The sequence below is a fragment of the Botryllus schlosseri genome, chromosome 11 (assembly GCF_051294905.1).
Source record: "Botryllus schlosseri isolate E-star chromosome 11, Bs_hap1, whole genome shotgun sequence".
NCBI classification, from domain to species: domain Eukaryota; kingdom Metazoa; phylum Chordata; class Ascidiacea; order Stolidobranchia; family Styelidae; genus Botryllus; species Botryllus schlosseri.
Genome location: NC_137246.1, coordinates 19,382,459 through 19,654,206, shown reverse-complemented (window position 1 = coordinate 19,654,206; position 271,748 = coordinate 19,382,459). Strand labels below are relative to the sequence as shown.

The 271,748-nt window shown below is 40.6% G+C and overlaps 20 protein-coding genes and 2 long non-coding RNA genes across 27 annotated transcripts; 11 read left to right on the top strand and 11 right to left on the bottom strand.

Moving 5' to 3' along the window:
* Positions 1-676: 676 nt before the first annotated feature.
* LOC145449781 (TAR DNA-binding protein 43-like) lies at positions 677-9,318 on the top strand. The gene is made up of 7 exons (XM_080328206.1): positions 677-887; positions 2,615-2,755; positions 3,760-3,920; positions 5,397-5,537; positions 6,015-6,183; positions 7,936-8,169; positions 8,875-9,318. The coding sequence occupies exons 1-7, from the start codon at positions 746-748 to the stop codon at positions 9,189-9,191; spliced, it is 1,305 nt and encodes a 434-aa protein (XP_080184332.1). The 5' UTR covers positions 677-745; the 3' UTR covers positions 9,192-9,318.
* Positions 9,319-10,791: 1,473 nt separating this feature from the next.
* On the top strand, positions 10,792-21,264 carry LOC145449770 (uncharacterized). Its single transcript, XM_080328194.1, has 10 exons — positions 10,792-11,376; positions 12,144-12,299; positions 12,737-12,805; positions 13,636-13,803; positions 13,861-13,973; positions 16,316-16,411; positions 16,466-16,587; positions 17,860-18,058; positions 19,573-20,742; positions 20,936-21,264. Exons 1-10 carry the CDS (start codon positions 11,206-11,208, stop codon positions 21,150-21,152), a joined length of 2,481 nt encoding a protein of 826 aa, XP_080184320.1. The 5' UTR covers positions 10,792-11,205; the 3' UTR covers positions 21,153-21,264.
* Positions 21,215-25,317, bottom strand: LOC145449793 (protein yippee-like 5). The gene is made up of 3 exons (XM_080328225.1): positions 24,793-25,317; positions 22,565-22,701; positions 21,215-21,870 (listed from the first exon to the last, which is right to left on the bottom strand). The coding sequence occupies exons 1-3, from the start codon at positions 24,931-24,933 to the stop codon at positions 21,711-21,713; spliced, it is 438 nt and encodes a 145-aa protein (XP_080184351.1). The 5' UTR covers positions 24,934-25,317; the 3' UTR covers positions 21,215-21,710.
* A 2,997-nt stretch (positions 25,318-28,314) lies between these two features.
* LOC145449797 (uncharacterized) lies at positions 28,315-29,682 on the bottom strand. The gene is made up of 2 exons (XR_013918352.1): positions 29,214-29,682; positions 28,315-29,144 (listed from the first exon to the last, which is right to left on the bottom strand). It is a non-coding gene; the product is annotated as an uncharacterized LOC145449797 (long non-coding RNA).
* A 10,951-nt stretch (positions 29,683-40,633) lies between these two features.
* Positions 40,634-123,000, bottom strand: LOC145449768 (uncharacterized). The gene is made up of 13 exons (XM_080328191.1): positions 122,959-123,000; positions 47,405-47,666; positions 47,146-47,318; positions 46,659-46,705; positions 46,295-46,385; positions 45,655-46,219; positions 45,506-45,588; positions 45,226-45,382; positions 44,312-45,165; positions 43,984-44,036; positions 42,497-42,604; positions 42,095-42,289; positions 40,634-41,047 (listed from the first exon to the last, which is right to left on the bottom strand). Exons 2-13 carry the CDS (start codon positions 47,593-47,595, stop codon positions 40,853-40,855), a joined length of 2,712 nt encoding a protein of 903 aa, XP_080184317.1. The 5' UTR covers positions 47,596-47,666; positions 122,959-123,000; the 3' UTR covers positions 40,634-40,852.
* On the top strand, positions 73,918-82,045 carry LOC145449789 (nidogen-2-like). The gene is made up of 2 exons (XM_080328220.1): positions 73,918-76,015; positions 80,676-82,045. The coding sequence occupies exons 1-2, from the start codon at positions 75,949-75,951 to the stop codon at positions 81,272-81,274; spliced, it is 666 nt and encodes a 221-aa protein (XP_080184346.1). The 5' UTR covers positions 73,918-75,948; the 3' UTR covers positions 81,275-82,045.
* On the bottom strand, positions 83,975-90,891 carry LOC145449786 (uncharacterized). Its single transcript, XM_080328215.1, has 2 exons — positions 90,730-90,891; positions 83,975-85,001 (listed from the first exon to the last, which is right to left on the bottom strand). The coding sequence occupies exons 1-2, from the start codon at positions 90,785-90,787 to the stop codon at positions 84,178-84,180; spliced, it is 882 nt and encodes a 293-aa protein (XP_080184341.1). The 5' UTR covers positions 90,788-90,891; the 3' UTR covers positions 83,975-84,177.
* On the bottom strand, positions 91,460-110,021 carry LOC145449774 (uncharacterized). 2 transcript variants are annotated; one of them, XM_080328199.1, is made up of 7 exons: positions 109,656-110,021; positions 109,467-109,595; positions 108,896-108,992; positions 106,975-108,227; positions 105,469-105,665; positions 105,045-105,144; positions 104,771-104,947 (listed from the first exon to the last, which is right to left on the bottom strand). In XM_080328199.1, the coding sequence occupies exons 1-7, from the start codon at positions 109,766-109,768 to the stop codon at positions 104,878-104,880; spliced, it is 1,959 nt and encodes a 652-aa protein (XP_080184325.1). In that variant the 5' UTR covers positions 109,769-110,021; the 3' UTR covers positions 104,771-104,877. The 2 variants fall into 2 exon arrangements, 1 of the variants encoding a protein (XP_080184325.1); XR_013918348.1 differs by lacking the exons at positions 104,771-104,947; positions 105,045-105,144; positions 105,469-105,665 and adding exons at positions 91,460-91,864; positions 92,259-92,429.
* On the top strand, positions 97,414-213,457 carry LOC145449792 (uncharacterized). The gene is made up of 4 exons (XM_080328224.1): positions 97,414-97,423; positions 211,583-211,778; positions 211,842-211,973; positions 212,443-213,457. Exons 2-4 carry the CDS (start codon positions 211,622-211,624, stop codon positions 212,625-212,627), a joined length of 474 nt encoding a protein of 157 aa, XP_080184350.1. The 5' UTR covers positions 97,414-97,423; positions 211,583-211,621; the 3' UTR covers positions 212,628-213,457.
* On the bottom strand, positions 125,522-129,403 carry LOC145451119 (putative inhibitor of apoptosis). The gene has a single exon (XM_080329608.1). The coding sequence runs from the start codon at positions 129,194-129,196 to the stop codon at positions 127,496-127,498; it is 1,701 nt and encodes a 566-aa protein (XP_080185734.1). The 5' UTR covers positions 129,197-129,403; the 3' UTR covers positions 125,522-127,495.
* LOC145450296 (uncharacterized) lies at positions 156,132-160,887 on the top strand. 2 transcript variants are annotated; one of them, XR_013918472.1, is made up of 3 exons: positions 156,132-157,419; positions 159,948-160,151; positions 160,534-160,887. It is a non-coding gene; the product is annotated as an uncharacterized LOC145450296 (long non-coding RNA). The 2 variants fall into 2 exon arrangements; XR_013918471.1 differs by having other exon boundaries at positions 159,948-160,887.
* LOC145449762 (uncharacterized) lies at positions 170,146-196,521 on the bottom strand. Of its 2 annotated transcripts, none has more exons than XM_080328183.1 (34): positions 195,825-196,521; positions 195,379-195,460; positions 195,180-195,309; positions 191,774-191,906; positions 191,600-191,713; positions 191,406-191,537; positions 190,044-190,377; positions 189,197-189,382; positions 188,770-188,920; positions 187,833-187,934; positions 186,867-186,974; positions 186,281-186,457; positions 186,105-186,224; positions 184,325-184,506; positions 184,151-184,259; positions 183,385-183,460; positions 183,172-183,312; positions 182,522-182,666; positions 182,290-182,454; positions 181,083-181,213; positions 180,854-181,025; positions 179,404-179,605; positions 178,670-178,875; positions 178,417-178,609; positions 176,571-176,732; positions 176,305-176,505; positions 175,483-175,653; positions 175,206-175,418; positions 174,913-175,148; positions 173,597-173,798; positions 172,964-173,206; positions 171,995-172,177; positions 171,090-171,231; positions 170,146-170,368 (listed from the first exon to the last, which is right to left on the bottom strand). In XM_080328183.1, the coding sequence occupies exons 1-34, from the start codon at positions 196,417-196,419 to the stop codon at positions 170,220-170,222; spliced, it is 5,988 nt and encodes a 1,995-aa protein (XP_080184309.1). In that variant the 5' UTR covers positions 196,420-196,521; the 3' UTR covers positions 170,146-170,219. The 2 variants fall into 2 exon arrangements, with proteins under 2 accessions (XP_080184309.1, XP_080184310.1); XM_080328184.1 differs by having other exon boundaries at positions 171,090-171,216.
* On the top strand, positions 199,492-200,212 carry LOC145449796 (eukaryotic translation initiation factor eIF1-like). Its single transcript, XM_080328228.1, has one exon. It carries the CDS (start codon positions 199,596-199,598, stop codon positions 199,932-199,934), a length of 339 nt encoding a protein of 112 aa, XP_080184354.1. The 5' UTR covers positions 199,492-199,595; the 3' UTR covers positions 199,935-200,212.
* On the top strand, positions 200,263-200,844 carry LOC145449795 (cytochrome c oxidase assembly protein COX16 homolog, mitochondrial-like). Its single transcript, XM_080328227.1, has one exon. The coding sequence runs from the start codon at positions 200,264-200,266 to the stop codon at positions 200,615-200,617; it is 354 nt and encodes a 117-aa protein (XP_080184353.1). The 5' UTR covers position 200,263; the 3' UTR covers positions 200,618-200,844.
* Positions 202,644-232,744, bottom strand: LOC145449773 (uncharacterized). Of its 2 annotated transcripts, XM_080328196.1 has the most exons (14): positions 229,340-232,744; positions 228,989-229,127; positions 228,272-228,414; positions 227,517-227,634; positions 227,293-227,427; positions 209,493-209,734; positions 208,625-208,850; positions 206,937-207,151; positions 205,689-205,800; positions 204,874-205,103; positions 204,292-204,376; positions 204,028-204,177; positions 203,870-203,961; positions 202,644-203,177 (listed from the first exon to the last, which is right to left on the bottom strand). In XM_080328196.1, the coding sequence occupies exons 1-14, from the start codon at positions 229,403-229,405 to the stop codon at positions 203,055-203,057; spliced, it is 2,076 nt and encodes a 691-aa protein (XP_080184322.1). In that variant the 5' UTR covers positions 229,406-232,744; the 3' UTR covers positions 202,644-203,054. The 2 variants fall into 2 exon arrangements, with proteins under 2 accessions (XP_080184322.1, XP_080184323.1); XM_080328197.1 differs by lacking the exon at positions 229,340-232,744 and having other exon boundaries at positions 227,517-227,630.
* Positions 219,331-227,167, top strand: LOC145449775 (protein ECT2-like). Of its 2 annotated transcripts, XM_080328200.1 has the most exons (10): positions 219,331-219,877; positions 219,939-220,070; positions 220,785-221,007; positions 223,060-223,162; positions 223,294-223,500; positions 223,835-224,024; positions 224,178-224,323; positions 224,814-224,990; positions 225,735-226,022; positions 226,761-227,167. In XM_080328200.1, exons 1-10 carry the CDS (start codon positions 219,724-219,726, stop codon positions 226,824-226,826), a joined length of 1,686 nt encoding a protein of 561 aa, XP_080184326.1. In that variant the 5' UTR covers positions 219,331-219,723; the 3' UTR covers positions 226,827-227,167. The 2 variants fall into 2 exon arrangements, with proteins under 2 accessions (XP_080184326.1, XP_080184327.1); XM_080328201.1 differs by lacking the exons at positions 219,331-219,877; positions 219,939-220,070; positions 220,785-221,007 and adding exons at positions 221,644-222,560; positions 222,617-222,939.
* Positions 232,745-232,774: 30 nt separating the features above from the next.
* LOC145449764 (uncharacterized) lies at positions 232,775-236,403 on the bottom strand. Its single transcript, XM_080328186.1, has one exon. The coding sequence runs from the start codon at positions 236,256-236,258 to the stop codon at positions 232,920-232,922; it is 3,339 nt and encodes a 1,112-aa protein (XP_080184312.1). The 5' UTR covers positions 236,259-236,403; the 3' UTR covers positions 232,775-232,919.
* A 3,255-nt stretch (positions 236,404-239,658) lies between these two features.
* Positions 239,659-241,170, top strand: LOC145449684 (endoribonuclease LACTB2-like). Its single transcript, XM_080328090.1, has one exon. The coding sequence runs from the start codon at positions 239,907-239,909 to the stop codon at positions 240,780-240,782; it is 876 nt and encodes a 291-aa protein (XP_080184216.1). The 5' UTR covers positions 239,659-239,906; the 3' UTR covers positions 240,783-241,170.
* Positions 241,171-241,199: 29 nt separating this feature from the next.
* On the top strand, positions 241,200-253,207 carry LOC145449683 (serine/threonine-protein kinase VRK1-like). Its single transcript, XM_080328089.1, has 11 exons — positions 241,200-241,356; positions 241,436-241,491; positions 241,888-241,957; positions 242,019-242,215; positions 243,088-243,180; positions 243,236-243,368; positions 243,436-243,618; positions 245,488-245,684; positions 249,458-249,882; positions 252,618-252,724; positions 252,785-253,207. The coding sequence occupies exons 1-11, from the start codon at positions 241,200-241,202 to the stop codon at positions 252,880-252,882; spliced, it is 1,716 nt and encodes a 571-aa protein (XP_080184215.1). The 3' UTR covers positions 252,883-253,207.
* On the bottom strand, positions 252,989-255,318 carry LOC145449685 (transmembrane protein 179B-like). Its single transcript, XM_080328091.1, has 5 exons — positions 255,044-255,318; positions 254,798-254,985; positions 254,607-254,738; positions 253,521-253,611; positions 252,989-253,454 (listed from the first exon to the last, which is right to left on the bottom strand). Exons 1-5 carry the CDS (start codon positions 255,140-255,142, stop codon positions 253,287-253,289), a joined length of 678 nt encoding a protein of 225 aa, XP_080184217.1. The 5' UTR covers positions 255,143-255,318; the 3' UTR covers positions 252,989-253,286.
* Positions 255,319-256,504: 1,186 nt separating this feature from the next.
* LOC145450938 (tafazzin-like) lies at positions 256,505-258,015 on the bottom strand. Its single transcript, XM_080329428.1, has one exon. The coding sequence runs from the start codon at positions 257,764-257,766 to the stop codon at positions 256,960-256,962; it is 807 nt and encodes a 268-aa protein (XP_080185554.1). The 5' UTR covers positions 257,767-258,015; the 3' UTR covers positions 256,505-256,959.
* A 6,421-nt stretch (positions 258,016-264,436) lies between these two features.
* Positions 264,437-268,930, top strand: LOC145451045 (putative methyltransferase-like protein 25). Its single transcript, XM_080329530.1, has 3 exons — positions 264,437-265,787; positions 267,343-267,478; positions 268,271-268,930. Exons 1-3 carry the CDS (start codon positions 264,800-264,802, stop codon positions 268,680-268,682), a joined length of 1,536 nt encoding a protein of 511 aa, XP_080185656.1. The 5' UTR covers positions 264,437-264,799; the 3' UTR covers positions 268,683-268,930.
* The last annotated feature ends 2,818 nt before the right edge of the window (positions 268,931-271,748 follow it).

Genomic DNA, 271,748 nt, shown 5'->3' with positions numbered 1-271,748 from the left:
TTCTTAATTGGTGTTAATCTTGTATGAAATCGGTGTCCTGTCCTCACACTATTCTTTTTATTTTTTTATCAAATTGCTTCAACTTGGAGAATCATCGCTGCTCACCTGTTATTAGGCAAAACGTACTGAGATTACAGTAGGGGTGTTAATCAATGCATCCCCCTCATATTTTATGATTTATGCAATAGATTTGCCCTAAATTTCAAAACAAGTGTCTTTCAAGTTGGCAAATCAAGTGTTTTTTCCAGAACCTCGAGTGGCAACACTGCTCAGATGACTGGGGGCTGGGTCTTGGTTGAGTCGAGGTTCATCATCATATTATTAAAATTTTTACCAAATGAATACACCACACGATTGCGGTGTAATGAAAAGATAAGAGGTTGCCGAAACGACTTGGGGTAGTCTTTTAATCAGGCACCCTCCTTGGCCTACTGCATAAATAAGAGGCATGTGCACACTGGAATGGAAAAGAAATAGAATACCGTAAAAGTAAGCGACAAAATGGATGCGGCATGTGTCGGTAGGCGAGGTCGATATGTCAGATTGTGGTCCGGTAATCTTGAGGACAGACTAGCATTGGTTGGGGCGGTTAAAGTCAACGCCGAGGCAACAGGGCTCACCAGGGCTGGAATTCCCTGGCGGAATCCTCTTCTCCTGGATGAAATATTACGCGGGTACGAACGCTTGATCTATGTTTCGGTAATCTTACAGCTTACTCTCTAGCCGCCAGCGAGGTTAATATAGAATGGCTGTCTCCGGAGGCTACGTGGTGAAACAGGACATTGTTCGGCAGCAACAATACATAAGAATTGCTGATGATGAAAATGAAGAACCAATTGAGGTACCCTCGGAGGACGATAACACTGTCTTACTTTCAACTATAACAGGTCTGTATAACTGTTATTCGCTACAGGGTTGGTGTGATTGCATGCAAAATAAGGTCAGTCGCGACATGCAAAATAAGGTCAGTCACATGCAGAATAAGGTCAATCGCTACATGCAGAATAAAAACAGTCACAATCATGTAACTAGTATTATGGAAGGTCCTTAGGGTTGGGGGTTAGGGTCCCGTGTGGGGTTCCTTATCGGGTTCGTGTAATTTAGGTAGAGTTCATTAGAGTTTTAAGAGAGTTTCTTAGGATTGAGGTGCGGTTCATTAGGGTGGGTGAGGACATTAGGTTTGGGTGTTAGGGTCATTACCCAAAATACGCTAACCCCAACCCTAATTTCAACCATAAGGACTCTTACCCCTACCCTAAACACGTTAACCTCCAACTCTAACATTTTGGTGACTGAACTTATTTTGCATGCAATCACTCCAACCCTCGTTATTCGCAGTAGGCCTTCCGGTAATTGATAAAATGTAGCGTACCGTATCTCTTCACCTGGCGGGGAAGTTGCCCATAAAATTTTATATCCATAATTGAAACTTCATAACTGTAGCGCTTGCTTTTGTAAAGCACATTCAACAGATTTACCACAACGTGATGCCCAGACCCCAGGCTCTATTTTTTATGTATCGTACAATATCTACAAACTGTAGCACTAAAAATCTTATTCTATTTGTACCTACCTTTCATTGATTGTCCGGCGTTTCTTCGTTTTACGATCATGATATGCCAGCGTTCCCCCATGACACCAACCAATGTTTCCCATGAACACGGTAAAAATTATAAACGTATAATTTTTTTTGCCTTTGGAGAGACGGATATTAGGGTTGGGGGAATGGAGATAGTGCTAGGGTTGGGAAGGTGGGATATTAGTGTTGGGGGAATGGAGATAGTGCTAGGGTTGGGAAGGTGGGATATTAGTGTTAGGGGAAGCGGGTTATTAGGATTGAGGGAAGGGGATATTAGGTTTTAGGGAGGGCTTTTTCACGGTTGGGAGAGAGGGACATTAGGGTTGGGAGAGGGGGATACTAGGGTTGGAGGAGAGGGGAATATTTCCCTAACCCTAATAACCCCTCCCTCAACCGTAATATCCCCCCTTCCAACTCTAATATACCCCCTCCACCGACCCTAATATCCACCCTCCCCCAACCCTAATAACCCCATCTCCAACCCTAATATCCCACCTCCGCCAACCCTAATCTTGGGATACCCTAACGACAACTTTGACCCTAACCCACCTCCAATCCTAATATCTCCCACATCCAATCCTAATATCTCCTACATCCAACCCTAATATCCCCCACCCCAACCCTAATATCCGTCTCTCCAAATGCAAAAAACAATTTATTTTGACGTTTATAAATTTCGACATGTTCATTGGAAACATTTGTTAATGTCATGGGGGAACACTGGCTTGTCATGATCATAAAACAAAGAAGCGCCGATTGTCCTTTTTATGTCATACTCTGTTACTTGTAAGCTGTAATTCAGCATGCATATGATACATGAGATCTACTGGGTGAATAGGGTCCATAAAATGAAACCCCTCCATCCACCAAAAATTTGATATGCGTGCAGACTGCAGATTCATGTGATATGACTGAGAAAGAGATGATGTAACCCAACTTTTGAAACCTACACACGATGAATTAACACTTGAATAACTATACGGCTGAAACAAGTTGATGAACGAATGGAATATTCATAACTGTATTTTATCACAGCACAATTTCCTGGAGCTTGTGGACTGAAATACAGAAATACTTCAACGCAGACAATGAGGGGAGTCCGTGTTTCAGAAGGAAATCTACACCCGCCAGATGGTGATTGGGGCGATCTATTGTATATCGTTGTGTATCCTAAAGGTAATGCCAGCTCTCCCTTTACACCCTTTGTATATTTTATATGGTAAGTGCTCATTTGTTAAGAACGACTGGCAGTCGTTGGGTGGAGTTGAATTGTATGATTTAAGTTGCTGTAACATGGGGCGAATTTAGCAATGACGGGTAGATTTTTTCGATTGCAGCCATTGAACAAGGTATCAATGCGTAATTACTTTAGCTGCCATTTAGTTGCAATCTGTGTCAATGCAATTCTGATATTGCAAATTATATTTCTATAAGATTCAACCATATTTTCACATCTTTATATCAATTGGCCGATCACTTCTCTTCAAGTTATGGGATGTCTTTGGCCGGCTATATGCCGGGGAAATATCGAAGAGAACTTTGTGCCAGACGTTGTAAAGAGTAGCCTACTGGGTAAATCAGCTACAAACAACATTAAATGCAAATCTGACAAGTCGCTTATTTAAAAAAAATATTTGAAGAGCTTCTTGGAGGTACAGAACTTCAATATACAATTGAATAGTATATTCATATTGAAATGAACCCGAATATTTTCGGCTGACACTCGTCAGGGGTAATCGTCAGTTGGTTCATTTCAATTTGAATATACTATTCAATTGTATATTAAAAAAAATACTTTAGAGTGCCTAGGTCACCTTTTAACTTTTTTGATTGGCATATTTAAATGCCAGTTCTCTTGGCAATGCAAAAATGGTGATCAACTGAGGTCACTCTGTTAAACGCGTGACTTTGCCCACTACAGGATATTTTTTAAATGATTGAAAGCAAAACAAAAACAATTTATTTCATTTAATCCGTAGATATAATCCTTCCACCCATAGCAATTTAGAAGAAGGCAGAATATCATAACATATCATAATATTATTTGGTATTGAATTTTACAATTGGCACAAAGCCACCGAGTTATGGTGGACTACTCTACTAGTCTAGTATGTATCATCGTCACATTTTTGCTCAAACATCTCCATCGTTACTAAGCGTTTATTTGCCCTAATTTCCAGATAACAAACGCAAAATGGATGACTCTGACAGTCAAGGTACTCGAAGCAAGAGGCCCGCCCAAAAGTGTTCAGACCTAATTGTGATGGGACTGCCTTGGGAAACTACTGAAGCACAACTCAATCAATATTTCGCCCAATTCGGAGACTTGGTCCTGGCACAGGTGAATGCTGACAGACTGTATTGTGCATTTAGTTCTTGCCAGGTATAGGATTCAATTTTACGAGTGTATGTCAAACATGGTGGGGTAATACTGTGTGCAAAATGTTTGAACTGTTCTGGAACACAAAGCTATGGATGACTGCAGTGCTACTGTGTAGGTGCAAAGAGATGAGCTGCTCGTTACTAGCAATTAGGCCTGTTCAATTTCTATCGACCGCATCTGAAATAACAGTTGCCTTGTGAATTTAGCCTCCTGTAGTCCCGAAGCATTACGATTACTGTATAGTAACAAAAACTTGGTGTGAGCTGAATATTTGACGTGAAGGGTCCATGGATTTTTCTAGTGCCTCTATTTGTGTGGCATTTCCAACTACCAGGTGTTATTTTTTACAAACTTCAACAAGGTAGGTTTCCCGTTGATACTGACACTTGGTTGGATATCAATTATATTGATATATCTTAATTTGATTCCCAAGATTTCATCATCATGTACCATACTTTACTCGGTGTGTTCTGCGTTTGTCAGTATGTGATTTATTGTAGTTGTTTCAAAGTCATGTTTTACTGGATATGCAGCAAAGCTTCTACGAGATAATGTCACAAACACTCGAACAGGCCTAATAGTTATACTTCGGGTATGAGTGATAGATTAAGTCTGAGTATACGTTTGCTCGCACAATGCCTAGTTTCAGTCACAATTGTTTGCGAATGATATAATGGGCGGCTGTCGGTTAGAATTAAAGCTCGAGACCCACTGGTGACAGTGGTTATGTTATGTATGATGGTGAAGCTTAGGATGGAATGACTGGGAATTGATATCACCGTATGCTGATGTCATTATCTATCTGTCTGAAGATGTGAATGTTGGATGCTGCATCGTGCAACAGTGGAAGGTTTGTCTTTTACGATTTTTGATTCTCCAGAAATGTTTAGGTTAGCTTATGTTGTTGTATCACATATTAGGATTGCTTAAATCAATGCAGAAGAATTCCTTGCTGTGAAATCAGGTGTGATTACGGTGTATTCTGTAACACTGTGTGGTATGTATAGCTGATAGCCCCTTACCTGATGAATTTGCCATCCTGTGGTATATTATGTGCTTGAAGGGAACTATTTAGTGTTTAAAATGCCTTAAAAATGTGTTGTCATTTATTCCTGGACTCGATTCCAATATTACTTGGCATGTCCTTTTCTGTTCGTACTACGGACTAGTTTGTAGCACTGGCGAATTACTGACATGAAACACATCATTGTTGAATCGCATTTTCAAGTCGACAACCACACCGAACTTGTCATTTCAAAATTGCAATTACTTTTCAGGACTGACGATGAAGAGGAAATCGAATCGCGAAAGAAGACGACGCTGCCGTGATTAATGTGATGACTGTTGCGTTTTAGATTGCATACGGCGCGGCCTTCTCCAAACTTCGTCGTCTTGTCTGTGTCGACGACGTGTATCGAAGTCTTTGTCTTTCAGCTCAAAACCCATCCCGAATCGGGCAAGTCAAAGGGATACGGCTTCGTGAAATTCGCCGATTACGAAGTCCAGAAACGCGTCACCAGTAAGAAGCACCAGATCGGAGGAAGGTGGTGCGACGTCAAGATCCCTTATTCGAAGGTTCGACATTCCCTGTGTGTTTTCGTGACGTCTTTGCGATAAACACAAAATGAATGATGGCACTACAAATACGTGCAATATATTCATTTAAGGCGATACAGGGTAGATTTTTCTAAGCTGGTATCACAATTTCACTCGCGAAACTGATGCGAACTGGTTTTTACTTAGCAAAATTTAAAATGTGAGAAGTCAATGAATTTGCCTTCAAATATCTCTGAAGTAGAAGTGTAATAAGTCAAAAACATAGCCACTTAAGTAAGTATTGCAAATAGGGAAAAATCATTTCAAAAATGTAGGTTGGCTACTTTGTTGCTGACCACCTCTGGTGCTTTTGTAAAAACTGTCAAGTAAACCTGACGTGTAGGTGGGAGGGGAAACCTCGTTTACTCTGAAAAGGTAGAATTTCTTTGTTACTCACCGCTTCGGGTGTTACGTACATGCTCGATGTTAATCGATCACTTTGACTTTTACATTCAGCAACAGCACAACCAGCCGCAAATCAGCAACAGAGTTTTCGTCGGGCGTGCCACCGAGGACATGACCGAGGAAGACTTTCGCGACTACTTCCAGCAGTTTGGCGAAGTGACGGACGTGTTCATTCCGAAGCCTTTCCGACCTTTTGCGTTCGTCACTTTCGAAGACGCAGGTAGGCTATCGTGACGTTTAGATCAGTGGTTCTCAATCTTCTTGAGCTTGCGGACCGGTGAACCTTCAAAAATCAAAATTATCGCAAAATGTAATTACGGCAAACGTATGCAACTCAAATGCAAGTATTGGAAACTTCATTGGATGCCGTATTTTTGTTAATAGGCATGTTGTGTGGTTCCATTGAAGTTTCTGCAGGGTGAAGTGCTGTTACAAACCACTAGCTTGATTTTAATTGTCCAGTTTTGAATGAAATGCGATGTAACGGTATGTTGTAACATCCTGCCAAATGTCGTTAATTTGTAATGTCGAAATTTCCTTTAAAAAGACTTCTTAAACCTACACAATACATATACCGGTCTTGACCGAGTTGTAGGCTACTTTGAACAGAAACATTTTCGTACAACACTTGCACCCTTGTGACGTATAGCAAGTCCAAAGCACATGTACTCTATATCACGACACCATACGGAAAAACATTGCAAATTCATAAATCTTTTTTTACATTTGCTGTTTCATTTCTCTAATTAATGGACACTGGCCAATAGGGTGTAGTGAAAATTACTTTTCTTTTAAATCGAAAAAAGGGGGTTCTTAAATCCCGAAAAATGATCTGATACTTCAAATAAAAATTGATTTTAGGGGATTGCCCCCATTTTCCAGCCGGCAACCCCCCAATTTCTGCGCGAGAGGGGGTAAAATTGCCCGTCTCGACAACCACTGGTTATAAAGTCCTGATAGATAGCTCAAAAGCTGCCAAAACATGTTTCTATCTGACTTAAGAAGAAAGATTTCTCTATTGTGAACACAAAACGAGTTACAGCAAGAAAAGACTAAAATTTTGAAGCGGGTCAATGGCGGGAGTAACTAAGTAGTTACCTGTTAGTGTGATTTACACAAGAACAGCTGAATAAATCAATCTCATTATGTAAAAGCTCGCTGGTAAGGGCTGTCACTCCATCTATTTTTAGAACAGACCTGCGGGCGATTCATCTGGTCCTTGCGGGCTACCTGGGGCCCGTGGTCGAAGCATGACTGTGTCCTTCCACCCCACTCAAGGGGTCCGGGGGTCTCCTTCCACAATCCACAGCCATATTCTAGATCTGGGGTCACCAATGCGGTCACCACGGGCCCCAGATAGCCCGCAAGGACCAGATGAATCGCCAGCGGGCCTGTTCTAAATATAGTTGGAGTAACAGCCCTTACCAGTGAGCTTTTACATTATGAGATTGAATTATTTTCCTGTTCTTGTGTAAATCACACTAACATGTAACTTAGTTACTCCCGCCATTTACCCGCTTCAAAATTTCAGTGTTTTTGTCTGTAACTCGTTTTGTGTTCACAATAGAGAAAACTTTCCTCTTAAGACAGCTGGAAACATGATGTTTTGGCGACTTTTGAGCTATATAGTATGACTCTACGACCAGTGGTTGTCGAGATGGGCAATTTTACCCCCTCTCACGCAGAAATTGGGGGGTTGCCGGCAGGAAAATGGGGCAATCTCCTAAATTCAATTTTTATTGGAGTTTTAGGTCATTTGTCGGGATTTAAGAACCCCCTTTTTTTATTTAAAAAAAAGGTTGTTTTCACTCCACCCTACATACCAACTCCTAGCATTTTTGAATTGAGATACATAATTAAAATATATTTGGCGAACCGGCAGGAAACTTGACTCGGACCAGCAGTTGAGAACCGTTTGTTTAGATTACGATATCAGTTTGCATTCCATCACCGAATCTGTTCCTCTGTGCAGACGTCGCAGCTAGCCTGTGCGGCGAGGATCACATCATCAACGGCGTCAGCGTCTTTACGAGCTCTGCTGACCCCAAGACGCAAAAGGCACCGCAAAGCCAGGGTTATGGGAATGCCGGTTCTTCTACCGGTAGCTCTAGTGGATATTTTTACAACAACAGACCGTCTGGGTCAGGATCGGAACGAAGTTCCGGCAGCGGCGGATGGAATAGGTCTGGCGCTGGTGGCTATTCAGGTATTGTCTTCTTTTTTTATGTAGTCTGATGCTGTACTTGGATGATGTGGCAATCCGTGGTTTGCATGCTCGATACGTGTGGAATGTACACATTGTGTATTATACATTGTATCTATACTACCGAACTCTGGTCAGTAGGATCATAGTTGTAGCCCTGACTCCTACACTCCTGTCAAGTCAAGCTACTTAATATTCAAATGCAAACTTCAATAAGGTTTTCAGTTTTGTCTGTCAAATTGTGAGATTTCTGGCAAACTGGCTGTATTGGTCAATTGAAGAGGCTGATTACTACAACAATGTCAGCAAATTCAAAAGTTTCACCCACTGAATATCGACCAATGATTTCAAGTGCAATGTTTTCCGTGCGCCCCGTGCAGATTTTTGAGCACTCTGGTGTGCGCCGTGCACACTGGTTGAAGTTGAAGACCACCGCTCTAGACAAGTCACACCGGGCACTGGCATCTCAAAAAACAATGGCTCTCTCGGCCTCCTTGTTGCTATTGTTTCTTTCGATTTGATGACATGGCCATTCAATGACGGCTGACAATTCAGAGCCGTACCCTGGAGCGTTTAGCTGATTCAACATATTCGAATTCACTGACTCGTTCAATTGGTTAATTTGGTAATAGCGATGGTTTCGATACAATTTCATGTATCTCATTTGCCTCGTGTGAAATATATTATGGAATTTGAATTGTATTGCAGGAGACGGAAACAACAGTCAATATGGAAATGATCAGGGACTTCTGGGGCCCGGCCAAAACTACAATGGTATGGGGACGAATCCTAACCAGTTCAATATGAGCATGATGAATCCGGCAATGATCGCCGCGGCGCTTGGTTCTTGGCACCAGACTCTTACCGGTATAATGGGCAGTGGGCAAATGCAACCGGGAGGCTCGCATGCGCCACCAAAGAACGGAGGCGGTGGTAGAGGGCAGGACGGGGGCAAACACGGTAGCTGGAATAACAACAGAGGAAACAACATGCAGAAGGGAAGTTCCGGGTGGCCTTGGCAGTGATGCGCTCGATATGATGTGGATTTTTTTTCATCTTTTTACGGGTTTGCGATTACGTTCGGGGTCGCCGCAACTTCCACTTCGAATGTTTTGGTAATCTTATGTAAATACACATTGTCCTTCTGAAGGATTATTTTGTCTTTGTGTATTCTAAGAGGACGCAGTAACCTGAGTAGCGTTAGATGATTCTGTGGCGAATTCATTCATGGATTGATGCGGCTGTGAGCATTTACAGAGACCTAGAAGTGGGGCATATGCAGTGGTCTGATTCGACTGGTTCTATAGAACCGTCTCCGTGGTTGGCGAACGGGTTGGCATTGCTGGTTACTGTCGATCACTTTCAATAGCACAGGCTTGAGGTTTTGACGTCTGTAATAGAACTGAATGATTCCTACCACTGGGCATATGCAGTGAACGTTCGAGACCAAAGAGAACAACCTCGTAGCAGGCAAGCAATTGAAATCTACGTCTGTAGGCAGTGGCGTAGGAGCATATGCTGTCGTCGATAGCTTTCGTTGAAAATACCGCCCAAATTTTGAAATAGTTTCGATCTTGTCAATTATATTTGTTGGAAATCTTGTGTTGACTAAAAAAAGGTCATCACCTCACATTTTGCCACCCCCTTGCAGCCTGCCGCCCATGGCTCAGGGCCATAAGCGCCAAGTGGCTGCTACGCCACTGTCTGTAGGTAGAAATAAGGTGTAGGCGAGATTGGCGTTGCGGTAGGATTTCAATTGGCATCAGTGATGGGTCTCCTGGGGTATTCGTTGACTGGGGAACGGGACAGGCATGCCTGGTTGTGAAAAACTTGCGCCACACTGAACGTCTTTCACTAGCGCACTGTTTCATTCATTCGTTTATGGAAAGCGATAGTATCAGTATGGAAATTAAACATGGAACGGCAACGACCGATTTTGCAGCTTCGTTCCGCTTCGCCGAGGCTGGAGAGGAGAATTGTTTTGCGTAAGCGACTGTAGGATTTCTGGCAATCCAAAAGCTATCTTCCCGAGTGCAGAAATTATTGAATCTGGCTTGATCGAAAGCTACTGTTGCACCGATTCCGAAAATAGAAATTAAAATAATGATCAGGCACTGATCCACCAAGAATCCGTCCTCCAAGTCTGAAATATCGGCATTGTTCAGAACAATCGGGTAACCGCAACACAATGGCCATAACAAAGACTCATTGCGACTCTCCGATTGTTCGGACAATGCCGATATTTCAGACTTGGAGGACGGATTCTTGGTGGATCAGTGCCTGATCATTATTTTAATTTCTATTTTCGGAATCGGTGCAACAGTAGCTTTCGATCAAGACCAGATTCAATAATTTCTGCACTCGGGAAGATAGCTTTTGGATTGCCAGAAATCCTACAGTCGCTTACGCAAAACAATTCTCCACTCCAGCCTCGGCGAAGCGGAACGAAGCTGCAAAATCGGTCGTTGCCGTTCCATGTTTAATTTCTATAGTATCAGCTTTTCAATCGGATATTAGAGCAGAAGGCTAGTAAAATTAACGATAACATGAAGCTTTGGTGCCGCGAGTGGCGCAACTTGCATTCCGCGTGACATCAGCGTACGAGCCGCTTGGTTAGTAAACAAAACATGGAGTGGAAGCGGTGTTTGATTTGTGGCATTGCTTCATTTGCTTGCACAAAACATCTGCAAGCGTAACGATAATGGTCATGGCGCGACTTTTGACGAAGTTGGAAATATTTACCACATTTCAACTTTGAGCAATGGGCTGCTTGATACTCAACCCTCCTTTCAACAAAACCCGTAATTATTATATTGTCAGGCGTACGCGGGCCTAAACTATCGACTGTTTTTGTTTTGTGACCGCGGATCATTGATCTCGCTTTCTTGATATTAGTCAATTATTTTTTGAAGCGTGAATAAATATCACACAATGCTGTTACGCAGAAACGTATGCGTAGGCAGATAGACGTACACCGGCACAGGAGAACAGGATTGTTTTTTTTAACGTACCACCCCACAACTAGAACTCCTTCTAACAATGGATAACAAGGAAGAAGAGATCAACAAACGCATCGCGATGCTTCGAAAGAAAAATGAACTTCTGGAACAACGTCATAAAGAAGTGCTCGCAGATAAACAGTCCGCTGAAAAATCGACACCTCGACGGCATGTCGCCCCCACTTCAGAAAAAAGAAATCCCGACAACCAGGTAATTGAATAGTACGGTAGATACTTCTATTCTATTGAAACGAAGTATTGGCTGTCTTATAGGGCAATCGGACCTGCAATAGTTCTGCAGTCGAAGTGCTGGCTTTACAAGTTCTGCTAAGCAAACTCTTATACCAGTCCATAGTTCAATATTTTGTAGCCTACAAGTTATCGCCAATTCCATCTCTGTTTCTGTGAGGCATTGTGAGAGGATTTGCATCAGTCACAGATAGCCTTGGCAGAATATAACAATCACCAGTCTGACTACTTCTGTTTCACTGCTTCAGCAACACGCTTGGCTACTTCGATAACCTCTGAATCTCATAAATATATGATTACTAAAATTTCTTGGCATTCGCATTCGTCTTTTCCAACAAGACACGTCATGCTCAGACCTGATTAAAAAATCAATCAATACAGCCGATGTGAAATTGACTTGGAGGTCACATGCTGATGCGTTAAAATTCTTTTTTGTCAGTAGATCGTACTGCTGTAGCTTTTTGACCAAATTCGAATGCAGCCCTAAATTATCTTGGGGAGTAGGCCTATAGTTACTAAGCACAGCACTTGTTTCAGTAGGCGTAATTGACTTGATGATAAGCAATAGAAACTTTCCACCACTTTCCAGATTTCGAAAATATACAAGTCAGTTTCCATATTCTGATTTTGCGTGTCGAATTCATGAATGGAATTGTTTGATTTCCTGACAAACTGTGATTCTTACATTTAATATTCATACGTCATACAACCGAATTGATGCTTTTTCAGAAAAGCCCATATTCTCGTGCCCACATGGACCAACCTGATGAAGACGACGACCAACGTAACTACAGGAGAAATCGTAGGAGCCCGTACAGAGGACGCGGGCAGACCAATGTAAACCCACACTCCGTCAGATCGAGAGGAGGGGGAAGACCAAGCCAAGTATGTTGCTCTGCGTTTGTTAGCGTCATATTAAATCAGTGGTTATCAACCGCAGGTCAGTGGTAGGTTTCCTGCCGGATCGCCAGGCCTATCTTAGATAGCCTCAATTCCAACATGCAGAATTTTTTGAAGTTTAGAAGTTTGAAACCTATTTTTCTGTATGGTGCCATAATATAGAGTTCATGATCTACTTGGGGCGTACTTCACAGTGGTGCAAGTGTTGTATGATGCCTACAATTGCATATTGCTTAAAATTCGTTCTGTCTTGCAGAAACTTGGTAGAAAAAATACCAATTATTGAGCCCCCGCAGTTTTTGCCTGCCAAACTACAAAATATATTGTAATTGTGGTTATGAAGTCCACCAGATTGTTAGTGACTTTAAATCACCTATTGTTAAAATCACGGTCAAGTCACAGGCTTGATTTCTTCTTTTTAGGACTATGAAGCTAAGAGACTCGAAAACTTTCGCTTGATGGAGGAGGAATTTGCTCAAAAACCAGAACAGGTAAGGTCTAATGCAGGGATCGACAACCCTTGGCATGTGTTCCAAAAATGGCACGCGACATGACTTATTGCGGCACGCCAAATGATTTCACACACACGACACAACCTATTCACCGGGTGGGTTTCTGATTTCTAAGACTACTCCAAGTCCTTTCGACACCTTCCTATCCTTCATTGTATTGCAGTCTTGTGATGTATTGAAATGATAAAATTATTGGCAATAAATTGAATACATATCACGAGCTCCTTGCAGGAAATTTCAAAGCTCACAAGACCCGCTGTATCATTGAAAGTCAGCGATTGTTTTTACAAATACATGCACTCAACAACAATCAGCGCAGAACCATAACTGCCGCACCCCCAAACCCCTCAGCTGGGGAGGGGTGGAGCTCGAAAATGGCCCAAAATAACTCTGTAAATTTATATAAAGTAGAGTTTTCTTGTGCATATTTCTTCATATTGCGTAAATGCGTATATTCGTCACTGAATTTCTTTTATTTTATTATGGGTGGCCCAAACCAAAACATACTTATAAATTATTTTCATTATGTACAGAAAAGCGTCCCACCATATTTTCAATTATGAGGGACTCGCATGAAGCAGTTGTGATTCTTTAGTCAGAGGTGTTCATTTGTTCAACCTCTACGGGCTGGACTATTAGGAACCGCCATTTAAAATTAAAATGTTTAAATATTTAAAATTGAAGTCTTTGGCACATGAGTTGATGATATCTGGAAATTTGGCACGCAGCATACGAAATGTTGCTGACCCCTGGTTTAGAGTTTCGTATTTTCCGCCACCCTGGCTGTGACATTCCCCTTTTTCCGCCAGAGCGAAGGTGAAATCTCGCCCGGTGTATCAAAATTCCTCGACGATCCACGCCGAAAAGGAGACTTGGACCCCGACTCCAGATGGAAGTCGTCGCGTCACAAAGGCAGCTTTGGCGGGTTGGACTTCCAAAACGTGAAATACGCGTCTCGCGGCAGAGGAAGAGGATATGTCGGTTAAAGGTGGATTGAAATGACCCATTGTTTTGTAACGTGTCGTCGATTCTAGAGGGGCGGCGGACGGGGCAGAGGAATGACCAAGCTTCAAATGACGGCGGAGTATACTGGCCGAGAAAGGCAAGACCAGGAAAGGTGGCAGGCTATGAGAGAGGAAGCAGACAGGTAAATTGGGCTAGTTAAATATGTGCAGTATCTCATGCCCATATTTGGTTGACTGTCTGTTTGGGAAATATTTTAATGCTGCGTTTTTACAATCCTGGAAAGGCGTCATGTTTCTCATTTCAGCCTGATTAACTATTATTTATTTAGTTGTCGCTGTATATTCTTGGCTTGTGGGTCAGATTTATTTACGCTAAAAAAGAAACTGCCTTTCAAAATCTCTCTGGGTTGATATTGCTTCATGTTTAAGGTAGTATTAATGGTGATTCCGTGCAGACTTCAGCCGGACTCATGTCATTCGTGGTTGTTGGTGAAGTAATTTCTCCTATATTGTGGCATGACTACGTTTTTTCACACAATGTCAATATGGCCTTGGTCAGAAATGGGTGATCACTTGGCACCCGGGTTGTAACCAAGTCACAAGGTTCTGAGTCGCATGTCAATCTGATTTTGATAGTTTTGACTCGAATCAAGTTGGCTTCCAGTCATATAGTGACGACTGTTCGGTTTCGAATCTAAATTATGTGAAACTCACTTTTTAGACTCTGCTCGGTGATATCCATGTCGTGTTATTTTTGGCTTTGCGGGAACCAAATGGCGAAACTGCAAAAATAAAAATTTCTGATTGCCAAAAATAAGGCTTTTTGAAAATATAGATTTTTATGAAAGTTTTAGTAAGAAATGTCAATGAGTATTGAAATGAGTCTGCATGAAGCGACAAAACAATTCTGTGTAACGCTGCATTGCTAAATTGAGGTCAATGAACCCTTCGGAATGCCGCGGTCTACCGTCCAAGGCATCTATGATATGTGAATGAAAATCTTGGGGCCTAATACTGAAATCAGGATTTACGACATACAGTGGATTGATGAACCGGGGTAGTAAATGATATCCAGTCAGCCTAATTAGGGATGTACCTCAATGACTAGGCCAGTGGTTCTCAACCGGGGGTCCGCGAAGCCTCAAAATAGTTTATAACCTAATTTGTATGTTTTTAAATTCGGAAAATCACGAGCCAGTTTCGCTTCATTACTAGTGAAACTCCAGAGCTCACATCGACAGATTGGCCATCTGAGATGAAATATCCTACTGTGCGGACTCATTTTAATTGCTAAATCGCCAATAGCCTACTGATACAAACATTAAGCTGTTTAGAGATGTTTTGTTGGGGATTGTGGAAAAAAAGGTTGGATGAGTTCATGATGAGATCCCGGTGACTTCCAAACGTTTACAAAAATTCATTTTCTCCTGTGATATACACAACCATTTTTTCCATAATAACTCCAATATAAGCTGCTATATAGAAATGACTGGGCTTGACGTTGTTCATTAAAAAAAAATTGTTTGTCAATTTGGTGCCATATTTGTTAATCATACCCAATACCCAAATGTGTCGTCAGAAGCGTTTTTTTACATTCGCCTATATTTGTGGAGGCACTCATTCATATCAAATCAAAGGCGCTGATTTTCAAGACGCGGTCAGTCGACCATGTATTTCAAGAAATGCAGTTGCAGAATTCGCTTTGAAATATTAGAAGTCAACCCAATTTCTACATGAAATAGTATGATCTTATTTTCAAGATAGGTCATTATGTTGCTGTTTATCACTAAGCCCTCAGTTGTCATTTGCACAAGACATAAGACGATTGCACAATAATTGAGCTAAATTTGAACTACATCTTCGTGGGGGTCCGAAAGGGGTCCGCGAAGATAAAAAGGTTGAGAACCAGTGGACTAGGCATTTTCCTGTTGTCAACTGAGTATACAAATATGAAATCCTGTCAACGCCAAAACTTATATAATAAATAAAATCTGGAAACTGCCACGGAACCAATTTTTGGTATTTTGGGCATATGCCAAAAATAACACTGCCTATGTAAAAGTCCTCCTGATACCTGCGCCATACATACATGCAGTCCTTTCTTAGTACCGGGTGGATTGCGTGGATACTGCATGTTTTGTTATTTCCGTTTCATAAGAAAGACCAAGCTGAAGCGATTTACATGGTTAATTCGAGTCTATAAATTTGAATTCATGGTGATGCCAAAATTGCCAAAAATAAGCTAATGCCTCACATTCATAATATACTAATTTCCCTCACTTTTAACAGTTTTTTAACAACCTAATTTACTTTATGAAACTTTGTGCTTGAGTAGGCTACTTGTCTGACATTTCATCTTCTATTTCTAGTTCAACTGTGAGACCTTGCTAATTCCACTTGTCTTAGAAATTGCTACTTTTACCTGAGTAGCAACATTCATTACTTTCACCGCCTCTGACTCCTGATGGCTGTAAGCAGGAACATTTAACGGCAATCCGATTTCGATGTGGTTTCTTTGTGGCAGACAAATCTCGGCTAAAGCGAAGAACGCGGAAGGCGTCTGGCGAAGAGAATGGGACTGCGAAAAGGACAGCCAAAGCAAATCGGACCAAGATTTCAGGTGCTGTATGACGACGTCGTGTCGACATCCCATTTTTCAACTTTGCGTATTTAGGTATTCCGAACCTCGTCCGAGAGGACGGGGTCGACGTGGGGGCAGAGGGTACCGTCACGGCCAAAATGACCAGTTTGCGCAAGCGGACCGAGGCAAACCCGCGGCAGATACCAAAATGGAAGGTGAGCATATGCCATGAATTTAGTTGCACACGGCGGGCCTGCTATAATGTAAACGATCCGCTATCTACTTAAATAGTATCAAACAATTAGTTGCATGTTGTATTTCTCCGAAATCAGTCATTGTAATGAGAAATGGGCAGTAGTTTGAGTTACATACTTTTTTACTATTGTATCCAGAGGTGGTCAGTAAGTAGTACTCAAGTTGGTTTTGCCCACTTTCACAGCTTACTGAATTGGTTATGTTGGTTTGTACAAGTCTGCACTGCATCACTCCAACTGCAGAATGTATTCAGATACAAGGATGGGATACGGTACAGCCATATTTTTTTTTCTTTTTCGCTCAATCGTTATGACTATTCCACTCGTAAAACTGATGCAGACTCATCCTAGAACTGCTTGCTGCTTAAACGTTAGGAAGTTTTTCCTAAAAGAGTAGTAGTACATGTACACAAAACCTAATCCAGTAATCCCCTAACATTAAAAGTACGTAATTCCAATAATGGCGATTATTTTTTACCTAAAAAACAGAAGATTTTGCACAAAAAATAGAAATTTGGACGTTTTTTGACATTAAAAAACTAATTTCGACAAAATGTTGCACTACGTATTAAATGAGGCATTGCTGCACATAATGTTGGAATCGCAATACCCTTCACAACATTTTTTGGTTGGAACTGTCTGTCCTTATAAAGCAGCTTGGCAAGAATAAAGAAAAAGGATGTTTGCTGGCAGCATTGAAGTTCAGTGTATACTGCTGGAGTGCTGGTGATGTGTAGACAATGGACCATCTTCAACAGTCAGCCTGCAGAATAGGCTACAAGGTGTAAAATGTCAAATGATTGAGTTCACCAACAGTGAAACCTTTACGACACCAACGAAATGCAATTGGCCAAAATCTAAGACTTCATAAACGATTTTGACAATGTTTTGACCTAACGCTAGTACTTTGACAAAAATTGGACCTTTTTGTAGTGTTTAAAATAATCTCCCTAGTGATCACTTACCACCTCTGAATCTGCCTCAGTTATAAAGATACGTCATGCAATTTTCAATGTCTTCAACCGACGATCAACTAACAAAACTATGCCGGGCATCTTCCAAACCTCAGGTTACCTATTTCAAAACCGCTACGTCTACTCGCAATTGAGTAGAAATTTGAGTGCTTCACCCCATACCTAAGTATCATCGACGACTATTGTGATCAACTCTGTCTTTCCCAGTGATTCATCTTAAAATTTATGGTCCAACTACTCATGACATCGAACCTTTCAGTGCCACCTCAAGCAGCAGAACAGACAGCCACACCGAATGCCACAAAGCGCTCCGGCGCCAAAGATGCCAGGAGCCCGATGCATTTGTTGCAGCAACGCGCTCAAACTCCCTCCAGCAAAGACGGCACGGAGGTGTGGGCCCAAAACAGCCATCACAGCGATGAAGTCGGCGGCGATTGGAAGAACGGAGGCAACACTAGGTATTGCTTTACTTTATGCTACGACGGATCCCGTATTTCGAGCAATGTGCCGTTGCTGTAGTGCAGGGGTGGCCAACCTGCGGCCGTGGCCGAAGGGAATTTGTGCTGCCGTGGACAAGTAATTGAATTAGTATGTGTCGGCGGCCGTTGGCATGCAAATTGAATTAACGAATTGACTCCCGATTTATTGATGGATTTTAATTAATCTTGAAATTTTCTTTGCGCTGCGCACGATTCAATATGACTTGTTTTTTTTAAATTTTAATATAGTAGGGCCCTTTGCAATTAGAGCCACACATAACAGATTTGAACACCAGAGGAAATGATGCGCCCCATATAGAAATACCAACTCAGAATCGTGTACACCTCACTATACTGACAATCCTGATGGGAGGTCAAGAAATAGCAGCATGCAACGAAGTGACTAATAACAATTGGCCAACCCGAATATGCATCATCATTTATATCTTGCGCTAAATTTTCAGAAACATTCCCTCCATCAACTCTTACCGATGAATCTGATCACATCCATGGGCTGAGAAAATCGAAATAGTAATATGTAAAACTATTAATATTAACCAAAAAACTCATCAGTAGGCTAAATCTACACACTCCCATAACATGATCGGTGACCACTCGCGATTTCGGTGAGTATAGCAAGCCTATATCATTGAATAAATTAGCTCGGAATTCACCGGAAATGGACATAGACACTCTAACATGGGCATTTGGCGTCATCCTATAGTTCATTACGGCTATACCCTGGAATGCGGCCGTGTGCTACACGAGTAGTCGAAATGCGGCCGTTAATGGCAAAAAGGTTGGCCACCCCTGCTGTCGTGGCTCCAAAAATTTTGATGACAGGAAAATATGGTGGCTTTGAAAAGCATAGGTGATTTTGTCAAAAGTGTGTTGCGGTTTTGTGTGATTTCAGAGGATGAACCTTCACCGTGTGTCCTAGCATAGTGCCGTAAAAGTGGCCTCTTGATAACGGTATATTGTTCGGTCGCTAGTCATATATGTATCATGACCGGTGGTCGGAGACAGAGTCGGTCTGTTCTATAGTAGCATTCTATGAGATCAGCAAACAGGTAAACCATTACTGGTTATGTCGGGCACTTTCGGTGACAGAAACGACTGACCAAAATTTGATTCCTACGACCGAACATGACACTCGGAGGCTGCTAAGCGCTTTATGTAGCAGAACCGGCTGGAAAATTTTGACTTTTGTGACAAACAATGACCAGAAATTTGAATCCTACCATTGATCATGACACTGTTAATACTGCTATGTTTGGTAACGGATTTCAGCTACGTTTTCTTACATAGAAGCGAGTCAATTTCACCAATCTAACCTGATAGTCCGGTTGTTCCCCACAGTACCTTGTCCGATGTCAAAAGCATTTATGTGACTCTCACTCATTGCTCATCAGTTTCTTACTGAAGACGTGGGGGATATTTAAATCTACAGGTCACGAGAAAGCGTCATATGTGTAACCCTATTCCGTTTTTAGCGGCGATCAGTGGCTGCCATCAGTGGAAGGCAACAGAAATCCTGCGATCGACGAACGGCTGCTGGAACAACAGGACGATGGTGCCACCGATTACTCGCAACACCTCGGAAGGGGTTGGGGAAGCGAAAAAAATATCAAAGCCACGAAGGCTTGGGTTATCGACACTGAAAAAGCGGGCGTGCCAAAAACTAAGCCCGACGGTGACCCCAACAAACATGACCCTGTCGATAGCGTCAAATCGCAGACTGCGCTCCGCGGTACACGTTCCGCGTCGCCTAGGTTAAAACAAAAAAGCGCGGGTTTAACGGTAGAGATAAGTAAAGAAGGCGGTCGCCAAGTTAAATCAAAAAAATCGACCTCAGATCAATCTCCCGCTAATGTAAAAGACACTGCCTCAGATAGCAACGTTGCAGACGCGGAAAAACCTGTACCAGCAGATCCGGTGCCGTCACCAGACTTTCTGAAAACGCCAGAAGACATGAAGTACGTGACGGACTGGGCCGCCGAAGTCGACATGCAGAGTCCGACTTACGAAGTCCGACAGCTACAACTCCAGAATGATACTGGCGTCCAAGAACCGTCGCAGACTGTCGAAATATCGGCTGAGGTATCCGTGGCTACCGAGCCTGAACCTGATCCGATAGATAGCCGTGTTAATGAGACGGTGACCCAACATTTCAATCAGACGGAGACTGCCGACGAGGAAGGCAGTGCGTGCCAGTCGACACAGATTGTTGAAAAACCGACTGAAGTTGCCGTGACTACCAAGCCCGTAACCGACAACACTGATCCTCCTAGCAGTACCCATGAGATAACAGTCGAAAATTCAGAACGGGCCACGACTGGCGATAGTGAATTGCCCAAACCTGTATCTCTAGGATCGAAAGTTGTTGATGTAATACCCAAAACTGATAGTGATTCAGCTGGACTGGCGGATTGCAATGACATTTCGACTAAGGATGAGACTGATGGAGATGTCGCCAAAACGAACATTAGCGACGAAATAACGGGCGTCTCGCGAACGGCTGTGGAGTCGGAAGAAGTAACGGGTAATGACGCTGAGTTGCCAAAAAGTATCGAAGGGCAAAGCGAGGAGAAATCGTCTCTGCCCGAAGATGGAAATGACGAATTTTTTGAATGTGAGGAAAATGAAACAGACGATGTCCAGACGTGAGTTTTTTCCTCATATTTCACTATTCCCTGTTCATGAAGCCATGTGTCGGGAGTTATGTGTGGATAGTGTGGTAGGTTGGTGAATGAAGCGAGAGACATGATTAATTAGTTTTTGATTGATATTCCATGACGCTGAATGCTCCCGATCGATCACTTTTGGTGATTGCAAACTAGCTAACCCCGCCATCAGTTTGCAGAGCGGACCAGACACGGCAGCTGTAGCAGACTCCGAAGTGTCACCAGCAAATGGTGAAGACAGCTTGGCCGAAAAACGAAGCGAGAACGAAGTGATGCCGGGTAACAACGACGGAGAAAACTTCGATAAAGAGCGAAGTGTGAATGAAGGAATACCGGCGTCAAATGATGCTGATTCAGACAACTCAGTTGAAAAGCACAGCGCTGAGTGACTTTGTAAATTTATAGCCCAACTGCATTTTGAAGAATTTTTTTACCGACCAAGACGAACACGTTTTTATCGAACAGACTAAAGTGTATTTGAATAAATGATCATGAATTTTAGACATGTGCGTTCAACCAACAACTAACAAAAAATTGAAAGAAATGAGAATAAGTCTTTCATGTCATTCCTCTGCCCCCGCTAATCACTCAACTTTGAAACGGAGGACGCGGCCAGGGTTGTAATGACTTGAGTCATTGCAGTAAAGTAACCACACTATTGGGATTTCGTCTATTGGTACTGTTACTTGAAAATTTGACTAGGAAATGCTAAAACTGAATAATATTATAAATGAGAACAAATCGATATCACCAAAAAGTGGCTTCAACTGGAAACTGAGCAGTCAACCTCAACACAATGACTTGGACTCGAGTCAAAACTAAAAAAGTGAGATTGACTTGTGACTCTGAGCCGTGCAACTTCGTTACCGACTCTGAACTGTAACATGGAGTGCATCCGAGCGCCACTCTCCAGCCTTGAAAACGCCGATATCTCAACAGTCCGCTATTTATATGGTCATGACGTTAATGTCGTTGTTTCCGGCATTCGCGGTGTTCAATTGACCGTTCCTTTTTTGCAAGCTGTACATGGAAGGCTTCGGCACCTCGTCAACTCCTTCGGATTCCGTGATCAACGCTCGTTCAAGGATGATGCGGCCCTCCTTGTACCTGCAATTTCATGTCCGGGTAGTAACACAGTTTGCATTTACTGTCTTGAATCAGTTGTGTCATCATTCCGAAACTACTTTTTGCTTTAAAAAGTTGAAATTCTAGAAAGTGGGCAGTGGTTTTGCCGAAAAATACGCAGTGGAAGTAGTGATAGAGCACTGAGTATGTAGCACGAGAGGTAAAACCTACATCAGAACTCCAAGTAATTTGTAACTGATCACCTTTGCATTCACTATTAAGAGGTCAGAGCGCAAAACCATTTGACAAAACTACTTTCAGGAACAACTTCGCGAGAGGGATTTTATTGTGGATGCTAGCTGAATAATAAATTTGTACACAATTTGGGGTTGAGAATTTCATCGACTATAACCAGCGATGGGTCAAAAGCAGTGGTCAGCAACCTGTGATGAAAATCACTGATGATAATTGAAAAAAAACAACGTTAAGATCTTTAATCAAAACGTGTATGCCACTGTGTTACTGGTCAATCTTTGGTGACCATGCACTGTACGAGATATAATCCATTTTCAAAGTTGAACAATTATGTGTTTTGAAAACCTATCAGCAAGTTTTTTTCAATTTGAAACCGGTCCTCAGCAAAAAAGGTTGCCGAGGACCCATTAGATAATTTAGTAAATATTTTGTGGTTATACGAGAGTACTAAGATGCTGGATTAAATACACTCAATTCATACCGTTGAGCATCCTCGGTAGCATATTCATACATCCATCCCAATTTAGTTTTGCATAACCGACATGAAACGTCACGCACCATGTGACGTCCTGTCAGCATTACACGGTCTTGCACCTCGCTGTATGTGAGATTCACAACCTGGAACAAAAAAAAAGATTACGATATAGACCACTGGTGTGCAGACTTTTTCGCATGAAGACCGCATTTGACATCTGAACAGTGTTGGGGTCAAGTCACGATCTTCGAGTTGCAAGACAATACAAATGTTTGACGAATTCAGATATGTGTGATACAGATATTCAATAACTAGTTTCACACAAACCCATTGAATAAATACCCGTATGGTATAATGATATTACAACCGCGGTCGGTCATTATGGCAGATGAGCACATGTTTTGTGTGGTAGTTCTGATGGAACGAACTGTTTTGAGAATGAAAATGAAATGCAGTAAATTATGGTTGGGTCATGACCAGGGCTTTGGAGCAGCCGTAAATTTAAACTGCTCCAGCTCCGGAGCTTTCTTCTGTCATAAATTAGCTCCAACTCCAGCTCCGGAGCCGCATTATTACCACTGCTCCGGCTCTGAAATTATCGAATGGGGCTGTCTATATCAGGGGTGGCCAACCCGCGGGACAAATGTGGCCCGCGAGAGGATTTTGCATGGCCCGCGAGGTGATTTCCCATTATATTATCGAAAATGAATTGCTCAGATCGTGAACTTGCAATGCCAACCAAAAATTACAATTCTGGCTGCGACGCTTGGGATGTTGATGACTAAAATATCATTTCCGACGCTTTGGCAGATCCAGGGTCCAGTCACATTTTCAGTAAATCGTCGTACATTACAATAAACTAAATAGTAGCGAAATTTTTCTTCACGCTTCGCGTGTTTGATTGTCACACGATTTCTTGCTTGGTAGCGTACCCCTTACTGAAAATGAAAAAAACCGCCTAATTTACCCGATTGAGTCTAACTGTATTCGCAATTACGGGAGAAAGTCTTTCCGCGTTTGTGCTCGCATAAAGATCGTCGACGGTGAAATGTAGGCACAAAATGATTGTCGCATATTATCGGAGACCTTCAATATCGATGTGGCCAGACGCCGAATAGTCGTGCCCTTGCAAACTGAGCCTAGCGGGCGGTATACAATAGACTCGCAATATACTCAGGTAATAATATTATTGACCTAGTTTCTTTATAGACTTTGAAAATTTTACCCGCTTGGCGCGGCTAGTGGACCGCGCACTCGTTCGTCAATTGCATGTGCGCCTTTAGCCGAAACGGTTGGCCATTCCTGGTCTATATAGATTACTAATCTACCCATAGGTTAGTTATCTATAATAATCTAGAGTCTGTCAGCCGTCAGTAACATCTGATGTAGCAACGAATTCGTATAGGTGCCGCCGTGCCGGCTTGTGACGTCATAATGAATACTTGTCAATTGTCGACAACATCATAGTTGCATTAGAACGCACTTTACTCTATGCCATTGCTGTGCACAGCATTAAAATTCAGGCCTGCTGTTCAATTATGATAAATCAGCAGATGTGGTTGTTGCATATATAATAGCATCTTATGAAATAGGTCGGAGCCGGAGCTACTCCTCAAATAACAGGCTCCAGCTCCGGCTCCGGCTGAATTTTATGTAGAGCTCCGGCGAAAATGCACGGCTCCGGCTCCAAAGCCCTGGTCATGACGACGTGGTCCCTTCTCAAGTCTGGTTGAGAGGTTTATAATGTTTTGTGATTCAGAACATTTGAGGACTTGAAATTTCACTTAAGAGTCATTTCATATTATTACTCAAAATGGGGATTTATATGCCAACACGGAAAAGTGACCGAAGAAATGGTAATTACATCGATATATAGCAGGACACATATAAATGCTTGTTTGTCTCAAGTATCAATTTTATAGGCTGGTCCGTAGTCGTCGTCATACCCGCACTTTCTGTAAAAATTATGTTGTACTGGTTCTTAAAGCAGGATGAAGATCTGAATCAGTGAGTTGCAATTTGTTCATAGATTTGCTGATTCCACTTTTTAATCTAATTCAAGCCATGCAAAGATGACAGCATAAACCATTCAGTCTAGACACAAATAAATAAAGAATCTACCTTGCACAAAGTGCACATGGACAAAGTCGCTTCATCACGTTTCGGATTTCTTTGTTATAGATAGACGCTCATCTTGGTCATAATTAACCGTGAACATGACCACATAAACCTACCTTACTGAACAGGAATGCTCTTCCGGTAGCTCCAGTGAATCTAGTGGAGATCAGCTCTACTCTATTGGTGAGGGGCGTATTGCATGTTCCGCATGCAAAGACTCGCGAACCACCGATATGCTCGAGGAATATACGTCCCATGATAATTTTAAACACTGCAGGTATCGACAAATATATTGGACTGGATTGACCTCATACCCTTTTCACAGGCAAGGTATATCATTTAGTTCACAGCACCACTGTGACGCTATTAGCAGTCGGGATGGACTAGATAGAATCACGGCCGATTCGGGTCAGATACGGAAAATTTGACTTGAATCGAATGGCCACTTTCCTATGTTATTTGAATATACACTGGGAGATAAGTCAATCGAAACAAATTCAAAGTGGCCTGCAAAGTACACAGTGTATAGCATATATCAGGGGCGGGCCGGATATGAGAAAATTTAGTACTTGGCAGGCCGGATTACACAATATACACAATAATCGCGTATTTATCAACCTACACAAGGAATAAATTGTATTTAATGTAAACTTCACGTTTTAAGCATACAGACCAAAAACAGTATTTAGTGAATTTATTAGCAGTAGCTGTTGAAGTCAATCAGACATCTGTGATCGATTACCAGTGAACCCGTCCCTCGGTGAACCCGTCCCGTGAACCCGTCCCTCGGTGAACCCGTCCCTCGATGAACTCGGCCCTCGGTGAATTCCGCCCTCGGGAAATTTTGTATTCACCGGCAACCCTAATATCCCACCTCCGGCAACCCTAATATCCTACCCCAACCCTAATGTCCCCCCACCGGCAACCCTAATATCCCACCTCCGGCAACCCTAATATCCTAACCCTAACCCTAACCCTAATATCCCACCTCCACCAACCCTGATATCCCCCTCCCCCAACCCTAGTATCCTACCCGAACCCAATGTCCCACTCCCCGAACCCTAATATCTCCCCCCCCCCCCCCTACCCTACCCAACCCTAACACCCCACCTCAACCTACAGTTGCAATAACGAGCAGACCACGTGTGGTTGATATGTGAGCACTAACAATCGTTGGGTTATATTTTTCATCTGAACAAGTCACACACAATATACAATGCGATAATACCCAATGCGATATCATGAACAGATACAAGGATGTCGAACGTCGCACGTTCGCCCCTCGCCAAGTCAATTTAACAATGAGCCGACCACGCAATCGTGATCACGTGATCTGATCACTCCGTGACTGCGTGATCTACGCATGCCCTGACCTCCTTACAAGATCGACAAATCAGTTGATAATAACATTATTAGTTTATTAATTCATATTAATACTTTTTAATACACTTAATTTCAAAATTTCCCGAGGGCGGAATTCACCGAGGGCCGAGCTCATCGAGGGCCGGGTTCACCGAGGGACGGGTTCACGGGACGGGTTCACCGAGGGACGGGTTCACTGGCAACCCTGTGATCAGTCAAAGTCATCAAAAAGTTCTTGGAAGTCTGACTGCATGTCGTATGTATAAATCCTTAGTAAAGACTGAACGTGAAAATCAGTTTTGGAACGTAGCCCTGTCTCGTTAATGTTCATGGTCGAAAATATATGTGCACCCGAACAGAGTAGTTTCATGCCCATCTTTCTCAGGTTGGAAAACTTGGATTCATTCTGTGATGCATAAAAGTTGTCAATACTTTCAGAATAGAATTTCACTTTCAGCGTAGAAACTTTCTGCGGGCCGGACCCGGACTGTAGGCCGTATGTTGCCCGTCCCCGGCATGAAACTATGGTACTGTCATTCATATTGATTTCACTTCCAGCAGCAGGAATATGTTATTTTTCTAAACGTTGACGTAGGTGTAGCTTAATGATAGAAATCTAACCTTGCCCCTATTTTATTATGTTTATCATTTCATTTCAAAACACCACATGATTCCGATAAAATTAAAGGTTAGTAACACTTAATCTATCCCTAATATAACGTAACCGGATTGTCATTGTTCTTTTTATTGAAATTCTAATCAGATTAACACACCACATGACTGCGATATAATGAAAAGATAGGAGGATGCCGAGGAACCCAACTTCTGAGCAGTGAGCTCTAACCTAACTCTGCCCTCGGCTTAATCTAACCCATAAAGCCACTACTTAGCTACTGTAACCCCCAATGTGATATCGTCAAAATGTATGGTGACATCACCAGCAACGATCTCACTATCGACTATTCGACAGTCTCACTATAGAGGATGTAGGATGGAGTGACGACCCATTGTTCTTTTCAATTGAATGCATTATGACGCTTTAGATAGGTCATGGTCTAGTGCTTAGGGACCGATGTTCAGTTGCGAATCAAAACTGTGTACGGTAAGTAGCCCGTAGGTGAGTACGGCGCTGTCATTTTGTTACTTGTATATGTATATAGTCTGGTGGACTGATTGGTATGGATGAAGAAATGATATGGGAGGATTGGGAGGGAGTGACGGAAGAAATTATATATTTCTTCGGAGGCTTGGATAACTGGAGAGGAGCTTCGTGTGCAGAATGTTCTGCCAACTTTCCCACGATAAAGGAGCTTAAAAACACCCCAAATCCCATGATCATCCAACTCCCGACAGCAACATGGATGATAATAGAGCGATCTCCATACTGAGAACTGCATGTGAGTCAGCCAACTGCTTGATGAAAGTGTGGAGATCGTGGAGGATGTACTGGACAAGTCCGTGATGCACTTTAACAGGATTTTTTAACATCGTTTTGTTCGCTACGCCTTTTAGAAAAAGCAAGCCAAAATTTCTAAATATTCAAAAGGGTTACCTGATGGATTGAAGGAGGTATCTAAAGTAGGTGAAAATTAGCCTTTCTCCAAACAGTTTTTTTCCCTATGGGACGAGTGCTGCCTATTCCCATAGGGGTTCCTTCTGTCGCCAAGGAAACCAATGCAAAGGTTGGAACCTTGACGTGGTGTGTTGCCTTTTTACACTAATACCGACCGGCAGCGTCTCTCAATACAAATCAATTGTAAATTAAATAATCTTTATTGAAAACTGAATAGACTCTTGAAGGTACAGAGCTCAAGCATACAATAAAATCATATTGAAATAAACCCCAATATTTTCGGCTGGCACTGATCGGGGATAATTGCTAGCAACAACAATTCTCTACTAGTTGCTGACGATCACGCCTGATAAGTGTCAGCTGAAAATATTCGGGTTTATTTTAATTTATATGAAGATCGTCCTGGACAGTTGAAGAATCATCATCTGAACCACATAGAGTACTTTGTCTGTTTTATTTTCTGTTGTACCTTGTTTTCAGATCATATTTTCTGCAGATCGTGGATGCCGTAGAATCGTTCCATACTGAGAACAGATATACCAATGGTATCAAATTAGCACATTCGTCAATGTTGCTCAACAGCGTCATAAAAAAAAATCGGTTACGAACTTACAACTTCACACTGTGGAGCTCTGTACACCAACACAAAGTCTCTTTCCCAACCTATACATTGGATACGCCGAATTTCAAAAAGTAACAGGCATTAGCAATTGCATATATATATTCAAAAATTGCTGATGAGTTGAAAATTTCAAATCACAATTCTGAATCAGTTAGGCTGAACTTTTCTATCCATGAAATGCAGCTGAGTCAATAATCAGACTGCTTGAAAGAAAAATCCTGAAAAATAGTTTCATGATAACATAATATGAATTGATCACCCATAATTCATTCAATTTATAATGTAGGCAACCTCAAGATTGGTGCAATTTCATCATCATCATCATCATTGATTTATTAGCAATTTTATCAGTTCAATACACCACAAAAAATGTGATACAATGAAAAGACAGTAAGATGTCGAAGCGACTAGGAGTAGCCTATGGAATCTGACACCCACCTTGGCCTAGGCGATGTCAAGAGGAGCCATGCACACTGAATGAAAGTAAAGAAGATAGTATAGAAAAAGAAAGCGACAAGGATAGGGCGGCATGTCATGGAAAGCGAGATCAATAGGTCAGTCGTGGTCCGGTAATCTTGAGGATGGACTGTATTTATTTAGTAATTGCTTGTATATCGACTTGAATGTGGACATGCTTGTCGACTGTCGGACGGCCGGCGGGATACTGTTCCACACATCAGGTCCGGCATATTTGATAGAGCGATGATCTTTTCGGTCGATCATATGCTATTTGGACGACGTGGATGCGCGTGTGTTGTACTTGTGCGCTTTTGATTCCGAACTAAAGAAGTCAGTGAAATATTCGGGGCAACGACCGCAGTGGAACTGATACATAAACTTACCGATTTCTTCATCATAGCCTCATTCTTCGATGAACAAGTTACCATTTCTCTTACTGAAGCTCCAGACGTCTGCATAAAATATAAGGGTATAGGTGAATCATGTTTAAAACTGCAATCACTCGATATAGGATTACTTACCTCTGTTTGATTTACTTAATTTTTGTTATGAGAGGACAAAATCCTTGATTTCTATGTGTTGGAGTTTCTCTGGAAGTTGCTCCCGAACTGCAGGTCATTTTTCTACCTCCTTCGGCATATTCGAGTATCAGGTTCACTGGGACCATTAGGCAGCTACTAATGGATAAGATATTCATGACGCTTTCTCTCATCTGCTTCCGGCACTAAATCAGGTCTACGAATCCTGAAGAATAATCTTTTTTGTTCTTTACTAGCCCGTTTATTAGAGTAACTGCAGCCTCAAATCGCGCAATGAGTCGCCATATTCCGTACACCAACTGTTCAACTGCACCTGTTATAAGAACAGACCTGGCGAATAACTAAATCGCGAGAAAATCGCCTAACAGCAGCATAAAATGCCATTCCACAAGTGCTGCAGCTGATATTATTTACCTTGGCGACGCGCGTTGTCCCTAAGCACTCAAGCGTAGCCAGCCTAAACGGAGAACAATGGGTCGTCACTCCATCCTACATCCTCTATAGTCTCACTATAGATTATTATTATTAACCCCACAACTGAACACATAACCCTCACAGCAAAGTTTTGCTTCAGAGCGACGCTCTTGTTTTGTCCAATCAGCTGTCCATCACGTGACTTTGTTGTACAACATTTATGTACTTCGTCCACATGGTGACGAAAGAGAATCAAAATCAAATTTCATGCTATGAAAATCACACATTCAAGTTGAAGTTCAAGTTTATTCATAAAATTTCATCACTTCAAAACATCAAAAGACTGCAATACAATGAATGATAGGAAGATGCCGAAACGACTAGGAGTAGTCTTAAGTTCAGACCTAGGCCTAGGCGATGTAACATAACATCGTTGGATTATATTTTTCATCTGAACAAGTCACACCTGAACAATGCGATGTCATGAACAGATAGGAGGATGTCGAACGACACGCATCGGTAGCGATCCTTTAGTCTAACATCCACCTCGGCCCCTAGCTAGAGTGCTCGATGTCACAGTTCTTTTCGATGTTGATCTTTTTTGAAGCCGCGGCCCTTTCTACTAGTTCTTTCCATTCCTTGTGAGTGCTTTCTTTCGTCGGGTCTTTTACTGGGCTTTTTGTCGCCGTAAGAACGGCAACGGTGGGAAGAGAAGCCCAGATAGACCTCCGATTGGAATCGAAGCGGGGCCGTCAGATTGGTGGGCGCTTATAGTTACCACTACGCTATCTCTCCCGCCAAATCGAACTATTCATCATCATTAGGTACTGAAAAATGCAAACACAGAAAAAAATTTTAAGCGACTTATAACAACCAAAAGCTTGAGCGACTGACAACGACTAACAGCGAATAGGCGACAAGACAGTCAATGAAATGTAATCAAACGAATACTCAGAGCTCAGTAAGGCAAATGAAATGTAATAGGTAAGGCTTCAGCAATAAAGGATGATACCGATAAGGTGTGTAAAACTAAAATAAATGCAAAAGTAAAGAAGCTCCTGATAACTGCGAATTACAACATTTTGGTTCGCATTTACATTTTCACTTGCTCAAAAACTGTTAGATTGCATTTGATGAACATTAGGGTGCAGAAAGTTTCTGGCTCCAGTAAATTTGGCTAAGATTGGGTGTAAGATTGGGATAACATCTCTACAAATGCGTGATCAAATTTGATGAAGCCTTGGTTGAAAACTTAAAACTTTTTTTTGCAATTTTTGCACCAAGCCTCAGTACTGGTCAGAGATTAAAAAACTCGGAAAGTGGTGTAGGAAATGGTTCAGCACAGGTTTCAGAAGAGTTTATTTGCTGTTCGCCCATTTTTGAAATATTAGGATTTAGTTTAGCCCAGTGGTTGTCGAACTTTTTTTAGACACGCTCCCTTTTATGACAGTGAAATATTTCGTGCCCACCTTATCGTCATATCACCCAATGAAACCAGAATGTTAGCAATCCTGACAGATAATTTGATGGTATGGAAGGTTATGACTGTTGAGGTGAGAATTCTCCAATATGAAATTCGGACTATACACAGAGCAGTAACTATGAAATGGAGGTAAATAGCGCCAAGCGCGGAACATTTTTTAAGTTTACCGGAGCTTCGCGCCTCCCTTCAGATACTTTCACACCTTCCAAGGGAGCGCGCCCCTAGTTTGAGAACCACTGGTTTAGCCTATATCAGGGGTGTCAAACATACGGCCCGCGAAGTGATTCTGAAAAATGACTGCTGTATTATCCAGCGCATTTCTAATAAATGTTCAGATTTTATTACGAAATAACGTACTGTCATTAGATAACCCTGCAAGACAGCAAATGTCGACTATGTCAAAAAGCCACATCCGACAGTCGCGTGCTGCGGTTACACTGTAGTCACCATCAGCCATAATTCGCTGTCATTTACACCCAATTCCGAGAGGGCAAAAAGTGCACAGTGAGTTCACAATTAATGGAAAATGGACCAAAACGTAGTTATTTGCAGAAGTGGAAACGTCAGTTGGAAACCGGTATATGCAGGTTACATGGAGAATATAATTATGATTTAAAAATATAATTTAAATATCTGTGGTCGCAATCCTATTTCACGCATGACTTACCGGCTCCTCGGCTTCCAGAGAAACCCGAATCGCGATATAATGATAATGAACCAAATTTTAACGTCTGCATTTACGGTTAAATCGTTTGTATTCCTCACAATGCATACACAGGACGATATTGTCAGATTACGACAAAAAAAGAAACCATAACATACGCCAACGTATATCGTCGGTAACGCCGCTGTTTTAGTAGTTTATATATCTATTCAACCGGCCAATCATCGTAATTATGTCATCTCCATTGTTTGCTAATGAAGGTGTTGATAGTATATAGAACCACATGGTCCGTGATTTAGGGTAATATATTATTATGTATATAGACTTGATAATTGAGTATTTAAGTGAAAAACAAGGACATGGATTTTGAGATAACAGTTTGGAATCATTTGACTGATCCGGCCCGCGTGTGCTCTGAAGGTTTCAATCCGGCCCGCGACGCAATTTGAGTTTGACACCCCTGGCCTATATTGTAATTCACTAAGTTTTCTGTTGTTACTGTAGTATTGGAAACAGTTTAGCATGGCTGAATAAGTTAACGAGGCACGCATAGAACTACCATGTAAATAGGCTGATTATTTTATGTTGTGATTGTCACGTTTCAATAACAATGTAATTGAAATTGTAATTTAGCAAATTACAATTACAATTACACAAAATAGAAATGCTTCAATTACAATTACAATTACAATTACATGAAAAAGTGTAATTAATTACATTGAGCTCAATTGCAAATTACAATTGATCCAACTCTGATGCACAGTATGGATGGTGTGGTAAGCGTGAGGTTCACGTTCGCGTTCTGTGTGTGAACCTCGGAAATTTAGAGGTTCACGTTCACGAACGAACCTTGGTAGGTTCTGCACTGTGAACCTTTTTCATGTATTACAATTTTCACTTCATTATAACATCTCTGGTTGAAATTTATTGCATTTGAACTGCGGACACTCTATGCATGGTGCCGGCAGCATAAAAAATCAAGACTAAACGGGCATGCACCTTGACAATCTCAAAAATTTTACTTGCTTTGTTACAAAAGTTTGCTCGAAATACCCAGCTTCCCGCCTGTGAACATTTAGTGACTCTCTGCTATGAGCCTGACTCGCAATCACACAACATGAAGAGAGAAATGCACTACATAGATCAGCGGTCGGGAACCTATTGCTCGCGAGCCACATATGGCTCTTTTGGGGATAAGATATGGCTCTGTGACACATTTTCAATTTTGTACTTAATTTTATCGATATTATAGCAACTTGTTGGTCAATTTTCTTAAGACCAGAATAATTATTCTCGTGGCAGCATAAAAATGTATTGGTTAGGTGAAGGCAGTGGCGCATCCTGGGTTACGGGCTCAGACCCCTTTACAAAATCCTCAATTTTAAGTGGTTGTAGCGCCAGCGACCAATATCCCTAGCGAATTTCATATACCTGGCATCGCGCGCTGCGTAATCTTAGATTGCACCATACGTTGGTTGATCAAGTCTAGAGGATAGCATATAGCATACATGGAGACGCCTATGTGACAATCTAGTTTTCAAATACACATTGTCTTCCTGATCTGCACCGAGAAATGAACAGCCTTGGAAGCGACATTCCAATTACAAGTTCAAATTACAAAAAACGCTTCGCTATCCACGTCCAAATTGATAAGTAGCTTTCTAGTAGGCCTACTACCGTTAAAATGTAGGCATATAGTGCAACGTTGATCTTACCGCTGAATTGAGAAGTCCATCAATATTTAGATTTTCGAAATCGCTGCTATATTTAGATTAGATTAATATCAACTATTATAAAATCTGAGCTAACTACGACGAATTGCGCTATCACATGATGATTAGCAGCCTACGAGTTTTTACAGAGAAAGCATAGCGGCCACGACGGATCATATGTAGTGAGTTCGAATTAGTACTATCATGACGTCACGGATTTTCAATTATGGCGTACCAATTGATTGACATGTATGGCTCTTTGGTAGTTGAAATGGAAAATATGGGGCTAACATGGCTCTTCAGACCAAAAAGGTTCCCGACCACTGACATAGATAGTCAGCGAATGATGCTTATTGAACCAATCAACAGGGTTGTAACCAAGTGACAAGGCTCCGAGTCACACGTCAATCTCACTTTTATAGTTTTGACTCGAGTCAAGTCGAGTCATTTCAATTCACCACCAAGTCAAGTCCGAGTCCAAGTCAGCGAGCAGAGGGCCGAGTCCGAGTCATGGAATTATGACTCGAGTCCGAGTCCAAGTCATTGTGTTGACTGCTCAGTTTCCAGTTAAAGTCTTGTTAAACCCACTTTTGATAACTCTGTTTGGTGATGTAGAATAGTTCGCATTTATAATATGACAATTTTCCTCACTTTTAGCAGTTTCTGGTCGCATTTTCAAGTACCAGTACCAACAGACGAAATCCCAATAGTGTGATGGCTTCGGAATTACAATGAAATGTCGGTCTTGGCCGTCTGAGTCTCGAGTCAATGACTTGGTTCGAGTCATGCGCAATGACTCGAGTCAAAGTCGAGTCAATACACAGATTGACTCGAGTCGAGTCGAGACATTTCCGTATTTTGAAAAAATGACTCGAGTCAAGTCGAGTCATCAGAAAATCGTGACTCGAGTCGGACTCGAGTCGAGTCATGACTCGAGTCATTACAACCCTGCCAATCAATGAAATTCCTATCGTTCAAATCTAGCAGGCGTATATCTTGACTTCATGTTCATATGTTTATTGTATCATAAAAACCAAATCCTTGCGATAAGGGTGCTGGCTACTGCTGTATAACTTGTTAATGGGGTGATATCGGTAGCAAGTATAGAAACTCGTTTCACACTCTGTTCAATATCAATGTAGCAATACTCAGACGCCGAATACATTGTCTGCCGGTCTGTCCTATTCCCTTGCAAGTACTCATCGAAATTGTTGGCCAAGAGACGGAAGATAGTGATTTTATTGGATTAACATATCATTTCACTGCAAGGGCGTAGCCAGAAAAAATATTTGGGGGGGAATTCGATGACGTAAATGAACCCCTTCCCCCCATAAAGATAAGGAAAATAGGTAAAAAACGATGGTCTTGGGCCCTTATTGGATGATTAACACAACATCTGGGGCAATCGTTATGCATGTATTCCGCTCACAGGATGAAGTGATGCGATAATATTATGATTGTGAAAATCCCGGGCGTAAAAACATTCGCGCGAAGCGCGAAAATTTTTCTTGGTCAATGAATGGAATTGATTCATTAGATTATTACTTGCGTATTGCAAATACGCTTTCATCGTCAGATTTACCGGAAGGGCTGATAGAAGTGGTGTCGTCGAACATTCAGGGGGCACCTAATTGTACATCTTGTATATGTTGATACCACACGGCAATACTATTTATGAATTTCTAGAGGGTGGGCGCCAGGCGGAACAGTTGTCATTTATTGCTGTTACTTCATGGCTTGCGGAGAAATCTGTCTCCATTCAAAAGATCACTCACACGCAAGGTCGTAGCCACGTAGCTAGAAAAACATTTTTTTTATAGGGGGCTAGTTATTTTTGAGGAGCTCCCCCGTGGGAACATCTCGCAGAACCGTTGATCCTTCCATGGGCAATTTCATTACTACGTTTTTATGCACACGATGATTCTTAGACGCACACGCACATACCCTACGGAAGCTTACAGTTGCCAACTAGCTTGTATTCGGCGATCACCCTACGGAAGCTTACAGTTGCCAACTAGCTTGTATTCGGCGATCGTTTCACGGGTGAGCCCAAATCGCTGACATTACGTAATTAACGATGAGGGTGAATTTCGGGTCTAGTCGCGCGGAGCGTTAATTTTTTTTGAATAAATGAAAGAATTTGATTATTATTATTGGCGCGCGTGTATGAGTGGTGTCCATTCTTATTATAATTACTTTGTTGAAGCACGGTTATTTAGTAACCTCTGGTAAAGATTGACGCCACTTTAAAGATTGGAATCACTGATACATACCAGACCAAATTTTAAAAAACGCACTTATGTAGGAGGGGTCTGATTGCAGGGACAAGATCATTAGGCGCCAGCCATTTAAGAAGCCGAAAATCTACATCGAAGGAGGCTTCGGAATACATGCGTCGGTTTTATGGTCGTCAATTATTTTGAGAGGGCACTTTGCGGAGCCGCGTGTATAGCCTACTCTATTATGTCTTCGTGTGTCCCGGAACAGAAATTGCCAGAACTAACAGTCCCCAATCCCCATACTGAACTGACACCGATAGACTCAATCAACTCAACGACCTCGGGTTACTCTATAGAATTTATCTATACTGGTACTGTGTATTCTCATAATTGAGAATGCAGCTAAATTCAACTATGGGCATTTGCAGAAGAATGTTTTTTCGGAATAACGATAATACAATCAACACCTGTTTGGCCACTAAATCGCGCGAAGCTCGAAGAAAATTTTCAGGTTGCATTCATCTGCCCAAAAATACTGTTCTATTTATTGATTTTACAAAAAAAATTCTAAAATTTTGGGGGAGCGATCGCCCCTTTCGCCCCTCTCTGGCTACGCCAGTGTTTGACTGTCCCAGTTGATACATTGTGGCCTAATCTGGCCCGAGTCGTCGCTAGGTATCGTGTACAATGGTACATTATTTCATATACTATCACTTCACCGAAATGTAGGGTTGGAATTAGCAAAGTGACGTGACGTGACGTCACTTCATTAGGTTCACGTTCGCGTTCACATTCACACAGAACCTTTCAAAAAGGTTCGCATTCATTAGCCTACCCCTGACAAGCACGACCGTGTCCGAACAATATGTAAATAGATCGCTTCATTAATTCTTTCGTTTAAATTTGAGATAGTTTCCCATTTCACGAACGCCCAGGCGAGACCGCCGAAAATTACATTTTCCCTGGGTTACCTTATTCAGGCTAACGATTTTGGTAAAGTCGCCAAGAGTGACTTTTTCTGCTACGCCTTAGGTAAAGTTTGGGGTGTGTTATTTGGCTTGTTTTAGAGGTAGGGTTATCGCTATGCTGTTTGACTTTTGGGGGAGAATTATTCCTGGATTGCGTAATTTTCTTGCTGCATACCGGGATAAAATGTAATTTTTCGCGGTCTCGCTAGAATTTATGGCTTGCCAGATATGTCCGCGAAATGGCAAAGTAATAAATTTGACAGCTCTGCAGGAGCTAGGTAGTACAACGGAACCTTTCGAGTACTCTATGAACTCATCAAAAATTATAAATGCAACTTTTTGCGGGACTTTTGTCAAAATTAAGTGCAACTTTTTCTCGATATTAGTGCAACAAAAACGTGCCCTAATAATTAGCAATATCGGTCTGGCGTAAAATGACCAATTGACCATAGATCTCGAAGATTTGACATGATGATGACTAAGAAAGAAACAGGAAAAGGTGATCACCTGACCCATGTCACACTGTTCAGCCCCGGGGTTTGATAGGGGTGAGTATATAGAAAAAAGGTCAACACCTTCGGCCAAACCTCAATATCACAGCACAATAATGATCTTTTGCTTAGTTATCACTAGGGCAAGTTTTTGTTGCAGTCAAATCCGTGGAGAGTTGCATTTATTTTTCACAGAAGTTGCATTTATGGACAAGTTCCTTGAAATCATTAGGGTATGAGATAATCGAATCGATCCGTATCCAAGGCGCTGTGGCAAAACTCAGTGTTGGTGACTTCAACAAAATCAGTAGTCTGAAAAAATTTGCCCATTGAAAATATAATTTTCGGCGGTCTATAGCCAGAATATACGTCAAATCAGAAATGAACTCAAATTTAAGCGACAGTGAAATAATCAAGCGATATATTTACATCTAAGACCAAATATTTCCATTAAAAAATTAGTTGCATGCGATCGAAAAACTTGCAAAAATGTACATAAAAATCGAAAAGTTGCAAGAGACAATGCAGAAAAGTTGCAAAAAGCTGTAATATAAGATTCTCCCAAACAGCTTAAAACACCATACTACATTACTTCTGAGTATTTAGGAAGCCGTAAAAAAGCTGCAAAAGTTGCAAAAAGTTGCCCTAGTCATCACAACGGCAAGTTTTTGCAGCTTTTGCAACTTTTTTCACGGCTTCCGCTAGCTTCCCAAATACTCAGAATTTGTATAGTTTGATGTTTTAAGCTGTTTGTAGGAATTTTTAATTGCAACTTCTTGCAACTTTTTCTATTTTTCATGCAATTTTTTACTTCAACTTTTATCAAGAATTGCGTAAAATGTAAAGGCGCGTGATGCAAAAAAACATGCTATAAAACTATTTATAGGCCTATAGTATGATTCTCCCTTTGATTTGTATAACAAAGAGCTATGTGATGGATTAGAAGCATCTTACATCGCCTAGGCCAAGGCGGGTGTCTGATTCCATAGACTACTCCAAGTCGCTTCGACGCCTTCCTATCTTTTCATTGTATCGCATCCATACGACATTTCATAGTACATAACGTAGTAACGCTGCATGTCAGGCTATTCCTTTGTTAATGTTTCCTGGCTGTGTTTCAAATCGCCAATAAACCAATGACTATGATGATGATGATCTCAATGTTATATATGACGGACCATTTGTTTTAAATGAAACCCTACGCCCACGGGGTTAGTATTCAGGTAATTCAATGCTGCAATTTTATATTGGTTATTCCTAGTTGCACGTTCTACTACAGTACAGCTAACACTGTTGAGTTGAGACTGATGTGTTAGTCACCCCTCAAGATTACGGGACCACAATCTGACATATGGACCTCGCCTACCGACACACGCAGCATTCCTTTTAGTCGCTTCCTTTTATATTATCTTTTCTTAAATTCAGTGTGTATGCCTCTTATTTACATGCTGCATGCGTAGGTCAATAAGGTGGGTGTCTGATTAAAGGACTACTCCAAGTTGATTCGGCACCCTCCTGTCTCTTGTCATTATATCGCAATTGTGTGGTGTATTGATTTGAAGATTTTTTCAATGAGATGATGATGATGATGACCAGAATGAAAGTACAAACTGATGTAATCCTCAATTTACAGTTCTTATCGCCTGTAGCATGCAATTGTTCTGAGATAACCGCGTGCACGAAATCGATTTCCCAATTGAATTTTCGGTGAAAGGAAAAAACCGTGCAAATTCAGCTGTTACGCTTTTCGTACGGTTGATTCTAATCATGTATGTGCGTAAACTTGAGTTATATTGATCAAATATGACAGGAGCATACTTGTACGAAATGAATGTGCAAATATGCATTTTAAACTCTAACTTGAGATTCACCCCACTCATAAGTTGAGCCGTGACACAGTGTTTTGTAATCAAAATGCATCTCGAGGGAAAATTATTTCTTCGAAATGAAAACTCGATTGGATTATATGTGTAGGCATGGGTACATCCAAACAAAATCCTTGCAGCGCCGCTACTGCTTATAATCTTCCCCCTCATGCTGGTATGATATAATGTCACAAGGTATTGCCACGTTCGAGGGATACAATATCCTTCATCATTCTACCGTCATGAGTCACGGCGACTATCCGGAATGGAATAAGAATCACGTATAATCAAAGCACACGCTATGGATGCATATTGCCAGAAGGAAGTGAGTCTGGGAAATCGATATCCTTACAGCACATTTACCGATCACGATGGGTGGATGCAGTGATTAAGCTGTCTAAATGTTTCCTTCGTCGCAAGTTTGACGGACTTCATACCAATATTACGGTATAACAAGTATAGATATCATCCTAATCAGATCTTTGGATTCCAGGAAATTTTTTGGTAATACGACTCCGCGGTAGATATAAAGTTCACTCGCCTCATCCATCGGCCGCCAAAATTAAGTAGATGCCAAGTAGTAACGATGTAACTTGGTTCAAAAGGAAATCATTCAACGTTGACGAGGATGTGTGTGACGTGTATGAGACGTGAATTTCTGTAACCATACCGATTGCGATCACCACGTAATGCGCTCGTTCATCGCTGAGATTTGCGCTCAATACGGTACCAATTTCGGCAAGGTCGTAAGCCACGACGGAAAGCTGTTCATCTTTATCTTTATTGTATTAAAATTGACAGACACTGTGAAAATCCCGCTATTACTTCAATACGCCATGTCAGAGGCAGAAAAGAATGAAGTAATGCGCTAAGGCCCACACTACAGCCAAACAGAGTGTTCTCAAAACTTATAGTATATATTTATAAGATATTTTGCTTGATGATACTGCTGTACTTGAACAGAACATGTTCATAATTACTTAATTGGGCGTAGTCGTCTAACTATAGATTGAGGATGGTCAATAGAGAAGTTTAGACCAACTTGTAGTCTACATGAGTAACATTGGTATAGCCAAGGAGCCAAAGTAGATCGTACAACTGATAAATTTTGGGTTTTGGTGCCGTGCTTATATCATTACACGTTGGGACACAAGGAATCTGGGACCACCTCTCCGCAGAAATGATGCCCTCCTCACAAATTATCATCAGCGATTCTCTTTAATAGTGTACAAGGAAGCTCAAACCTAGACCATCTGTGTCTTAGAGATACAACACGACACATGTCTCTTTTTACATCGCGCAGGCCCAGGTAGGTGTCTGATTTCAAAGACTACTCTAAGTCGTTTCGACACCTTCCTATCTTTTCATTTTATCGCATTTTTTTGGTGTTTGGAAATGATAAAAATATTGATAAACTGATACTGATACTGACAACACAGGTACGCCATTAAGAAAGCTGTCAGTTCTGTCTGGATACCAATGATAAAAAGTGTATTCCAATTTATTCTGTTAAATATAATAATTATGGTATACAGTCAAAGACGTGTATAATCGAGACGAAAATCACACAACATGAACCTATAAGCTTTGCCTTGAATGAAGAATTTTATTTGCTTTTTGACATCAACAGAAAAATTGCACAACAGGAACAGCGGCTCTTGGTTAGATGAAGAAAATAGGCATTCGAATGAATGATTTGACGAGAACCTTGATTCGGCAGTCGAAGCGTGGTATATATAGGTATCCAACCTAAGCAATGCTAAACATATCAATACTACATATTCACATCACTAGAATTCGCGCGACTACTGATCGCGAATGTCGTGAAGACGATCCAGAACGTTTGGAGACTTGAACAATTCCGGGATTTCCGTATCCAGTTTGCAGATCACTTTGTAGATTACTTTTTTCCACGCGGTATCGCTATCTTTTCCCGCCTTCACAGCATTGAAAAATTCTCGTTGACTGGCTTCCGCTGCGTTCAGGAAGGAGCTGGGAACCTGCGAAAAGGTGATTGCATATATAGTTGCAATGTGACGCACTGAACAATATGGATTCCCAATATGCTGGTCCTAATTGGGAGAAATAATGATGTGTGCCCTCCATCTATTAGCTAATCCAGTGACCGCTTCCTATTTAAACTTTCATCAAAGGAATGCAACATTCTCTTCAATGGAAAACTATAGTAATGCAACCCAAATCAGACACTCTATTATCAAAACTTCGAATTATTCAAACAACGCGTTCAAGAAATGGTAATGCTTAAAATAATCACTCGGACTACTGGGACACAACAATAAAATACTGTAATACCAATTCGAAGAGGCGCAAACTTGGAATTGTAACAAAGAACACACTACGAGCGATAATCAATAACCGAAAGAATGTATATTATAATATTGGGCTAGTCATAGCTTCTCTCGTTACTAAGACAAATGATTGCGTCGCTCTCCGCGGAGTGCCCTTCGAGTGGTTTGAGATGTGAGTTTGAGTACTTCCAGGCAACGTGATGAACAAGCCGATAGCAGGTGGTACGGTAGCTCTAGCATTTCGATCGATATTTGTAACAATTTTTAGATGTAAAGACACACTGAAGATCTTTTTCGCCAGTTCATACATAAAGAATAATTGAATTAGCGGTGCTTAGATGAATGATGGAAATGGTTCTCTTGAAACGCTTTGCCTCGATGCTACCTGCGGTTTTCCTCTAACGACGACATATGTGATATATATTTACCGAAAAATGGAGTTGCGTGCTTAATCGTGCGATTGCTCGGCTGAAGTTTTCAAAATGGCAAGGCTTGCAAACGAAAGCCGTCACAGACCATTTGAAGTAGGCTACAATTGAACATGAAGAGTGAATTGCGATGACGGTTACCAAGATTTGGCCGTCTTCTGACATGTCCATTAATGGACAATTGTCCATACACGTTGAAGACGATTTGATTAAAACGTCGATTATTGCCTCGAATGTATACGCAACGTAATCGCGTAAGGCAAACCACAACCCGTACTCAGAAGATGTTGACCAAAGATGCAGTGCTTACGTGGAATTCATTGCATTTGTTGTAATGCAGATTAAGAACCCTGTAGAGTTCGGAGTCCCTCGTAACACGCAACACGGAGGCGTCTTGCGTTCCATCCGTTATTGCTTGCCTGGCGAATTTTTCCATTTGAATGTAGAAGAATTCCCGGAAGTTGCTGAACCATTTTATCAGCTGAGATGTGATTGCCCTGGTAAACTGTAAAGAAAGTTTCGTTCACCCTATTTTCCAACGCTGGTTGCTGTATTAGTGCCAGATAGATGCATTTTTTGTAAATTATAGCACGAAATGAACTCATTAATGATCGGGGATAGTATCAATCACACAATAGGTACCCGTCAGATTTTGCTGCATAAAATTCAAAGTGGTCTAAATAGGGCAATAATGAAGAAAATGCATTCATACCTTCACATCAGGGAAGTAGGTCTTGAGTGTGTTTGCGTTCGGGTATCTTGTGTAGAAGAACATTAGCTTTGCCTTTTTAAGATGTTGTGGAGTTAAGCCTTCTTGGATGTGAGCATTTAGTCAAGGATAAATTGTGGAATCACAAACACGGTATCGAGATAACTGTGCGAGCATGCACCGGTTCCGTGAGATTTGATATATCAAACACTGATTTTAATTATTGTGGTACTGAATTCTCCTGTAAATAAGTAGTTCCAAAGTAGGCATGTCACCCTTGATTTGGGTCGGGAACCGAATTCTGACCTTTTGTTCATCACTTGCAGTCAAATCATGCCTAAATGTCACCTTCAAAGCAATACTCTTTGCCTTTTCAGTGGGACGCTTCATTAGTAAGCCTATGTACATAATATATAACATATATATAGACCCTTAAAGCGCATTTCTGGGTACCCTTGTATTTTCAAACAATGGAACCGGTAAAATTACCATGACTGGTCGACTGAATTCAGCTATAAATCGTTATAACATTTGCTCTTCATGCTATGCTCCGCTTGTTTTACTCCTGGCGAGGTGTTGGTCCTGAGCCCGCGTTGTGAGGAATACAAGATATTTAACTGCAAACTGGGACGCTTCGCAGTTGGTTCATTGTTACGAAATCATCATTCGATTTTCCACATGTACGATTTTGGGCCCCAACAAAGAAATGATTATGCAACAGCCGCACCGAACCAACTGGCTACGCTGACGAATGTGGGAGATGGAAAGAAATTCATTTTAACGCCACGGACATATTTTAAAGTTCATATTTGATAAATTGAAATAGACGAAATGATCATCATCCTTATGTGTATGGTATTTTGACCGATTCCAAACACCAGGAGAATATCAATACAGGGGAAAGAAAGGAGTCGAAACGACTTTGCGAAGTTGAATGGCCATTTAACTCTGGTACCTACTAATTTCGAAGTTATATGGCAGTACAACCATATACATTTGCATTGTACTATATAGGACCACTGTAATTTGCATAAAATGGGTTAACCAGCATGCTGGGTGTTTTTGGCTCTATGAGTAACAAAGCTTTCGGTCCCTTTCTCTACTTGAAAACTTAGAAATGTGCTGGTTTATACAAGGAATTTTTTATTTACTTATATTTTACCGCGGACAGTAGCCTACGCAAAGAGAAGGATGCAAATCAACGGGCGGTGAAACGCGGAAATAAACCCTGCGTCCTGAAATCTGTGAACTCATTGTGGTAACTTGTGAGAGCTAAAATACACACAATGGCGCGATGGGAAGGAAGAATCTAAAACGTGATCCCTATCATTGTAGCGCACTCAAGTAAAGTAATATGAATGGCTATTTCAATCTCACTGAGCACTATGCGCCAAAGTTTTCTGCTCAATGTTGCGACCATACTTTTTAAAAACTTTTGGCTCAACGCACGAAACTATAAACAATATACGTTGCAATATTGAAAAGGATATATTGTTGGGAAAGGCGTAAGTGCTTGCGTCTACTTCATATCCATGATGATCACCTGCAATTAAGTATAAATTTGCATGAGGATATCGACATCGAAGGAGTTATTGCGCTTCAAACAGAGGAATATAAGAAATTTGTAGACTGCAGCTGCGGCTAAAGCTATTCTTCTCAGTCGCTGTTATTCGTAAACCGGTATGAAGTTACGAGTGTTGCGTCTAATGGTACCAAAATATTCGAATATAAGCCTTTTCGTGGTTGGTATTGAGCAACTATCCCATAAAGTAGTCAATGTAGTTACAACTCTATATAGAAATACACAAGAACATTTACCCAAGTATGGTCCGTTAGGATTGCCTCTCAAAGACGGATGCATCGGAATGCGATCTTGCGGCAAGGTAGCCTGGCTGTTTCGCACGTTCCTGAAATCGTTTTGGTTCTGTCTCTGGTTGATAGACGCGAGAAAGGACACGGCGGCGAGGTGAGGTGATTGTGGAACGCCCAGTGGAAACGGCAGGTTTGCGAATGGGTTATACATCATGCCGAACGGGTTCGGCGCCGGAAAGGACTTGTTCTCCGGGCTTCCGTTACCGCGTAGCGATCGCATACCACTAGAAATCGGCGACCTTCGCGTTTCGTGTTTCCTGAACGCGCTTCCGCCCGACATACTTTGCAGTGCGAGTGATGTCGCTATGCTTCCGTCAATTTGCGGCTTTTCCTCGCTCATAGCTAGGGATGACTTTCGATCGTCCTTGTATGACGGAATGGCGCGTGATTTCATGGTCTTCGATTTCGGTGAGACCGGTGGGGCGAAAGGAAAAGGCGGGTAGTTCGCCTCTCTGTCGTGTCTGAATCCTTCGCGGCTGTCTACGCGTTTGCCGCGGTCGGAGTGCTCGCTGCGACTCCTCGGAAATTTATCCTCGGCGTTGTGGCTGTAATCGGTTTGAGCGTGGCGTAGTGATGAGCCTGCGGGGAATCCAGAGGAGGGAGGAGTGAAGTGACTCTTTACCGTGTCCGTCGGACTCCTGACAAACGGATGGAGTTGCGTAGATGATTGGCTGATGCCGGATTCACGCAGTGACTTCGGAGTCGAGTTACCGGAATCGTGCGCTGTGTTTCTTGGCGAACGGTTGAGTGTAGTCACCAAGGACAGGGCCTGGGTTTGCTCGTTATCTTCGCTGCGTTTTCTGAATGACAAAGCGCATGTTCGGACCATGTCATTCATCCTATAATCGGGGTTGACATACCGAGAATTTTCGCTAGAGGTATCTACTATATTGCAATCTTCATGAAATGAGGACGAAGGCCGTTTTTTGCGTTCTGTGTGGACGTCAGCAGCCTCCTCGTCTTTTCCTCTCGAGCTCCGGTAGCGTTTCTGCGATTCTAACCTCCTGTCACCGAGGTCTGAAAGGGTTGTAAGGCGGTCTTGTTACTCTTAATGAAAATCCGACACAATCGCGTCACCAGCACCGACTTTGCTGACAAACGCAAAGAAATACAGAAATAACATAGAGTCTTTCTGCTCACCGTCATGATGTCGAATCTTCGATCTATCGGACAATAATTTGCTGTCATGTCTTTGTAGTTTGAAAGCGTGCTTTTTAGTGTCCCTAAATTAAGAACACACGAATTGGTTTATACGCAAGCGGTAAATAAATATGTAGGATGATACTTACAGTTTCTGGCTCGGAAGTTCGTTTTGGCGTCTTTGATCTATGGAGCGATTTGAAATGTCATCGCGCTTGGCCTTGTGATCGAATCCGTATTTTTTCATGCTTTGCTCCAGAGAAATTCCTTGCCCCTCTAAGATCTGTAACACGCGAAGAGCGGACGCTTCCGCCGCGTGCGCCATCGCGCTGGTCACTTCCCGCTTGAATGTTTCCACAAAAAACTTCTGGTCCGGACTTAGAGATCGTACGAGTGGATTGCACGGCAGCGGGGCATAGTTCAATTTGTTTTTGTTGTCAATTTGGTCAGGATAATGTCTTCTGCCGCCTTCGTGTTTATCATTGTCGTGAATCGAATTCGGCTTTGTCAGATTTGCTTTATAAATAGAATAATCGTTCTCGCAGTTTCTATCATTTGTCTTCATTCGTTTTGATTTGGGCATGTCACATTCTTCGTCTCTCATTTTGCTTTTACGGAAGTCGCTGCTTGCCGGCCACTGATGCCGATTCTCTTTTTCGCCGCTGTTTATGAATTCTAAAGCATGATGGAAGAATTCACCGGGCGACGACGCATCTGAAAATAGCAACACCAATGTCGCGACGTGTTCTATGTTTCCCTCAGAACAGAGTTCGAAAAATTGGGTATTACCTCCCACAATATCCACCATTTGTTTTTGATCCGTGTTCTCATCGGTGCTTTTATGGTCAATTTCCTCTTTGCTGCTCCTTCCACGCTGACCCTAAATTACAGTTTACTCAAGTTTTCTGATCCCGACGCTTTAATTTACTTTAGTTAAGATACTTTTTTACAATTTAGCAGTTAACCTGACCAACACACATCTATGATACATTGGTTTCTAAATAGTGGATAGGACAAACACAGGATAAAGATATTATAGAGAATTAAATTTGACTGATGGGGTGCGTGTTTACTTTTACTGTACATAGATTTATATGTGGTTGGCTACGGAGTATCACTTATCGAAATGTTGCGACTATAAAATATCACGCACCTCTTGATTTGATGAACACTGCCGGTCTCCCTCCTCGTGCTCTATATCTGAATGAAATATATCAATTTGTAAATGTACACTTACGTTAGTTTGTAAGTAACAACAAATACTAGTCACGTATTTCGCCGCGAGAATCAAGCATTGACCATATATTTCACGTGACCACGTGTTTTGAAACGAAGGAAATATATATTTTCAAGAATATATACGTATACCCCATAGTAGTAATGAGAGATCACGCCCATTAAGTTTTAGAGAAATCAGAATTACTCCAGATAACGGCTGAAAATTATTAAAATAGGCAAGCGAACGAACGAACAAAACATCTCCAAGCGTATCCCCGAAGACGCGATTAAAAAAACAAAATGGCGATTCACCAAAAAGACGGCAACAAACGTAGCGAACAGTACGCTATGAAACAATAAATTTAATGAGGCAGATAAAGATATTGACAGCTAGGAAACTGAATGATTTTATAATGTCGCACCTATAATTTGCTCTCTAGCATTTCTTTGCGATACAGAAGACGGTGAAGTCCTCGGAGAGACACTTGAGGGAATCGTTTCTGGTTCCAGGAACCCTTCATCCTTATCCACAGAGGTCGGATACCCTTCACTGATATCACTGTGATTTCCCGGAGATACAGGCGGGGACAGGATTCTTAATATGAGAAGAATTCGATTCTCACCATCGTCCGACCATACAAAATTGAGTTTGGGATACTAAAATATGGAAATCGCGCTTACTTCTCTGATGAAGCAGAGGAATCCATCGACAGTGGCGAATGTGGTTCGCTTTCACAATAAGTACCAGAGATGTCACTAGCGTTGTGGTTGGAGTATTCACCCAGTCCTCGACCAGTAAGGTTTGCCGATTTCAGCGGGCTTGAAGTCCGGCGACGCAATTCAATCGCAGTCGGGTCGACGGTAGCGTTCATATCGAGACTCCGTGACTAAAATATCCTTCGCTTGTCGTACAGATCAAGAGCGAATCAATAACAATCTGAATCTGTGAAAATAATTATACCGTCGTTGAATGCAATGGCAATGGTATCACATCCCATACAATAAACACAAAGAGCAGCTAACATAGAATACAGTCAGAATAATATTGATTTCAAGACACCAAATACTGCACGTTTACTATTTTCGTGTCATCAATGCCGTAAGAAGTTACATAATTTCAAGTCGGACATATATTGAGACAATGCAAGACAAAATGACGAAATTTCCACCACCCTAACGCATATTAACACGCTGTATCGTGCATGCGAGAGATAACTGTGACAGATCTAGCGATCTTTTTCACTCATTACGCGGAAAAGTGTGACGCTCTTTGAAATTATCACACTTCCTGAAGATGACTTGAGCATAGCATAACGAGAGAATACAAGAGAGAATACTTTGTTAAATCGCTACACGATTGGAAGCAACAGGAGACGCTATCCGACCCCCAACTACAAATAGCCTACCGCTCTCGCTTTGCAGTTAACATACCTAGGCTCAGTATGCGATAATACTTTAGGGAAATATGCACTATATTGACATGCGACGCTTTGCCGTGTCCAACCTATGATACCAAATGCCAATGGACATTGCACTGCAAGCAAAATTCCAAAGGAAAAAATATTTTGTTTCGATGTAATCTCGAAGCATCAATTGGTGGGTAAGCATTATACTTTCTATAGACATAAATGCAACCCGCAATTCCACGATCAGTACGTTTTACTTAAACACATTGCAGTATCCATAGCCATACATCATCTTACTGTGTGCCCTAGACCATTTAACCGTAAATTGACCAACAATGCCAAAACCATGATACCAAAGATATGAACCACAGATGCATGGATTTTGCCCTTCGTCACGAGCTCGAGTGTATAAATTCTCAAATTCATTTTTGTGTTTAGTCGAATAAGATGCTGTAATTAAACACGAATGGGGCGCCAAACGAGGGAGCGTCACCAGTAAGCACTTATCCCCCATCTTTACAATTCAAAAACTTTTCGATATACTCTAATGCGGCCCTTATTTAGTATAATTCCGGTCTTGAGCGACCATGGTTGCACAATGCGAAATGATGAGGAAATGTATACAAAATACCAATGCTTTTGTGTGGTGGTCCTTCCTTGTTTAAGGGTGTGAAACGGATCACGATATTTGCAACTTCGTGCAGACCACATATCATCAACAGAGACACGCAAGCCGTGACGTAGGCTACACTATATAACTGCATTTTATATTTATATTGCAAGTGGTATAACCTGTTGGTACACGGATAACGGTTTTTTTATGATCGCAAGTGCGGTATGAGGAAATTGTATTTTATTTTTAATAAGATCAATCATGATGATGAAACAGCGACTTTTTCCTTGTATGCTTCCTTTCCCCTGTAGCTGCGTGCTATACTGTGAGGACACCCATTTGAAGGAAGTCGTGTCGATGCGGACACCTATTATGTGCATTGTGCAATTATAGCGAAAGCTGTCGGTAGAGCACATCTCCACAAATATTTTATGCATTGAAAGGCATTATTGGTAAATACGGTCTTATGTGAACGCTCAATTAACTAAATGTCAAAACTAAAGATCGAAAATCCTGCTTCGTATCTCGTCTAAAAATGCGACTCACAAATCTCTTCTCACCATACATACCACGGAGGCCAGAGGTCTTTCACAGCATGGCTCAAGTACTCAATCCTAAGTCTGGATATAAATGACAATCACGGACGTATTCATTGGCTAAACGGTGAACTTTCCACAGCAAAGCTGGATATTGAACATTGCGGTGAGTGGTGAATGCGATACGATGATGCATGAACCCGTCCCTGTCTTGTATTCTTCCGGCTTCAATATATTGGAATATGATTGCTATGAACGTCTTCCTCATATTACAAACCGGAGAGGTCAATACGCAATGTTCCCTCTAAGCTGCGCACGTGCGCAATGCGCAGTGCTGACACGGTCTCTACGCACCGAAAATCTAAGTTGCGCACAAAAAATCCGAAGTGATGACCTTTTTTTAGTAGTTAAGCACTATTGTCCAAGGGTCTGCGCAATGAGTTGGTGAGTGTGCGCAGACTCGTCAAAAATTAGAGGAAACGTTGGTCAATAGGCATATTCTTAGAACTCTTTTGGCGTTAGATATATAATATAGTCAAATGAAACTCTACTTTTGAGCAGATAATGATATCAACATAATAAATTTATAGATTCACCGCGTTAACTTGTTGACGTATATGATATAATATGTGTCAGTAGCTTTGAATCTAAAAAATGCCTCGTTCAGGTGCATCAGCAAACAGAAAAAAACACCAAATATCGCGATAGCAGAATGCCGTCAAAAAGGTGTCGCGTGAGGTATCAACCGCCGAAAGGTATAATGCGATTTATGATTACACCGCGATCCCCCACCGTAACGTGTGAAACAGTTCGCTTAAGCGAAAACAATTTGCTCAGGTCGATTGTTTACGATAATCCGAACTGTAATGATGAGGGATTACTGCAGATGGAAGAACGCATAAATTTGCCGTGAAGTTTTACAACGCTTCGTTGTGGGGATCGGATGATTTCGTCTAGAACGAATTAAACGCGTCCGCGACGCGATTGCCAAGCGAATATCACAAGAAAGGGTTGGGATTTAGGACTAAGCTGGCATTGATCGGTACTACAGATGACAGTGTTCATCTACGGAATGGTCCGATTAGAAAAGTCGCTGAGCGATTTCATGGTACAGGTATTCAAAATAGAAGCTTGCTGACCGCTTCGTATGGGCGCATTACTCACGCTGGATTTCATAAGACAGCTTAAATATCAAGTAATTGTTTCCATATTGCTGAAGTTTAAAAAATCCACTCTCCATGTCAAGTATCGATAGGCTTGCGGAACTTGCTCGCTACAACTTAATGTTGAGCCCCATGACAAACTCCGTATGTCAGGCAACCAAGCAAACAACGTCGCCAATCCATCAAAACACACCTATGGGGAAAGGCGTCAAGGGAAGTTAATTTCTTTGCTATCCTCTTACGGCTTATTATACCTATATATTGTTAGCAAACACAAGGAGACAAACATTGCAGTGAACGGACAAAGATGAGCGCATGCACCGTGTATCGATGTGTCACATCGTCTTTATGCAACAACTAACAATGATAAGATACAAAAAGCACAGTGTTTGCAATAACAGAGACGCATTACAGATCTCATGTTTGATGAATCCTTACACGAATTTCGGTAGCAATGTGGCTGTTTCCGTTTATTCACCCAGCAGTTATGAATCACGGGGTACATCACATGAAGCGCAGCAGAACGATGCTTAAAGGCGGGCAGCGACCTTAGGGAAGGAACTTCGATTCTGTATAAAATACGCGCGAAGACGCTTTCCGTCGCATAATCATGCGTGCGCGCATCCGCCCGATTTCAGTGTATCTTCCAACCCTACTCATGCCGACTTGAGAATATAGATATCGGGGAATGAGTGATGTAATTTTTGCAACTGATAAGCGGATTTACAGCTTTGCCTACTACCAAGACCAACTAATGGGAGTATTATGATGCCACAACCAAATCCGTAATGTGTAGGTTCAGTGACTGACGTGACTATGACTTTACGCTGTTTGGTGCAGAGGGTTGATCAATGGCAATGATATATTCGCATTTTTATGTCATTCCAAGACGTGAATTCATCTGATGCCATATTCCATGTATTGTGTCTTGTATCGTTGTGTTTCTGAACTTCTTTATCTTCGATCTACCGTGTTGATTAGATACAATCAGCCATCATGGAAATCTTTAGAGATATGAGTAAGCAATCTACTAATTTCTTGTATTCATCAAAAGATTTACCGAGCAAGACACACAATACATGCTCTTCCGACAGCGTAGTTACACACTGATTCGTGTGAAGTAGTCTGATAGCCGACTGCAAAACAAGCCATAACCGTGGGAGTTACGACTAAGATTAAATTTTTAGTGAAGTCGCCGTGATAACCAAAGGTCATAAAGTGGGATAAGCGCATGCAAACACGCAGCACCATGCACATCCCGCCACTCGTTTGTTTGTCTTCGCATACTTGCTTAAGAACGGGACACAAAATCTTTACAAAGTGTACCCAACTCCTCTGAGGAGAATGATTAACCTCACTCATGTTCTTCAAGTGCCAATGGGTTTTTGATCCGAAGATGTGAGAATATAACAAGGTATTGTTGGTATATCGGTGCTCTTGTGTGCTCTGTACGTAACTTAGTCAAACAGTGAAGCTGTCAAAATTGGTAACAGCGCATTACTTGTTTTCTTATCGACTGCGCAATCCTTCAGACGACCTCTCCCCGGCCGTTGCACGTGTTGTATATGCTCGAATCTGAACACCTTCCCAGTTGTTTCGCAAACATGTTATCGAACAAGTGTTTCAGTAAAACTATGTGCATATTGACATTACGCCAGCATAATTGACTACTCATTGTACATCGCTACATGGCAAGTAAACAATGAATGCGATGGAATACTTGTTGCATAAATGGTTAACAATTATGATTATAATCATTGGGCGCACAATCTTCATTTTCGTCTTCACGTAGGTATCATGGCACTACTTATATTATCCCTGCATATTAATAATAATAATAATTCTTCATCTACTGCAATGCTGTAATCTGACTTCTCCATGTATTGCATAAGAATAACAATTTGACTGTATTACTAAAATTTTAAAATTTACTTCAATCTCGCCATTTTCCTTTGGGGGCAGGTTGCTTCCCGGATTATGTGCGTGTATTTACCAGTTCTACTGTGAATTAAGAACATATAATAATATAGCCCCTGTTTTCATAATATGCAGCAGTTTTCAAGTCCATGAAATGGTTTTTACATAATTATGTCTTGTCTCCATACCGTACACCATTATTAGCCGTGTTTCATTTCTTCTTACGCCATTATTGACCGTGGTGCATAAGACCAACAGGTGATAAGCGCCAAATTTTTCTTTTAATAAATAACGACATAATTTGATTTCTCCAGTGATAAACAATCCAATAAATAATGGCACTGACAAACGCTATACCCATTGCTTGGATCGTGGTAAGCAACGAGTGACTGTACGTCTGTTTGCGTGTGTGATATAGGCTACCATACGTTGAACCCGGTGAAATCAGGGGTTTGTTGGTTTGTGATTATTTATGATCAGTAGATCACGCTCACTCGTGAATGTGATCATTCATTATTCATTTGGTCTGTGCAAGGGCGTATACATCAACGGATCGTATCAAATAAGCCCGCGATACGGCTGGGTTTCAAGATAAATTATCGTGCCCGCGAATTCGTTGCAGTACTTGCACGGCCTGACAATAAAGTTTACGAGCAGTGGATATATCGCCTTCATGAAATATTACAACCTTCGACGGTGCGAAGATTTTTATGGCAAAATAAAGTCAACTTGTTTACGAGGTACGAATCTACTCAGCCCCGCCTGTCAGAATCAACATTCTACCCTGGAACTTATTGTCTACTGCTTAGAACTTTGGGGCACTGTGTGTAAGTAACACGCATTTACTAAGGTAACGGCGACATTCGTGCCTAGGAATACCTTCCACTAGCACTTAAGTGTACATAATGCAGGTTTTAGATATAGCAGTGCAAACATACGTTTTGCTGACGACTTATATGGGGTTTGCATCTCGCATTCTGAAAATCTTGTCGTAAGTGCATCCCATAGCGTGGTACCGAAATCATAAAACTTGTTGCAGACATTTGCCGTGTGCCGATTTACGACTTGCATGCACAACGCGCATGCGCATTGCGTATGCTCAACTTGTATCGTCGCTTTCATCCTTGTTGTTTTTTACCATGCCATCGACTATGTAATATTTACTAGACATCGTCGGTCATCTTATGAGATGAGTTCAGCATGTCCTTCATATGCTCACGAATGCCGCGATGCTATATGAAACACACAGACTTATTACATTACAACAGCGGCGTTATACAACGGTAGAATTTGAGTGAAACATTTTGTAATATCGTGATCGGAACGGATGGATTGTATTGAACTTAATTTGAACAGTGGCTCCTGTATAATCTGAGAGTCCGAGATTTATCATCAGGTTAACATGGCCTTAAACTCAAGGTCATGCATGGACCGGGAGATTTTGCATGCTTGGATACTGTGATATACTTGAAGATTGGATATAAAATAAATTATCCGCATCGGCGACTGAAGACTGAAGTAAAATTATTTATGATAGCGCCCCCATCGTATTCGTTGCTGTGTAATGTTCGATACTGATTAATGTCACAACGTATATCTAGAATGTTTAGAAATTTGCATTCCAGCAACATTCCATTTTCGGCTGAAGAACTTCATGCAAAAAGGATTCTATCCAATGCTATGTGATGTTATAATTCTCTTTAAATGTTTCCAAAAGGCGTCGAATGTGCTGATCAAGTAACGCTGACGGTAAGCTCAACAACCTTCAATTCATTGTCATGCGCCGCTATTTGATAATAAATTCAGCGTAACTTGCTTGGTGACTGATTTACCGGAGAAAATTAACAATCACCTATCAGCTATCGCCCTCGACTACACGATAGCTGTACCTTCATTGAAATATTGCGGACGGAGATGCATGTATTTCCACACCCGAATTGTGATTGGGTTTTGTTTGTGAATCGAGCTTGTAACCATACTCTCTCAAGTCTATGGAAATGCCGGTGACATCGCCAAATCGAGTCTTCCAACATTTCCAATTGATCATCTCGACAACTCCAGAAGACTTTGATGCCATAATTACCGGAAATGTTTGAACTTGCTTAACAGGCATTGGCCGCAGTCTGACACCCGTGTGTAAGCGTGTAAGTAAGATTTTCATTCATACGTTGAGTGGGTCGTTGGCGTGAAGGACCTGCTTCGACGACCCGCTCATCCCGGAAATCCCTGGAAGAAAATCTTGGTGCATGCCGGATTATCTTACATCACAAAAATCAGTTCTGATTCGTGCTTAAAATGCCGAAGATATGCATGACACTTTCACAGCCGTGATGTGAATTGACTATTCAACTCTCCGACTGCGGTGCTGTAGTATTTTGTGGTTTCCGTGTGTTATGACACTTGCCTCGTTTATATACAATTGGTGACCTGTGAACTTTAATGCTTGCATTACGAAACGAATGTAACACTCGAATCGAGGGTATTTCGCGAAACTTTTGCTATAGTTGTGTTACCTGCTATATTCACCTGATGTCCCCGCGAGATTTTCAGTCTAAATTAGAAAATATAATGTTTCGACAAAACTGATTAATGTGATTGGGTCCAGCTACCTACAAGCTTTATTCCGTTTTAGGGACTTTCATCGTTTGATTTGCTCAGGGCACCATTCCCCGCTGTCTATTTGAAAAGCCTGATTGAAAAGGTTGATCATTGCAATGAGATTTCATCTATCTGAAGGAATAAAAATAGAACTATATTATAGCAAGATGTCAGTCATCATCGCAATAAAACGTCAGGTAAAATTAGCTTATCCGTTGGGATTAATCAACATCTAACCGCATTATAGTTATAATTAGCGGGAATATTCTGAACGCAATTCTGCAGTCTCGCAATAATTAGTATACGATAACACTTGTAACGATATAGGCCCTTTTTCGCTAATTAATTACCGTCCGTCTAATTCAGAGTTGTGTGTTTGCGTGTACTGCTTTGGAAGCAATTTCGTTATTTGTTTGGAACTTCTAAACGCGGCAATCGTCAGTCAATATGAATGAGTTGAGGATAAACAATGTCATTTCACATTTCAAGAACTATATATCGACTATACCTTACGTTTCGTCTGGGTTCGTTCAGCCGAATAAAGTGGTCTGTACTCAGACTCCGAGTTTGTGCATTTTGCACGAATATGTCAATTGCCAGTCTACATTGGTCACGAATTCAAAACACCTACATGTCAATACAGATGTTTAATTTCCAGTCATGCAACAAATATATAAATCACATACGTCTGCGTCTGGAAACCGAAAATTGAGTTGATATGTATCATCATGATAGCGACGTCGCCGTAATTTGTTGACGGGTTTCACGATGTAAGGGTGCCTTAAAAATAACAATGCAACGGCATACGTCGAAATATCTTCCGATTGCAGGTATATTTGAAATGCGCCCAACGCCATGTTGAAAATATCCGCCACCAAATTTTAAGCTGCACCTCCCGAAGTTCCACGCAGGCTATACGCCTGCAAATTAATTGTCATGTATACCAAGAGCCAGCACATACGGGGACGCGCACACGACTACAGGTGGTGGACGAAAAGTAACAGACTAAGTAAGGATCATTGCTAATTAAACAAAACAGTTAGGTACTTATTACCAGTTGGTATTTTGTACCACGTTCAAGAATGGCTTAGAAAAGCATCGGAAGAAATAACATTTCAGCACCACGAAAAGAAGCACAATCATGGCTCAAAGTCACTAACGAAAGTTACGAGACTACACGACGTCCATGTTCAATGGGGTAATATATGGGTCACAAAGGACGCCTGTAAGGCAAAAATTAACTTTCAATTTGACATATTTCGCAGTAAGGAATCTACGATGAAAATCATATATATTTCCTTCGGAACATGGTGACTTGCAAAGTAAACACAGAGTGGCTAAGAGTGGATGGACAATGGACATTGGACACGCTTATTATTCGTAATCGTAACGTATTCAATATACCGCGCGGTGCGCAACGCTTTGTTACGATCCCGAGCGATATATGTTAAAGTTGACTCGTGTGTCAATACATTTTACGGAAGAGGAATATGTGATACCCTGATTCCAGGGGCAAGATAGCTATCACTTGTCTTCGTAAAACGCCATGCGTTTCGCATGCTATACATTCGGATTGCCTAATCGCAATTGACTATTGTTCTTTTTTTGAGAGCGCAATAGGTCAAGTATACTTTAAGAACATGTTGTTGCAGATATCAATCGATTGAGATCGACACTTTCATAATCACATTTGAAGGCACGCCGAGGAAACTGCCAAGGTGTTCACATTTCTATATTTGTTCATATCTCTCCCGAGACTTTCATTGTGACGTTGACATTTATTTCCACTGTTTGATTGTTTGACTTGAGGAATCTCAACGGAGAGCGCATTTTATATTATTGCTGCTGACTTCTGAGATTCTGTTGACGGTTTTGAGGGACGGAATGCAGAACAAATAAAGGCAGATTGCTGCGATCAAATTGATCGTGGGTAATTCAATCGTGGATTTCTACGGAGCGTACCGAAGGACATCTAACACCCGGATAGCCACCATAAGAACATATGCATTGATTATTCCATCCTAATTTGCAAATATTGTCGACATAGTAATGGATTATTGCATTAAACATGAGAGGCAAAGGGTCTTACGCAAGCGTATACTATACTGCAAAACACTGAATTATTTTTGAATCCGTTCATTGTATCCTTCTCACTCTTTAATTTGCTTAAAACCTTCATTTTTCAACCTTTTCCCATAAGAGCTCATAGTAAGCTTGCCCGGCCTTGTTCTTTGTTTACATCAGAGGTCTCAAACTCAAATGTGCTCGCGGGCCAGTTTTCCAGTTTTGACGACGCCGCGGGCCGCAGCATTTTTAGGAGTATTCTATGTCTTTCCAAGTAGGCCTTATTTGGCGGGAATGAATTGTCCTATTGAAAGTGAGCCGATCCAGCAGACCGTCAGTAAACACACATAGTCAAAATCTGATTCACTCTTGTATCAATTTAGGTCTGGGACGAAAAGAATCATCACTTCTATCAATATTGGAATTGAATTATTGTTGTTGTACTTGATATATATCAAATATAAGATATAGACACCATATGGGCGGACTAATGTATGATGTCATCATAAAAGCTATCGGGTTATAATTTTGCAGCTACTATGAATATTTTGAATTTAACAAATTGGTAATAGAGACTGATCTAGCTGATATCAAAACATTTTTAGGTTGAGCATAGTAATTCCAATCCAGGATTTGGGTATACTTCTGATAAATAGGCTAATAAACTCATGGCCAAATATCGTCAAACATGGGAGCAGAAAAAAATATAAATATAATATAAATATATTATTGAATGTGTCATAGTGATTGAAATGTCGGAATGTTACATCGTTGTAGCGTACCACTACGGTACTCGGTAGCTTTAAGTGGCCTTAATAACATGGTTTAGCGACCACATATGCAACAGATTGCCAATGGGTGCCATAACTACTTGCTTAGTTAGCGAAATACCAATTAGCTGCAACCTTATTCTGATCTATTACTACTGCCCTGATACGCGATTAGTTTGTTGCGTCCATGGTTCTAACAAATTCACGGCATTCCGAGTCCACTCGAGTCATTTTCATTTTGCCACCGAGATAGCACGAGTCTGAGTGATTCTAAGAAAGGTCGCGTCCAAGTCCAACTCACAAATTTCAGTCACGAATCGTCTAAGGGTCAGGTTTTGTCATCATTAATTGGAAATGTGGCGAAACAGTGAATTCCTCTTTACATCGCCTAGGCCAAGGTGGGGGTCTGATTCCATAGACAAATCCAAGTCGCTTCGACATCTTCTTGTCTATTCATTGTATCGCATTTTTTGTGGTGTTTTGAACTGATAAAATTGCTAATAAACCAGTGATGATGATGATTATCCACAGCATAATATATAGTAGCGTTTGCAATTGATGTGATAGTGAAGTTTGATGAATAGTTTCATGCTTTCGGAGCAATTTAAGAGGGAATTTTAAGTTTATAACCTGAAAAGATATATGTGACACTTATATATTGTCAAATGACTAAAAATCTAAAATGTCGTTGCGGGCCGCACAAAATGCTCTGGCGGGCCGCATGCGGCCCGCGGGCCGCGTGTTTGAGACCTCTGGTTTACATCCTGCTGCAACTGGATTGGTTCGTGTCAAAGGTCACGTAAGTGTCTATTGGAAGTCAGTGTGACCATAGCATTAGAGTATTAGACGAACAATTTTTTTCATTCATTTTGAACCTAGGTCGTTACCCAATCGCAACCAGCAACATGCGAATCACGTACGAGTGAGCCTAATACTCACCATGACAAGTGACCCTGTGTTTCGCTCGGTGTTTAAGCACTTTAGTTCAATTTTCCTTCTCTAAAACCAATTGCGTCATTAGACATGAATGGTTGAAAATATTTTCTGGATCGAAGAAAATCGGATAAATAATTGCAACTGCATTCTGCAAACATACAGATGAGGCGTGTGCACTGTGCAGTGTGCACTTGGGCAGTGCAGCCTCTACCTCGGCGCTTCTATCGCCATGTTTGAAAACAATAAATAGGCACATTGGGTTATTATAGGAGGGTAAAAATGTCCAAAATTAGTCGTTCATGTTCAATGTTCATCATTAGACAAATACCAATTATCGTTGAACATGTCAATATTTTCTTATACTTCTCGTAACGACAGCTGAGATAGCGTATTAGTGGTATAATCCACAGATGCCACACCATTGGGTTGTGGGTTCGATTCCGACCGAGGTCGACTCCAGAATTCCTATCTTAGTGTTGGAGGTTTATTTAGGCTGCTACTCACCAACTCATCCGCGTGAGCGGTGTCTTACAAAAAGCCTAGAAGTGGGCCGTGCTACAAGTCGGCAGATACGGAATCAAAAATAAGGAGTATCGGCCTGGTGAATATGACCATAGTAGTCGACAAACACCATGAATACCACAAACAACAGAAACAACAACACCGCCTTCATTGTGAATAATACAATGAATTGCCTCCGTTACCGTTGTGTGTTTGTCCCGGAAACGGGATGGAGCGAAATCGTGAGTTTATATTATCGCGCAGTTGCAGATTTATTCATGCCCGACCAAAGCAGCTAATGATATTTGGGTCCCAGGGGACTAAATTGTTCCTGGTTGCCTAATATTCTCTGAGCACTGAGCAGCCCAACAATACTGGGTGCGAATGAGATTTATGTGTGGGACGAAGAGTAATCTCAGATCTATTTGATTCTAACAGACAAGTATTGTTATCAGTTCATGATAGGATAATTCGCTCCAGTCGCTGTCTTCATTAGTGACATCTTTACAATGACATCATACTCAACAGTTGATGACTACTCGGGCTACAGACAGAGGAAAGTAAAATGCGATTTCCGTTTAATTAAGCATTGTGACGTGGCGCCATATGTTCTTGTTCACAAGAATCAAAATCTTTCAGGGGTTCGCACTGTCACTAGAAATTACCACACCATACCATACCATATAGTTTATTCTTGGATTGGAAATGTAAGTGACTACATTTTAACCCCTCCATAATGCGCTGCCCATATATGCGTATACATTATTCACTTATACAGCATGTCTAAGAATGGGGTCTGGTCACGCATAGTAAGGCGAGGCGGTTTTGCGTGTGCTTGGCCTTCACGGTCAAACGTTATCAATTTCAGCTGTAAATCCGCCGCTACATCCTAAGCATATAGCATCGGGCCTTGTAGATAAGCCAGAGCAACCAATGGGATATGAACGATAGGGTTGTAATTAAGTTGATAAATCGCCCTTATTTATAACTTCGACTCCGATAAAAATGTTCAATACTGTGGGTTCACACGAGTGACATACGATTTGTGATGTGGTTAAATAGACTGCACATTTGCTTTTGCTAGAAATATTCGGTAATTTGTGGTTTGTGTAATATATTGCATATTGTCATTGAAATGAGCGTAGGGTTGCATTTAAAACAAGCGGTGTTTTAAAACACTTTTTTAAAAACAGATTTTAAACAGTGTTTTAAACAAAGGCCTTAAAATAGCGAGTTTTTTTAAGTTGTAAAATTATGCCATAATTGTGTAAATACTTTCCAAAAAACATGTTGTATGAGCCTATACGGACTGTTACCTCCCGCTCCCGATTTCGCCGACGTATATCGATATGGGATGGTTGGAACCCTCAAAATAATCGGTTCAACAGTAAAAGTACAGATATTTCGTCAAAGGAGCTATATTTACCCTATATTTTTAATTGTCAATGTCAATCCATTGTGACGCTACAATTGAATTTTGTGACTTCATGGCTTAAAAAAACACAATAAAAACATGCTTTGAATTAGGGCCTTGTTTTAAACATGTCTGTTTTTAATTGATTTTTGTTTTAAATGCAACCCTAAATAAGCGGTGAAATAATTTGTCCGCATTTTGCAGTTGCATTGCGTGTGTCTGTATAAGATCGTGACGGGTAACAAATCTAAATTTGTCCTGCTTATCAGGATATTTTTAGTACGTTAGATTCGACGAAAGACGCTGTTCCACTTCTCGTAGACAACCTCATTCTAAAATTTACGCGATAAACGTGCATTGGCATTCCTTCGCTGGCACTCAGACTTGAAAATACAAGCGCTCGGAAACGGAAGCTGATATAATGTATTCTGATATATCAGCGTTCATGAATTAACGCTTTATCAAAGGTAGCGTCGCACTGTAGTGAACATCTGTGTTTCTAAAATGTCTCATTATAACAGATTGATTAATCGGCATTTTATTCGAGAGATTTGCAGGGAATGTTAAGTTACGAGATGACATGGCATGGGATGTTTCGGTATGGCGAGACATATGTTACAATTTGTCATGCGAACCATCAACTTTGTATTGATGTGAGCCCGGCCTGAGATTCACATTTCGTCTCAAATCCGCAAGATAGATCCATGGGATTTACCTCCCACACATATGCAATACGTCCACACGAACAACCAATGTTTATTTGATCAACTCTAAATTTTACTCTCTTGCACATTTAGGCCACGCACATTAAACATAACAAGACCAAATATATATTCCAGTTGTAGGACAATACACCGTAAGAATTCGACAGTTCAATGTTCGTCTCCCTAGTCAAGAGTAAATGTTTAATCTGGGATTCGGGAAATAACCGTGGTTCGGGTTCTGAATGCCAGTAATTCAAATCACATTGTCGAGAAAATTTGATCTCAAAACATTTAACAATTGTGGCGCTGTATTATTCTTGGAAGACTGTCTGCGCCAAATGTTGATTGTCTTTCGAATTCGTGAATTTGTGACTCGACTATTATTATTGATGCTCAATCAAGACATCAATCACATTAATGCGTAAGACACTGAAAGATTGCGTTTTCTCACGAATGCTTGCTGTCGGGGGATTTCGCGTCTTGCGAAAAGTCTCATCCGTCTTGGCGCTGCAGTTTTAAGAATGGAGTTGGATCATATTTATAGCAGCATGTCCGGGCGAATTGCCGAACGATGAACTGTCTATTATCTAAATTCTATCCCATGCGGATTATTGTTGCGTCACGCGAAATTGTTATCTGTGTGAGAAATGCGCCTATTCCCTGCAGTTTATCCACACAATGCCTAGCCTCGTAACTTGAACTTATTAGCCCCCGCAGAGGGCTCGAAGATATCATTGGATGGTCAAATGTGAACTCGTAAACATGTAGAACTCTTGTAAGTGCGGCCTTTATATTATTCTAGATAATACGCAGCGTTTAATTTGCGTACACCAACAAGATATAGATTGATTGGCATTGGGTTGCTTGAGCAATGGGATCTGGGGATATAGCCTACGAACAAAGCTCAATGCCTATAGGAAAGCAACGAAATGATTACCACAAGCAAGCATTCCATGACGTGCGGTGCGGTTCATGGTAGCTGGTGCGACACTGACCCTTTACGATTCAGATTTACAAATATATATATATATACCCAAATTGGTAGCTGATTCACTTGATTCTTATCACATTAGCACTATTCATACGCAGGGTGACCAAGAAGGTACTATGCATACCCATAATTGAAGGTATAGATATGAACGGAAAATATAATAACATACATGTATCAGTAAGAGAATGTATTTGCTCTGAAGTACATGTTGGCCGTCGCAGCTATACACGATTCATACCACACCTTCGGTTTGCGAAGTCGATGGTGCATTTTATCATTGCGAAGCGATTGCGGGATGTTAGTTAACATTAGATGAGGCAAATCCATTTGTGCGTCAATTGGTCATCATGCCGAATTACACATTCTTTGGCGATTTTGAGAGGGTTCTCTCTCGATGCATCGACGTACGCTTTACGAAAGCTTAATATTTCGGCTTTGTTCAGGCCATTGCCGCCTAAAAGCGCACTTATGCAAAATTTGATGTAGCGTTATGTGTTACTGATCGATGCGAAAATTGCACAGTACCTAAAACAGTGGAGCATTTTTGCTGCGCTGTCATCGATATGATTTTCATAGAACCTTTTTACAGGCAGCGTGAGCTCAAAATCGCCGCAACACTCCAAATTTTACTGATAGACCCCGAAATGTTATACTATGTTGCAGAGTTCGTTCTGTCGTGTGGTACATATTTGTAAATCTGTACTTGTCCACATAATGTCCCAATAGTTGCGACCTCCCGAGTGGTAAATTCTCGAAACTACTTTTGTAAAATTAATTTTCCCTAATTCAGTATACTGCCGCACATTCTACTCCGTGCCGCACCTGGCCTTATAGGCGAAAAGCGTCATTCTCCTTTTCATCAATATTAATAATAGCAATACAGATTTTGAGCTGTTTATGAGGAATTTCGCTATCACAGGTTACGGTTGGGCAATTTGTGCCTCACCTCTCTATTCGCGCTGTATTTTTGAACAATAAATATGTAAATTCAGTGGGTTTTGTATAGGTTGAAATATTTCAAATTTATTCATTCCTGAACATCGACGGAAAATACACACAATGATTGGTGGTATAGTCGTTGAATGTGTCACAATTTTCTTTTACTCAGCCTGACCACAGGTGAGGTATTGCCTCACTTGCCTCCCCTGACCACACGTCACTGAAGCATTCCCAGTGTCGCAACTCGCATGCATTCTCACGAGTCACAATAGCCATAGCGATTAATACTTGAGGATCTATATATAGTTCCGCATGCAGTTTTTCTGTGGATGCTGGTAAAATCCCGAGGAATCGGAATCAAACAAATAATTACTCATGTATATAGTATGTTCCATGCGTAACCACAACTCCCCGCACTTACGCAAACCGTTTCCCTTAGTGTCTTTACAAATGATAGCCTACTGTTCATACCCGATTTCCGGTATGGTTCATTCAGCCTACAGCGAGCTTGAACAATATGGAAAGTCTTCTTTCATCGTGTCCTAACGAGCGATGACTGAATCTTTAGAATATACGGAGGAGCTGGTATTCCAATTGCAAGTAAAATTTTATTATGATATTGCTCACGACTAGAGATTCGGAAATTGATATCATCAGCTGAGTATCTCCTCTATCGCCTGAAATCGTAATTTTATGTGGAGAACGAGAGATATTCGACATTGTGAAACCCGGCATATTGTGGATATCGGTCACTTCAAATACGATATCTCGATCATTCTATTTGCAATTTTACATGCTGGCATGTCATCGATATTAAAATGCTCAATTTCTGTGTATGTTTTTGAATACTTTCGAGAGGTCTTCAGTATCCGGTTGTTATAATATGGTGGTTTAGCTTCTCATTACACTTGAGCACCCGGATGACAAGTGTCGAGAGCATATGTGGTATGATCTTCGCAATGTTTCCTTCAGCAAACGCGTGTGTGTATGTTTCCAGTTCTTGAGGGCTCTCCAAAAATATGGCAGTACATCGCTACATGACGGTGAGGACTCTTGAGGCATTGTGGACTGTATGATCAAGTGCTGTCAGGCTGTTTCGACAAGCCGTGGTGGAACAGGTGGCATTGTAGCGATCGATGCCTGTAGGAACGCCGAAATAAAAACTTGAAGAATGTATATGAGCCAACAATATCAGCGTCGGAATCAGCAGTTGTTGTAATTGCAATGCACAGGACTATGCTCACCCGCTGAAAAGTTACAATCAAACAAAATAGATTTGAAACCTCCAGCCAAGAACCCACTAAGCACAATCACCAAAGTTTGCTCTAATACACCTTTTTGTTATTGATCTGCTTGTATGTCCTGGGGTTCTTATCCTACCGGACCCCGAAACTAGTTTGGGCGGTTATGTGGACCCCCTAACCGAATATGTGGGAAGCTCATTACTAAACAAAAGATCTTCAGTTTCACCACGGCCTCGTCGCGACCTTATTATCCGTTGGAGTTCAATTTATTGATGTTCGTATCGCCCAAGTGGCGATTACGACTTGATGGGGTCACTAAAATAAGACAAAATAAGGACATCAGTCACTGCAGAATTAAGAACAATACCATAAATAAAGACAATGTAGTCTTGTGATTGTGGTTAAAAGGTTGGCTTTTCATGGAACCCTCATAACTAGTCCTCGGGGCCCTGGTGTAGTCGGGTAGCAATTCAAAATGACGTGCATTGCTGCCCATCGCCAAAATACATTCATCCAATCAATTACAGAAATAACAAGGGTTATTATGCTCTTCCTACATATAGAATTGGAATTGATGGCTATAAATATAGTCCATTATGATGTCAATAAATGCTAATGGAGAACTATAATGAATTAGAACCTTACAAAGTGCATGTAGAAGTCATGGAAGTGTCCGATTGGAAATTATTTCACTTTGCATTATGAAACGGCCTTTTTGACATATTAAGCAATCACGTGCTGATGGTAGAAGTATACCCAACCGGTGAGCTTGTAGACACCGGCTATATGCCAGTGATGGGTCTCTACAAATATACCGCCAACCGTTACGAAAGTTCACATCCTTGCGGATAAACTTCCTTGTTAATACATCTATTCCACCGCAGTACGTATCGCATCATCTTCTTTCACAAAACCGGGAAACTATCAGACAGTTCTCAGTGGCAGTATCGCGGATATTCTAACTGTACGTGGAAACAGCACAGACAAGCCCTTTCCTGTAAGGCCAGATGCTATATCACTTAGCGTGTGTTTGCGAAACATTCGTTTCAGTGTGGTGGAATTATCCGGACATTTTATGACAAGCCGACATGCGGTATTGTCTGAAAATTGCACGGAAAGAATGAAATGCAATACTTGCCGTATTAGAGATTTACATGATTATCAATTCGGCCGCTACAAAATTTGATCGGCCTTCATCCGCGGTTGTAAGTTGATTTAAGATGGGCTCTTCCGTTCATCCTGTTTCGCAATGATCTATACGCGACATGTGCAGTCAAGTAATTGGATTGTCAGCCAATCAGTCGAGTAGAGTTATCGAGCAAACTACCACTAGTACGAAGGCGTGGACTACTACCGGTCCGAAGCTGAAACCCTTTCGACGAGCACGCACTAACATACTATGTCACGATTTCACTGATCTGATAATCAGGGGATCAATACCATTAAGTTTTAAAGCTAATTTCATATCAGCAAACAATATTATAATAAAATTTATGACTTATTATAGTGAATTTAAATTTATTTGAGGTAATAGTCCGATAGAAGACTTTGAAACAGTCCACCATGGTGCCATATGTGTTCAGGAAATACTCCTCTTGTGTCAATGGGAAAGACAATCCATAATGTGTTCTACTGGAAGTCTAAACACGGTTGAACACTAGACAGGCAATATGAATAGATATTGGCCCAACGAGATCGATTAGTTATCGCAGGCCCCGATAGATGTGTGACCTTCGTGACTGTGCTAACCTGATGGCGGAATAAAGTTGCAACAATGCAAGCGTCGTCCAGAGATTATGGAGGCATCAATTCCTACAATCTCATTTAATCTAATGTATTTAATTCTATTCATATAGTGTGTATAATTATGTTAATTCACATAATCGCAGTAACCCCTCTCTTAAGCGAGGGCGTTTTGGAGGGTACAGGCCCGTTTAAAATCGGGCACATCATTAATTTTAACATACACCCGGGAATATTATCTCGAAGAAAAGACAAGATTCAGACAAAATGGCGCGGTATAGCATTGTCCAGGAAGTTTGCAGCAATGCAACTTTAATATAGTAAGGGATGTCGCATAAACCAACCGACTACCTCGATAATTCAAAATAGAAGAGGAAATAAACCTGATAGGCAGGGGCAACAATAATGAGCCGTAAGTCCCTAAACGGCAGTGCGTATTGTCATCAAAAGAGAATCGGGCGTAATCTGTATCAACAAAACACTTGCATAGCTTCAGAAAACACGAAGCGCACGGAAACGGAAGACATTAGATATGAAAGGATCATTACGGGGCTGAGTGCAGTCATTGTTCGCGTAGGAATATCAACACCCTTCAGACTTCATAATTGCTTCCACGATCCAGAAACTCACGACAGCTAAACACTTAATGAGAAGACATTCCACGCGTGCATTACCGCGAAAGTTTCGAAAGCACGCGGAAGCTTAACACATTTTTCAGTTATATCTTCATCATATCACAGATGACGTTGTACTAGAGTACGACTTCGTCTACCTTATATGGGACTTACAAGCAAACAAAAATAAATTAAATAACATCTACATTTTGAACTATAAGGGATAGACTGTTTCAGTGGGAGTGATTGTGTGTGCGTTTGTGTGTGTGTGTGTGTGAAAGAGAGAGAGAGAGAGAAAGAAAGAGAAAGAGAGAGAAAGAAAGAAAGAGAAATATAGAGATATAGAGTTAGAGAGAGAGAGCGAAATCTGCAATTATCAAACGTATCCAGGCTCCTACCACAATGCATTGTCGCCGCCATCTATTTATCCGAAAACGGATTCTGACTTCTTTCATTTTACGAATCCCGAAATTGATTACCAAATTTTGTAGCTATAGATTAACTGATAGCCTAGCGTAGCCTATATGCGAGAGGAAATACCGGCCTAAATTTGGGCTGTATCGTGAACTTCATCATCAGTCGACTTCTGTCCAGCATGTTGGCGGTATCTTGCCACTGATCACTGATCAGTGTGATGGACCGTGAACACGTAAGACATTATAATACTAGGGCCAGGCTCGATGATTAGAGTATTCGAATCTAAATCGAGTATGTATTCTAATGCTTCGAGTTGAGTGGTGAGAGATGATTTTTTCTAGTACTGAAATGATATGCTCATTGCCACTTGGAATTAATTTGTCAACCAGAATTATAGTTTCGATACTAGTTTCCACAGTGTAAGCCCTGAAACCTCGATTGGTCGTATCGCGGCATGCGAAACGTGTAGTAGAAAGCTGTATGCACGTAAGTGATGCCGTGATCGACCCGCAACATTGTCACCAAGTGCGAAGATTCAGCGGTAACTGAATGCTGTCACCCTGCGGTTAATCTGTCAAACTCCGCTTGAACACTAGGGATCGCCGGGTTATTTAAAGTTGAGAACCGCTGCCGTAGCATAGTGTCCTACAGGCCACAATGGTGTGGAGTGGACACAAGCAAATATCATGGCTCACTGCGATTGGTTCACGTCATTATTTCCATCTTACCAAAGGCAATTAACGGCACAATTTAGACTGACTTTCCGGTAGTGCGGAGCATGGAGCGGAATGGGATTGGATATCCGGGCGGATTTTCTCAATTTTGGCCGGAGCCGGATCAGACCCGGATCAGCACTTTTTCTGATACGGCCGTAGCCGGATCGGAGTCGCATCCGTACTTTTCCTGATACGGCCGGAGTCGGACCAGAGAATTTGTCGATCCGCTTCGCACTACTTTCCGGCCGCGAATTTACAAAATTGGTATAAATCAAAAGCTACAGCGGTATTTATTGCGATAATATAAATTTTATTCTGCTCGTGGTCCTGGATCCCCTCAAAATCAGCCTCGAATTTTGCATTGTAACGGAGTTTAGTATTGTGACGCAACAACGCCGTTTGGAAGGAAGTGAGATGATCTGCGATGTCGTTGGGTCAGGGGTATGCAAGGCGTAGGCTTTCAATTAGTTGCATGGCCCGTAATATCAATGAGATTGGTAACGGCGTTGGCGCGACTTACCAACAAAACTCGATATAACAATTACTGTTGTCTAGACCAGTGGTTCTCAACCTTTTTCACCTCGCGGACCGCTAAAATTTCAAAAAATATGTGACGGACCGGTGGACTTTTAAAAATTAAAATCAACCCAAACTGTAAAGTATGCAGTATTTTTTTACAAGTATATGGTGCTAGAGAGTGACATTTGAGGGTTTTGATCGTAAATAATGATGTCCATGATGGCGTCCATGTGATTTTACTTTAGTGAGTCTGAGTCGAGGTAAAAATGCCTTTCCCAGATATAGGTGCTACCGCCGACAGTCTTTTACATTCTTTGGCGCCGTAGGCCGTGGATTTAACCAACGACACAATTTGAATAACATACTTCTGTTTGAAAATATCAGAAGAAGTGTTTTGGAGTCGAACTAAGCACCTTGTCGTGCTAGCATATATATATGGCCTTATAAAGGCTATGGTAGCTTGGTTCGACTCCGAAACACTTCTTGGGGGGTACCTCACTCAACGTTCATTGCCCACTACCACCATACGTAGGCTACTCTGGATACAATGCGCCGCACGAAAACACCCGGCAACAGCTATGCTTGGCCAATGTGGCCAACTGGCCATCCACAAAATCATGGCCGAGAGGCACTTCGTCAGCCAACCCCATCAAAATATCGTTGAGCTTGGGTCTCTCACAGTCGGAATGATGTTCTCACCAGTATACTTGTGAGCATATCCATCCAGAGAGTTTATGTAGTCTAATCGCGCAAGCGCGGAACTTTTTATAAATCATGACCGAATTGGTCAATAATATTGGTAATTGCGTATATATTGCCATACATTTTGCTTTTATCCTCTCAGAATTATCAGAATTCCCGGTAGAGCTGAGGGGGTGTCACCTTGGAAAATTTAGGGCACGAAATCAATAATTAAACATATTCGGGCGGGCCTGTTGGGACAATTACTTCGTTGTGTGTCATTAATTCGTAACATATACTGTCTGTTATATAGTGAATAGATTTTTGAAATCGCCCAAGAGTACTAAACTGAAAGACTCACACGATTTCAAATTGGTATCACTTAACTGGAAAATAACTTGTCTCTGTGGGATGGCATTTGTCTTGTGGGTTACATATTGCCAGGACAGCGAAATTCAGCGCCAGCCATTCAAGTGCCTATGGACAATTTGACATATATATATATATCGAAGTTGTCGGTCAACAAAGGGCTGTCCTTTTCGACCAAGGTCTTCTCGCTACCAAGTTTTTTTCGGAGTTCTATATGTTAGCCTTAACTTCATCAAGTGTTGGCGCGTCGTGGCGTGGTAATGGCTGACGCTGAAATGCCCACTCCTATAAATCATGCATATTTCCCGGGGGAAGGGCATCCAATAATCAATGAATTTAATTACAATAAGTCGGGCTAATCGCGAAAAAAATTGAAGACACTTGGATGAAGTTTCAACAAAAATACTCCGTAATTTATTTTCTTTCACGAAATAACTTTAAGGCCCCTTCAAGCTCGACCCCTATAATTGGGAGGGGGGGGTTGGAGTGCAGCAGTTATGGTCCTGCACAAAATGAATGATTCGAAAACGAATGATTGTGCAAACTGCACGGTTTAGCGAGTCAGCTCGTTCTTTTCGCTCGCGTGACGTCCAATCGAACATGTTTCGAGACCTAATGATACCTCACGAATTGTAAAATACCTGGTGGACCGGCGGTTGAAAACCACAGGTCTAGACTCTAGAGCATAGAGGTCTCAAACACGCGGCCCGCGAGAGCATTTTGTTATTATATTCTTTTTTTAGATATAAAAACTCAAAGTTCACGCTAAAACTACTATAAAAATCACTGAAATCTCAACAAACTTGTTGTTTGTTCTCTTTATCCATGTTATTATCGGTGGCGAGTAAGGAAGTAGTACGCTGTACAGCTGTAACACCAATAAATTCTTCGCCGATTAGACATTTCTATTTCAGGGGTTCTTAACCAGGGTCCGTGGACACCATCGGGGTGCGAAGCACCACATCAGGGTGTATGAGATGCATTGTAGAATTAGGCCTATATGCTGTGGAATATTTTCTTGGCCAATTTATTCAACTGGAATATATTCTTCGCGCTACGTGCGATTTTGTATGAATGGGTTTTCTGATTTTTAATATAGGTACCATCAGAAATTGTGTCGAAAATGGACAGGGGCTACGAGAAATCTGATTGGAAGCACAAAGGGTACGAGCGCTAAAATGGTCAAGAAGCAATGCTATCACTATGGCTCAATAATGATTATATTAAGTTGCTAAGTTGCTATTGATATGTTCCAATAATATTCGAAGGCAAAATCTCACGCTGATTTAATTTGACCTTGGCAATGACAGTAACAATATACTTATCACGACTATATCAAAACCAGGATTAGGCTACAGCGCTGAAATGCTTTGATATCAGATCGATTTTCAATAGATTTTAAAATATTCTACATGAAATTGTGCCACGTCAAAGGTCCACTAGCTACAATGTTATAACCCGGCCGTTTTACGATGTCATGATGCCTATAACTCATTAATTAAAACAATTATGCCCGACACAAAACAATTTTATTCAAATATTTGAAAATGTGATTTTTTTCCGTGTCAAACGTGAATAGTGCATTAGGAAATTACATTTCCACGATGTTTGTGGAATGCCTATCTGCAAGGTATCGTGAAATAAGGCCTACTTGGAAATTATAAATTGAATATCCAAGAAATTGGCCCGTGAGCACATTTGAGTTTGAGACCTCTGCTCTAGAGGTAGATCGAGAGTGAACCGTGCTTTCTTGAAGTCGGCAGATAAGAAATCAGTAACAACCTGTTGAGCTTGATGCAAATGTCAAAATCTCATAAGATCAGTAAACAAAGAAAATCAACCACTTCTTGTGGCACCGTTCCCCCCAACTACCAGACTTGTATCTTGTATTTACATTTTTTTTTAAACGTAGCTTAGCTCAAGTTACTACTCTTAACATAAAACAACAATTTTAGACTGTTATTACATGTGAATGTGGATGTCAGATGTGTGATTTTGGATGAATGTAATGTGTCAATACAATCCAAAACTGATGCGACACTGAACGGTTGATCAGTAGGGCGGCTTCTTTTACCTAAAAAACGGAAGATTTTGACCTAATAAATCAAAATTGTGACTTGTTTTTACCTAAGAAGCTTAATTTTGACCAAATTTTCACCTCACGTATGCAAATTAGGCGTTTTCGCACATAATGTTAAAATTGTTCTACTTATCTTCATTTCTGGTTGGGACTGTCTGTCCTTACGAAGTAGTTTGGCCTGAAAAAAACGTTTTTTACTTGAAAACTGACAAATTTTTACATGAAAAAACTAGTATTTTAACAATCCAGTATAGTTACATCACATATTATGGTAGAAATAATTAAAATTTGTTGTAGTACGAAAGATACTTTCCTACATTTTCGGGTAGAAAGTGTCTGTCCTTACTAAGTAGCTTGCCAAGAATGGATAAAGAACGTTCAACAGCAGCAGTTGTTGGCTGACAACACAGAAGTTCTGCGTACGCTGCTGGTGACACACCGTGTTGCTTCATTTTGAAAAAGCTGTCTACATGGACCGTCTACAACGGTAGGCCTATAATGTAGCCTACATGCTGTAAAATATCAAATGGTAAGTTCACCGACAGTGCAAAATCTACGATACAAAGGAAATGCAGAGGTCAAAAGAATTTTAATTTTGTAAACAATTTTGACAAATTTTGACCTAACGCTACGATTTTGACAAAATTTTGACACGTCAAAAAATCGCCCTATTGATCAGATATCTACACTAGTTTTTCCTTGATAATTGCTTAAAAATGATAATCCGCTTTTCAAATGGTTCATTATAATCAGGTTGATCAGGCGATTCGGGCTTATCTTTCGATTCAAACTATACGCAGCCGCAAAGATCACTCACATTCAGCCTATACAAGCGCAGAACAGATTGGTAAAGATGTCCTCGGTGATACAAGTGTACAAGTGTACAAGTGGTGTATAAGTGGACGTATTGGTGTAAATTCTAATCAATTGTAAGAAGTAGCAATTTCGAAACGTGTAAATCTACTTGAGGTAGAAGTAGAAAACATAAGACTCGAGGATAACTCAACAGTACAATACATTCAGTGTGCAAACTGTGCAGACTGCAGAGCAGTGCATGCCTCCTCTTTATATTGCCTAGCTAGGCCATAGTGAGTGTCTGGTTCCAAAGCTATTCCAAGTCATTTAGACACCTTCCTAATTCCTATCTTTTCACTGTATCTCAATTTTATGATGTATTGAACTGATAAAATTGCTAATAAGCAGAACCGGTACAACAACGTAAGGATGCGAGCTCTATACATATACGTGTATAGCATCCCACAATGCATTAGTATATTTGGTTGCATTAAATTAATGTTAAAATTCTACCAATGCTTGTTAACGAAAAATAGCACGAAATTCTTCACTGGCTGGTATAGACAGGCTTAAACTTTCGTTAGACATCAGTGTAAAAAATCACAACGACAATATTCAGTTGATACAGCCTTCCGCGTTCCTGAATAATACAGTGGATCGATAAAACAGGAATAAACGAGCTGATTTGCAAGTCGGTAGAGGTGAACACAAAGTGGGTGGATGTAAGGAATACTAAAATTGAAACCGAGATGGACTAGAAATGGTTCAAGAGAAACATTAATACTAATGTCAAGAACAATGCCGAATGTAATATTGCGGTGACCTCCATAGCCGTAGGTAGGCGGTACTACTGGGCAGGGCCATTAAGATAAAACAATATTAGATCCAATGTCGTAAATGAAATGGTCTTGGTTTTGAACATTACAGATGTTTATTTTTACATCCACCTACTTTATTTGCGAGCGGCGCGCCTACAGAACCAGCTACTTATCCGGCTCATTCTGAACGATGACGGAAAATTTACCTAGTGATCTCGTAATCGTCAACGATAATACAGCAAATATGTTAAACGATATTGTAAAACGACCCGTTTAACGATGCGTCCTAAATCATCGATAAGATAGCGTTCTATTTCTCCAGTAGCCGCCGTAACGATGCGGTTTCTATATCTTTTCTGTCACTCACTGTATCGTGATCCTACTATATAGCTATACGTGTCAGAAATGGGCCTATTGCGTTACTCATTGAAAGCGTCGATGATCCAAATAAGAAGCAAATTACGTGTCATGACTATAGGTGGGTCCATTTGCAAAACATATCTCCTGACACACTCGCCCTCGAGCGACCGTCTAAAGAATATCGGTGTCGACACAGTAGCAGATAATAACATGGACGCTGAGAAACTGCCTACAGCGAGATAGTAGCAATTTAGTTAAGACGCCAGTCCTACATCGAATTTTGCTAATTTCACCTTTGATAGGACGTCGAGCGAACGGCTGACGATGCCGACAGCGGAATTATGTAGACTAAAGAAATAGACGTAAATGAAAGTACGAAGAATTGTACACATAGGATTGCCCACCAGATTGCAATGCCCGAAGACTAAAATGAAGTCGAAAAACGGCACACAAAAAATTCTAGTTTCCTTTAGTGCTGCACAACGGAAGAATGTTAATACTTGAAAGTTTACGAACTGGGTTTTAATGCAGAAAGTAGCGTGTTTCAGCAGCTAGAGATTGGATTATTGTACCTTTCATTGCGGGGTAGATTGCGGTGTAGATTCTTCTACACTGTAGAAGGTGTTATAGACATGTAGTTAATATGTATTGCTCGACATTGGAACGTCATTAAATGATATTGAGGCTATTTGGGTCGAGTCATGCCAATTTAAACCCAGTGTCACTAAAGTGGGGTCGTTACATCTATCTACGTGAGGTAAGAATGCTATGTTATTCGCATCGCGTTGACATGGTGAATGTTGATTAGATCTTCTGTTGTGGCGACATGGTGTCGCGTGAGTGCGAGTCGTAATGCTTCGTATTATACTACATTCCTGGTAATCGAAGTATTTTTTATCAATCTCTCGTTCATCCGTATGCATCGCTTTATTATGGCTGAGATAGTATCATTTGCGGATTACAATTCACAAGACTGATGTTTTTACTGGGTATTTGGAAAGTAGGTTCGAGGTATAGCATGCCCGTTTAGACCCAGACTTTGACGCAGGCTGTCATCAGGTAAATTGTACCGATATATACAATACTTAGTAACATATCCGGGAACAAGAAATGACATAATTTTCGAAACTTCGTGCGCGGACTATACGCCTTCCCGCAACCTCATCTACATATAGTAATAGGTTTTTGTGATGCAAAAATGAGAACAAGTCAGAACTTCTTGGGTGTATGATAAACTGTATCGGACCTCTTTAATTTTTCTGTATACCTGTTTATAACCTGAGACGAGGCTCTTCGACGTTTGTAGTAGTAACAAGGTTTTGGCGAGCCGACGAAAGAAAGCACTCACCAGGAATGGAAAGAACTAGTAGAAAGAGCCGCGGCTTCAAAAAGATCAACATCGAAAAGAACTGTGACATTGGGCACTCTAGGCCGAGATGGATGTTAGATTAAAATGATCGCAACTGCGTGTCGTTCGACATCCTCCTATCTGTTCATGACATCGCATTGTGTCTTATCGCATTGTACATTAGGGCTCTTCAAAAATGACTTTTTTTCTCAAATCGTACTGGCTACTTGATAAAATTGTTAGGTTATCTAATTTAAGCCTACACACAAAATTTGGTCCAATTCCAGCCAGTGGAAGCGGAGTTATTGCCGTCGAAAAATTTGGATCTGAATAAAATAGTATTTACGGTGAGCACAACTATAATAAATAAACAAAGAATCAGTCACCGTAAATACTATTTTATTAAAATCCAAATTTTTCGACGGCAATAACTCCGCTTTCCCTGGTTGGAATTGAACCAAATTTGGTGAGCATCGTTTCTATAGACAGCCTAACACTTTCATGGAGTGAACAGAAAATTTTCAAATTTTTTATCATTTGTTTTTATATAATAAATAAAAGCTTTCTTCTCCTGTAGCAAAGCGGTTACTGGCTGGAATTGAACCAAATTTTGTGTGTAGGCTTAAATTAGGTAACCTAACAATTTTATCAAGTAGCCAGTACGATTTGAGAAAAAAAGTCATTTTTGAAGAGCCCTATTGTACAATGTACATTGTGTGTGACTTGTTCAGAAGAAAAATATAACTCAACGATTATGTTATGTATTGATTATTATTTTTGTCTATAGCAACAAGTACCAGCTTATTGCATTACTTTCCAAATATTATGTCATTATGTCGAATTATGTCGTTATCAGTGCTTTTCTTTCGGAACAGTGTGGTTGCTTAACCGGTGAACTCTTGATATGTTAATAACTAGTTAGTTATACCACATTTCAACGAGCCTGCACATTGCAAATTATAGATTAAGATGAATAGCCGATGCCTGAAGGCTATTTACGTCGTGTATTTTGGAATGAAGTTTTTAATATCATCAGGTGAGTATAAATCCTTATATAGGCTACTCATCAAGCTTACTTATATTAGATACCCACATATCGCGTTCCTCATTTCACGCGTAAAATGTATACCTCTCATATGTCACTAATGTTCAGATTTGCATAAATAACGTAAAACTGCAATTGTGTGATGCACCTAATAACGCCCTCCACGAGTTTGATGAATTGACCAATCCAGTGGCGTGATATCCAACGACCTGTCTGATTGGATTATACTAATCCGCTTGTTTTACAGCCGTTGTGAGCATAATTGCGGGTTGATTATATGTACAATGTCGAAACAATATTTCTGGCTCGAATTTTCAATGTAATATGGGATAGAGTTGATGATAAATTCACCCAATTGTGAGATATTTAAGATATTCATTTTATGCTGACCTATACCCCCACCAATTTAACTACGAAGCAATTTCTGTCAGATTTTAGTAAATTTCGTTCCTGGCATTGTGGCGTCTTTCCTCACTTCCGCAAATTCCGGAAAAAATGACTCATTCTTCGATCAGCGCATTTTCTAGTTGTGAACGCATGAAAGGTCAATGTTAGTGACGTAGTTAAATCTCGTAATTTCTCTTGTATCTTATGGAAACACGATCGCCGTGACGCAATTCACGACATTCAAGCGTTGAATTCGTTTGTCCCAATCTCGAAATTAATCTAATGTTTGTATTCACGGTGTTTCGACTGCTATGGTCATTTACATCAGGCCAATATTTCTTATTATTATTCCTGATCTGACAAGGCCAGAAGGAGCCTAAATAGACCTCCAACACAGAAGTAGGAATTCTGGAGTCGACCCCGTCGGACTCAAACTCGCAACGCATTGGTGCTGCAGCTGTGGAAAGTACCAATACGCTATCTTTTCACGCAATAAATCAATTCCGACATAAGTACGCTCACGAAATAAGCGGGACAAGAGTAGGGCTGGGCACAATGATTCGAGTACTCGAATCTGAATCGAGTATTAAATTTATTGATTCGAGTCGAGTAGTAAAAGACGATTTATTCGAGTACTGAAATTATACGCTCCTCACCACTAAAAGTTGATTTATCAACGAGGAGTTTATCAACGAGTTGATGCTAATTTCACTGTTCAAGCCTTGGAACCTTGATTGGCCGTATCGTAGCATACGAAACATGAAGTACAAAGCTACGAACGTTACTGGAAATAGCACATTTCCGAAGTCATGATCATCCCAAAATATTGTCACCAAGTGCAATGAAATCGGTATGGTCGGAAAAAAATAACAAAGTATACTTAATATGATGGATAACAGGCATTATATTCTTTGTGGTCGCTTAAAAGGTACATATTTGAACTTTGACAAATAATATTCTGCTATGACGTTATAATGAGTGATACTCGACTACTCGACTCGACTCGAAGCATTTTACGCGATTCAGAATCGAATCACTCAGGTACTCGATTTTGCCCAGCCCTAGGCAAGAGCAATATATAAAAGTTACCAGACCGTGACCGCATATAAACTCTTTATTTCAAAATAACGAGAAGACGAGGCATTCGAAGCAAGTGCGATACAGACACGTGCTTGCCTTTGCTTGCGGCGGCAGATCTGTTATCGGTTGTGTACCTTTGGGTGTCTGGCACATTGCGAATGTCGAGGATTAAGACTTGTGTCAGCAATGGACTGTAGCCTGATAACTGTAATCTTGTGCTTTGATTACACACGCGCGTAAAGTTTTCTTGGCTTCGGATGTGGCTTGCCCTGCGACACACAAAACAGCGCCTGTTCTTTTTTCTCTAGCGATGCAATTGACTTTAGCCTTCATACAATTGTACGAAATATGATTGACGTTTTGCGGTATTGCTAAACGAGTGCTAGACTTCCTGCAATAATTAAAAATGATTGCTATAATCATAGTGCGATTCTAACTATCGCCGATAGACAATGCGGTAAGGCCGTGTCGGTCAAAGGCGTACAACGCGGGAGATTCACGCGAAAATGCGGACCTTGTTATTATCGGACCAATATTGTTCTCTTTTCGGTGACGTAGAGTTTCTATTTTAATGCAGGCTGGTAACTATTATTAATAGAGCTACCATATTTTCAGCACATAAAAAGAGAACATCATTTTTCGGCAAGTAAAACGAAACTAGAATTGTTACATTTGAGTTTCATGATGTTTTACATTTCATTGATAGTTGCTAGCAAAAATTACTAAGACAAAGCAAAGCACGAGTACTACAAATCAAGTTTATCTTTCAGTTTCAGCCCACGAATAGTTTGCGGTTCCCTTAACATGGCAATAAGAAATGAACTTTTTTTAACGAGTTCGTAAAATTGATTACACGAAATATCGTTGAAATTATATACAACCGTCATGATGCTCGAAAGTGATTCAAAATAGGGCTGTTAATTTCTGACGTGCGCCCGAAGAATTGCGACAGATCCTCACATGTTAAAGGCCCAGATATTACAGAGGACGTCGAACATTTTTGCAACAACAATCAACGAAGATGCATGGGTAATTTGATGAAAAACCTTTTTCAAACCAGCAATTCAGCATGTTTCATGGCCACATTAATTTAATAGAACGTAGATATAGATCATTGGTACGGCATCGATGTTCTGATAATGATGACCGTCCGCCGTAAAAATGCTGCATAACGAGGTATAGTCGTGGTCCAAGATATTTTTGATCCGTTTAGGACAGGGTAGGAAGCCTTTTTCGTCAAGTGGCCTTATTGGCGCCACATTTTCAATTGTCAATGTCATTCCACTATGACTTCCCAATTAACGATAGTGACGTCAGGGCTATTTGAAACAATACAAAAAACACTAAAATACATTTTTTAAACATGCTTGTTTTAAATTGATTTTTGCTTTAAATTAAACCAAAGTCAGTATCTCTTTTTTGACGGCTGCGTGTCTGTTAAGTCTGTGCAAGGTGCATACAATGCAATGGGTCACCAACATTCTATAGACGCGAACCCAAAAACTAAATCAGCTTATGCGACTCCGTTTTCTAATTTAATTTAGTTTAGTTTCAATTGACACACGCATATGATTTCGCCACGGTCATTTGGAAAAATTGGCTGGACGTTTGATTATTTGTAGCTAATTTAGCATTTGCAGAATCCAGATGCGTTCTTTCGTCAGCATGTCATCAACCATTGAAGTGTAATAATGAAGTAATTGGTTTTAATGATGGGGCGCGTAACAGTAAATCAACACGGGCAAACGAGAACAAAAAAGTATCAAGATTTTTTCCATGATAGATTGAATATAGTGAGTTATGTTGTCCCCATTTGGGGTTGAGACTCATAGGCTTTCCGACCACTGCAACCGTGCAATAATACATGTGCAGTGCATGTGCAATTGGGCATCCACAGCAAAGGCATATGCAATGTGTATATTGAATTACCTCATCATCAGCTACCCCATCGATGCTACCCTAGCTTGTATTCATCGCTTTAGGCCGACTACCTATCCTTCACATTGCTTTTTAGTATTCGTCCGATTCATGCATGTTGTTCTGACATCAGCCATCATTTTGCATCAGACAGATACTCATATATAGCCATAGTCCTTAACCGGTGGTCCGTAAGAGTATTTTATGGTGAGATACGAAGCTATTCGGAAAATTAGGAAATTGATGAAAAGTTAGCTTAAATATTCATGTCATTCCAGCCTAGAATGTACTCATATTGTCATATGTATTCTACTTCAAGCTGTTCGGTTGACTGTCAGCAGGAACAAACCTCACTAAATGCGGTGAGGTGAATTCGAAATATAAATGAAGGCAAATCCAGCCCGCGACACAGTTGTTCTGCCTAGTAAAATTGTAATTTATTCACTTCTCTGTGCACGTCTCGGTATTATGACATCGTTTTTCAAAAGGACGCTACTACTGCCGCGAGTAGATCTTCTCAACTTCACGAAAATGCATATGCTTGTTGTCAGTTATCACATAAAGATCTATAAATCCAGTTGTAGGAAGAGTGGGTTTGCAGGGGTCATCGCTTCCAAAACGTGCTATGAAATCGTATATTTGAGCAAATCTTGACAATTCGTAATATCGACCGTTTCCCTGGAGATATTACTGAGGTAATAATAATTAACTCTCAGGTATCACGTTTGTTTGTTTGTTTGTTTGTGTGTGTGTGTGTGTGTGTGTGTGTGTGTTATTCATGGTGCCCGTCGACTAAATTACAATGGCTACACCAGGCCGATATTCTTTACTTTGATCCCGTATCTGTCGACTTGTAGCACGGCCCACTTCTAGGCTTTTTAAAGACACTGCTTGTGCGGATCAGATGGCGAAGACTATAGCCAAGATAAACCTCCATCACTTAGGTAGTAATTCTGGAGTCGACATCGGTCGGACTATAACCTGTAATCCATTGGTGTTGGCGGTGTTGCAACAGTGGATCGTAATACTGCGCTATCCCGCCACTCAGATAGCCTACCACGTGCTCGCTCTGTATGATATTGGCCAATTTGTGGATATCGATTTGCGCGCTATAAATCGCCATGACAGTTGATGTTTATTTGGAGCAATGGACTCTCTATCGGACAAATCGGATATAATTTGAGAATACTACTTTTTTGCACGCCGAGTTCCATTTGCTTCCTACACATGCATGAATACTATCACCAAGTTGCGGCTTACTTTCTAGGTAACTGCCAAACGTGTTTCGACAGCTCAAACTGTCCGACTTACGCCAAATGCTGGAGAAACACGTGCCTATGCGAAGAAGGGTTTCGGCGAGACGGTGATGTCTGCGTCGACATGAACGAATGTACGAACATCAATACCTGCAGTAGAAACGCGTTATGCGTCAACATTCCCGGTGGATACTCGTGTCAATGCCGGTCCGGATTTCGCACAGTAGGAACGCACGATAGGCAATGCATCGACATAGACGAGTGCAATCAGGCAGCTCAGGTCTGCGACCGGGACGAGATATGCCAAAACCTGCAAGGCGGCTACAAGTGCTTATGCACCGGCGAGGTATGCCACCCGAACGCTCAATGCAGGATAGAAGAAAGGGGACCGCGGTGCGCTTGCGAATATGGCTTCAGAGGAGACGGAATCACTTGTCACGACATTGACGAGTGTAGCAGCGAGATGCATGATTGCGTCGCTCCCCAAAAATGTGAAAACACTGCCGGTAGCTTTGTATGTAATCATAATAATGCGTGTTCAATAACGTCGTTGCGCTTGCTTAATATGTTGATTATTGTCACGCTGTGTTCATGGCATAGGAATTTTTAGCTTTGTGTTTTTGTATATTTATACCTGTACTTTTATTTCGCGTGTTATGATAAAATGAAAGCATTCCTGAAACTACCTCGGCTCACGTACAGTACACTCTACCGCATTCCAGACTGATCGCCTTGGACGATTCTATTTACGATATCAAGCTTCGGTGGTCGGATTCATATTTTTAGCCAGTTGTTTCAAATTTCTTTCACAAAATCGAAATTTTTCACAAGGTTGTGTGACCAAAAGTGATTGATAGTAATCATAAATGATAGCCGGTTCGGTGATTTCATAAACTTTCGTGAGCTGATTCTATCGAACTGGTGCGATCCGCTAAGTTCGACCACTACTACTACCTGTTCGCATTGTGCCATGTGTATCGCATTATACATTGCGTGTTTTGTGCAAATATAAATACCAGCAAGGTAATTCGAACATAATGTTAATTCAAACATAATTGGTTTTTATTCTTTCTGCGTATACGCTCTCGCTCGTGTATTAGATACTGGCAGAGCAGTAACCATTTATCAGAAAGTTTGGTGTCAAACGAAAGATTTCCCTCATGCCGATGTGACTGGAGCGAAATTCCCTACCGCGATTTTGCAACAACTTATTCGTAAAATTCTAATAGATCTGGGCTTACTTTTCGGCGAGCCAGAGCCGCCTAATTCGCATGTAATGTCGTTGGGCTATTCCTAGCAGCTCGGAGGCCTATTCATAGGATTTCGGAGGCCATGAACAATTAGACACCACTGGACCCAAATAAATCATCATTATATATTGCGTCAGGGTTTATGTTCTCAATAAAGTCCATTTCCGGGCCAAGAACGTTAGGGTAGTCACAGTAAAGCGGATCAGTTTATTATTTACGACCGGTACTTCGTGCGTGATGTTTTAGGCAAAATTACCAAGAATCACTATAGGTTTTGGCGACACGAGGTTTATCTTATTGACTGTCTGTTGAATTCGCTTTCTTGTTGCTATGTCTTGATGAAGCTAGTGGTAGGAAGTGTAAATTTGTTCAATGTTGTTTAAAAATGTTCATAGGCCACAAATGGTCACAACGAAACCTAGCAAGGTCGTTTCTGCTAGTGTGAACCGTACCTTCGCAGTTCGCACCATCCCATAGTTCAGTGTTTCTTTACCTTTTTAGCGCTCGGAGGTCCTACCCCTTGCGCTGTCATGAAATGTTTTTATCCAGGATCATCAAACGTTGGTCTTGGGCCCCATATAGGGTTCGCAACACCACTTATTCGGATGTCAAGGATAGGAGACATTTCAGCAACTGAATATATTGATATGAAAGGTTTAGGCAACTTCCGATGTATTGGGGTCAAAATGTTTATCGCCGTCGATCTCTTTAATGGTAGTGCAGTTTACTTGATCCCAAGTAAACCGAAACGTCATAGGTCTTGGTGTGTTCTGGCGCGGAAGTAACGGCCAGCGCTAAAATGCCGAAGTGCGATAGTCCCGCTCCAGCAGGTTTCACACTCCTGAACTAAAGCACCCCAATGACCTTAATCCCCCATTCTCGCATAGTTGCGAAAAGCTGGACAAGGAGCGGCCAACCCGTGGCCCGCGAGAAGGTTTTGAGCAGCCCGTGAGGTAATTTAACAAATTATATATAATATCAAAAAAAAATCACCCAGGTAATTTAATGTGAACTTGAAAGACGAATCTAAAATTTGAATATCCTGACCGCGAACGTTAGGATGTTGATGACTATAATATCAGTTCCTATACGCATTCGCGTAACCAGGGGCCATCCACAGTTGTCGAAGATTTTCGTATATGACCATAAAGTAGAATATTTCGGGGTAGATTTATTTGACTTGATATTCTTAACACTTCGCGCGATTTATGGTCACTCGATTTCATGCTTTTAGTATTAGTGCCTCCTCCCCTATTTATTAAAAATAAAAAATACCCCAAATTTACGGAATTGAGTCGAACTATATTCGCAATTATCAGAGAGCGTGTCGTCCAACATGCGAATTCACGTCTGCACTCGCAGAGTGATCGTCGGTGATGAAACTTTTGCACAAAATAATAGGTGCATGTTCACCGAAATCTTCGATAATGATATGTACATTGTACATTGTACATGTCCAAACGCCGAATAATCATGTCCTAGCCAAAGGAGCCCAGTGGTATACAGAGGCGACCCACAATATATGCAGCTCACATTATTAGTGACCGAATTCATTCATTGACTTAGAAAAAAATTTGCGCTTCGCGCGGCTATAGGACTTGTACACGGAGTATTCATGACACAATTCGCATCGATTTTTGTGCTTAGCGATATAAGTCCTATATTTAGCTCACCTAATCCGGTTCGCTCCTATCGGTTCATTCAAGTGGCTCGCGCAATGGTTCATAAATCTTATGCGGCCCTTTTCCGAAAAGGTTGGCCTGCTAACTCATTCGTAATTAACAATTTTAATTATTTTTACGGATTGGGTGACACTCTTAAATTGAAAGCAACAATATCCTCGAATGGAAATAGCGCGTAGACAACTTGGGCAATAATACCTACGCTATGTTGATTTGCAAACTAATGCAGTTCAATAAGTAGCCTAATTTTCCACTGCTTCTCGTACCTCCTAATTTGATGCTTCGTACCCCGAAGGTGTCCACTGTCCATGGACCGCTGGTTCAGAACCGCAGCTAAAGCTTCAACAACCGTCTATAATCTGTTTTCTAAAACGGACATTTCTGTATTAGGATCCTTTATTTTCCGAAAATACGTTTTGCAACTGAACAAGCGCTACAAATTCCTATACTCAATCTAGGCATTAGATCGAAGAGACGAATGCCTAATATAGCAGTGGCCTCGCTTGAGTTCTAGATTTACATAATTTCATCAAGTGTAGCATATAGTCCGGCTGGTAGCCCAGCAGGCACCGTTGGCTAAGCTACAACCGTGCATATGTTATCAATGTTGCAGCCATCGAATATATCGTGACTGATACCGAAAGGACATTCATAATTCCATTGCTGCAGATGAAGCCATCACCTTTGTAAGGCTCGTTACAGTCACACCTGTAGCTTCCCAGCGTGTTGATGCAGCTTGCCTCTTCGTGGCAGCCGGGTGATGCTTTACATTCGTCAACATCACTGCATTCGACACCACTGCCTTGATAGCCGCTATCGCAGAAGCAAGATGTCACATTTTCGACCTCTGCACAGTAAGCATTATCGTCGCAAAACCCATCCATGCCACACACACAGTCGAAACTACCTACAGTATTGTTGCAAGTCCTGGGGTGAACGCAGTCATGGGTTTCTCTGGCGCATTCATCTATATCGGTACAAGTAAAACCATCACCCTCATATCCGTTGTAACAGGTGCAGGTATAACTTCCAATGGAATTCTCACATAAGGCGTTGTCGCTGCAGTTATGAGTCCTCAGGTAGCATTCGTCAATGTCCACACAGAATGTACCATTTCCGGTGTATCCACTGTTACAAATGCATTGTACCGAGTCAGCGGTCTCGTTCAGGCAGGCTGCTTCTTCGTGGCAAATCGTATCAATGTCGCCACAAGTGCAGTTGTAGCTACCGATTATGTCGTTACAGGTTTCAGTTACGGTGCACACGTCTGGGGTTTCAACACATTCGTCAATATTTACACATCCGTGGTTGCTGCCTTTATATCCACGGTTGCAGGAGCAATTAAAGCCTTCGTAGTATCCGATACATTTCGCATTGGCATCGCAAGATCTGATTTCTTCGGGAACTGGAGACATGTAAGAAAAATGTAATGGGTATCACGGGAATAATAGCAAAGAACAAAATTTAAGGCGGACAAAAACATTCGAACATTGAAGTGACGCCATGTGTCCACTGTGACGTGAAAGCGCAGAATACACTATAAAGTCGATTTCCAAGATACGCCGATAGAAGTATGAAAATAGGGTTACCATACGTCCTCCTTTAAGAGGATTTGTCCTCTTTTATGAAAATTTTGGTTTAATGTATGTTAAAATTCAACTGAGATAATATAGGAAATCAGTATTCAAGTAACGTTCCGTCGGGTCATTCGGGAGTTGGGCCAGAAAATTGACCTTTTTTAGTCAACCAACTACAAACTAACTCCCGATAAATTTACCATTTTTCGGTTTTTATTCCCAAAATATGGTAACCCTGTATTAAGATATATGAGCATTGAGTAACTTATAGCGATATAACAGTCGATATTTGCAAGAAATAGACAGAAGGTGATGTTGGATCGGATTATAGCATATTTTAAAGACGAAGGTCAAGAGTTGACCAACAAGGAAATCGATTTTAGTTGCTACTTAGGATTGAATCCGATGCGCACAATCAAAGAAATATACTCCGTGACTTACTATCGTAACAAATAATACATTATCAAGGAACTAGAAATTTACTTTTGTTCCCGGGTACTAATCAATTTTTCCCTATTGCACAGGACCAGTAAGTGTCGAAAATCAACTTTATTTCATATAAAGTTTGTTTTTGTGGTTTAGAGAATGAAATTCTAAAATTGCAATATTTTTGAGGAAAGATATCAAAGATACGGCTTAAGAGCATCCAAGATGGATGTCAATCACTTTTCTTTAATATACTCTGCAATATCTGTCATTTTGAAGATACTTCTGTTTGCAGGGTTGATTTTTGAGGTGTTGTATAGAATATTTTATGATTTGCAATTGAAAATATTTTAACGTTTCCTTTAATTGGACAACATTTTGAGTCCTTTCAAAATGCCTAGAAGCTGCAAACATTCTGCTGATGCGTTTTGTTTCATCTGCGGACAATATATCAAGACAAGCGCGAAGAAGCACTCAGTTATGGCTTTCGTTAAGATGTGTGAAGCCTACAATGCTTATTTTTGAATGCCTGTTGGAGACCAAGACAGGCGACGGGTATGCAAGGGGGGCTCACCAAGTATCCTGGCCATCTTTGGCTTCTTGACAGTATAGGGCTGCCACAGAATACTACAACAAGCAAACATGGCCAAAACGAAACGAATTTGTTGTTGGAGGGTAAAACGTAAAGCAAACTCGGTTTATTACCCCAAACAAAGTGCTTATGCCTCCCAGCATTCACATAAACATTGGCCTTAAAAAGCAATTTGTAAAAGCATTGGATAAAGATGGTGACGCATTCCAGTATCTCCAGAACTTGTTTCCTGAAATATCAGGAGCAAAAGTAAAAGCTGGTGTATTTATTGGCCCACAAATTAAAAAGATTCTCAAGTCGAATGATTTCACCCAAATGTTTAATGATGTTGAAAAGATGGCTCGGATAACTTTGCAGATGTGGTGAATGGGTTCTTGGGCAATAACAATGAAGATAACTATGCCGAACTCGTTGCCAATTTGGTAAAGTCGTATGGAAACATGGGGTGCAGAATGTCCATGAAAGTATGCTCTCTTGGACGAGTTTAAAGACAATATAGATCAGGAAATATCAATTAGAACCCGGTTACAAAAGTCGTGTTACACGGCGTTATTTATCAATCCCTATACAGCAGTGCTCTTCAACCTTTTTCGTCGTGGTACACCCTTTTAACGTTTTTTCAAAACGTAGTTTTGCGGCATTTCGATTGCATAGTATTGAGCTTAGGCGCTCTCTCCGCCCCGATTATTCGAAATTTCATGCCGGTGACGTCATATTTCGTGATACGATCGTTGATGTACATTGTTCATTTCAATTATCTGCTAGTAGCGGACGGTTACCCCTGACGAGGGTCAGCCAAAAATATTCGGGCTCATTTGAACATGAATACACATACACTAATATTTTGCATACGCCCTCATTCCAGCGGAGAGTCGTCATGGCCCATCTGGACGACAAATATTCGTGTGAAATCGGCCACAAGGAACTTTGCACAGTGGAGAGCTCGTGTCGTGTTCTGTGCCATCACTGATTTCTTGAGACATACCTTGCGTATAACAGTTTCTAATTGTAGACGCAGAACATCCCCGCATGCTGGTTACAAAAGTGCGAGTATACATGTCAGGAAAAGTATTTGCTATTTGGGAATCGGTTTCTATAGTCGCGCGTAGCGCGAAAATCTTTTCAACCTCTTGAATGAATTTCGTCGTTGGTCGTTTCAAATATTAATGTCAAAAGTTCATTCATTCTCAGCCCACGTGATCATAATAACCGTTAGATCTGATGGAGGGTGTCATCGATTTGGGCTAAAATTAATGATGACTAATCTTCCGGTTTTAATAATCACTTTGTTACATATTGTTATTTCTTGACCTCATATCAGGATTGTCGGTATAGCTAAAATATATTGGAATCGGCCAAACGTATCAGAAAAAGCTTCATTCGTGGGACGCACATGATTCCAACTTGTTATTTTTTATGTGGCGCATCATTTTCCTCTTTGGTTCGCATTTGTACGGCCTGGCTCAGATTTCAAGGGCACTATCATATTAAAAACAAAAAAGCCAAGTCACCCTGAATCAATCCAAGAGCGAAGAAATTTTCTAGGTTGAATTAAAATCTAATTCGCGAACCAATTCGAAAATTCAAATTGCATATAGACGGCCGCCAACACACTCTAATTTAGTTATGCGTAGACGTCCGCAGGTTGGCCACCCCTGGCCCACTCGAAATAGGGATGAGAAAGGCTGCAACGTATAGGAAATGCTAAATATTATTCAGAGCTCGAGGTTACCATCTAATACGGTGATATATTTATCGACTTATCGCAGGAAGTACCAATTACAAATGTCTGAGATATCGCTGCGGTTTCCTGCAGAAGAATCATTAAAGACAGATATCTCTAGCCGGACACATACTAACTCCGCCCTATTCTACTCCAAAAGGAACCAATAAGTCTATTGTTTACTGTTGAATGATGCGGATACATATTTACTTATGACATCACAAAACGAATGTAATTTACAAGCTGCATACAGTTGATTTGAACATTGTACGATATGGCACATCCGGTGAACCTGTTCTAAACCATAAACTTGCATAGTTATTATGATAGCTAGCAGGGATTTGGAGCTGGCAAAATTTTTATACTGGTCCAGCTCCGGCTCCGGAGCTCTCTTCTATGATGAATTAGCTCCAGCTACAAGCTCCGGAGCTAATTGATACCGCTGCTCCGGCTCCAGCTCCCGCTCCGGCTCCGCAAACTATCGAATGGTTCAGTCATGTAGTCAATAACTACCGTTGCGCTGGGGGCCGTCGCGCCGAACCGTTTTTGTGTGGGTATGCACAGTCCTGTGACGTCATAATTACCCTATGTCAGCTGTCGAAAGCGTCATAGTCACATGAGAACTCACTCCACGGCATTGCTGCGTACCGGAACAAAACACTAATGCGACGTTTGCACTTGCTCATATCAAGCCATACTGTTGACTGTAATCTTGAAATTGTGGGATTGTTCATGTGTAACTACAGCAAGAGCGCAATGAGCGCATGTCGCGAACAGAAATTCGCTTTCTACCAAATACTCAATGGGTTGAATTTCGATATTGATACGCTAGTTACCAATCCGTCTGGTGTCGACCAATTTTAATGGAATATAGAGAGTTTTCCTTCAAAAGAACCGAACACATGCAGAGCTAGTGCCACTGAGCTAGTGTCGTCGCTTCATAGCATGAAACGACAACGTAATTCCTAATCCCATAGATGACGACCCGAGCGCTCAAATTCATTAACAACGTTGATATTATTCGAAAGCTACAGTCGCGCTGATTCTGATAATATACATTAAATTTTCATCAAGGCAATGGAACCACCCCGAAATAGCCTTCAAAGTCTGAAAGTCGGCATTGTTCTAAACAATCGCAACGCCGCAGCACAATGACCATAACAATGGTCCTTGCGTGGTTGCGATTGTTCAGAACAATGCCGATTTTCAGACTTTGAGGGGTATTTTAAGGGGGTTCCATTGCCCGGATCAGATTTTGATGTATATTATCAGAATCAGCGCGACTGTAGCTTTCAAATAAGATCAACTTTATTAAATTTGAGTGCTCGGGTCGTCATCAATGGGATTAGCAATTACGTTGCCGTTTCATGCAATGAAGCGACGACAAATCTGCGACTGTAGCATCACTCGACCGTGAGTCACGTGATGCGCATCCATCCGTAGGTTAGTCATCTTAGTTACTTATACGTTACTTAGTTACTTAGTTACTTAGTTACTTATACGGCGTTCTGGGATGCGTTTCTCTGTTTATGTTCGCAGAAAAACACGATCATGCGCATGATTGAATCCAATTCGCAGGCACACGTAATAACACACTGTTGAACTTCGCCGTATGATTAAAAAGCTATCAGCAAACAACGAACATTTGCTGGTCTAATTCTGAGAGTAGACGGTGTACGGTATCTCTGGGTGCGCGCCTCCAAATCGACATGTGCAAGTGCAACAAGTTTACGTTTATCCTCTGGCGTCGCTTCATCTAATTCAGTGTTTCTCGAACTTTTTCCCATCGCGTACCACTAACTTGTTTTTATACAACATGTCGAACCACTTCAATTACTTATTTTACTTGAATGTACCGGTGTTTGTTGGTTATTCCTGTTATCACTATACCGCAACACCAACGGATAGCTAGAAAGCACCATTTAATGAGATAATTGCAACTGTTTGTTATGCAGAAGCTCGCCAATCTGAGGTACGACATTACTCACAGCACTCTCCGCGTACCCCGTTTGAAGCTCTCGTGTACCACTGTGGTACGCGCACCACACTTTGAGAACGACTGGCTAATTACTCATTAGTTAATTTGCTCAGCTCACATAAGCACCCGTCCCATTTTGTGAAATACATAGTGATCAATATTTTCCGAGCCTCCTGTATTGGCCATCAGAGTTGTGCTGAAGACGAAATTGCGGGTATGGCGAATAACCACATCCCAGAATAAAGTAATGCACGGCATATCACGCATACCCAGGTCTAGCGCGTTCTATATGAGCAATTTGAACATGCTTACTGCTTAGTTTTGAAAAGATGTAGCGAACGAGACAACACTTCGTAAGTTTTTGAACGATTACCGTAAAATTTTGTAAATTATGCCAAAAGTATTAACATGGTATCTTATGAAATACAATAGAGCCGGAGCTGCTTTTCAAACAACCGCCTCCAGGTACGGCTTCGGCTCTATCAGAATTTTATTTAGAGCTCTGGATCAAGATCCGGCTCCGTTGAAAATATATGGCCCCGTGGCTCCGGCTCCTTGCTCCGGCTCCGGCTCCCAAGCCCTGATAGCTAGTCATCGTTCCATCATAATGCGGATCTGGTACTCGCCAGTATACACTATACACCGCATCCGAGAGGTACACCCTTTAGAAATTCTGGTACATCCCAGGGTGTACGATACACCCGGTTGAAGAGCCTTGCTGTACAGGCTGCGGGCTACTTGTTGTCATTGGCAATATGTAGAGTGCCTCGCCCATGCAAAGTAGTATGCCTTCGTTATGTTAGTCAATAAATTTTTCCAAATGCTATGAAATCTTACCTCCTGCGTACGAAGATTTCACGGCAAACAATAAAAATCCGAAAACTAGTGCTTTCATTGCTGCTGCGTCACGGTGTCCGTCCGCCCCCTCCTATTCTAAATACAGTTTAATCTAGCTTTAAAGTCTACCCTTGTACCATAAACTTGGAAAGAAGATATGACGTCAGTATCTTCACTAAAGTATTTCCCAGTGGGGAAGTAGCTGCTGCGGTCACAACGTAGCCGGCTGAGAGGATTGCTGTCGCTATGCATAAGAAGACACACAATCCCCCGAGACGGCACACGTCCGTAGTTCATATCAAATGCGGTATGAATGGAGTACATGACTACCAACTTATGATTCGATTCCCCATGCCATGTATCTGCGCATAGTACTGGATATTTAAAGTAATTGATCAATCATTTTCTGCGAGACTACAAAATTGCAAATAGTCTTCAAAGACATCGGCAGCAATTCGACGCTGTTGAGTATAATTTACCAAGTTCTATATATGTGATGATGCCCTTCAGCCACAGCCGCCTTGTGGAATCAATTAACACTATACCTGCATGGCTGCAAGTTGCCGCTGTCGGCACCTCTTCCACTCATTAAATAAGCGCCAGACTCGTGGAAACTAAATTGAGCTATTGCGGAAATGTTGGAATTTGGTGTTTATTGCATTGAGCGGAAGTGATTGGAATCGAAAATATTTGTAAATATCCTTACTCTTATTTCAGACACATACCCACATACCAGAAATGATATATTTGCCAATGGTTTTACAATATATAGTATATTTACACGCGATTTAAATGTCAGCAATGTGTTGCATCGTATAGTTGCAATTTATCAGTGAAAACGTAACAAATTTGGTGCGTCTTATAATCGTCTACTTTTTCATTCTTTCGATCCCTAGCACTTCCACCTCGAGTATGATATCTGCATTAGGAGGGATGGTGAATTGCATTAAGGAAGCATAGTTTTTCGTGCAGGTTGATGAATGCATATTTATATATAGTCTTAGCGTGTAACATAATGTAATTTCAAAAGGATATCCCTAAGCTTCGAATCCAGATTCTCCAAATGCCTTGTTCGATTCGATTTTGATTCTGCTGCATTCATGAAGTGTCATTGATAACGCACCTTCATCCAAACCTATAATTGACATATGGGTGATGGCATATTTCAGGGTATTATCATTAGTAACATTGTGTTTTGACATTGCGCATTGACATGGCATAATTCGGAAAATAGAACTGAGTAATCGATTACTGTATGAAAGCAAATACGCAGCGAAACGTTTCATTGATAAGGAAGCTCACAATTGCTGTATTCTGTCGTCCTATATAATCTGATTATACAATGCAAGAGAAGTAAATTACGACTTACAGCGGTATTGTTATCAAAACATTATTTTACCTAGAAATGATGCCAAAGTTATTCGAAAACGCAATCACAATTGCATTTTGTCGTATCGTGTCGTACAATCAAAATTTACTACCATAGAGTAAGTAAATCAATCTTGTAATTGCCGTGAATTTCATATTACCTTCGATTAATACTCTTTCCCCAACGGCAAATCTGAATCGTTGTTGCCCCGGGTCTTTTGTACTCCAAAACTTTTTTGGCTGATCTTTATCTAGATATCCGTAGATTAATCTTCTCCCCACTTCCCTTTCGGAGTACCTGCTTCTTCACGCCAGCCGAAATATCGGAATACCTGGACGACGAAACTAGATATCAGGAAGAAATCGGATTTGGTAACGAATCACTACCTTCGAGTCGTAATTCATATTCGCATCATTGCATAAAGCACATTTTGACTTGAGGCAAATCAAGTCACTCGATTTATGAATAAGGTGGTTAAGTGAAGTCAAGTCAAGTCAAGTAGAATGCGTGATTGAAGTCATTGCATTTTGCCAGATGATATGACAAAATCCACCACCTTAAGATAGATTTTAGGCGTATACATACGAGTTGTTTACGAGCTATAGTATAAATGTATACACTATATATCAGTTCGATTTAAATCATAAAACCAGCGTGTACTCAAAGGCGGTGTGGACACTGACTGTAGATCCCCGTCGTCACACTCTAATTGGGTAGTGGGCAGTGTTATTGACGATCGATTTGCAGCACTGATTCAATGCAAAAGTCGGTAATGTTATACGTTGAGTTTGAAGATGTTTTATACCGAGATGGGTGTCAAGATTTGGTGTGGTATATCCTAATGATGTCATATAAATCTAAGCCGAGTTTCAAAGCCATAACACTATGAAAATCGGCACAGACCGATTACGACTTTCGCGTTAAATCACTGCTTCAGATGGATCGACAATAACCTACTCGACTTTGCTAACGAAATTACTTCCATAGTCATTGAGTAACGGCTTTGAAACTCGGCATAGTATTAGATGACATCATTAGGATATACCACACCAAATCTTGACATCCATCGCGATATAAAATATCTTAAAACTCAACATATAACGATACCGACTTTTGCATTGAATCAGTCTGCAAATCGATCGTTGATAGCAATGTGGACTACCCAATCAGAGCGTGATGAAGGGGATTCACCGTCAGTGTCCACACCACCTTTGAGTACACGCTGATAAAACCTATCCGTTAAGGTGAGCATTGAGCAGTGAGTCAAAACCATTCGTGTGAAGGAATCCTATGTCCTCCATCAAAATAATCAAAAGCAGTAGCATATAGTATCTTATTATAAAATACAAGGGATCCGGAGTTTTATTGCAACCCCCCGTTTCTATCTCCGGCTCTGGAGTCGAAGTCCTATCCAATTCTTACTTGAAAGTCGATCTCCATATTGATTTTTGCTTTATTCACAATTATTTCTCCAACCTCTTACATCAGATCGATTCAACTCGGCAAATCCTGGATAACGTTGAAAAACGCCGCATTGTTACGTCACAGCGTAGGCCCGCGGACATAACGGAAAGTACCGACAATGCAATCGATCGTACCATTCCTACGGGTTGTAAAATTATGCCATATTCGTGTAAATACTTATCAAAAAACATGTTGTATGAGCCTACGGACAATTAGCACCCGATATAGCCGACGTATATCGATAAGGTATGGTTGGAACCCTCAAAATAGTCGGCTCAACATCAATAGTACAGATATTTCGTCAAAGGAGCTATATTCACCATATATTTTCAATTGAAAATGACAATCCATTATCACGTCACAATTGAATATTCATGACGTCAAGGCTTAAAAAAACATAAAAAACAATAAAAATATGTTTTAAATAAGGGCCTTGTTTTAAACATATTTGTTTCAAATTTATTTTTGTTTTAAATGCAAACCTAAATATATATAGCGATAGTTGTGATGAGTGAGATACAACGTAAATTAAAGGCTAGGATATGTTGGGTAGGGCTGTTCAATAATAACTTTTTTTTCCCGATTCAAGCCAGTCACCTCTCAAATCGTCAGGTTGCAGTACAAAACCTTGCTCACCAAATTTCACTCGATTCCAACCAGTAAAGGCCTCCGCAGATCCAATTAAAAATTTTAATTTATTATGGAAAATTAAAAAAAAAAAAATTACAAATTTTTCTGCCAACCCCATGAAATTGTTGAGCTGTCTTCAAAGACGTTGCAAAACAAATTTGAGTAAATTCCGACCAGTAGAAGCGCAGTTATTGGAGTTTTTCGTTGAAATTTCTCGGATTATCCTTGATTGGTGGATAATCCGCGATTTATCAACGAAAAACTCACATAACTCCGCTTCTACTGGTCGGAATTTACTCAAATTTGTTTTGCAACGTCTTTGAAGACAGCTCAACAACTTCATGGGGTTGGCAGAAAAATTTGGAATTTTTTTTTTAATTTTCCATGATAAATTAAAATTTTTAATTGGATCTGCGGAGTCCTATACTTGTTAGAATCGAACCAAATTTGGTGTGCGGCGTTTTTTAGGGTAACCTGACAATTTAAACAGTGAATGGCTGGAATCCGGGAAAAAAAGTTATTTTTGAACAGCCCTAATGTTGGGGTTGATTACAGGGATAAATTCCGTTCATAAGGCCATAAACCTCGACTTTGCGTCGCACGTTCTAATGTCGCTGAATCCATGCACTGTAGGTCAGTGTTGGGATCAAGTCACTACATTCGAGTCACGAGTCATTTCGAGTCATTGCACATTTTGACTCGAGTCAAGTCAAGTCAATCGATTTTCGAAGGTGACTCGAGTCAAGTCAAGTCACTCGATTTTTGGAGGTGACTCGAGTCAAGTCGAGTCAAGTCAAGTCATGTCACGAGTCAAGTCACAATTCAAGTCAAGTTATCTTTTCGAAGTATGAGGCATGATTACGTCATTGCATTTTGCTAGCTGTCTGAAATACAGATTGAGTGGCCATTCATTCCGAGCCGATGAACGAATATAGAATTAAATATACTGCTAAACTACGGAAGTACTTACATAGCCTCAGCTTATAGTTACCAGTCTAAAGAGAGAGAAACGAATTGATAAGATGCAGTACATTACCCATTTACAAATTGATATGATACAATTCACGCCTGCACTAATTGTTGAGGACTATATAAACCATACTAGAGTTCAATTTCAATAAAACAAGATGTTATGTTAAGAATATAGAAGATATGCGGAAACTAGAAATCGCCCAGTTTATGTATCAGTTTCACTGCGGTCGTTGCCCGAATATTTCAATGACTTCTTCACCTCGGAATCAAAAGCGCACAAGTACAACACACGCGCGTCCACGTCGTCCAATATCATATGATCGTCCGAAAAGATCATCGCTCTATCAAATATGCCGGACCTGATGTGTGGAACAGTATCCCGCCGGCCATCCGGCAGTCGACGAGCATGTCCAGTTGTCCACATTCAAGTCGAAATACAAGCAATTACTACAAGTTACTACAGTTACAGCTACAGTTACTACAAATTACTACAGTCCATCCTCAAGATTACCGGACCACGACTGACCTATCGATCTCGCTTCCCATGACATGCCGCCCGATTTCTTGTAGTTTTTTTCTATACTATATCTTCTTTACTTTCATTCAGTATGCATGCCTCCTCTTTACATCGCCTAGGCCAAGGTGGATGTCTGATTCCATAGACTACTCCTAGGCGCTTCGACATCTTCCTGTCTTTTCATTGTATCGCATTTTTTGTGGTGCATTGAACTGATAAAATTGCTAATAAACCAATGATGATGATGATGATGATGAACGTAGAACGGAAATAGACATTTTGTAAATTTTATCACTTTACTGCTATAGTTTGCAACAATTTAAGCTGTAAGCTTCGATCACTTCGTTTGCGGTCAATATTTTTGTGAAAGAACAATGGAGGTGAAACGCACGATTATTGAATGATTGGTCGCTCTCACGGGTTTCACCAGCGTTTCGCGAACAATCCGAACATATGCAAGATGCAGTGATTTTTATCGACACCGATTACTTGACGACTTGAAATTGACTCGAGTCAACTTTTTCGTATGACTTGACTTTACTCGAGTCACTTTGCTAAAATGACTTGACTTGACTTGACTCGTATCAGAAATGTGGATTGACTCGTGACTCGAAGCAAAATTAACGAGTCAATTTCAAGTCATCAAGTAATCGGTGTCGATAAAAATCACTGTATCTTGCATATGTTCAGATTGTTCACGAAACGCTGCTGTAACCCGTCAGAGCGACCAATCATTCAATGATCGTGCGTTTTACTGAGCCTCCATTGTTTTCTCACAAATATATTGACCGCAAACGAAGTGATTGAAGCTTACATCTTACGTTGTCGTAAACTAGTGTAGTAAAGTAATTTAATAGCAAAATGTATATTTCTCGTCTCTGTTCTTACCTTAACCAAACCTCTTGTTTTATTGAAATTGAATTCGAATATGGTTTACATATAGTCCTCAACCATTGGCGCAGGCTCGAATTGCATCATATCAATTTGTAAATGGGTGATGTATTGCATCCTATCAATTCGTTTCTCTATTCTCTATTTTGGCTGGTAACTATAAACTTAGGCTATGCAACTATACTTACGTAGTTTAGCAGTTCTACGTAGCCAATATGTGAGCAATACAGCGCCTTCTTGCCTGTATATTTGACTCTATATTCGTTCATCGGTTCAAAATCAATGACCACTCAATCTATATTTCAGACAGCTAGCAACATGCAATGACGTAATCATGCTCCATACCTCGAAAAGGCCACTTGTTTGAATTGTGACTTGACTCGTGACTTGACTTGACTTGACTTGACTTGATTTGACTCGAGTCACCTTCGAAAATCGATTGACTTGACTTGACTCGAGTCAAAATGTGCAATGACTCGAAATGACTCGTGACTCGAAGGTATTGACTTGATCCCAATACCGGCAGGTAGTTCTGCTACTAACGATGTGGGTTTGAAAGCTATAAAATTAACTACAGCAACTCACACGTCGGTCGCTTCTCGACTCTCCATCGTCACAAGACTATATTACGATGCAAACTGCAAGGAAAGAAATTCGTCAACGATAAAGTCCTGAGCCCGATGTTAAAACAGACTGAATAGGTTTCAAAACCGCCGTCAACAATCCCGAGTCTATCGCTCATAGAAGAAGTTTTAAGATCGCGGTCAGCTTGTCCCTATTGTCCCTTTTGTTCCTCGGGCTCGTGTCGCCCCCTTCGCACTACAATAGATTTTCGATTTGGTTGTATTAAGAAACATTGAGAAATGTGTGCCGGTAGCCTAACATTTGCGGTCAGGGGAGGCAAGTGAAGCACTGCCTCGCCTGTCGCCAGGATGAGTAAAGAAAATTGTGAAAACCTTCAATGATTTTTACCCTCGATATTCATGAATAACTAAATTTGAATATGTTTTCGTCCAATATCACCGATTTTACATTAAATGTTCAAAAATACAGCGCGAAAGGAGAGGTGAGGTATAGGTGAGGCACGGCAGGTGAGGTCGTGCCTCCCTTGCGACAATGCAATTCATAATAAACAGCTCAGAATTCGTAATAACTGGCATTTATTAAATGCTAATGTCGCACCGATTGCGATAATCTGAATGCCAACCATATTAGAGCACTGGAATCCTCTCAAAATCGCCGAGGAATGTGAAATTCGGCTCTATTACGAACAGGGCTGAGCACAATGATTCGAGTACTCGAATCTGAATCGAGTATTAATTTTAACGATTCGAGTCGAGTAGTAAAATACGATTTTTTGAGTACTGAAATTGTACGCTCCTCGCCACTGAAAGTTAATTTATCAACGAGCATTATAGTTTCGATACTAATTTTCACCGTTGAAACCTTGATACCTTGATTGGCCGTATCGTCGCACACGAAACATATAGTACAAAGCAACGAACGTTACTGGAAATAGCACATTTCCGAAGTCATGATCATCCCTGAACATTGTCACCAAGAGCAATGAAATCGGTATGGTCAAAAAAATACCAAAGTATCTTTAATGGGATGGATGACAGTGATTATATTCTTTGTGGTCGCATAAAAGGTACATACTAGATCTTTGACATATCACATTCTGTTATGGCGTCATAATGAGTGATACTCGATTACTCGACTCGACTCGAAGCATATTATACATGATTCAGAATCGAATCACTCAGGTACTCGATTTTGCCCAGCCCTAATTACTGACAATGACAGCGCATAGAAACAATAGCCACGTGAGGCACAATCGAATCTGCCTCACTTTCTATTCGCTAACAATCGGACAATCGCAGCACAGTGAAACTCGCTATCGATTTCGGAAACCGATAGTATTGTATGAATTGTATAGTAGCGATGGCCCATACGTAATGTAGCTGTTATGTATATTCTCCATCCATAGCTACATTGAATTGTGGTTTGTAATAGCTACTTACATGGCCTGCGTTATCGTTGTTTGTGGCCTTTATGGTGTTTCCACTGCAATAGTCATTTACACCAGGAATAATTATGTTTAATTGCATATCTGCCAACTTGTAGCACGGCCCACTTCTAGGTTTTCGTGAGACCCCGCTTACTGGAAGCAGACAGCGAGGAGTAGCCTAGATCGCATGCGTGTGAAGATGGCTAATGTGATAAGAGTAAGGACACCAACTCAATGAGTTAACCTTGTAGGTGTTATATATTGGCGAATCGTAATCCAAGGAATCTGCATCCCCAATCAAAATCATGAATCCAACCCTGATTTTCCACGGTGTGAATCATGTCTTCATGAATCATGTCATCAATCTGTCAAGTTTGATGCTGGTGAATGCATGGCCAAGTAGTAGGCCAAGGTGAGTGACATATTTAGTTTTGCTGATACTATATAATGTAAACATTCTATACTGATACTGTGTCCATTTCAATCTTGTAAAAAAGAGATTGGACCAGGGATTACCGATATGGTGGGTGCTTGCAAGTTGCAACAAAACATGCTTTCCATCCATGGCACTTCTGAAATTATATATCCTGTTGAATTCATCAGCGACCTTTCCTTATTCATTTTGTCCTAAACCAAGGTTGGAGTACATGCCAGATTGAGCAATTTCTGCAGCAGCAGATTTGCTGATTCGATACGAAAATCCAATTGTTTGATAAAAGTCGCCAGTCATCAATATCTGCAAAACAAGGATATAGAACAGTGTTTCAGACAAGGATTCTCTGGCATTTATCACAATTTCACTCATTAAAGTAATGCAAGATTATCCAAAATAATACTTCCTATTTTATATGGCGGCGGCTATTTTGGGAGCAGAGCCGGAGTGTTGACTCTGATAATGTGATGAAAAATTGTATTTCGTGAACTGATCGAGAAATCTGGGATTTTTTTAGTCAACCGACCACTAAGTGGGAAAAATTTATCATTTTTACAAGATTTTCCTCCGGTACTCTAAGTTTGAATATTTCGAAAAAGTGTCCCCCTTTCCCGATTCCAAAATATGGTAATCCTACTATTACCGAGATGGACATTACCATGATTACTTAGAGAATGACATTACCGAGAAATACACGACCGAGAACAGACATTACTGAGAAAGGCACGGCCGAGAATGGACATTTCCGAGAAAGACACGACGGAGAACAGACATTACCGAGAATGAAATCAATGCTTGAGACTTGACAAAGAATATGCCCACATAGGGTTTCGGTAATCTCGACATCGGTGATCAAAATTCCTTGAATGTCGACTTAATGTCACTGCTTGTGTCACGGTGGTACTAAAAATAAAGTTTAACAAAAAATTGAGATGGAACTTGCGTCATTGAGAATAGTACTGACTTCATGAATTTAGCTGGCCTGGTGCGCAAGATGTCTTCGCTAGCCTGAACTATAGCGTCTCGGGCCTCGCATGCTTTGGTTTCTATCTCCGTGGTTTGGTAGAGACTAGAGTTCGGCCGATATTAGATTTTTGGGCCGATACCGATAAAACCGATATCGAACGCCTTCACCGATAACACCGATATGTCCAGATCGACCTAAAAAGGCTCGTTTTCGTAACTTCAGCGCATATATTTCAACAGCTTTACAGCCACTGTCATACTAGAACACAAAATAAATTAGAAAGGCTACTTCTGGACACCTTTGTGTAAGCTATATAAAATACAGGAATATTCCAAGTCTTGCGGTCAAGGATTATAGTTTTCTGAATGTTGTGACGTCACCAAAATTGCCGATATTTTATCACCTCCAATGGCCGATACCGATAATAGTTCTTTCAAAGTGTGATATCGACTTGATATTATTGGTCAACCGATGTAATCGGTCGGGCTCTAGTAGAGACAATGTCGTTAAATGTATGTTGATTTGTGATTGCTATGTCGTACTGGTTTAATATTAACATCGTGAAACTAAATGACATCGAATATCCGCAAACAGACTTCAATGTGCATAATTGATTTCCGCTAATACTAACGCATAACGATCAAAAGATGATGTCAAGGCTAGAGTTGTCAAAGTCGAGAATGGGATGATCAGGGATATCTAGAACTCTAGATAGATATCCCCGCGAATGAATCACCTGAAATCAGTGCCATTACAGAACAAATTCCACAACAGACTTGGACATTTTGATTAGCGAAAATCGTTGCCTAGGTTGTGTTTTACGCGTGCCCATTTAATTGTTCACTATAGAGATCATGGACTTGCTAATCGGATTACCACGACACCCACGTATCATAACGCAATTGCTCGTATTAACGACTACGTGCGCACTGCGCATATGCATAACCCAGTCTTAATAAAATATAGGACCAGTGACGTGCGTAACTGGTTTCACACCTTTAATTTCAGAGAGCGGATTGCGACGAAGTTATGCTTACATACAGCGAAGCATGAGATCTCATTGACCCGAGCTCGATATCATACTCGTCAGGGCGGCATCTAACATATCGTGATACATTTTGAGATTATCCTGTTCGATTGGAAGAGCAACGTCTGCCCGACATTTTAATCTTTTTATTATTACTGATCGTCCTGCTCTAATATTCGATCAATAGCGCAACAATATTGTGAACTGACCATGCGTCATGTCTTTCGAGTGATGTAAATATCATCGTTTTGAAGGCCGTTGAATGATTTTCATATTTTTTTCGGTAATGCCCATTCTCGGTAGTGTCTTTCTCGGTAATTTTAATTCTCGGTGGTAGTATTCTCGTTAATATATATTCTCGGTCGTATGTTTCTCGGTGATGTACATTCTCGGTACTGTCCATTAATGCGCATCAATAGTACGATCCATCTACTTCTCACTTTACCACTCTCATCTGCAATACGGAATAGTAGTATGGGGAAATGCATGCAAAACATTTCTGTGTGGAATTTGAACCCTGCAAAATCGTGCGACACGGTTGATCTCATCTGTACCTTTACATACCAAATTATCGTCTTACTATATCGTAAGCTTCGAATTTTGCGAGTTGACGAACTATATCGCTTCAAAGTATCATAAGTTATACACAAACAGATTCCAACAGTTTGCCTCCTGTGTTTGATGACTTTTTCATACCCGCTAAAAATGTCCACTCGCATTAGCTTACACGAGAACCTCATCAAAGGGAAGTATCAGCATACCCCCATCCAATAGCAACCTAACTAAGAGATCCATCGACTTATCAGGACCTATCATCTGGAATGTATTACCACAACATATCCGTGAATTGCCTTATAATATATTCAAAAAAATACCTATTTAATCATATATTGTCGTTATATCAACACTGTTGTCCAACCTCGCCCAGACATTGATTCATTGATCATGTGATCATTTGCTACCATCGTTTAATTCTTATTTTTTATTATCTTTTTTAACTAACATTTCTTACAGTCAGACTGTATAGAGACAAGTGTACCTGTTTGATGCGGGTGTGAGTTGACCTTAGTGGTATGGTGACCATATTTTGGAATTTTGAAAAGACGAGACTTTTTCAAAATTTCAAAACCGGAGGAAAATCCTGAGAATATGGTGAATTTTTCCCACTTCGTGGTCGGTAGACTAAAAAAAGGCCAGGTTTCTCGCTCAGCACCCAAAATACAATTTTACCTCTCACATTATCAGGGGGCGGACTAAAAAAAGATCGACGCTCCGGCTCAGCTACCGAAATCCCTTTTTCATGTATTACAATTTTCACTTCATTATATCATCTTTGGTTGAAATTTATTGCATTTCAACTGCGGGCCACTCTATGCAAGGCGCTGACAGCATAACAAAATCAACATCAAACGTGCATGCACCTTGACAATCTCAAACATTTCGCTTGCTTTGTTACAAAAGTTAGCTCGAAATATCCAGCTTTCTGTTTGAGAATATTTAGTGACTCTCTGCTGTGAGCTTGAACCGCAATCACACAACATTAAGAGCGAAATACACTACATGTAGGCACTAGGCAGTCAGCGAATGATGCTTGTTCAACCAATCAATAGAATTGATATCGTTGTCTGATGTAAAAAATCTAGCAGTCTTACGGGGTCATATGTTTATTGTATAATGCAAATCGAATCCGTGCGATTAGGGTGTTGGCTCCTGCTGTATAACTTGTTAAAGTGTAATAATATCGGTAGCAAGTACAGAAACCCGTTTTACACTCTGCTCAATATTAACGTAGCAATTATACTCAGACTCTGAATAAATTGTCCGGTCCGGCCTAGACCGTTAACGCGTAGCCTAAGCTTATATTCCTAGGCAAGTCCTCGTCGAAATTGTTGGCAAAGTGACGGAAGTTATTGATTTTATGAGATTATTGTATCATTCCATTGCCCCAGTTGATACATTTGGTGATGTTTAGAACGTATCTAGGTATCGTGTTTGTACAATGTACATTAATATAGGGCATAGGCTGTCACTTCACTGACATGAAGGGTTGGAATTAGCAATATGACGTCACATGACGTCATGAGGTTCACGTTCGCGTTCACACGAACCTGAACCTTTCAGAGGTTCACACCATCCCTACTGTGCAGTGCATGCATATTTTCTGTACCACCATCATTGCCGTCTGTTTGGGTCTCTCTCTCTCTCTCTCTCTCTCTCTCTCTCTCTCTCTCTCTCTCTCTCTCTCTCTCTCTCTCTCTCTCTCTCTCTCTCTCTCTCTCTCTCTCTCTCTCTCTCTCAGTAATGTCCATTCTCGGGAATAGCATTCTCTGTCGTGTCCATATCGGTCATAGCATTCTCGATATTTTTTTTCTCATTAGTAGCCCTCCTACATCGTTTACACATATATATGACGTATATAAAGACGGCGATTAAACAATGTGGGAAGTGATTCATGCAATAGGCGCCATCAATCACTACAGTATATTGACCAAAATAGTCACGACTGGCCTTGACGGTTAGATGGCCCTGCTCGAGAACGTGGTTTTCGCAAATAACAATATACAATTGAATAGTATCTTCATATTGAAATGAACCCGAATATTTTCGGCTGACACTCGTCAGGGGTAATCGTCAGCAACTAGCAGAGAATTCAAAAGAACAGCGTATATCAACAATCGTAATACAAAATATGACATCACCAGCACGAAATGTCGAATACGAGAGCGTTCAATGTACTATTTTTGAATGATACACGAACTCTTTGTGTTGACACAGCCTTGGGTGGTATATTTGGATAAAAGTCGACTCCAAGGCACACAAATGAAAGTGTGAACGACCCTTTCCGAGTATGCGAAATCTGTCGTCTCGATAATTTTTCGCACAGGCGGGATTATCCAACAAGTGTTTTCCAATTGCAGAATTTATGGCCTTTGATTGTTCCGCGTCAATCTTGAGCGGATGAGTTAAGGGTGAGCTTTTCACCGAGCGTGTTCTAATGAACCTGGGGACATGCTGATTTACGCGTTCCTGCAAGCGCTTTGACGTTCTTCCCACGTAGCCACAATCACAGTGACACTTAAATTCGCGAACTACATTGCTTTGTTGGAGTGCGGGAAGCACGTCTTTACGTGTTGCAGGGAGCAGTTGCGTTGTCGTGAAAATCACGTTGAAGAAAAAGAGTTCGTGTATCATCTAAAAATAGTACATTGAACGCTCTCGTATTCGACATTTCATGCTGGTGACGTCATATTTGTGTTACGATTGTTGAATGTTGATATACGCTGTTCTTTTGAATTCTTTACTAGTTGCTGACGATTACCCCTGACGAGTGTCAGCCGAAAATATTCGGGTTCATTTCAATATTAATATACTATTCCATTGTATATTGGAGTTCTGTACCTCCAAGAAGCTGTGCAAATAACAATGTAACTCTCAACGGATGACATATTAAGCAGTTCGTTTCAGGTAATCTGCACCCGTGGAAATTGTTGGTGACGCAACGGTGAACTTCGGAAAAAGTAATACCAACCTCTCTGGGATTCTCCTCGACCGAGTTAATAACATATCAAGTGAATTGATCATTAAATCTCTGAATACAACATCGGTGACGGGAAAGCAAGATAATTTCCATGCGGTCTCCACACTAATGTATTAATCAGGCGAATGGCGACGGACGATGTGGGGAAACTCGACACAGGAACGGTCAAAGACAACCCCCAAATCGCCCGAACAGACATGCCACACAATATGTGTTCTCGAATGATTTTACAATGGTTTATTTACACGTGATTTAAATGTCAGTAATGTGTTGCATCGTATAATGGAAATTTATCAGTGAAAATGTAACAAAAATAGTGCGTCTCGTCATCATCTACTTTTCATTCTTTTGTGCTCTATCACTTCCATCTCGAGTATGATACTAGCACCAGGAGGGATAGTGAATTGCATTAAGGAAACATAGTCTTTCGTGTCGGTTAATGAATATATATTTATATAGTCTAAGCATGCAACATAATGTTATTTCAAAAGGATATCCCCAAGCTTCGAATCCAAATTTCCCATATGCCTTCTTCGGTTCGATCTTGATTCTGCTCCGTTCATGAAGTGTCATTGATAATGCACCTTCATCCCACCCTAGAGTTGTCATCGGCAATGGCATATATCAAAGGATTATCATGAGTAACATCGTGTTTGGACATTGCACAATGCGCATTGATATGCCATAATTCCAGAAAATAGAAGCCAGTAATCGATTACTGCGCATGAAAGTGAATACGCAGCGAAACGCTGAAAGGCTCATTACGACTTTCAGCGCTTGTTATAAAAATATTATTTTACTTTGAAATGATGCCAAAATTATTCGAAAACGCAATCTCATATCGTGTCTTACAATCAAAATATACTACCACAGAGTAAATCAATCTCATAATTGCCTATAGCTCTAGCATTTCATATTACCTTTTATGACTTGTCGTTTCCCAACTGTAAATTTGAATGGTCTTTGTGATGGGTCTTTTGTACTCCAAAACTTTTTTGGCGGATCTTCATCTAGATAACCAACACAGTGGATAGTGATGATATCTCCGGCATCAATCTCCTCCCCAGTTCCCTTTCGGAGTACCTGCTTTTTCACGCCAGCCGAAATATCGGAATACCTGAACGACGAAACTAGCTATTTGTAAGAAATCAGAGTTGGGAACAAGTCACTACCTTCGTGTCACAATTCATATCGCGTCATCGGATAAGGCACATTTTGACTCGACTCAATTTACGTCACTGGATTTATGAAGGGGTCTAGAGTTAAGTCAATTAGAATGTGTAATATAATATATAAGTCATTGCATTTTGCAAAATTATTGAAGTAGAGTATAGAATATGAAACCTCACAAAGTTGAAACAAATTGATATGACGCAATACACTGTCCATCATCCATAATATACATTTGAAGACTATATAAGCCAGTAATTGTTGACGAGTAATATAAATGTATTAACTATATGTGTTTGAATTAAATCATAAAAGATATCCGTTAAGGTAGTGCTGCCTCAGATTCTTAAGTTTGCCGCGAATATGTTTGTAGACCTACTGTTGGAAAGAAGTTCAAAAATACTTAACTCAAGGCATGCAGGAAAGTATATGCTTCATATAGCTGATATAAGCACTAGCACATGTAACCATTAGAATGGCACCAATCGTGGCATTGCCTATGTCCTATGAGCAGGGTGATTGTCATATACTCCTATTTGGACTGCTATGTGTCGAAGATTCGTTTCATGCTTCTTGTGAAGCAACTCGTAAGTCGCAACCTCCAAGGTCGTATCGATCAATCCCATCTGATACCGAATACTGTGCATAGCGTGCATGCGTATTTTATGTACCACTATCGTTTCCGTCCGCTTGTTATGTTGGATGAAACGGTTGGATGAAAATAAAGACTCTCTCTCTCTCTCTCTCTCGAAAACAAAAATTACTCCGCAAAACCTGAGCACACTGCCTGGATTTCAGCTTTTATTACCAGGTTTTGTTATTCATGACTATATATGGGTAGCAATGCTCCCTCTAATTTTTAACGACTCTTCGCGCACTCACCAACTCACTGCGCGATCCCTTGAACAGCAGTGCGTAACGACTAAAAAAAGGTCGTCACTTCGGATTTTTTGTGCGCAGAGACCATGTAAATACTGCGCAATTGCGCACGTGTGCAGCTTAGGGTTAACATTGATGGGTTTGGGTAGCATATCAATTTGGAAGTAATGAATTGAGGAATCTTTTTGCATAAAAACGGCTTATTGATATATGAAACGAACCGTATTTTAGGCGCTGTTTCTATAAAATGGATGAGTTATGTCTGTCACATGTCACAAGCAATAGATGAAAATTCGAGAACGAGAACTATGTGTCGGTAAAGGATAGTAAATTTTATATGATTTGCATTCGCTATACATGAAACGAGAGTTACTTACTCTACAACCGACTCAGTTGATTCATCCTCTGATTGGTCAAGATATTGTCTGGTTTCGGTGGCGGGTGAAGGGTATTCCGTTTCTGTAGGCATGTCGCTTTCGTCGTCATCTTCTTCTTCTTCGTCTTCGTCCTCATCTTCCGCATCCTCCTCCTCCTCCTCTTCCACTTCTTCCTCTTCTTCGTCAGAATCATTTTCTTCTGTGCCATTGGAATCATCATAATTTGTGGATTCTACCTTGTCATCCTCGTATACACTATGGGTCTTCTCAGAAGATACGACTGCCTCATTCTCGTGGTGTTCGTCGGCTTTGGTGTTTCCTTCGATATCGTTGCTGTCGTCAACATTGTTCTGGTCCAGCTCTCGCGTGACACCGGTGGTTGGATTGTTATTCATATCAAGATTAGATACCCCCGTGTTGTCAATCGAGGACTCTTCGTCCAAAGTTTCACTTCCTGAAGTAGCTTGATCATCCTGTGGAGAGTCCTGATTGACAAATTCGTCATCAACTCGATCCGTCATTGAGGATTCTTGATTTTCGTTGTCGTTCACGTCGAACAATTCTTCAATCTCTTCTTTTGGTGCATTTGTATCCTTCTCCATGTCTTCTTCTGTGGCGAAATCTTTCTGTAGATCATCATATGTTAATGAGCCTTCATCGATTTCTGGTGATTTTTCGTTTTCCTCCGTCTCGTCCTTGTCAGGATCATCTGCGCTTTCGTGATTCTGCTCGCTCGGTATTGTTTCCTCCGAGTCTTGCTGCATGAGCTCAATATTCCCGTCGTATTTTGGTACATCTTCAATTTTCATATCTTCAAAATTTTCATCAATCATGGATTTTGGGTCGCTTTTCTTCGTAGATACCGAGCTCACGTCCTCTCTGTCGGTTTGGTCGTTACTCATTGTGTCTTCTGCGAGAGATTTGTCTCCTGGTGTCTCTTCTTCAAAACTTCCGTCATCGACATCACCACATACTACCTCCTCGTTATTCGTAAATAGCGGCTGATCCTCTATTGCCTTTTCAACGTTATGGTTTTCGCGTTCGTCGATCTGTTCGTGTTCGCTATTTAGTCCGTCATCCTGGAGTTGGACAACGGATTTGTCAATTGCAATATCGTCATCTGATTCGGAGTGCCTATGTAGAACTTCTGATTCAGTCTGGGATTGATCGGACATCTCGTAATCCGTTTCCTGATCTTCGCCATCTGGTTTTTGTTGAGATTCTACTGTCAGTTCATCTTTTTTGATATCATCCTGAACATGTTAAAATAATTTATATATGTGACGATGTGCGAGTTACCAAAGGTGGTCAGTAACGAAGTACTTCTACTTTTTGAAGTACTTGAAGTAGATTTTGCCTACTCGCACTACTTATTAAGTAGTTATGATTTTAGACTACTTCTACTTCTACTTGACAGGTTTGAGTTTTTAGGCAAAAATAGGCGTAGAATACCTATTTGCTTACTTACTTTTGAACCGTCACTCCTACTTCTACTTGAGTAGAAATTCTTGCGTTGCTGCTCCTTCTACTGGAGTAGCGACTGTGACTACTTTGACCACCTCTGCGAGTTACACATGATAAATATCAGTCAGTCAGTATGTTTTTATTCATCTCACCGACAAACACAACAGACAAATTGGCATGGAATTGGGGGCGATGGGAGATCACAAGGTCTTAAATTCAGTTGCCACCAATCGGAGGTATAAACGAATAGATGTGGCAAAATGCATAGGTATATCAAGACTAACGAATACAACAGTCAAATAAATGTTTGATCAGCATTTGGCGATCCATTTATTGTTACTTATTTGTAATCGTGGTGTATTTATACTCTCAACAAGTTGTTCTGTACCTCCAAGAAGCTCTTCACTCTCAACAAAAGATAATAAATTTACTTCCATGATTTTGAAATATATCTTACAGCAACGCCTGACTTTTGATCATCTTCTTCATTGAAAGTTGAAGACTCTTTCATCCAGTCAATCTCCTGTACTGGCGTCAGTACGCGATAGGACGGTCTGGTGACATCGATAGAAGAAAGTGGTTGCTGTAATCTTTCAAATTTAATTGGCATATACATTTACAGCCTACATATTGGAACATTGTTGTGGGTACCAAAACGAGCTTGGCTTAGCATGAATGAGAACGTAGTCGATAATAGCTATTTGTCTTACGAGTGACGTGATAACGGTACTGCGACGTAACCACAAATGATAAAAGGCTTCAACGACCAAAATGATTTTCTTGTGGAGGCGATATGTTACCCTCTCGCTGATACGGGTGCACATAAGATAAAGCATCCACATTTAGCCCCTTCAAATGTTCGACTCTCCTAATTTAACGTCATCTGTACGTCTGCGTCACAATATATGCATGGCGTCCCGCCACTGCATTTTCATTCTGGCCACGCCCATGTACAAACCTACCCAACATAATGAAGTTTAGGTACCCTTCCTCTTTAGAATTTCCCCAAAATGATAGCTGAACAGTACCTTGCTGTATTTTCCACGGACCTCGTCAAATTTGGAAATAGGAATATTGCCACGATACTCGTCACAGCTATGAATAAAGCTGCATAGTAGAAATTTCGGTTTCTTGGTGTAGGTGCGGGATTCTTTATTCTACGATACAACGTAACATTGGATTTTTCGAAAAGCATTGATTTCTTCACTATTTATAACCTCTGTTTCTTGCCTGAGCTCTTGACCTTATCACCCAGGTCTGTAAACTTTTCCGCGGCAGGAGCCTTCTCCCCGGAAGCAGTCGACTTTGCTTTCTTATTCCTCTTACCCATATCAGGATTTCTGCCGAGTCCTTCTTGAATTCAAATACTTCCGATCGCAGTTGTTTCGAAATATTGCTGACATGCGCGATTTGCTTGACTGACACGTCGGTCGAAACAGCGCTCAATAGGTTCGCGGTGTACGGGCTTGCGCAGAGTGCTTTCAGGACCAATTGAAGTGCCCTTGTCTCAAAGCGACGTAAATACGATGCATCTGATACCACCGAATCTCTAATTAATTATTCGGACGTAGACGACAAAATATTGTGAGCAGACATGGGGTAATCGCGATTAGTAATCGTAATCGATTACGACGATTACAGCATTTTCAAGTAATCGTAATCGCAATCGATTACATTCGAAAAAATTCCGAAGTAATCGTAATCGTAATCGACTACTTCCCATATCTAATCGATTTCTTTGTTAAAGTACGATTACTTTTTATTTGTACAAGGACTAAGAAATGAACTGAATATTCGAGAACAAGGAAGAGATGTCAAACCAGTTACGTGATAGCACAAACGTCTGATTTTCAAATGCCATTGCTCATTATTACGTCAGAAGTAGCCTATTAGCTTTGCTAGTCATTGCGTAAGAAGTGTCCACAGTAAATAGATATGTGATTGTAAGAACACCCGCAGTGCTGTTTATAAGCTTATCAACACGTTCCACACGCCATAGTACTTCGCAGCAGGATAATTAATCACCACTTTGCCTAGTTTAAAATAGTAACTTGTGCATTGATGTTTGGTTATGCTTAGTTAAACGCAGTTTGACCGTTGCTGATTGGCGAGCAGTAGGCATATGTAGTACGTACGTACACCGGACAAAGAGTTGAAATTTTGTACTCGTCAAATAAAACGAAGTATTAAACATCAACAGCTGCTGATATATATCATAATCGAGCCGTTTATGCCGTTTTTCGTAACGGCAGCTTGCAGTATATTATCTGTATTAAGTCGAAGGCAGAGTTTTATGTTCTCTTCATCTTATTCTCATATGACTCTACTGCCGTCAAAGCCATGGGCTTATATATCATGTTAGCGTGGGATATAGCTAGAATAAGAACCAAAACAGCAATTCGTCTCCCAGTCCAAACGTTGGTCTTTGGCCCCCATAGGGTGATATTTTCAAGTTGAAGACTGAATGTCGTCAATAACATTGGTAATTGCATTATAATATTATTATTAATCTTTAATCCTCTCTCTGCCCACGATGGTCAGATTTACGTCTGGTATCTTGTTATAATTACTTTAGTGCAGAGGTCTCAAACTCAAATGTCCTCGCGGGCCAGTTTTCCACTTTTGACGACGCCGCGGGCCGCAGCCTATATAGGGGTATTATATGTCTTTCCAAGTAGGCCTCATTTGACGGGTTGGAATTGTCCTATTGAACGTGAGCCGATCCAGCAGGCTGACAATAAACACACATCGTCAAAATGTGATTTACTCTCCTGTCAATTTAGGCCTGGCAGGAAAAATATCATCATATTTATAACTATATTTGAATTGAATTCTTTTTGTACTTGATATATATTAATTATAAAATATAGACACAATATGAGCGGATAAATGTATGATGGCATCATTAAAGTTATCGCCTTTTGATATTTCGAATTTAACAGAGTGATAATAGAGACTGATCTAATATCACAACATTTTTGGGTTGGGCAGTGTAATTCCAATCGAAGATTCGGGTATACTCCTGATAAGTAGGCTATTAATCTCATGGTCAAATGTCTTCGAAAATAGGAGTGGAAAAATATATAAATATAGAATCAATATATTAATGAATGCGTCTTAGTAATAGAAATATCGGAACGCCGAACGAGCCATCGTTGGAGCTTACCACTACTGTAGGCTTATAATCGGTACCTTGAAGTGGCCTTATAATAACATGGTTCAGCGACTAAGCGACCTAAGATGTAACTAATAGATTGCCACTGGTTGCCATAACTACTTGCTTAGTAAGCGAAATACCAAACTGCGACCTTCTGATTTATTTATTCCCATGACACGCGATTAGTTTGTTGCGTCCTTGGTTCTAACAAATTCACGGCATTCCGAGTCCACTCGAGTCATTTTCATTTTTCCATCAAGTCAGCCCGAGTTCGAGTAATTTTAAGAAAGGTCGCGTCCAAATCCAACATACAAATTTCAGTCACGAATCGTCTAAGGGTCAGGTTTTATCATCATGAAGTGAAAATGTGGCGAAATAGTGAATCTTCCACTGCATGGTAGCGTTTGCAATTGATGTGATAGTGAAGTTTGATGAATAGTTTCAGGTTTCCAGAGCAATTTTAGAGGGAATTTACACTTTATGACCTGAAAAAATATGTGACAAATATATATTGTCAAATTAATAAAAATCAAAAATGTCGTCGCGGGCCGCACAAAATGCTCTGGCGGGCCGCATGCGGCCCGCGGGCCGCGTGTTTGAGACCTCTGCTTTAGTGTATGTTGTTAATTCATGACCTTCAGTCTGTTATATAATCAAAAGATATTGTTGTATCCCAAACGTAGCAGACTAAAAGAAAAAAACTTTCTTGAGACGCGCACACATATTGTCATGTCTTTAATGCTCTGTGGGTGCCGGGGAGTGGCATTTGCATTGTGGGATCAGATTGGAAGGACCAGACTATAGTCACCCCCACCCAGCGCGGCTATTGACAATGGATACATACCCTAAGTTTCGGCCAAGATCTTTCTTTAGTAGCACACTTCGTGAAGTCGCGTGTTGGTCGAAACTGCATATTTCTTTTGGTGTGTCGTGGCACGGTATTGGCTGTAACCTAAATGCCTATTACTATAAATTAGGGTTGCTTTTCAAACAAAAATCAATTTGAAGCAAACATGTTTCAAAGAAGGACCCTGTTTAAAGCCCTGTTTTTTATTGCTTCTTTTTTTTATGCAATGACGTCACGAATGTGGATTGACATTGACAATTGAAAATATAGGGTAAATATAGCTCCTCTGACGAAATATCCTTAATATAACTGTTGAACCGACTATTTTGAGGGGTTCCAACCCTCCTATATCGATGTATATATGTCGGCTAAGTCGGGTGGCAATTCTCCGTAGGCTCATACAACATGTTTTTCGAAAGCATTTACACAAATATGGCATAATTTTACAACTTGAAAAAACACAATTTTCCAGTTAGTTAAATCTCTCGAAAATACTCTATAATTTATGTTGGTTTACGGAATACTTTTGAATCCCCTTCGAGCTCGCTCCCCACCCTATTGGGAAATTTAAGGTGCGGTAGTCATGAACCTGGAAAGAATGCAAATCGTTGGGTGCGATAAATCGTCCACTATAAAAATGGACAATATGTACATTATGACGTAACAAGCAAATGACGCATCTTTTTAAAGGAAGTTTGTTATCTCATTAGGCCTTTTCAGCGCAATCCATAATTGTCTTCCAATATAACTTCTAAGATGCAAAATAAATGTAATCGTGAGTAATCGTGATTACTTTTCCAATGTAATCGTAATCGTAATCGACTACTTCCTGATTTTGCTGTAATCGTAATCGTAATCGTAATCGCTTCATTTAGAAGTAATCGTAATCGCAATCGATTACATTCATGAAGTAATCACCCCATGTCTGATTGTGAGTCGCTAAGAAGGAATTAGAAATGGCAACTCGCTTGTGAGTGATTTGCCAGTAAAATTTCACTGTACAGCAGCAGCGCAGTGAATCAAGTTTACGAATGGAATTGTACGGACAAGCTGTATGACAATGGGAAATATGGCAATCTCGAGACATGGTTGAACCAGGGCTTTGGATCCGGTGCCCTACACTTACAGCGGAGCTGGGCCAGGCCCAGAACTCTAAACTCAAATGAAGCCGGAGCTAGTTGTTTGAAAAGTTCCGACTTCTATGTATTTTATAAGATGCTGTAGGCTTACTTCAACCATAGCCTTTGTAAAGGCCATGCTCCTACTAATTGCTGAATTCGCATAATTTAACAGCAACCCTTAACAAAATTATGCATTGTCGTCTCTTACCAGTGTTGGGATCAAGTCACTATACCTTCGAGTCACGAGTCATCTCGAGTCATTGCAGATTTTGACTCGAGTCAAGTCAAGTCAATCGATTTTCAAAGGTGACTCGAGTCAAGTCAAGTCACTCGTTTTTTGGAGGTGACTCGAGTCAAGTCGAGTCAAGTCAAGTCAAGTCACGAGTCAAGTCACAATTCAAGTCAAATTGAATTTTCGATGTATGAGTGATGATTCAAAGTCATTACACTTTGCTAGCTGCTGTGTGAAAGACAGATTAATTGATCAATGCTGATCATTTATCTTGAATCAAATAACGAATATCTAGTTAAATATACCTGCGAAAAGACGTTGTATCACTCACGCACACGTAGAACTGTTAATAAAATACGTGAGTAACTGTACAGTCACATGCTACAGTCAGTTATTATCAGCCAAAATATAGGACATAATCAACATCTATACATCCATGAGTAAATAAACGCCCGAACTCTATTTGTTTGATTTAAATCATACATAAAGGTTGGTATAAAGGTGAGCACTGCGCAACGTAAGCATTGATCCGTCTAAGAAACAGAGACACATTGCTATTTAGAGTAATCTTCTTCTACTACTATACTACTACTACTACGACAACGCAAGCTGTGATACTTCAGTTTGCGGCCTATTTATTTGTGATCTAACAATCGAGGATCAGTGTATCGTACGATCAGTGAATGACTGGCTGCTCTCACAAGTGACACCGACGTATCTCGAACAATCCGAACATACACAAGATACAGTGATTTATTCGACACCGTTTACTTGATGACTTGAAATTGACTCGTAAATTTTGCTCCGAGTCACGAGTCAATGCGCATTTTTAAAGCTTCGAGTCAAGTCAAGTCAAGCCATTTTTCCAAAGTGACTCGATTCAAGTCAAGTCATACGAAAAGGTTGACTCGAGTCTGACTCGAGTCAAGTCATGACTCGAGTCATCCCAACACTGTCTCTTACGTGTCACCTTTTTCAACTAACCACGTTGCTGAGGATATGACAGCAGAGCATGCAGTCACATGATCATAGCTGCAACCGATGATATACTGACTACCGTTTGACCCATATTTTATTCTTCACTAAGGTTTCAATGGCAACAGTGTCAACTCTAGGCCTGCTGCAACTTTAGGCATTTAGGACATCAGAGGAAACGACCTTATTACATTTCAATTGAACGGTAAACATAATTTCCTTCTCTCCAAGTGTGTTATTCTAACAGCGTAATAACGAGACGCCGATACAGAATTTCGACATATCGTCGCTTGCCTTGGCTAAATGTTGCAGCAATACTCGCCACCACAGCTTCACAGAACCTCGGAAAGACTTCTGGAAGTGCGGGCGCGTTTAGTAGAGTCATAAAATAATTTATTTGAAAAAGTCCTCGGCGTAGAGATGTCAGGCCGCACCCACTAGCAATTTGGTTTTCTTGTACAGCTTGAGCGCGGCTCTGTAGTCTGCGAATGTCATTTCTTTCTTTCCTTGATTTTCAGGGAACCGTATTCGCTTGGGTCGATAGTGAACGCTGCGAGAGATCAGAGGTGAACGGAGTTTAATAAATGTATAACCTCGAAAATCCCTATTAATACAATTGATTTATTAATCCGTCGTATCTTTTGATGGTGTGGATTTCGACCGAACTCCGGGTAGGTGTTTGTGGTATTCAAGGTGTTCGACTAGGGTCATTACACCCAGAGGTGGTAAAAGTAGTCAAGAAAGCTACTCAAGTAGAAGTAGAAGTAGTGACGCGAAAATCTACTCTAGTACGAGTAAAAGTAGTACTAAGTACGAGTAGAAGTAGTACTTTTAAAACAACCTAAATCAACTTGAAATAGAAGTAGAATTGACTGACTTTAAACCTACTCAAGTAAGTAAGTCGTTGTGAAAACGGTCGTAATTCGTTCGTATGGACTATCACAAAAGCTGCAAATTAAGCAATGCGGAAGGTGTAGAGAGCTTGATTCATATTGATGCATTCCAGGAGGTATCAATTTTCGACAGAATAAGCATTCGTTTGCATCATGGGATGCAAATGATAGGGAACTAGTGCAGTATATGCCCGTTTTACTCGTGATTCTACTTGACGTTATTCATCATCATTCCCCATGATCCTTTAATTCAATTACCTTCTTCTATCACTTAAACCCTTTTTTCTTTTTATTCTCTCGTTTTTCCACACGAGCTTAGAATATGCTGACTCGGCACTTTTTCTAGTTACGAGGTTTCGGTTTTTTCCGTTTACTCCCATTATAGGAATTTTGTCCGTTTGCCCGTCTTATAATACTTAGTTACACTCTGCCAATGTGTATTTACAAATTTTGTATGACTGTTGGTGGTATAGGGCCTTCACACAATACCACATCTTTCACGTTTGATTGCAGCAGTAATAGCCCTTCATTTCTTATCTCTGCTGCTTTCATGCAAATTACCACATTACGTTTTTTGCTTTTCTTCGTTATCGTTTTGCTCAAATGAATGAATCTCCTGTTCATTCGTTCAATGCCTTTAGACATTATCTGTCTTGCATTGTTTTCAGTCGTCATGTGGTACAATACCTCGTTACCTTCATATTTACAATATTGAGGAGGCTTCCCTTGTGTATGCCCGTGGGCAGCCGCCAATCCATTTTCTGAGACAATTGCTCTGTCGCACCTTTTCATGACGTCTTTTAATTCTTCAATTTTCATTTCCACCCCGGTCTTCATTTTAATGATTTCGCAAATATCTTCCCAGGGGTGGTACCCATCCACCGATTTGTCACAAGGCTCATGTCGACAATGATACATCACTGTCTGCTGTATTTTTTCCGGTCGGGGTCTTTTCTGTTGGTACGAAACGCTCTTTTTCTTGGGAATTGTCGCCCAAACATGTGGATCATCCTCTCCCGCAGCCATTTCCATCCAATAAGATCGAGACAATCCATCCGACGTAAATACCTGCATCGTACTTAAATGAATTACCTCTTTTATTTGGAATCCTGCGAGATGATTGAGCCACCTTTGAATTAGGGGTTTTGGGCTTGGATTTTTTGCTTTGTCCGTCATCCTTTTGAGTAGCCCAAATACCCCCGTATTATCAGTAATTATTGTAAAGGATAAGGCTCTCAACATTGACTGCCATTTTTCCACCGAATCCTTTAAGGCTTTCAATTCCTTTGTACATGGATCATAAGCTTTTGCCGTTGGAGTCGCCCACTTTTGACTGTAGTAAGCAATCGGGTAAACCTTTTCGAAAGGCGGCTTGCACCCCTTTTCCGTCTGAAAAATGATTGATCCAAACCCAACATCTGAGGCGTCTGTTTCCACAAAAATGGGAAGATTTGGATCTAGATGGTACAAGACCTTAGCATCATCAAGGGCTGCTTGTGCCATTTTGAAATCCTGCAGTAATTCATCGGTCCATAGCACAGGCGTCACTCGTCCTTGTGTCGCAGGGACCTTGCCTGTTAGCTCATCGAATTTGGCCAGCTTCAAACTTAACTCAGGTATATGCTCCGAGATATAGCGAAGCGCGCCAATCCACCCCCTTAACTCGTATACATTATGGGGTGGTGAGAGTTCGCGTAAAGCCCTTATTCGTTCGGGCTGAACCTCAATTTCTTTCCCCGTCAAGGTTGCCCCCAAAAGGTTCACCCTTCGTTTTCCAAGGAAACACTTATTGATGCTTACCGTCAGTTTCATCTTGGCGAGTTGTTCAAATACCATGCGTAGTAGTATTAGGTGATCTTCTACCGTTTTTGTGCTAAGAAAAATGTCGTCTATGTAGGCCTCCATAGGCGTCGCATTCTCCTCATCCAACCGACCATTTTGCTTCATGTATTTACGATAATTTTCCGTGATAGGTTTCACCACGCATTCCTGCATATTCGCGCTCCAAAGAGCCACAGCAGTTTTAAGCCCCATCGGCATTTTACGCCATCTTACATGCATCCCCTTGATGGCTATACCCACATATTGTTTAGATCTTTCCGTTACATCCATGTGGAAATAGGCTTTCTTCAAATCAAGGAGAGAAAGCACTTCTCTGCCTTGGGCGAGCTGCTTTACGTCCGGTACAAGAGGTGGAGGTACTTCTATTGATTTTATGGCCGCATTAAGGGGTTGGAGATTCTGTACTACCCTCCAGGCTTGCTTCCATCCGTCCTCCTGTTTTTGTCTCTCATTCATTTTCTGAGGGACCACAAAGATAGCCAACTTCCATTCGGCAAAACCTCTTTCAATAACGCCCAAGTCCAGGAAGTTATCTACCGCTTCTTTCAATGCCTTTGCCTGGCCTTCCCCCTTCAGATTATAAGGCCCAGACACATATGGTTTTGTCGAGGGATCTTTAAGCTCGATGTCGCATTTGTACTTCATGGTTTGCGGGCCGCCAAGGTGGCCTCGCAGGTCCTCGAGTTCAGACGCGAACGGTGCGTAGATGGCTTTCCAGACATTCTCAGCGATAATGGTATTTTCTGGAGTCGTCAGATCAGGAGGTTTGTATGGGAGTTTGGCCAGCGCTACAGATTGTGCGCAGAGATTTTCGAGCTCCTTCTTGACGCGTGAGTGAGTGTCTTTCTGTAAAACGTACGTAGTAACTGGCCCAACCATAGGCTGGTTTGAGATTCGTGATGACCGGGTTTTCGGAGTTGGTGGAGAGAGGGTGAGGTCCATCGATGTAGGCCTCTGATCTCGGCGCGTGCCCGCACCTACCGCCACGCCGACGGACTCTTTTTCCGCCGGGGACCCTTTTTCTGGGGAGACGTGCATCCTAAAATCCCCAGACTCCTTGTCGGACATTTCCGGATATGTATCCGGTTGACCGGCAATTGCTGCTTCATTTGAACCTTCTGGGAAAGTACTCATTACTGTGGCTGTCGTCATGCAGCTATGGGCCGAATCATTAAGGTTATTCGGACAAGTGCATCCACGCAAGCATTTAGGACCCGTTTTCTCGTGCAGGTCCAACTTTACGCCAGCGGGGATTCCACGCTCGACGTCTTCATTTACGGTGTCAGCAGGCATTCCTGTCTCAACACCTATAGATTCCCATGGGTTATGTGTGACGTTAGTTGCTAATGTCAACTCGTCGCTCGCACCAGTGGTCATTTCCAACTCGGTACTCGCGCCAGCGGCAATTTTCCGCTCCACGCTACTTTGATTTGCAGCATCCATCAACCCATCGTCGGTTGCAGTGTAGCTAATACTGCTTCCGACTTTGGTTCCGTTACTCTGATCACAAAGATTCTCTTCAAGTAGTGATACTAAAGACAACTCCACATTTGCGTTAGACGGGGTTTTGAATTCCGTAGTTATGCCTGATAATTGTTGGACTTCCTCAATCCATTTCAGCCCTATGATATTAAGTGGGACTCCTGGTCCGGTCACAAAGGGAACGGACAGTCCATCAAAATCAATCACTACAAAGGAGTCTACTTGGGACGAGCCGCCTATTCCAGTCAATTCCATATCTATTGGTTGACGTTCCTCCCAGCTTTGTGGATATTTAGTTATAACGACCTTTTTCATTATTAAATTGGGAATGCTCCCCGTGTCAGCCAGGAATTTCGTACCAGTTGCTGTATCAACCAAGTACAACAGTTGGCTACCAAACAATTCCGTAAAATCGGGCTGTAGAGGGTCATCCGGCATATCAAGAAATGTAAATAAGGGTAAAGAAGAGTTATGTACAGTTTTTATGTGTTGAAATATCAATTTGTCTGGGAGCTGATTCACCGGATCAATCAGCACCCCATGGCGTTTTTTGAAAGTCGTACTCCTTGATTTAGCTCATCGTCCGTCCAATATGAAGCATCATAACGACGCGGGCGATCATGATATTGAGGTTTCGCCCAGGCCACTTGGGTATTTCCCCCAGATGGACGTGCAGGTGGTCCATGAGGACCCCATTGATCCCTATCATGCCAGTGGGTTCTATCTCGATTTTTTGGCCTGGTATCGTAATAAGCTTCGCACAGAGCGGTTCTTTGCACGAAAGAAGGAGAGCCATGTAAAGCAAGATACCGGTCCAAACCTTCAATCGTCTGAATCCCATTTCTCTCAAGAAAAGGTTTCCAATTACGTTCTGCCGATGCTTTCACATGAGGCGGTACGGGTCTCGCTCGCCCCCGAATTATCCAACCTAATTCCTCATCTTTGGCAAGGACCTTATCGTTTAACCAAAGTATGAATTTAGCCACGCAATTACGGGATTGATGTCCCGGTGCCTTACAGTAATAACAGACGGACAGCGATTGTCCCTGAGTGGGATTTAGGTACAAGCCTAGAGGAGCGAAAATATTCGGGTTTCCAAGAAAATTGTATCGCTCACCTTGGCTGTCAGCAATGTTGCGGGCTTCCTGGCTGCTAGACGGAGTAATCTGTGAGCTGTCAGTACCCATCCCGGAATCTTGTGTGTTTGTCATTCGCGGACTTCGGTTCGAGGTTCCTGGTCCTTGACTAGCACGTGAAGATCTTGTTATTCTCGTTGGCTGTTCGTTAGGTCCCGTTGATGCCGTACGCCCATTCTGTTGTTGTACTGGCCTGGCCCTTGAGTATTGTCCTCGTCTACCAGGTCCATTACCGTTCATGATGTGAGTAGGGGGTCGATTAATGCGAGCATTACGCTGTGGATTACGACGTCGTATCGGAACCTGTCCTGTATTGTCAGGTTGGCGTGGTGGGGTCACTCTAGGTGGTCCAGGAGATGTTGACCCCCCAAAGTTATTCAGTGGTTGCAGGGGCGAGGGTGATTGTACCACCGGCGGTGGTGGTGTTTCACCAGGTGGAGGAGGGGTGTTGAGCTGTCTGTCCTCGTTTCCATGAGTGGGATAACTATGCACTATTTGCCCCGCAGGTTGAACATTGTAAATGTGTACAGGCGGCATGGACGGTTTCGTATCACGTACTTCTTTTGTTTCCTGATACCTGGGGCGCGTCTCTTGTTCGTCCAAAAACTCGGAGTTCCAAACAAGTTGTAGTTCCTCCGCAACATCCCGCCACCGTTTATCCTCTTCCCAACCTCGTAACATCAATCTCAGTGCTTCTGGTAGACGTTGTCGTAGATTTCGGAAAAGACGTAATCCGTCTGGATTTTTCTTAATTTTGCTATCCATGTCTATTTCCAGTTGCTTCAAGGCGCTATTCAGCAGGGGTAGCGGCTCATCCTCCCAGCGATAATTTCTGCGGAAATCCCCAATGATCTTTTCATCATTCACCAAACCCTGGGGATTGGATAGGGAAAGAGATCTCATCACCGATTCCCACTCTGCTTCCCCCGAATTGGTGTTAAAAAAATTTCCCAGTTGGGTAGCCTGCTTGTGTCGACCCGCAGCCCTTAATTTCTTCTGCAATGCATTTGCCAAAATAACATCCACATCCGTATTTCCAGGACCATGGCGTATTCGTCGCATCGAATTCTCCATCCATTTTAGCAGTGGCATGTCTCCAGGGTCCATCATAAGCTGAAGCATTTCTTTTTCTGATTGGATTTTAGCAGACACATTGAGTAATGGGGCCGAAACACCAGGATATTGGTGCGGCTGTTGTCGCCCTGACCTTCTGCTACGATCGTTCGGAGTAGAGGTAAAACGAGGCATCTTTGGATAAGTTGGGTTGTTAGATCGGCCCTCATCTGTATCTTCATCCGACGACTCTTCGGAACTTCGGAGGGACTTCTCAACCTTCTTTATTTCTCGAGCCAATTTTCGCATACGAAGATCGTAATCGTCGTCTTCGGTGTCTTCCGTATCTTCTCTAATATCACCCTGTTCTTGGAAGGCCACCCGTCGGGATTCGCCATCCGCACTTCCCGCTCGTCTTCGAGAATCCTTCTCCTCATTACGACGTTCCTGCCATCCACTATACCCCATATATTTATCTAAGGGATTCTTTTTTGGCTTCGACGCAACAGGGGGCTCGCTTCCCCCTCGTCTAATGAAGCTTGGCATTTCTACGGGGTCTTGCTTCTTCTGTTTGGTGCGTGCACCACTTCCCACGTGGAAGCATGGTGTCGTCCCTATTCGAGAGTCTGACAACGAGGTCGAATCGGAACGTGGTAGCTTAGGATAGACGGCCGTTACAGTATGACAATCCAGACCCTTGCGGACCGTCATCGTTGGTCCTAGTTGTACGTTACCCGACGGCTGCTCAGCGGGCGGGACGTAAGCCGGAGGATCATATTCCGGTGCATTTGGAAGTACCGTCGAAACGGGAGATTGGGTCTTATCTCGCGTAACTTGTGCATGCGACTTTCCGAGCTCAAACTCTGAAGTAAGAATGTCATTTAGCACCTCGGTGGAGACTTTCCCGCTAACTTTTGTTGTGGCATCACAAACAGCTTTGAGGTCCGCTTGAGCTTTTCGAACTTCTTTTTTTGCCTTTTCTAACCCTTTCATGGTTTCCGGCAGAGCTGTTTTTACCTCTTTCAATAGTTCTGTTTGTTCAGCCACGTCCTTAGCCAGTTGTCTTTCTTGTCGCCGTACATCTTCATGGCGTTTTTGTGTCGCTTTAAGCAAGGTAATACCTTGTTTGAGTTCATCCGTTGCTTCTGACGACTTTTTCCTTTTGAATGCTTTCAACATCCTTCGCATTGCCCTTCCTATTGACCGGATAAAGTACTGTTGACAGAAGGTAGTAGATCAGGCGAAGACACGTTAAAATATATTGTAGATCTCTGCGGCGTATTCGTGGGTTGGACGTAAGCAGTGGATTCGCTGCTATTAGATCCCAAAAATACGTTCAACAGATTAGAAAGCGCTCCAGGTGATACGTGCAGATAAATTGCTGCTAATATTATCAGGAGAGATACAGACGATGAAAGCAAGGATACGACAAGTACAAGTTTTACGATGGTCGTCTTAGAAAGCATCGATTGGTCAACGTCTGAACACCGGAAGTTCCCCGTACTGGCCACCAATTTTGTTTTTATAGTGCAGCTCCACAACGATTGTTATGCGAGTAGTCCACACTTGTTCGGGATACTTCGTAGGACAAAGTTGACACTCTTTTGCTCTCTTGTGTAGTACTGACGACGTTCGTAGATGTGGTAGATGTTGATTAGATATTTTTCACAGTCTTAAATGTTGATTGAAGTATTCCGTAGTTGTAATATTGTCTTGTTTCCAAACAGCCAATGACCATTAGGTCCAAAGCTCTAATCTAACCCTTTACAAGTAATCTAAAACCTTAATACAACCAAATACTCCAATAAGTTAATTGCGTAGACGGAAATGTGGTAACTCTATGCAAAGCTTGGTTAAAATTGGCATACACATCATTCATCAATTATAACACAAGGCATGGTTTAACCTATACATCCTCATACACAATTAACAACCATTTTCATTACTCCAAGGTTTGTTTACGCATATAATTCATGCGACGGCCTGTCCTGCCGAAAAGCAGCTCCAAGGTTGGTTTACACATATAATTCATGTGACGGCCTGTCCTGCCGAAAAGCTTATCATTTCAAAAACATTTCATCACATAATACAAGAACACAATCAGCATTAAGGACGTTAAATCGTCAGTACAATTATCATTACCATAGGCCTATTAATCAGCCTGTTCGATACTACCCTTAACAAGGTGTTGCTTAGTTGAACACTGCTGATGAGTTCTCTAGTATAGTTTCAGTTATCAGTATAATTTAGTGTTTCCATAAAAATGGACTTCAAATATTCCATATTTGGCTTATGTAAAAGGAAATTTTATAAATTTTATATTGTTTTTCATTATTTTTTTCAATAACGATTCTCACCGTAAAGTTCGGCATTTTGTTTTCGTTAAACTAGGGGGTGATAAGGTCCCTAGGGTCCTGCTTAAAGATAAGGGCGTAGCAGTGTATAACGCCTTATATACATACTGTAGGGATGACGAAGCCCCTCAGTATTAAACATAATTCGCAGTCAACCGATTGGCAATAATCAGTACAAACTGTAAAACATTTCTGAATGTAGGTTGACCAAACCATTCAATAAGCTGTGAACGTGACGGAATCAATTCTCTGTGCGACAAAATACAATACAATGACTCTATGCAAGACGCAATAGAGGTTCTGACCATTTTATATCCCATAGGCCAGTTATAACAGGCATATTAACTATATCACAATATCCCAAAGCAGCATTTGCGACGAAATAAACATCAAATAAACCGTGAATCGTGAAACATTAGATTATATACCTTGTGCACACTATACAACACAAGGGGTCCTGACCATTAATACATAGCGTAGGTCAGTTATAACGCTTTATACACATCCAGTAGAAATACATGAAATCAATACTATTCATGTACTTAATCATATTCATAGGATTAGGACCTTTACAGTATCCTTGGGATAAAAGGGTTCCGTGGATTCGGCTTGTTCCTTCACCCATTCATCCTTGATCAAGTTATCCATAGGATGCATTCGAGCCACATAGTGGAACCACAAAAGTTTAGCCTTTTCATAATCTCCAGAGGCCATGTTCTTTATCACCTTGTGGTTTTCTAGTATCCCTTGATAATCAATAACAAAGGGCTTTTCATCAGCAAGGGTATCATTAACTCGTTGGCAAAAGCATTTTAATCCAAGTTTGATATATTCGGGTGGGGTTTTTGACCATTCATACCATCTATGAGAGGGGGATATTCTTGATTCATATCGTTCTTTGAATATCCAAAAGTAAAAGATCAAATCTTGTTCCGCCACATTAGATCCAACTAGTTTGGTGACATCCTCATAAACTTTCTCATTTGCTTTCGCGTTATTCATACTTTAATTTCCTGAAAGAAATTAATCATCCAGGTAAGGGTCTATTTGTTCATGCATACGGAAATGGGGTAACTCAATGTAAAACTCAATTAAATTGGCATACACGTCATACATGATTAATAGACATTCAACCTAGCAAAAAATACAATATACAATCCAGGCATTCATTGTTCATAATCACAGCCATTACATTTCATTTTATGTATCAGTATAGCAGCTCTAACATCAGAGGGAAAAGTATCATTAAAGAGTTTATCAGTGGTATAAATACAAAATCCGGTTCTATCAGAACAAGGCATTCTTTCTAGTACCCATTCTTCAGGTATAACATCCGAAGCAGGATGTAATCCAACACAGAAGACAAACCAACAAAACTTTGCATGTTCGTAATTTTCAAACAGTATCATGCGGGAGATGGCTAGATGCTTTTTGTATAGCGCATCAAACAGCTTATCAGATATTCTCAGGTTGCAAATCCTCAAATAAGGTGTCATAAATGTTTCCAGTTCATCCCGTGTTGTTGCAGCCCACTTGCTGAAATCTTTATGTTCATATTTCTTTTCAAAGGAATCGAAGAAAACGTCGAGTTCATGTTTTACTCTAACAATTTTATCCCCCATATTTTCTTAATATAGAGAATTTTACAATGATTATTGGACCGAAAATTTTTCTTACTATCATTTTTAACACATATAAGTATAACAACACTTCCAAAATATTCAATAATTGTAATAAGCATAGGCCTACTAGATTCATAGCAATTTACTTAGCATACATATCAGTCCAGTTTCTTGCCATCTTCTGATAACTTTCATAGTCATCCCGATACAGTCTGGCGCTCTCGACATCCATTGGATCTTCTGGGTTAGGGGAAGCCAATAATGACGAAATCGAGACCAATACTTTTCCCAACGTTAAAGCAGGTGACCATTCGTTTGCAAGAATGTCAATACATATGGTACCCTTACGGCTTATATTCGGATGGAAAATTCTGGTCTCGAATTTAATCTTTGGAGGCTTGAATGGATATTCCGTTGGAAATTCAACTTTCAGAAGGAATGTTCCTTTTTCGTATGGTGTTTTTGATGGTCCGCGCAACAGTGCTTGCCAAACATAGATATCCGATTCGTCCAATGGCCCCGCTTGTAAAATTAAAGGGTTCGTTTGAATTTCTTGAGCGATTTTTCGCCTTTCAAAATGTAATCTATGCTTTGCCATTCGGTGTAGATTTTATATTATTCGATAAGACTTGACACACATAAAAAGAAAAGGAAACATTACCAATTTAGTCGTTTATCCATAGCATACATATTTCGTGAAAATCCGGCAATAGTTCTGCTAGTAATGTTCCAATCTTCGTCAACATTAGCTATAGCCAACACATATCGTAGAAATACATACAAATAGTATGCAGGACTTTCTCCAAAGTTTTCTTCCACAATGCGCTTCAGTACCTTTCTGGCGCATTCCAATTGTTCCACCACCTCATGGTCTCGGTATAGCCAAACAAAAAAATCCTTCAATACATATTCCATGTCATTGGCTGTCATAGTCGGAAAGTTCTCGATCCTTTCTTTTATTCGTTCATGTACAATTCCCATCCTTAGCCAGGCAACTCTGCTGTCAGGTATTGTAGGATATGGACACGGTCTGAACTTTTTTCGATTCAATTCTTTCTTCTGTGGGTCTTTGGGCACATATTCGTACTTTTCATAATTGACTTCCAACATGTCACGATTAAAGGTCAAATAAATTCTTAATATCTTACACAAAAAACCGAACATCATTAAACATTCATCGAACCCTAATTAGCAAACCAATATAATTTCATAAATAAGAGTTTTAATTTTAGTTGTTATATTAGACATAGTACATGGTTTTTGAAATCACGAAATGCTTTATACGTTTAATTGATATAGTGAGAAATTTGATACAGTACATGTATTATTTCAGTTAATCATCTTGCAAACATTCTTTTATCCATTGTTCTGAAAAATTCTCCTTCATGGGATGCATACGAACAATATGTTGGTACCAAAGGAATTTGGCTTCTTTATAGTTTCCCAATGTAATAATTGCAATCCGATTATGTTCTTTAATAGCGGCATGATATCCCAGAGCCTTGCCTTGCGGAGACAAAGCACTCCCATATACTCTATCAACATACAGTGTCAGCATTCTAACAATGTCATTGGGTCTTGTCATAGCCCATCTTGACCATCTGTCGGAAATTTCCACATCTTCTTCATAGTATTTACAGAACATGTCAAAATAATATTTCACGTCGCACACAGCAGATTCATGTCCCATTTGCAATAATTCCTGGTTACTTATGGTTCTTCGAGGCATTCCTCTTAATCATGCAGTATAACAATTTTGGAAAAAGCGTCTTCTAAAATCGGAATAGCAACAGTTTCAAATTCTCGAGCATTTAGAAGTAATGTTGTAGCGTTTTGCAATTCCATTTGTGGCAATCTTTCATCCAGAAATCCTTCTGGTAGATATTTATGAGCCGGGTGTAGTTTCAGAACAAGTTCAAACCATGTATATTTAGCCAGATCAAAGTCTTTCGTAACAAAAACGCGAGCAATATCACTATGGGCGTTATAAAGCTTATCAAAAAGCTTTTCGGTCACATTTGCAAAACAATGATGAAGGTATTTCTTTATTAATCGTTTGAATTTTTCCTTTGGGGTATTTTTCCATATCTCGAAATTTTGATGATGGTATTCCTGTTCGAATTCATCATAATACTCATTAATTTGTCGTTTGGCTAGCGTAATTTCCCAATTCTCTAATACACTAGTCATCTTAATACAGAATAAAACACATTAACATCATATGCTCAATTTTATACATATTTCTGTTACAGATTATCTTGATAATGTTCATGCTAGTAATCACAAACATAACCCTGTATCTAAAATATTAATGATACTAGTACAATAGTCTTTCTTGTTCAATCAAGCTCTATACACCTTTATCTTTTCAAGTATTGTTTTACCGCAAATGTTGCATCTTTCAGAATTTGTTGCACATATTTCACAACTACACAAATGTCCACAAGGTATGAAAGTAATTTCACTTTTGTTTTTCTTGCAATTTTTGCACAGTACAGCATCTTGTATTTCTTGCAAACTTTGCGCGATCTCATCCACCGACATTGCTTCGACAACAGCTGCTTCGTTCGCTTCTTTATCGGTGTTTGCTTCATGGTTATTTTCAGATATACTAGTGACTTGTTGTTGTGTTGTTTTTATTGGACTGGTGGAAATTGTATCCACTGTCTCCAGTAAATCTTGGATTATGTCACCAGTAGAGAAGTGATCATTAATCTGTCTATTTATAGTCCCTTCTATTTGATCTCTCGTGAATCCCATGTCTTCCAATTGCATCCTGTTTATGTATTGTCCAGATAACCTTGGTCGATTATGGTTCCGACGTATCTCCTCTCGTGGTACATCGAGACATATTGCATCCCTTAGCGATGGTCGATTGAGATTTGGATGTTCATCTCTTAGTCGTAATACGAAGTCAATACCTTTCATTTGCAAAACATATTCACAACCAGGAAACCACTTTGCATGCTCTGTCCATGGTTCATCATTATAGTTCCAGTTTTGCAATCCTCCATTACAATAAAAACATTTGGTCCTGTCCAAATCCCCGAGATAGTACAGACCAGCTTTAGCCAACTGTTCTGCTGTTGCTTGAATCCTTTGCCTAGGCCATTTATCATTAAATGAAGATATTCTTTGTTGTAACGATATCATATGTAAATTCATCGGGTAAAGACAAGGGAACCTTTCCACCAATTGGAGTTGCTCTTCTGGTGATGGATCTGGAGGTTCTCCTATATTAGCGGTTAACCTTTCAATTTTTATTCTGAGTTCGTTATCCGCCTGGTTTCTCTCGGAGTCTGTCAAAGGTATGTTTCCCGCATACTCGTTATTTGCCATTTTGCATTTTGTAAAATGTCTTTGATGTTGCTCCAAGACATTATCAGTAGGCTCCCAGTTCCTTAATACTCCTGAACACGAAAAACATTGTGTTCTGTCAAGATTCCCCAGGTAGAAAAATCCCTGTTTTGCCAACTCCCCTACCAAGTATGGAGCAGGATAAGAAGGCCATTTATCGAAAGTTTGCCTCCTTTCGAGCTCACTTTTCAGATTTGCAGTTCGTAGTAGAGTCTCATGTTCTTGATCACAGATGTTTGCAAATACAGTTTGCGGCAATGGACACTCTTCCTGTTTGATAGTTGTTCTTTGCACATTCCTACTAGTTTGTTGGCTTCTTGTAGGGAGATTAAGGTGGCACCTGATTTTGTCAAAAAGGAGCCTCCTAGAGCAATTTGAAATAGGTAAGTTGTAACCATGTTGTCCCGACACCATGTCACACGTAGTCTTATGCCACTTCTTGTCAAAAACATCATCTCCAACGTCCCATTTTTCCACAGTTATGCCACAGCAGCAACATCTCACTATGTCTTGGAATCCGGTCCAATAGAAACCAGCAGCGGCTAGATGACTTGGTATCACCGGAATTTCTTTTGGAAAATGTTTGAACGTTGCAAGTCTGTAATATTCAACCCAGTGTTTTCCAGGTGGGATATAACTGCAGCTATGTCCAGGAGGATCACGATCTCTTTTCATCCGAATACCCATAGTTTCAATTTGGTCGCTTCTCAGTGTAATTGCTTTTGATAGAACAGGCGTTCAATATTACAGATCAAAATGTCTAAATACAATCCCACTAATCCAACATTCTAGTAATAATACATAACCATTCTATTCTTAAATGAAAAGGTAGTTCATTAAAATTTCATGCAACAGTAACATTTTAATACCAATATTTTTAATAGATCAAATTTTAATTTTATACAATCTTAAATTTATCCCATTGATAACAGATTTTTATAAATTTCACAATTAACAACGATTCCATTAATTCCATAAATTAGACGTTTTAACCCAATATTTAATAATGAGGATTATGTGCAAAATGATAAAAATTTTCCAGATATTGTCTCATCGACTCAGTTTCTTTGTTCACTCTTTTTGAACAAATATATATATATCCTTCCATAGCAGTCGTTTCATAATCCAATGCCAAATATCCTTTTACCCCCAAATTCTTTTGGCTATGCCATGACCATTTGGAGTTGGCACTTTCCACATAATCAAGATTAGTTATGCATATCCAAATTCTGGTATATTTCATTACTACTCCTCGTATTACTTCATATACTACTCGCCTTATACCTGAGGGTGGTATTCTTCTGATTACTCCCAACAGTGTTTCCGTAATTATAGTCCATGAGTTTTCGTCAGGCTGTATCGTCTGTTCTTTCCATACTATCACACGTTGTTGTTGAGATGAATTTTTCACTATGGCAGAATCTTGTGAGTCTTCTGAATCTGTTTCATATAATTCATCTGGGCTTGAATCATTGTCTGTGTCTTCTTCTGACGTCCAAGCACATGATTCATCACCATCACATGATTTCGGTCTTTTATACCAATTTTGTTCCTTTTCAAAAAAAGACTTGAGCACATTCATCAGGACGTTGAGACATTTAGGTTTTTTTGTTATTTCAACCCCATCCAGTTGTGTCAACAGGTTTTTAAAAATAGTAGCATTATGACTCCTTATTTCGTATAAATACATTATCCCACTGTGACACAATAACAAGATAATATGCTTATTCTATACCTCTTACTCATCTATGTACTTAAATAGAAAAATTTCATAGTTTTATAAACATGTGAATTATAACACAAGTATACCCATCTACGCCTATATTGTTTCCCCAAAAGATTCAAATCACTTATATCTAATGATATTACTCATAGTGACAAACATCGTTTCAATGTTCCAATGTCCGAAAGTTGGGATCAAGTACAATTATCTCCAGAAATCGTTGAAATCTTTCTTCCAAGGCCACTCTTCTCTTCCAAAGCCACTCCTGTAAGTATTGGGGAATATGTGATCTTGATACCCCATTCAGTCTTCTAATAGCAGCTTTGAAAAAATTCCAAGACACCTCGATCAATTGTGTATTTATGCCTTCTGAGGTGACAAATTCGCGATCATGATTAACTATTGAATGTTTATAATTCATTCCCAGGCTTTCCAACTTGCGGTAACTGGCAAATGAATCAGTCCATATAGTGGATCCCTCTTTTACGTGTTTCATAATTATTTCTGATAATACAGAGGTTTTTCTCCCTTCTTCAGGTACCAATTCTGCAAACATTTCTCGCGTTTTCATATCTATTCCAGCCAAAACCCAGCGTTGGCGTATTATTCTTCCACGATTAAATTTTCTTTTGGCCACAAACGTCTCATCAATTTGAATTACATGTGATTTACCTTGTGATATTCCCCCTATTAGAGTACCTCTTCTTTCCATCTCCCCAGAGCATATCTTACGAAGTCTCTTGGTCCAATTCACCATTGTTCTCTTGCTGACGTGTGCTTCAAAAGCTATTTGTCGTTGAGATACATCTATGGTCCAAAGATAAATCATCATTACAAGTTGGGTGAGTCTTATTTTGCTTCCTTCAAATAGCGATCTTTTCCTTATGGACGTGGTAGTCCGGCACTTTGAAACCAGACACCTCCATCTATATCCATCCATAGTTCTTTTGCATTTTTCTTCATTCATTTGTTGTCCACATTTAAAACATGTTGCCTTTTGAACAAGGAGTTTCCGTGATCGCAAAAACTTTATACATTTTCGTTCACTTGATATTATACCACATCGAGCAAGATTGAATAGATTTCTTCTTTTTCTGGGTTCTTTATTCTTCATATTTATTTAAAACTTAATTGTCTTTTCAAAAGTAGTTTCTGTATATATAAACATTGGAAAGTTAAATTTCATGCAGGCACTTTCAAAGTCATAAATTGACAATCGGCTTCTTTTATAGTTATTTCATGCGTCTTTGCCCACGCGTAGATTTGAACTTCCGGAAAGATTATCCACATTATCAGATCTCTTTCAGAATCTCCTTTTTTTAGAAATTCCCTCATTTCGGGATTAACTCTTTTCAAAATTGTCACCCAGTTTATGCAGATTTCTGCAAAAGCCATTTGTATAGGTTTTTCATGGTAAATGCTTCCTGTATAAATTTCTTCCCACTCATCTTCAACCAGATGTTTCCCAGGCCAATGATTGTTACGTGTAGTAAGACCATACTTTTGTTTCCAATATTGTAGTCGTGGATTTAATTCGTCGTACATTATGTCACATAAGTGATCCGTTAATGTATATGTTGTTAACAGAAACTTCAGCGACTTTAATCCTTTATCTATGAGTGTTTCTTTCTGGGGTATCCATGTCGAATGTTGTATCTCCGGATCATCACAACGCAATCCCAAACACATTTTGATACTTTTAGTAATATTTTTACCGTATTCTAATATATTAAACATCTTATTATTAGTTGAACAGGAAAATACTGAATCAATACCTCAAGATTCCACATTTTCTTTAAATTTACATTAGTTCAATAGTGACTAGCCACACAATAACGGCAAATGTACCTTTTGAATGTATAGTAACACAATGGGATAAACTTTTCATCTCATCATAATATAATCTCGATTGTTTGCGCACATGGGGTTTTTTGATAAACGTTCCATTATTATTTCTTTTCAATTTCAAAACTTCCAGCCTCGGTAATTTTTTTAGTAGATCATCACTAAGAAATTGGACGTGATTATAACTAAGATCAATAGTATGCAGATGTTTGAACGATATATTGGAAGAAAGAGAGAAAAACTTCAAGTTGTTACTATACAATGTTAATCTCTCTAAATTACATAACGATTTGAGCACTGTCATATCGAATACAACCAATCTATTTTCATCCAGGTTTAATGTTTCCAATTTCCTCAGTCCTTGGAAAGCCCCATCTTCTATAACTTCTATTGTGTTTTTTGATAAATCCAGTATTCTTAAACGGCGCAAATGAGCGAATGTTCCATTCTTCAACCTTTTTATCTCATTATTGTCCAAATATAACTTTTGTAAGTTCTTCAGACTGGCAAATGTTGATCCTTCTACTTCTTCCAATAAGTTGCTGCTAAGATATAGACACTCCAGTCTGTGTAGATTTGAAAAGCTTTCTCTTTCAATTTGTGTTATGTAATTCCGCATCAAGTTTATCTCCCTGAGTTTTTCATTTTTGCAGAAGGCCCCTCCTGGTATTGTTTGGATTTTATTCCAACCACAATGCAACACCTCTATGTCTTTGTATTTTTCCAATTGTTCTTTGGTTATTTCCCGTAGACAGCTGTCATTGATGAATATCTTCACTGTGTTCCGACAAGATTTTGCCAGGTATATCTTATCAGGATCCGGAATTCTTGTATAACTCGAATGGTCACACCAAAGTACCAAATTGCTTCCTTGCATGCATTCCGGGTATAACATGGTTCGTCTTTCATTAATTGTACATTTCTTTTGTTCTATTGTTTCCGGATAAATAGCATAACACATGCCAAGCCACAATACTAGTAGTTCCACTCGTTTCATTTCACTTATGAATTAGATAATCCACTTTGTTACTTTACTCCTTTGAAAAAGATCTTTTGTAAGTCAAAACCTTATTTACATTCGTTGTCATTACTCATAATTGTTCCGGTATTATAGAGTCAATGTTCACACTTTCCCCTCCGTAGGGGTAAGGATGTATTTCTATACGCCTTATCCTTTTTGTTCGCCAATGTATTGAACTTGAATAGCCTTTTATTCCCAAATTATTTTGACAATTCCATTGTTCCATATGGGGCGGATCTTTACAATATTCTCTCTCCTGGTACACATCCTTTGTTATATTAGTGTTTGTAAGTTTCATCACAAGTCCTCTAATCAATTCATACAACATGACTCTTCTTCCAAAAGAGGTGTATTCCTTCGCTCTTATTTCAAATATCTCTTCTACCACACGATTGAATATATCAAAAATTTCTGAGGTTATTTCCTCATCCAAGGCTGCCTCTTCTAGGCCATTGTCTGTTCGTTTAACCCAATCAACTCGGTCCGTAAGCAATTCCCATATTCTTTCTTTTAACTGGTATCTCTCATATTCGCTGTTATATTCTTTCAGATTCAATAGATCCAATTCATCATATACATCGTACAAAAGACACCAATTTGATGGATCGTAACCTTCAACATAATCGAAATCTAACATACTTTTTTCCTTCCTGCATCAACCTATTCACCTTTTTTCAAACAAATAGAAATTTCGCACAATTTACCATTTTCAGGATATGACACTTCTCAAGATTCATGCAATTACTTTTACTTTTCACTCATAGCTTATAAAGTATACTCCATACTCGTTAAGACATTTATCAATCCATTAATCACCCAATACTTATTAGGCAATAAATCTCTCCCCCCCACAAGGGATTTAATTTTTTTTTGTAATTTTCTATTTTCTGGTTTTTATTTTTATAATTTTTTCTCATTAAGATTTTATCCAGTATATGGCTTTTTTCATTCGGTTTTGGCAATCATTTTTTATCAATTTTTATGATCTATAAACATAATCCGATTTTTTTTTTTTATTTTTTTTTTTTTTGAAGATTTTTTTAGTGGGGAAAGTTACACAACATGTCAATTGAAACATTATTAAAAAGTAATATTACTCATCATCCCTGCCTTCCCTTCCATAAAAAATATTTAGACACGAGTATCTCTGAATGACAAACTACTCAATTCAAGGGTCATTTATACAGAGTTGTTGATAACGAGTTATTACACAACTACGTCTCATAGAGACCATCAGAGGAAGGGTGCCATGAGACAGGAATGTGAGCAATTTTCAAAATGTTACTTTACAAAACTATTACATAATCAAGTATTGGGTAAAGGAATTAGGGCTAAACTAATTTTTACGCATATTATGTACAGTGCAATAAAGAATTTACATAATCAGAAAAATGTAATAGCATCGATAATCAAAATAGCGTCAAATTGGTGTGGGCTCATACAAAGAGGTCTTGGCAGAGCGACAATTGTGGACAAAAACGGAAAAAATTATGCTCACGTCAGCCTTTATAAAATATAATTCGATTAGCATAACATTTAAGTATGAACACGAGGTGATTTGTGATAGGATAGGTGGTCTGGGGCCGTTACAGACTTAATTTCAACACGAAAATTGCAGCCGAAAATACGTACATAACATTCAATATTATAGAAACAAACAGCATACCGTTCTTTACAATAACAAGTTTTTCTCGAATTTAAAAAGTTTTTTGCAATAAAGATAGGTCGATCTTGCATTCAAGTATAAAGTTCTCATAGTCCCCGGGATGTTATTCTAGGGGAGTTGGTGGTGGGAGTTATCCCAGCGATTGATCAATGTATCGAAATCATTTAATAAAAAGGGAAACTGTATTAATAACTGAGTATATATATATCGTAAAATACAGGTATATAGTTTCTACTTTTGCTAATCTCAAGTTTCACTATAACCGGCTTCTATACTTTTTCCGTTAAGTTTGACCTTTTGGTAGTAGTGCCGAATTGATAAGTTGTCCTAAACCACCACCGGTCAGCCCTAAATAATTCAGTTATCATGGCTTATCTTTTAGGCTAGCCCTAAAAGTCCAGATCAATCGATACAATTTCTAGATCAAACTAATAGTAGCTTATTTTGGAATCAGCCCATATTACCACTAGAGGCAGCATGGGATCCATCTACACTGGGTCTCCGTAAAGCTACCATTCGGGTCGGAGCCTTTGGTCTGTTTGGAAACCTACTGTCTCTACTGGTTGAAGATTCAATATCAAACCTCAAGGTAGTTTCCGAATTGGTGTTTTTGACTATTTGTTTGTCTCCCTCTTTTTTTAACGAGTTTTTAAAGATTGATTCCGACACTTGGTCAATCGGTAGAATAAAAACGCCTCCCAAATAACCAAACGTGCTCGTGGACCCGTATGTAAATCTCCATTGTTCTAGATTTCCCCCAAATAGAAACTCAAATTCTGCGTCCATCCGACATCTCGTAAAACAAAATGTTCGCATGTTTTTTGCCCCCCGATATTGTTGCAACAGGAGAGCTATGGCGGTTATTATCGCTTCTGGATATAACACATAAAGCACTATATGTCCTTTATCTCTTTCGGTGTTTTGATCTAGTCCTTTGTGCATACTACAAGCTTCTTTTAAATAATCATGGCATAATGTCATAAGTTCCAAAATCTGCCCGGTATTCTTGAAATACGGTTTTACGTGTCTCATAAGGTAACATTGTTTACATTCACCGATCCCAACCGGGTGAAAAGGCTTTCCTATTTTTGTCCAGTCCTCCTTGGTGTACATACATTGTTGCCAATATTGTACCCTTGGATTGTCCCGCTCACAAGTGCCGAACAAGAGACTCATCAAACGATCCCGAACCGGCGCAGTTTTTATGGTTTCCATTACTATCTGCTGCCTTTGCGTAAGATCGAACTGCATTGCCCACTCGTAGACAACCTTGTGATCCGTATTAGGGTCGCACAATAGCCCGTAGCACATTTCTTTCTTCAATTAGTTCACTATTTATAACTCTAGAATACAGAATGTTTCCTTTTTATTCATACAACTCTCAATAGATTGGTTCATATTGTAAATCAATGTAAAACAGAGAAAATACATTAGCTCAACTTTTATTCATACAACCTCACCAATCATGTGAGTCAAACAATATGCTAGAATTTATCTAACCATCATCATGATATGCTGTTGTAGGTTGAAGTTGAGCAGTAGGTGGCTGTTGCCGAAACATGATACTACCAAACGATGTATACGTCCCATCTGACATAACATTGCTATTATGCGGTAAGTCGTGGCTCGTTGAAGGTGGCGTCAGTAAGGACGTCAAAAAAGGACTACTTGTTGATGTTGAGGAGCTGGTCTCTATTTCTTCCCTTCTATTCTGTTTGTTTGAGGCAGGTTTTCTTTGTGAATATGGTTTTACTTTTGCTACCTTTCGATTTTTTACGTGTTTTCTCCGATAGTCATTTCGCCATGGCCACTCTTTAACCTTTTCATTACTTGCTCCCATTCCTTCGAAGAAGGTCTCCGCATAATGTCTAGTGTTATTCTTAATGTCCTTGAAAAAATCATTCCATCGTTGTAATCTCTCTGTCTTTTTCACCCCGCGAAGTACCTCATACCATAGTTCGATATTTTCAATTGATAGCTCCCATAATTGTTCTTTAGTTATTGAGGCAGACATTCTTTAATTTAAGACACCGTGTTATTTTTATACCTTAACAAAAAATAATAATGTTTCTTTCAGCCGAGATTATTGTAAGATATCGGTAATGATATTCCAAACACTGAATTTTGCTAACTCTTTATTAGTCCTATTTGGGGTTAATTATTCCTTTACCTGGTAAAGAAAGGTGTCATCTTTGGCCACTTGTCAATCTAACAATTCTTAATTGTCTTAACTCAGGGCCGGCTAATTAATTTCCATTTTGTGACCCTGGAAAAACGGCCAATTTTTTTTTTTTTTTTTATATTGAGCCTAACTATATTCGCAATTAAGGGAAAAAGTGTCGTTGAACATGTGTGACCTTGCGTTTGCATTCGCAGTAACATCGCTGACTATGAACCCTAAGCACGGAAAGACTGACGCATGTTGGTCGCAGCTTACGTTATCGATATGGCCATGCGCCGCATAGCCCGCTCCGCGTAAACTCAGCCTAATGATATACGGCAATCCTCAACACAGTCAAGTTACAATATACTTGGTCTAGGAATTTCAAAGGCTTTTAGCGCTTCGCGCGGTAGTGGCCTGCGCAGTATTTCTTCAATTTAATGTGGCCCTTAGGCTAGTTGGCCAGCCTTGACTAAACCAAACTTTCATTTTGTATCACATACCAACCTAATTGTTCTTTCTCTCTTAAAATCTGCTGACTAACCTGTCATCATTCCATAGTTACAAACGAAAAAACAATCGTCCACAGTATGTAATTGTTTTACTATGAGGCACAGAAAACATAACATATCTTGTAACAGTCGCAACATTGTTAATGTACATTTAAGATTTTGCTGATCACATCAATTTGTACATTTTGATCGCATAGTTTTCCAAATTTACTCGTTATTCCAGGGGCGCCAAAACATTCTATCAAGGCGCCTGAGAGTTGCCTCGTCAAGAGATCGTAACTGTTCATGATCTGAGGATAGATCGGAATCGCTACTATTAACTCCAGAGTCAGTATCAGCCCACCCAGGGACGCCACCCGTATCGGGTATGGTATTCAGACTCTCATTCGAATCTGTCAAATCACTGGATTCGGAATTCGGATAAGGTCTCAATTCATGATCTGGGAAAAGATAGGATTCTATAACATCATGTCCAGAGTCATGTCCAGAATCAGTATGTGACGAGATACTCAAACTTTCTTCCGAGTCGGTTAAATCTAATTCCGAATCGGTACTATCTCCCCAAATCGAAGGGTTTCTTTCAAAATAGCTTTCCAAGGTGGCCTCGTCAATTTCTTGTTCATTTTCCTCATTTTCATCTGCTTCAGGCGATGTTTGGCATGATTTGAGAATTTCATCTATATTTTTTAATACAACAATCCACCTTCCATTCCAGATTTGTTCATCCAGAACAGAGGCCTCCATGGGATCAGCACTTGTCATGGCTACAGTTATACCAGCAAAGAGATGTATTGCTGTTTCTTGACCCTATATATATCAAGTCTGTGGAAATGTAATTGGTCTATGTGTCATAAATTTTCCAATAATGCCACAGGAAGCTTTCATTTTTCTTAGCGAGTTCGCACCACAGTACGCGGTGATCATGCTATTCGTCTTATTTTAATTCATCACCCTTTTTGCCATATGCCACACTAGGATATAACCATGATATCCATTATCCTAGATCAATCTCGATGTTCCTCTTTACTGCTACCTTACCCGTATTTTATATGAGGCCGCGCTTAAAGCGAAACTTTCTATCAATTATAATCAAGTGAATTAAAATTGTAGGTGATTGTACCCATTTTATGTACTGTTTCTTCATCTAGTACAAGTTCTTTTATTGTTCACCAATTGTACCTGAACTTGAGCGACCATTGGCCATTAAATACCGGATCTTGTGACGGAACATCGCCTTCCTAACACACCTATATTTCAGGATTTATATCTCTATTGCTCAATTCATCTTTCTCCGTTATCAATATAGTGCACTCATACCTCCTTCAAATACCAAACTACCAACTCGCATTCTAAACACGGTGTACTTCCTTATCATCATGAATCACAGTCAGATTCGGATGGACATGTTTGATCCATCTTAACGCGAAGAATTCCAAAAATCGGACCTAATTTTTGTTTCATGACCCTCTATGTGGCACGCCCATTGGGAAATACTAATTAGATGCGTTCTTACTACCTAGCTAATTAGTTACTGTATCATTCTAAATATTTGGCTGTAACCAATAAGCTACGCCATTCATACATCAATAATTCTTGTTCTTGGTCCATTGCCAACCTGAGCACTGCGCAAACGGCTACGTTTTATATCACAATCTCTCACTTTTACTGGTTCAATTTAACTCAGACATTAACTTAAACGCTCATTCAATTACAAAACTTGATATTAAAGCTAAAAGCGACATAAATTAAATGGTAGTATGTCATGCGCCATTTTCCAAGTACGATTTTGCGCCATTTTGATTACATACATTCTTGCTTGGTTTAACCCAGCCGCGTGGTGGCGCCCATAACCTACAAATCTACTCTCGTGCTTTTAATTATTTTGAATTACAAAATTAATCACCAATTCGCATAGCTTGTCACCAAATGCAATCCCAATATGACTTGACTTATACATCAATTGCCATTTTCCGACTGCTTTCGGCAAGAAAATTTAGGATTGAATTTCTTATAAAATTTCGAGGCATCACGCAGCCATTCTGTTTCGAGTAACTTCCTCTACAAACTACAACTCCACAATGTAGTTCTTTTTACCCTCCGTAGTCAACTAACCATTCCTTCAGTATCGTATCATTTGTTTCTTTTTATAATAAAACCTTCGTACAATTATCCAGTACTAGTGAATCAGCGTTTAAACTGCCGAATTATCTACGATTCATGCGCCGTCTCCAATACGCAAAACTTACTTTTGTAGATGCAGACACACAACAATAGTTACTTTTTAATAAAATACCTGTGCTACATACATGCTAATGGGTATTATCGAAAATAAACATCTATCACTACAAAAGTTTCACTTTGTAATGTTTTGTAATCTACCTACTTACTTGAGTATTTTTAAATCTGGCCAATTTTACTTTTATTTTTAAAACTACCTAACCAGTTTGACCACCATTATTACTGGCTCAAACCCGATACATTGCTCTTAATTTCACTTACTTGTAACTACATGACATTTGAGGCGTAATAAGAGTAAATCTCATCTATTTCAGTTTAGTGCTCCTAGATTAATTTAATCACAAGGTGACTAGCGCAAAAAATCCTATAAATGCCCAAAGCAATTTTTCCATAATTTCAAATATTTCGGAGAGACCAGCCGACGGAGGCAGCTATCATTACACAAATTACCATGCCCGCACAACAATTTCTGGTGAATTCCAATCACGTCCTGACAATTAGAACACTCTTGAGTAAATATTGTAGAGGTTTCCCACGCACTAGTTTTGAAATGGACGTCCCCAATAGGGCACAAGCAAGCACATTTTTTCCTGTTTAGTAATCCTGTACGCAAGAAAGGTTTGAAAACAGTACGATCTATCAAAGCCGAGGTTTGTCATGGCTTACAGTAGATTTACAATTTCATAGCCCTTATGTGTTATAACGTACACAATTGTCAGTAATCAATAATATTCGCCTCGCACTGCAATGCGAGTTAGTCCATTTCCGAAAGTCATTCTATGCGACTAGGCATTGCTTCACTGCATGCTTGGCGTCGTATTATTGCATCAGGTTTTAGCTAAGACAAACTGAGTTGTCCGAAAAAGCACAATTTAGTTTTAGAATTATAGACCAGAGTTCTTCAAACAGAGTTACTGCGCAATATGAGATGTATCAAAACTTGCAACATAGTGTAACCTTCGAACGGTATTTACAGGGATGCACCAAATCCATGATACAATGAGCTGAAGACCAGCTTTCGCAAATGTAGGTTTATGGTTCAGTATAGGCTAGAACATAGGCGAGCGAGCCACATGGTATTATGTTACTTTAGTGTGATACTGTATACCCTTTGATTGAGAGAGATATTTCCCCTGCTTATTTACTCGTCGACGATAAACCGACGGTTTTGTTTGGTTTTTCAAAAATATAATTATTTTTTGAGGGGCATACCGCTTCAGCACAGGCCTTTTGAGACAATACTTTGCACTAGTGTTGGGTTCAATTCCCTTCGAGTCACGAGTCATTCCGAGTCATGGCAGACCTTTAATCGAGCCAAGCCAAGTCAAGTTACGAGTCAAATCACAATTTTGAGTCAAACCGGTTTTCAGCATCTATATTGAATTAGCTGACAAATATGCAGATAACTACACATGCACCAAGACACTGCACGACGTAAGTATTGCCGTCTAATGAGACAGAAAGATGTTGTTATTTACAATAGTCCTCTATAAATACCACGTCAGCGTCAGCCATGATCGTTTCATTTGCGGTTAATTTATTTATGACCTGACACAACAATTCGAGTATACGCAAGCTACAGTGATTTATTCGACACCTGTTATTTTGTGACTTGATATTGACTTATAAATTCTGCTTCGAGACACAAGTCAATACATATTTCCCAATCGACTCGAGTCATCCCAACACTGTTTCTTACCCTACTTTAGCAATACTCAATGTATTAGTTATAGTAAATAAAGAACCGCAGTCAGCCAGGATTAAACTAGTTTTCATATCGAAATTGATCGATTTTGTTCAGACTATCTATTTTTTAACCCAGTCTCACCTATGCATTTGAGACGACAATAGAATGTGCACAGCGGCCTACGATACTTCTTAAAGCTTATACACCAAGATGAACTTGCGCGCTTTGCAAAGTAAATCTAATGTCCGAATTGTCAAGTACTGAATAGTATTGTCGAGAATGTGCGGATGGGTTGTTTTGAAAATAGAAACAATAATATCAACACCAACTTCAATCTCATCATTTTCGCCGCGGTCTTTTAAATTCCTATATAAAGTCGCCGAGCTCTTATAATCAGCGTTTGAGCTAGTCCTAGTTACAAAAAAAAAAACACAAGATAATGTTCAGTATACAGGTCATTATTGTGTCAATGAGAATGTACCCTGACTTGAACTACCCCTGATTTTATTATATTCCCTTATTATTCATATATACGAATGCGCATGACTAGAATCACCCCAAATAGCGTTCCATCCTGTCAGGTATTCTAGAAGGACCCATTAATTGGGGTGGCTCCTGCCACACAAATTTAGGTACCATGCCCATATCCTCCTTAAAATTAGCCATGCTTTACCCAAGGGAGCTTTGAGAACGGTACTCATTTTACAGTCGAGAGTCATAGTAGCTTAAAAACATCGACGCGGATCAATCACTTTGCGTCTTGAGCAGAATTGTTATTATTCAACTATTTTCCGGTTCGCAGCGTAATATGAGTTTGACAGTGCAGGAAACTATCTATGCTACTCGTCTTCGCTGTGGCAGACACTTGTTGTCGAATTTCTTAGCCACAATTTTTAAGTTTTGGATCGACGAGGCGAGTTGTGCGTATAAACATAGCTAATTTTTAGAGTTTGTAAGTTAGCGTTTCTCAACCGGGATAACCGTAATCTCTGTGATATACCAGAAGTTGCAAGGAACGTACCTTTTCAATGGGATATATATATATGGATGTACCAGACTGGATTACCCTAAGCCTACGGTCAGCTATCACCAAGGTAGGTATGGGTACGATGTTGTCTCAAATGTGATACTGTATTTCGTTTAGCCGAAATATCACGAGTTATTTATCTTAGTCGTAAAACCAACTCACTGGTCTAGTTAGATGCTATAAAATACCTACAGTTGGAAGACATTGTTTTAATCTAGTCATTTATGCGATAGATTACATTTCCTGAAGCGGTATTCCCTGCTTGACGTAAAAAAAAAACCATAATGTAGTGAATGCAACCATCGGAGCGACGCAGCCGGCCAGGGCCGAAACACCTTCCATATTTGAAATCAAAAAAAACTTTTTGATTAAAATCACCGATTGGTTATGTCTTGATCCAATATTGTAACTTTCGAGTCATGAGTCACTGCAGTTTTTGATCGAGTCAAGTCAATTGATTAGTGAAGTTGACTCTAATCAAACTAAGTTTCGGATTGAATTGCTTTTACCAGTCATAAGACGTAATTACATCATTGTACTTTTACTAGCTTTCTGCAATACATATCGAGCGGTCATTGGTATTTAACCGATGAAGATATATTGAGTTAAATAAGTCCACAAATAATGCGCTGTATTGCTTGCACAGTTTATTATACCAGCCAATAATGATGAATTTGAATAAAACACTATAGCTTACACTAGCATTGGCTGTTAACTTCGACTTCTTAACCCGCAATCAATATGTTCGTGACACTATGTCAAATGGATGCCAAATAAACTGCAATACCATTGGATGATTGGTCGCTTTTATGGATCATATAAATGTTGCATGAACAATCCAAACATATGCTAGATACAACGATCTTTTTATACATTGATTATTTGATAACTTGAAATTGGTTCACTAATTTTACTCCGAATTAAAAGTCGATTCATATTTCTGATATACCGAGTCAATTCATATAACATCAAGTTGCTTGAGGCCAGTGACTCGAGAGATCATGGACCTATGTATAGCAGCGTACAATTTGAGATCATTGGCATTTCTTGTAGTCTAGTTACTATTGTCAACTTCGTGCAGTGTGCAGTACGCTACATAAAGCAGCCTTGATACACAATAGGTTGATGCTCATTCTACCGCCGATTAAATTTCCACTTTTGCCGCAATTATTTATACTACCTAATACTGTTATATTTAGGTTAGATTTTCGTTTGTAGTGTCATGCTGTCTTTGGGGCTGCCACAAAATAGGTGTCAATTTTTATTGATGGCGTCTTATTCAGCCGCGAGCAGATTTTGTGATCAAATTTTAGTTATTTTGATTTTAATTTTATTGGACATAGCACCTGTCCCATCAATTTATGAGACCAGTTTGCCAATTCAGTAATTTGCCATTTAATTACTCGAATCCTCCAATATGGCCATGTCAATCAATACACCGAATGCGTCACATTATGCCATTGCAAGCAATCCCCAAAGGACCTTGGAATCCGTTGCCCAAGTCATAAGCTGAGGATGCCATTTTTATTTTATATGTAAATAACAGTTATAGTAGTAAAAAGCGTTGACAGCAACCTCATACCATAAACCATAGAATCACAGACCTACTGTCATTATGTGCAGCAAATGATTGTATTTGCAAACGTCTTCAGCAGTTATCAGCAGCACCTCTTTTCATCACAGGCAACTTTATGAGTGAACGAATGTTTGGCGGGCCGTATTTTATTTCGTGGTATATTTCTTTGCTTATATCAGTATATTATGCTATCTGATACAATATCAATTATTCTAACCGTAAAACACAAGCATTTATACTCCAGCTACGCAGAACGAATGTAATAATTGATGCAGCTTGCTTTACGAAAAATCGTCGACTTCTGGCATTAAGCCAGGTGTAGCAAGAGTCATACCCTATTCCAGTGCTTTTCAACCTGTGTGACGGTTCGCACCTGTGCGAATGAAAAAATTTGCAGTGCGAATGACGAGCATGGTGCGAACGGTGCGAATGAAAATCCCGGATGAGTGCGAACGACGAAGGGGTTGCGAATGAAAATCCCATGTGAGTGCGAATGAAAATCGTGAATAATAATTGTCAATTTTTCTGGCCTGGAATAATTCAAATATACATTATAGGAAATTCAATGGCAGTGTAACTTTTGTTGTTGCGACGCAATTGTAAAAACTTGTTCAAGTTACGACGCACCACTAGTCGTAGCTCTCACAAGCCGTAGTGAATTAATATTTTCGCTCTATAATTATTACGTAACGAAAAGCTTGGTTTGGAAGCTGGTGTAGTCGCAGACATACAGTATATCAGCCCGTCTGAGCCTGCGACAGGCTGGGGAAATGACGTTAAATTGACTTTCTGCTTACTTTCGCTAAACAATCATCATACTCCCGTAATACCTGTTCGATTAGTGCGAGGCACGAGGATAGTAGTAAATACTATCATCATAGACTCCCATTTGCAGGTTACTGTAACGCAAATCTTACCCCTTCACGGATTATTAAAGTATGGACTGCAAAAGATATAATTTTGGGTCGACACGGTGCCAGAGCTATCTGTTAATATGTATGTATTATTTGTTGAATTTATTGCAAAAATCCTGCGATAGTTGTTACAAATCTAAGGTCACGGTGTTGGGCACTGGAGCGATTAAGCTTTATCATGAGAATTCATGATAATATTTGCCTGACTGGTTTTTCTGGAAAACATGGTGGAAGACCGTTGGGATGAACTACTGTAGTTACTAGGGATGTGCAACGAGCGAGTTCACGTCTATGAGACTCATTTATTTCGAGGCCAACCCTTCTGCGTCGGGTCACATGAAGACGGAAAGTTTTGGTCAACAAACGGCTGATAAAATGCGGTGCCAAAACTTGAACGTCGACAAAACCTTGGCCAAAAATGAACGATACTCGATGGCCAATTCATTCCATATGGATATGCTCCATGGTCATCACGGAATAGTCCCGTTTTCGCAATCTGAGTAGAGCAGACAGTATAGTACAACTGCGACACGCAAAGGAATTTAATTCAACCTAATTTGAAATCGCGTGCGTCAGACATATTTTGTAGAGCTGTGTTGGATAGAATTGTTGTGTGCGCGTTCTGTATGCCATGCATGTCCGTCACATCATAGTATACTATAATATTAATTTCTTTTTATGGGTGAGGCTCGGGTCGCGAGATGCCACAAAAACTCAGATTTTGGTGGTAGTCTCAATAACTACTTTAACGTTATTAAACTGTCATGAATTCTCAAGTTAGATTGATTTAAAGAGCAGAACACACAGTATCGTGAGTATATTTGCTCTTACCACATATTCGCGAGACAGAAAATGGGAAATCGAAAAAAAAGTTGGATCAACGTATCATAAGGTAGCGAGCTCTAATGTGCCTACTCTCATTGATCATTTGGACCTTATATTCCAAGACATAAGGCAAAAGCCTCGACCCAAACAGATGAGTTATTCACACTTCCGACATACTGGAGCCTCCTAGAACTTTTTGCCAGCTCTCAAAATCGATTTTGTCCAGCAAGCACTTTTCACTCTTGAAAAATACGCTGTATGTTGGATAGGAGTGCAGAACAGACTTCAAGACCTGGTCATCCAAATCCAAGCACTATAGTAGAAGGGTTTTACTGAAATAGTTGAAACCAAAACGAGCGAATATAGTAGTCTATTTAATGAGACACTTAATAGCTTAAGATAGATAGTAGACAATTTGTTGCACCTCTGAGCAAATAAATGTTGTATTTTCATCTTCTTTTTGTATAACAATATTCGATTAGTTTGTGCGAATGAAATTTATTTTACAAAAAAAGTGCGAATGAAGCTCAAAAAGGTTGAAAAGCACTGCCCTATTCCATACAGGCTTCCGAACCTCGTGATATTAGCTTATTCTTTTAAAATTTTTATTGTTCGAAACTATTGCTCACATGCGTATACACACTACTAAAAAATCAATGTAGTGTCCCTTACATTATTGGTCATTTGATAAAGATAGATTTCAAGATTGTATTCTTTATTGCAATATGCTCCGTGTGAAATATTCGTCATCAAATCCGACCGTCTCGCATTTCCGAAGGCTCATTTTAATTTTTACGGACAAGTTTTTAGCGTCGTTATTGAATTAGCACTGAGTACTTAGGATTTCTTTTTGTATATTAGAGGTACCAGCGAAGCAGGTGAATATAATTACGTTTCATATCATAGTTATGCATGCCACGTTGATTTTCGCTCTCCCCTTTATAGGAAAGTGAGCATCAGTTTCTTTTTGTACAGTCGAAATTTTCCTAGACATCGATTTGTTTAAAATGTATCCCTATCTCTCATATATCCAATTGCTTTGCCTAAAGTAGCAAATGTTATTTGAAAATGTAGCAGGAGAGCATGGCTATATACCTATTTGTGAGTTATAAAATTAGAAGTCCGCGATATTCGTATTCTCGATAAGAACTGCCAGTCCATTTCTCAGCTCATAGCCCAATGCAAGTGTAGCTACCTGATTTAATGCGGAAACAGAGAAGATGATATCATTTCGTCCTATTGATTCAATGCTCCTGGTAATATTCAGCGCCACAATATTGGCGATTCAATTAGTGAGACAGAATTATATTAACCGTTTTCATCCTTGTGGTAAAAACAACTCAGGTTTGTTGTCATGGGCACCATGCCTTTTTGGAAATCTATCTAGGGTCAGTCACCCCGCGCAGGCTGACTGTGTGCCATAAAACAGTATAGATAGGCCTGTCCTATGTCTTCTTGTTCAAATTTCCACAATATGGTAGGCCCAGTATGGAGTCAATTATGTCTCCCGTCCCACAATTGAACTCGTTTATAAGTATGGTTCTTTTTAGTTTAGCTGACTGTGTGCCATAAAACAGTATAGATAGGCCTGTCCTATGTCTTCTTGTTCAAATTTCCACAATATGGTAGGCCCAGTATGGAGTCAATTATGTCTCCCGTCCCACAATTGAACTCGTTTATAAGTATGGTTCTTTTTAGTTTGCAAAGAAACACTCGATTGGTCAGCACTGACGTTTTATATTCAGCCCAGATAATCTTCAATCCCCTTTGTTCTATGACGTCACATTAGAATGGTGCAATGTAGAGAACTTATATCATAGTAGTACCGCATTCTTTACAAGTAGTGCAGCACTGAGGAGGGCAAGTATTATAAGACAATGATCCTAATCTTGTATCGGCTGATTATTGGATTGGATGTTTTTGCGTCCTAAGTCTGATCCAGCCCCTAATCTATAATTATATAGCATGGGTTTATATAACTGTTAACATCACGCATTAACAACGGTTATAATATCTTTGGTCAATTACCAAGCTGACAATTAATGGTTAGAGTCATAGAGTCTCGTATAGTAAAGACTCTATCTAACGTTCACGTAACGTCCTAATGCGATCGTTCATAAGATTTGAACAACTCGTCATCAGTCTCAGTTAACGTTTTTTTCAAACCCTGCCATCTTCCTAGGCTCTTCATGCCTTTCAGCTCTGTGTAGAGTGAACTGAATTTTCTGTCCCTGCGCTTCGAGTTATATTCAGTTTTGGGCGGAAAGTCGTTAACGTGCCTGCATCCACCCCCCATCAACACTAGCAATTTGCTATTTTCGTAAATTAGGGGCTGACGTACATCCGAACATTCATCAAGCAAATTTTTGTCGCTATCTTTCGTACTCCGGCATGATTAAGCCCCCCATTACAGTCAAATTTCACCATTTTTCTGTAGTTAAATATTTCCTGTTCGTGAATTACCCACTGGAGCGCTTCCTTTCCCATCATCATTTGTGACCTTATTGTGCAAGAGTTTTGCAATGGCGTGATCAACCCATCAATTTGGGGTCGTATTTTGCCGTTTCTGCTAAATTTTATATTTTCCTGTGCGTCAATAGGGCATTGCAATTCGCATTCCCACAGTCATTTATGGTTGCATCATACGAAGATCACGCCATATGCTCCCATATTTTACAAAGTAATGTATTACTCAATCCTGATTTGGCTTAGCAATACCATCCGAAAATTTCGCAATTATGTGTTTCGCAATGATATTCGTTGCATAAGCATCTTTTATACCGCGAATTTGCCTCGTACATTCTTAAATCCCGCACACTTTTAAGCTTCCATAAGCAAATACAGCATGATTTTTAAACTATGTTATCTCAACGGAATTAAATTTAGGTTAATGGTTAATTTCACATGGACTCTAAACCGTGAAAACGGACCGAACACAACACATAACATAACAATTTTCACTTCTACCTTTACAATAATTCAGTAATTATTTCACAATATCTATCCCAGTTTTTCATGCAATGTTACTGCTGTAATATACGTCTTTTGGTTATTCCGCCGAATAACCTCTCTAAGATAAGTTTTAGCTGCTACTCTCCCGCATTTCGCATAACAAAAATACATACATCCTACCATTGTTGTTACGCTAACCGCAAAAATCAAGACATAATTGTTAAGTGATTCTTCTAAATCCTTTCTATTGTTAATATCAACAATAATTTTACCTGATGCATATCCTTGTTCCATTTCTCGTAGTTTGTGCAAACGTCCATAGAAGTCAAATGTAATTCGGTCCAGTCTGTCATATTGGGCCGTAGGTAAGGTTTGCGGTATACTGAGTGTAGTTTTTCCTTCTTCTTCGATAGAGGGTGTAATTGAAGAAAGTGCACTATTGGAAGTACTCTTCCAACTTCTGATCACATCGTTTTTACTTACTGATGTGGGTTCGCTCTGATAGTCCCCTGATGAAAGCATTGATGTTGATTTAGTTCTTACCTGTAGGTCTTGTTCTTTGTTTAAATCATCTGGTTCTGTATTAGAGCGAGGCTTGCTGGTGACGAAATATTGGTGCGTTTCGACTGTCGTTGCTACTTGTGTTGTGTCCATGAGTTGATTTGTGTGATGACTTAATTGTATGTAAGACTCGGGTATCTGCGCAATCTGGGGCGTTTTCTTTATTGTCACTGGTATGGATCCTATCATTTCACCGTTTTTTGTGGGTGTTTGATAAGTCATGGTATTCCATTGTAACCTTGAGTTTGCAGTGCTCCCCATTGGTATAAGTGTTGCTAACTCGCTTTTGGAAAAGGTGACTCCTGTCGCAGCAATACCCATGCTTTTCTGAGCGTCCATCTGTGTTGATATAGCCGTAGACGATTCCACAGTTGTGAAAATATTTGTGGGACTCGTCCTGCGTCTTTCTTGCTCACTAACAGTTTTCACTGTAGTTAAGAATGTAGTAATAGATGCAATTGGTCTTGGGCTAGTGTTATTTTCGCGTGAGGACTGCACAGTAGTCAATATGGCTGGGAGTGGTGTCGATGAAGTCGTTCCGGAAATAACAATGGCCGATGTCAACTCTCTAGTATAGGGTGTGATTGTAGTAGTTGATAATGCGGTCGTAATGCTATCCAACGCATGTGCAGACGTTCTTGGCGTGGAAATTGTTGTATCCGTTGTTAACTCGATCGTATATTGAGTATTTTTGGTCGACGTTGGAGTTTCAATCATTGGTAACGCCATTGTAGTTTCAATAATATTTGTGGAATTCGTAGTATCAGCTACGGGTATTGGCCTACGTGTTAATGAACCATCATATTCTACGTCTTCGTCATAATAATTGTAGTAGTAATTTCCAGAGTCTTGAAAACTAGTATTATTGTCATAACCGGCATAGTCAAATCCTTCGTCATAACCTTCTATATAATCGTAGTTATAGTGGTTAGTATCGTATTGATTCGTCATTCTTACACTTTCCTCAGCAATTGTTATGGTTTTTACCATTGTCGCAGTGGGTTCTGGAGTCGTTACAACAGGAGTGAAATTTAACCATATACCAGTCTCGCTACTAGGAGACACTCCTCGATTGGTTCCCTCGTAACTTTCAGTCCTTGTCGTTATTGCTTCCGCGTTACTTCGTGGCATTACGGAGCTAGGAGACACTTTTCGAGTGGTTCCTTCGTAACTTACAGCCTTTGTCGTTATTGATTCCGCGGTACTTAATGGCGTTTCAGAGTTAGTTCTGACTCCGTTATTGTCATTATAGGCATAAGGCGTATACACCAATATTCCAGCGCATATTATGGCTTTGTAGGCCACACCAGGTCGGAACATCCGTATATCATGAAGCTGCGCCTCTATGAGCTTGCGCGTTGACATATAGCTCAGTAACTCTTCATTTATCCTACTCAGTTTCTGAGGTGTCAACGCTGACCGTAGCGCCTGACTTAGAGACTCCATCTCTTTACCAGTTATGGACCTGTCCAATTTCCCCAGGTTTTTTCGCATTTTATATATGGGCAGAGATAACTGGCGTAAACGCCTTTTCGTTACTTCTACGTAAAACATTCCTAGGCGAGCTAGATAATAGTCAATATTTCTTGTGTTTTGCCCATTGCTTGTGAATGATGCAGTCAGGATAAGGTTGCCTAATCTACCGGGTTGTTTACAATTGGGTAGATTCTTAGGCCATACTTTGAGTGGAGATTCCTGACCTGCAGGTCTTGGGGATGCAATTTGTAAGCGACCATTGTTATGATCTGCATACACGGATTGATTTGTATATGGATCATATAACACTTCCTTAAAGGCCAAGGCCGTCTTCAAACTTCCTATTGAATTACGACAAACCTTCTTATTCTTCTTGCGTTCACATTCTATGCTGCCTTGCAACATAGTCGAAAAATTTTTCTTCCCCATTATCCGTTGAGTATCATTATTTAGATGTTCGCGAAGGGCGTAAATCCTCAATCTAAACCAAGTATGACCATCAAAGTTTGCTGGCCTCTCCCTGGGGCCTGTTTCATTTCGAGCCTTCAACCACACGATGTCGTGATGTAATCTGGGTAATTTGACCCCCTCTGGCCATTGACTGTAGGAATAAGTTTCTTGCATTCTTGTTTCTGGTCCTCTAATACTGTTATCTATTTCCATGAACACAAAGTCTCTGGACAGTGTATTCACTGCCCGATTGTCTGTATAATATGCACATCCTATACATCGCATCCCGCCAATATTTTCGAGTACGCATACACTAAATTCGCCTTTGTCGACCTTCCACCCCTCGATTCCTTCCGAATGCTGTTGACACCTTGCTGTTACTGTTGCATATTGTGCCAAGAGGTTCATTACTGATAACTTGTAAACTGTCAACAGCTGGTGTATAGTAACTTGTGGAGTAGCATTAGGAGAGATCATCCGAAGGATCGGACCTGGCACAGCCATAGTGCCGTGTGCTTCCCTTCCTACTACATACTTCCATGTATGTACTGAACCAAAGTTATTCTTTCGACGATATGTTGTGGTTCTGGTAAAGGCTGCCAACGTAATATCGGGAGATATTCTTGATAGTTTCCGATTGCACCCGCATTCTCTTTCGTATTGTCTAACATTGTTCCAATACCTCTTGTCAGACCCCGAGGGTGCAAATAACTTGTACAATCGACCTTGGCTAGCTCGTGTTGGACCAAATTCGGGCGTCTCTTCGTATATTGGAAAATTATTTTCCGTTTCACCTATTGGCCAACTCTCGTTTAATTTGAATAGTCGATTAAGGCGGATGTATCTGAGACCTTGATACCGGAACGTTGTCCATCCTGTAAGATTAAATGCTATCCTGGGAACCACACGCATGGCAGATAGGGGCAATAATTGGCCCTGAGTTTGCAGATATCCTCGGTGTAGTGTTAAGACTACTGCCAGCACCATCCATATTTTAAGGTAACGATTCATATTATTATAAATTAGTTAGTATATCTGTGGACTTATGAAAAAATTAAATTTTATAAAAGTAAAATCTTTGAGTACATATGCGTGCACTACATTCTTGTCGATTTGGCTGTTTTAACGGAGGTTGGTACCGATGATATGTACATTGTCAACTGAGTCTTCGTGTTCCGCCTTTGTACCTTAGACTTCAACTTAGGACAGCAGAGATTGCTATAGCGACAGCAACAAAACAGGATGATCCCAGCCCCCAATATCAAAATCACCGGCATTAACACTGACCCCAATCCGGAAAAAAGACCACTCAATCCTTTACTAAATATACCACCGACCGCGCCAAGTCCATCTTGTAGTAGATCTCCTGTGCTATCTCCTATCGTTTTTATCAAACTGCCGGTATTTTGTGAAATTTCTTCTATTGTCTGGCCAAAGTTCTTCATAAATTCTTCTCCTCCAACAAATTCGAAAGGCTTCACTGTAATATTCTCATATCGCCAGTCAGAAATGTTCATGTACACACTCTTATTCAGATCTTCTCTCCAAACTTGTAAACCCAAATCCACATTCTGTTGGGCTTGATCTAGACTGATACGATTAGCACGTAGTTCCATACCAATGTCATTCGTCTCATTGATGTAAGCGTCCCTATAGGCTGTTAATTGCTGAGCATGTTCTTTTATCCGCAAGGTTCCTTGTCGGATTTTAGTGAGATATACCTTGCTGGAGTCAAATATTAACTTGCCAGTTAAATTAGCCAATTCGTCCAAAACCAATCGGTCGATGGCTAGTTCGGCGTCACTCATTTCCTTATAGTTCTGAAAAGAGGTCAGAGATGCTGTGGCTTGTCGTACTATCATTTGTCGGTTTCTTTCTATGTACTTTTCCATTAGTACAAGTCGTTTATTTGTTAGTGATGTCCTTAATTCCATAGTAGCGATCGTTTGATCCAGTTTTTGCTGCTGAGCTATTTGGAGTAGTGAGAGTTCGTTAATCTTTCTTCCTAGTGCAGTGGACCTCTGCGTGGCCTGTATCATTCTGTTATTGATTTGTCGGCTAAGATCCACCGTCTCTTCATGTAACTGGGATGAAACTGTCGCAACGACGGCGATCGTGGATATCACAGCGAATACTAAACATATCAGTCCAGCCAGGAACCTTTTACGCCTTTTACGCGTACCCCATTGTGCGGTATTTCCTGATACCAATTCACCTTTAATTTCTATTGGACCCCCTGGAAAGCGTGGTCGATTTAGCTCCGGATCAAAATGAATATGGTCCCAAAAGGCTGATTTTAAAGTAGGTCCACCTACGGGGTCACGGCAAATATCCTGGTTATGTGATATTCTATTTTTACATGCTTCATCCGATGCAGTAAGAGAGGGGAAGTATTTCCACATAGGCCTAGAAAAAGGTACCCATGTTGATGTAGATGCCTTAAACCTAGTCGGCACACCATCATAAAGATTATTCCACTTCATGCCCTGATTGCCACCATTAACATACACACTGTGATCCAGATTTGGAAAAGCCGGTTGTATCCATTTTACTCTGGGAGGAAAATTTGTCGTGGGTAGATCACCCCATAGAGTGGTATTCATTCCTGGCCAGAAGTTGCACGAATGGGCTATTACAGCACCCCCTGGCCATAAGTGCTCAAACCAGTCCTGATTAATCCATCCCCCCTGGGCCCGACATGGTATCAACGGACTGCGCACATACTGCCATTTAAGTACTGTAGTCATTACTATTTCTTGGATGATTATATCTGCCTTATTTGGTTCCAGGGCAGAGATAACTCCTCTAAATTCACACCTTGTACAGATTCCTATTATGACCCCTTTTTCCCTCCAGGAGTACAATTGTTGCCAATAGTCGCCCCGGTAGGCTCTTTTTTGTACTAGATGCCAGCATTGTGTAAAACTATTACTGCTGGCATTATACTTATTCAATTCATTCATTTTGGCTCTGTCCCGATCTCCCATTGGCTTCTGACGGCATGAAGCTTCAACAGCTGAATAACTTTCGAATAGCCTCATCATAATTAATTTAAATTTGGTCAGAGCAAAAATAGTGTAATTCTTGCCAAGGTCATGAAAAGACATGTATTGGTCCCCACTCCAGAACCAATTAATCCTATAATTCCCTATTGGACGTATGAACATGTTCGTTTGTTTAAGGACATCATAGGAAATATTGGGCGTGATTTGGCCCAGGCGCCGCTGACAGAGACAGGTGCGTTCAAATTCTTGTACATTTTTCCAATATCTTCCATGTGGAAACGCCATTTGTTGTAATGAAAATCGCTCAGCCACTACGTAACCAAATGACTTACTGTAAAACAACTCAGGCCGTCTATATACATGACGCTCCGCCGTTTTATTGAAGATGCTCATCAAGTGATAGTCCTCCCATTGTGTATCATTTAAAGTGATCCATTCATCAGGCAGGGGTCCTCGTAGTTCACCTAGCGTCCCCTGAGTGAAAGATCGTGCTCTACCTGTTACAGGATCTGCGAGTCCGTGCATGCCTTTCGCCGCCGTATGCAGCAACAAATCAGATGTACAAATGATACCAATAAGGATAGACAGAGAATGAGGAAGGAGGTCCATGGTACGTTTAGTGGTGGTTCTCGCCACGTCATAAATTAAATATAATCGCGCACTAGCCCTAGACTAACGTCTGTAAAAACACAAAATAACAGATGTCGTCATTTCCGTCCTGGAACCTTATAGCGGGGTTCACAATTGTGGTAATACAGGAGACCCCTCAAACTTGTCAAAATTATACTGTGGATCATTGTGTATGGTGCGCAGGAGTGCCAAGAATCGGTCAGTCTTTTGATGTTGACGTTTCCACAAAAACTCCCCTACATAATCGGCCAAAAGATGGCGTGCTAAACCACGAGATCTATGTAAATGATATTTAAGCTGGCCCCAGGCCCCCTCGATTTCATTAGTACAAAAAGCTGTCCGAGGGTCCTTAAACCAACGGGAGTGGTCCACTACACCGTGTATATAACCCTTCCCCCAGCTCTCTATACCCCTGTAGGAAGGGTAGGCATCGGTTAGAATTGTGGACCCCTCTGCCACATTTTCTACTATGAGTTTTCGAAATACTTCGGCAGTCCTGTCGGAAGTAATCTCAATGAACATTTCTCCGGTAGCTTTATCTATGCCACCGAACCCCCAAATGGCTTTAACGGCTGGTCCTTTGTCTGAGGCAGCCCGGCGCTTAGCTAAGTGCGTTTCATCAATGACCACACAGCCGCCTTCATTTCCCAGACGTCGCTTATTCCTGTGAAATTCGGCCGTACAAAGCTTTCGCAATCGGCCGCACCAGGTGACCGTTGAACGCTGACTAATTTCAGCTTCATGTGAAATTTGGGTTTGCAACGCGTCATGGGCCCAAAAGTAGAATAATATTAACAATTTGGGAAGTTCTACCTTGCTTCCTGCGAATATCGAGTGTTTCCGTATAGTCGCCGTAGTATCGCAGGGGTTGCATCGCCACCTAAACCCATCATCGCCTGTCGACGTATTTTCCTCTTTCATCGTTTTTCTACATCGCTTGCATTTCATCCTCCGCACCAACAACCCGTGATTTCTTAGAAATAGCACACAATCTCGTGTGTTGAGTAGTGCACCCGATTTGATCAAACCCAACACATTGTATGTTCTTTCCCACGTATCTGCGCAAGTAAATAATACGACATGTGGTGTCGATCAACTCCCCACCGTCTTTAGCAGATCAAACCCCCTTTTTTCTTGGCGTTTCATATGTACTGACTCTCTCGTATTTTAATCCCGTGTTATTCTTATGGAGGGATTATTTTTTTCACTTGTTCCTGACCAGACCTGGTGCTTTTTTCACCCTTATTTCAATGTACATGTAAAACACTTACTATCCTACTACACACCCATTTTATGGTGCAACAATTGTTGCCGCCTATACCTCCGGGCACTTATTTCACAAGTACCTAGTATTGATATGTAAATGCGCTTTGTTTACTCGAACATCCCGTTTTAGAAAATATCATGGCATGGCGCCCTCCCTCATAAGGCCCATATATTAACTTCATAGTCGAAGAGCAATACGGACAAGTTGAATCGAATACGGTGTTAAGATTTTGTGCGATTAGTTTACGTTAACAAAATATATGGTGGATCATAAAAATGTCATGGGGCGTAGCAGCCACTTGGCGGTTCTGTCTCTGCGCCAGGGACGACAGGCTGCAAGGGGAGGCAAAATGAGGCTGCACACTGCACGCAGCACGGAGAGATGGCTAATCACGAGCTAATTTGTTAGGAATATGATCGGTGGTTGTTTTCGACAATATGTTGCGAGTGACAGAAGGATTTTTCGCGTTACTATATCCGCATGATTAAAAATCATCATCATGATGGAAATATGAAATGTCTGGGAAGGTTTTTTCAATGTCCTTTCAAAATCTCAGAGGCAGTGTGGGATTTTTCTCCAGCAATATAGAACTTCTGAGACGCGGCACATTATTTCTAATAATTTTTATTGAAAAGATTGCTTGAACATGAAACTATTTCAAGATTTGCTGCAGTCTACTGATAGGGCAACATTTTTAACGAAAGCCAGGGGCAGCATATGCTCCTACGCCACTGGGTGGTTGCCTCCCCTTTTCTAAAACCACATTGGGATTGGAATTCGAGAATTTGCTAGTTGTACCATTCTTCTATTCTTTATATTATAATTTGTATTAACATTTGCAGAATACGCTTCAAACTTGAATAGTGCGATGTGTTGATGGATCGGTTCTGCTTCCTTTGTCATTGTATCGCAGTATATTTGCAAACTCTTTAGGGCTCTATAGGGCTATTGTGATGCCTGTTCTTGTGAAATTACCGGTACATATTCTCCTGGTGCACAGCATTGTCCTTGGCATATCAGCAATCAGATGATTGACGGGGCGTCGGTTTCCTCACAATGTATAGTTGCAACTATTAAATACATCAAGATAGACTAATATAGGCTCCCGGTACTCGATATTTCTTCATATTTCCGAATACAACCAAATCGTAAATCTATTGTAGTGCGACTAGAGCTCGAGGAACAAAAGGCTACGTTGTTCTTTTGTGCCGGACAATGGGACCACCGCGACCTTGAAACTCCTTATATAAGCGATAGACTCGGGAAGGTTGTGGACGGTCAACGATATTTTATCGTTATATTTTATCGTTGACGAATTTCTTTCCTTGCAGTTTGCATCGTATCTGGTCTTGTAACGATGGCTCAGACCGACGTGTGAGTTGCTTTTGTTAATTCTATAGCCTTTCAAACCTACAGCGTTAGTAGTAGGACCACCTGCAGTGCATGGATTCAGCGACATGTAGGGCGTGCGACGCAATGTCGCAGCATATAGCCTTATGAGCTGAAGTTAACCCTGTAATTAACCCCGATATATCCTAGCTCAGGGGTGTCAAACATACGGCCCGCGGAGCGATTCAGAGTAGATTAAAAATGCGCCTACTTTCCTTAAATAGTCTCTCAAGACGGCAAAGGCCAAGTATCAAGTAGGCATATGTCCATTGTCCATTGCCCATAGGCCACATTATAACTATCCGACAGCGGTTTCACTCTAGTTAGCATTGTGAACAAGTCGGTGACATTGGCGCCCAATTATGAGAAGGCAAAAACAGTTCACACTGAATTCAGAGTTCTATGGAAAAAATGGAACAAAATTATTCATTCGCAAACGCGAGAACGCCAATGGGAAACCGTTATATGCAAGTCACCGAGAATATATTAGTTACTGAAATGAAGAATTCAACTAAATATATGTAGCCGCACTGCTGTATAACTTCTGACTTGAAAGATCCCCGGCCTCCAGAGAAACCCGAATCACTATTCAATAAAATGAACCAAATTCCAACTTGCTCGTTTACAGTTTAATCTCTTGTATTGCTCACAACGCATAATCCAGTACTAACGCCAGATTACGACTAGAACAAAGGGAACATAGAAATATGGAGACATATTTTATCGTTAGAGCCACTGTTTTAGCGGTTTACAACTGCATTCAACCTCCCAATCATCGTATTTGCCAATTGCGTTGTTTGCCAATATTGGTGTTGCTAGAATCGAACCCCCATGTGATCCGTAATATTACGTCATATAATATTATGTTAGGCTTCATAATAAATTATTCAAGTGAAAAACAACGGCATAGGTTTTGAGGAAACACTGGTGAATCATTTGACTGGTCCGGCCGGCGAGCGATCTGAAGGTTTGAATCCGGCCCGCGACCAAAGTTGAGTTTGACACCCCTGCTAGCCTTTACATTACGTTGCATCTCGCCTATCACTATATATTGAACCCGTACGAATAGTACGATCGATTGCGGGTACGTGCCGTTGTGTCCGCGGGCCTACGCTATGGCGCAACAATGCGGCGTTTATCAACATTGCTAGGATTTGACGAGTTGAATCGATCTCATGTAATAGCTTGCAGAAATAATTGCGAATAAAGTTAAAAAAAATCAATATGGAGATCGACGAAACGGACACGGCCAAGTAAGAATTGGATAAAATGTCGACGCCGGAGATAGAGCCGGTGAGTTGACAAAGAAATCCGGATCCCTTGTATTTCATAATAAGATACTATATGCTACTGCTTTTGATTATTTTGATAGATGCAATAGGATTCCTACGCACGAATGGTTTTGGCTCAGCGCTCTATGCTCACCACATCAGTGAATGGCTGGTTGCTCTCACAAGTGACATCGGCGCATCACGAACAATCCGAGCATAAATAAGATAAGGTCATTTAATCGACAACGTTTACTTGATGATGACTTGAAATTGACTCGTAAATTTGCTCCGCGTCACGAGTCAATTCAGATATCTGAAGCGCCGAGTGAAGTCAAGTCAAGTCATTTTTGCAAAAGGACTCGAGTCAAGTTAAAAGTCACACCAAAAAGTCGACTCGAGTCCTCCTAACACTGACTTGACTGAACTCGAGTCACTATCAAAAATGGGAGTGGCTTGATTTGACTAGACTCAAAATGCGCTTTATGCAATGACGCAAATATGAATCAGGACTCGAAAGTAGGGAATTGTTCCCAAATCTGATTTCTTCCTAATATCTAGATTAGAGCTCTTCAAAAATGACTTTTTTTCTCAAATCGTACTGGCTACTTGATAAAATTGTTAGGTTACCTAATTTAAGTCTACACACAAAATTTGGTTCAATTCCAGCCAGTAACCGCTTTGCTACAGGAGAAGAAAGTTTCTATTTATTATATAAACATAAATAATAAAAAATTTGAAAATTTTCTGTTCACCCTACGAAAGTGTTAGGCTGTCTATAGAAACGTTGCTAACCAAATTTGGTTCAATTCCAACCAACGGAAGCGGAGTTATAGCCGTCGAAAAATTTGGATTTGAATAAAATAGTATTTACGGTGAGCACAACTATAATAAATAAACAAAGAATCGGTCACCGCAAATACTATTTTATTCAAATCCAAATTTTTCGACGGCAATAACTCCGCTTCCACGGGTTGGAATTGAAACAAATTTGGTGAGCATCGTTTCTATACACAACCTAACGCTTTCATGGGGTGAACAGAAAATTTTCAAATTTTTTATTATTTATTTTTAAATAATAAATAGAAACTTTCTTCTCCTGTAGCAAATCGGTTACTGGCTGGAATTGAACCAAATTTTGTGTGTAGGCTTAAATTAGGTAACCCAACAATTTTATCAAGTAGCCAGTACGATTTGAGAAAAAAAGTAATTTTTGAAGAGCCCTAATCTAGATTCGTCGTTCAGGTATTCCGATATTTCGGCTGGCGTGACTCGTGAGGAAGCTGCTACTCCAAAAGGGAACTGGGGACAAGATTAATCCCGGAGATGTCATCACTGTCGAATGCACCGGTTATCTTGATGAGGATACTCCAAAAAAGTTTTGAAGTACAAAAGACCCAGGGCAAAGAGCATTCCTAACTACTGTTGGGAGAGTACCAGTCGTAAAAGGTCACACGAAATGCCAGACAATTGCAAGATTTATTTACTCTGTATGGTAGTAAGTTTTGATTGTACGACACGATACAACAAAATGCAAATGATTGTGTTTTCGAAGAATTTTGGCATCATTTCAAAATAATACTTGTATAATCATATCGCTGTAAGTCATAATTTAGCTCTCTTGCATTGTATGAACAGATTATAGAATGACACAATATATCACGAGTGAGGTTCTTTATCAATGAAACGTTTCGCTGCATATTCGCTTTTATACATTATTCGATTACTAGCTTCTATTTTCTGGAATTAAGGGCATATCAATGCGCAATATCCAAAGACGATGTCACTAATGATAATCCCCTGAAAATGCCATCACTGATGCCAATTCTAGGTCGGAATGACGCTGTATTATCAATGACACTTCATGAACGGAGCAAATTCAAGATCGAACCGGAGGCGGCATGTGTGAAATCTGGATTCGAAATTTGGGGATATGCTTTGAAATTACATTATGTTACATGCGTAGACTATATAAATATATATTCGTCAAGCGGCACGAAAAACGATGTTTCCTTAATTATATTCACTATCCCTCCAGATGCTCCTATCTTACTCGACATGGAAGTGACAGAGCACAAAAAAAAGTAAAGTAACTGATGTTACATTTTCACTGATACATTGCAATCATACGATGCAACGCATTACTGACATTTAAATCGCGTGTAAATATACCATTGTGAAATCATAGGCGAATATATCGTTTCTGGTATGTGGGGATGTCAGCGGTCAGGGATGTTTACAAATATTTTCTGTTCCAATCACTTCCGCTCCATGCAATAACACCAAATTCCAACATTTCCGCAGTAGCTCAATGTGCCTCTGTTAATTAGTGGAAAAGGTGACAAAGCGGCCATGAAATCAGCGTACGCAGGAGGTAAGATTCCATAGCATTTCATTGACTGACATAATGAAGGCATATTTTGCATGGGCGAGGTAGGATATACTCTACGTATTGCCAATGGCAACAATACTAGTCAGCCTTCAGGATCACCGGACCACGACCTAACATCGACCTCGTCTTCCGCCACATGCCACCTCATTTTGTCGTGTGCGTCTTATATTCTCTGCATTACTTTTCATTCAGTGTGCATGCCTCTTCTTTACTTCGCCTAGGCCAAGGTAGGTGTCTGATCTTAAAGACCACTCCAAGTTGTTTCGACACCTTCCTATATTTTCATTGTATCGCAGTTTTGTGGTGTGTTAAAATGATGAAAATATTAATAAAACTGACTCACTGCAAACAAGTAGCTCACAGCCTGAATAGCAGGGGTGGGCAGGCCTGCTTCATGCGCAGGCAGCATATCAAAATCTTAGCTCTAAAACAGCCACAACACAAAAATTCAAAAATACGAAAATTTATGACGTCACAATAAAATGTAGGCTATCGAATGTAGTTTATTATAGTGTGGCGATCTGACATGGGGTGATTACTTCAAGAATGTAATCGATTGCGATTACGATTACTTCTGATTCACGCGCTTACGATTACGATTACAGCAAAATCAGGAAGTAGTCGATTACGATTACATTTGAAAAGTAATCACGATTACTCGCGATTACATTTACTTTGCTTCTTAGAACTAATCTTCGAAGATACATTGAAGACAATAAAGGGATTGCGTTGAAAAGGCCTAATGAGATAACAACTTTCTCAATAGATGATGCGCCATTTGCTTGTTACGTCATAATGTACCCATTGCCCAACTTTGCAGGGGACGATTTATCGCTTCCAAAGATTTGCATTCTTGTCAAGTTCGTAACTGCCGCACCCCAAACTCCCCAATAAGGTGGTGAGCGCGCTTAAAGGGGACTCAAAATTATCTGGTAAAACCAACATAAATTATAAAGTAGATTTATTTAACTGGAAACTTTTTTTCGGGCTTCGCGATTTAAATGTCTCTGATAGCTTGATTTTGAAATGCATGCCTATCACCCTCATGAAAAATTATGCATAATTTACTGGAATAAGCATTTCGGTCCCGGTCATTACCGAGCCACGACATACCAAAAGACAAATGCAGTTTCGGCCAACATGCGACTCCAAGAAGTGTATTACTAAAGAAAGACCTTGGCCAAAACTTTGAGCATGTGTCCAATGTCAATAGCCGCGCGGGGTGTGCGTGACTAATAATCCTATCCTTTAAATCCGAGCCCACAATACAAATGCCACCCGGGCCACCCACAGAGGAATAAATAGGCCTACATGGCAATTATTTGTGCGGGCGTCTCACGAAAGTTTTTCTTCTCGTCATGTACGTTTGGGTGACTGCAATATCTTTTGATGTTCTATATAGCAGACCTGCGGTCATGAATTAACAACATACAATGAAGTAATTACAACAACATACCAGATGATATCATTATGAATTACGTGCCCCCAGCTACACTGGTCAATCTATGACTATCGGGGATTAAAAATGAATAGTAATACAATGCAATTACTTATATTATCGACGTTAATTCAGTCTTCAACTTGAAAATTGGCCACCAAATTGGGGCCACTTTGGAGTGCAGGAATAATTGCTGTTTTGGTCCTCATTCTAGCAGCAACCCACGCTAACATGGCATATGCCATAGAAGCGGATGGCTATGGCGGCAGGTAAAGAATTGCAAAATAACGATTGCCGCCCGTTTCAAGTATAGAGTCATATGAGAATAAGATAAAGTGAACATAAAATTCTGCTTTCTACTTAATACAGATACTGCAAGCTGCCGTTACGATAAACGGCAAAGAATGCTTCTGTTATGATATATATCAGCATCGTGTGGAAATCGTAATGTTAAATTTCTAATCTTTGCCCGGTGTACCCGTACAATGTACATAAGTACGTACTATATAGGCCTGCTGCTCGGCAAACACCAACAGACAAACTGCGTCTAACTAAGCATAACTATTAACCATAAACATCAATACATAAGCTACCAGTTGCAACTACGCATAATGGTGATTATTATCCTGCTGCGAGGTAGTGGCGTCTGGTGTATTGATAACCTGATATATCGCACGCACGCATATATCACGCTACAATGTACCGTCTACTCTACGTCGAATATCTATTTACTATGATTGGATACCTCTTACGCAACCATGAGCGAAGCTAATACCTCTGACGTAATAATGAGCAGTGGCGTTTGTAAATCAGACGTTTGTGCTATCACTAACCTGGTATAATGTATTTTCCTTGTTCACGAATGCTGAGGTCATGTCATAGTCCTTGTACAAATAAAAAGTAATCGCTCTTTCACAAAGAAATCGATCAGATATAGGAAGTAGTCGATTACGATTACTTCGGAATTTTTTCGAATATAATCGATTGCGATTACGATTACTTGAAAATGCTGTAATCGTCGTAATCGATTACGATTACTAATCGCGATTACCCCATGTCTGGTGGCGATACGATGTGTCTCCACGTGGGTCAGTATCAGAGGTGGTCAAAGTAGTCAAAAAAGGTACTCAAGTAGAAGTAGCGACGAAAAAATCTACTCAAGTCCGAGTAGAAGTACTTTTACATAAGCAACCTAAACCTACTTGAAGTAGAATTGACTGACTTTAAATCTACTCAAGTATGTAAGTATTGTGAAAACAATCGTGATTCGTTCGCATGGACTACCAAAAGCTGCAAATGGAGCTATCCGGAAGGTGTAGAGAGCGTGGTTCATATTGCTGCATCCCAGGAGTCGTCAGTTTTTGACAGAATAAGCAGTCGTCCACATCATGGGATGTAAATGATGGTATTGACATGGAAATGCGATACTAATCCTTTTTTACTCGGACACCCCGTTATAGATAATATCATGGCATGGATCCCTCCCCCATATTATAAGGCCCCTAGCTCAGTCGAAGGGCAATGCGGAGAAGTTCTGTCGGATACGGCTTTAACACTTTGCGCGATTAGTATACGGTAATTAAAGATATGGCAGGTCGTAAAAATGCCATATAGTGTATAGCTTTGTTTTCGGAAAATATAAGGCATTACTACACTTGCTTTATACTTCAAGATGTATGTCCTCCAGACAAAAAAGCTGAAACTATAATTAGAACTCAACGCATAATACTCGTAATTGAAAGAAAAATACAAATGCTACTTCTAAAAAGCAGAAGTTATATATTTCATGTCTTTTGTCCAGAAAGTTTCAACGTCGGTCTGCTAAAACAGGTCCAACGTTAAAAAAAAGTCAAATTCCACACACGTCATGGGCTGCTAGGTATAATAGGTCATTGCTAGATTTCGAATCGGTAGTTTCAAACGTTATGGGGGGCCATACTTACTGCGATGAAATATTTGATATAGGCGACAATGCGGTGTGAACGGAACCACGCAATCCGGTATCTAAATTATATTCAACGATACTTTCGTTAGAACATATTTGTCACTTCATATCTACTGTGCGCAAAGCGCAACGAACATTCTGGGTATTACATGACTTTTATGAAAATTAAATGTTGGTAATACGTGAAAACAACCCCGGAATTCCTTGGGCTATCTTTCTTATTGGGGGATCAAACTACTTCTACTTGACAAACTGAAAATAGCGAAAAGTAAGTAAGTAGTTCACAAAATATTACGAAATAGTAGAAGTACTTCGTTACTGACCACCTCTGGTCAGTATGCATTTATGGTGACTTCAAATCCTTGAATCAACAAATTGAAATAGATCAACATTCCCTGCCCGCCTCAGATGAAGTTCTTCACCAGTTATAGGGTGGTTATTAGGGTTGTCCATAATTTGGAAAATCTCAAAATTTATGCGTATCCATGTCTCATTCTATAGATTATAGTTAAAAAAAACGTCAATGAACCTGCACTAAGCTCACAGGAAAGTCGTTAACATTTGTCTAAATGCGTTTGAAATTAGCTGCCGTAGATTGGGCGTGTCAGCGACCATAGAGTGGCAAGCAGACTAGTAATCACGAAATCACGGCGTTTGATTGACTAATCTGCTATGCTTCAATGATCACGACGTTGGCGGCTTGTTGATCAGCTGGTCAAGGACTCGGCTGACGGCGGTGATTCTGTAATTAAGTGCATTGTAGGTTGGTCCGCAACTAATGATTTAGGATTACTTCAGAACATGTTTAGTCACGAAATACATGATGAGAACAGCTGCTTCACAATATCTTTAAATACATGACCGGATGGCTTATTGTGAAGGTAACCACTGTAGCCTGTATGCGTTGATTTCATTGATGGAAAGCACAAAAACACACGGAAAAATACTGCAAAGGCTCTTATGCAAGTGGCAAACGAATTTCTAGTTTCAGAGGGGATGTACCATCATTGAATACAAATATAAAGCTTGACATTGACACTACTTTGTCTGATCTTATTAGCTGTTGTCGTGGTACATATTTCAAGTCTTGAATGTTGTAAGGGCTGGATGAATCAGTCATTTATGCTTAGCACTTGTCAGATTCTTGCAGCATAATGAATCACACCCGCAAGTGCTATCAAAGTCCTCAATGATGCCGGGCAAAGAGGTCTAAAGATAAGCACAAACTGTGCTGGTAGGACCAGCAAAAAGACAGTTTGCTTGCATTGCTTAGCATGTCCTTAATGAATGTTAGATCATTACCGGCTGCATAACGACTAATGCTTGAATCAAACCAGACATGGACAAAAAAGGATGGATTGAAGCGGTGTGGTAGTTACACTTTTCTTCAGAAACCCAATGTAAGCTACCTGGTCGGCCGACATATCTTCTGAGCATACAGGATTGTGTCCAGCATCAATCTCACATGTTATGCTGCACCAGTTTGGTGATGTCTAATATGCCTTACCTGCACCCAGAAAAGCAAGACCACTTGGCGTAATCTCAAGCATATAATATATGTATTTCTTGGATCTATACTTAGCTCTATAAGTTCACAATTATTCGCTGCTTCACCTCTGTCATGCCTGTAAGAGGCTATTGTTGCTCTAAACCTATCGTTACCTAGTTTTAACACTAAAACATTCAATGACCAGATGTCTCATTTTATTATTAAATCACTAATGTACAATGCGCTTACATAATCATTGCCTAGCGATCTCCTTGGACTAATAGAAGCCCATAATCAGCAAGCCGCTGTGGTCGTGATCGTTCAAGCATAGCTGAATAACCAATCAAGAGACGTGATTTCGTGATTACTGGTCTTCTCGCCATTCTATGGTTGCTAACACGCCCACTCTACGGCAGCTACTTTCGAACGCATTTAGACAAATGTTACCGACTTTACTATGAGCTTATTGCAGGTTCATTGACGTTTTTTTATCAATAATCTACAGAATGAGACATGGATACGCATATTTTTTGAGATTTTCCAAATTATGGACAGCCCTAGTGGTTATATTTTCACGAAAATTGATCTTGCCGATGCTTATTTTCAGCTAGAATTATATGATGATGCGAAGAATTTGTGTGTCATCAACGCACAATACGGTCTTTTCCGTTATCGACGCATGTGTTTCGGAGTCGCATCTAGTCCCGCAAAGCATCAACGCTGTATAATGCCATGATGGCCGGCTTACCCGGTGTTGCTAGTTTGATCGATGACATAATCGTTACTGGCGCTGATGAACGCGACTATTTTCGCAACTTATCGCTACGTTTTGAGAGTCTCACCGAATACGGTTTTACCGTCAACTCCGCTAAATGTAAATTTCAAGAGTAGTATCGAATATCTTGGTCATATAATTGACGAGGACGGCAAACGCCCGTCTGACAAATCCGTTGAAGCAACCAAACAGTTGCCTAAACCCCAGGAGAATGTTCGCAAGCTACTGGCATTCCTGGGAAAAGTCGATTATTATCGCGCGTTTAATCCTAATTTTACGAACAAAGCCTCTCCCTTATATCATCTTCTTCAAAAAGACGCGAAATTCATTTGGAATTGGGACTGTGACCATAATGTCCTATAGGGCAGTGCTCTTCAACCGGGGTGGTCGTACACCCTAGGGTGTACCAGAATTTGCAAAGGGTGTACCACTCGGATGGGGTGTACAGGGGTGTACCAGATCCGAATTACAATGAGCCGATGGCTAGCTATCACAAAGGCAGGTTTATGGGTCAGGACAGGTTGACGCACAGGTTAATGAGCATGCAGCACCGTAACTGCCACGCCCCAAACCCCCCAATTGGGGGGGTGAGCTCGAAGGGGGCCCCAAATTATTTCGTGAATTAACATAAATTAGAGCGTATTTTTTTAAAATTTATGCAATTTTTTCCAAAATTTTTCGCCTGCGCGCGATTTAAAGTTGCCAATTATGTTCATTATTTGGTACTCTTACCCCAAGAAAAAACACGCAACATTTATAGAAATGGACATATCGGCGTTGGCCATTAACACGTCACCACACACCAAGATATATAATGATTTAGTACTTATTACATGCGACTCCAAGAAGTGTGCCAGAACGATCGGCAGCGCGAAAAGCTTGGCCGAAACGGACTGCCCTTACGCAGACCGAAAACTTCGTTATATATACCAAATAATAGGTTAAATTGTCCAGAGGCGCCTAAATGACTGTCGCCATATGTTCCTGTCTTGGCAATCTGAACCTCAGAAGACAAATACCATCCAGCAAGAAAAAAATATATGCCAGTGAAGAAATACCAATTTGAAATCGTGTGCGTCTTTTAGTTTAGTGCGTTATAGCAATTTTATATTTTTGATATAGCAGACAGGAGGTCACGAAATAAAATCATGTAACGAAGTCATACCAACGGGTCCGCCCACCCGAAAATGTTTAATTATTATTTATGGGCCCTACAGTTTCCGGTAAATCTGATAACATGAGCAGAGAGGACAAGATATTGATAGCAATATATATGCAATGCAATCTTATTGGCCGATTGTATCATGAATTATCGAAAATTTTCGCGCTTCGAGCTGGCACACTAAACAGTGCATCAAATTTCTCGACAAAAGCGAACACTGTGATGAGGGGTCGGTTTATCACCCTATGAGAACCCAAAACCCAAGTTATTGTGGGGGGGGGCGGGGCTGACGAAGTGCTGTTTAGTTCCTGCCAACGGGTATACGCCCAAAGATGTCTAATTATTATTGGGATGTCCTACAATTTTAAAACAGACTTCGCTCAGCTCTACCGGTAAATCTGATTACGTGAGCAGAGAGAGGATCAAAATTGATAGCAATATATATGTAATTCCCGATCATATTGCCCGATTACATTCTTGAATTACTGAAATTATTCGCGCGCCTAGGCGCTAAAAGCGGTCTCACGTAACGTACACCCAGTGGAGATGTGAAATAGCGTCAAAAAGCGGATAGCCAAGGGGGGGTCTGGGGGGCGAAGCCCCCCATAAGTTAGGTTTATCACCCCATGGGGGCCCTAGGCCAACGATTTGGGGGGGAGCTGACGAAGTGCTGTTACGGCCCTGTGAGCATGGTACGATGTTATCTCAAGTGTAATACTGTACACCGTTTGATTATGATGTCATAAGCACAAATCTCCCGTAATCATTTAGCCGTCGGCAATAGACCAATGGCTCCGTTTGGTGTTGGAAAGTATGCAGTTAACAAACATGTGTTCAGCTAGTCATTTGTCTTTTAGTGATTTTTGAGGAAACCGCCGCGATAGCTCAGACTTCTTGAATCGGTACTTCATACCCGACGTTAATAAATACCGCAATGAAAATAAAAAAGTGACGTAGCCAGCCAGGGTCGAAACAGCATCCATGATGAAATCGAAACCCTTTTGTTTTAAAATGCCGATGTTATGTCCAATATTTCGCCATACATTTGTAATTTAATATTTTGTTACTAGTGATGCAAATTAGCGACAATAGACTGTGTATAGCGACATAGGATCTGAGGTTACTGACATCTCATGCAGCCCATGTGCTTCTGTCGACTGTGTGTGGTGTGGGGCAGGCCTGATACGCAGTAGGCTGGTGCGCCTGCTATCATCGCTGATCTGAATTACCGCTTCTGCAGCAGTAGCTTTACCTATTCTCTCCCCAATACTGTTACATTTAGGTTGATTATCGTTCGTAATGTCATGCTGTTTTGGTGCTGACACGAAATAAATTCCAATTTGCGTGACAGGCGGCCTAACTGGCGGCGAATAGACTCTGTGACCAAATACTATTTTATTCAAATCCAAATTTTTGACGGCAATAACTCCGCTTCTACTGGTTGGAATTGAACCAAATTTGAAGAACATCGTTTTTATAGACAACATAATACTTTCATCGGGTGAACAGAAAAATTTCAAATTTTTCGTTATTTATTTTTCCCGTAGCAATGCGGCTACTGGTTGGAATCGAACCAAATTTGGTGTGTAGGCTTAAATTAGGTAACCTAACAATTTTATCAAGTAGCCAGTACGATTTGAGAAAAAAAGTCATTTTTGAAGACCCCTAATGAACAGGGGTGTACGAGTTTTGAGCAAACGTTAAAAGGGTGTACCACTCCGAAAAAGGTTGAAGAGCACTGCTATAGGGCACTATATACAACAAACCTACGGATAGATGTGCAACCTGTGATTGACGGTTGAGTACCGCGATACAGCCACCGATTGCTGGTCGCTTCGTAAAGAGATATTGTATGCCAATGGTCGGACAGCATTATATCTGGGTAGATTCGGACTGTATTGCCACTTGGACACCACGTCTGGGGCATGTTCGAACTTTGTCGCCACTCGGACATCGTGTCTGGGGTATGTTTAAGCTGTGTTGCCCTCGTACGTCTTTCGTAATTGGTATGTTCGCATATAGTGTTACGAGCCCTCGTTGAAGCCCCTGATTCGGACATCAGAGGAAATGACATTGCCCCATTTCAATTGAACGGAAAACACAACTTCCTTCACTACAGGTGCGTTCGTCCAACAGCGTAATATCGATACACAATTTAGACATATCGTTGCAGCAATACTCGTCACTGACTCACCATAGCTTCACAGAACCTAGGAACCCTCGAAACAAATAAAGGAGAGACTTCTCGAAGTGCGGACGCGTTTATTAGAGTCATATAATAATAATTTATCTGTAACAGTCTTCAACGTAGAGGTGTCAGGCCGCACCCGCCAGCAATTTGGTTCTCTCGTACAGCTTGAGCGCGGCTCTGTAGTCTGCGATTGCCATTTCTTTCTTGCCCAGCTTCCCGCGGACATCGGCTCGCTTTTTCAGGGATCCGTAATCGCTTGGGTCGATAGTGAAAGCTGCGAGAAATCGAAGGTGAACGGAGTTCAATAAATGTAACCTCGAAAATCACTGTTAATACGATTGATTTATTAATCCGTCGGATCTTTTGATGGTAGGGATTTCGACCGAATTCTGGGCAATTCCATGCCAAATATTGCGCTCTTAGATATGCGGGTGTGAATATACACCCGCGGTGCAAAAAATCAGAATCTACCTCAGACTTACACCACGGTATAGATCAAACAAAACATTTTAATCCAAATGATGGTAGAGACTAAAATTTTAAGACAGAGATATAATTCTGAGTTGGGCTCTGTGCTGTGCCCCCCTTTGGGTGTGAATAAACAGTTTTGGCCTAGAGTTGTATCAGCAGGTACCATTTCAACCACCGCACCCGTCTTAATGTCGTTGCTACCACAGACGCAGCCAGGATTTAAAAAATTACTATTTAACATAACGATAATTTGTTGACGTGACAAATATATATTATGTCGTAGGCGAAACAATCGACATCACAATGACAAAGGCAAAAATTTGTCTAGGCAGGGACAACTTTCGCTCCTCGTGTAATGCGTTTTACATTCGCATATCAAGATATCAATACACTATGACTTGTCTGATTATTAGCAGCTTTGTGGTCGGCGATTTATGCTGCGATAGATAGTGACGTCAGAAGTACCTATGATGTCATTTCACTGACGAAAAATTTGGCCGGGTGGCACAAATCGCTATCGTTACCCGTGGAATAGTCCATTTCCGCGTCCTCGTACTGCCGCAGCATGGCTAGCAGATTTCCGCGGTTGTAGAATGTGTGTGCGTTCTTGTTGTTCAGTTGGATCGCGTCATTGAAGTCTTGTAGCGCGCGCTGAAAGAAAGAAGCCTGCCGATAAGAAGTTTCGCAGATTTAAAGATTAAAAGATTAAAAGTAAATAAAAAATACAAGTCTGGTAGTTGGGGTGAACAGTGCCAAAAGAAGTCGTTGATTTTCTTTGCTTACTAATGTCATGACATTTTGACATTTGCGTCAGGCTAGATTGGTCGTTGCTGATTTCTTATCTATCTATCCTCTAGACAGCAATAATTGCTATATGTAGTCCTATATCGAATTTTTTTGATAAGTCGCGACATCACCATTACCAATCTCATTGATATTACGGGCCATGCGACTACTTGAAAGCCTACGTGCGGCATGCGGTTTCATCGTGTGGCACACCCCTGAACCAACGACATGGCAGATCATCTCCATACTACTACGACAGTGGTTCCTTACTTTAAACAACCCGGGAAACCCTTGCGCTAATCGGAAAACCTTCGGGAACCCCAAACATTTGCTGAGTCACAAAAACAAAAATCTACCATAATACACATCTAACTGCACATCTAATACATTAATATTGATTACTGGTGCACGAAATGACATGCGCATCAACAGAGTGACTGAATACAAAAAATGTTTATGGCGTCACTTCTGCTTATCTGTTGAGTAGGATAGGATAGGATGTAGCATATTTTTGTCCTTGATGTCTGTGCGGCATATACACAGACTCATGATATACAAATACATAAACACAATATGCGCATGCGCATATGCATACTGAGTATCAGTAGTAGTCAAACTTTGACCACCTGAACCACCGACTTACCTTTGAGTCATTCAAAAGTATCAGTGTTATTCCGCGATTCGTCAAGGCCGCGTCATCTTGCGGCACCAATTCGACGGCCTTATCCAAGTAATTGAGAGCCTCTCGGAAGCGCCGATCTTGTAGGTAGAGTGCGGCGGCGTTGAAAAATGCGACAGAATAGCTTTCGTCCAGCTTGATAGCTCTCTGTAATTCAAAGTGTAAAACGCCGCTGGAAATTGCTGTGATAATTTGGAAAGTAACACGGGAATCGGGTCTCAGGTGTGAGCGCGAAAATTGCGAATTTCCCCAAAACAGATGAAGATTCGTGATAACGCGTCCGAAAATTGACACAAAAAGAGTCATATTACACAACATGTAGCATATATCAATTCCGTTAGAAATGGTACAGTGTTTCGGGCTGATCACGATTTGACAAGTCCGTTTATCGTGAGCCAATTAGTTCCAACTTATAGAAGATGGGAGATAACATTGCCATATTTTGAATAAGGTCAGTAAGGGGAGAGTTTTTCGCAGGAGAGCATATAATGTATAGGTGTAAGCAATAATTATAAACGGATCTCAATTCTCAATAGATCAGCTTTGACGGTTCTGAGTCAGCATTGCAAGGTCATATAAATGACGAAACGTTTGCGACGTGTAGTGTCAATGATACGAAACAAAAGGATTTTCTGTATAAGTCAAAAATCTCCCGTTAGTTTGCTTTGTGTTATAATAAATCATCACAATGGATGTTACAGCGAAAACGATATTTGCACTACTCGTGCGAAATACACACTTCCAGTGTTAAGCTACATCCGCTCATCCGCTTTATACCTAGAACCAGTAAGTTTTGCGCACCACAAACCTATCTTGTCTTATAGATAGAGACAAATCAAACCCGTTTCTTACATGTTATATTTCGTTCTATGCAATTTAATTGACTGGTTGCAGCGACCACTGTTATACTAAGGCGAACCCACTTCCTCTGACCTGATAATCAGCCATCGCGCTCCTCACGTCGCCCGTGTACTGATGAACGACCCCCCTCGCTGCATGCAGACGCGCCGTCGGCTTGCCCACTCTGAACGCGGCGCTGATATCTTGAAACGCAGCGTCGATATTTCCCGCACGCAAGCACGTTACCGCGCGCCCTTCGTAGGCCTGCTGCGACTTAGGGTCGAGAGCAATAGCTCGACTGAACTGCAGCCAGGCCTGATGGAACTTTCCCGAGGACTGTATACGCAAAGTTTTGATTACCGATACACACCGATAAGGGATATACTTGGCTTGAGTGATTTGATTCAAAATCGAGTTTAAGCTTAGAGTCGAGTATTCGAGTATCACTCATTATGGTGTCATAACAGTATGAAGGATGTGGAAAGTTGCGATATGTACCTTTTATGCAACTATATAGAGTATAATGCCAGTTCTACATCCCATTAAAGATGTATTTTTTCGACCATGCCTATTACATTTCATTCATTTCAATACCGAGCGAGATAGTGTAATGGTGATGCGTCCGGCTTCTTAATCGGAAGGTAGTGGGTTGGATCCTTGGCCGGGTCAAAACAAATACTCAAAAACTGGTATCATTGCGTCCAGCCCTAGATAAACTGTGCGTACCTGTAAGCTGAATCCTAGATTAATGCGAGCTGCTAGACAGGTCGGATTTAGTCTGAGGGCGCGTTGATAATCCCGTCTGGCAAGAACGACGTCGCCCGCGTCTGAATGGGCTTCACCCCGGCCGATATATCCGGTGAGGAAGTACCGGTCGACTTCGATGCATCTCGAGTAATAGTCGACAGCTTCTTTCAAGAGTCGCAATCTGAACGCAGATTTTAATCGGAGTTATCCCTTTGTTCCAAAAGCTGAATATCTGTATGCCATGATTTTGAAAAAGTGTCTACTAATTACTAATACATCACAATTAATGGGTAGTAGGTATTTCTGTAGACATTCAAGTATCGTGATGATTACCAGGAGCACAATGTTTACAGAGGTCGCATCGGTGGTCAATAGGGTTGTTCAAAAATAACTTTTGTTCCGGTTTCCGGGGATTCACTGATTAAATTGGTATGTTACCTGAAAAAAATTTTCAAAGTGCTGTGCGTTTACATCTACCAGTTGGAATCGAGCAAACATTATGTGCAGCGTTTTTTTTTAGCAAACCTAACAATTTAATCAGTGAATCCCCTGAATCCGGGAAAAAGCTGTCTTTGAACAACCCTAGTGGTCAGTAAGTAACAAAGTAATTAGGGATTGAAGTCGATTTTGCCCGCTTGTCCAACTTACTATGTCTGTAGGCTACTTCTACTTCTTCTTTTTTAGCCGAAACAACTTCCTTATTTACCTTACTTTGAATTTTAAAAAGCAGAAAGTAGTTTTGGGCTGAGTTGGCATTACTTATCTCAGTGAAATTGTCATGAGAACTAAGTGAAATAGCCCTTTGTAGTGACATTGTTCATTTTGCGTCAGTCTCGAAAAATAATTTTGCATTTTCGAATGTAGCCGCCGCCGATTACCTTCTTAATCTACGCGACACCTTGACAAAATCTACTCATTTCTACTTATTTTAGTATTTCAGGTATTATTTTCTGCTTTTACTTGCACTAGTTTTGACGTGTCTTGGACATCGCTTCACTTACTTGCAATTGAGTAGTAATTTACGGCATTATTTGAACTTCTAACAACTGTGATTACTTTTAACATCATTGGCCCACGAATATTCAAGGTGCCGCGTAAATACAACAGGAGCACTTCGCAATAATAAGATATGGATTCCTGATACAGCGAAAACGCCATTGAATAGGCTAACATTCACACTGGATTAAATATTCATACCGTTTATAATAATAATCAGTGTGTACAAGCTAAGGACTGGTAGTCGATAGCAAGACTCGTAGTAACCCGGCGAGCCTCGAATACTTCCGGACACTTACTTATGATAACAAACCGCCATGGTGTGAAGCACTTTGATGTTGTCGGGTTCCGTTTCGATGACGCATTCGAAATCGAGCGCTGCGTTGTAAGGATCTCCCAAGTCCAACAAATACAGCAGCCCTCTGTTCACGCAAACCCTGGTCTTTAACGGTACAGCCTTCGGAGATTTTTTGTTTTTGGCGGAAAGCTCTTTTTCCGCCTGTTCTTCCTCGATCATCAGCACCACACTGTAATCCTGATCATGAAATGCACGTTTTAGAGACATTGAAATTCAAATTTTCAAATATTTCACTTTCAACGCTTCTTGAAACTTCTTCATCTTTTGAAAGCAGGCGGCGCGGTTGAAGTATGCGAGGGAACACTCGTTTTCTAATTTAATTGCGCTAGTCAAGTCGCGAACGGCGAGCTGATACGAATTGATAAGAAATTTCAACGCTCCCCGGTACAGATACGCGCGGACGCTGGTGGGACGCAACCGCAATGCTTCGTTGCAATTCAAGATAGCCTGCCACAAAACACGAAGAGTCAATTTACATTCGATACCTTTGATTTTTCAGTAGCTAAAGTACCTTGCTGTACCGTCCTTTCGTGCCGTAAAAAGCGGCTCTGCTGAGGAAGGCTTCGAAGAGAGTAGGGTCAACTGCGAGGGCTCGGTTGAGATCCTGCACGCCTTTTTCGTTGTCCATTTTCAATCGGCAAAGCCCGCGTTGATAAAACGCGAGGGCGTGCTCGGGATTGGCCTGCAAAAAATATCGATTTTAAGCTGCGAATAATCGATAGCAAAGCGACGTGGTCAGTAACGAATTCATAGTTTTGCTTTTTCAAGTACTCAAGTAGCTTTTGCCTACTTTCTCTACTCACCCAAGCGAGCTTGTTTTAGACTGCTTCCACTTATACTTACTTGACCGTTTTTCAGGGAAAACTACTTACTTATTACACTTTGGATTTTGTAAAGTAGAAGGTAGATTTGGGATGTGCTTGCATCACTTTATACGTGAAAGTGTCATGGCGACTGGGCTTAAGTGCCCCAGTATCATGGTAACTGACTATAATTTCAAAATTTGCACGTATTCCAAGTGTCATTGGTTGTTTTGTGTTCGCCTTGTAATTTCGAAAATGCCTGTCTCTGATTTACTGCTAAATTCAAATCTAATTTTTGAAACTACCCTTACTTGAGTACTTTTCGTACCTTCCTTTTCTAGCCTTAAAGTAGCTTTGACGTCGTTTGCTACTTCTAATTGAGGAGGAATTTATTGCGTTACTTTATAGCGCTTCCATTTGTTTGCAACGCTGACTACTTTGATCACTTCTGGGATAATGACGCGCAATATTATACGGAACATTGTTCAAATGACTTCAACTGGTTTAATTCTGGATAGATGAAAATTAACCTTCAAAGCGTGGTTGTATGCATTCAAGGCTTTGTGATTCTGCTCAGTTTGAGTGTAGCATTGACCGAGTAGAAAATGTATTTCAGAGGTTTCCTCCGGATTGGACGGTTGGCTCTGTGTTGTTTCGGATATAGTAGAAGACATCGACATTGGACTCGATCCCAAGAGACTGAGAGCTTGTATGAAAGAATCGATGGCATCCTGAAATGAGAATGAACAGTGAACATACTACATACTCATACTACAACGCGTCTCACGTTAATTACCCTGAATTTTTTGGCTTTCATATAGGTTTTTCCGAGGAGAACGTACATCTGCGGAACAGGCTTAACGCGACAGGCGGCGCTGAGTCCGTTAATCGCGACATCGTGATTTTTCAAGAAGGATTGCACGACGGCTTGCTGCGTCGCCGAAGTAGACACGATACCCTGTAAATCACAAAACTTCATGTATATATCGGTAGCTATTTACTATAAAGGGAGCGTGGTGAACCTTGAAGCCATGTCCTAATCAGGTTCTAATGTATCAGTTAATCAGTGTTTTTCTACTCATAGTATCTCTTCACTCTTTCATTCAAAAGAATACTGTTACTGACTGGGTACTTAATTGCACAACGCATGCTGAGATCTCAGTTCGAGTACTTGATTGTTTTTCACAATGCATGCAATGCTGAGGTTTCAGTTAGTATATGGGTACAGCAGGGCGGAGCGTAATATACTTCAACACCAAATACATCAGGAGTAGGTTAAAATATGCTAATCATCAAACGGTAGTCGTAAATCAAACTGAAAAGAAATGGTCAAGTTCTGATTAAACTTATCACAGAATAACCACCCTGGCTGTTTAGAGTCAAGTGTACCTGTTTGATGCTGGTGTGATCAGACTAGATGACCTTCACGGTCTTATCGATCATTCCTATCTAATACCGAATACTGTGCATGCATATTTTCTGTACCACCACCACTGCCGTGTGTTATGTATTTTAGCTGGATGAAAATAAAGACTCTCTCTCTCTCCCCATGGTGAGTTGTGGGCTGAGACCTCTATATTAGCAACTACGCTAATTGATAACTCAGCATGTAAAACACAGGCCAATTTTGGCACAAAGCAATGCAAGGAGAGTGTTTGCATGAAAAAAACTCGATTTTCTACTGAGGTAACTACAGGTAGACATACGAGGCGAATGTTCCCCTGCCGATTCAAGTTTACATGGGTACTATGCGTCTTACATTATTTTAATGATCAGTAATGATGATCACCCACGTTTTACTATTCTAAAGAGCTACAGAAGATAACAATATCAGCAGTGTGACAGTTTGAAGTTATTTACACCTTGGTAGCGAGAATGCGTACTGCAAATATTCGTGCAGAAATCGCATTTTTTAACCGGCTGGCACCGGCGGGTTTTCCGAACAATTTTGCTTCGCTTTTCAAAACTGCAAAAAGCAACCATAATGGATTGCAAAACCAACAAGTAATGTATAGTTGGATTCAGAATGTTAACGCCTAATCACCTACGTCACGGAACGAGACGAGGGCAGGTCAACCAAGCGTGTATATAATCAAGAAGACGAAAAAGCCTTGTTGCAAAAAATGTACATGTTTTGGTTACTTCCTTATAGAGTCCACAACGTATACCTAGTGCGAATAAGTAATTGCTATTTACGGCAATAGATAAATCATCTTTCAAACAAGCAAGGAGTGACAGCTTTTGCTCAACTAATTCGATCGATACTATCAAAACATTGTAGAGCGTTTCACCATAGACCGCAGTCTGACTGGTGCGTCAGCCGATATATTACTTGTTGGTTTCACATCCCATTAGAGTCGTGTTTTACAGTTTTGGAAAGTAAAGCAAATATTTTCGGAAAAACCCGCAGGCGCCAGACGGTTAAGTAGACGATTTTTCTTTTCGAATTTCGGTTTTATAGTATTTCCCACAAGTATCAGAGAGTCTTATTTTGTCTCATAAGTCAGACACCATTCCGCTATCAAATCTAAAGAAAATATATTGTACCACATTTTTCACTTTAGTAATTACGACCATAAATATAAATAAACAATTAAACATATATCAAACAATAATAAAGCAAAATCTATTCAAACGCTCACTTCTCCCAAGGTTGCGATATGTCTAACGCAAAATCCAGCCAAATTGAGATCACCAAGTTGAAGTAGCAACTGTCCCCGTCTTAGGTAAAGGTGCCTATCGTCGGGATGGAGTATAATCGCCCGTGTGACATCATGCAGAGCTTTTTTATAATCCCCGCTCTCCGCATAGGAATCAGCCCGGCACATGTACGCTCTGTCGAAACAGTAAGCTGACTCGTTAACATTTCAACAAATTTTGACTAGTGCTACATACCTAGCGTACGTTGGATCCACGTTAATAGCGTTAGTAAATCGTCTTATAGCTTCTGCATAGTTTCGTGTAATTTGATGATACACCAAGCCGATGTTGATATGCGCGCATGGTAAGCTATGGTCGAGCCGCAACGCTTCCTCAAAATCCACGACTGCTTCCGGGTAACGTTTCAACTCGGTATACAGAATTCCACGATGTAGAAAAGACTGCAAATCCCAACGGAAATTTTTACTCAAATACAAGTACGAGTAACGGTTTTGAAGAAAAGTCAAAACCGTTTCATGTGGTAATAGAAAACGAAGGGCTGAAAGTTCTAAAGTAAGTAGCTTCAAAAATTAGATCGATGGTCGGTATTTTCGAAATTGCAAGGTGCGTTCTTCCAATGCGAAATGACTGATGACACTATCAATATGCATAATTTTCGAAACCATATTCAGTTACTTTCATATTGAGGCTATTTTCACCAGATGCCATGATAATTTCATTCATTTCAACGATGCAGACATATCACAAAACTACTTTTTACCTTAAACAAAGGTAAAAATTCAGTAGCTTCACCTATAAAACGGTAATAGTAAAGGTAGTCTATATAACATAATCACTTGAGTACTTCGAAAAAGTAGGCAAAATCTTCTTAAGTACTCCAAAATAGTAAAAGCACTCTGTTACTGACCACCCTCTGTACAAAACGTTATCAAAGATAAGTTACTACGGTATGATGGTATCGCACTAACCATGGCGTTATCGTACGTATCATTGACCATCAGCGAGCAGCTGAAGTCTTGCAGAGATTTTTCAGGTGCCAGCGTACGAAGCAAGCACGCGCGGTGGTAGAACGCTCTCCAGTTCAACGGGTCGAGGTGAATGGCCGCCGATAAATCGAGAAGTGCACTTTCGTATTGTTTCACAGATGCGTACGCGCGTCCCCGAAAAGTTCTGCATTGGGTAAAACGATTTCACTGAGTATTGTTAGCAAATTCTATGAGTGCGTTGCTGTTCCTTTGGCAACTTTTACAAATAAATGTCTGGAGAAAGGTCCGACGAACAACGATTACATCTATTTCTGTCCTAAAGAGATAGAATCAGGGTTGTAACCAAGTCATAAAGCCCCGAGTCACAAGTCAATCTCACTTTTATAGTTTTGACTCGAGTCAAGTCAAGTCATTTTCAATTCACCACCAAGTCAAGTCCGAGTCCGAGTCATCGAACAGATGTTCGAGTCCGAGTCATGGTATTATGACTCGAGTCCGAGTCCAAGTCATTGTGTTGACTGCTCAGTTTCCAGTTGAAGTCTTGTTAGACCCACTTTTATAACTTTGTTTGGTGATATCGAATGTTTCGGATTTATAAAATAATAATTTTCCTCACTTTTAACAGTTTCTGGCCGCATTTTCAAGTACCAGTACCAATATACGAAATCCTAATAGGGTGGTTACTTTACTGTTCTTCGAAATGACAATGAAATATTGGTCTTGACCGTCTGAATCTCGAGTCATATGACTTGGTTCGAGTCATGCGCAATGACTCGAGTCCAAGTCGAGTCAATATACATATTGACTCGAGTTGAATCGAGTCATTTCCGTATTTTGAGAAAATGACTCGAGTCAAGTCAAGTCATCAGAAAATCGTGACTCGAGTCTGACTCGAGTCATTACAACCCTGGATAGAATATACTAGGCCCGATTTTGACATAAATCTCCTGACTGGACATCTTCCGTTGAACGCGGTATCTAAACCACCTTGGCGTGTACGACATATTTCCTTCATAACATCGGCTGACAACTATATAAAGCTCGATCTCTGCATGACTGCTGGAGCGTGAAACACTTGTGGAAATTTCAATAAATTGCAGCTCCATTAGGTGGCGTTCTGAAGAAAATGGCTGCGGCCATTTTCGTTTTGCCCTTCAGTTTGAGACCACATCATTTTTAGAGTGCAGTGCCCTTTTAACAATTTCGTCAGATCAAACACCACAAGATCCCGATACAATGAAATGATAGGAAGGAGTCGAAACGACTTGGTGAAGTCAATCAATCAATCTATTATATTACACTGAATCGCCGCCTAACATCACAATATTATTAAAATAGGTAACATTGCAAGGTCAGTTATCCTCTGAATTGGGCAACCTTCAAAATTAGAAATTGCATTGAAACTACGGTCATTACAAACTGGATGCCGCACCTTGCCAACGCGTTTTTGGGCTCCCGTTGAATCATGAGAGTGAAGTCCGCGATAGTGCTGTGCCAATTCTGGTGAGCAAAATGAAATTTGCCACGTTTAAGCAGAGCGTCTGTGCGGTCCGGATTGATGCGAACCACGGAACCGTAGTCTTCCAACGCCAATAGCATGTCGCCTAGAAACAAACACTTATGTTACTAGGCTGAAAATATAAGGATCTCTGATTGTGTACCTTTCTTTTCGTACAGTTGAGCACGTTGGAAGTAGGCATCTTCATCGTCGGGCCTTAGCTTGATGGCTTGCGTGTAATTGACTATCGCCATTGTAAAGTCTCCGAGTAATGCAAATATGTCTGCCCTCGATCTGCAGTTAACATAAGAGTTCGTCAAAGAAATCATCGCTGGTACTCAAGTAGAAACAATAACATAAATATCCACTCAATTACAAGTAGAAGTGGTGATTTTCAAAGCAACCAGAAACTACTTGAAGTAGAAAAAGAAAGGTGTGAGACGTATTGAAGTAGTCTGTAAGTAGATTAAGACAGGGCGTCACAGACCTTAGTCAATTACGAGTGACAGTTTTCAAATTGCAAGAAGCATTGACGCGACTAACGAAGAATGACTAAGGCATTTACAAAAGCGTGATTTTCAGAATAATAACACAACAATTACCATCACACAGAGTCTACATTGCTCTTGACAGTGATGAGAATCTATTCAAACGATACTTTTTACTCGACAATGTCTAAAACGCGAAATGTCACTAGTTTCACTTGTAATACTGTTGAAGTAGAAGTGGCAAGTACCAGAGTAGACAAAACCCGTTTGAGTACTTGGAAAATGCGCATTGTTTCATTGTTCACCGTTTCTGGTTACCACGGCCGTTTGGCGACATACGGTAGTTCTCGATTGCAACATATGGTTTTAAAATTGCAAATACAAACGGCACCGATTTCTGGTAGCGCCAGGCTATCGACGGGAAAGTCAGAAACCATACCATAACTACTTCTACAGCTGGTTACTTTTGTCTTCCACTTGAAGGTGAATTGGACGGCTTGAGAAATCGCTAATTCTGCCTGTGCTGCGACAGAAGTTCGTAACAACACTGCCACTTCAAGTTGGGCGACATCAGTGACGGTGGTAATGGCTTCTGTTCGTAACCCACAAATTTAGACTATCAATCACATTCATTCAGATATTTGTTCACGTATCTCTCAAGTGAACAGCTTCTTTGAGGTACAGAACTTCAATATACAATTGAATAGTATATTCATATTAAAATGAACCCGAATATTTTCGGCTGACACTCGGCTGACGATTACCCCTGACGAGTGTCAGCCGAAAATATTCGGGTTCATTTTAATATGAATATACTATTCAATCTCTCAAGTGCCGCAGCCACCTACGACACGGACACTTCAACATTCCGCAGCGCATTACCTGTAAGCGTGGACATGCGTTTTATCCAGCTTCAGCAAGACGTTCAAATCATCGAGAGCCTCGTGATATTTGTTCTCCAACAAATGAATCAAATGCCGATGCCAGTAACCGGCGGACAGTCGCGACTCCAACGACAGCGCTTCGTTCAAATCATCCTTCGCCAACCTGCAAACGACAGTATTAATTTGAGTCCACTGTTTGAGATGTTTTGAATGTGTGCTTCTTCGCTTACTTGATTTGACCTAGTTTTCGATAGAGAGCACCGCGTCTCGACAGGTATATGGCTTTCGCCGCCGTCTGTGTGTCTGTTAAATTCTCGACTGCGATGCACAATTTATTGACTTCGTTGCGCATGTCTTCGACGGAGGCTTCTGCATCTAAGACGGAAATTGAAAAACAAGCGTTACAGTCAGTCAGCCGTTTATTGATATTGTTATCCATTCAAAAACACCACAAGATTGCAATATAATGTACAGATAGGAGGGTGTCGGAATGATTAGGAGTAATATCAATCAGATAATCAGATGCGCTATTGGGCCTGGAGCAGGGGTTCTTAAACAGAAGCTACAAAACTGGATTGTCCTGTTAATGAGGCCGTGAGGAAGACTGTGTTTTTATAGGCACAAAATAGCCTATTTGGGCAAAATGATGACTCTTCTTTTTAGTTATCGGCTTCCAGAATTTTGGGGGTATACGCAACCACCAAAAAACTTGAAGGGGTCCGTGCTCAAAAATGTTGAAGAACCCTTGGCCTGGAGCACGTAAATAGGAGGCATGCGGACTGAACTAAAAGTAATAGAAAATATCATGAAAAGACAAAAATCCGTGCTCTGATAATCTCGGGCGCCCACTGATATTTATTATTGTTTCACGTTTGCTTACCGAGACATTCGCCCTCGGCACCCGTCACGGCGACTACCGGGTCTAGGACCTCCGGAATTTTGTTTGGTACCTTCGGCTTGCCGGCGGAAGACGGGGAATCTGGTCGCGGCAGCAACGAATTCGACTTTTTGGGCTCGAGGTCTGCAAAAGCAACGAATCACGTCGAATAATTTTTTAGGACTTGGCGGATGCAGAGTGGATTTCGCGCCTGACCTGCCATTTCGTCTTCCTCGCTGTCTGCGGACGAAGTAGACCACGACTCATCGTCGCTGACCGATGGGGGAAATACCTGCAAAGCAGTAAATTTTAACAACTGGAAGCCCTATATTTTGTAATCTTAATCAGCGGGTTCTCTCATTTTCATCCGCTCGAGACATGCAATATAGGATGCGATACATGCGACACAATGCAATGTAATAAACTGATAGGAGAATGTGGAAACGACCAAGTAGGTTCAGTCAATCTAACATACTCCTCAGCCTACTGGTATAAATAATGCTCGATCTAGATATTCTGGTGCTTTCCTTTTACTTTTCATTTTTCCTAGTGTCTCATTGCTATTTTTTCTGCGCTTTTTACATATATAGAACTATAGCCCAATCCTTTTGCACAGTACTGATCACTGATCCACTCTCGTAACCTCACAGTCAGGTAAAGCTGAAAGACTCAGACTACTGTCAAACGGACAATTCTGGAAGCCAGCATACTTTCGGGTTTGCAAAATATTAGAATGTATCTTGTACGTTTGCAAGTGCTGTGGGCTCTCATACGCCTGAGAACGAGTGTTCTCCACAATCGGTTACTTTTCAATCCATTCTTGTTCTACTTATACTGTACTGCATATGAATAAGAGCCTGAAGTTGCTGTTTTGTGCAATTCTCAAGTCCTATACCCCGAATGGCTTGTTTCAACTACTGATTGGAAAGCATTCGATGCTGCCAGTGTCACGCTCGGCAACGAGTTACCCACATTAACCCACCTCGTCAAACCATGCGTTCCAGATGTCCCGAACCCATTCGCGCATATCTTCAACCTCTGGATTGCCGTGACGATGGAGAAATCGCCGAAAATTATTCGCACGCGGAAGGCTGTGAGACACGGAACACGTACATTGTACAGCGAGCGGTTCATATTCGAAACCGAACTACATTACCTGCGACTGCGCTGTCTGTTTGGCAAGACAGCAGACACTCGGTTATTCCCGGAAAACTTGGCCCGTTGCTCTACGACAGAGGGCATAGCCTCAATCGATTTTGATCGTTTCAATCGAGTCGGGTTATATGTAGAAAGGAGTTTCCGAGCCTCTTCGGCTATTGCCGTGTTTTTTTTGCCACGCTGGAAAGTACGGAGTGAAACATTCAAGATTTGACAGTGAAATACTTGTGTTAAAATTTATGATGCAAATAGGAATAGGACGCTGTTTATTTTTGTCCTGGATGTTTTTTGCGGCATATACACCGACTCATGATATACATACACACGATCTGTGCATATGTATACCATGAGTGCATGGTGTGCATATGCCGCTGGACAAGGAACGTGCAGATATAGCCTTATGAGGCTTCCTAGTTCTTGCACCACCCTTTCATGCTATCCCAGTAATGCTGAGCGCCAAGCGGGAAATCATGGATACCAGTGTTACTAATCAGGTCTTTGGTCTGACCCCTCCGAGGATCGAACCCACGGCCTACCGATGAAGAAGCCGGACGTTTCACCATCAAATGTCATTGCCAACATGTTAATACTCAAAAATTGAGATACGATCAGTAGTACTTCTACTTTTTCAGAGCGCTGAAGTAGGTTTAGCGAACTTGTGTTGCTTCCGCTTGTACTTCCCAGCTTTTTAGGCAAAACTGCTTGCTTTCTAAATTGTGGATTTAGAGAAGTGCTTCTTGGAGGTACAGAACTTCAATATACAATTGAATAGTATATTCATATTGAAATGAGTCCGAATATTTTCGGCTGACACACGTCAGAGGTAATCGTCAGCAACCAGTAGAGAATTGGAAAGAACATTGTATATCAACAATCGTATCATGAATATGACGTCACCGGCATGAAATTTTGAATAATCGTGGCGGAGAGACCGCTCAAGCTCAATGCAATATTTTTAGATGGTACACAAACTCCTTATGTAGACATAGGCTTGGTTGGTGTATTTTGATAAAAAATCGGTTCAAAGGTGCCCAAATGAAAGTGTGAAAGGCAAACGACAACACGAAATCTGTTGTCCCAAAAATTTTTCACGCAAACAGGATTTCCAACAAATGTTTGGCAATGGCAAAATTTATGGCTTAAAATTGTCTGTTCTGAATCAAGCTTGAGGGGATGAGTCAAGGGTGAGTCTTTCAACAAACAAGATGCGCCTTGTTCAAATAAATCTAGGGACATGCTGTTTTATGCGGTCCGGCAAAGGTTGTTTTGTTTTTCCCACGTAGAGAAGTAGAAAGAAGTTTTGGGGATATGTTTGCATAAATCTTACGAATGAAATCGTCATAAAAACCGGACGAAACTTCCTCGCATCACGATAACTGAACGTATTTTAGAAAATTGCGCATATTTGTAAGGTCATTTGTCATTCTGCGCCAGTCACAAAGGGGCACCCTCCAATTCCAAAAATACTCATTTTCAATGAACTGCTAAAAGCATGTGATCCGTCAAACAAATCTACATCTTGAAACTAATTACGTTAGTACTTTTTACACCTCCATTTCTATTTCCATTCAAAGCAGTTTTGGCATATTTCGGTAATGCTACTTCTACTTCTACTTGAGTATTAACGCTGGCTGATTTGACCACCTCTGCGAAACTTACACTTGGGAGGTTCTGTATCGAGCCATTTCATGGTCTCAAATTGTAAACTGGAAAGACAGCAATATCAGTCGCGATAGGTAGGCCTATCTCAATCTACAATAAATAATGAATCGACTAACCTTCTTGTTCGTTTTTCTCGAGTACGGAACATACGCCTGACCACCGATGCGAGACAGTTCCGCCTCGCTAATTTTCTTCTCAGGCAAAATGGGCTTCGACGGTCTGCTCGTTTTGATCGTCTGAACGACAGCGAGACGTGAGTCGTTGTCCGGAAAAATTGACGAAAAGCAATCACCTTTATCTCCGAGTTTGCGGGAGTGCTCAATTGGATCGTGCTTTCTCTCTCAATTCTAGACCTGACTGGTTGTATGTTGGCCGCCGACTGTAAAAGAAGGGCTTCCTGCTCCTTTTGCATAGCTTGTGCACGCTGCTGGCTGAGTTCCAGCATTGCAGTCGAATAATTGGTCTCGATCTGAAAAAACGGAAGCAGCGATGTTAGTGTAGTCAAACCATAAAATAATTATGAAATTGTAAATCATTTGTCAAGAATTTTTATTACTTGATGTTCGATGGAATCTGGTAACAACATCGGTAATTATTATCCACTAATAACATGCAATCGAAAGAAATTACTAGTACGGGCTGAATAAATTCCTGCAATCAGATGATGGACATGATGGACACCACATGTGATGATGGACACCACATCATAGCCACAATGCTGTCTGAATGTTGCCAATGTATTAGGGTGTGTTTACGGAGAGTGAGGTGTGACCGTGACGGTGTCTATATGCAAGGGTAAGCCAAGCAACACTTGACAGAATGAGCAGGTATTTCATTCAAGACAATGGGAATGTAGGAATATTATCGCGATAAATTACTTTCAATTCTTCGTAAGAGTCAGTCCTGATGAGTTCTGGTACGGAGTTTGTTCTTTGCAGAGCAACACGTTCCATCATAGAATGATCTTGGTCCAACCTTGTAAGATTCTGAAACATCACACATACAGGATAAAGTACGGTCTCGCTACAAGTGGGTTATTAATCAGCTTGAGTCTAAATTTGGAAAGACCTGGGATCAAAGACTGTCAACGATATATTTCTTCTACAAGAAGTATTACCATTAACGGTTTTAGTTACAAAACTATTGTTACTCCTACTCGATCTGTTACAGAAGTCAAATCGCTTACTCGTTCCTACGTATTGTTTTCAGGATGATATTCATTGCGGTATAATTTATTTAACTCGGCATCTTAATGGCACAATAACAAGTATATAAATAGAGATTGAAATGAAACCCAATTTGGCAATTTATGATGCTACGATGGGACTGTATCGGAAACTATGTCATAGTCATAACAGGGAAATCTGTGAGAATCAAGTTGTACAATACACACACAAAAACGCGTCAACAGATACATAACAGTAAAATAAATGCAATGAATTCATTCCTGCAAGCAATATTCAAGTTTAGTACCGCCAGTCACCTATTCAATTATTCTCTTTTGTGAAGTAAAAACTAGTTTATGAATCAGCTCCGACTGTTTTCTCGTCGAATACGTTGATAACACATCAATTTGTACCGCTGTAGACCAGTCAGCATTGACCACATCGATCTACCACATAATTTTACACGTTAACAGACCACTGACAAACAAAAAGTATTGAATGATCTGTTCAAAACTACCAACACCACGATGCTTTTTGAAAATATCATTTCCCTCCACCCGGAGTAGTATCTATCTACCTCGTGCCAAGTGGTACCTTCTCCTACTGCTTGAATAGCATCAGTACCTAGTGACAGCCTGTACTGTCGTACCTCGTAAACTAAGCTTGACTGTAACTTACCTCTTCTGATTTATGCTTCCTGTTGATAGATCGTAGGTTGAGTTCAAATTCGTTTTCCTCATCGTCTTCCGAGCCGGCATCACTGTCATGGAGTTCCAATTCCTGATGGTAAAGAGTGGAGGTTAAGAATTGTATCGCACTAATACATAGTCAATAGTTAGGAACAAACACATAATGGTATTGGACCACGCATGAACCCAATCTCCATCCGTTCATTTATTGGTATTAATGTTAGTTCAAATCATTGTAAGACTCCCTCCCATATCAAAATCGCCTTGGTGAGTTGTATAGATTAGGTGTATTGAATAAGTTACCTACTATCAACACAAATTGAAAAATATGTCACAGAGAAACGTCAATGGATCAGACATGCATTAATCGTTATTTGCAATTGTAATCGATTGCATTCTCCTGCAGTCCTACTTCAAGCAGGCAACAGTGGTTTTTTCGTTATTCTATATTAGCATGGATCGACAGCTAAATTGAATATTGGTGGGGAGGGACAAATGGTCAGCGATTGAATTGCAAAAATGATATAGTGTGATGTCATAAGAAAATGATGTCGCAATAATTAAAAATATGTCTTCTCATGATGCAATCTTATATTTCTATATATTTTTATGTGTTCTTCGAGGAAACAAAATGAATGCAATGGTGATTACTTTCCCATGCAACCGCAATCGTAATCGACTACTTTTGGATCGTAATCATAATATAGCATTTCAGAAGTAATCATTATCGCAATGAACTACATTGTGCAATATTCACTTCATGTCTGCGATAGATACACATGCCAATGCCATCATCATATCATAACAAGCAAAAGAAGTAAGTAAGAAGCAAGTGCTGTGGTATGACAACGTATCTACAAGATTGCCATTGGAACTAAAATTGCCACGAAAGTCACTGTGGTACGCAGATCAGAGTGCAAACCCACCAGCCCTGTCCCGGTGGCTGGACCAGAAGAGACTTGCGCACCGTGATACTTGGGAAACAACGCAGCCTTGACAGCGACGGGTGGTATGTGCATCTTTGGCGGGGCAGGATCCCAGATGAGCCGCCACATATTCGATTCTCCTCCGGGAATCCTGAAAAAATCATAGAAAATGTTGCAACATCACGTTGAGATTGTAAATTACCACCATACTGCAAATATTTTGTATAATTGCACCGTGTCAAGTTATTTAGCCAGTCCATTGTCATATTTTACAGCAAAATCAGAATAATTTCAGTCCGTGCATCAACCTCGGCTATCTGTCCTCTGACTACAAAGGAAATGAACCTGCTAACATCGTGTGCATGACTTGAAATTTGTCCGTGTCATACAAACCGTTGTTCGCGGAAAAAACATGTTGAAGACTTACGGCTGTCCCTGCTGCGTCATATCTTTTCTTTCCAATAGATTGTCGGCAACCTTTCGCCAAGCGTCAATGTCCAAAGGGTCAATCTTACTGGTGTCGAAACCGGTTTCAATCGGTTTCTTCGGTTCCGCAGGGGGTTTACCCCTTACCATCTCATTTATCAACCTGTGATACTCCTCCACCTGTTCCCTGTTTCAAAAAGCGCACTATTATCCGTGCTATTTAAGAAATTTTGCAATGTGTAGGCCTACACTTGAAAATAATGCCAGCTCTGGATCATTGAATGTAATTTCGTTTTTCGTTAACACAACCACGATACAGGCCTTTGTGACAATGCTGCGAGTTGATTAATTTATAGAAACAACATTTCAACAAAGAAGATCTCAATTTTGCATTTGAGAGGATGCATTCGACACATGCCAGGTGCGTTGTTGACTATATTTCTCAGAATTAAGTCATAATTCTATGTTCGTGATTTCGGTCTGGTACAAACCACGCATTCGAAAACAGCTAGGTCGTATGGAGCAATTGTAGCATTAATCCTAAGCCGGAACAAATCTTGGCCGGAGTCGTAATTGGAATAGTATGCCCGGAGAAGGAGTGGCCACTGGCCAGAGTTACGTTTTGATAAACATGGATTTTACATGCTAAAATCTAGTAGTAGTTCAAAGTCACTTGCTGCTCTTGAAAGTTGCCAAAGCAATATAGGAAAGAGGTTTCTGAATTTATATAGAGCAGACCTAACCAATCTAGATGAATTAACATCTCCGCACCTCCTAGGAACAGTTCTCGTAACCCCAGGTTAAGGAACCCTGCTCTAGAACGACAACACAACTAATCAACCACTTACAGAACAGCAGGCAGGGATCCGGTAGCGCTTTCGTCAATGACACTTTGAAGATCCATAGCAGTAGATGGAGCCACCGACGGTGGTGGAGCCGGAGGAGAATGTCTAATTTTATTGCGAATCCCATCAGCGGCATAAATAGCTTTTGAGTTCTTTCCGGGCGCGTGAAGCAAGCGGGTTAGAGCCGCGCTTTCTGGATCGACGTTGAACTGCGTCGCGTTGTCTGCCGCCAGAAGGCATAGATGGTGGATACGTCCTGCTGTCGTCACCGTGGTGTGTAGATCCGCGGGTCGAAACTTATCTCTATCAGACCCAGACAAGATGCCGTCGTAGTACCCTGAAAATCGTGCCGTATTTGTTAGTAACGAAAATAGTCCGCGGAAACATGACCAATTGAGCATACAACACTTCAACATGCAATGCTGGAGCTTGCGACACTTGGGCATATGTGTGAAAGTTAGGGTAAGTGTTAGTTTGGCGCTTACGGTTAGGTTTGAGGTTATGAAGTCACATGCGTATTATAAAGTTACTTACATGTGTCGCATGCGCAAATGCCGTTTTTCGTTGTATCACATGCTCAAATGAGAAAAAATTCATCTGAATGCTGTATTGGTTTCATTCCAGGAGTGTGCAACGTTACCGACACGCAGTCATATGAATAACACTGTGAGACCGTGAGCCTATTATAGGCTCATTAGCAGTTACAAGGCCTACCATGATATCATTATGATATTGGTAACGGTGATGGCGAGACTTATCAACAAAATCTAATGTCGGACTGTATTATGTAATAATGGCGAATCACTTTTTCTTTGGAATTGAGTAAATTTTGATAAGAATATTTGAAATTGGCACTTCACCGTCATGCTTCAGCTGTCGTGGCTGCGCGTCATTCCTTAACCAGTTACATGGCACGATGTCGTCACCATCGCACTTGCTCGACGCGATTAGGCAGTCACGCAGAGAACAGACTTTAGATAGTTGTCAGCCGATGTTATGTAGGAAATCTGTCAATAACTTTCTATGTTCATTGTTCATTCTCTGCGTGACTGCCTAATTGCGTCGAGCAAGTGCGATGGTGAATACATCGTGCCATGTAATGGGTTAAGGAATGACGCGCAGCCACCACAGCTGGACCGTGAAGTTCCTGTGGAAATTTGAATAAATTACAGCTCCACTACGGTGGCGTTCTGAAGGAAATGGCTGGGGCTAAAAAAAAATTTTCGTTTTGCCCTTCAATTTTAGACCACATCATTTTTAGAGAGCAGTGCCGCTTTAAAGTCATGCTTCCAATGCGTGATATGAGAGAGGGTCCTATATGCAAGAAATAGGGTAAAGTACTAAAACCCCTCTATTTTTGTATACCTTCATCTTCACTAGCCAGCTCTATTTTTCCGATAGGAGGGGGTTTGCCGTCTACCCTGAGCACGTCTTCGTTCTTCACGTCCAAACTTTGATGCAAATCTTTCAAAGCTTGCTCAGCATCGATATATGATTCTACAAAAGCAAACGACGGTACCTATCGGAGATAAAACACATCATAATACGAGCAAGCAAACCTGGATCACAAGCGCCAAAAACAGGAGACGAAAATTCGCTATGATCCGAATCGCCACTTCTACCGAAAGCCTGCGAAGATTTTCGCTGTAGAATTGCCGAGACATCCGGAATGCCTGTTTCATAACCTTGACTGTATTCATCTACGCTAGATTAAGGGTTTGTAATTATTATACCGGCAGGTGCCGATAATTGACTTGCAAGCGTGGACACGGTATCTGATATATCCACATCGTCGTCCAATTGTACGGACGGCGGTTTTCTCGGAGTGTCGGTCACATTTTGCTCGGTTGGCTCTTCTTTTTGCTCCTACGAAACAACAAAAAGGGAAAGAAAAATCACGAGGTGTTACACTGTCCACTTCACAAAACGTAAAGAGTAATGAGCACACAATTTGGCTTCATCGTGGAAGTAGTGACTCGAGTCATGACTCGGCTCGAGTCACGATTTTTCGGGGACTCGACTTGCCAGGAGTCATTTTTTCAAATGTATAATAAGACTCGACTAAAGACAATTTTGTTATTGACTAGACTTGTACTCAGGTCATTGTGCATGACTAAAACAAAGTCATATGACTCGAGACTAGAACGAACCAGACAGGCATTTCATTGACTCGAGTCAAAACTATAAAAGAGAGATTGACTTGTGAGTTGGAATCTTATGAGTTGGTTACAAGGACAACCCTGTAGCGAGAAACACCAGAAATAGTCAGCGAAGACGTACCGTACTTCTATATTTTAGTACTCAAATTAGTTAATGCCTATTTGCACTACTGACTCAAGTGGTTGTAATGTTAGGCTACTTCCACTTCTAGTTACATTTTAAGCAAAACTGCTTATTACACTTTTTGTCCTGTAGATAGTAGTTTGGAGATAGGTTTTTGTCACATTTACGAGTGACATTGTACTACTGAACCGGCAAAATATCCCCTGTATGAACATGCTTTTGAAGATTGCACCAAGGCTAGGGTTGCCATATGTCCGGAATTTGACTGTTAACCCTATCTCCGCGGTCGGCCTCGAGTCCAAATTTTACCGCTCTCACGAAAAAGATCATAAAATCCGAACAGTGGGACTTGAACCAATACCCAAAATATCGTAGTAAGCAGGAAACAGCTGCCTAACCAACTGAGCTACTCGGATTGATCAGCTGGGAGAGCTGAAAGCGCTATGAGAAGAAGTGTTTCAGGTTTTGAAAAATTAGAAGAGAATTTTGTTACTGAATTTGCCACTACGTCATACATAGACGCTCTCGGGGTGAAATCATCGCCTGACTGATTTCACAGCAATATCACCTTTCTAAAATGTCCTGAGTGAGCTTCATACCGTAACACAGTCGAGTGTGAAGGCCGTTTATGTAACACGTGCTCAACGTCGCGCATCTTGCAAACGAGGCTCACACACGCGGCGCGCGTTGTTTTGATAGTCTGGCCGTCACAATATCATTGTATATAATCGGTAATTGACTATCAATCAGTTGTACGATTTATTGCTATGCGTTGAAATAAACCTTGCTCTTTGAACAACAACAGATAAATCCATGGTGGTTGAATTGACAGGTAGTGATAACCTGCAACTCCTCCATGCTTCCTCAGGCACAGCTATGCCGTCAATATGGTTTATTGTGTATCGCATGCGCATCGCGGCATATATATTCAAGTAAAACGATATATTTACGTTTGGCACAATACAATATATTTCAATCATAAGTGGAATACTGACAAACTACACTGCTCAAGGATAACATATATAAAACGGATGATTCAACTGTCTGTATGATGTTGGTATTACAGGCGCGAATACCGTACACTCGCGCCAACTTCCACACCCATGTCTGCAGTGGTTAGCACTGGCTTCGCGTAACTTATATACGATCAACCTTCGTGATACTGATCTTGTTGAAGTGTTATGGACTGCATCTAACTATGTGTGTGACATTCAACTGTGTAAGACAATCGTAAGTGAATGTATATGGCCTTATGTGCCAATGCTCATACGTGCGCGGCATTTTTCACGTAACAGAACATTGCTATATTTCTCACCAATTTGAAGCGTGTTCTATCCAACTAATTGCCGATATTATGGTTGAAATGAACTCTTGCGATCAACAGCTACTCTAAAACGACAACTGTGTCTGCTTACGACGTGTAGAACGGAAGATGTAAGGAATTATAAGATTAGCGTTCATTCAGGCGAACTGAGCTACACATTGTATTTTGCGGGAAACGTTTTTCTGTATTCAATCTGCATTTTGAACAGGTTATGCCATAAGGCAATGGTTTATATATAGCTGGTCGTATGCGTATCGACAATCGCTATTTCTAGACGATCATTGTAACCGTTTACGACCCCTACAACGCCAGATGTCGTTAATTGATTGAAGCGTGTTTGTGAAAAACTGTGCATGGATCCTATAGGATCCACCCGCGGCGAAAGGGTTAAAACTGCGTACGGGAGGAATTTCTAAAATATGACTAAATGTCCAGAATTCTGAAGGCTTGAAGTAACCTCATACTTTTTTCGTAAATCAACATAAACAATAGTACTTATTGGGCAGATTTATGATACATGAAGTTTTTCTTCGCGCTGGGCGCGATTTGGTATCACATATATTGGTTTTAATATGGGGACTACCACCCTCGCAAAAACCGCGATAAAAAATAAATGAAAATAACATTTATTCACATAAATAAGTCTAATTGTAATCGCAATTACAAGATGATTGTAAATGTAAATTGTAAATGGAGTCCCGACCATAGAAGGTTGGAAACCACCGGATGCGCGGTGTTTATATAGCTCAGTGGTGCAGTGCGCATCGGCAGTAGGCTGATAAATATTCTCATCGGTATGACATGAACATGACTTAATGATGTGCAATCACGCTCCTTGCATTTTCGAAGTCATCATCCTCCACCAGCTCTATTGCCAACTCTGATCAGGTGGGCGGAGAGAGGTTCAAAATTATACAGCAATATATATTGAAGAACCAATATTATTGACATAATTCATTCAAATCATTTAACGACCAGATGTGTGTAGAAACCAGATGCATATAGTAAGCCCCCATAAGTTGCATCGATTACCCTACTGTGAGCCCAAGATCATTGTTTATTCGGACGGGAGGGGGCTGAAAAATGTGACTTCGGCCCTGTTTACAACTTACAACACGCAACCACACACTCTTGAACCGGATCGTGACCACTTCTAGTCGATAGATAAAGCTTTACCGGTGAGACAGCGTGCTCGTACCTCATTTTGAAATCCGCTAGTGAGCGCTGAAGAATGTCCAGAATTTGTGCCACAAAAATATGGTAGCCCTAACCTAGGCTATTTGTAGCGTCATGCCGTCATAAGTCATTGGGGGTTAGTCACAAAGATGCACCCTGCAATTACCAAAACAGCCATCTCGAATTAACCACTGAGATTTTGTGAGCCCCAAACCAAATCTTACTTGAAAAGCTGACTTAAATAGCTTTGGACATTGCTAATTCTACTTGTAATTCAGCATAAAATTATGGTGTTATTTCTATTTGAGCACCAAAAATGACGACTTTCACCGCTCTACTGAATAGCATGTAATTACTTGCTCCGTCCATTCTTCCGTGTGGCCGAGAACCTGCTGAAGCAACCGATCGATCCGGACGTCCGCTGACGATTTCCCTCCAATGCCCTGCCTCGACGAACGCAGAGATTTGATGATATCGTCCACTGATCTGCGTTGGAAATATGCCATTTCATGAGACTTCTGATAAATAAACTGCATACGCAAAGGTAGCACATACCTTGCCGACCCAACTTCCCTGCCTTCCGTAAATGGCAGCTCATCGATGACAGGAGTGCTCGGTAGAGGAATTGACGTTTTACCTGTGCGTTTATTGAAAGAAATTTAACGTTAACTTTTAACAATACATGGCTTTCGAAATTTACAGGTACAAGGTAGTAATCATTAACCTACTGTATAGTTTATTTGGAAATTTTACTGAGAGAGTCTAAGAGAGAGAAGGGAAAGCAGCAATACCATCAACACGAAAGGAGAGATTAGGCCTACACAGACAAACCTGTCTGGGTTTCAGGTCCAGGTGTCTAGGATGTTACCGAATGAACTAATTCACACACTCTCTCTCTCTCATTTAAATATTGGTCAAAGTAAATCGATATATTAAACCTGTGTTGCATGGTGGAATATATAGACATATTAAAGGCAAATCTATGTCGTACACTGTTATACCTGTATCTCGTGACGGGGAGCTATCTGCGTCGTCGCGTGATATTGAGTGTCGGCTCGATGTCCTTTTACTCATTCTGCTATTTGGAGGCGCTGGAATGAGCGGCTGCTTTGGTGGAACTCGTCCTTTTAATTTTGTCATGGGAGTAGGTCGTGGCTTTTTTCTTGTTGAAAATGCGATTTTTCCAGTGGTGCCGACGGTAGCTACAATGGCTGGCATTTTCCCCTTCGACTTGACGTTGTTGTTAGTTTTATGGGATGAATGTTCCGTTTCATCCTCACTATTATCTGTCCTTGTTACTGTATCTCGGTTTTGTGACTTTGAGTCGGAGGCTGATTTACCAACTATCATAACATCCACGTCTGTAATTTCAGTAGTACTGCGCACGGGTACAATGCCTACAACTGATATTTTCGGTTCACTCATTTTTTCAATCGTGGTAGCATTGTCCGGCTTGCAGTATGGAAATTTGTTGCTTTTATCAAATTTCATTGAACCATCCTTTTTGTCCAACGGATTGTACTGCTGCCACTTTTCACGTGGGATTTTCCTAGCTTTATCTGCCACATCATCACCTCTCCGTTTCTTAACATCCATCCGTACAAGCTTTCTACACCTTCGAACGGATACTCGATAACATCAAAACGTTGAAGTTACCGGGAAATAGTAATAAACATGAATGAAATGAACTGCAAGAAGTTGCAATTGGCTCAGCGAGGCGTTACGCCTACCATGGAAACAGTTCGCTATAGCGATAACAAATTAAATGTCGAACAAGGAAAATATACAAAGATTGTAAACTTTCTAGTATTTTTATCTAAACTATTTTATTACAAGATAAATATAGATATTATCAAAGATGATTTTTAAGAGAAATAATATGCCTAAAAGTGGAGTAAGATAGTTCTGTTGCCACCAAGTGGTCGTGGCATTGAGGATTGCGGGTGGCGATTGTAAAAAAATATAAAGCGAGGCTCTTGCCTGCTGAATAGTGAATAAATTCTAGGTTGTTTATCACGGGGGAATAGTTACTTTTTATTCAGTTTTTCGGTGATTCACAGGCCCCTAGCTCTTTGTTGCTTTGTTGGAAATGATCTTAGACCTGTGGTGTTTAAGGTATTCGTTTTTATTCACTGATTATATAGTAAGGACGGTACGGAATGTACAGGTCACGGTATTCAAGCTTCGATGAAATACATTATTTACAGTATTAGCCTACTACTTGTGCGTATACTGTTCGTTGTAATCTGAACTTTACAATTTTATCGAGTTCATAATAGCTGGATTAGCTTAAGATCTGTCCTATACTTCATAGTTGAAAGTGCCGTCCATTGAGTATAATGAATGAATGTCGAAAGAGTCACCTGGAGTGCTACAGTTCTACGTTTAGCTATGGTACCAGACTACCAGCACATTCATGGAGAATTCTCCTAAACTCGTTCGTAAACCTATCAACAGATGACAGCTGTAAAATATTGAAATTTGACCTCGTATTCAAGTAAATTGCATGTCTGTCATACGGTAGCCTTACAGGGATATCTATAGATATCCCTGTAGCCTTACAACAGTGTCATTATAATCGAGAACTACATACTATGAATTGGTTGGTGATATACATTATAGGGTTATGGCCTCGGCTTTGAATTAACACCACTTTCTCTGCGGCAGATAGTTTTGAAGTCCTACAGTAATCGATGAGATGTCTCTCAACGCCATCACAATATTCGGCGCTTCTTCGTTTTACGATCATGACAAGCCAGTGTTCCCCCATGACACCAACAAATGCTTCCCATGAACACGAACAAAAATTTATAAACATCAAAATAAATTGTTTTTTTCCTTGGGAGAGACGGATTAGGGTTGTCGGAGGGGGTATATTAGGGTTACGTGAGGGGGATGTTAGGGTTGAGGAGAGGGGAGATATTAGGGTTAAGGGAGAGGGGATGTTAGGGTTAGGATTAGGTTAGGGTTATGATTAGGGTTAGGTTAGGTTAGGATTAGGGGAGGTGGGATATTAGGGTTGGGGAGAGGGGGTGATATTAGGGTTGGGGAAGAGGGGATGTTAGGGTTAGGTTAGGATTAGGGGAGGTGGGATATTAGGGTTGAGGGAGAGGGTGATGTTAGGGGAGGCGGGATATTAGGGTTGGGGAGAGGGGTGATATTAGGGTTCGGGGATGTTAGGGTTCGGGGAGGTGGGATATTAGGGTTGGATATCATGTCCCTAACCCTCTTCTCCAACCCTAATATCACCCCTCTCCCCAACCCTAACATCCCCCTCTCTCCAACCCTATATCCCGCGTCCCCTAACCCTAATATCCCACCTCCCCTAATCGTAACCCCTAACCCTAATATCCCACCTCCCCTAACCCTAATATTCCACGTCCCCTAACCCTAATATCCCACCTCCCCTAATCGTAACCCCTAACCCTAATATCCCACCTCCCCTAACCCTAATATTCCACCTCCCCTAACCCTAATACCCCACCTCCCCTAATCATAACCCTAATACCCCACCTCCCCTAACCCTAATATCCCACCTCCCCCAACCCTAATATCCCACCTCCCCAACCCTAATATCCCACCTCCCCTAACCCTAATATTCCACGTCCCCTAACCCTAATATCCCACCTCCCCTAATCGTAACCCCTAACCCTAATATCCCACCTCCCCTAACCCTAATATTCCACCTCCCCTAACCCTAATACCCCACCTCCCCTAATCATAACCCTAATACCCCACCTCCCCTAACCCTAATATCCCACCTCCCCCAACCCTAATATCCCACCTCCCCAACCCTAATATCCCACCTCCCCTAACCCTAATATCCCACCCCCCCCAACCCTAATATCCCACCTCCTCCAATCCCACCTCCCCTAACCCTAATATCAATATATCCAAAGGCAAAAAAAAAATTTATTTAGACGTTCATAAATTTTTGTTCGTGTTCATGGGAAACATTTGTTGGTATCATGGGGGGACACTGGCTTGTCATGATCGTAAAACGAAGAAGCGCCCAATATTCAACTCGACCATGCGAAAGGGCACGGCTTTCATGTAAATATATGTAATATGCATGCACATTGTACATGTCTCTACAGTTGATGGTGTTTGCTTCGTTCTGTGCCCATACCCTGTATGCTTTGATGTTATAATTCATCAAATATGTGGTTACATCTTTGGACAAGCCCTGTTTAAACGTGCATGATCTCAGCGATTGGATTGATAGCATGTTGATGTATCCACGCTGCTCAACCTCCTAGAACCACATCCTTTACCCCCCTTTCCTCAGAAATCATCCCTTCACCAAAACTTCATGACTGAAGCTGACCAGATAGATGACCACGGCACACACAATGTAGTAGGCCTATATACTGGGTATACTATTTTGTGCAACTAATTTTTTAATTGAATAACTTCTGTCCACTCAGCCTCGTCAGTGTGGAACAATACCTGGTTAAACGATCGGCAATGCACATTGACCAAGGGTCATGGAAAACACTGTTAGACAGCGTGATTAGGGTCGTGATGGTGCGTGTATCGAAAAAGTTACAAATATTCAGTAGCTGTTTCTTTATATATGACAATTGCTGTGAATAACCTTGTCAGCTTTTCCTAAATTTGTTACAAGTTTCATGCAAAATTACTTACTGTCGAGGATTCTAAATTTTTAATAACCATGATCTTCTGCATGTTCAAGAACTATATAATAAATTAGCCGAGGATTTACTAGCTGCGTCTGCCCCCTTATATTACAAAGCAAGAAACTCTTCCGTATGACTTCAAATCCACTCGCAGTCCATGAATTTGACCCGTTTGCGGATGCAAGCACCGGGAACGAATCCTCATCACAAACCGGCGTAATTCACATTCGTATCCAGCAAAGAAATGGCCGAAAAACCCTGACTACCGTGCAAGGCATAGCCGATGACTACGACAAGAAAAAGATCGTGAGAATATGCAAGAAGGAGTTTGCATGCAACGGAACGGTGGTTGACCACCCAGAATACGGAGAAGTGCTGCAGCTGCAGGGGGATCAAAGAAATAACATATCTGAGTTTCTGCTCAAAGTTGGAATCGCGAAGAAAGACCATATCAAGCTCCACGGCTTTTAGGGTGCGCGAAGAGGATTAATAAAAACTGTATATAATCAACGTGTAAATGCTGTCCCAATGAAGACTGGCTAAAACAAAATTTGACGCTTGTAACTGATTCAGGACTTGCTAACAAAATGATTCCGGGCGTTATCCGGTGTGCATGCGTGCGTGTGTTTCTGCGGTTGTGTCTCGAATGGTGTATGTGATTTAGTCCCTATTTTGTCAGTGTCAATTTTGTATCACAGAGTGGATACGGGGGTTTGTTGATTTTTTTCAAATAAAGGTCCGTTACGAGATTGTTTGTGTTGCAGAAATTTACCGGGCGGTCGCCGACATCGCCGTCAGTTATGCTTAATTATATCGCCTCTTCGGTGAAACGAATTACGGCCAACAAGCATGCGAGGCGTGGCTTGCCGTTTCTGACTTTTCTCGTCGTAGGCTGGCTAGGCGTGAGGGAATTTGCACAAATTCGCTACGACGTCAAGAAGAAGTACGGCGAGAGTGCTGCGTTTCAGGAGAGGATGGAACAGAGCGGGAGAGGTAAAAAGAAGAAAACAACGGCGCAAGAGGAATACGAAGCTATGATGGAAAAGACCGATTTGGACTCTTGGTTTAATATTCGAGGTCCAAGGCCGGAAGAGGACTCGCGGACCGTGCAGCAAAAAATGAGAGATGAACACAGAAAGCAGAACGCTGTCTGATTATATCTACCCACTGTGAATCTGAGATACATTTCTTTATAACTTGACATTACGATTCAAATCACACATGACTGTTTTGTAGTGTTGGGATTGCTCTTGTCATATTCGTATAAATCACATGATTTGGTACTGAGGATATGCTCTGTTCCAGCACTTCTCTAATCGGACTGATGAAACTTCTTGGCACGCGTGCTTGTATTTACCGGAATACAGAGATGACAAAAGTAGTCGATATTACTCAGGGTAGAAATAGCAGAGATTATGAAGATGTCGATTCTACTTCAAGTAGAGAACAGATGGTTGCAAAAGTAGTCCAGCAAAACAGATTCGGACATGGCGTCAAAATTTTTTAATGAGGTACTGCACACCACTGATGACTTGCGGAATTGGTAGATGCATTTCTTTTGCCAAAGAAGGACAGATGTTATTGTGTGGCTGTCGCCATGGTATGATTTTACACCCACACTCCATTTGACGAAAATTCCATAATAAACGAGCACGTTAAGTACAGCAAACAGAACCTACTGGAGGTCTTGTTAATATCTTCTCAAAAGTACTTATTGAAAACTTCTGCTTGGTTCTACCCTGAAGTTGACTGTCAGGTAGTGCTTGCTGCACAATTTGCAAACTTGGGGCGACTATTGATACGTTTGGTACTTGAATCTGTAAATACATCTACACCTAGGCATCAGGGCCGTAACAGCACTTCGTCAGCCCCCCCCAAAACGTTGGTCCTGGGCCCCCCATAGGGTGATAAACCTAACTTCGGGGGGGCGATGTTTACCGCTGCTTGTCATCTATATTGGGTATCCGTTTAGTGAGTCAGTTTTCATCGCCTAAACGCGCGAAAAATTTCTATAATTCATGACTGAATCGGGCAATATGATCAGGAATTGCATATATATTGCTATCAATTTTTATCCTTTCTCTGCTCACGTAATCAGATTTACCGGTAGAGCAGAGTGAGGTGTGTTTGAAAGGGTAGGACCCCTCCATAATAAATAAACATCTCCGGATGTATTGTATACCCGTTGGCAGGAACGAAACAGCACTTCGTCAGTCCCCAAAAAACTGGAATCTTGGGCTCCCATAGGGTGACAAACCGACCCTCCAGGCCGCCACTACGTTGTTCACTTTGCCACGAAAGTATAGATGTATTGCGTAGTAAGCCAGCGCGAACCGCGAAAATTTTCGATAATTCAAGATAAAATCGGTAAATAAGATTGGGAATTGCATATATATTGCTATCAATTTCTTGTCCTCTACACTCAATTGCTCACGTAATCAGATTTACTGGTAGAGATGAGTCAGGTGTTGTCTTGGAAAATGTAGAGCCCGTAAATAATAATTAAACACCTTCGGGCAGGTGTACCCGTTGGTATGACTTCGTTACATGTTATTTCGTGACCTCCTGTCTGCTATATTAAAAATATACAATTGCCGAAACGTACTAAACTAAAAGATCTCACGATTTCAAATTGATATTTCTTCACTAGCATATAATTTTTCCCTGCGGGGTGGTATTTGTCTTGTGAGGTTCAGATTGTCCAGACAGGAACATTTAGGTGCCAGTCATTTAGGCGCCTATGGACTATTAAACCCACATGTATTTTGTATATATAACGAAGTTTTCGGTCAGCATAAGGGCAGTCCTTTTCGGCCAAGGTTTTCTCGCTGCCGATCGTTTTGGCACACTTCTTGCAGTCGCATGTAACATGGCCTAAAACTTTATACGTCTTGGTGCGTCGTGGCGAGGTAATGGCCGACGCTGATATGCCCATTTCTATAAATCTTGCGTATTTTTTCTTGTGGGAAGAGTACCCAATATTCAAGATACTTGGCAACTTGAAATCGCGTGCAGTGCGAAAAAAGTTGCCTAAATTTTCAAAAAATACTCTATAATTTATGCTAATTCACGAAATAATTTTGGGCCTCCTTCGAGCTCGGCCCCCCCCCCATTGGGGGGTTTGGGGTGCGGCAGTTACGGCCCTGCTAGGCATGCAACATCACCGCTTCCTAATATCAATTTTATGTTGTGTTCGGTTTATTCAAAATATAGCATTTTCACTCTTTACATACAAGGACGAATTGTTGCATATTCACCAAATCTTTGTCAAAGAAATATATCATGGCTTCACAATTCTAAGCAAGCGTCGCGACGGATAAATTTTCACGGCAAGGAACGTCTAACAAGTATGATTCAAGAAATCCAGAAAACACTACAAAAATTAAAGAATCTTACTGAATTATAATGCAAGTCAGAGCAATTACACAGTGTACTTTGTCATGTTAGTGCTAAATTGCATGAAGTATCAAAACAATATTAAAGTTTAGACTCAAATGACCTGTCATATGTGTATCAAATATGTAAAATAATATCGTTCCATAAGAAAATAGTTTAGCTGCCACATTAAAAAATCATTATCGATACAATCAGTTACTTAATTTTGAAAAGTATCTTTTTAGTTTGCTCCTGAACTTGGGCGTCTTTCTCCTTTCTTTCCTCGTCAGTCAGCTGAGCGAGTTTCTCCTCTGTTACTGCTTTCCCATAAACAACTTTCTGTATGAAATATTATTAACACAAAATCACGGCGGGTGACAAGCAGGCAAAATATCACCCGAAACGACGGCTTGGTTTTGAAGTGATCAGTTAATGTTCATTTACAAAGCGACTCACAAGGTCTTAATCCATGGTATGAATTTATAATAAATATGGCTGGTATTCTATTTATTTAGTGTAGAACTGGCATTATTTTACTTGTGGTCGCATAGAATTTTCGATATGATTCGTAGTCGTATGCTATCATAATGCGTGAGACTAGAATTGAAGTCGGAGCTGCATTTCAAACTTCAGAATAGGTCTGGAGCCGCATGAAAACACTCGAGTAGGCTACTTATAACTAGAATTTAAAAGCAGCTAGCCTACCATCATGCTTATTCATATGCATGCACACAAACTTCTATAGATTCTATATCGGGTATTCTAGCACTGATAGGTGCAGATTGGTGGGCGCTATGTATTGAAATAAACTGAAAATGCATATCATTACTAGAGCATACTATTGTGTCGTTATGTGATAGCTCTTCATACATTCCACAGGGATCATTTTTTATATCTGTAGTGCACTTAAGCGCATATATACCAAGAAATTGACATACACCACATGACTAGCTGTAAATTTTACGTCTACATAAAGAACGCCTGTGCTCGACGTTCCCATTGTCAGTTCAGCTTGAATACGAAATACATACCTTTGCTTTATCGTGTGCAATCTGCAACTTATTTATGTCTTTCTGAGTTGCTTTATCCAACAATTTCCTCTGTCTCGCGTCTCCGTGAGCCACTGATTTCGACGAAAAAAAAAACATTTTGAAGAAATACAATCGAAGCGGCCATTCACTTTACGCACGTAATGTTACGGACGCCATCATCCTTTTGATGAAGTCGTCGGAAACCTTTTGTGCTTTTTTAGTTTCGGGTGTAATTTCTTTCGGCTTTGGAGTTGGTGGTTTATCGGGAATCGGCGTTGTTGGTTTTGGAGTTGGTGGCTTTGGTTCGGCTAAACGGAGAGAGTAGGACATGAAGTTCTTAAAAGCGCTGATATAATGTCCTGCACTACTGAAGCGCATGCTTTTGAGATAATTTAGTCAGGTTTCGAAATTGAACAACTTACGTTTTTCGACTTTTGGCTCTGGAGGTGTCATAACGGGAGTTGGCTGCCGTTCAGGTGGTACAGGAGTATTCTCTTCGGAAACAAGCTGAAAAATATCAGCATTTCCATGTAAATGCGTAGTAAGTTTCATGCTCGACAATGAACTTTATTTTTAGAAGGCTAGAGATATTTACAAAATTGCATGTCATCTATGAGAATATTCAGTCAGGGTCACAGGCTGATTGAGTGTTCTCAGTTGTGAGACAAAGTGTGTTCATAATTATCATATTATCTACAAAGCAGGACACACCTGAGTGCGAAATTTCGCACCAACTGGCTAAAAAAGCAAGGTCAACGCTTTTCAAGCAAAGTGCTCACTTTCAGACTAATTCCACTTCTACAGTTATGCCAGGCAAAACTAACCCAAAAATACTTTTACTGACTTGGTGATTGCTACTTCTACTTGTGTACGAGTAAAAAATTTTGACATTACTTCTACTGGAGTATCAAATATGGTCACTTTGACAACCTTTGATTATTCATGTCGTTTTTACGTGGTCAGTGACTAATCCGAACATTTGCTCGCAAAATCCTTAGCCTCACCTGTGGATTTTTCTTCTGAATCAAGTCCAGCTTCCTACGCAACCTTTCGATTTCGCCATCGGCGTGCTGCTGCATCTCCACCCTCAGCCGTCTCTCCTTCTCCACGTTTTCCGCCAAGGAGTCACGCTCGGCGCGAAGCCTCGACGCCTGCTCCTGCAAGTCCATTTCTGCCAGGGCGGCGTTTTCGTCGTATCGTTCGTCTCCCAATAAATTACGGCTTGTCGAAGAGCCTGAACATATTGTGGAGCCTCGTTGATGTGGCGAGTAAACAGCAGAGGTGATCAGTAACAAAGTATTTATATTTTTTCCGGGTCCTCTACTAGGTTCCTTATAAATAAGCTTCTGCTATGGATCTAGCTCATTAATACCACTGATACGATTTCAGTACACATAAAAAACAAGAAAAGGTTCAATAACACTTTTAAAAATATAAGAGAGATACTTGCCGATTCGAAATAAACAATTTCAATCCTAATTTTGCTGCTAAAATGTCATCATTTTTCTTAATTTGACGAATAAAAAATAGGTTTCCATCCATCTCTTTAATTTACTGAAGTTTGGAATAGTACAGAGTAGAAAATCTACCGTAATCACGAAATACAATGTGTAGTTGTGTACTAAACAACACTAGTATCAACAAGGTTCCTACTGCATCTCTGGCTACTATCAAACATAACTTGCACCATTTAAAGTCGATAAGAATACTTTAATGAAACTATCACAGGGGTCAGTGAGAACTACTACCAGTTGCCGATGCCATAAGCATAAGGCAAGTTTAAATGAACAGGGCATAAAAAAAATCAAGTCAATCCAACCTATTCTTCCTGCTCTTTCTTTTTGAGCTTGATCAATGATTTTCTCGCTGTACCAATATTTCCACGGTGCAAGATTGCTCTTCAACGAAGGATGGAATACCGGGAAATAATCCTGAAAAGAGAGCCCGTGTGTCGCTTCTTCACCACAACAAAAAAATCACTCAGACATATCACCTAGGTGACCTAGCTATCGCTTCAGGCATTATAAACCTTGACGCAACTTATTCAAATACTTCAAAGTCTTTCAAAGTCATTCACAAATATTTTTCCAATAGTTTGCCTCCTGTGTTTGATGTCTTTTTCATGCCTGCTAAAAATGTCCACTCCCACTACACGAGATCTTCGTCTAAAGGAAATATCTACTTACCCCCACCCAATAGCAACCTAACCAAGAGATCTACTGACTACTCCGGACCTATCATCTGGAATGCATTACCACCACATATCCGTGAATTGCCTTATAATAGATTCAAAAAAGCCCCACTTGATCACCTCTTGTCGTTACACTAACACTGTTGCCCTACCTCGCCCAGACATTGCTTCATTGATCATTTGCTACCATCGTTTAATTTTTCTTCTATTTTATTTTTTTAACTACTGTAACCTTTTTTACAGCCAGACTGCTTAGAGTCAAGTGTACCTGTTTGATGCTGGTGTGATCAGACTAGATGACCTTCACGGTCTTATCGATCATTCCTATCTAATACCGAATACTGTGTATGTATATTTTCTGTACCACCACCACTGCCGTGTGTTATGTATTTTGGTTGGATGAAAATAAAGACTCTCTCTCTCTTTACCGATACCAACACTTTTGTGCAGCTAATTTCTAACTGTAGATGAATTAAAATATTCAATTCATGTCATAAATCACAGTGTGCTGTGATTCGAATAGATTTTGCGGTAACAATTCGGAGAGCTTTCAGACATTCACTTAGCAATGAGTTCGCCGTTATACCCTTTCACAATTAGGTTAGAGAAATTAGGTTAGTGGCGAGATTAGATTAGGGTTGAGCACATCCTGCCCGAAATGCAAAATTCCCAAATGCCGGGAATTCAGATTTTGTAAGAGCCCTAACTAATCCTTATACACAAAGCGCAGTTATAATCTACGCCAAATATACCGAAATCATAGGAACAATTCAACACTGTCAATAATAGGCCTGTATTCAAGAGAAGTTTGCAGACCAACTTATGCATAGCTGGACATCTACATTGTTTGGCTCATGAAATAGTGAACATTATTACCTCATCAGCAATATCCAAGCTATCCTTCAGCTCTCTCTCGAAATCGTATTGCCGCAGAGCATGGATAAATTGCTCTTTACCAATGCATCTACACCGCTTTATGATTACTGTTGATGCTTCTTTGTCCGATTTGCAAGTAGACAGCTCATTGCGTAGAAGAAGGAATATCGTCGCACACAGGTATGGAACAGCGTCATAGCCTGCATGACCGAAACCTGTTGACATGAAATAATATTATGTGGAAGTTGTGTCACATTGGATGAACTGTTTTTTCAAAACTAGCATTACCGATGACATTCGTCCTTCCTTATAGCTCTGACAGCCAGGGTAGTGGACAGGCTTAACTAAAAAACGCCATAAATGACGTGAAATCTGTAAACCTGTAATACGGACGTCCGTGCGAGTCATTCGGGAGTAGGAATGGTAAATGACCTTTTTTTTAGTGAACACCACAGTAGTATTGTTAAAAAGTGGGTAGTACGGGAGTCGTATCAGAGAGGTGACCTTTTTTTTAGTCAACACAAACAAATTACCAGTATAAATTTTAGTATCAGCAGTTTTTTATGGTATGTAAAAAGTGTCCTTCTTTCCTATCAAAACAGAACGTTTAAAGCAAACATTGAAAGTCAATTGAAAACCGTTTTGTTTTTAGTGATCAACAGTTATCACTATGCTTCCAGAACTATATCATACAGTGCTGGGACGCTTGACACATATTTGACTCGAGTCACTATCGATATATGACTCGGACTTGACAAATGAAAGACTTTCGAGCCAATTTTCAAGTATTCTACTCAGCAAGGAATTCCGAAGCTTTTGTACAGAGAGTGAACACCTGAACACGTCTTCGTTACCGATCATGTATTTACTGGATTCGATTTTTGTTATTAACCATAAATTGCAATGTCTTTTTACAGGCAACAAAACAATAGCAGAGATGTTATTTATCGGCCCAGGTCGTGACAGTTTGGGATGGGATGAACCTGCCAAATATTACTCGGGTTCAGGTTATTGGCGATATTCAAAATGATATTCATAATGCATGCTGAAATGCCTTCCAGGCTATATTCATGAATACGTGTGATGTGTCGCGAGTAAAAATTTGCATCGACTCAAAATGACTTCAACTCGAAGGTAGTGACTTGATTACAACACAGGTATCATACAAACGTGTGATGACACGAACTGACGCGGCAAGAATGCAGGGAGCATAGTAAAATAAGTAATTGATAGACCAAAGCCACCACTCTTTCAGAAAGATGAGACTTCACATGACTGGTGATTTACCTCAACAGTGAGATTCAACCGGAGTGAATTCATTGAACTGGAATCTCATATAATCATGAATTTTCATATCACTGCAAACTCCGTAAAATGTAACCTAGGCTGCATCTGCATCCAATTCTAGGCAATAAAGTGGCTTTGCACCAATCACCCGCTTATCACATCGCGAGTGTGTAAGCCGCTGTCATCAAACTTGTATCGTGGGCCAGATACAAAATTTAGGATAAGGAGGCCCTAAATCATAATCTGCGGTTCCATTATAATCATCCGTTCACGAAACAATGTACAATGAGGTACATAAGACAGAATGCAATAAACGGACAGGAGTCTGTCGAAACGAAAAGGTAGACGCTGTAAGAACAGCGACACATCATAAGCTAAATCACCGAAAGCATAATCCGTACCTAATATGTGGATATCCCACATATGCATGACTGTATCGATAGGAAAATATCCGACGAACATCGATCGGACCATGGGATGTAGCAAGCTCGAAAGGGCAATCTCCAAATTTCTTTCCGTCAAGTGCTTTCCCTCGACCCGAAAGTCCTCGATGGTTTTCGTAAGTTCCAGATCCCGCTTTTGGATTAGCTGGCCTGTTGTTAACGACATTTGCAATATGCTCTCACCCTGGAATTGTAACAGAATGCTCCGACTACATGTATTTAGCGATGTGATTCGACATCGTAAAATAGACGATCTTTCACATGGAATATCTCAATCGGAACGAGATGAAGATGTAAACCAGGTAAACTTCCATTGATGGCATATTACATTCATTAATTGAGACAGTGAAAACCGACATTGGATACATGTAATCGCTTGTACCGAGTCTATGAAAGAGAGAGAGAGAGAGAGTCTCTATTCTTTCATCCAACCAAAATACATAACAAACAGACGGCAATGATGCTAGCATTAGTGCCCACGGTACTAAAAGTTGTTGCAGCCATTCTGCATAAACCCCTTAGACACAATTCACGGAATTGATCAGTTCAATCAATTATCAGTCTTCAAAAATCGACACCCTACTTGTGGATGATTTTTACAGTATGAAATGTAGGCTTCTTCTCACACCCTCTACTTGAATTTTTCTTGAAATAGTCAGGGTCGCTTTGCAAGTTATATGTTAACAAACAATCTTACTTAGTTACTGCTATTTCTGTATAACATTTATCACCAGTTGATCACTTTAAGCATCTTGTGTAGTATTCAAGGTTGAACAGTCGAACACAAAGACGGCTGAGGTCTACATTTGAGTTATCCTCAACTCACCTTAAGAGACATCATGTATTCCGGCCTTCTCTCCATAAAAGTAAAGAACTGTTCCATCATACAGCCAAGCGATTCCTTCGTCAGATTTTTCTCAGGCCCTCCTTTCACGAGCATATGTTTTGCGGCTAGCATGCATATGACGATGGGGATCGCCAACAAGAAATCCGTCTCTATCAATGGGTTCGGACCGCCGAACTTGCAGTGATAATAAGACAAGACGTGTTTCATTGCAGAGTAGACATCTGAAATGTGAAACAGAGGGGTTTTCAATTAGATTTTTACAAAACTTAATAACGAAACGATGGATGAGACGTAGGAAAGTCAATGAGGTCAATGACGAAGTGATGATTGCTTAATGCTTTAGGAGTCAATCCCGTAGGAATATAGTCTCATTGCTATTTCTGGCTACAGGCAAATTTATACATTATACAATGCACTACACAGACAATTCACAGACAGTTATACTATACAGATAATATTGATTCCTTCAACCACAGGTCTGATCAATATCGATTGTCTGATAAAACAATCCTCTTATTATCACATATTGTTACAGGCGAATCTAGTGACCAGTTCCCGCTACCTAGTATTTATTTATATCAATTATTATCATAACTGCACGTGATGGTATACAAGTATAGTTGCTTTGAACTAATATCAGATGGTCTCAACAGTGAGCCTGATAATATCATACAGAGCCAACTGTAAGTATCAGTGTGAAGACACCCGATCTTACGAAGGTGATGAAAAGACTACTACATCGTACATTTCTGCCAAGTCGAAAATGACGGTTTGAATTCTAAAAACGTCGGGAATGTCCTTATCAGCGTATTAACATTTGTCGTCAACCCCGCCAACACGGTATATGCCGTATCGAAGCAATCAATATAGAAATCTTGGGATATTATACTAGATGTCCAAAAGCAAAATAGTGGGAATTCGATTTCACGTAGCATCTAACAACAGCCTCCCAAGCCCGACAAAGGAAGGTTGTAGTAGCCGTCACACTGTAGCCAGCCGCAGCATTTGAACAAATTCAAATTAAAAGGAATCCTAATACGTGCTGACGCGCTGCGTACTTAAGCAATTCAAGAGAACATGACGTCATTGTAGCATAGCAATCGCACGGCACTGTCAATCGAGCAATGCCCGTATTCAGAATCTCGGTATCGATACATTCGAAATATCGATAGGCAGGCTACTTCTGGAGAACGCCGAGGCAGTCAATGCCGATGCTAAGTGTATAAATTACAGAATTAAAGATGTGTTTGTGTTCGTTTATTTGAGCTAATTTGTTTCTAAAATCCCAATATTATGCTACATTTCCAATAAGATGTTCGCGTCTGAGGCTCGACAACGTTTCATTGGTGGAATAGCCACAATTACCGCAGCTAGAACGTTTGCAGATTATTTAAGACTTGCAATGGTGTGGTGCCCGTTCGCGATGTACAATTTCGCATCCAAACCACACATTCGTATCGATTCTCAAGTTATAAATTTTTCGACGATATCAGAAGATTTTGTGAAGTGTTCCGAGTGAGCCAGCCGGACCGTATAGTCACGCCCTAACACCGTGCGTAGGCAGTATAAGGCAGCGCAGTTCAACAGCGCTTACGCAGGATTAAAATTTCTGTCCTATTCGTGCGAATAGCTAGAATAGTTAGCCATCCCGTTCGATGCGATTCAAGGGAATATTGAAAATATTGAGATTGAATGCGAGACTTTTTATCTGAGGTTGTTTCGCAGTGCTTATGGAAACTATTACCCGTGCGTGAAAATCCCCATTTTAGAATGATACCACATGCGATTGACATTCCTGTCGCGGTATACAGGACAATGGCTCAGTTCCATTGGTACAGCTTGCATCTCACAATGGAAGATAACTCGCGTGAAGCCCATATGTAAAGATAGCATCATAGCATGGGGAATCGCAGTAGGCCAAACGGAAATGAGTAATCGATATACTACTATACATATTTTCCAATGCGCAAAAGCAAGTCCCGATAGTAGTATCCTGATCTGCGATTCTCGCGCTTACCACTCCCTCCAACGGCCTGTACAATAACTACTCTATACGATTATTATGAAAGCATGTAATAGTGTCGTGTCGCGGTACTCAACAACTCAAGATGATGAACGCCGATCATTTTACCCTTGCCACCGGAGGCCTAGCCGGTTTCAGCCTTCTCGTGCATCTGATTTCAGCCGGAAATTTCCTGCCAGACGGAGAAGTTTGGCTTCTTGGGGTGTTGTTTTGGTACATGCATTACTGGTCGAATGTAGTCGGTAAGACTTGAATGACGAGATATTCCAAAATGCAGATCTCATCAGAATCACAAATCTTTTTAGCAAGATTATCTTTGCTCGCGACGGCGGCCGCAATTGGCGCGGAGGTTTACAAACCAAACATCGTCACGGACACTCTGAAAATCAGTCGCGGCAAACTGAAGCTGTATATCACGAAATTATTGATGGCTGCAAGTAAGCTGACTTCGTTGGTCTCAAGTGTGAGCTGCAAACGCATGGTTGTGTCCAATGTGACCGCTTGTCAAGTAATCCGGCTATCATGGTGTATTTTTGTATGCACGGCAGAGGCGGTTCAAATCTGTGTTTAGTTGTTACCATATTCCGTGTCCTTTTACAAGTTGGATTTGAAAAAAACAAGAAGATAAATATCCCATATAAGAGGTCCAGCATACTTCTCAAATCATTGAGGTTATTAGAATCTATAGTCTTTATTACCGCAGGCGTAGCAATATTTGGAAATGGCGCTTTAAAATTTGTGGGGAAATAATTTCCACAAAACCGGAAGTCTCTCATTATGACGTAGCCAATACATATAACGTCACAATAACCAATCGAAAATTGAGCGGCCAAAAGCGTCATTTGCTCCCTGCCGACCAAAACCCATGTACTGTAGTACTACTAACGCACAATTATTTTTCGGCAGCATTTTTTATCTTTATCCGTTTCATCACTCCGGGACCAGTCACGAGCTTTACCTTCTTCTACAAGCTCAGCTTCATGACTTCGCTGAGCGCCTTGGTCGTCACGATCGCAGAGGACGGCGGCGCTGGAGCCAAGACGATCGTGACTCCCATCACGAAAAAAATCAGCAAATGGAAGAAAAACTGAAAGATTGCGACGCAATGTAATGTATTGACTGAACTTGATTGGGTGTCGCCGGAAGGTCGCAGAACCAATAACGGGCATGTGTACGCGAACAAAGCAGCACAGCAACTCTCAGGCAGCAATTTGAATATATACTTTCATCCATTCACCGTAGACTCATAGAGCATGCCTACGTAACGTCGTTCCGATTTGTAAGCATCGCCGGGATTTTCTGTGCCGATTTTTATATGAAAAGTACGAAAAATAACCGACATATCGCGCTGTAATCACGTCTTTTATGAAAACGACCCCATTATGGTATGGTTTGGCAATGTTTTCTATTCTTTCGTAACCACTAAGTGGCCGTACTAGTTGTTAGCAAAGCCTTCGTGCCATATTGATTTCATAATACATTTGATGACTATGTTTATACGGCAGTTAATGGTCATGGACACTATGAATGTCCCAGCTCTGTCGGGCATTAATACAAGTAGGTCAAGGTAGATGTTTGATGGATGAACCGCGCGTGGTATAGCTTCGATATCCTCCATCTGATCTGTTCATTTGATCGCACTGTACATTGTGTGTCTCGTACAGATAGAAATACTGGCGTCGATGGTTTATGTTATGTTTACGGCGCATCATCCACTTTCCACCGCGTTTACTGTTCATTTCATCAATTTCGCATGTCGTGCAGTAGGCTAGCCTTTCTACGATTTAAGGACAATTGATAAAGACGTGAATTGCAAATTACAAAGACATTGGTTTTTATAGCGTCGTTACACTTGCCATATCGCTATCAATATTTTTGTATAAATTTATTATATACGGTATAAATATACATATATATATATTATGTGAATTTCTTGGATTGGATACGATAGAAATCAGGCCCTGTTTCCAGATACAGTGGGATCATATAATTCCGTCTGATATTATCAGCTCGAAAATATGGCATAATCAATATTGAATCATGGTCAAGCCTGGCCTTATGCAAGATCACACTATGATAAGACTTCGGATTCAGCATGCCAATTCTACGAACAAGAGGGCTTACGTGGTAGATTCAATTTCCCCCTGATGAATGCAAGCTGACCGACCATGACCACTGACCAGTACTGTCAGAAAGATATAAGCCAAACCGCTTGAAAACACGCAAATGCCACCCTATCAGAGATGGGCAACATGCGTAGATCAAAGAAGTGACGAAAGACGCCCTAACTGCTGCACACACGGTACGGAAGATGTAGTGCAATTGACCGAACCAGTCTACAAAATGTAGAAACTGCGCGAAGGTTAGAGGTGGCGACAGGCGCACGCGGGAGAATGTCAAGCTGCAATCCGTCACGGGCACGACTGTAAAAAGTTATTCGTATCCAATCGTGAAAGCGTGACTCTTTACAGCAGTGGTTCTCAACCTTTTTCGCCTCGCGGACCGGTAAAATTTCAAAAAATGTTTGGCGGAACGGTGAACTGTCAAAATTGAAATGAAGCCAAAATGTAAAGTATGCAACCGTTTTTGACAATTATATGATGCTAGAGAGTGACATTTGGAGGGTTTTGATCGTATTTAATAATATTCATGATGGCATCCATGTGATTTTATGGTAGTGACCTTCGCCCCAAGACCCTACACTTGGGTGGATGTTTTCACCTTTACTTGTGATCACATCCATTCTACTCAGCGTAAGCAGAGAGTTTACGTAGCTTATCGCGACAACGGCGACAATTTTCGATCGTTCACGACTGAAGCGCTTTTCTCGCGGTCGAGTTTTAGGCCCAAATTTCGGAGTCACATATGTTAACCTAAACTTCATTATGTGTGGATACGTCGTGGTGCGGCAATGGCTGACGCCGAAATGCCTATAAATCATGCGTATTTCTCGGAGAAGGGCACCTAATAAGCAAGACATTTAGGGACACTAAATGGTGCCAAGCCCGAAAAGAAATTGAAAAATGTTGGAAAAGGTTTCAAATAAAACGCTATGATTTATATTCATTTGCGAAATAATTTTGGGCCCTTTTCAAGCTCGGCCCCTCTCCAATTGGGCGGTTTGGGGTGTCCCAGTTACGGTCCTGCACAAAATAAATGAATCGAAAACCAATGATCAAACTCCGCTGCTTAGCGATGAGTGAGCTCGTATCTGTTCTATTTTTGTCGCTCGCATGTCGTCAAATGAAACGTCTTGTACTTTAAGTCAAATCGAACATGTTTCTAGCCCTAATGTTACCGCACGAAGTTTTGAATCAGTTTAAAATTAGATGTTTTATTTATTTTATCAAAGGACAAGCCTTCAACATTGCATCTTGAAATTAAAGTATAAAATTGTAATATTCCTCGCGGACGGGCAGGAATGTCGTCGCGGACCGGCGGTTGAGAACCACTGCTTTACAGTCAATAGGTGCATTTTTGACAATCGAACTATACCTGATTCCGATAGGGAGCCTACACCAAATGCCAGGCTTTTAGTGCAATCATAGAACCGTAAAATTACATACGTAAGGAAAGTAAAGCTTAATAGCGCAGTGCGAGGAAAAATAAAAGCAATAACGATCAGGTGTGAGCGTCTTGGAAGTCTACCGTTAACATTGAATTTCAGTTGACGACGGGCCTATTTTATGAACCTAGCTGCGCAAAGTGCGAGTTGTATATACTGAAGTGAAAGTTTAATACAACAACCACTGTGACAACACATCCTGCAGGCGTGTATTTTCCTTGATGTTGATGCTAATGCTACAACACAACGGTAAAGGCGTTCGTTCTGTTACGATGTCGTGTCATTATCATCTCAACATTGCGGAAAGGCATATCAGTCATCAGTTTGTCAGCTTCACCAGACCATTCAGATCACTTTTGTGCAATGGGTAGCAGCAGATTATTGCGATAATTGGCATGCGTTAGCATCGAGTCATCTTCTTCGGTGTATTACTTTATGTACTGTACAATTGTACATTGTACATTGTACAATCATATCATAAAACTAAATTGATAAATAAAGTACGAAGCTGCAGATACGGCATTGGGCCGGGACGGATTTATTCAGGGAGAAGAATTTCGTCTGTCATTAAAGCATACGCTGGCTGCAGAAGTACAGGCTTTTGAAAGAATATGGTGAATATATTCCATCCCGTTTATATTCAAGCTATATATGTGACATAATTTGAAGTCCCAGCTTTCGCAGGTATGGAATATGATAGCAGCAAACAATACATAACCGGTTCAATCATCGTTCGCTTGATCATGGCAATGCATTGTTCCTGCACTCATCAGCGCAGTGTGGATATAGGAAATTTCATGGTCACAAGTCATGTCATGACATCAATTCAATTCTTACTCGGGAACAATCATATTCATAATCAGCGGCTGTATTATCTTTATCTGGTCATATCACACAGTGTAAACTGTATAATGGGATACGCATGACACAATGCAATGTAATGAACAGATAAGTTGTCGAAACAACTAAGTAGGTTACAGTCTTTAAATTTAACATCCCTCTCGGCCTAGTGCCGAGAGTTTTCGATCTTGGTCCTGATATTTTATAATGTATGCTGGCCCGAATTTGACAGAAATAACTATTTATTGAATAGTGTATTCATATTGAAATGAACCCGAATATTTTCGGCTGACACTCGTCAGGGGTAATCGTCAGCAACTAGTAGAGAATTCAATTCAATTCAATACTATTCAAGTATTCAATTGTATATTGAAGTTCTGTACCTCCAAGAAGCTGTATAAATATTTATGTAAATCATATAACGTTGAAATTCAACTTATTGTGATAGCGCCAGTTAATACTCAAATTTTCCATAAGAACAACCACGAATAATACAAGTAGCTTAAGTCCTGGTTGGTTATGGGTATAGAGCGATTTGTGAACTACCCTATGCTCGTTTCCTATCACAAATTCGCTAGTCACACCCGAAACGCAAACATCGCACATCGCTTGATATTCGAGGCATGGCTGGATGAACATTGAACATATAGTCGCGGCGATCAGAGAGGACCAAACAGTTTTGTGTGTAGCGGCCGGTAGGCTGTCGGTACCTACATCAGACGTGTTGACCAAGTCAGTGAAGAAGTTACAAAAGCTCCGTAGTCCGTTCAGCGCGTAACAAGCAAGAAGGAAATACGTTTTCGCCGGGAGGTATCATCTCACTATCGGCTAAGCTTATATACTAGTATGCAGCCTTATGCTTGTGCAGGTAGACACGTGCAACATATTGTTTCGCGTTTTGCTGCGTTGCAGACATGGTTGCCGCGACATGTTACTGTTTATGTCTGGGATATCCAATAGAGTCGCATATCAATGTGAGGAATTTAGAATTACGTCATATCCTAATCGATTCGAATGCCATGAATTTTTCAGTGGGCGGCCGACTTTCCCGGGTTAACTTGCGGTAGATAATGCAAAGATGTAGGGCTACAGACGGCACAATCTGATGATAGAGGCTATTAATGACTCAAATTATACGTAAAATGCTGTGTTCATAGCACTTCTGACGAACCGAGTAGCGTGAACGGAAATGAAGGATAGAGAGAGAATCTTTATTCGTATAAGGTACTAATATGCGTCAGAAAGTGTGAATTCAGTTTTGGTGTTAGTACATATCAATATAGCAATAGCATATATAGGCCTACCGCTAAAAATTTACTTGGGTAATGTTGCTAGCCTTCACCTCACCTAGCTTTTTATATTGGCCAGTATTGCAGATTATGCACAACAACACCGAATTTAAACTGTTGCAGACCTTGTAATTAAATTTGTGATAGAAACGTTGACACGTCCTAGTTAATCCACTTACAAAGGCGATGTATAGCTTCAACTGCCTGCAATGTGTTTGAACTAAGAAAGTGCGATTTAAATGTAAACATAACCTCCCACTCAAAGTGTGTCTCCTGTGTATGTATTGGTTGATGATTATGAGTGATCAAGATCAGTGATTTCATACAGTGAGCAATGGTCTGTTAGATCTTGCTATATAGCAGATATCTGCAAGTGTAGTTAACATCACAATATGGGTTATTTCAATGATTCAAGTACTTAAATAAATCTGAATCGAGTATTAATTGTAATGATTAGAGTCGAGTGAAGAGAGATCAATTTTTTCAGTACTCAAATTATGTGCTCTCTATGGGTCTCTTTGGGTCGTATCACAACTGAATCCAAGAACTGTTAATAAAGCTGAAGCCTGTTATCAACATGGACAGGAGTCATCGCTGGTTTGATGTAGGCCAGGGGTTCTCAACCCGCGGCCCGCAGACAGTTATTTTGCGGCCCGCGACGTCTTTCATTATGAACGCAATTACTACTGACACAGTATTGTTACATATTAATTATAGGCTATTTGTAATTGTAATTGACTACTCATTCTTTGTTGTGTTCTAGTTTCTTGATATATGCTATCGAGTTGATTGTTATTGTTTTGAATCGGTATTTAGATGAACTCTTGTTCCAAGAGATTCCTGCTGTAGTGTAGTACACTTTTAAAGAGTGTTTCACTCACTGCAAATCGTTCGAACAAAAACAAGAACAAGGAACGGGAAATTAAACAGCGAAAACTGGGTTTGCTTTCTCAGATATTAATGAGAAACCGATTTGTCATGTTTGTCGAAATACAGTTGTCGTAACGAAGCGTAGAAGCCTAAAATGATGCCACGGCAGTTTCTTCTGTATAGTTATACGTATCGTCTGATCTTAGAAAACGTCACCAGCTAGTTGTCAAGCCGGAAATCCATATTCTGAGGCGTTGGTAGAATTGCCGACAATGTTTAAGACGCATCGTTCGAAATTGCTTGGTGTATCGCGAAACCCAAGAAATATGCTAGAGAAGGCGTCACTTCAATGAAACTTTAACATACTGTGCGAATATTCGCTGTTACCGAATCTTAGCAGCAAGGACAACATCACCTGACAAATTTCGAAGCTGCAGTTATATGATTCAACCTTGCCAGAAGAGTAACAGCAATGTCGGTATATCTTTTACAACATGTTCTGCAACACGTTGCCGCGTATAGACTTACTTTAGCAACCTAGCATTGGACAAATCCATCGACTCCACAGACATTTCATAATTAATTAGGTAATTAGGTGCATTTTATCACAGGGGACATATTTACTATTTGCAGAGGAAATACTGGCAGGGCAAGCGTGGGCACGGGACTAGAGTAAATCATCAAATTGACCAAGCTGACTTTTGTAACTATTGGTGCAGGGCTCCATCTATGGAAGGAAATGAGAAGGGTTGATTGGTTTGCTCAGAAATGACGCTTCTCATACCACTGAGAGCTCAATGTGATAATGGCCTCTGTCACGAAAAAATTACCGTAATTTTGAACTTTCTTGCTCCCGCATTGAGACATACAGTTAGGTTATATTGTGGACGGGTTAGTTTAAAGGTGCATATGCCGAATAGGCAACGAATGCATTGCACGCTCCATTACTTGCGAAGCTGGAAGAAACATATTCTCACAAAAAACAGCAACCGCAAATATACGAACGCTATCCATTAATGCCTTAGAATGCATAAAAATTTACTAAATGCCAGTATACGCCTCGTAAATAGGCTACAGTAGCCTTAATTTAATAGTAGCCCACAAATACATGATAATGTTTTGCGGCCCGCACCGTTTTCTGCTGCTAGAATGCGGCCCGTTGTCCAAGGGAAGTTGAGAACCTTTGATGTAGGCTAATACAATTAGGAAATATATTGTCCTGAATTATTTAACAGATGGTGCAAAAATATAATTCAATCCGTAACAAGTACATCTGGTGTAAACTAAAGGTTATTCGGCTATCATTTCGCTTCAATCTGTCAGGTAGGGCAACTCCATTAGGTGGCAGAACAGCTTTGCTGACGTAAAAGGTAGTTGGCACAATTTATCCATGGTGAGGTCACAATGGAATATGTAGCTAGTAGTTCTAACTAATCAAATACAGTGGATGACACGAATCAATCCACCTCAAACCAGTACACATAGTCAAAGTTTTTGTAGAGGTGCTGATATTTTTACCTAACAATACATGTTGAATATCTCCATAACAGTAACATGCACTGTCCGCATAACAGATGTAAGCTAGCTACATAATTATACCATACTTTGTTACACAATCGGAAAATGAATCCCGAGCACCTCTTCCAAGCCATCGGATGCCTAGCCTGCTCCAGTTTGTTTCTACACCTAATTTCAGCAAGAAATTTTTTACCATATGAAGAAGTGGGGTTGCTCGGGACTCTATTTTGGTATATTCACAGCTGGCTGAATTTTGTTGGTAAGTTGGCGATGTGCTTCAAAATAATTGTTTAAAATTATTTGTTTCTGATATCTTGCAGCGAGGGCATCTCTACTCGGCACCGTGGCAGTAGTGGGAGCAGAAACGTACAAGCGCAATGTAGTCACAAATTTTCTGGCCATTAGTCAGGGGAATCTGAAGCAGTATCTGACAAAGATGTTAGCAGTTGCAAGTAAGATTACACACTGCAGAGTGCTGCACTTACTGTAAGACAAGTTCATAAGATTTTTCATGGTTCAAAACTTGTAGATAAACCACCCATGATGTTGTGTAGTTAGAAGGCCTTGGTTGCCTCGCTTCAAGTCTGCTGGTGGTGAAAAATATGATTTTGTTTATGGAAGTGTCTTGAAACTTGTTTTTTCAATTATATACCATGTTATGTTATGACCGAAAATTATTTATGGCTGACAAAAAAATCATTTCGTCACTCCTACCCTTGTAGTGTTCAACAATAACCCAATCGTATTATATAATTATGGAGATGGTCAATAATGAAGTATAAAGTACTTTTTATCTATCGAGATACTTGCATTATTCAGTCAATTCTTTGACATAATTTGTGAAGTGATTCTTAGCTTCCTTAGTCTGCATGGAGTATGGTAGTAATCGGCTGATTTATGATTAGCATAGCAAGGCTTTACATTGTGGGATAATGACATCCCGAGTCATAATATAGCAATCAGATGAATTGGAAGTTACATCTCTGTGTAAGCCATCCTGCACCACTCCCATAGACCTATTATCCATGTGGGAATTCAACCAGATTCATTTCAGTCATATCTGACTCCGACTCATATCAATGTTTCGTTACCTCTGCACTGAGTACATCACTACTGAACCGCAATCATCAAAAACATATTTTAACAGATATTTCTCTCAATTACAGATGCCTGCAGTATCATACGCTTCATCATGCCAGGGCCTGTGACAAGCTTCAGTTTTTTCTATAAACTAAGTTTGATCACATCACTAAGTGCCCTGGGAGCAACGCTTATTCAAGATGGAGGTGCTGGTGCAAAAGTGCTTATTAGCCCAATTAGGAGAAGATTAGGTCTCAAGAAAAAAGACAACAGAAGTGGGGACCTTCAAGAAGATGTTTTAATGAGAAGGTAAGGATGTCAGGGAAACCAGAAAGTGTTGTACTATGGAAAGGAGTGGGTTGAGACCTTGTTAAAAAGAACTGGTCTTTCCGCACTTGCTAAACTGATCACTGGATCCTATTTACTTTTGCTATAGCAACGTGTTTAGTTATATTCTGCAAACATCCATTTGCAATGATTCTCAAATATTAACATTTCAAATTGAATATGATAAATCATCACCTTATATACTTTGCAAAAGGCCGAAGTCATCTATTTCTATGTTATCTCAACTTGACGTATGCATGCCTATAGAAATTATGAGGTTAGCAACCAACAGACACTATGTACTTATATATCTCAGACTTGTCAACAGCATAACGGGACCTGACTGTCACCTGTCAGTGCTAAAATGTATCACCATAATTCCATCATCACAACAAAGTCAACCATTGCTTTTCTGAAGGATGGCATTATAAGTCAAATAAAGAAGCCTTGCAGGTTGCAGTCATGAATAAGTTTCACATATTAGTTTTCTATGGACATCGGGCCAGAAATATTCTTGCAATATGGAATTTCTAAATCAAAATATGTAATGAGTCATTTGTACTTTGACATCTGCTGAATGATCACGATTACAAGCGTCTCACATGACGTTGATATTAGTTCAGTCAATCGAGCATATTATTGGTGTTTCACAACCTTTGAAGAAAGCGTAATAGCCGCCTATCATACCGAGCATACTTGTAGTTCAGGCTATGGCAATGGGAAGCTGCAGGCTATTATAAATTTAATAGACATGGCAACTCAGGAAATCAACAGTTTCAGTGTGTTTTGTCACAAAGACAAGCTAGCAATTAATTAAGCTTTGTAGCACTCGCCGACATTTGAATCCTTCATCTCTTTTCCAATCATACCTTAGGAAAAGTCTTGGAATTTTTGAAAATGTGACTATACGACAGTATCATGAGATAAGGTGGATTCCCTATCAAAATACCTCAGTAAGCTAGATATCACATGAATGCCGACGGTGGAAGGAGTCGCTTTATAACAAGCTTATGATATGACGGTAATTTAATTGAGTTAGAAAGCAGCTGGATTATCATCCTGCTATCGTATTGGTGTATGCAGTATGTAATACTTGTTTCAGCTACAATGGTTTTGTTTTTGAATATGTATGAAAAAGCACTTCCTGATCAATTGTGTCGGCACTTGCGAGAAGCCTTGCTATTTTGTAGTGTAGTAGTTTTGATAACAACAGGTCTGTGCCTAAGTGTGCGGTATCGAATGTTTGGGTAGTTTGCATAGGAAGTCATCAAATTATTCATGTCATGCATGGAGAATGGGTATCGAATCGCTCTATAGTGCATTTAGACTAATATGTATTGCTAGTCGGATGGTTTGCAGGGAGTTTAGATTTAATCGGCTAACAGTTTTCATGTAGTAATTACAGCTGCTTTGAATTAGAGCATAGAAAATAAGAGTGTCATGCGTTTGTACATTGGGTAACGATTGTGAAAGAAACTATGGGGAATTGCTTCGGCAAGATTTTGCAGTGCTTCGGCATCAAGGGTTCGTCAGATGTAAGACGTGTTTTTACAATGTATGGCCACATGAAAAACATGAATTATTAATCTAGGATTCTGAGAGAAAGCCATTGCTGTCCAGCGATTATGGAGACGATGATTCACAGCATACAGAAAATCAGCGTTCTTCCTGTGATATCCAGTCCCCCACAACTTCAGGATATCAGCTAGATAGCGATAAAACACCATTGCTGACAGAGCATGACAGAAAATTCAGCCCGCACGGTGAAGAATGGAGCAGAATCAATGTTCCTAAATTCCATCAAACTGTCAGAGAGCGGTCGCCACCCGCATCTCGCCAATTGAAAAGACACCACAGCTTAACAATCCCACTGATTACTGAGCCAAGCGACGAGGAGTCTAAGAATGGCGATACGTATGCTGATCTGTTTTCATGACTTGATTATGATGTAGAATTATCAACGATTCAATATTCAGAAATGCTACATCATTGGATGTATATCGCAACAGTTTAAAGAGAAAATTTCCTTTTCAGTGACTCAATCACAAGCACACCCCCATCCAAAAGGCAACTAACGGCGATGGAACTACTTCAGACAGAGACGACATACATTCGGAATTTGAAGATCATCATTGAGGTAGAAATTGGAATGTATGGTAGCCTGCTGGAATTGCTTATGCTCAGTAATGAAAGAGACATTATAATCCACTGACGACCATACAGCATGTCTGCTGCATTGGTTTTGGTATTAAGTATGTGCCACTGCAGGTGTACAAGCAACCACTAGAAAGAGCGGTAGAAGATAAAGATCCAATTCTGGCGGCAGAAGATATAAAAAATATATTCAACGGAATATCGGACATACTGTCGGTGCACTCGGAGATTCACCAAGAATTGAGCAATGTGATCTCTGACTGGGATGAAGATTGTTGCATTGCGAGCATAATTACAAAGTATCAAGGCCAACTCACCAAGGTAATCACATCTGAAGTGACTGCTTTATACTTTTTCAATGGATATGGGAAATAAGAATATGCCAACGGTTGCAGTTTCCTAGAGTAACAGGAAATTGTATAGAATTGGTCACCTGTTGAGTCATGTGAATTCTAGGAAGAATAAAATACCCAAGAAGTATCCATGTTGTTCCACCAACAATTCGGAAGCTACAATATCTCCATGACTGCTGATTATTACTTTCATTAAGTGTGTCAAAGTTTGTTTTCTGTGCCTTCAGCAGATCACCAGATGCATATAGATTAAAGATGCCATACCATGATTCAAAATAACATAATCTTCCTTATACATTCAGGCGTATCCTCCATACGTGAACTTTTTCGACATGGGTAAAGACCTGATACTGAAACAGCAGAAGTCGAACCAGAAATTCTCAGAATTCCTGATTAATTGCTTCAACAATCCACTGTGCCTAAAGCAACCGCTAGACGCTTTAATGATCCGACCTGTGCAACGTTTGCCGAGCATGTCTCTCTTGATCAGCGGTGGGTAATCGTATAATGAATGTCAGTACCTCAACCTAACATGCAGAAAATCCAAATAATATGTGATTTGATGAAATGAATTTGACGAGATTCCAGAAAAATGATGCGGTCCAATCTTTCTACATATAATTATCTATTCAACATTTATTGTAGACATGCAAAGAAGAACACCGGAAGAACTTCGTGATCACAAGGAACTAGAAAAGGCAAAAGAATCTTTAAAGCAAGTCCTGTCGCATATCAACGAAGATAAGAGAAAGACAGAAGGGAAACTGAAGATATTCGATATAATTTATGAAGTAAGCTCTAATCTGTGCACTTGTGCAATGCACTAACTCCAGCTCATCAAATATATTCATTCATTTCTCATGGAGAAGGTTACCTAATCTAATGTGATGGTGACTGGCACGTATACAGTATTAGGTCAATCTATTTATTGGTCAAGAAGAAAAGCAGCTAGTTCTCACAAATAAATATAAAAGTTCACTGGCATGGTTTGGTTCCCGAAATGCCAAAAATAACCATGCCTGCCTATGTCCTACATTATTGCATCACACGTTCTACGTTCATACAGTAGTTACAATATTCTAGAACTGTGCGAAGTTTCATCTAAGCCTTTGTCACAACAGGCCACATCTCTATTATTAATTTTACATCCCAATGTTTTCAGCAATATCGTTCATGTCCGTGTTGTAAACATGTAGGCAGTGTTTCACCACTGATAAACTTGAATAGCCGAGTGTTTTACAGACCCAATATCAACAATGTCTTCATTTTTATTACTACCAGGTGGAATCGTGTCCTGCGGAAATCGTTTCTTCAAACCGTTCTTTTGTAGCAAGGACCAACGTCACCTCTTTGAACGAAGGTCTTTATCGAGTTGGCGACAGGCTTGCTCTATATTTACTAACTGACATGATCGAAGTGTCAAAATTCAAACACTCGCCCGGAACTGTATTACTCAAGGTGAGCTAGGATTGAATACATTGACGCACAGGAGGATAGACACTGCACATAGTCCAATCACTGGTTTTTACCTTTTCATAACCGAATCATCCTCCAATGTACATTCGCAACAAACACCAGTGATTAAAAAACTTCACGAATCCTTCAGCTTTATTCATTCAATGAGATTGTTTTTACAATATGGGTCATTCTATATATGGTTCTACAGTAGATATATTCTTATCTGCTATACTAGCACAGTGGACAAAAATGGAACAAGAGTATTCATTGCATGAATACTCGCTACTCGCTAGCGGTGGATAGCAGCGTTGCCTATCCCGGTATAGAATTGATCTTTTCAGAAGCATTATTTATTAATTGACATCTATCTATGACCCCCGCTTTTGCAATGCACAGTTCCCTACAGGTGTCTTGCAATTGCAGAGCGGAAATTTTCTACCAATTCCCTTATTGGTAAAGCTGTTTCGTACGTTTAGTCAATTTTTTGAGATGCGTGACCCCAACCAGGGTTCCTCAAATATTTCCGTGTGCTGAGGGGGTGAAACTGATGAATAGTAGGATAAGAGAGAATTTTTGTGTGAAATTACAACTAGGCCACTGTTTATTCATTTGCCCCGTTCCTTTGGAGGTAAAGAAGTACAATTTCTCAATGCACATCTCTTTGATAGCTTGAAATTTATCCAATGGAAAGTAGAAATTCATCCGCATGGATAAATAACGATAATATTCAATTTATGTTTTCAGCACATCCGCATGCTGCCCTTGAGTGACATCAAGCTTGTGATAGACATTGAAGATTCCGACGAATCAGTGAACATGTTTGCCATCCAGTTGGTGGACGAACTGTCGGCAAAAAGTACGAACTGCCAACACCACAATCCGAATATGGACAAGCTGTGCGTATGTCAAGTGCTCGACGATCGTATCTATAAGCAGGATTTTCTCAAAAAGCTAGAGGCGCAAATCCTTGTGCAACGCAGCAAGGGAGACGACGAGGCCGTCCTTAGAAAGATGGACCATACTGAAGTACAGGTGAGCGGCCAATGGTTATATGGTAATAGTCATCTGGTCATTTAGGTCAAGTAGAGCAGCACCATTCAAATCAACTTAAGTAGAAGTGGTGCCATTTAAAATCATTTCTGTAGTGGTAGACAAAGGAATCCATCACTACTAATTTTAACAATCTTATATCATAAATCTACCAAACTCTTGATACTGGAGTTGACAAAAGCTAAGTAGAACTAGAAATAACGCTATCAATTAACACTACCCTACTATGCATTTACAATTAGCAATTTCAAAGACGTGTCAACACTATCCCAAGTAGAAGCTGAAGATGAATATCATGAGTTTCAAAAAGTCCATTTTATCAACGTGCACTTTTAGCAGTTAGCTGTCTCTTTTGAAATAGCAAGATGCCTCTTCGTGACAGGCACGAAATGACCAACGACACCTCAAATAGGCACATTTGAAAATACATTCAGTAGCAGTGATACAAATGCTCTTTTGCCCAGTTGTCTTATAAATTTCACTTGATTAGGTACTGGTAGTACAAATAGGCATAACCTGGCCCTCACAGGCTCTGATCTGTAGTGATGCTCACTTCACATCTATTGCAGTTATCATCAATAACAATTTAAAGGAGGAAGGTAAACTTCACTTGGTAGTGAGTGATATGCATACATTACAATAAGAGTAGTGTTGCCTTTGGGTAGTATTTGTCTGACTTCACAACAGCATTCACCAAAACAGCCATCTCCTTGTTTTCAGCCTATGTTAAAAAGAGGCGGAAGCAGAATATTCAAGAAAGGAAGGGGCAAGGCAAAGCGAGATTGACATTTCACCGAATATCATTACATCGTGATTGGAGCATCCCGGCATGCAAAAAGTCCTCTAGGTCCGGAATATTCCCAGGACTGGTGCGGACAGCATAGAAATATGCAGGATATGCATTCCTTAGGTTCAGTAGAGAAATTACTGAACATAATATTATGTGATGATGGCGAAATGTAGGCGTATATTGTATATTTCTCGTATTTAAATGGTGTTTTTGATGAACTGATAATACGCCAGTCTTGTGATGCAATACCATTGTATGATGTGTCTCAAATTTATGTGGCTGTGTTTTTATTTTTCATATTTTCCATTCAACGTATTACACACAAGATTCTGAGTTAGTCAATAGTGTCGCTGCTTTACGTGCAACTCAGATTCGAGTTGGGGGTCTACGTGATTGAGAATACCATACATGTTTCCCTTTTGAGTTTATGAAAGCAAAGTGATCTAGTACCAAAGTACTCACAACTTTTATTCGAAATTCCCTTCAGTGTAGGATCCGATGCCAGAAGCATTTTGCACTTTTGGGATATTTCAAAATCCAACGACGAAACAAGCTTTTCCGGATTGCTGGCGACAAGCATCAAATACTCTTCTTTCACTGAAGGAGTGAAGTAGTATGAAATGACATAATAGTAGGAACAAAATAAAAGCACAGACCAGTGGGTGGTCTTGCAAAAAATAGGGTACCTTTCGTATTCTTCAAAAAGTTCTTCCACATTACGTATCGCAATTCAACCGGTGTGTCGACGTTGAGGCATTGTCGGAGTGATGATTTGCTGTCCGGCCATTTTTGTAAAAGAGCTGTCTGGAGACAAGCATGTTCGTTATTGAAATTCATAAGGGTCACGAATTATGGGTCCAATTTTTTAGTTCATACAATGCATGAGTTCATGTAAAATACAGAATTGAAAAGAGATCGGGGAGTAGTGTTAGGACGTTCCAGATCGCTGATATATGTGAAGCCTTCAAGTTTGGTAGCCTACAACTGGTGTACACTTCTCAGTGCTATCTCATTCGGCCCACAAATGTGGCGTGGTACTGTAGGGCAGATAGAGAGAACCATGGCAAATTCGTCAACCCACATGGTACATGATGAGTGAGGATTTTTCCCCTTATTTCAATAAATTGAAAGTGTCCTCAGAGGACACCTGAATGTCCTTTTCTTCTAGAAAAAGTATTCAAATGCCATCAGAAACTCGACCTTGACACAGTGAACGTCTGAGTTCCGTAACAAATTGGGTAAAACGGAGGTCGAGTCGAAATGTAGACCTTTTTTGTTTTTAGTCAAGACCACAGACGTATGGTACAAAAGCCCTATACATGAGTGGTAATTTGAATGGTTACTATTGCGTCACCACTGAATATATCGCAATGTCCCTGGTATGGGGCGATTCAGCTTGTGATTTATAGGCAAAATCAATCATCATAATTTAGCCACTCACAACTGCTTTGCCGCATTCATCTTGCAAAATTTCGAGCCTAGACTTGGTCTGAATCTTTTCCTTTGACAATTTGTCTGCTTCTCTGCTCACAGATTCATCCAGAGTGTCGGAAACAACCTCCAGTAAGTTGTGATAAGCTTCCGCTGAAAGATATTGGAAAAAACGTTAGTATTAATTACCAAGTAGGCCTACCAATAAGGAACAAAGGTATCATATTGCTGGAGGTATACACTCTATAAGGAGATTGAGTGCAAAGTGTATTAGTGTACGGTATTACGCTCTTTCCATAAAAATTGCTGCTAGTCTATGAAACGAGATGTTTGCAGATAACGTCTTTCACACAAGGACATGATATCCTGTCCATATTAATGGAACAGTTCAAGTGCTATTTAACCCATCTTTGAGTGGATATGGCGGAGGCCATCATGATACGACAGCGGAACAATTGTTCAAGTGCACGCAATAATTTTTATGGAGCAATTGTTCTGGAGAGCATACTTCAAAGTAAATTCCTTTTCGTACAGTAAAACCTGCGCGAGTAAAGTATAACGACAACAAAGTTATCTTAATTAAGACTGTCAACGTGGATTTCAGATGAAATATGGTCGTATTTAATCAAACGAGCTAATATCAAGTTTCATTTTAATCGGTAACTTAAGGTCAACATTTGATCAGTACAAATTGTCTTTCACATGATTTACACCCGTAGTAACTCACTCTTCCTCAGAGCATGGAATCCTCTTTGTAACAATAGTTCTTTCTCCGATGGGTTGAGTTCATGAAATGAGCTGACACCCATCTCGTGCATTTGATGATGGACGACATCATAAAGCTTCATGGTAAAGGTCTGCCATTCCTATCACACAAAAGCAGGCTACTTTAGTGAAATGAATACCATGTTTAAATTATGACCTTGGCGAAAAGCATAAATCAACAGCATTTGTACACTGAAACACCGGTAATTTTATTGAATCGCAGTCCATTATATTAAGGGATTAATTCCGATAACATATATTTAGTGTATTAGGAACATGTGTCTGAGGACAGAGGTAACGTGCCGCTAATTACCTGCGTTTGCCTCAAAGTTTTTTTTGACTTTTGTATCCAACTTGGCAATCCAGCATACTTATCCATGGTAACAACCGCAAAACCGAACAGCTTCAGTCAACAGGAAAAATATGTCAACAACACATGCTTTCTTAACCTGACGTAAGAAAAATATCGGTTAACATAGTATAACAGTGTATTGTAGTGGAGCACAAAAGCCTAAATTTTGTGGCGTGCCTGAAAGGGATGTGGAATACATTACCTTGTATAAATAGAAATCGTCTTGCATGAAACCTTACAAAAGATACACCGATTATCTCAAGTGTCACAATCATTAGCAAACAATGGAGCGTTAGCAAATATCATCTCAACCATTCTTGCCAAGCTTAGTGTTCAGGAAAAGACTTTGTCAAATATTAAAGAATTTTGAGTATCCATCTTGTAGCATAGCAAATACTTTTCAACAAAGTCTCGCTAGCACACAGAAACAGATCAATCATTTTGGCACCGCATATATAATTGTACAAATCCATTTTCAATATCCTTATGGCAACTAGAAAAACTTGATTTGTCAATAAGAAGATTGGAAGAACCGTAACAATTCGATCTGAGGGCAAGTCAATGACTAGACTAAGATACGTAATGAAGATGTCTTCATCTCACAAGATCACCAATTTCAAACACGAGATTACAACATTTGGATTTCGTGCAAAACAAGCAGAACTTCATGGAATGTAATCCCTTTAAAATACAAAATCATTCAAAAAGACCAAATTGCATGTTATATGGTTTGATGATACAATGACACGTATCGCACTTTTTATCACAGTGGTGAATGCCATGCATAGCCAGAGAGATAAGGTAGTCTACTATATTATGAATTTGAATAGTACCAGTATCAAGAAAAAGTGTTGTTTTGGCCACATGCAGTTAAAAAAATATTCCAAAGGCTCACTATACATGTTCATACTGTACCTCTATGCAGGAGGTAAGGCCGTCCATTATGTAGATAAATAAGTGCATTGCAGGATGACCATTGACCAGGAGGAAGCTTACTTGTTATTGACATAGAACGAAACTTTAAAATGCATGTCAATAGTCCAATACAGTTACATATTCAGTGCTATACAATTGGTGAGGTGATCTGTAACTTGACGCAATTTTGTTTTGGCATCATCAAATTTTATCTTGTACCTAATCGGCATCATTTCGAGAGAGAACTTGCTAAAAGCTAAATCATCAAACGTAAAGCGAGCATTGCAAAAACAGGAATCTTGCAGATGTGATGTGACACATCCTGCATAGGTTCTACACTTTGTAAATTGGGTTGCATCAGAGACGGGTAAAACTAAGTAAAATGAATACGCTTCGCTAACTACTTTATAAGCTATTTAGTTTACAAAAAAGGAATATTTCCATTATACACGGTTGCAGAATTGGACACCACCACATTACACACAATTGAGGAAATTTGTTTGGCCACAAGACCCGTTTTAGCTTTGCAGCGAAGTCAGAGATTAAAGAACATTATCAGGTCAACATACATTATTATCCATACATCACTAGTTGTCCATTGAACAAAAGTATTAAAAATAGTGTGAAGAGCTCAATGTGTTTCCTTTTTATTGTTGTAGCGGTACGCGTATATTATAGGAAACACTTCGCGCCATAATTCTTGACCTCAGATGAGATTCATAGCACCTAGCTGTGCTTAAGTCACAAAGCAAATTTCATTTATCATCGCCAAACAAATAGTGCTGTCATTGAACAATAGAATCATCAGAGTAAGAAACACCGTCTCGTAAATGATCCTTCTTTTTATTAAATAGTGTCCCGGAATGTTCTATACATCCTTCGAGACTTGTCTCTTAGCATTCCAGATGCCGTTTCAGCCCTTTGCAGAGATTTATCCAAAGAAGTTAACTGGTACAAACTTGACAGGCTCTGACTGACTTTGGCATCAGAAGAACATGAACAGCGTTCTTGAGAATAAAACTCATCGTCATCTTGATCGTAACGACGCCTTGAACTTCGATATGCTCCCTCCCTTCTGTGTGTCACTCTTCGACGTGCTTGCGTATATTGTGGCACAAAGACATAAGTGATGTTCGGTGGCATATGATACCCACTCCGCAGCGTGAAGCTTTTCTGCATACTTTTAAATACGAAGCACTATCGGCGCACGGCTAGTGATCTAAAACAGAATCATCGGTAACATATCAGAAAATATAGAATGGAATATACACAATTCACAATGCTGCATTTACTCTGTGATAAAATAAGCAAGAAAATTCTTTGTCCCAGCAAGGTAGATATTGTGGGTACATTACACAAACGTAAATTATAGTCAGTGAAGTCTTCAATGATAATGCTACGATGTGTACAATTTTAAAACTCTTTGAACATATATACACAATATCCACAACAACGGTGCAGTTTAGGATAAAAATACCTGAAATATAATTCTCAGACTACCACCACTGGTTCAGCAAGTCACATCACAATAGAGAATTGGTGAAAAGGTGATAAATTGCTATTCACTCTGGACTAGTCAGAAATCAATGTGGCAATATTGTGAAGCAAGAGTAGTCCAAAGGTAAAACCAAACAATGAAATTCATGCAATGTGTGTATTGTGAAATCTGCACAAATAACCCAAATTAGCAATAGCGTCCAAGATTCTACAAACTTCATACCAATCCACCATATTGGAAGGGTTGCAATGGAGTTACTTTGATCATCTAAAAGTGCGGTATGCTGGAACATACGTCACAATGAAAAATGTGTGTATTATAGTCTACGCTAGTGGATCTGTCCATGCTCTTCACATTGAGAGTTTGAATTACACAATACAAAATAAGAACTCGAGGTACTATGAAGCAATGTTACACCATTAAAGTAGATCGCTCGCAGAAACATAGGCATATCTCATAAAGCTTTACAGTGGAGTGGAATTCACAATGTAAATAGGAAGAGTGAAGACAACGGATATTTTAATCATAAGGCACAATGGAGTGAAATTAGACACTGTGAGTGCTGTATGGGATGACTAGGAATTCAGACACGAATAATTTCATTAAGCCTTACACATAATAGGAGCAGAGCCCTTCGATTGAAGTCTTGCCATATATTAACCGAGAGACATACACACATCACAAGGTAAAGCTGATTGTTAGGTAGACCTATTAACAGTTTTTCTTAACTATGGAATAATTTGGTGAAACAGGATCCAATGTTGATATGAAAACCCATATTGTGCCAAATATATGTAGATGTTACATGCATTTTCAAGACATCTTCCAAAATTGAATGGTCATCTGACGAGAAGACACTTCAAACATTCATAGAAAAGTTGGAATGTTGACTCGAGAAAAACTCGGATTATACGGCAGTCCGTAGGACAGCTGGTTATTGAAGAGACGTACACACAGAACAGGGATATATATCCCCGACACAGAATAAAAGGCATAATACAAATAATGTAAAAAACGTGCTATCGTTGATCCCTGCGTACGGAAGAATTGAGCTTCGTTACAAACTGTTGGCACTGATTCGTTTCAACGCAAAATACTTGGTACAAAGTACACCGTACGTAAAATACATTAAACGTACGATAAAGAAAGTTCTGCCTTGCTGTACGTATCCCTCAAACTCCGGTACATGGACCTCGACTTGCGCTGCAGGGTATCGGCCGCCCTTTCCGCTCTTTGCAGGGACAGGCTCAACTGCGGATCTAGGATGCTTTGCCGAAGCGGGGGCACCGACGACGACCTTTTCACTGGAGATCTGAGGTGGCTTCGTCTTAAAGGCCTATCGTTTTCTTCCGCGTCCCTCGTCCTACCGGACCTCCTCGGGCTGTCTTGCCGCGTACGAACCGTAACAATGCGTTCCGGTCGAAACGAGGACTTCGGAGATTCGTAAGCGGGTATCGGAACGTAAATCCTAGCCGGCGAAGGGTACCGAACGGGGCTGTAAAAAGCAGGTTCGAGTTGCACCATCGCAGGCTGGGGCAGCGGGGTAGCGACTACAGTAGGAACTGGCACGTGTCTCGGGGTGAGAATTTGCGGACCAACGGCTGGAGAAAAATACGGCGGTATATACTCCCAGTGGCCTTTCGGAACTGTTTCCTCCTTTACAGCTTGCTCGTGCGCTTGATTAAGCGGAATGTCGCTGCCACTTTTCGCGTCTCGTCTCTCGATTACAGTGATCCCGGTGTTTTCAGAGCCTTTCGAAATGCTGCGTCTTCCCTGGGTCGAATGTCGTCTCCTGCTACGTCCTTGCCTAGCGGATGTCTTCTCGGTTTGCGTGGGTGATTCTGTCTCTGTGCTGAGATCTTCGGAAGCGTAACTTCTTCTTCTGCTTTGCTTACGGTCCGCAGACCGGCCCCTGTCGGACCGTGTTTCGGCCGCCTTTTGATTATCCACAAGCTCCTGCCGGAGTCTCGCTATTTCGCCGCGAATCAAATCCAGAGCGCTGTCCCTGCTCGCGGTCGATCTCCTGCTGCTGGGTCTCGATTTTTCAGAGCCGTGCCCCAGCGTTTCTCGTAGCGATGTGTTTTGAGAAGGCGCCGAAGAATGAAGCGGTGTTCCCGACACGCCTTTGCGGATTCTGACATGGGACGGAATAGGGGGTGCCGATCTTACCGGCACAGACCACACGCTACTACCGTCTTCTGATTTCGGGGCTTTTTTCTTCTGCCCTTTTCTACTCGACGCAGAGCTTTTGGTTGTTTCCGGCTTGAAGTAGTCTGATTCGTTTCTCGTATCGTCTTGGGTGTACGTGGACTGTGGCGCCGACACGTTTGAATGTCGCGATGCCGATCTAGGTCTGGCCGACGGCTTCAACCCTCGGGTTTGCTGCGACTGAGAGACCGTGCTGCGTTCACTAGGTGGTACTGATAAAACAGGCGATAACTCCTGTTTCCGCGACGCAGCACGGGGCGACTTGGCCGCCATCGATTCCCTACTGCTCACAGACCCTACAAAGCCACTGTCCCCGTCCATTTCATTGCTGGAAGGCGACTTTTTCCTATTGCCACCCGCTCTGTCCGGGCGCTCATTCGTCAATGAAGATACCGGCACGGGCAATCGACTTTTCGAATTTCTTCGCGAATCCGGGGACTTTTGCGACATCGAATCCACTTTAGACGGTGAATAACTGCTCCTCACACTGCGAGACGGACTCGAGTCGCCGTTACTGATCACGGTACGCGACGTACCCTTCGACGAACTATTCCTGCGGCTTGATACAGGCCTTAAAAACCTTTCCGGCATATCGTCGCTACCCTGTTTTGATAAATCGCGTCGCGATTCCCTATCCACTGGAAACTCGACTGTGGTATCGTCGCTAGACAAGAAATGACTAGACACGGTCGTGTCCGACTGCTCATCAGCCAACGCCGGTTTGTTGTAAAGTTTCAACTGCTGGTTGAACCTATCGTCGATGTTGCTGTTCCAGGACTCGCTGGTTTCCGACGCCTCGTCTGTAGTAAATTGCCTTCGTCCGGATGTCGGCGTCTGCGGTAAACTTGACCCCACGGCTACCTTATCCTTTAAATCCTCCAAAAGTCGATTCAGTTGAAAAATCTTACCAGCAATTTCCAATTGTGGATCAAAATCTTCGAGGAGCGCGCCGCTCGCATTCCCGGTTAATATCGCAGCTTGCCGGACGGCTTCATGATCCCTAGCTGCCTTCATCCGATCATTTTCTAACTTGTGGACATTGCTGATTATGCTGTCCAGCACATCTCTTTTCTCTCGGTCGGAAATGTGGTGGCCTTCGTCCAGAAGCGCCGCGAAAGACTCCATCTGACCTCGCAATTCGTCTGCGTCGTGTATCAACGCTATACGCGCAAACTCGCGGTTAGCTGCAGCAGGAAGCTTGAGGCTGCTATCAGTGACAGCATCACGTGTTGATCTCGGAGAATGTGAAAGGTCCAAAATTGGCTCGGACCTTGCAGTATCATATTCCTCTTGTGATTTCTTCAACTTCTCCATGTCGGCGTCATCGGGAAGCTGTGCCATGATGTCGATTTTCGCTCCGATTCTTAATTGATCGATGACATTTTCGGCTTCCGCGTACTTGGTCAACAAATCGTCGTACTCGCTCTGCAGCTGGTGCTTAACGGATTTCTCTTTTTCTCTCTCGACTCTCTCCTTTCGTAACTTCCTTCGCAATTCAGTCCTGGACGCGTCCGAATGTACGCTCAGATCGTCGCTGCTTTCCGGAAATCCCGGCGAATGGGAACGTGGCGCCCACGTTTTTGATTTCTGACTGGCGCGGCGCGCTCTATTGGCAGCCGGGGATCTCGTGGTTCGGCTCATGTAGGCCGGTTTTCTAGGACGGGGCAGTTGAACTCTGGGGCTTGGAGTGGTCGCGGGCCGTTTCTCTTCGACTACAGGGGTCGGCTCCTCCTCAGAGCTGCTGGATTCTTCCTCTGCGTCATCCAGTTGTCTTTGTAGTAGCGCCTGGAAGTTTTCTGTCGTACCAAAGGTGGCGACAAGTTTCCCATCGTCGTCAGTGCCGCTTTGGACTGGATCAATATTCTCGTTTTGCTCTATTGACGCACTCGCAAAGGTTGCAGATTTTTCACTTTTGTCGTCATCGATATCGGAAGATTGTGCATGTGATGCATTATTTCGCATTCGCGCGGATGATCGCGCGCTTTTAACGCTTGCAGCATCGCTTGTCGAATTCGATGACACCCTGTCGTCGTTTCTATCGCTGGACGTGGGATCTTGTATCGAAAACGTAAAATCTCCAACACTGTGATAGCCAGTATCAGCAGGCAGCCGGCCGTGAGGTTTTTTGGGAGTTGTTTGCGAATTTGACGAGTCGTCACTGTCGCTGCTGTCGACAGCCCGGTTTTGTTCTATGATTCGCTCGTATTCTTCAAACTCTTCCAACGATTGTTGGCTCAACTGAGGAGGGGAGTTTGACATGGCGGAAAGTATTGTGAAGTGATTCTTAGCTAGGCAGCCCTATTATTAAATCCTAATGGTGTAATACTAGACTAACAACATATCTGAAATTGAAGTGTACATTATATTATTAAACCAATATAATGTTATTGGAAATCGAAAATAAGGATGACAAGGCGTGCAAAACTAGTTTTGCAAAAATATGACACCAGTTTAATATAGCCTGCCATAGGTTATGGCCTAACTTTTGTATCTTTATAGATTGCTGCTATAAACAAGAGCCAATGTTAGCATTTTTCATTGATGCTTTCCAATCAATCCTTAATGCATATCCATAATGCGTTTTCATTTGAGATTTCATTTGTATAGTATAATTTGGAATTCTCTGGCATTTGAACACAATAAAATTGGCTATTTCAAGATGGAAACAGAGACTTTTTGACGTTGTTCTATATTGATTGCGGCACTAGATTGTGATTTGATTGTAATATAGGACGATGGAGTTACAATTACAAATTAATGTTGATGATTCACTTAGAATTAAAATTACACATAGCCTCTCAGTCCCCGAATCTTCACCAGACAAACAAAACAGTGGATGTTTTCGGTATCAAGTTGCGTGTGATAGAAGGGTTCCTTGCATAGAATAATTGAGTACCGTATATAATAAAAAAAAAGGAAAGCTTCACGTGACATTGCCACTTGCCACCTATTTCACTCTGCGGACCGTTACCAAGTTAACCGAACACTTGCCCTAATCCCGTAACGTAACCTAACTTAACTCAAGTCCAGGGTCAGTGAATAATGTTTGGGAACAAACGAAGACCTGCCCGCAAATTTACATACCTTTGACTCACGACCTGGATCAGGATGATCATGCTCACGGAATCTGACGTGTACTACTCGTCCTCAAATCATACATCGATTATATTCACGTTCTAGCTACATCCATTCATTCTATCAAACGTATCTGATATATTTCCACAATCAGCATAACTCCTCGCGCTAAAGTCTGCAACACAGCAACAATGTCGGACTGTTTCGATCTATCGTTTTTATCTTCAGCCGAACTGCGGCTCAAAATCGGGGAAGTACCTCTCTACATATATCGATTTACTTCATCGCCTTGGTAACCCATGCACAAGAAGTAACGTGCATGGCTTCTACGTCGAATGTATGATAAATTCGTCAATTATTGAACTTAAACCAAACTGTACAGTGTACAGTACATAGTTGAAGAATAACTAGATGAAATCCATGGGGATTTTTTCATGATATTTAACCGGCATTGAGATCCGGTTGGTACCGGACACAGCCGAGCCGTAATATTTTCAGAAAATTAACGCTTGACCGAATACCAGGCGCCAATGTCAATATATTTCGGACATTTCGGTGTTTGGCAACTTTGGGGATTTTGCTTGGTGTGGTGGCGCAGGATCACTAGTTGAGTAATGGCTGCGGATATTTTATATTATTATGAGATGATATTATTTCTCCCTGCTCGGCGTTTACATCAATAGCGTTGTTGAATCATAATTTAGCATATATGTAATGTCGATTTTTTATTTCTACCCGGTCTGGTATAGCCTATGGTACTGAATTACCCGGTTCATTCAAGTGCACAATAAGGGCAGTCGGTACGTCAGTACCGTACGTGCAGGGCAGTCCGTTCACAAAATTCAAATCTGTCTTTCTCTTCCAAATTGCAAACGCTTGTGCATGCTGTGATTCCCAAATCGAAATTTTAGTTTTTTTTGAATATTCCAAATGCAAATTTGATTAATTTACTATGATGATCATTCATTCCAAATTCAAATTCCGTACTTCAAGATCTATCTATGCTATATACATGTTGTACGATATACACTGTTATAATTTGGCCTAATTTCAATCCTGTTTGCTGTGAAATGTGAATGATATTTGTCATTTCAATACCGACTTAGACTATGTATCGAGAAGTGTTTCGCAGTCACTAATCTACAATGTTATACCTCTGTTGACCAGCTTTAGTTCAGGCTTTAGGAACAGACGTAGTCACTGTCGGTACTCGAAGTAGAAGTAGAAGCAACGCCATAAATATCTACTCGAGTAAAAGTAGTTTACAAGTAGCCTATAAAAATAGGTACGGTATTCTAGGCTTAGTTTTGCGAGGGTTGGTGCTCTTACTTTGCAAATGAGCAAGGATTGATTTCACTTTGCAAACGGTCAAAACTCACTACAGGATGGGTCATCGCTCATCAGCCCCCCTGGCCCCTGTTAATCAATACTCAGATAAGTTCTCCCCCACGAATATGGCAAAATCCAAATCCAGATATTCATGCAAAACAGATGTCAGCTAGTTGATGCAACATGTCCCCCCTCACCAATTTGACTGACGTCAGTCCATGTGTCGCTCCCCCAACTGGGGGGGGGGCTGATGACCCCGCCCTGTCATCCTTTCCCATTTGAAAACTTTCTTGCACATTTGCAAAGTAAGAGCACCGGCCCTATCGAGTTTTGCCCCCAAAAAATGAAAACTGTTAAGTACAAGTAGTCAAAATTCATGACCACTTCAGACTTCCTCAAGTGGTCATGAAGTTCGAGTAGGCAAAATCTACCTGCATTACTTCAAAAAGTAGAAGTACGGTACTTCATTTGTGACCACCTCTCGTTAAGAACATGCCATTTGCTATGCCTTGGAGAGAGCGGACCCCAATACACCTTCTTTGAGCCTATATCTGGAATCCTCTAGCATCAATCAGTGCTCAATGCTCATACACGTACCACACACAATTTAGATTATATAGTATCAAAGAGTAAAGATAACGGTGTTGACCCCGATGATGTGTAGACATGTACAAGGGTAACCTAATTTCTTTTCATGTGGCATTGTTGAATACTGTATATCGGTGGTCAAAGAGATCTATTCGCAATGTGTAGAAGTCACCCTACAAACAAGAGCAAGAATGTATACTTGCAGTTGCAGTTCTGATTCTTCAAAGTAATATAATCTATAAATATTTTGAATATGGTGGTCGTTCATCATGATGACTTCAGTGATATGTAATAAAAGTTGATGTTCATGTCTACGTTTGTTTTTATCTTCTAGCCCAGTGTTTCCCAACTGGGGAGCGCGAAGAAGCGGTCAACTGAAAATAATTTTCGTGCTTTGCGCTATTTATCTCCAATTCACGCGTGTTTCTCTATATATACTTATACACCGAGTTTCATATTTTTTTAATTCTCTCATCAACGGTTGTAACCTTCCACACCATCAAAAAATCTGTTGGAGTTGCTAGCATCCCGCTTGGATTTCACTATCATAAAGGGGGACGTGTCTAAAAAAGGTTGGAAACCACTGTTCTAGCCGATGCCAATAAAGTAGATGCAAATGCGGGCCATTATGTAATTGGAAAACATTTGTTGTTCCAGTTTCTTGAACTTAGCATCCATTTGTGTTTTTGTGGTGTCAACAGTCGAGACCTTTGTGAAAAGGTGATTTTATCATGTTTTTACAATAGTGTTTCACTCATGTCCTATTTCACAAGACCACTCAGTAGCCTACTTCCCGATGAGGACTAACCTAGAAATATTGAATATTTGCTGTGAATGTATTACATATAACAATGTATTAATTACACATATACTTTTATACTATTGTCAGTCTTGTACAACTCTGTTAACATAATAATGTCCACGATTATACCTCGCATTGAAAGGCTTTCGAGTCGTGTTATTCGCATTCTCGGATGTAACCCTTCTCCAATGACCCTGCAAGGTACAAATACATATCTGGTTGGAACTGGAAAGAAGCGCATACTCGTAGATACTGGAGACTCGGAAATACCCGAATACATTGCAAATCTCAAGTCTGTCCTCAAGGAGAACGATGTACAGATAGAAGGAATCATTTTAACCCATTACCATCACGATCATGTTGGCGGCATAGCCAATATTGAATCAAACATACTCGGACCGAGTTACAGAGTACCTTTATACAAGTACAAACGTTCGGCTAAAGATTGGGATACGGAAAGGCCTCCAAATTCCAATTCGAAATACACCTTTGTCAATGACAACCAGACGATAAGTACAGAGGGAGCTACATTAAAAGCTGTGTATACTCCAGGACATACCGATGATCATATCGCCCTGCATTTGCTTGAAGACAGCGCTTTGTTTTCTGGGGATTGTGTATTGGGAGAAGGCACTGCTGTATTCGAAGATCTCTACGAGTACATGAATTCACTCAAAATCCTGCTGAGCTTAAAGCCGGATAAGATTTACCCAGGACACGGCCCTGTAATTGATAATCCAGTCCATGGCATAACTTACTATATAAACCATCGAAACGAACGTGAATCTCAGATTATCGATGCCCTCGGGAATTCCGGTCGACCAATGACTGCACTAGATATTGTGAAGAAGATCTATCAGATTCCGGAGCATTTGTATCCTCCTGCCGCTGTGAATGTGAATAACCATCTTTCCAAGTTAAAAAGGGAAGGCAGAGCTACATCCTCCGACGATGAGCATTGGCAACTAGCTGGCAAAAGTGCATTGTGAAAATTGTGGACTACAAATTTAAGTTGTGGTACTTATAGAATCTCATTGGTGTTTTGATCCTTTAATTGAAAGTTTTGTGCAATAATAATGAATATTTCAAGTATTATATATTCAATAGCTTCATTGATGTTTACCCTTCTAATGATTCATGCAAAATGTAATTTTTCCAATTTCTTCACTATTGCGACATTTTAACTGCAGCTAGACCACTGTGCTGCAACGCTGCATGAATTCCGACATTGTAAACATCAATATTGATGTTAGCATTCTGAAATTCTATAACATGTGCGGATTGCAGAGTATCGCATTGACATATTCACATGTCAGATTTTATGAGCGCGGTCTAGTGTTAATTACTCATTTTGTAATTTCTGAACTTTGCCGCAGACTTTTTAAAGTGACCTATAGTGTTCCAAAATGCCACCAAAGCGTAACAAAAAAGGTGCCAAAGCAGCCGGAGGCCATCAACTGGCTGCTGCCGTATCAATACATACAGAAATGAAGGATTTGAGAAAGAAAACATGGGTCATCGGCGAGGCTATTGGATCCGGTGGATTCGGATTGATATATTTAGGTAATGCCGCGCTCCTGCAAATGGGAATAGGCTATTATGATGTTCATATTTCATGCTTGAGTTTGTCTCTACTTTTTAGCCGATGCTAGTAAAGAAAATGCAAGTAAAGAGAAGGCACAGTATGTGGTCAAAGTCGTAAGTACCAAAATCCCAGACATACTAGTCTCTAATTATTTGTGATTAAATTCTTTCATCTAAGAGGGCATGTTTTGATTTGCTCCCGTCCCATTTATTTGGTATAACTTTCGCTATCCTTATACGTCAGATTAATACACAGCTCCGATATTCGCTGTTTTATCTCATCGCTTGAATTTACATCCCCAATTCCTATGCTGTTTCAAAATTTCAGAACTGTAACATGCATTCCGTGAATGTGTACTTGTGTACTTTAATAAGTCATTCAACATCAGGGTAACTAACCATTATCATGGTGGACTTCTTCTTAAAGTTGATTTGCTTGATTTCCTGTCAATGCTGCTGTTGTCTGTTTATATTAACTCTGTTCATATTGTATATCAATTAATTTTCCAGGAACCTGTAGGCAATGGACCATTGTTTTGTGAAATTGCTTTTTATCAACGGGCGGCGAAAGCAGAAATCTGTAAGATTACAAGACCTGTCACACATATTTTCATTGCTGTGAATGGTCGTATTCCTCACAGTGAATGCATGGAGAAAACGCGCCGGCTTGCCTTACGTTGGCGTGCCAGCCTATATTGCCCATGGCTTACACAAGACGGGGCAAGAAGACCTCAGATTTATGGTGATGCCTCGATTTGGGAGCGACCTTCAAAACTTGTGGGAAAAAGCAAATAAGAGATTTAGTAGGCAGCTAGTATGCCAGCTCGCAATTCAACTGGTAAGCACCACTCTAGTAAAAAGCACAGTGTTGTGGTCTGGCGTGAATGTTTTGTAACAATTTTTCGTTTTGAATGTAGGTGCGCACATCAGAATCGTATTATGGTAGTTAAACCTGAATTTGTCGTTACGAATATCTGAAGTCCAAGTCGATTTAAATTCATTTTGTAGTTTCAGTCTTATTCTGTATCCATCTTGCCCCACACCGCTTTTGCAATACTTTAAATATGATATGGTGATACTCGTATGCCTATGTGATCACAATAGGAGCGTATTACTTTGTAGAAGTTGTGCTATTCCCACTACAGTTGCCAGTAGAGTTAGGGGTTGGGGACAGTCTGCTGCAAATATTTCCATAGTCCTACCTGTTGAAACATCTTATTTGAGCGAGTACTCTTTGTTAAAACAGAAGTACTATTACCAGAATAGGTCAGTAAAGACACACTTCCATCATTTTGGAGTAGTACAGTAGGTATTATTGACTTGTCAATATAATTCAAAAAATACATCTATTTATGTTGCCAAACATTCATTCTACATTTAATCGCGACATGATTGCAGTACTTTTAAAAACTATCACTGGCGATTGACTTAAGAAGGTCTGTGTCATGCTGTCCCAAGCTACTTGAGTACTTTTCAGAACTTTTTGGCTTATACTTCAAGTACTCCCTGCATGTCATATCATTCTACTTTGCGATATTATTTCTGCCATTATTTAGTAACATCAATGACTACTCTGACCAACACTGTTCATTACTGACATTGACATTCATTTGTACTTTTACCAACGTGGGACTGGTGTTCTTAGCACATCTGTAGAATTACTCCAGTAGGCTGTCCATGGCTTATGAAACCCTTCTTTTCTATGCACAGATCAATTCTCTTGAATATATGCACGACAATGAATATGTCCACGCCGATGTGAAAGGCGGAAATGTCTTATTGGGTCACAGTGATCCGAGCCAGGTATGTGACAACAAATACTGGAATGACAATCAATTTCAAGTCCAAATTCATCAAGATATATCTGGTGGATTTTGGTCTTGCATACCGCTATCTGGTAGACGGAAAACATAAAGAATATAAGGAAGATCCAAGAAAGGCGCACGACGGTACCATCGAATACACAAGCAGAGATGCTCATAAGGGTGTAGGTCAGTCACTGCCGATTCCAATATTTCATTTTGGAGATGTGCTAAAATTTAATTTGCTTTCTCGCAGCACCATCTCGGCGTTCTGATTTAGAAATTTTGGGATACGTACTGCTCCATTGGGTGTCCGGATCACTGCCATGGGAGAATAAACTGACGGATAAGAATTATGTTAAGGACCAAAAGATGAAGCATATGGCGGATGTGAAGAAGTTTGTCGCCAGCGTATATCCAGAGGCTACCTCCAGTAAAGGTGTGGATTTCTTATCTCTACAGATTTGAGGCTTGGATTCCAGTGTTTGGTCAATTGCAAAATTTAAATCAAAATCACTGGAGTGTGATATAGTTTCTTTCAGTTTTTGCTGACATATGATAATCTTTACCGGATAAAGTTCAAGGTAGCCAATGAACTGTATGTTGCGGTATGTCACAAAGCGGCAAACTGGCGAAGCTGTAATCTCTTTAAAATTTGTTACTTTACCTCATTGATAATCGGATAAGCCTTCAACAGCTTGCATTTCGCAATTGAGATATAAAATTGTAATATATCTGCCGAATCTGCATAAAAGTTGACGATGGCCAGCAGTTGAGAACCACTGCTGTATAGTATTGTTAGAAATTAAACAATTGTAATTTTGACACTTTTATTGCTCCTTCAGCATTGGCAACGTGCAATTGCGAAGTGCACATATTATCTAGTTCTGTGGTTCATTTGCTCAAAATTTCCTTGTTTATTTTGGCAGGTAAACCATGCCGGTAAATCGAGTGGAAGTCATCATAATCGCTTTATGTTATTACTTTTAAATAAATTTTGACTTTTTTTTACCTAAAAAAACCTAATTCTGATCTCACGTATGCAAATCAGGTGTTTTCGCACATAATGTTAAAATTGTACTACCTATCTTCATTTCTGGTTGGAACTGTCTGTCTAACGTTTTTTACTTGAAAACTGACGAATTTTCACATGAAAAAACTTGTATTTCAACGAAATCTGGCCCTATGAAGAATTCCAGTAGTTACATCACATATTTTGGTAGAAATGATTAGAATTTGTTGTAGTACAACAAAAGATACTTTCCTGCATTCTCGGGTAGTGTCTGTCCTTACTAAGCAGCTTGCCAAGAATGGAAAAAGAACGTTCAACATCAACGGTTGTTGGCTGACAACACTGAAATTGTGCGTACACTGTTGGTGACACACCGTGTCGCTTCATTCTGACAATGTTGTCTACATCACAATTTTTCATCATGCGCTTCTTGATATAAGAACCATGCAATGCCCAAGCAGTCTTGCTTCGGTTAGGATATTGCGGTACGTTGACCATAGCAACATGTCAACCTAGTTGTTTCATTTGACCGTTTATGATTCACAATGAGCTGACAATGGGCCGTCTACCACGGTAGGCCTATAAAGTAGGCTGCAAGCTGTAAAATATCAAACGATAAGTTCACCGACAGTGAAAAATCTACGATTCAAACGAAACGTATTGCTCATATAAATATTGGATTTGTAAACAATTTTGACAATTTTTGACCTAAAGCTACAATTTTTGACCTAACACTATAATTTTGACATGTGAAAAGAAAATCGGCCTAGTTATTGCATTGGCCATGCAAGGAAATAATCGATTGCGATGACAGTATGCAACCAACAATTCCCTACGTGAAACATTTGGCGTCCTAAACATTAACGATATGGGGAATCTAGAAATCGACATCAATTCCATGGCGACCACCCTTCCATAACACACGTGTGCCCTCGTCCAATTGCCATGTGTTCATGACAAATAACAGGAAAGCTTGACCATGGAACAGTTTGCCGGCATGTTCATGTTCAAGATGACATACAACAGATTCTACGGAGTGAACACTAGTCTGCGTTTAATATTGCCTGTTCCTAATCCGACATGAAATTAGCCATCTGACACATGCCACTGCATTTTCATTGCTTGTCCATCCCTTTCATGTTATCCTGTGTTACTTGTCATTCAGTCTGCACGCCTCATTTATTATTTACATTTTCTTTTTATTAATATCTGTATGACAAGCCTTATTTTATCGCAATCTTGTGTTTTAAAACAATGAAATCATAAACTGAATGACGAGACATACGCTCGTTTCAGCTGTGGAATTTGAAAAGTTTCTGCAATACGTCTCAAATCTGCAGTACGATGAAAAACCCGACTACAAACTGATGAGAAAATACTTCGCCGATGCCTTGAAATCAATGGGAGTCGCCGCGAAGGAGAAGATAGATTTCGGCAAGGAACCGACGCCGGGCTCCACGCGAAAACGTCGAAGCCAACCCAAAGCCACGAAGGTGAAATCATATGAAAGCAAGCATGCATGCGTCAACATTAGGGTTGTCCAAAATTTGAAAAATTTCGAAAATGCTGCGTTGTAATGTCTTATTCTATAGATTATTGATTAAAAACATCAACAAGCCTGAAAGAAGCTCTCAGGAACGTCGTTAAGATTTCTTACAAAGCGTTTGAAAGTAGCCGTCTGCATGTGGGCGGGGAATCGATGAAGTGGGCGGGCAATCACGAACCTAGAATTTTGATTGGTTGGAACCTGTAATAATAAGCTACTGATTGGCTGAAATACTGATTTTGTGATCATTGCTGGTCACGATTTCGTTCTACTCTGTTGTGTTGGTTTGCAGCCATTTCTGTTCGTGGCATTGGCGATATGGTAAATTGACGTTGTTAATGCTGCCATCGACAACAGCATAACGATCCAGTAATATATTTTCTACCTGAACACTGTGTATAACAGTTTTGTTACTTCTTGCACAGGAGCTTGGCCAATTAAGATAAGAATGAACTAGATGCATGCATCGTGCTACCTTCGAGCCTTCTAAAACATACCAGTTGACAACGACTGTAACTCATAAATTGCAAACCAGTAGTCAATTTCTCCTTATGGCTTGTTATGGTAAGTCGACGTCTCTCTCTAAAACGAACGCATATTACACTTTTTATTCAAGATTTAACAAAGGCAAAAATGCTATTTACAAAAGGCATCATTAAAAAGTATATCGCAGGGTCAGTGTTGCAGATCACTGGCCTTTGATAAGAGTAGACTTCCTGCTGTCTCCAAAAATCTTCCTATGCTGTTCCACAGCTTGAAGCAAACTGTCTCTTTGCTGTTCATTGTCAGTCAAGATTGCAGCATAGTCTGTGCTTAGCTTGACACCTCTTTCTGCGGCATCATTAACGACTTTGACAGAACTAACGTAGCAATTCATTTTATTGAATGAATCTGAAAAGTGCCAATCATCAACCGGTTGACGCAGCCAATCCCCAGAGCATTCAAAAACTTCAAATATGTACCACGACTGGGGCCCAATAAGGTCAGACAACGTACTGTCCTTGTTGATCTGTATAGTTGCATTCAATGAGGGTGGGCCCCTTCTGAAACTGGAAGTTCGCTCTACTTGCAGGAGCGCCTTTGCCATATTTTCCCGGGTTTCCTTGCTTTCCGTCGGTGAAAACAAGGCGTATACAGCGGTTTCCTCAACAATATACCAGTCGTGCTTCAAAAGCTTTCGTGAAGCAGCTGTGGAAACTTGCTCATCATATTCCTTATAACTCAACATGTGCTGAACGAATCTCAAGTCATTACCAGCTGCATCACGACCAATGCTTGAATCCACCCACGCAGGGATATAAAAGAGAACCAAAAATAAATTGAAGCGGCGCAGCAGTTCAACTTCTTCAGATTTGTAATCTAATTGGTCGGCCCACATGAACATCTTTTGAGCATACAGAATTGTACCCATCCATCTCGCATGGTGTGCTGCACCAGGTTTGTGATGACGTATATCTTCATCTGCACCGAGAAGAGCAAGAGCATTAGTCACACATTGCTTGTAGTCATCCCGTGTGAAAAAATCTTTTCTGTTCAACAGTAGCTTGAACTTATCAACTATCATTGCAGCTCGTTCAGCAAAACATAGAGGAATAGTCAGAGTCTTGAATTGCTGTTCCCTGTCAAGACTGCTCCAGTTCCTTTTAAGGTGGGCAAACCATGCATTCTCTGGTCCAGTTGTGGCCTTTCCAAATAAAGATTTCCAAACGTCTTTCACTACCAGCTCATACACATGGTGCCGACATGCATGGTAGAACACCTTCCTTCCTAGAAGGTCTTCAAGAATCTTTGCCGCACCCTTCTTCCAGCCGCTGTTGCTTGCTGTAGTGTCAAAAACCAAAGCTGTTACAGCATCTTTTATATTCCAACTTTCAATTATGTTGAAAGTGGTTTCTGCTTGCGTCTGACCTGCAGCATTTTGCATCTTTTGAATGCCAAGTAGTTTTCCTTCTGAGTATTGAGGATGACAAGATAGGACAATTGACAGAGCCTCATACCGATTTCCTAATCTATCCTCTGTGAGCTTTCCATCCCAATGAATAGCAACATGTTGAGGTTTATTTTCTGCAAATTTTTCTGAAATATCCTTGGAAATTTCAAGACGATTTGTTTCCCTGGCTCTCTTTGTCGAAGATCTTGACAGAGAGAACATTGCTATGTCACCGCCACAAGCCGTAATAAATGCTCCGATCAGCATTGTTGCCTTGTTGTCTGTTATTTGCAATCGATCCAGAGCTTGGGACACATGGGTATTATTCATAATATTTTTAGGTGCCATCAGCTTAATGGCTGTCGAGGTGCCAAGACCAACATCAGCATCATAATCAGAACTTGAACTCAAACTATCACCCTCTTTTGAAGATGAAGAAGATGCTAAAACAACATAGTCATCACTTGAGTCATGTTGAATGTTTTTAACAGTTCTATCCGCCATGGTTGCTGTTTTCTTTTCGATGTCTTTAGCGAGAATCTTGTCTCTTCCCAACATTATGCATTTGCGAGATTGCTGTTGATCTTCATAGAATGCAATGTCTTCGAGCTTTCTATCATGTGATAGATAAATGTCATTTTGTATTATTGCTATCGCATCTGTACTTCCAATATCCCACAACTTGTCCAAATCTTCCGTGAATTTTTTCCTCTTACCCTTGGGATCACTTTCCCATTTCATGGTCGCCTTCAGAAAAATATATTTTTTGTTCAGTTTTTCAAGTAATTTCACCGCATTTCCTTTAAGTATTGTGGCAATTCTCGCCATTTGCCACACTGTCATGACATCATGAACCACCACATTACATAGCTCACGAGTAGGGGTTGACTGAGGGCAATGGTCTTTCAGATGCAGAAAGTAACTCATTACTTCTCGCAAGGTTGGTAATCTCGAGCCACAGATGTAATCGCAAGCATATCCGACCAAGTAATGCTCAGATCGAGATCTTGTTCTTCTCTGTGGCAAGTGCACAGTCTTCCGCCGTTTTGCCTCTGCCATGACAGTAATATTTTTGCCTTCTATCATAAATTACAGCTACGCCTAAAACATTTAAGTAACAAGTGTTACATTACGACTATTAACTCACCAACCCACAATGCCCTTGTACATAACCACAACCACTACTAACAAAATCGACCTCATCAGAACAGAAAATGCTGCTGCAACTAAAACATTGAGCAAGGAACAAGTGTTGCATTACAACTATTGATGCATCAACCCACAATGCGCTTTACAAATTCCCGTCTCTACTAACAGACTCGACCTCCGCAAAACAGAAACTACTGCTACAACTGATACATTCGAAGAACCACTGTTACATTACTACTATTGACTCATCAAACCACAACACGCTTTTACAGTATTACAGCCGTCACCAACAGACTCAGCAGCAGCAAAACCTACTCCTTCTGTCAAACACGGTGAAGCACCCAAATCAGAGCTGACAGCCGCCGTCATCATTGAAGCATAACCGATTACCCAATCAAGAATCGTGGTTTCGTCATTGCCCGCCTAGTTGCAATTTCGCCGTCGGTGGCCCGCCCACTCTTTGGCAGCTACTTTCAAACGCTTTGTAAGAAATCTTAACGACGTTCCTGAGAGCTTCTTTCAGGCTTGTTGATGTTTTTAATCAATAATCTATAGAATAAGACATTACAACGCAGCATTTTCGAAATTTTTCAAATTTTGGACAACCCTAGTCAACATTCATTCATCACGTTTTCATTCAGCCTCTCCAGAGCGCTTCACAATCACAAAATTCTTTGTCTGACGAAAGCAGTGATGGCGCGCCGAAACAAAAACGTCGTGCCGTACGCCAGCGGAAACAGGCAGTCGTATCAGAGGAAATTTCTACCACCGCAACTACTGAGAGCGATGTCGATAACAACCGACAAATTGCTAAGAAACAAACAAAGCCGAAAAGTTCAAAAAAGAATGCAAGGCAAAGGATTCTGATAGAATCTTCCGAAGAGTCGTCCGAGGACGAGAATTTCCAGCCAGCGCCCGCCGTTCCAGTGAGAAGGTCGAAGAGGACTAGTAATCAAGACGTAAGCCTTGATAAGTCGCACACGGCCGGGTCGTCGATTGATGGGACGACCTCGAGTGAAGGAGCTGTCTCGAAAGCGAAGATGTCTTCGGGAAGACTGCAAAAACAGTGAGTCTAAACTTGTTTCAAGACCATTTGGTTCGATTTCAAATTAGTCGCAGTTTGAGTCAGAGTCATTTTAACGAACTCAAGTACGTGTTTCCCAACTCTGACTATAAAGGTTGTTGTAAAATTTCTGTAACTACAACTCCACCAGGGGATGATTTAATAAACTCCGACTCTATAACCGTCATTGTAATGGGCACCGAAAATCCAGACATGTCAGGATTATTCTATCCTTGAATTAGGAATTTAAGGTTGAAGTCTAAGGAATTGATTGATCAGAAACGGTCCATGCCATATTAGACTTTCGATAATGGCGATATAACGTAATTTGAACGGATTGATATCCTATGATAGGCTGTATCCCAAATTGGTAATGTCCTCGATGTTGTGTAGCCTATTTATCCATGTTTCGTTTTGATATCATTGCCGATTTGGATGGAGTAAATGTTACTTTCAAGTCCATACCAGTATACAATACATTCTTTAACCATGATCATGAGGCTCGAGGTTTAATAATTGAGCGATTGAATTAGGATCTGGTATCTCTACCATAACTCTAAAAATGATGATATATATATAATATTAATCTCAGTCAATTGCAACCAATTTATAAATTATATCCGGTGACGTCATATCTTGTGATACGATTGTTGATATACATACAATTTTCTTTCCAATTCTCCATTAGTTGCTGATGATTTCCCCTGTCGAGTGTCAGCCGAAAATATTCGGATTCTGTGCCTCCAAGTTCTGTACCCCCAAGAAGCTCTTCAAATATCTGTATTTCTGAATGCAGGGTGTGATCAGACCAGTCGACCCTACCCAGACTCCTATCGACAACATCCTGTCCTACACCGTTAAGTTCCTTTGTTATTATTTCATCCGCCAATGTTTTTTTCGGTTGTACAAATCAATGAATATTTCTCTCTCTCTCAAAAACCCGATGTCATCAGTAGGTCTAAAGCTTTTTTTTGCCATTCAGCTTGACCATCGTCTAACTCTGCTGCTTTTGTGTGCGGCTCCATTGTTGTTGTTGCAGCAACAATTACTTAACACTTGTATCCAACACTCTGGAAACTCCAAATGCCTGTCTAGCTTGTCATTGGAAATGATCGATGTTAATATCATGTGAAGTCAATGTATATAGCATATATTGTCGCTGGAAAACCAAACAGTCTTAATATGTTCGTTTTTGCACTGACTTTGACCATATAATTTGGATATGAACCAGTTTTGTTTTCGATTTACCTTGAAAATTCAGGTTCATATGTCCACGTCACTAGACATTCATGCTACTTAGGTACTTGGAACCCGGTTAAAACAAAAGATCTATGTCCAAATAGTGATAAAAGAATAAAATTTAAGAATACTAAAAGTGGTTATAAGAGAGTTCGATTTTCCAGTGACGATATAGTTAGTGACCGGAAAAAAACACTTTCTCGAAAAAAATTACATTGCATTACAATAAACTGAATAAAATGACAGGGAGGCTATTGTTTTCATATTTGAATTTGACCAATATAAAAATGACCATTGCCGGCCAACATGTAAAAGACTACTGTTTCGGCTGTTTTAATTTCGGACTCATTCGTCTCATTCGCGTTATTCCAACCGCACCCATGCGCCTACAAGACCCGCTTGTACCACAAATTTTACTTGCAAAATTGCTCGGAACTGTTTGTCATTCAATTATGTACCAGCAGAATTCTCGCTTGTGTATTATCTTCTACAGCGGGGGTTCTCAACCCGCGGCCCGTAGACGTTCATTTTGCGGCCCGCGATACCTTTCATTATGGACGCAATTACTACTGGCATGGTATTGTTACATATTAATTTAGGTACTTAGCTCTCTTCTCGCATCGTCTGTTTCGTTATAATGACTCATTCTTTGATGTATTGTGGTTTCTTGATATATGCTCGAGTTAGATTGTCATTGCCAAACCATTAGACGAAATCCCAACAATGTGGTTACTTAACTATTCTTCAAAATTATAATGAAATGTCGGTCTTGGCCGAGTCTCGGTCTCGAGTCATGCGCAATGACTCGAATTTACGTCGAGTCAATACACAGATTGACTCGAGTCAAGATGAGTCATCAAAAACATGTTTGTAACTCTACGAGTCTACGTGGAACAATGAATTTGCTTTCTTCGATCTGAATGGAAAACCGATGTGTTGTTGTTGTTTGTGGTATTCATGGTGTTTGTCAACTACTATGGTCATGGTCATTTACACCAGGCCAATTCTCTTCATTTTTATTCCGTAGCTGCAGACTTGTAGCACGGCCCACTTCTAGGCTTTTTGCAAGGCACCGCTTACGTGATGAGTTGGTGGATGAGATAAACCTCCAACACTTAGGTAGGAATTCTGGAGTTGTGCTCGAACCCGCAACCCATTGGTGTTGCAGCTGTATATTTTACCACTACGCTATGGGACATCAAAACCGTAATCCATATTTCGAGGCATTGCTAAAATTGCTGACGACGTTACAGACGCATCGTTCATATCGCTAAACCCAAGTTATCTGCTAGAGAAGGAATTTAATAGTAGGCCACAAATGCATGATGGTAATAATATTCTGCAGCCCGCAGACTCTTTTGCTGTTAAAATGCAGCCCGTTCTACAAGCGAAGTTGAGAACCCCTGTTCTACACGCTCGCAGAATATTGCGCAGTACATTAAATTTAGTAGAAATTCTTGTTTTATGTCCTGAAGTCTGTCATGTTACTTGTGATTCAGATCAAAACCACAACTGAACGCACGCTACTCGATGGCGCCGTTGCACACCGAAAGCGTTCTCGGCAAAGACGACAAGCTGACTGGGGAGTATTCCGGAAAGCATCCAGGTATGAGAGTCCTAGTGTCTGGAACGCCGCAGTCGAGACTAAATTGCGTAACAATTTCAGTTATTATAAGGCGAAGGAAAAAGAAGAGACCGAAAACCGACGCCGTAACTCAAACGACGCCAGGACTGCACCAGCGATCGACGCGTTCTCGTGTATGAGTATTTTGATAGCGAGATACGTAGCAATACAAGGGTAGGCTGGGGCTACCAACTTCCACGTCACTCCGTGAATATAAGGTGGCAATTTCAAGACGTAGCAACTCGATCAATGCAAGGGTTTGTTACTTTATTGCAAATCGTACAGAGATCATTGCGTTGTTGCACATTATAATGTAAGAAAACAGTTACAAGCAATAGCCTGCTTTGGACGGACTGTCTTATTCTCTGTCATGGTCGCGTCGTATAAAAATAAGGTAGATAGTAAAAATGAGTTTGCTGATTGTGGAACACTATTGCACGTCTTCAATACATAAGTTCGAACATACATGCGGCAAGAATCATTTGAATATTTACATAGATTGCAGTAACGGTATGAGGCTTGCACAATTGTAATGCGTGTCGGCTCAGGTCTTCCCGGGTAATATCTCGTGGGAGACTATTCCTTCAGTGTCGGCGGCGGCAAAGCCACCTGCCACTTCTCCTGCGGATCTGATGGATCTATTCCTGCGATAATGCAACATAGCCAGGCCGGTGAGCAGAAACCATTCGAAAACGCAGAACCACGAAGCGGACTGTAAAAGAAAGCAAATAGTCTACTTTACCTACGAGAAGTTGCGTTCATAGCCGAATCGCGTTACCTGCGCAGTGGTCATGTTAGCGTAGTAGTCAACTAAACCGATAACCGTCGACTTATAAGCCCAGACCTTGGTCTCACCATCCTGGCAGTTCCTGTTAGAAATATATAAGCCTTAGATCAAGTGTTGTACATTGCAGTGTTGGGATGAACTTGACTCGAGTCATCTTTTTCGTATGACTTGACTTGACTCGAGTCACTTTGCTAAAATGACTTGACTTGTCGTATCAGAAATGTGGATTGACTCGTGACTCGGAGCAAAATTCACGAGTCAATTTCAAGTCATCAAGCATTCGGTGTCAATAAAAATCACTGTATCTTGAGCATGTTCGGTTGGTTCGTGAAACACTGGTGTCACCCGTGAGAGCGACCAATCATTCAATGATCATGCGTTTTACTGAGCCTCCATTGACTGAAAACGAAGTGATCAAAGCTTGCTTACGTTGTCGTAAACTAGTATAGTAAGGTAATTTGATAGCAAAATGTGTATCTCTGTTCTCACCTTAACCAAACCTCTTGCTTTATTGAAATTAAATTCAAATATAGTTTATATAGTTCTCAACCATTGATTGGCGCAGGCTCGAATTGTACCATATCAATGTGAAAGTGGGTAATGTATTTGCATCTTATCAATTCGTTTCTCTTTTTTGGCTGGTGACTATAAACTGAGGTTGTGCACTTATTTAGGTTGTTTAGCAGTTCTACATATATGTGAGCGATACAGCGTGTATATTTAACTCTATTCGTTCATCGGTTCAAGATCAATGACCACTCCATCTGTATATCAGACAGCTAATAAAATGCAATCACGTAACCATGCCTCATACTTCGAAAAGGCGACTTGACTTGAATCGTGACTTGTCTTGACTCGAGTCAAAATGTGCAATGACAATGTACATTGTCCTGTAGGTCATTCTATACTAAATTCCGAATTGCATCTCTGACTGCAAGTTTGGAACCTGTGACACCGACTCTTGCACGTATAGAATTGCGATTATCACTCAAAGCTGCCGGTACATGCTATATTTGGCATCTGTTTGCAATTTAGAGCAGGGGAAAAAACTTGACAAAACAATAAATACATACTTACTGTATGGAAGCATCTGCGGTCACAGACTTACAGAATTGCGAAAATCCTATGCTCAAGATGCAAGAGCTAATGAACTTCATGCAAAACATGAGGCAGCATATCATAATTGCTGGAAGAACCCACATCAGTGTTCTGAAGTTTCAATATGCGTATTAGTGAAGTGTCAGCGAGACCCACTCATCTATTCGTACGCATTTTCCACGGACTTGTACAGCGCAAATGCCGAGTAGCTGCCGTAGCAGAGAGCGTACAGCACAGTGAATATTGTAAGGTAAGTGCAGAAGCCGCAAGCACTCGTATTGCCATATTCGGTGATATTTATAGTCTTGGTATCATACTGCACAGAAGCGCCCAATATGCAGTTGCCGCCAAATTGTGACTGAAAAACATACATTATAATATAAGTAATACGTTGAACACTGCACAAGTTTGAATACCTGGGTCAGTCCAATCGGCACAGAAGATACGATCTCTGTAATCAATGTTGCAAGATATATCAGGATAGAAGACCCAACTATCCAATCTATCTTAACCATGATAAATTCTGAAGATTTGAGATTGCAGGAAATTGTTACTCATTGGTGTCTGGAGGTAATATGAAGTGAAGTGGCTCAAAGTAGTTTTCAACTTGATATGAGCCGCGAGACTAGTAGTTTGAAATCCATAACACAACAATGCAGTAGGAAAATGCATTCTCAATGTATTAAACCAAGATAGGGTACCAAGTATTTAATAGGGATGGTGTGAACGTGAGGTTCACGTTCGCGTTCTGTGTGTGAACATCCGAAATTTAGAGGTTCACGTTCACAAACGAACCTTGGTAGGTTCTGCACTGTGAACCTTTTTCATATATTACAATTTTCACTTCATTATAACATCTTTGTATGAAATTTATTGCATTTCAACTGCGGGCCACTCTATGCATGGCGCAGGCAGCATAAATATATCAACACCAAACGGGCATGCACCTTGACAATCTCAAATCCTTCTACTTGCTTTGTTACAAAAGTTTGCTTGAAATATCCAGCTTGCCGTTTGTGAATATTTAGTGAGTCTCTGCTGTGAGCAACAACAACATCAAGAGCGAAATGCACTATACCTGAATAAGTCAGCGAATTATGCTTATTCAATTAATCAATGAAGTTGATATCGTTGTCTGATGTATGCTCATATGTTTATTGTATCATAAAAACCAAATCCGTGCGATTGGGGTGTTGGCTATATAGTATACCGCTATATAACATGTCAATGGGGTAGTATCCGGAGCAAGTATACAAGCCCGTTTTACACTCTGCTCAATACTCAGACGCCGAATACATTGTCCGGTTAGGCCTATACCGTTAAGGCGTCGGCTAAGCTTATATTCCCTTGCAAGTCCTCGTCGAAATTGTTGGCAAAGCGACGGAAGATATTGATTTTATGGGATTATTATATCATTTGAATGTCCCAGTCGATACATTTGGCGACGTTTAAAACGTCTGTCTGTCCTTCAGCATTGTGTCATTATGTGGCCCGAGACATTAATATAGGCTATCACTTCACTGAAATGTAGGGTTGGTTCACACGAACCTGAACCTTTCAGAGGTTCACACCATCCCTAGTATTTAATATTCATATCAGGCAAGGCTTCAACGATTTATATCTTTGTGACTGATGTTATATTGTTGTGGTGGGGCACACTTACAGAAATGGATCACTTCAAGAAAGGCAGTTGTGCTCATACGTTTCAAATTATTATATTAGATGTTTTGAGAGATCTTAGAGGTGGTCAGAGTAGTTATTGAAAATTACAAGTAGAAATACTGGTTTGGAGAAAGTGTAAAATTTCTGAAGTAAACCATAACGAGGAGCAATCACACTTGAGTAACTCTAGCAGTACTACACATTGACCACTTCCGCATGATTATTAGTACTTTATTAGCTTTGAGTCATCAGTTGGTATGTGGAAACGGAATATAGCTTGAAATGGCACAATTTCAGAAAGAAATCGTGGCTAACCAAACTAATGTACCAGCGGGACGATATGTAACAATCACAGAAGTTGAACTAACGTGAATAAAAAACACGCCGGTTGGACAGATACACAGAAGTAATTTGAACAACCATTCCTGATAAAACGATGCAACAATCGCGAAAAAAGTAGTCTACTCAGATAAGTAGACCTACTATATTAAAATGAGAAACAATTCAGCAATGCCCGACGGGGGATATTAAAAATTAATCTAATGTTGAATAAAAAGAACACACCACACATGTGTATCAGATTTGGATGCATATCCATCAAATAATAAAATATTTAAATTAACTTTCAAGTTATGTAATAGTAGCTAGAAATTAATGACAAAAATCCGTGTCACGACTCGGCGTGTAACTTGTACGCCTCAAGTCTGAGCCGTTCCAATTCCTCTTGTATCGTATCCGTGATTTCCTTCCTGATTTTTTCCGCGGACCATCCGGAATTCTTCCAATTTTTTACATTGACATCAAACTCCATGGGATTGCCAAAAAGAACAGTGACTCGATTTTTTATTTGTGGAATGTAAGGCTTTTGATTGGGTAATATATCATCCATTCCTATATGATAGAGTGGTAGCACTATCACATTTCGTTGACAGTCTGCTACTAGACGACCTACTCCCCATTTCAGCCGAATAAATGTCTTCTCCATGTTCACACGACCTTCTGGAAAGATGTGCACCCATTCACCGTTATTCAGTTTCTCCAGAACATAGTCTACTCCTCGTTGATATACGCCGCCCCCTCTAACAACGGGAACGCATCTTCCTAAACCGAAGAAAATCCCGTGCCATTTCTTTGTGTAACAAATATCGTGAGCAGCAAGAGTCCATCGAAATTTGAACGGACGAAAAATAGATCTCCAACGCAGGCAACCCGATATAATTGGGTCATCAATACACGAGTGATGATTAGAGACAGTCACGAGGGCTGTTTCTGGGGATCTTCTTTCTACAGCTTTATGAAAATTCTCAGCCTTATATATCTTTGCATAGTTGAGTTTTGTCAACCACACTTTGCTAATCAATGCAACAGTTGTCAAAGTGATTCCCGAACTGCAGCTCCATACAGATCTCATGAAACTTTTCTCTGCAGGAAACGGCCAATACAATGGCATGTCCTTTGAATTACTTCGGTTACACATCCTTTTCTATTTATGACACATTAAAGCAGACAAAGTCTAACGATGTGCTGCAGAAAGTTAAATAGTTCACACAATGGGGGATGAGTGGGCCTACCCTATGCCTTATGACAGTGTCATCGAAAGTCGAAACCAAACATGACGCCACCACTAACTGAACTAACTGTAAAGCAAATTCTCTCCATCTGGTACTTTTGCACTCTGCAGGCATCTTAAGTATCTATAAGTGATAAATCTACCAGAGTGCGGGAGTTCACCTTCTTTCTCAATGCTCATGATCATGTTTATATTGCTAATGTCAAAGTATATAACCGACCTACGGGTTATAGTTATCTATAATCAAAGGCTTAAAACTCAAACATTATTGGATATGGCAAATCACCATCCAAGAGCGCAATCAGACATTTTCTGTCACTTGGTCGCATCAGATTCCAATTAGGAATAGTAACCTACCTGACCTACGTAACCTAACCTATAGCTCAGTGATAAACCTACGGTTAGGCGGTTAGGTGTGCAACACGTGATTCATGGTTGAGTACTAAAATTATCTCACCGGCTGCAGGGTTCTTCTTAGACAGATATGCCAGCGGCCGGAAAACATTATGTATGGGTTGGACCGCATTGCCACTCGGACAACGCGCCTGGGGCGTGTTTGATTTTTGTTGGCACTGGGAGTGTCATCTGAGGTATGTTCGCACTGTGTTCCGCCACTCGGACATGATGATCGGGAAGACCGTAAACTATGCCGCACCCCAAACCCCCCAATTGGGGATGGGTCAAGATTATTTCGCAAATAATTTTACTACCTCGCGAAGTGCGTCATCAAATAAACCCTTTGCTGAAAATGACCGCCGCATGTTGGCCGGAACCATCATGCCAACCATTAGTATATATATGACCGATTGTCCAATTGTCCATTCGTCCAAAGGCGGCTAGATGGCCGGCACGGAATAGTCCTGTGCTTGCTATCTGAATTCACCCTTCCCCTCAGCTCTACCGTTAACGAGGGCTGATAGAGGATGAAAATGAATAGCCCCAAATGCAATGTTAAATTTAGAATTCAATGCCGAATATGATTTTTGCGCGTCAAATATAGACGCCGAATCCATATAACACTAAAACACGCCATTCTGGTACGAGTAAAAGTAGGGTGGGAAGGGGATAGTTTGTTTGCAAGTTTGACTTACAATCCTATGGGGGCTTAAGACCAGCGTTTTTTGGGGATTTTCGAAGGTGACTCGAGTCAAGTCAGGTCATAAGTAACGATCGATCGAGTCAAGTCAAGTTACATTATGGCATCCTCTGTTGGGGGGCTGCCAGTAAAACTGCACTCAAGCCACTGCAGAAACTACAGCATAAAGTGCTCCGAATCATAGCTATAGGGCCCCAAAGGGGCCTGGCTGCCCATCCAATAAGTCGCTGCTGAAGAGATTCGGCGTCCTAAACATAGAAGATATGCGGAAACTAGAAATCGCCAAGTTTATGTATCAGTTTCACTGCGGTCGTTGCCCCGAATATTTCAATGACTTCTTTACCTCTGAATCAAAAGCGCACAAGTAGCCTACAACACACGCGCGTCCACGTCGTCCAAATATCATATGATCGACCGAAAAGATCATCGCTCCATCAAATATGCCGGACCTGATGTGTGGAACAGTATCCCGCCGGCCATCCGACAGTCGACGAGCATGTCCAGTGTCCACATTCAAGTCGAAATACAAGCAATTACTACTAAATAAATACAGTCCATCCTCAAGATTACCGGACCACGACTGACCTATCGATCTCGCTTCCCATGACATGCCGCCCTATTTCTTGTCGCTTTCTTTTTCTATACTGTATTCTTTACTTTCATTCAGTGTGCATGCCTCCTCTTTACTACGCCTAGGCCAAGGTGGGTGTCCGATTCCATTGACAAATCCAAGTCGCTTCGACATCTTCCTGTCTATTCATTGTATCGCATTTTTTGTGGTGTATTGAACTGATAAAATTGCTAATAAACCAATAAGCCCATTTACATGGTCAAGTCGTCTTGAAGCCAAGTCGTCTTGGAGCGACGTCATGAGACGGCTTGCCAAAGTGATCGAGTTTACATGGTCATGTTTATCGCAGCTCGAGTGATACACAGCACTGTGGGATTCAGCTCGGGAATATACTACGGCAGTTGAGATATCGAGAAATACCTTCAATACAATTCTAGAATGACCAAATACGCCGTGTTTATATTCTTTCTGATTCTGAGTTGTGCAAGTTATATTGTTGGCTGTACTCGCTTCATAAGTTGTAACGCTGAACAAATAAGACCACGTGCATATTATAAAAGCAGTATCATGTACTGATAGAGCTTTCATATTCACCCATTTGAAATACGTGCCGGTTTCGTGAAATATGAACATGAAATGTTGGTATGTTGCTGTAGTCTGGATTCGTTTTCAAGTACCGGTACTGTTCAAGTCGTCTCCAAGCGACTCTGCGGAACGGATTGAGCTCAAGACGGATTGAAGCCGTCTGCCTTTTTCTCTTTTTCAAAAACGAGAGAGTCGGATTGACGAGTCGGCTTCGAAGCTGACCCAAACGGCCATGTAAATGGGCTTATTGATGATGATGAAGTCAAGTTGAATTTTCAAAGTACGAGGTATAATTCATATTCATTCCATCATTTTGTGAGCTGTTTGAAATACAGATTGAGTCCCGATCCATCGATCCCGATTCCGGTGAATCGAGTCAAATATCAATCAATCAATTAAACAGGTTTATTAATATTTTCATCGTTTCAAAAACATCACAAGACTGCGATACAATGAAAAGATAGGAAGGTTTCGAAACAACTTGGAGTAGCCATTAAGATCAGACATATATAGAGTTGAATATGAATATGCAAGCAAAAAGGCGATGAATCGCTCACGCAGAATTGCTAAACTACCTTTTATTTTACGTCCAAGTCGTTTCGACACCTTATTATGTTTTCGTTGTATCGCAGCCTTGTGGTGTTGTGAATTAATGAAAATTCCTAATAAACTGAACTGAACTAATAAAAAGGACAAGCGGTGATATGATTGAGTCTGTTGGTTTCTCTCTTTTTCTCTGTCCTTATTTATTTATTTATCCATTTACGCATGAGTAGTTGACATGTTGTTGACTTGTTGTGCACACAATTACTCAAGCGAGACATGCTCTGAATTTTTATATTTGCAATCTCGAGGTTTGACTTTAAAATGGGTCGACAGTGTTGTCTTGGAGGTTGCGTTAGAGGTAATATGTCAAATGGTATTGCATTTAAATAGTTTTGAGAACGACTGAGTCTCACTAGGTTCAGGGTGAAGCTGATAAGCTGATTGGATGATCCAATCAATGCGGCAATTTTTTGTATCTCAATTTTGTAGTAGGCCCTACTTTGATGAAATGATAATAATGAAGTGAGTGAACGAACGAACGACTGACTGTAAATGTGAAACAAATGAACAGATGTGCTTATGCATTTTTTGAATTGAAGTAGGCTATCCTAATGATGTTCTTTCTTGCACGCTCTACAGTTTGACGTTTGTTAGTTCGGTACTATGATGCCTACTGCCCAGGGCATTCATGTCAAACGCAACCCGTACCATGATGATTTTGATGTGTGTCATTGAAATGAATAGAACAGATTGAAAGTGTTGATAGTGTATGTTCTGCATGCTTATGCGTCTAGAAAAAGAAAATAACACCTTAAATAATAACTAGAAACATTTATAGAAATGCAACACTTGAATATCTTGAAAATTGATGCTGATGTTGTTTTTTGTTACGGTACTTTATGCGAGAGCATTTACGCTCTTCGGTGTCGCTTCTTGTCTTGACTTGCCAATTGCTTAAAAACTATGAATAATTAAGATTAGATTGTAATTGATCAGAATTTATCATATACAGAGGTGGTCAGTAACGAAGTACTTCTACTTTTTCGAAGTACTCAAGTAGTTTTCCTCTACTTCTGGTACTTACTCAAGTAGATCTGATTTTCGCTACTTCTACTTTGTAATATTTTGTGATCTACTTTCTTACTTTTCGCTATTTTCAGTTTGTCAAATATAAGTAGTTCAATCTTCCAATCAGGAAGATTGCCTGAGAAATTTCGGGGCTGTTTTCACGGAGTATCAACATTTAATTTTCATACAAGTTGAGTAAAGCAAAGAATTTTTGTCGCGCTTCGCGCGCAGTGGTTACGGGGTAACCAGTATGATTTCACAAAAGTAGCGGTAAATATCATTTAGGTCGCGGGTTGGCGTGGTTCCGTTTATACCACATTGTCGTCCTTCACCCATATGAAATGCATCACAGTATATATGGCTCATTATGACGTTTGAAACTGATGTTTCACAATCTAGCATTTACTTGTCATATCGTAATCTAGCATGTCCATGGCGTGTCCTAATCTGGAAAAGTGGACTCTGACATTTTTTAGTTTTAAAGCTGTTTTAGCATATCACCTTTGAAACTTTCTGGACTAAAGGCAGGGTTGGAACCAAGTCACAAGGTTCCGAGTCACAAGTCAATCTCACTTTTATAGTTTTGACTCGAGTCAAGTCAAGTCATTTTCCATTCAGTACCGAGTCAAGTACGAGTCCAAGTCACGGAGTAGAGTGTCGAGTCCGAGTCATAGTGTTTTGACTCGAGTCTGAGTCCGAGTCATTGTGTAGACTGCTCTGTTTCCAGTTAAAGTCTTGTTAAACCCACTTTTTATTACTCTGGTTGATGATATCGAATGGTCCGCATTTATAATATGCTAATTTTCATCACTTATAACCAGGCCGTGTTATTTTTGGCATTTCAGGAGCCAGATGCCAAAACTGCCAAAAATAAAAATTTGAAAATGCCAAAAATAAGCAATTTTTGGCATATGCCAAAAATAACACGGCCTGTCAAATAGTGTATTTCGTTCATGGTGTTGTGTTAACAGGACTGCGTTACAAGCGAGAAGAGCGTTTGTGAAAGGCAGGTTTCTTAATCTGGGTCCAGCCCACCCATTAGGGGTGAAAGCATGGTGTCCTAAATGATGTTAGCACAGCGAGATTCAACGGCTGTCTGCATTTGGTTTACGTCATATTTTCCATTTGTCCAAAGGCAATTTTACGACCATTTTTGACCGGCTTGTCGAGCGCTAAATTTGATGATTTGAAATCAGAAGCTGCCGCAGTACTGATTATTAAAATATAAATTATATTCTGCTCATGGAACTGGAACCCCAAAATCAACCACGATTTTTGCATTGTGATCGAGTTGATCATTGTGACGCAACAAACTGTCTGGCTATTTCTGAGCTGCATAGTCTCGTCTTGCCAGACAGTCTTGTTGCGTCAATGTTCGTAAACAAGCTAACCTTCCCAGGACTCGTCCATGCGAGTTGGTAATATTAATGCCACCTGATGTGACAAAAGTCCTCTGAAAATATATCGGTAGACTGAAGGAGAAATGATAGTCAGGCTACTAAATAGAATGTGTTGAGAGACAACACAGGAAACTCCTGGAAAAGGATCGGGAAGAAAATTCTTTCCGCGATGAGATCGTTGGCACTAGCGAAGTGATCTCTTTTCATGATGCATGGAAGCCGGTTCGGCCCTCCAAAGATTTTGAAGCTCTGAAAACCTTTTGTGGATGACTGGCAAAATTCTTTCCCTCAACTGTTGGAGCCGATATTTCCCAGATTCGCTGGGCGAGAAATGAATTTAGGAGAAACTTAGCTGACCTAAGTTTGGAAGTACTGTTACAGTGCAAACGATTTAAGTCTATTCAACAGCTGTAACAATCAGCTGTTGAGCGTGTTTGTTAGGCTGTTCTTTCTTTTTTTGCTTATTGGCACCGATTCCGATGGATACTGCACATTTTGTGGTTTCGTTTGATATTATCAACCTATGAAATCGTTTGGTTTTTTCTTGTTCTTATTGTTTGTTGGCACTGATTATACGTGGATGGTGCACATTTTGTGGTGTCTTTTGACAAACTAGCCCAAATAAAGCGTTTTTGTGACTAATTCGAGGCTGAAACTATCTATTTAGAGGACGATGCCAAAACTGCCAAAAATAAAAATCGAAAAATGCCAAAAATAAGTTATTTTTGGCAGTTTTGGCATATGCCAAAAATAACACGGCCTGCTTATAACAGTTTCTGGTAGCATTTTCAAGTATTAGTACTCATAGACAAAATAATTATAGTGTGATAACTTTACTATTCTTTGAAATTACAATGAAATGCCTGTCTTGGTAGATCCAGTCTCGAGTCATATGACTTGGTCCGAGATTCGGACTCCGAGTCACGCGCAATGACTCGAGTACAAGTCGAGTCATTTTTCATTTTTAACAAAATGAATCGAGTCGAGTCAAGTCACAAAAAAATTGTGACTCGAGTCATTACAACCCTGACTAAAGGCATGAAATACGTGTTCCGCTTTTAGAAGTAGTATTTACATTTTACTTTTAATTCCCAGTATCATATACTTTGAGTTATAATTAATATCAGTTCTTTTGTTTGGATAACATACATGTTGAAGTATGAAGGCAAGTGTAGTAATGCCTCTAATTTCCGGAAAATATATCGAAAATTGGACACCTGTTGGTATGCATGAATATGGATCAAGCTCGTCACCTTTCGCATAGCGCAATTTGCACCTTTTTACAATCCATGTGAATGAATTAGGAACGTTTTCGCTACTTACTTACTTGAGTACTTTTAAAGTCAGTCAATTCTACTTCTACTTCAAGCAGTTTTAGGTTGCTTATGGAAGAAGTACTTCTACTCGTACTTGAGTAGATTTTTTTCGTCGCTACTTCTACTTGAGTAGCTTTCTTGACTACTTTGACCACCTCTGATCATATATTATTATGTGTTAATGGCTCATGTTGCTTCTTTCTGCATATTGTTAGCTCAATCTATTGCAAATCTCATGCTCTTCTTGTGGCGAATTCATGGGTAGTTAATATAAACACTAATTTGATAACACAGCAGTAATCTATGCACCGTAACATACTTTGTAATGCACAACATACTTGATGCATGAACTAGTTTCATGAAATCCAATCCACTTACTCTTCTACAGTGTTCAGTGAAACGGAATCTAGCGAGAAACTACATGGCAGCTAGTCTGAGCGGGGACATTTTACAACTGCAGCATGAAATAGACTCTCGCGTCAAGTTTATTTCTGAGTACGAGACACTCAGTGAAGCTCACATGGTCGATTTTTTGTCGTGTCATCACTGGGAATCCCTGATTCATCCTTCAGTGCGGCAGCACCTTCTTCAGTTTACAGAAACTGAATTATATTCTGTGAAAACAGTGTTTGAACATCATAAAAGAGTCAACTTCGAAGAAATTGTTCCACCTAAGCATAAATATGCTGTTACAAACCTAACACAGTATCTGAAAGACTGTAAAGATGGTAGAATCGAAAATAGTAAAGTACTCAATGACAAATCACACTTTGATGAATACAGGGAAGTCGATGACACACCTCGTTCTAGCCTTCAAGAAGGAATTACCAGCAAAGAGTACATGTGTACCAAAAAGTCGCATGAAGTCGATATGATGTCAAAATTCGTGGCAAGCTTATGTCAAAAGTTGAGTGTACGAAACATTCTTGACATGGGTTCAGGAAAAGGATACCTTGGCACTTTCATGTCGTTGAAATACAAACTTAACGTAGTGGGAGTCGACTGTAGCGAATCAAACTCCACTAACGCTCTGCTAAGGTCGAAGAAATTCATGAAATACTGGAATGGTCTTTTACGCAATCAAACAAGTGACGAGTTTTGTGACGAGGACATGAAATATACACCCGTCACAGCATTCATCGATCCGGAAAGCAACCTTGATTTCCCATTCGAAAATAGCGACAGTGAGACATCAACACAGTCAATTGTTCTAACAGGTCTGCATTGTTGTGGAGATCTTTCTACGACGGCGCTTAGAACATTTGTAAAAAGGACAGAGATTAAAGGAACTGTGATCCTAGGATGTTGTTATCATCTTCTATCATCAACAAATGACTCGGATGAAGGTGAGATCTTAAGGCATGCTTTTTATTAGTATCTGAATACATTTTTCCAGAAATGGTTAGTGACATGCTACATACTACTTCTACTTTTTGTAGTGCAAAAGTTGATTTTGTTGTCATCAATTTGATGTGTGAGATTGACTTGAAAACTGAACGATACAGACCCTGTGTGGCAGCAGCATATAATGATTTTGAAAGTAGCAGCTGTTTTAATCAGGAATAGCCATTCTACATTTTTCATGAAGATGTCTCATCACAATCTAGTATTTTTTGAGTAGGCCTACTTCTCTGAGCTTTTCTTTTCTGCTATTTGAAGTAGTTTTTGCATGCCTTTTAAATCCCTAATTTTACTTTCTACTTGTACATGAGTACCAACTACTACAACTATCATCACCTCTGTATATCTTATCATCGCACTCACTATTGGGTTTCTATTCATTCCCTAGTGCAACTTTAAAAGGGCACTGCGCTCAAAAAATGATGTGGTCTCAAATTGAAGAGCAAAACGAAAAAAAAAATTTGGGCCTCAGCCATTTCTTCAGAACGCCACCGTAATGGAGCTGCAATTTATTGAAATTTCCACAGGGCCTTCACGCTCCAGCTGCCGCAGCTGCTTAACCCGTTACATGGCACGATGTCTTCACCGTCGCACTTGCTCGACGCGATTAGGCAGTCACGCAAATAACGAACTTTCGATAGTTGTCGGCCGATGTTATGAAGGAAATATGTCTAAAGTTTGTTTTCTGCGTGACTGCCTAATCGCGTCGAGCAAGTGCGATGATGAAGACATCGTGCCATGTAACGGGTGAAGCAGCCGCGGCAGCTGGAGTGTGAAGGTCCTGTGGAAATTTCAATAAACTGCAGCTCAATTACGGTGGCGTTGTGAAGAAAATGGCTGCGGCCAAAAAATTTTTGTTTGTTTTGCCCTTCAATTTGAGACCACATCATTTTTTGTGCGTAATGCCCCTTTAATTATTATCCGGCTGATATAGGTACTTCACTACAGTTTAGTATTTATAAGGAAAGGAAAAGACGTTATGTATTTTCTCCTTGATGTTTTTGCGGCATATATATACCGACTCACGAATATACATACATACCATCTGTGCACCTGCACATGCATACCGTGAGTGGATAATGTGCATATGCCGCTGGACAGGTAAGGTGCATAAATAGCCTTGTAATGCTTTCTAAGTGTTGCACCGCCCCTTCATGCTATCCCGTGAATGCTGATCGCCAAGCGGGGAAGTCACAGATACCAGGGTTTCTAATGAAGTCTTTGGTCAGACCCGGCTGGGGATCGATCCGATGACTTACCGATCAAGAAGCCAGACGCTCCACCATTACGTTATACCGTATTTTAGTAGGCAAAAATCATTCTTAACAAAATATGATTCAATGAAATTACTTAGCATGGCAGTACAGAGCAGTCAAGTGGTACGATATCGTAAAAAAAACTTAGGATCCCCTACTTTAGTGACTGCATCACTTTATGACTTTATACTTTCTCTTATTCTGAGTCGATGATTCTATCTTGTTGTTCTAAATATTTTCTAAGGCCAAGGATTTCCACTGAGTGACTACCTCCTACAAAAGAAGTTTGCAATGCGAAGAAATACACGAATGCTGGGGCTGAAATCAATGGAACGGATTGAAAGTTCTGATGTTCAGAAGACAGAAGAAAAATCAACAAGGTATCGAAACTCCTGCACCTAACATTGCGTTGTTGTTTGGTATGCTATAATGCATCCTTATTTTTACACATACATTCAACTACTTTTCGAAGGCAATTTGTTAAATATATTCTTAATTCGTATTCCAGTCTCTTCCAGTTGACACATGCGCCAATATTTAAGTTCTTGTAATTCTCAATGTTAATCTAATATTTAGGCTATATAATAATAATATATATATATATATATATATATATAATACTTGTAAAATATAGTATCGTGCAGTCTGTGGCTACTATCCCAACTGCTATTTAGTAATATGTGAAGGGATGGCCTTACAAATGACGTTATTTCGCTCTTTACAACATTCAAAATCCCTTGAAATTGGTTAAAATAAACCAATCGCTCTCGCAGCCTGTCAAGTAAGATGGTCTGCGGTAGCATATGAGAACTGCTTCTAGGCTTACTGGTACCGTAGTTCGTTTTGATCCGATGCAGCACAAGTATCCCGATGCAGCTGTATGAGTAAGAAAGGTTTTGAAAAATGTATTACGGTACCGGTGCTGTTGCTTGACATAATATCAAGTTCTTCCATTTCTTTTCACAAGATATCAGGTTAGTGTTTTGGAAATACTCGAAAAACTAGTTTTATTCTGGCGTTTACTGTAATCCTTCTTTGGGCACTTGAGTAATGTTGTACATAGCCTGTGTGGTATGGCTAGGCTGTACTTTGGTGAATGAGGTTATGCTCCTGGATTCTAATATTCTGTGAAATCCCTATCGTATCCTTAATTACAATCACTTGTTTTCTAGATCACTCTTCTTCAGGGCTGTGCTGTCGGTGATATTACAGCAAGAATTCGGATTGTATAGCAGTTCCAAGAATAACCGTGTCGGAAAGGAATATGCGAAGTCGAAGAGTTTTTCAGACTATGTACGAAGATGTATGAAAAAATTGAAGGTCCCCGAATGCGATGCCGAATCCTTGACCGATGAAAGGATCATGACGTACTTCGAGGAATTTGAATCTAAAAAGAAGAGTTTAATCGCTTTTAATATGCTGAGGGAAGCATTTGGACCTGTTGTGGAGGCCTTGATATTACTTGATCGATTACTTTTTCTAAGAGAACAGTGTCAGTCTCACAATATCAATAGCTATCTTGTTCGATTGTTTGAGCCTCAAATATCACCTCGATGTTACGCCATAGTGGGTGTCAAATCTTGACATTTTATCAAGATAAGTAATCCCGCTTATTTTACATCACGGAGGTCGGAATATAGTGTAGCTGCACCGTGCTGACATATTTCAAAAGACGGCGACAACAGCTGGATACTTACCATTCAATTCATCATACATTTTGAGGAAACCAAACCAACATATCCATTTATGTGTGCAGCGTTTTCCGGGCGTATCCAAGTGGGAAACCGAACTATTTTGCGCGTGCTTCTTGAATAAATAGTTTTAATCGGAGATTTTTGAAGTAGTTTTTGTTGGTACAAACGGAAATAAGGATTATGCAGGCGTTTCAAAAGTATGTGGACCTATAAGACGAAAGTTGGTAGAAGTATACTCAGGGCCGTAACAGCACTTCGTCAGCCCCCCCCCAAAACGTTGGTCTTGGGCCCCCTATATGATGATAAACTCCAGAAGTCCCCTCAGGCTATACGCTGTTCACCGCTACTTATCGTTTATACTGGGAACGTTTGCTGAGTCAGCTTTTCCCGCCTAAGCGCGCGAAGCGCGAAGAATTTCTATAATTCATGACTGGATCGGTCAATATGATCGGGAATTGCATATATATTGCCATCAATTTTTATCCTCTCTCTCTGCTCACGTAATCAGATTTACAGGTAGAGCTGAGTGAGGTGTGTTTGAAAAGGTAGGACCCCTCAATAATATTGAGACATCTTCGTGCGTATACCCGTTGGCAGGAACGAAACAGCCCTGCGTCAGACCCCCAAAATAAACTTGGGTCTTGGGCTGGGCTGTAACGTCTGGGCTATCACCATAGGGTGATAAACCTACCCTCGATCACGTTGTTCGCTTTTGCCACAAAATTAGTCGTACTATCTAGTAACCCAGCGCCAAGCGCGAAAATTTGCGATCATTCATGATAAAATTGGTCCATAAGATCGAGAATTGCATATATATTGCTATCAATTTCTTGTCCTCTCTGCTCACGTAATCAAATTTACCTCCTGTCTGCTGTATCAAAATAGAATCGCCCAAACGTAGGCTACCAAACTAAAAGACGCACACGATTTCAAATTGGTATTTCTTCACTGGTATATAAATTTTTCCCTGCGGGATGGTATTTGTCTTGTGAGGTTCAGATTCCCAACACGGGAACATTCGGCGCCAGTCATTTAGGCGCCTATGGACAATTAAACCTATATGTATTTTTTATATATAACGAAGTTTTCCGTCAGCATAAGGGCAGTCCTTTTCAGCCATGGTTTTCTAGCTGCCGATCGTTCAGGCACACTTCTTGAAATCGCATGTTATGGCCTAAAACTTTATACGTCTAGGTGCATCGTGGCGCGGAAATGGCCAACGCCGATATGCCCATTTCTATAAATCTTTCGTATTTTTTCTTGGGGGAAGAGTACCCCAAAATCGCTGGCAGTGCCCACTAAACCATCACCAGCCTACACAATTGCGTCTGCAATAGGCATGGTACGAAATATATTATCGCTAGCCTAACTAGCGCGTCTCGGGCCTAGCGTGCTTTGACACCTATCTCTCGATTGTGATTACAGATTGACATCGCGAAACTGAATGAAGTCGAATGTCCGCAAATATGTTCGACGCGTGCGTACAATGTACAATTGTACGTACATGCGTAGGCTACTCGATTTCCGCTAATACTTGAACATAACCATTTGAAGATGTGTGTCAAGGTTTGAGTTATAAAAGATGAGAAAGGTTTGAACCCCATGAAATCGATGCCATTATAGAACAGACACAGACTCCATAGCAACTCGGCTATGCGCCTGAATAGTGAATACATATATCGAACGTGAGTATTTAGAAGACGCAACGCGAGGCAACAAGACCGAGACCTCGATACTAAAGATGTCAATTTCAATAGACGCGAAATCGGGCGATTGTCATCTCCTGCTGCGTAGGAATATGACATCTGATGCGCCGGCCGTAACTATCGCGTCTTGTGTGATTGCGATGTCAGACTGGCTCAGACATTTTGAACATGGGCGGAATTGATTGAAATACATAGCGTACCATGACCATGAACAGACAGCGGCGTAATTGATTTCGACCGCTAATACTAAAACAGAACGATCACAAAATGTCTTGCAGGCTCTTGATCAGGGGTGGGCAATTATTTTTCTCCCCGGGCCAAATGAGAAGCAGAAGATTTGATGGCGGGCCGACTCAGAAATGTTAGCTGTATTCTCCAGCGTATTGATTTTATTTCTAGATTGAAAGCAGTGAATTGCACTAAATCGTGCTCAGTGGATGTGTTGATATTGGGTAATGAGAAAGTTACGGTTAATTACAAAAAAAAAATATTTATTTGCCGTCATATTTTGACACAATGTTAAACCTGACACATTTTGAACTCTCTTTAAACCCCTATCTGCGTTTTTCTATCAATGCAATAAATTGTATTTTGGATGGCCGAAACAGCCCGTCGTCAGCCTCCCCAACTGTTGGTCTTGGGCTCCCTATAGAGTTATAAACCAAACTCCAGGGGGATCCGCTCCTAGACCAGACCCCATCGGGAGGCACGTTTTTAACACTGCTTCTAAGCGAGATTTCTTGTATGTATACACTACTTCGTTACATGTCGTTATTTCGTGACCTTCCGTCTGCTATGTGAAAAGATATTGAAATCGCCGTGGCGTAATTAACTAAAAGACGCACACGATTACAAATTGGTATTTCTTCACTGGCAAATACTGCCTATATGGACAATTGGACATCGGTGTTCGGTTAATATACGGGCAGTCCTTTACGGCCAAGGTTTTCTCGCTGTCGAGCTTTTTCCATTTACTTAGTTAATTTGATCAGCAGTTGCAATTGCAGTGGCTACTCGGAATCCCGTGTCGGCCTAAACTTCATATATCTTATGGGGCGTCGTGGCGTGGTAATGGCTGACGCCATAATGCCAACTTCTATAAATCGTTCTTCTCTAAATCGCGAAAAATCGCGTCGAAAAATTTAGATTTGAATAAAATAGTATTTACGGTGAGCACAACTATAATAAATAAACAAAGAATCGGTCACCGTAAATACTATTTTATTCAAATCCAAATTTTTCGACGGCAA

Coding starts and splice junctions, on each gene's coding strand:
- LOC145450938 (XM_080329428.1), bottom strand. CDS start 257,766: ATGTGTAACCGAAGTAATTCAAAGGACATGCCATTGTATTGGCCGTTT.
- LOC145449796 (XM_080328228.1), top strand. CDS start 199,596: ATGACTTCAAATCCACTCGCAGTCCATGAATTTGACCCGTTTGCGGAT.
- LOC145449773 (XM_080328196.1), bottom strand. CDS start 229,405: ATGGATAAGTATGCTGGATTGCCAAGTTGGATACAAAAGTCAAAAAAA. Junction 205,801..206,936: donor GCTTGGATATTGCTGATGAG/GTAATAATGTTC, acceptor CTCTCTTTTCAG/GATTATTTCCCGGTATTCCA. Junction 205,104..205,688: donor AGAAAGAGCAGGAAGAATAG/GTTGGATTGACT, acceptor CAATATGTTCAG/GCTCTTCGACAAGCCGTAAT.
- LOC145449786 (XM_080328215.1), bottom strand. CDS start 90,787: ATGAAAGCACTAGTTTTCGGATTTTTATTGTTTGCCGTGAAATCTTCG. Junction 85,002..90,729: donor GAAATCTTCGTACGCAGGAG/GTAAGATTTCAT, acceptor ACATGTCTCCAG/TTCCCGAAGAAATCAGATCT.
- LOC145449762 (XM_080328183.1), bottom strand. CDS start 196,419: ATGGATGTTAAGAAACGGAGAGGTGATGATGTGGCAGATAAAGCTAGG. Junction 188,921..189,196: donor ATGACGCAGCAGGGACAGCC/GTAAGTCTTCAA, acceptor TGATTTTTTCAG/GATTCCCGGAGGAGAATCGA. Junction 186,458..186,866: donor ACTCTTACGAAGAATTGAAA/GTAATTTATCGC, acceptor CCGTTTTTTCAG/ATCGAGACCAATTATTCGAC.
- LOC145449774 (XM_080328199.1), bottom strand. CDS start 109,768: ATGGGTAAGAGGAATAAGAAAGCAAAGTCGACTGCTTCCGGGGAGAAG. Junction 109,596..109,655: donor AGCTCAGGCAAGAAACAGAG/GTTATAAATAGT, acceptor GTTGTATCGTAG/AATAAAGAATCCCGCACCTA. Junction 104,948..105,044: donor TTTGGATTCGAAGCTTGGGG/ATATCCTTTTGA, acceptor AATGCAATTCAC/TATCCCTCCTGGTGCTAGTA.
- LOC145449764 (XM_080328186.1), bottom strand. CDS start 236,258: ATGTCAAACTCCCCTCCTCAGTTGAGCCAACAATCGTTGGAAGAGTTT.
- LOC145451045 (XM_080329530.1), top strand. CDS start 264,800: ATGAAATCCAATCCACTTACTCTTCTACAGTGTTCAGTGAAACGGAAT. Junction 265,788..267,342: donor AACAAATGACTCGGATGAAG/GTGAGATCTTAA, acceptor ATATTTTCTAAG/GCCAAGGATTTCCACTGAGT. Junction 267,479..268,270: donor ACAGAAGAAAAATCAACAAG/GTATCGAAACTC, acceptor CTTGTTTTCTAG/ATCACTCTTCTTCAGGGCTG.
- LOC145449768 (XM_080328191.1), bottom strand. CDS start 47,595: ATGAACGCTACCGTCGACCCGACTGCGATTGAATTGCGTCGCCGGACT. Junction 46,386..46,658: donor AGTGTTCATCAAATCAAGAG/GTGCGTGATATT, acceptor ACTGTAATTTAG/GGTCAGCGTGGAAGGAGCAG. Junction 41,048..42,094: donor ACAAATGCAATGAATTCCAC/GTAAGCACTGCA, acceptor ACCTTTTCGCAG/GTTCCCAGCTCCTTCCTGAA.
- LOC145449789 (XM_080328220.1), top strand. CDS start 75,949: ATGAATAGCCGATGCCTGAAGGCTATTTACGTCGTGTATTTTGGAATG. Junction 76,016..80,675: donor GAAGTTTTTAATATCATCAG/GTGAGTATAAAT, acceptor CTTACTTTCTAG/GTAACTGCCAAACGTGTTTC.
- LOC145449781 (XM_080328206.1), top strand. CDS start 746: ATGGCTGTCTCCGGAGGCTACGTGGTGAAACAGGACATTGTTCGGCAG. Junction 6,184..7,935: donor CGTCACTTTCGAAGACGCAG/GTAGGCTATCGT, acceptor TCCTCTGTGCAG/ACGTCGCAGCTAGCCTGTGC. Junction 8,170..8,874: donor TGGCGCTGGTGGCTATTCAG/GTATTGTCTTCT, acceptor ATTGTATTGCAG/GAGACGGAAACAACAGTCAA.
- LOC145449684 (XM_080328090.1), top strand. CDS start 239,907: ATGTCCACGATTATACCTCGCATTGAAAGGCTTTCGAGTCGTGTTATT.
- LOC145449793 (XM_080328225.1), bottom strand. CDS start 24,933: ATGGGACGTATATTCCTCGAGCATATCGGTGGTTCGCGAGTCTTTGCA. Junction 22,702..24,792: donor GAGCATTCCTGTTCAGTAAG/GTAGGTTTATGT, acceptor TTTTTGTTCCAG/GTTGTGAATCTCACATACAG. Junction 21,871..22,564: donor GCTACCGAGGATGCTCAACG/GTATGAATTGAG, acceptor ATGAAATTGCAG/GTACAAGGAGGGCCGCATCA.
- LOC145451119 (XM_080329608.1), bottom strand. CDS start 129,196: ATGGGTATTCGGATGAAAAGAGATCGTGATCCTCCTGGACATAGCTGC.
- LOC145449683 (XM_080328089.1), top strand. CDS start 241,200: ATGCCACCAAAGCGTAACAAAAAAGGTGCCAAAGCAGCCGGAGGCCAT. Junction 243,181..243,235: donor GTCACAGTGATCCGAGCCAG/GTATGTGACAAC, acceptor AAATTCATCAAG/ATATATCTGGTGGATTTTGG. Junction 243,619..245,487: donor AGAGGCTACCTCCAGTAAAG/GTGTGGATTTCT, acceptor CGCTCGTTTCAG/CTGTGGAATTTGAAAAGTTT.
- LOC145449795 (XM_080328227.1), top strand. CDS start 200,264: ATGCTTAATTATATCGCCTCTTCGGTGAAACGAATTACGGCCAACAAG.
- LOC145449685 (XM_080328091.1), bottom strand. CDS start 255,142: ATGGTTAAGATAGATTGGATAGTTGGGTCTTCTATCCTGATATATCTT. Junction 254,986..255,043: donor TGCCGATTGGACTGACCCAG/GTATTCAAACTT, acceptor TATGTTTTTCAG/TCACAATTTGGCGGCAACTG. Junction 253,612..254,606: donor ACCGCAGATGCTTCCATACA/GTAAGTATGTAT, acceptor TATTTCTAACAG/GAACTGCCAGGATGGTGAGA.
- LOC145449775 (XM_080328200.1), top strand. CDS start 219,724: ATGAATCCCGAGCACCTCTTCCAAGCCATCGGATGCCTAGCCTGCTCC. Junction 223,163..223,293: donor ATTTGAAGATCATCATTGAG/GTAGAAATTGGA, acceptor GTGCCACTGCAG/GTGTACAAGCAACCACTAGA. Junction 224,324..224,813: donor TATTCGATATAATTTATGAA/GTAAGCTCTAAT, acceptor TATTACTACCAG/GTGGAATCGTGTCCTGCGGA.
- LOC145449770 (XM_080328194.1), top strand. CDS start 11,206: ATGGATAACAAGGAAGAAGAGATCAACAAACGCATCGCGATGCTTCGA. Junction 13,804..13,860: donor GCGGCAGAGGAAGAGGATAT/GTCGGTTAAAGG, acceptor CGTCGATTCTAG/AGGGGCGGCGGACGGGGCAG. Junction 20,743..20,935: donor GAAACAGACGATGTCCAGAC/GTGAGTTTTTTC, acceptor CCCCGCCATCAG/TTTGCAGAGCGGACCAGACA.
- LOC145449792 (XM_080328224.1), top strand. CDS start 211,622: ATGATGAACGCCGATCATTTTACCCTTGCCACCGGAGGCCTAGCCGGT. Junction 211,779..211,841: donor TTACTGGTCGAATGTAGTCG/GTAAGACTTGAA, acceptor AAATCTTTTTAG/CAAGATTATCTTTGCTCGCG. Junction 211,974..212,442: donor GAAATTATTGATGGCTGCAA/GTAAGCTGACTT, acceptor ATTTTTCGGCAG/CATTTTTTATCTTTATCCGT.